The sequence below is a fragment of the Oryzias latipes genome, chromosome 5, assembly GCF_002234675.1.
Source record: "Oryzias latipes chromosome 5, ASM223467v1".
Classification (NCBI taxonomy): domain Eukaryota; kingdom Metazoa; phylum Chordata; class Actinopteri; order Beloniformes; family Adrianichthyidae; genus Oryzias; species Oryzias latipes.
This window is the reverse complement of record NC_019863.2, coordinates 15,632,931-15,921,288: the sequence shown is the minus strand read 5'-3', so window position 1 is coordinate 15,921,288 and position 288,358 is coordinate 15,632,931. Positions and strand designations below refer to the sequence as shown.

The 288,358-nt window shown below is 39.2% G+C and overlaps 1 protein-coding gene and 1 long non-coding RNA gene across 3 annotated transcripts; one reads left to right on the top strand and one right to left on the bottom strand.

Moving 5' to 3' along the window:
* The first annotated feature begins 81,847 nt into the window (after positions 1-81,847).
* On the top strand, positions 81,848-211,231 carry LOC101163164 (protein FAM19A1). 2 transcript variants are annotated; one of them, XM_011475064.2, is made up of 6 exons: positions 81,849-82,482; positions 83,808-83,944; positions 184,112-184,252; positions 202,233-202,357; positions 204,206-204,297; positions 209,993-211,231. In XM_011475064.2, exons 2-5 carry the CDS (start codon positions 83,821-83,823, stop codon positions 204,230-204,232), a joined length of 417 nt encoding a protein of 138 aa, XP_011473366.1. In that variant the 5' UTR covers positions 81,849-82,482; positions 83,808-83,820; the 3' UTR covers positions 204,233-204,297; positions 209,993-211,231. The 2 variants fall into 2 exon arrangements, with proteins under 2 accessions (XP_004068898.1, XP_011473366.1); XM_004068850.3 differs by lacking the exon at positions 204,206-204,297 and having other exon boundaries at positions 81,848-82,482.
* Positions 201,298-231,509, bottom strand: LOC110015128. The gene is made up of 3 exons (XR_002290236.2): positions 231,269-231,509; positions 202,224-202,331; positions 201,298-202,137 (listed from the first exon to the last, which is right to left on the bottom strand). It is a non-coding gene; the product is annotated as an uncharacterized LOC110015128 (long non-coding RNA).
* Positions 231,510-288,358: the final 56,849 nt, after the last annotated feature.

Sequence of the window (288,358 nt, the reverse complement as noted above, 5' to 3'; positions counted from 1 at the left end):
GAGAAACTCTAGAATCTCTGGAACAGCATTTAAAAGCCTGAAGATAAAATAGTGAGTTACCAACCTATTTAGCATTAAAAGATTTAGGTTTTTCTTGAGTTCAAAGTGTAAAAATGCTTTATTGAATGGATTAAACTTAATTAGTTGTTTGGGTTAGTTAATGTCACAGCTTTTGTTCATTGTCATTGGTTTAACATTTATTGTTGAGTACAGCGAGGTCTACCCAGCAACCAAATTCTTTTCTTTCATATGCATTTGTACATTTGTGTGGGCCTGTGTTACTGCGTTTATTTCCATTACAAGATCATTTTTTAAAATCACCCTCTGTTTTTTTTTTTAAGAATCCTCTTTAAAACTATTAAATAAATAAAAAATATGTGTTAATAAGCAGAAAACCATATTCAGAAGTTAAATATGCATATACTTATCTACAGATTTTCATTTTTCCATCTCATTCGTGTCTCCATCAGCTGAAACATTGCTTTCACTGAGCTTTTAAATTGAATTGCAGCACATCCCTTTTACAATAATGCTGTATTGTGTTTGTGGAGCTTCTCCACTTCCAGCTCATGAGTCACCTCTTTCTTTTACCCTGCAGACTCTAAAATACATATGCATTACAAAAGGCAGAATGAGACAACAGATTTTTTTTGTGATATGGTTATTAAAGAAACACACTGTGCTCCTTGTGCTAAATCTAACCATAACAATGTTCGTTTTTCTTAAAAATGCCAAAAACAACTTTGTTCAACTTGCATTTTGAGCAGCTGCCAATCAACAATCCACTGCTGGGAGAGGAGGAATAACATATTCTGTTTTTATTTGCAAGGACGCAGAGGGGTGAGCAGGTCAGAAGCTGAATGAGTGGAACATGAATGTGTGGGTCTTGCCTTCTCATCTCAGACTCCGGTGCATGTTTGTCCTTCCCCAGCAGCAGGCATACAACCATAAACAAGTACAATTTCTATGCTTATTCGCTGAAATGTTTCACACTAAAGCTTAAGCATGACTGTTGCCCTCTGTCAGTGGGGAATAGTAAGACCTGGGGCCTCATTTATAAACGTTGCGTACGCACAAAAGAAGGCGTACGCCACTCTCTACGCAATAATTGAGATTTATAAAAAGCAAACTTGATGGGAAAATGTGCGGTCCTTCACGCAAGCTCTGACCCAGGCGTGCGCACAAAAACGGATGAAATGAGAAACGGCGACACCGTCGGCAGATGGAAGAAACACGTGAAAAAGAAAATGACAATACTGCGTCTCATAAATAACATGAAGACTTCACAAAGCAAGTCTTACAATTAACAGCTACACGAACACCCGTTTGATCGATCAGCAGTGAAACAAACAAAATAATCAAACGAAAATTACAACAGAAATTATAATGAACACTTATTTGCAGAAAAGAAAAGTGAAATATGTTCTGCAATATTGGCATGTTGTGCAATTCATCCTCATAAATAATATAGTTAACAGATAGAAATAATGTGCCAAACTGATATTCTCGTCAATGTGTCCGTCTGGCGGAGCAGATATAGGTGCAGTCAGACAGACAGATGGATAGATAGAGAGAGATGCATTAATTGTCCACTAGGGAAAGTTCTTTACATAGTAAATCATTTCTTCATAAGCTACAGAATTATTGTATTCATGCATATGCCTTTAGTTTGTTTTATTTTTGATAAAACAATTTATGGCGTATGTCTCAACCATTCAGAAAGCAACAAGAAATGACATTTGCGCTGATCAATTTCCCATTTCCACGTCGATTATTACCGACATCTGTAGCTTGTCAGATGTAATTAAATGGATGGAAATAAAATGCCCCATCACAATGTGTAATGACGCACAATGGCTGATCTAGCGCTCTTAGAAGATGTGGCAAATGGAAGAATTCGGAGTGAACGCATCTTTAGACAGCAAGAAGACTTGCTGGCAAACGAGGATGAGTGGCTTATGAGCCGGTTCCGACTGACTCGAGCTGTCCTGTTGGACCTCTGCGGGCTTTTGGGGGGATGTCACCCGGTGCATCTGGCGAGTCGGTGTTCCCCCTGTGCCTCAGTCACCACTCCACTTAAAAGGGATTCCCTAATTATTGCCGTCAGTTGCCCCCCGTGGCAGACACACTCTGGCGATGCAGCGGCAGACGTTTTTTTTGCCTCGACTTTGATGCTCGACCATTTATTTTTTATTTCGGCCACGGTTCGAGGTTGTGAGGTTACAGCATTTACGGCGTCTGCAAACGTTTAAACGTTTGCCACTCAAGTGCCTTTTTGGCATTAGTAATGCCCACACTGTGCCCCCCAAACAACACTTTTCTCCTCTTTTCCACCTCGCCAACGATAATTTCTACTTCACATTGAGTGAAGTCACGTTTTTTTCAATTCCTCTCGGTGTGTGCCATGGTTTCGCAACCAATGAATATTCATTTGTGGGCGTTTCACGGACTATTTATGGGCAACTATGGGCGTGTCATGAAGCCGCAAAAGCTGCGCTGCATTTAGAATTGGTTGTGATTTATTAAGGGAAAGATGTGTAGGATGTGCGTGCGCACGGTTTTATAAATCCGAATATTTCTGTGCGTACGTACGTCCTATGTTTCATCCGTACGCCACTTCTGACGCAAATCCTACGCAAAGTTTTATAAATGAGGCCCCTGGCCTCCACTAAACAGAGTATAGGAAGGATCTCTATATGTTTCTAAATGTTTGTGTGGATTTGATTAGCCTGATGGCCACACGTTTTTCAAGTTGAGATATTTCCCCTGTATCAGCAACTGAGGATTAATGATTCTCACTATGACCAGCATACTGGAGGAAAGGACAGTAAAAGAGGACACAAAACATTTGAAAACATATTTAATTCAAAGCAGGTTGTTAAAAAGCAACAACATAAAGGCCCATTCACACCGGGACGAATTTCGCCGGCGATTTTCGCCGACGTTTAACGCCTCGTGACTAAACAAAGGGCACCAATGAGAGTGTGCACACCGACGCGAAAAAACGCCACGCGTCAAAGTGTCAAAAAAAAAAAACGCCTCGGGTTCGTTTTTTTGTTTGACGCCTCGCGTCGAAATCTATTCGACCAATGAGAATGGCGCTTTTGCACACGTGTCTGGAGCTTCTGAAGTTACAGTAAAACACAACTTGGGGGCGCTCAAACACAAAACTGCCTTGCTGAGCACACATACCAGCGAAGAAGATAGACGCCAAGTAGCGTCTACACTGCCGCGGAGAAATAATGACGGACATTCTAAAATATCCCCGAACCAAGTACCAGTTGGAGCTACTGGTGCTTGAAATATTCATGTTTTCTTTGTATTATTCTGACAAGCGCGTAAATACTTACTCTCTTCTTCTGAGCGAAAAGCGACTTTAAGAAGCGTAAAGTTGCGCAGCGCCACCTTGTGTACAGGAGTATTTCTGTTTACATTAAGCGCCATCTAATGTCAGGGAATGAAATTGCATGTTCGCTCGGCTCATCGTCAGCGAAAATCGCCTGGGTGTGAACACAAAAAACGTGGCGAAAAACGCTGGCGAATAACGCCTGGTGAATATTCATCCCGGTGTGTACGGGCCTTAAGACAGAGTAGGAAGAAGATGACACCTTTGAGCTCTTTACTGTTGAAATCATCATATGCTCTCAAAGTCTAACTCCGATCATCTTTCGATCTATTGTGATAGTATTCCCAGTGAACTTTTAATTATGATTATGTAGTTTTTAGCCAAAATAAAAAAAAGGTGTCGTTTTCCAGGACGTAGTTTCTGCAGAGTGGCAGGAGTTCATTAGAAATTTGCTTTTGAGTGGTGGGCAGGACCGTTGGCAGTGAGTTAGCCTGTCCCCATTTCCCATCATCTATCTATTTACATTCTCTTGCTAGCTCACAGCCCATCACAACCCCAACCTAACATTGCAGCTGAAACAAAATGGCAAGCAATATTGGACCCATTCAGTCGTACAGTTTTAAGCCAGATACCAGCTTGAATGAGGAAACAAAGACGCACATGGATCTATTTGTCTACAAGTAGATGCATCAGAATGGAGCGGGCAGGGAGCTTGTGGCCCACCAACTGTAGCATCTACATCACTGCCACAAGCTTTTTCCAACGACATTTTCATCTGCTCCTGATTCACAACGATTTGAATAAATGAATACATAGAAACATAATTTTATGGTCAGTTTTCTTTAAATATGTCCTCCATCATGAGAAAACTGCTTCAGGAACATGTTAAAAACACAATTTTTATTGGACTGGGTCTATAAAAACACAAAATAATCAAGACCACAATAAAAAATAAAGTCAAAGCCAATGGGTATAAAAAGAGTTTATATGGTCTCAAAAAAAGGCCAAAAGCTGCACTACAATTGGAAAGATGTTGACCCTGATTGAGGAGGTTTTAAGGCTGTTGAAGGACAAATTCTTCTGAATTCTACCATGTTATTTGCCACGTTCAAGCAGTACCTGTTGATTGGCTGCCTCAAGGTTCTGGGAGTGAGCATGTTCTGTCCCAAAATGTTTGTGGTCCTGATGTCTTGGGACTGACCTGACTAAAATGTCTTAGAGCATGACAAGGACACCAATGTACGATTTCTTAAGGGGGTAACTCAAAGGTGTATTCTAGCTGCCAGGGAATCACACTCCTCAGCCTCCCAGCTGCATGTCTATGCTGGCGACAGAAGTACAGTTAACGGTGGAAACACAAACTCTGCAGTGGCTTCTGTCCTGACATGATCACTGGATCAGCTCTATAACACAGCTAGAATCCTTGAAAGATTTTGTTCATTTTTACACCTAGCCTATATCTATTTTTAAAATCTCATACGGAAAGTTAAAAAAAGTGTACGTTTGCATGTTAATACTATACGTTAATACTATAGAAATATATATTTTCACTTCAAACCACTAAAGAGCTACTCCATGTTTTGTCACCTTTACTAATAAATATTTAATTATGCTGAAACTGTAAGTGATAACCGAATCATGCACTTTTGCTGTTGATATGTTGCTTAATGAGACACTCTGTCAATGAAATTACCAGGTAATTTGATGGAATCTAAGTTTTTGCAGTCTGACAGAAACTACTGCTCTTTTTCTGTTTTATTGGCATTAAACTGCTTTCATTGTGAAAAAAAATGCTACTGTTGCTAATGTTCTGGCCTTAAAAGATTAACAACCTTTTTAATCAGAATATGTGACTGAATATGTCACAGACAGGGAGAAAAATATAAAAATTCCAGTCACCCATTTGCGGCCTCAGATAGAGTTTTTGTAAATATCACAAAAAAAAATTGCAACATTCAGAACCAACTGCACTCTTTGCCATTTATGAACACTCTCTGATAAAACTCTGCAATCGTCAGTCTTTGGACTACTGTGTGCATGGTTTCTCAAAAATAGCTGATGTTAATCCATGAATCCCTTAACTAAAAACCTTATTGGAAAATTGTGCTGTTTTGCATGTCAAATGCACAAATACAGGTTGTGTTCATATTGATACACCAATTAAAATGACTATTTTCTAGTTTACAGTTCATGCTAAAAATAAATATTTTTCTGCCAATAATTTGTGCTTTTCTTTTGATTATTTCTGGTAGTGTAAAATAAGTTCATTAGATGAATTTAACATAAAACAATTGATAAAAAATCGTGAGTTTAAAAATGACACTATATATAAAACAAGTAAATTACTAAGATGACTCAAAAACATGTATTTTACTTTGGTTTATATTGTATCAAACATATTTTCAATTTGCATTTAAAAATTCCAACGGCGGAAACTCTTAGGGAGACAAATCCACAGGCGAAGACCCCAACAGTGAACCGCAGGCTCCCCATGCGTTTTGGTTCTTACAGCAGGAATTGTTGTCAAACCAGAACAAAAATGTTTTATTCGTTTGCTCGCAGATTATAAACTACAGTTTAACACTTTTATTTAGAGATCTAAGTTCAGGTAAAAATGTCAGTTTTTTGCAATGTATAAATTTGGTGATACTGTCAATTTTTGAAATAATATTTCCTGAAATCTTTGCAAGGGAAACCCTTTTTGATAACAGCCAGCATTGCCAGCAGCTAATTATTGTCTTGCTGTCATTTAAATCTTCAGACGCACTTTAATGGCTCCTCTTAAAGCTGATTTCCTGCTCATGACAGCACCTCCCTAGGGAGTAACAGTCAGTCTACTCTGGTGAAGCGAGCTCAGAGTGCACAATACACTTCCTGCACAGCAGGAGCAGACTGCACACAACAGCCTGAGAGGTCAGTGTCTCACCGTTCACTGACCTGGTATGGACTAAGTTGCTCTCAGCAGGCAGAGCTGCCGCTCTGAAAAGAAACAGTCATTACCACAACCCGGCAATGGAAACCCCACCGCAGCACAAAGTCAACAATGATACACCAATGTCACACACTCATGTCCTCCGGCTGGCTGAGGGATACCTCCTGCTGCTGCTAGATACAGGTGATGGTCTGTTATAAATAACTAACTGACTTCATGCCTGTGGGTTGTATAAGTATCAAGAAGTGGATGTCAGGTAGGAAAATTTGAAATTAAGCCAAAAAATATGAAAGATAAATCATAAAAACATTGTGTAAAGACTGTGACAATTTAGTCAACAATGCAAAAGGAAAGAGAAATTCTTCTAAAGTTTTTTTTTCATGACACATGAATGCCCTTTTTGACTTTCCAAAAAGACTGCTGGAGGCAAAAACAAGTCATTCCAGGGAAGAAAAAAAGAGAGGTTTTTGTGCAGGCAAAAGTGTTCACTGACTCACATCCCACTCTTTCTGCTTGTCACACACTCAAGGGTGTGCAAATCAGTCATGTGTGTTTTGATGGCTTATAATTTAATCGGAACAGGTTTGCTATATGAAGGATCACACGAGCTATTCTGAACAGCATTCAGTTTTCATGCATTCCATTTCTCAGCTGGCAACATTTCTGCATGCTATCAGCATGAAGGAAATGGGAGCTGGACAGCTTAATTAATTTCAGACCCGTATTTGTTGATACATTATTGCATAAATGTAAAAAACTTATCAGCCCTGAGCATATTTACTCTGAGACTGCTACCATAAAAACATGGAAGAATGTAGATGCTCTTTTAAACTTCCTCAATAACATCAAAATACATTTTTACAGCTTTGCATGGTGTCAATCTGAGTTAAGCAGAGTAACCAAAAACTCTTTATCATTGGGCATAGTAATAATCAAACAAATAAAGGCAAACATCTTCTTTTTAGTCTTTTTAAACAAGAGGTGTTCAGTAATGTGTAACAAATTAAGGACCAACAATGTTGGGTTTTTGACATCTGACATGTCACTATGTTTAACAATACTATCAATACAGGCTATGCCAACATCTGATGTTGCCATTTAAGCATTGTTTTCCACTGTTCAATTAAAATTTACAATTTTAGGGCTGAATTTATCCAAAATGACGAACAGTGAGGATGATGTTGGGTTTACCATGACCTACAGACTGTTACTGAGTTTTTAAAAGCCAATTAAATTAGTAATTGTTCAATAAATTGACAGGTAAGTCTTTTTGAGAACGTGCCACTCTACAATCTCTGGTGTTAATAGGAAAAAAAAAAAGAAAAACTGCTTAACCATGACTCTTTTTGCCTGCATTTTTATGCCATATAGTCTGTCACCGTATTAACTCTTTAGTACTTAGGTTTTACTCCAAGGTTCAGCTTTGAAACAAACAAAAAAAAAACAAAACAGGTTATTAGATGTCATGAAATGCTGGACAACCCAAGAACTGCAAACCCTAGGATAATGTTAAAGAATTTATTGGCACTCTGAGTTTGTGGAAAATATCATATTATCTCTCATTTAATATGATTTTAGGGGCGTGCCGCTTATCTCTGTTGCCCAGAACCGTCTAGAACAAAACAAGATGAACCTCTTATTACACTTGACAGATGTGACAAGGCTTTTCTTTCCCTCAGAAGGGAACTCAGGAAGTTGGAAACTACAGGATACCTCAAAAGGTGAACAATCTGTGGCAGACAAGGGGAAAATGTTGTGAGAGTATTTAGCCCAAACTACATGTTGGGACCAAAATGCTGAATGGCAGCAACACAGAATTGGGAGATTGGTCCATTGGCCCTGTGTAAATAGATTATCCTTTAAACTGGAGGAGAGAGACTCACAGTGACATCAGACAGCCAACTGAACTTTGACTAGGACCTTGCTGTGAATTGTGGGCTTTTGTTGGATGAAATATCTCTAGGAAAACCACTGAGCCTAAACACAGGGTTTCAGCACTGTCCTCCAATTGAGGTTTGGGAAAAGTAAGGAAGTTAACCAATGTGAAAACTTGTCAACAACAATTAGCATATTGGTATTACTGAACATAGAAATGCTTGTGACAAAGTTCATGCTTATATAAAGACATCTGGGAATAGAGAGTTTTAAATCATTGATGAGGGTTTAGCCAGATCACAATCAGGATGCATGTGTCTGTGCTTGAATTACCTCAATTTACTGTTGGTCAAACCAGCCAGGCATGCAGGATATGGCAGATTCAACAGGAGTCAGACTTCAATTTGTTGAAAACAAAGATCACCTGGGATGATAAATTAAATTAAATTATTGAATCTCTTAGCAGTCTGCAGGTATCCTTTGGTCTATAAACACAGGGAAAGGGGTCCCTGAAACCTTCAAGTCAATGACGCCATTCCATCTTGGGTGAGTTTGATGGCAAGTAGTTCATGGTCCTTAAACTGTAGCCCCTTAAATCAAGCGTATCACAGGTGAACCGTCGGAGCATGATGAAAGGTGCATTACATGAGAGATGTGGCGGGCTGCAGAGAGCAAAAACCAGGATAAAGGAGCGGATCATGACACTTGTGGCTTTCTGAGGTGCAAATCTCTACTTGTCTGAATACATGTGCCTGCTCTATTTTCTGAGCAGAAAAATAAAATTTTTAGTGATGAAAGATACAGAGATGAAACTTCACAAGGTGGAAAAAGAGAGTCAAGGTCATCCAGGCACTTGGTAGTTTTCTAACTTTAATGTAAATCCATCAATGAATGACCTTTTGGTAATTCCATCTTTAGCAGTTCAAAACCTGCTGGTAGAAACTGGGGTTTGAAAGATTCTCTTTGATCCCGTAAATAAACCGAATTTTGTCTGCCAGAAACTCTGATAAACTTTGGTCACATTAGTCACAAGATAAAATAATTTTGGGAAAAAAAGTTTTATTAAATGAAGCCAATAAAGCTACTATGGTTGTGGGGTGTGGGTCTTGTGCTGTCTCACATAATAAATAAGCTTTAATCAAAAGATCTTATTGAGGGCATGCAGAATTTACAGTAATTACTATGTAAACAGAATGTTTTTGCAAATGTTTACACTAGAAGAATTACAGCTAATTAGCTGTAAAACTTAAAACAGACAAGACTGTCAAAGATTTTTTTTTTCTTGTTTTCTTTATATCTGGGAACACAACCAAAGAGCCTGTACGTGTTGCATTGTGCATGCAGGAAAAAAAAGGCATGAAACATCTTCATCAAAACAACAACAACAAAAAATGTCCCAAAGTCTAATGAGGCTTAATGTTGCAAATGCAGGTCTCCCGCATATGCCTGTACTGCACAACCTGACACGTTTTAGTGAAATGAGATTGACAAGGAGGAAAAATGTGAAACTGGATAAAACAATAAATAGACAGAAAAAAAGTTAATGAATATTGCAGGAAGGTGTTCTGTTTTCTAGTATGAGCAAACCTCCAATATGTACGGCACAAGCAGCAGTAAATTGAATGAGAATCCAGTATGCTGCCAAGTACGCTTTTCATGCATATCAATCTTATCAAATTCATCTTAATGATAGCTTGTTGCAAAAGTGAATTTTACAACGTTTTCATGTAGAAATAAATTCAAATGATCAATGTAATGAGTTAAAGTAAGTTGGACATTTCTAAATAAGAAATGTGAGTTAAATAGCTAGCAATAAACACACAGTATATGTGAGTCACGGCGCCTCAAGGTCGTGTTTGTGTGTTCCGTCTTGAACATTTAGAGGGCTTATGTGGTGATGAATAATAATAAGAACGAGTGCTTTTAAACTTCTGTTGATTTCATTTTCAGTCTGTTGATGATATCATAAATCAAGCAGCAAGATGTAAGGAAAGTATTCAAAGTGTCAAATGTATTGCAGAAGAAAAAACGAAGTTTGGGTTTACCACTTGACACATGAAGGACGTCAACATTTGTGTTTAAGAATCTTGCTTCTTGTGAACATGTCACTGACAGAAGACAATGTTTGAAGCAAGGTTCTACCTATTTGACATCTGTTAATGAAAAGCTTAACCACAAAACTATGGACAAGTTAGAGCTTTTTATTAAAATTTCTTTGACAAATGAGAAATAGTTTATGCCTCAAATGGGAGTCATGATACATACTGTGTGATTCACGATTTAAAGAAGGAAATACTCAGAAATGCAATTTTAAGCTTAATGTTCTTCATACATGTCCTCCATCATGAGAAAAACACTACAAAGAAAATGTTAAAAATACCAAAAACATGAATTTAATCTGTGGGTTTTTAACTGTCTGTTGGTTATTGTTATTGTTTTAATCCACCAACCATATTTTTAATCTTAAACACGTTTTTTCCCCCAGAAACATCTGATGTAAGACTTGTTTTTTTCTTTTCTTATTCCATTGCAATAACTATTTGGGCATCCTCCAGCTGACACATGAAAAGCACATTTTGATCTCACCAATGATGGTAAAAACATTTTGGTTGGAGAGAAAATTCCTACTGATGAGTGTTTGAAAATACTTTTTAAAAATTAAAAAAATGGAATGTCTTTCAGAAAATTTTGACTGCAGTGTCAAAACGTTCTAGTCTAACTGCATTTTAACTGTCTTGACTAATTGAGAATTTGTTAGCGTTACATACCATGGGTAGTTTTTGGTTTATTGTCATTGTTTCCATTTTTGTGTAGCACTTGGAGTCCCCTGTGTAAATAAATTAAACATTTTTTTATGAAATTATGACAAATTTTAGTTTTTTAGTTTAACTGTGAAGAGAGAACTGAAAACTCCAAGAATTTACACAGAGCAGAGGAATTGCAGTTTCTGTTGTGACTCAAAGCTAAAAGAATCTCAAAGCTAAAAGAATACACTTTGGTGTTTAGAAAAGAACAAAACCAGAGTTCATCTCATGACTTGGGGGCGTATTACAACAGTGAATAAAAAGTGGTAAATAATGGTGAATGCAGAGGATTCGGGTTTGCTCCCTGCTGTCTCCAGAGGCTGCATCAATCCCACAGATTTGGTAAGTTCTTTCCAACATATAGCATTCTTTTTGAATAGCAAGTAAAAGCTCCAGGCAAATATTAATAATTCCTGTTTCCTTCTCACATAAGGCGGAGACAGAGATTTGTGTGTTTTCATTTAATATTGTCCTCTAGGCTGGTTGTGTGAGATATAAGTTGTTCTTTTGCTTTCACCACAACGCTGTCATAAAACGTATTTTTTGTCCTGCCTTTTCACCACTCTAATAATTAACTTTGGACTGTGGGTGTTGAGGTCATGGTTTAAAGAGCATCTACCCAGGTTTGTTTGATTGATTTTCCTGCACAGACAGACAAAGTGAATTTTTAATAAACATGCATTTGTGTTTACTAGTGTGTTGATTGCCTAACTGATACAGACAGATTGGTGTTGAGGGAACAAGGGAGTGTAAACCAAATTTGGAAATAATAACAGATGTTCTGCTGTTTCTAAATGTCTCCAGAGGAACGCGTTGATGAGGTTGGAGAGAAGAGGTGGGTGTTGAAAGGTGGTATTAGGTCTTTTCTGTGCATGTTGTGATCCAAAAACCTATTTTCACCTTTGCTGTTGCATGCTGGCATGCGGCATCCAATCTCGGGGCGCCTCTGGCTGCTTCGCTATCAGTTCCCCTCTCTCTCACTCACAGTCACACACAGCTTCATGTTGCTTGTAAGAAAGCCTGGAGGATAAGTGGTCCTGAGTGTTCACAATAGCTATAATTTCATGAAGAGCTAGAGAAGCTGTGTGTCTTTATCCAGCTAACCTGATTACAGGTCTTCACCTTGCCTTTGTGAGCACAGACTGTAATCTAAAAGCAACACCTGGCCCAATAGGTGATGCAAAATAGGCGTAGTGCCAAAGTACTGGCACATCCCCAAAAATGAATTAAGGTGGACTATTCAGGTCTGTCCTGACCTTGGGGAAATGTGGCTTCTGCTCTTGGAGAAACAAGCTGAATATGATCCTTTATTATGGAGCCACTGTTAAATGTGTAAAATATGTTAATCTATTCAGAGGGGACAGGCATATTCGGACAGAAAAAAATGAAGGAGTCAGGAAAAAAACTGATAAAAAGGAGGGAAAGTAGCAGAAAGGAAAGAAGAGCAGATGAGGGGAATAGAAACATTCACAAACTGATTGTAAGGTGACAGAAAGATACAAAGACAAATGAGTACAGATGGAGGGAGACAGGAACCACAAATAGAAAGGCAAAGGTGTGCTCACACTGTAGCTAAGAAGTAACTCATTTGGATTTCTATCACATGTCATGCGTGACACAGCTCTGATATTTTCTAGTCAATGTGATGCAGAGATCAGCATGGTTCCCCAACCCCATTTTTTTTGTCTAAATCTGTGACACACAGAAAAGTCCTGGTGGAGAAAATCAGGTTCTGATCCATCAACTTGACAGTGTCTGCATGACAAGAAGACAAGAAGTAAGGAATATCATTCATAAGAGACAGCTGTCTTAATGCTTCGCCTGCACTGAGGCACAAATATGCAACTTTTGGATGAATATGTAACCCATTTATACTTTCAAATGTAAAAGCTAACCACATGGATGAGTGTAACCAGTCTTGTGCTTAGCAAGAGTCTCTGTTGCTTAGGGTCTTTGGATGTGTTGCTGCCATCACTGAGACCACATGCTGTTTTTCTGACTAATCTTTGTAGCCTTTGGTTGTGTCTCTTGTTAGCTATGCAGGACTTGCCCCTCCATGACAGCATCTCTTTCTTCCTCTAAGCAGCTCATAAAAAATCTCCCTCCTGTTGTTCTGTGTACAGTTTCAACATCCCAGACATGAGATTAAACCAAGCACCTTCTGTCCTGGATTTTGAGCCAACCAGGAAGTACCAAATGTTGCAGTTCCTCAATTGACTTCTGGAGACAGTTTGCAGTGCTCAGCTGAAAATAAAAAATAAAAATAAAAAAATGTATGTGTGATGAATACCAGCAGCCAATTTGTTGTATCTTGCATCTATCTTGACTCCAGATAAGTGGACTGAGCTGACATTCTTCATAACAAAGTCACAGATTTGCCTGAAAACCCCTAACAAGTTTGGCAGAACATCCAAAATGTAAATGGTAAGTAAAAAGGAAGCTCACTTTACACTGAATAACAAGATCAATTAGCTGTACTCTGGTTGATGTGATAATTTTTGTTGAATATCAGTGAAATGATGCTTGAATCCGTTCTGATATTTAAAAAAAAGCCTATTTAAATGGCCACTTCCAATAAAAAGTCTATACCATCACGTGCAAAAGCGTGTTTTGGGCTTCCACATTCAAAACTCTCATGTTCATGCCTCTCTACACAAGTTTTTAAGTTAGTCTTTAGGCTCTAAGTAAAAAACATGCCATGATGGTTATACCAGATGAATTTTGACCTGTGAGGAACTTGGATTTGGTAATCACGTATGGATGGCATTCCTTTTAATTCCTAGAAGGGCCAACCCTTTTCAAAATTGATCATTGAGGAGAATCAATAATTACGGTTTGTGACCAGCTGAAATTCTATGGCACCAAGTCTTCTCATTTATTGGAGTCGAGCTGTGAAAGAAAAAGCCTGGAGCACGATTGGCGAGATATACACCGTTTTGAGATTTCACACCAAGCCTCTCTGAGCACATATGCTAGTACTGGGTGGCAGCAGTGTGAATTATTATTATGCTAAAACACTGTATGCTAACATATGTTAAAGCACATTCAGGAGATGCTTTAAGTGCGTTCAAGAACATGTGTCAAATGCCAGATTAGGTTCACTTTTGTCTTCTTTCAGACAGTTGGCTGGGTTCAGAAGGGGAATAAAAAAAAAGCCATTTTAATTATTCTCGAGCCCAAATCTTTTGCATTAATAGTGATACGTTTCCTCAACTGGTAAGTTCAAAGGTGGACTTAACAAACCCGTACTTTATTTTTTTCCAACAAATCAATTTAATTTTGGAAATTGTTGAGATGGGTGGGGGAAAATAAATTGTTGCTAAACCTACTGAGGCTTCATTCTTTACCTTGAATCCTATGGATATCAGATATTATTAGTGTATGCATGTCTATGGGATGGATACTTTCTCATTGGCCCTTCCCTCTATGCTTTAGAAAGATTTTTTCTCTTTCTCACTGTTCTTTTCTGTGTGAAATGGCTCGTTCCACACAGATATTTGTTGTATCTCATGATTTACCTTTGGGAATAGCTCTTTCAAAGACTAGATGTCAACTTATAGTGCTGATGTAGACACAGCAAAGGCTACAGTCACATGACTCAGCTCACAAAAGCACTTCCTGTCTCTGTTTATTGAATGGGTGAAAGAGAGGCGCCTACGTTGCACCAAGAGCTGTGGGATCAGGTGGCTTTTCTTCCTTGTACCAAGGCAATACGATCCCACTCTGCAGTCCTTCCTACCTCGCTGTTCCTACAACTGATCAGCATGCAAGCTGTTGCCCTCTGTGGGCCTGCCAGGAAGAGTGAGGGAGACGATACTCTGTAATCTACGACTCGTGATGACTTTGAGGAGCATGGTCGTCAACTCCCATTCTCACTCACCTCACCCACTTTCCCATAGTCATAATCTTGCAGCTGTCAGCGGCCTGAGAGTTATTCTCTGAGCAGGGAGAGGGCATTTTGTCACAGCGATGAAAAGTGGGGGGAAAGAACGTGAGCAACCGAGGCCTATAAACGTGTTTTATGGCATTGCGGGGAGGCACAGCCACGGAGCCATGCTTTTAATATTAGCCTCACCTGATTCTGGCACTACTTTTTGCCAGGCAGGTCTCAAGTGGCCTGGACTTAGTGCATGTATTGTGAATGTATCCAAGTATTCTCCACATAATACTGTCAGGAATAAATGTAAAAAGTTTGTCAAAGCTTTTAGAGCTAAAAGTATTTCTTAGCTTGGAAAAAGGTTATTTTTTCCTCAAAATGCCAAATGCATGTTTCATTCTTTTGTTTTGCTCCATTATCACAAATCCAACACATTTTGCGACACAAAATAAAATCCTCTGAGTGTTATTTATTAAAGGAAAATATAAAAAATTCATACAATCGAGGGTGGCAAAGTACAGAGAAATATCGAAACCATCAGATAAACCAAGAAAAGACGAGAGTGTGATGATGAGATGATGTGTTTTAAGAAATGGGAAGGGAAACATGAAGGAATCATTTATAACTTATCATCAAGAACAGAAGGGCTTCACTTTCACAGAACAACTTGTGAAATATAGATTAGTGGATTTGTGACCTGGAATGACCACGGCGCCGCACTGAGCCTGTCGTTGTCTGCTATGATCAGCCTTGATATCGCACCATGTTTTATGGATACGATGTCAAAGGGAGGAGGAAACAGTTTTTGACCTCCGCTGTTTTATTAATTGTTCATCATTATATCTCCAACCTTTGTCATGGGGAACATTCCTGGGAGACTTTGCTTAAGGAACATAAACAGCTTAAAAGACACATTAGTTCTGAATAATTGACAGCAAATGACAAGGCTTGTCCCACAGTGTGTAGCAGCAAAAAAAAAAAAAAGAACACTTTTCAGATGGTTGGAAAAAAAAATGACAGCTTGCACATAAACATCTCTGGCATGGGGGATTTATTGCTGCAAGGGGTTTCTTTTTAAGTGTTCAGACAGTTTGGTGCCTGGTGAGTGATATCTGTGATATCAATACTGAAATTAGAACCTCCTCTCCTTTCTCTCCCTCACTTTAACTCACACACAACCTGAAATGCTTAAATTATTTGCACACCCAACCTAAATCTGGAAATGCATTTAAAACTACATTTGAATATATATATATATATATTTAAAAAAAACAACTGTTCCAGCTAAAATCCAGCAGCTGACTTGAAACCCTTTTCCCAAAAAGGCTCTATGAACAGCATTAATATATTTAAACAATAATATCTTCAGAACGCTGTGGCCGTAATTAAAGATTTAAAAGTACATTTGTCACATTTGTTGGTCTCAGTTCCATCTCCTGATGAGAGACTGAATTGGTGCAGGAATCAGTGTCAGTCAGCTGAAACAAAGATAATTCGATAACTGTAAATTAATTCTTTTTTCCAGAGTGTGTGCCGTGTTGTTGTCACACAGCTCTTTTTGAATTAACTTCAGGGGTTACAGAATCATTCTTAGCACATATACATACTTCCCCATTAATTTTTATTTTTTTTCGTTTTTGATGTATTCAAACAGCTTAAGTAGGGAAATGTAATTGAAAATAAAATGATTGGCTATTTTTATAGCCAAACCGAAAAAATAACAAGAATAAAGAACTAAAAACTGATTGAATGTTTATTTCTTTTGTAAGTGACCATGGTATAAGCGGATTAATGGCCTTCGATGTATGCACTATCAGCATTAACGCACTTCACGGAAGCAACCTTCCATGTCGTGTGTTAATTTCTGATAATGCATACTTCGTCGGCCGTTAACCCTTACTTACCAGATTCTTGTACTGGCATCATGAGCCATGAGGTGCATAATGTATAGTATCTTCTAGTATCATATCATGTTCATGTCATTGTTATTGGACATCCTGCAATTATCAACTGTGTTTTACTTTAGTCTTCATAAAAAGACTTTCATCTTCTAAAGTTGTAACTGTTTTCTATCATGCAAATATCTAAAGTGTTCCAACTGTGACCAGTTAATATGATTATAACTTCATGTTTTTAATGACCATCATTGCTCTCCCAAACCTTTTGACCACCTGCAGACCCTGTGAAGCCTGTAGCAATTCAAAACATTAAAACTAGGTAAGTGTTTGTCAATCAACGCACAATTGTGTTATTGTTGAAATAGTTAAAACTCTAAAAACTGTTGCAGGTCATCAAGGCATCAAAATACTTATGTCCTTCTTTTTCCTGATACACTTGTTGATGATTGGCGCAACGTAGAAACTGCAAGCAGCGATGGCAAGTACATCTGTGTTCATGTAAACTCATGTAAACGCCGTAGAGGGAGAAATCGTGCAGATATCAGCTTTCAAATTCCCTCAGATGGTGACAGATAGAAAAGCAGTTAACCAGCAGCCACAGCTGGAAAGACAATCATGCATTTTTAATGAGCTTGTGGTGAGATCAGACATCCAGACCAACTAAACATCTCTGGGATGTTTGGTTCCTTTTTAAAGCCACAAATAAAATCAACGAATGTTTGAGTTGAAATGAAAACAGCAGCAGTGGGAGTGAGAAAGTCTGGTTTGGAAGGTGGATTTGGCTGATTGTGACCTTTATACGATTACATATCAAACCACAGGGGGCCTGCTCTCCTGGGGCGGTTTTCAAATTCTGAGATTTACAGCAAAGAGTTCTTGACAGAGCAGTGAAACACAAAGCAGACAAAGAAGCTACAAATCCCCTTTTGTTTGGCCTTTGAGCAATCATGATACAGACCTTTCTTGAGGGCATTTTGAAAAATACATCTTTTGCTTTCACGTGAGACTGCTGTAAGACTTTATAACAACTAAAACGTATATGTAAAGCCGAGTGTATAGCTTTAAGGCGTTAGGAGAAATGAAAAAAAAGAATTCTGCTGTCTTTCTTTTCCTTTATCAACACAAACAGTGTGTAGATTTTTGAGTGTTTTATTTAGGAAAATTTAAAAGGAATTTATTTACAAAAATGTTTTAAAAGCCCAAAAAACTATCTTTGATTAGAGGTCTTAACATTTTTAGAGTCGAATCTTTAAAACAAAACAGCTATAGTATTTTTAGCCTTAAAATATGAATGATTTACAGTGTAAGACCAGTTGAATTAATTCTTTGTATGTATTTAGCTTCCTCTGTATTTCAGTAACTACCCATCATGCTGCATGATTTTTTGTTGTTGCTGCACCAAAAGTAACATGCTGTGACTATTTTAAGCAATGTATTGTATGTGTTGCACAGGTAAAATTTGTTTTTATTGGGTTATGTATCAATATTGTTATGTATTCCAAAAACACACAGCTTCCTTAACAATTAATCATTTTATTCAGATAGCCTGATTTGTCTTTTAGCTACCTTTAAGGCTCAACACAACAAATTAATCTCCTTTGCCTAAGCATCTTCTTCATCCTCTTCACTCACAATCCTCCTTCACTACATCCATGATCCTCCATTTTCATCTTCTTTTTGGCTTCTTTCCTTGTAGTTCCAACCTCCATATCCTTTTGCCAACATCATCACTGTCCCTCCTCTCTAAAAAACATCTTAGTCTGCTTTCCTGCACCTTTCTCTAAAGCATCTAACATGAGCCATCCCTTTGGTGGATTCATTCCCGATTCTGTCGATCCTCATCACTACCAAAGAGAACTTCAACATCTTCAGCTCTGCTGCCTCCACCTCTTCCAATTGCATTTTTTGAGCCACTGTCTTTAAACCAACAACATGGCTACTCCCAGCACAGTCTTCTACACCTCACACCTAAATAAAGTTATATTACTTTTATATGCTTTTTACTGTTGTAAAATGTTTGTCCTCAGATTTGTTTAATTTCTGCATCTACCAACAAAATGAGTGCATGTTTAAAGTAAAATTGTAAGTAAAAAAAAAACAAAACAACGTTTTTGTTTTGTTTTGATTTTGATTCATTTGGTTGATCTAAAAAAACAGCAATAAAAATAGACAATAAAAAAATACACAGTGAGTTCAAAGAAATTTAAAACATTACAGGTAATTCTTAAATTCATCTTCTAAACCCGTTTTGTCCTTTTTGGGGTGATGAGGCGGCCAAAGCCTATCCTGGCCACTCGTAAGCCAAGGCAGGGTATAGTCTGGACAGGTGGTCAGTCTGACACAGTCATTACAAAATACAGAATGAAAAAAAAAGAAAATGATGCTATCTTCTTCACATTATATTTGTTCATAATCATGAATCAAGATATTTGCACTTAATCATGTAGTACACACACAACACGTGGAATCCATTAATTATTTGGCTGTCAAATATAGTTTGATTGCATTAATTACAAAACATCACAATAGTTATGAGCCAAAAATAGATTATTTTTGTAGTTGTTACTATTCTCACTATGCTGGTATGTTGAATAGAGGTTAAATGTGTGTAGTTCTTCTACTTGTGTATCACATTCCCAGCACATACAACCCTAAAATAACAATCACTGCATTCAATTTTCTTTTAATTTGACAAACTTAAAACTTGACATGAACCAATTCCAATTTTCATTTTGATTATTTTGACATAAATAGAAAAACAGAAAGCTAAAAAAATTCTTCCCTGTATGTTATGGGTCTTAAAATTGGCCACACGGTCGAAGGTTTTTTTTATGTCACAATGTTTTTTGTAATGGAAGTTGTGGAAGTTGAGTGGGGACTTGAAGTGTTTTGGTTAGTTTTATTCTTAAACCATCTTAAGAGAAGAAGTGCAGGTCTTTAGTTATTTTTGTGGGCTATCTGAGTATTTCAAGGGGTAAAAATAAAGCATCTGGAAAATTGCAGCATGTAAAGACGAAGGACCAAATGGTATTTGCACAGTTGTTGGATGTTGGTTTTAACCAAAAGCACTGACCTTTTTTGGGGGGTGGGGGGTGGGGGGCAGGGGATTTGGTCTCAATTGCGAAAAATTTTCAAAAATGTTGACTAGAATTCTTGTTTCATCTTATGGTCGCACTGTCCTGCATTTTTCCCCACCAGCTCCTTATTTGGTTTAGCATCTCAGCAGTTTCTTAAAAGTAATTTTTCTGTTTTTTTAATTTAATTAAATGTCTCATAAAGCCTTATCTATAAAAATGTATGCTTGTATCCTTACTGGTCTTTTAGTTTTTCACTGATATTGCTCTAGATGCTTTTTTTGTTTGTTTCATTTTTATCAATAAAAGATCACTGCTTTCATCTGGATGCCTTCTCCCTGATAACCACACATTTGAGCTCACAATCTCCTGCATCACCTTTCATGAAAATAATATGTTCTGTGCTTTGAAAGTATATATTTTCTCTCTTCAAAGTCATGATTTTATATATTTGGTTTGAAATGCCTTTAAACCGCTCAGCATGGTTTAAATATTTTAGGAAGCCCTTCATAAACTCCTCATCATCTTTGGGGAATTTTGGCTTATTCTTTCTGACAGATCTGGTGGAGCATAATTAAGCTTTTGGACTCCCCTGCTCCACACTTGTGCACCAATCACACTTTTCCGTAACACTGGGGTCAGGGTTTTGTGACATCAAACAGTTGTCTACGCCTTATCTTTTGTGGGCTTGGAAGGCATTTGCTTTTTAATTGTGCACCAAACCAACATCACATCTAGGGGGTAAAAGCTCCTTTCTACTGTATTATTACAGAAAAATCCTTGTATTAAAACAAAAATTAGGTTTATACTTAACTTATATACGTTTATATTTGGTTGCAGCTGCAGATGTATGCATTAATCATACTGAAACAATTGTGTTTCCTGTGTCTCCCTTCGTGCAACATGGTGGCACAATATTTTAAACAGCAGACAGCAAATCAATAGGTGGTGCTTAAATGATTCCTGCACAGTTTACGGTTCATTAAAAATTCACAAAATCATTACTCACACAGTCTCGATGCTTCATATTTTTCTGTAAATCTGTCCAAACACGCTGTCTTTTCCATGAAGAGCATGGGCAATTGTTGTATCTCAGAACAACCACATCTTTTTTCATGGGTCAATAGAGCTGTTGTGTTGGGAGTAATTGTTTGGCTCATTATGGCTGCAGTGAAAATTGAGTTAAAGGCTTTTCTTCCGAGGTTTTCATTTGAAAACATTTCCACATGTTGGAATTCATAATGTATAATGTAATAATAGAGAATTTACAGCAATTGTCAAACCTCTGCTTTTCCTATTTAAATTTTGACATGCTTTGGCAGCTGTTCTTATACAGTGCAAAAAGATTGAAAGAAAGAAACAGATAAAAAAAACTGTATGAGGCAAATGCCATTGAAATATTGAGGGTTTGAATGTTTTTGCTCTCATATTGATCATAATGTCTAAAATGTTACCAAGTCTCAGTTTAACGATTACAAATGTATAATATTTCAAACAATATTTAATGTCTTATGCTTTTATGATTTGAAAAAAAAAATTAAACTGCTGAAGTTTTCTTCCAGCAAGACTCCAGAATTTATAAGCTTTTAAGGAACTTCTCCCCAGCTCTGCCTCAGGCTACACTTGCCTGTTTGCTTTCTTGTCAAAGCAAAACCAGATCAAGACATATCTTCAATCGCTGACATCATTCTATTTACATCTTTAATACAAATTTACACATCAAATGCTTTCTTGATTTATTTACAAAGGGCCCTGTGTTTTTACAGGGTTCTCACTTGCCAAGAGAAAATCAAATAAAGAAACCCTCTCTTAAAGGGAGATTTGCACAGAGCTTACAACAGCAGATGAGCACAACCAGAAATCAACATGAGGAGGAGCTAAATGTGCGGTGTACCATGCATCGAATGCTTGCATACAAACAAAGCAGACATGCAAATGTTGCACTTTGATACCAGCCTATCAGGAGTGCTCATCCCTATCCTTGTCGAAGAGCTCAACATTTGAGTTTGAATGCATGTTTTCTTATTGTTTTACTCAGATTTTGTTCAGCGTGTTCTCCACAACAAGTTTTGAGCTTAGACGGTCCCAGGGCTGTGCAGAATTTCTCCTCTTCCGTTCAGAACTGCATGCCTGCAACACAGAGATATACTGTTGTTCATGCACACAATTCCTGTCATCCAGCTTAAGCCCTTCTCCTCCACTCAGGTGGCGTATGCACTTTATAAAGAAGGTGCAGTGTGCTCTGTGCTTGCTCTCATGTTGTTGATCAACACAATTGTGACTGTCGCCAGTTTCTTTACTTCACAGGGCGACTTGGAAACTGTATCATTTACCACAACATTTTTAACAAACTTAGAATACAATAGGAGAAGACTGACGTGCATTGCCCGTGAGTGTGACACAGCTTTACCGTTATATAATTGAGTTAAAAAAATAGAAGCTTTTTATTTTGTTGTTTTTAAACAAAATGCAAGAATTATAGATTGTACATAAATACAAACCGCTTTTTTAAATACATTTTAGAAAAAGAAAATGAAGTTCACTGCAGAACAGGTCATTTACACTAAATGTGAAAGTTTATTGAATTCAAATTTAATCTCTTTTTTATGATTTACTTGTTGAGATTTAAATTTATTTTTTTTAAAAGCTACAAAAACATTTCGTTGGCAATTCATTTGAGTACATCCTTTCTGATATTGATTTTCTCCTGAGGCAAAACTGTTTTGGCATTGGAGAGTAAAGTGTGCAAACCTGTGCAGTAGAATTCTATTTTGTTGCTGCAAAATTTTTGAAAAACTCATAGATGTAGTTATGAAACAATGCTAATTAAAATTTAAATAAAAGCAAAACATTTTGCAAAATGGGGTCATGGGTATGGGGTTTGCGTTGAAAGCAGATCCAGAAAAATGATTTTGATGCGTAAAGGAAGGTTTCAGCCTGGTTGGGGCAGGAATCAAGAAGCTTTGGCTTGGTGTGATTTAATGATGAAATCTGACAAAAATTTGGACATGAAGGAAAAGCAGGAGTAGTCTGGATTTGTGTGTCCGTGAGGAAAGGAAAGATTGATTAAAGATAAAATGTTGTTGCCCGTCATGGTGACTACGCCTTGTCTAGTCTACTCCAGTTATGCTAAGCCTGTTTTGCTTCCTTGCTAACCTTATTCTCCTGCTTCAGGATGCCCACGAGTGTCACCTGTGTGAATGTCTTCCTAAGCAGTTCCAATCTCCAGTCACGCCACCAGCCTCATTCAAGCCAGGACCTTTCATAAGACTACAACCCACATCTAAAAATAAATTCATTACTTACCTTCCAACTTAACCTGTGTTTTTCCTTCCGGGTTCCAGCATCTGGGTCTGCCATGCATACGAACTATGACAATATTACTTAATTGGAGAGGAAATGCTTAAAACAATTCATACAATTTTAGAACAAATGTTCATTTTATCGGAGCTCAAATTACAGCACATAAAGGTGTGTGTATAATTCCAGCCAGGCACAAAAGACAATTTTAAATGTCTCCATGATGATCAATATTTAACTGGTTTGCATTTCTGTCCTTTGAAAAGGACACTACCTATACATCACCACCAAAGCTGAGTCTTGATTGGTCAAAGTTTAACCGGTTTAACTTTTAATGTGCGTTTAGTGTTTTGTATGTAAAGCTCGAGAATGTACTTGGGTAGTGACACAAAAACATGAGGATTTTCAATGCAGAAGCCCAAAATGCCCATTTATGCAAGTTTACATAGACTTTTCTTTTGGAAGCATTTGGTGCCCAATGTGAGCTTAACATCACACTGGACTGACTGGAGGATTTTGCTGAGAAGATTACTGATTGGTTGCAGCCTACAAATGGTATTTGGCACTAACTTTGCAATCTTGAACACTTAAGACAAGAAACTGAGAGATCACAGAGAAGCACTATGAGAACAATGCTTGTGGCACTTTGAAAAGAAGGAGAAAGCCAGAGCAATGTTGAAAATTCTAATTTTGCCAGAGTGACGGGCTCATGTTGTTTGTTTGCATAGGCGTTATATTGAGTTAAAAAAGATCAGTGGGGTTCTTTTTGGGCCAGAGTTGCAGCTACACAGGCTCCCAAAAATAGAAGCAATCCCCTCAAATGTGTGTCATAGTAGAGAATCATCTGTATGACATTTTGCCCATAATTCCCAGTTTTATTGATAGAAAACAGCAAAGACGGGCGAGATAATATTTGTCACTTCTGTGGCTGCCCCCAAATCATAGGAGACAAAAAAAAATGTTGATACAAGTAGAAATCCATCTTCTGAGTATTTGTGTATGCTAGTTAGACTAAAACACAATTGATGACCATTGATCAAGGGTTAGTGGACCCAGAGGCATTAATGTCTTTATTGTATTTAGGCTAAAAAGGCCTTTCATCTTACTCACAGGGATGGCAGTACATACATGAATGGGATGAAACCCAGAAGAGGAGAGTCAGGAAATGACATATTGTTCTTTAATTTGCTTCTGATCACTTTGCCTGAAGTGCTTTTGTGGACAATTGAGTTCATAAGAAGACCATATATTTATGTTCTGGTGAATGCCTTGCAGATATTAGCTACTAAACCACGCCTTATTTGCACCAAAGATGAATATTTCAGTCATGACAAGGAGATAGGGAGCTAATAAAGGTTTTATTGCAATGCATCCAAATATATCGAGGCGATGGATTGCCAAATATGGAGGACCTATTTATGTCAGCGAGCATCAGTGCATCTCACTTACAAACTGAAAGTGCTGTTCCAATCCTCGACACAGCCTGTGCGCCGTATAAAAGTAAATGGAGAGAGAGAGAAGACAGCTGCATTGTTTAGTAAGATGCAGCCAACTTTTAAATTAGATAATATAATCAGATTACATCTTGAAACAGGTTTTCAATTTCCTAGGACAGAAGACAAGATGTTTCATGACCATTTCAAATGACCTTCAGTTTAAAAATAGGAATCTTAACTGAAGCTAAAGTTGACGAGATCCTAAATTTTGCTTGTGTTGAGTTAGGAAAGTTTGATGCTGTGTTGGCTTAGAAACAAAATTGCTGAGAGAGATGAGGGAGGAAGACTGACAGGAAGAGAATTGGACGAACCGAGGTGCATTCCAACTCAGTATGGTTCCTACCAGGTGTGAAAGAGATGCACAGCAAAGAGACATCAGCCTGCGCTTCTCGATGCTAACCACTGTTGGCAAAGAGGGGGCAAGACTCCTCCCATTCAGGTATCAGAGCCTGCGGTCTCCCAGGAGGCAGTGGCTGATTGAAATTGAAATTCAGGAAGTTATACTTCAGAGGGAGGAAGCGTCTCACTCTGCCCGCTAGTCAGTGTGTATGCTTATCCCGCGGTGCTTTATTACTGTCACTTTCTGTTCGCATTAACCCATCATCATTCATGCTGCATAATCACTTTCAAGATGTTCAGCTCTGAAATGTGCAAAAAGAAAATGAGAGACCTGCAGAGCATTTTACACAGGTTCAAACTTCCCACTGTATAAAGGAAAGGACTTAGGCAGAATCCAAATTCCTCCCCTAACCCCTTCGGCTTCTACCTACCCCTACATTAGGTCCTCCAAACAGAGAGTTATCAAAAAATAGTGTCTTCAAATTTGGATGTTTCTCCCACTCGATGACGTCATCATTATTCGTCGGTCAGCTACGTTGTGGAGCTGCTCGGAAATACGTAACAACATTGGTTTTATAACTTTAAAAAGGTCATGCTAAACATCTGTGCATCAGAGCACACCCATGTGAAGTAAATGCGCTTCTCCTCCACGGAACACCTTAACGGCAGAGGGTTCGGCATCCCTCCGTCGCAAGGGTTAGCCCTTAAAAGAACTATACAGATCTCCAAATGCCCCTACAATTGGAGGGGTAGGGAGAAGTTGTGGGGGAAGAGGACGAATTTGGCCCTAGTTGACTAACTTAGTACTGAAGTTTGGATTTTTTTTTTTTTACAGTTGAAATAACAAAGAAATTGGAATATTTTTTGATCTGTGCAATGTTTTGTCAATGTTGTTACAAATGTAAGATAAAACTTGAACTTTACTTAAATTTTGTTTTGTGCACAAACTGAGATCTTGCTTTGAAACACTGTCCTCTTCTGTTTAAACTAAGCTAAATAAGCCAGTCTTTTAAGGAAATGTGTGTGCTTGTGAGTTTGCTGTGTGCATGTGTGCTCTGTAATTTAGCTTGGCCATCTGCTCACTGGACTCACTCTTGCAAAGGTGCTTTATGGCACAGCACAGGGTTCATCTCCTGGCTATGTTGCATGTTTATATACACTTGAAGAAAAAGTGCACTTTTGCTCATGAAAAGGCGTGTAATCTTTTCCCTCCCAATAAAAACCAAGCTATTTATTTTCGTAGGTCGGTAACATAACAGCACTGTTTTTCGGTATTTGTGATTGGACAGTTTTATTGTGGATTTGACAGTGAAATAAAACCCATGAATAAAAGTGTTTTACCTGTATCTGTATAGCCTGGACATTGTGCATGTGAATAAAATTCTATTGCAATTTTTTTTTGTGTACAAGTGAAGAACTTTATAGTGGAGGCCTACTTTCTCTCTGAGTTCCTCAGAAAAGACTGCTTGTGCATTTCAGCTTTGGAGACCTTCCCAAGTAAAAAACAAAACAAAACAGCCAATCAGAAGCAAGAAAATCAATTTCAAGGTCCTGCCAAGACTTCCTCCTAATGTGCACTAGAACGTAGGACATGAGTAGACTTTATGTGTAGCAACAAGGCCAGATTATGCTTTTGCCATTTAGATTATGGGGCCAAAGTGTAACAAAAAAAAAAAAACGGTAACACTTTATATTAAGATTCCTTAACAAGCTTTGTTAACACATTAACAAGCATTATAACTGAATTTATAGGGTGTTAGTAAGACATTTATTAGTACAATAAGTCTAATAAGGTTTATTAAATTACTTAGTTAACACATTTACAAGCATTATTATTAGGATGTTTTCAAGATGTTAATGATACATTTACTGATATTATAGGTGCCTAACAAATGTGTCAGTGTTAATAAGCTTAATAAGATTTATTAACAACCTTTGTTAACAAATTAAGAAGTATTATTATTGTTTGGGGTTCTAGTAAGATATTTATTAGCATTATAGATGTCTCACACAAGCCTAAGTGTTCATAGGCTTGATAAGTTTTATTAACTAACTTAACAAATTAATAGGCTTTATTAATGTGTCAGATGCTAGTAAGATATTTATTAGCATTATAGATGTATTGCAAATACCTGAAAGTGTTAATAAGATTTATTAACATCTAAAGTCAGACCATTGTCTTCTAAATCCATATTACTAAACTGCTTATAAGCTTTACAAATGTATTAATTAACTTTGTTAATAGTTTATTAATTGTTTTGCAGCACCTCATCTAAAGTGTGGACGTTTTTTACCACAAACAACCACAAAGCATAAAGATTGTAAAAAGAACTTTATGACATGAAAACAGACTAAACATACACAAATCGTTCTGTAAAAGATAAATAATAATTTAATTCAGACAAATAAACATTTTTTAAAAACATATAAACTGGTGTTGGATGACTCTAGCATCATAGCTAGTAATAGGATAAAGTATTAGCATCTATCCTGAGTGAAACATTCATTGCAAATCCCATCACCAGGAGACAATTCTCTGCATTCAATGCCAACTGCATTCAACCACTGTTGCCTTGCTTCAAAGTCCACAAGAAAGTTGCACAAGCCAGTCATTTTTGAAGAACCAAGACAATAAACCTACAGGAGCCATGCTAAAGCTAACACGCTAACCTGCCCATCGATTCATAATCAAAGATGGGCAGGTTAACTAATGTCACCATTGACTAATGAATCTGTCAATCAAACTCATCAGCAAAACAGGCGTGCTCACTTTCAGCCAATTGAATAGCCTCTTAGACTTTGCTTTCACACAGGTGACGAAAAAAGCCCCGCCCATCTTTGATTCTGTACCGGTCGGTCGTTATGTTAATAAATCTTATTAACACTTTCAGGTATTTGCAAGACATCTATAATGCTAATAAATATCTTACTAGCATCTGACACATTAATAAAGCCTATTAATTTTTTAAGTTAGTTAATAAAACTTATTAAGCTTATGAACACTTAGGCTTGTGTGAGACATCTATAATGCTAATAAATATCTTACTAGAACCCCAAACAATAATAATACTTCTTCATTTGTTAACAAAGGTTGTTAATAAATCTTATTAAGCTTATTAACACTGACACATTTGTTAGGCACCTATAATATCAGTAAATGCATCATTAACATCTTGAAAACATCCTAATAATAATGCTTGTAAATGTGTTAATAAGTAATTTAATAAACCTTATTAGACTTATTGTACTAATAAATGTCTTACTAACACCCTATAAATTCATTTAAAATGCTTGTTAATATGTTAACAAAGCTTGTTAAGGAATCTTAATATAAAGTGTTACCAAAAAAACTATTGAAAATCTATGCAAAACTAAAGTGACAAATTTTAAAAGAGGCAGTTTGATTTTATAGGGCAGAATCGCCCTCACTAAAAAACTGAGACATGTCTTCATTGGAGGCAACTTCAAAGCAGAGAGAAATGAGTTACTGTGACCACAGAGTAGGGTTTATCAGAGATTACCACATTAAACATTTCAATGTTCCTTGACTTGTGACAAATGCTGGTTACAGAATAGGGATGTCACTCATTTCACCGCAGTGTGTGACCAGGCAGGTGACCAGCATGAAGATAATAAGCCTGGCTGTTCCTGCAGTGTGTGGTTCCACACACTAACAGACACTCCTGTTGGAGAAATGTATAGTTACATTTGCTGATACATCTTGTTGTTGTTGCTGTTTTTTTTTTTTTATTTCAATATATTATATTCTGACAACTGCACAAAGCCTTTATTGTGAAAAACCTAAATCTGAAGTTTTTTCAAAAGTTGGGTCAAAACAGTGAGGGAATATGGTGAGAAATATAGAATGATGGCTTTCACTTTGATTCCCTTAAATTTCTTGTAAAATGTCCGTACTAAGAAAAATACTGATGTTCATTTGTGCATTCTTTAAAGTGGCTGGATGGCTCAGATGTGTGAGTGCAGGACTGACACGTGGAAAATAGGATTTGATTCCCAGGAGGCATATTGAGCTTCATCCAGTGTGGCTCCCTTCGTACTACTGTCCCACTATATAGCAATAAGGAGAGCCTAAGTTTGGGATCTCCCTGTGCCGGTCCCCAGCTCGGAAGAAAAATACAGGGTTGTTTCAGGAAGGACATTCAACATAAAAATCTCTGCCGAATTGCCTGTGTGAATCAGTGAAACAGGATTTGCTGTGGCGACCCCTGATGGGATGTGCCAAGAGGTGAACAAGGAACACTTATGCCTTCTTTTGGATAAATAATGCATCCTGAGAAATACATGCATGACACATTCAGTACTGTTGCCCGATTGCTTTTTCTCTGAGCATGTACCGGTAATCTCGCCAACTTGAGGATCCCTATATGGTCCTTACTGGTAATTTTAAAAATAAAAAGTCAATTTTGCAGTGTTGGAACGATCTTGAAAATTTGGAAAACAGTAGATTATGAAAATCGTAATTGATGTAACTTGGTTTGATGTGTTTTTCCTTTTGTGTAGCACATTAAGACTACCTTACTGGTAAACTGGCATTGTATATAATGACCTAAATTAAACAGATTCAGGGCCAATTCAGTAGGAAACAGAAACCAAAAACTGTTACCATTTTAAGGATAAATACTGCAAAAACTAACATACATCAGTGAGAATTCTATTATCCAACCTACTGAGCTGATTGAAAGAAAAAAATGTGGATCAGAATAGTTTTGTTTTCCTATTTTTGGACTTATGGCTCTTTACAAAACACAGCATTTGATTGCTAGAAAAAAAAAACATTTGATCTTACAGCTTTAATACATGTATTTGATCTCTGTATATGAAAAGGTCATTTGTGATGGGCAAAGGCCTCTTTTGGTCAAAACGTCAATATCTCAAGCGGGTCTGAACTTGTCCCTGCTGAGGCTTTCTGACCAACCATAGAGAGCTTCATTTCCAGAACAATACCAAACAAAATCTCACACATCAGAGTCCACTTGCTCCATTATGAAAGACCAGAAGCCACTTGAATGTAAAGTGTGTGTTCTGTGTTCAGCTTAGCCGCAAGATCCTTTCAAATGTGAACCACAGTATATATGATTTCCTTGAAGTGAAGTAGTGGGCAGAGAAAGTTGTAGAAATTGGCAGAGGAGGTGATGCAGGCTCAATAATTTACAAGTGCTTTCTGATTCTGAGTACATGCGTGAGGATTCTAAGCTGAGCTTAGTTCGGTTTCCTTGGTCGAATGTGATCATGCCATGAGTTGTTGTTTGATTATGATCCAGGTTGATTTAGTTTGTTCTGAATTCCTGGCATGAGTTGAGGAGGGGAGCAGTTGATTTTTAAATTATTAGTTATCAGACTGTTTAATTTATTTATTTAATTTGATCGATTGTATGTATTATTTGAAATAAAACGTTTACGATCAACAGTTTTAAACAAAGTCAACATTTTTCTCCTGCATTGCTGCTCACACTACATGCTGTACAAAAATTGCATTGACTGTTTCAATAAAATTATATTTTAAATGTTGATAAAGAAAGTTAAGAGTTGGTGGCAAAGGCAAAAAAACTGTTCTGGTGAGAAACGTGTCTGTGTGTGTTTCATGAGAGGGTGTTTTATCACATCTGCCTTTTACATCTTGTGGCACACTAACACGCACAGCATTTTCAGTTTTGTCTTCGGAAACTGCCAAGATCGCAAAGGAGAATGTCTCACCTCCAAAAAAAGGACTCACACAACAGAGCAATTTTCACCAGAGCTTACAAAAAGGGAGACGTGTGTGAGTTAAAAAAAAATTAATTATCAAAAAGATTAGGGCCAAACCTCATAAGAAAGAAAAAGAAAAAAGAGAGAGAGGAGCGCTGCTCGGCAGCAGACAGCGCACCCAGAGATGAGGAAGACAGGAAAGCTGATGGATGAGAAAATCAGGATTTCAATTACATAAGAGCAATTGTTTTTATCTTGAGAGCAGGGTAATGAAACTAATTAGTCTTTGAGGCATGAACCCTCTGGAAAGTCAGATAATCGCCCAGAGGCTTAGATAGTAATAGTCAATTTTTAGCTTTCTGAACCATGGGGGCAAAAACAAACAGGTTCTTATCGCTCCTGCAGACATTACAGTTAGAATAACATCAACTTCACGGCTTCTTTCACCTGCCAAGATTTTTTAACAGTCATTTTCAACAGGGAGATTAAATTAATGAGAGCACTTCTTTTACAAACTTTCAGGGGAAGAAACCATAATTGATCCAAAAGCTAAAGATTTTTTTAAAGCCAATGCACTCAATGGAAGTTTTGGACTAGATGTGAAATGAAAAACACAACTGCTTTGAGGTTAAAGATCTACAGATAAGCAGTAGAAATCACTGTGTTTGTGGTGTTTGGGCCTGTTTTGCCTAATCCAGGACCATGCATCTGACCTGGACATTCTAAAAGATGTACCATTCAGAATTGTCACAAGAATAAGACCATGGGGTAGTTGTACAGGATTATTACAAGCCATTACGCCAATTGTGTAAAGTTTGGAGTCCAAAAATTCCTGGACCCCCCCCTTTTTTTTCTTGGTCTAATGCTGGACGTCATTCAGCTGCAGCTCCTGCAGTAGAAAGAACAGTACAAAAAAAAGACTGAATGATCACATAAACCCAGGCATGGAGACGGGTTTACCGTTGCTTTTGTGAAGCTCTTAAAAAAATTAAATCTAAAACAGCAAGAACTGCAGAGGTCTTCTGAAAGTTTGGAGAATAATACCAAGCTTGTGACTCTTGGTGCAAACGTGGCTCAGTCTGGAAGAGCTTTTAACCAATGTTGCATGAGCATGAAGCAACTACGCGTCATTGATACCCAATCCCCACAATTCAAAAATTTAGGACTTTCTTTACTGTTTGTATTCCATTTTCAACTAAAGAAATTAAATTTACTTCACCCTTTGAAAACCAAAGCTTTAGTTCCAGTGTTAAAGAAAGCTTCCAAGTTTCTTTCGACTACCGTAACTCTTTAACCGTTTATGCAAATAACTTAAACCAGCTGTTTTGTTGTGGAGAAAAGCAGCTTTACATAGGTCTGCTGCTTTTCTCCACCACAGAATCAGCTGATTCACGTTAATCGCATAAACCAGGGGGCTGAAATGACGTTGAGGGCCGGTGTCCTACATGCTTTTTAATCAACCTGCCATTGAGGCTCCTTATTGGCTAAACACACCTGATCCAGGTAATCAACGGCAGATAAGGCAAGGCTTCTGGAAAACTAGGAGGAGGCCAGCCCTCGAGGTCTGGATTTGGGCACCCCTGGCATAAACGGTCAAAGATTTACTGTATGTCAAAAAAGTGTGTGTTACTTAGATGTAGCTGGTGGTGACATCTCCTGTGTTAACCCTTGTGCCATCTTAGATGACCCCACCCTTACATTGACATGTTATTCCTACCATGACAAAGGTGGATAAAGGTGGAAAGATTTCATGTAATCCATGGAAACCAGTGAGGTTCACAAATCATTGAGGAAAAAAGGTTCAGAGCACTGTCTAGTGGGTCTAGATGACCCAACTCCCAATGTTAAAGTGCCTAGGATAGCACAAGGGTTAAAGAGTTAAAAAGCTCATAGGCAGGAGCTCTAATATGGCAATACCAATATCTCATAGGTTTTTATTAAATGTTAGAACTCAGACATAATGAGTGCTAAAGAAAAAAAATAGAAGTAGCCACACACTCACACTTTCATTGCTTCTATAGGTGCATGCAACTGATGCATAACTGTACAACACAGTTATAGAAATACATGTGCCCTTGTATTACAAGAGGGTTACCAATTATTTGAATTATCCTGGAGTGACGTCTGTCTCTGAGTTTAGAATGACTCACAGTTTCTACAACGACAGACAGCTCATTGTTTCTCAGATAAAGACTGCATTCACAGCACACGCAAGGAGAGACACATTGTGCCCAGCTTCCATTTTAAAGGATTTTACATTTATACTAGATATTTGTCAATTTAATAAATAAAAGACTATCTGAGGAGCAGGTGCAACTGATCAAGAAGAAAGGTCATATTCAAAGAGATTTAAAATTGATGCACAAGGCCAGTGTGTTCCAGCTTCAAACAAGAAGAAAATTAATGTGCAGTCATTATCTCTCTGGTGAGGCTGTTTGGTTATGAAACAAGCCATGAGAGCAGCCAAGAAAAAGAAATTCTCTTCAGCCCTTCCATCAAATAGAGCGGGGAGTGGGAGCTCTCCGTGGTGCTGACCTCAAATTGTTTTAATGCTCAAAGGCTACAGTCAAAAAACTGCTTTCTGATTTACATTCAGAATAGCAGTCTTAGATATCAGCAGAGAAAAAAGGTTATTAGCGCCTCACTGCTACAAGTCTGCCTTCTGAGAAAACAAGGCTGTTGAACTGCAGATCCAGACAATATTGGGAATGGGTGTCAGAGTTAGAACATTTCTAGTTCAAAAGGCACCGCCCGACAAGCTGGAAAGCCACAAACACAGAAGTGTCACTTTTTACTGCAGAAGTCAGGAATGGGACAACTGACCTTCTGAAGGATCCAGGAAAACAGAGAGAAATAGGATTTACTAAAAATAAGTTTGTGTAATGGCAAGCAACGTGAAGTAAAATAAAATTGAAAAAGCGGAGGGCTCCGAACAAGTAAATATTTTTCTGTTGAGTAAAACTATCACCAGTCTTTAAGAGAAGCCAAGTTTGAATGAAGGTTAAAACTAACTCTTACTATTTTTAAAGTAAGTTTTACAACAATTTAAAATATGTGTGTCAAGGGTCAAGGTTTAAAGATGATGGTAGTTCATTTAAACTGGTTTAGTCTGCATACTGCTTCAGTGTCTCCTGGTGTTTCACTCAAATGAAGCCAACACATCATCTACAAAAAGCAAAGGTTTGATCAACTAATCAGACTACAAAGTAGACCCCCCCCCCCATCCTTTCCCTCCTCATGGCATGCATAATCAAATTCAGGGGGAATGACGACGACTGTAGAGTGAATTTTGTGTCCTGACTTAGCTTAAACCTGTTACTTGAAAGAACACTCCCTTATAATCTCTCCCTTTTGTAAACCCCACGTCCTTGCAGTCCAGCAAAATGAGAAGCCGAGTTCTAGCAGAGTTGGATGTGAACCACTGCACACTTAACCAATTGTACTTTGGTGAAGGTTAATTATCATTCTTGTTTGTTTATATAATTGACTAATTATTAATAAAACTATTGCCTCTGAAGGGATCAGTTTAGGTGAGTTTATGACCACTTTTGTGTCTAAGCATGAAAGTGAAAAAGATGGAAGTCCACAATCTTGTGAAACTAGAAACTAGAAATGTTTGACTAATGAAAGTTCATGACTAAATTGTGAAAAAAGGGAGTTTAGTCACAGGAAGTTTACATTTATTGAACAATATGCCTACATTGTCCAGATCTGCATGACTTTTTACACTAATCCTACCAGAACCATTTAACACAGCATTTCCATTTGTTGAAACACTAGTTACCAATGTATTATTGTACTTGTTGCTCTATTTTTTTTACTGACTCATCTGGACATCCACAGAAAAACACATTTTTCGGTGAGTTTTGCATGTTCCATTAAATTGCACCTGTTTGTTATTGTACAAATGGTTCATTATGGTGCAAAGGTGTATTTACACTGCTCATAATTAAAACAAAAAGTAAATTCTTTCCATTTTCAGGCAACATGAATCCACACGTATTCAGTATTAACGTTGGTGGAAAAAATGTCAGCATCAAATTAACAATTGCCTACAATTAAAGTTATATTTTGATGTTTATCTTAAATAATCGCCTGCAAGGAAAAAGAAAAGAAAACAACACAGAGGGATGTGGAGATTCAGAATTTTTGAAAAGGTCAAAACTACATGGAGTTGGAGAGATTGCTCACACATTGATTTGACAAGGCATCTTCTTGTGTTTTTGGTTTTAATACTAACCATCGATTGACTGACCTTTGTGTTTATAAATGGACAACCCTGTTAATGTGGTCGGCAATAGATTATTCCCACTTGTGTCTGTTTGTCAAACCTCTCAGAACCCACGGCTTGTTAATCAATAGTCAGAACTGCGTGGGGAATATTTCGATCCACATCACAAAGTAATGAAAAGCTGCATTTGCTTCAGCTGTACAGTGGGATGCCTGAGCAAGCCAGAGGAACATTATGGTCTTTAAAAAAAAACATTAACATGAGTTATTAAATGTTTAACTGCAAAGTATCTGGTTTTAGAAAACACAACTCTGGCAAACAATAATACTCATAAAAAAGTCAAACAAACATTAAACAAAGAAATGATCGATCCAGAAAAGCAAGCTTACAAAGCATCCACCTGATGAATATTTACAAGAGTATTTGGTTGCAAAGAGAAAAGTAACACTTAGCTACATAAAATAAGGAGTTCCATCAAGCTGAAGATCACCTTATAGCCCTACTTCTTTCCTAATAGAATCTAATAAACTACACATAGATATCAAATCTATTTATTCAATTTTTTTTTTAACTTGTCCTGTCCAACAGCTGGGCAGACAGATGAGAGCTGACGGCCTCTAGTGTTGGAAATGTTTTACTTTAACAACAAGGGTTATAAATCTTCTGACAAACCAGAGGTATTTCTGAATAAACCCCTTTTGTAATCGAGGCCAAACTTTATTCATTTTAATTGTTTTTGAAAATCTTTTGTGTTGGACCGGACGGAAAAGGAAAGGAGGGAAGAAGAGAGACGGACGTTAGAGAGAGGGGGGATAGGAGAGTGATTATAGAAAGGGGGGGTAAAACCATGAATCAACATAAAGCAACAAGCTACTGGATGTTTATCATTACGGTAAGGTTCAGATAGAATACAAATCTCAAAGGAGCGGGGCATGTCCTCACACACACTCAAATGTCATAAACACACCTGTTAGCTGCAAAAATGTCCACATGTCAACATGTACACAATACAGATATTGTTCACACATGCATACTTATGCCTTCAAGCCAACTAGTGTGAGATATTTCATTCAATCACGCAAACTATTAGTGCAAAGGTGAGCTAACACCTGTGCTCAGTTGAGTGTTTATGTTCTTCTAAAATGGATGATGGAATGTGAAAAGAAGGAAGGAGAGTGCCCAGCCACCCCCACACCAAGACCCCTGCCGCAGCAGCCGCGGCCGCCAGAAGCCCCCAACGCCACGTGGAAGCAGGCAGAGAACAACCGCCCCCCGGGTGACCACGCCCGCCACCCAGGCCGGGGCCAGCAGGACCGCCACGAGGCCCCCAGAGCCAGAGTGAAAGGCCAGAGAGGGAGGCATGGGGGGAAAGAGAGAAAGAGAGTGCCACCCCGGCCCAACCAGGAGAGCAGTCCCCCCGCAGCGCCAGCAGGGCCAGCAGGGCCCAACGCCGGGCCCCACCCGAGAGGGGTGCCCACAGCCCCAGACGAGCACCCCATCACCACCCAGGGGTTCTGGGCATCCCCCCGCCCCAACCCCAGGTACGAGCCAGGACCCCCCAAGGGAGACCTGCTCCGCGCTCCAGGCAGCCACCCATCCGGCCCACGGTTGGTCCAGAAAGGTCCAAGACAGGGGCCAGCCGCCCCCGCCCAGGAAGGGGGCACCCCAGGGAGAAGGGGGCCCACCAGGGTTGTTGTAGACATGGCCTGACCAGGCTCGGCCACAGTTGGAAGTTTGGCGAGGCCCAGCACCCGGCGGCAAGGACCAGGTTGCATGCACCTATAGAAGCAATTTTTGATTAAAAAATATTTATTGAAAACATGACATATTGTGTATTAAGTCTAATAATGACTAATTCTCCATCAAACCATATTGCATCACCATAGAAATGCTGTTCCAATACAAACACACTGCTTCCTAAAGTACACTTCTTCCCTTTTGCTGAAACCTAAATGTTTACTGGAGGGGGATTTTTTTTTTCTATCTCAGAATTTGTTTAAGGTTTTATGCTTAGCTATTTTCTGTCATTTTAAAGTGTGTATTTATGTGTTTATTTATTAGAAATAATAATAATAATAATAATAATAATAATAAAATGTGTTTGTTTGACCCCTGTTTGCACATTTTACTTATTTCTGAATGCTTTGCAGTAATGGTTGCAAGTTGCTTTTATGTGTGTTACAGCAGAGTTCCACTCAGTTTAAAAGTAAAAATATTCCAAAAATAATATGTATCTTATTAAGAAAAAGTATAAAAATGTGTGTTGGGTTCAATTAAAGTTAACTGCATCCATGTAAAATGTTCAGTGGTTGACTGTATGATTAAAGTCTGATCAAAAACATGTTACAAATAATATATTTTTATGTAACAAGAAGCATAAAATAATTAATAGAAAACATCACATTCGCAACAGCTGGAAATCTCCTTACGCTCATCATGTGATCCCCACCAGTGTAGCATGGCATCGTTTTCAACTATAACTCGTCATGAGTCAGCAAATGGCTGCGTTTTGCCTTCAGCGGCATGCCTAGGCTCATCCCACCAGAGTTAGACTGGGCTGGTGTCTGGGCTGTTGGCTGCAAAATCTAGTCTCCCTATTATCAATTTCTGAAGGAAGTCTCTGATAAATCCCCAGTGGAGGTGAGCGTTGCCATCCATGACACATATGGGTTGCAGACTGTCCTCTAAATAACTCTGCAGTTGGATAACAATCAGAAGCCTTATTTTTTCAGTGAGGAAACTGCCATCCCACACATTTTGGTGCAGCAATCAGCAGAATGCTTCACATCTTCTTCACACTTTGACCCCATCATCGAACTGTGAAAAGCAGAATTTGGAACATTGGTGCCCGAGCCTACAGGTGCAAGCAATCAGATACAAATCAGGCACCTGATTGTCAGCAACTGCGGGTACCAGACCCTTTAAACAAGAGTAAATAGCAACATCACAAAAAATGTTTAGCAGTGATGTAGAAAGTTTGAAAAATCCTCTGAGGACAATACTCTTCTCCACTCCTCATTGCATAAGCCTGTGTTTCTTACAAAGCTGGCATCATTTTAAAAGGAAACAAACAAGCTTTCCACTTGCATATCATTGATTTTTCAGGAAGTCTTATATCAAAAAAATAATTCACAAAGGGCAAGTTTACTTAATTCTTGTGCACATTTACGTCATGCAGACCATTAATTGCAATCAAAGTAAAAGAAGCTACAGAACCTTTGAACCAAACGGCTGATGGGCTGTGTTAACAGCAACCACCATGGGTGCTGTTAAAGGGTGCCTGGGGGAATTGGACTAGTGGTGGCCGATAGAGAAGGCAAAGGGGTGTTTGTCAGCATAGAGGGAAAAGGAAAAGCAAGAGGCAAGGACTTAGAGTGGGAGCTTTGCATGTGACCATGATGTTTGCAGATGATATTGTGAACGTTTTGAGAGAAGGTGGGAGAACATCTAGAGACATGGAGGTTTACTCCAGAAAGGAGGAATGAAGGCCAACTGCAGAAAGACGGTGTATTGGAGTGTAAATGAGGGTAATTCAAGTGGAACTATGAGGTAACAGGGAGTAGAGCTAAAGACAGTGGAGGCCTTTACTTAAGGTCAATAGTCCAGAGGAACAGAGATTAGGTGAAGGAACGTTTCAGTTCTGGCATGTGATAGGTTGTTAGCAAAAATGAGAAGGAAAGCATAAAAGACTGTGGCTATGTCAGCCATGTTGGTTTAGACACTGTGACTTTGAGAGAAAGAGACAGGAGGCAGAACTGGAAGTAGTAGAGATGAAAACATTAAGGGAGAAGACATGAGAGTATTTGGAGTTAGATGAAGGTCAAAGAACCACTGTGGTGACCTCTTAAAGGGCAGCCATTGGTCAAAGAAGATTGATAAGTAGTATCTGGTCATGGTTTCTTTTCTTTAGATGTGCCATACTGATACAAATTTAAGCAACAGTTAAAAAAAATGGTAACATGAAGTTGTAGAATCCTAGATTCCTAAATTATTTGGCATGTCAGTTTTCCCATGCCAAGACTGACCAAGATAAATCTATTTAGAAATATAGATTGTTTGGGATTTTTTTTTCCAGAGGAGTAGTTGTTTCCTATTCATTCATTTCATCATTTCAACAGCTCACACAGTGTACATCTCTGGCTGCTGTTTCTCTGCAGCACAGATCCACACAAACGACTGGATCTGAAAGACTGGAAGTTGAATAATCTTTTATGAAGCCTGAAGTCTGAACACGGATAGAAGAGACAGAACCATAATATACTATAGTATACTGTAATTCCCATTTTCCCACTTAAACTTGACAGCAACAACAAAAGCTAAGGCTTTTGTATCCCCGAGACATCATTAGTGACACATTCAACACAACACTGGCTTATTATGCACACATGTGTCTATAATTGTCAGGTGACAGAAAGACAACACAAAGGCAAAACATTTACATGAAAATAGTCTCAGTCTTCTCTCAGATGTGTCCAGGATCTTTAATTAAGTCTGCAGTCTCTGGAGGAGACTCTCATATTACTGCTCTGACATTTCAGCTGCACTGATACGGAAGCCAGAAGAACAGGGCTCCCATTAAGAGTGGATGATGTGTGAGTACCAGACATCCAAAGGGATGCAGAAGTGTCCTTCACTCATGTACCTGTCACACTGCTCTTCACTAAACTGACTTCAAAATTCATGTTTTATTGGCATGATAAAGCACACATGGAACTCACTAAGGAAAGAAAGTTGTTGTTTTTTTTTTGCTTTGTTTTTGAAAAAAAAAAACAAGTTAAAATCTCAAGACATATATTTTTTAATGAAATAGCTCTCATTGCAATTATGAAGACTGTGATTAGATGAGGGATGGAGCAGCAGTGTAATTAATGAGCTGTTTCCGTCATTCCCGTCAAATTATCTGTTTAATGGTTTTTACAGTCATCTTTATTCCCAAACAAGGCAACATTCAAAACACTATTAGGCTCTCAACATGTTAGACACCTGACCGAGCTCTCTGCCATTTTTCTTTCTCTGCTTCATTACAGAGATGCTTTCCTCACAGCTTCCATTGAAGGAGACCAATCTGGTTTCTGCTCAATTTAGAACATATTAGACAGTCGCTGCAGGAGAGTAGATGTTAACTCTGATAAATATTTTTGCAAATGTGCATGCTTAAAGAAAACACTAAAGCTGCGTTAACATCGGGCATGTGAACACGTGTTTAGTATTAAGTTCACAATACTAAACTGGACAAGCAGGGAGGGGATTCTTGTTCTTTATTTACTTTTTCTATTGTTTACTAGTCCATGTCCGCCACCTACAGTTGGAAGAAACGCTTTTGGGTTTTCTTTAGTAAAATTAATGCTATGTAGACTTACTATTTTTAAACCTTTAGCTCCAACCCTAAAAAAAAGATGAACACACAAATACACGCATACCCAAACAATTTAGTGATGTGAACAAAATCAAGGGAAAACTAATAAAACAAAACCTTGGCAGATGATGGAAAAAAAGAACAATACTGTGAAAATATGATTTATTTTTTTCTGTTTTACCAGCATTCATCCTCCCTGTAAAGAGAAAAGAAAAGTGCAAATCGCTTCTTAAAGTCGATAACATTATTAAGTTTGCAACATTAAAAATGTTCTTTTACTTTTATGACCTCAGCATGAGGCCGTTCTTTTGGATGAAAATGATCATTAAACACATTTGGAACAGTGTTTACAGTTGTTTTAATTTTAAGCACGTATGAGTAAAAATTTTGAATTTGCATCGGGGGATTAACAATAATGACCATACCAGAGGGGAAACTGATAAGTACAGGCAGAGATCAGTAAGTAAAACCAATATGCTCACCAGACAGGGGAGAAGTACAAGTAGAAGCAGACGGGGTATAGGCACCCATGTCTAGAACCAAAAAAACCAGGCTGCAGAGGAATTGCGTTTTATAACTAACCCGTGAGAAATGCAGAAAAAACTAACAACTTTTTCTTTATAAGCTAATAGAAATGGAGAATATTACAAAAGCAGGAAAATAGGTGAATCACATGAGACTGATTACCGGGCAGGCAGCAGCTGACAGGGGTGGGGCCAAATTCTATATATAGTCCTATATTAATTCTATGTCAGGGAGATGTCCTCACCCTACTGCTGTTCTGCATAGGTCTCAATCCTTTCAGTTATAGTGAAGACATGTTATCAGTACAACTTCACCCTTTTCTATGTGGAGGAAATGAAGCTGTATGAGCGGAATGAAAGAGCCACAACTCTAGAATACACTGCACTGAAATTGGGCTGAAAGATGGATTCCAAAAGTTTGACCACATGGGAACAAGAGAAGTGAGGGCATGGTACCACAAACTATCACAGCAGGTTAGATACAAGTACTTTGGTATTCCACAAGCAAATAGGAACCATGGAAATACTGCCATTAAAGCCACTCCAGCAAAATGCCTCCAAAGAGTGAGAGCAGGCTCAATAGAAAGAGCAAGATCTGAGCTATCAACAGCTGCACCTTGCCAGTGATCAGATACTCAACTGGGATTGTAAACTGGCCAAAAGAGAAGATTAAAACTACAGAGATCAAGACCAGAATGATTGTGATTGTGCATGGAGGCTTGTGTCAGAACCACCATCCAAGATGAAACAATAATAATCTATCAGAACATCAGTGAGATGGTAGTAGCAATGTAGTGCTAAGTGAATATCCCAGACTCACAAAAACCCAGAGAAGTGCAAGAGGGACATTAATGAACTATAGGAGTGGTGTTTTTCTGTGGGAAAAACAAGCAGTGGCTTGAAATGGCTGCACTAAAGGACAACACAGTGGCTGCACCAAAACAGCCTTTGAGTACTAGATAATAATGGTTGGGATTTACCACTTTGGCCAAAGACTCGATGAGATAATACCACACATAACAGCAGGGTGTTAATAAAGTGCAATAACCACAAGGATAGCATGATTTACAGGAACAGCTGTGTCACGTTTATACTGAAAGTCCTAATATTAAGGTGGAAAAACTCCTTAAGGAGGTGGGAGATGTCGCCATTTTATGGGCCTTTCCAAAACAAGACACAAGGTTCGATGTGTTCAGACATGTAGGTGACAAACAGCTAAAGAAGGCTGTACTGTTAGATGCAAATAAATGAAGGAACATTAGAAGGTTTAGATATATAGTGGGACGATGGAGTATATTGAAAAGAAATAAAAGGTCAAGACAAATGAGGTCCCTGTGGACATTGGGGCACTTAAGGACATACTTGTTTCATACCTAGGTTTTTCTTGTTTATTGCTAAAGCTTAAAAGTAATTTAACCATGTATGTCTCTCCTTTTGATGGTTTTATTTTCCAGATTCTTAATTTCATGACCTTGTGTGAAAAAAAAGATTTTAAACTAAAAAAATGTTTATTTTTGTGTGAAAGCTGTAACATTTTCCTCATTGAGCAATGCAAGGTCAGCCAGGCAAGCAGAAATCACGCACTGTCTCATCACATTTGCTATGAATTCATCTGTATACATTCATATTTACCTTAGGAAATGAAAACTGAAGTGTTTGTGCTTCATGAGCCATTTTCAAGGAAACTTGCTATCTTTGAATAGTAAGATAGACTTTGGTCAAGTACATAGAACCAAGAACATAAAGTGGTCTGACTGGTCAATTGATTATAAAACATATGAACTATTCAATACATTTATGCACTATTAACCAGTACTGATGGAATTTGTAAAGCAAAAACTCACAGGAAAACCCAAAAGGATCCCACAGGTGAAATTGTGCTTCATAATTCTGTGAATCACATGAAAGTCACACTCAGTGCCTAAAACATTCATTACATAGTGAAAGTAAATCTATCAAACTGCCCCAATTTCACACTGGAAAGTTTCTGTCTGGGTAAAAAAAGAAGAAAGAAAAAAAAATGGCCGCCAGCTCCGTGTCCTAAATTTCCCTGGGTCTTGACAGGTTGATGCTGTATTTACTGTGTGAAATATAATGCAGTGAGATGTGGCTATTAGAATGGCTGTAGCTCTTTTTGATCAGGGCCCTCTGCAGCACAGAGCTGTCAAAAGAGTTTCAAGAGATTTTTATTGGGACGGAGATGCACGGCTCAAAAGGGAGCAGAGGTAACAGAGAGGTGGAGGCTGCGGGCTTCATGTACAGCCGAACCACAAAGGGGAGTTCAACAGGCTTGGTTCTACCTCCTGTTCTGAGCTGCTTCACCTATCGTATAACTCCCCTTTCTTGTCTGAGTATTTTTTTTTATTCAAATTGTTGTGAATCAGGAGCAGATGTGAAAAAATGCCTTTGGAAAAAGCTTGCAGATGTGATGGTTGTGATGTAATGGGGCTGTAAGCTAGCAGGAGAGAGTATAAACAAAGGGAGGATAGGAAGACAGGGAAGGCTTACTCCCCGGCAACAGTTCTGCCCACAACTCAAAGGGCCAATTATTTATAAAGTGCTGATCTGCAGAAACAATGTTCTAGAAAACAACACAGGTTTTTTGGTTTTCCCTTAAAACATGCATAATCATAATTAAACGATTACAGGGAACGCTTTGAAAAAAAAGATGATCAGAGTAGGACTTTAACACGGGATGCTTTCAATGGGAATTCTTCTTAAAAATCAATAATTACATTTTCTATATCCTGTTGGACATCTTCATTAAAATCAGATTTTAATATAAGCAACAAAGAATTAAAGAATCATGTTAAATGATTCCTAAGTAAGGGAAACTATCTAATTTTTGTGCCAATATAGTTCTCTGTTGCTAAATACTTTTGACCTTGCAACATTTAGGTGTAATTGACTCACACTAAAGCTGTTAAATAAAAAATAACTTAAACAACAGCTATCGCTTAATAAAAAAGCAGTTCAAAAGGGTTTCATAAGCCATGATGCAATTTTAAGAACTGCTTAGATTGATGTAAAACAGTTGCAGAAAAGTTGCGATGTATACTGACATACCAGACAAGGGTTACAAAAGCATTTCTAAGGGTTTAGGACCCCAGAGAGACATGACAACAGCCAATATACACAAATGGAGAAAACTTTGAACTGCAGAGAACCTATTCAGGAGAATTCCACTGACATAAAATGATTCCAACAACACCAGGGTGACTCATGAAGAGGAACATGACAGAATCCGAGAAACGTGTTTAAGAAAAAAACCTACAGGTCATAAACACCTTTAAAATAATTTGTTAATCATTTTTTGCCTTGATGGTTTATTCATAAATTATTGTAAAGTTTTAGCTATTAAGGGTATTTCTGAGTAAAATCAAAGGCTTTGTATTTTTGATAACGTGAATTCTCTTATCGAAGCATTTTCTTTATAATTTAATAATTGATGAAATATCTGCAGTTTAAATTGTAAATATGTTACAAACTTTCAGTACTTGGCACTAAAACGTGCCTAGACTCCTGAAGGCACTTCACTCAGCAGATCATTAGCAGAGCTCCATGTGCTTGTTAATGCTCAACTGTCGCATCTGATGATGAAGAGAAAATGAGACGTGTTATAAAGGGACTGACAGGAAGGTTCGTTTATGGGTGTAAACGTGGACTCTAATCACTGTTTTGTGACTTACATCTTTGCTCCTCCATTCATTACTCTCTCCAAATTGAGATTTCAGACACTGCCGCATCATCACATTTTCACACCTGCATCTTCAGCTGCTGACATTCACGAAAGGCCACCATAAATGAGCAGTCCATGCCATTGACTTTGACTTTTCATTAGATAAAAATCTGAAGACTCAATTCATTGCAAGTCAATTCGCAGAGCTGTGATAAAACACTGTATAAAAGTGCTTAAAGAATTATTTCCAGTGTGACCAGTGACCCATCCATCCATTTTCTGAAGCTGCTGAATCTCTTTTGGGGGTCACGGGGTTGATGGACCCAACCCAGCTACTGGGTCAAGGCGGGGTACACCCTGAATAGGTCACCAGTCTGTTGCTATGCCACATGCACACCTATAGGGGCAATTCAGAGATGCCAATCAACCTAAGAAGCATTTTTAGACTGTGGGAGGAAGCTGGTGTGTTTGTAGAAAAGGGAAAACATGCAAACAGAGAAGACCCAGCCAGGATCGGAACCAGGGTGTTCTCACCGTGAGGCGAGGGTGCAAACCACTACGCCACTGTTCACCCCCACATTAAATCACAACATAGTACTAATTTTAAATTGAGCTGGAGCCTCCTAATGTGAGAAGCCGTTCTTGACAGAAATACCAGATTTAAATAACTACTGTAGAAACGCATCTCGAGGCATGTTCCAGATGTGCACTTATTGCCTTTCTACGCATGCTACTACAAGACAGACACTGACAACAAAGCTGCACCTTCTATTTCCTTTGGGATATTGGCCAGAGAAAAATGGGAACATAGGCTGAAGCAAATAACAATGAAATAACTGACGAGTTCCGCGGCCTGCATCCTGCTCCATTGTGCCAGCTGACATTGACGAAAGTCCCAAGCCTTTCTACAAGAGGAGCCTCTAATGCCTTGCAGTCTGCTGATGACTGTGCCCTTTCTTCCCCTTTTCCCCATTGTGTCCAATCACACAGATTCGATTTACAGGCCTTTAAAAATGATTCAAACTTTTATTGCACTGCTCACCGAACAGAACACCACAGAAATGAAATATTGGAGGAGCAAGGCAGACATATTTTATTTGAAAGTTTTATTCTTTTCTAATGTCGCAGCTGGTACACATTGCAGACTTTTGGTTTGGTCGCTTTAACTTTTAAGCTTTTTCCTTTTAAAGTTCTTTCCCTGAAGCTGATATTTTTACAGGTGAACTTTTAGAGGGCATAGAAAAATGGAGGTGCTCATGAGAAATTTAGAAGCAAGAGAAGCGCTTTGATCATTTCAGTGAGCTTTTTGTCTCCTATAACAAACGCAGCCGCTCAGTTTGTTCAGCAAGTTGAACGCTTGGCATGGATTCATGTGAGCAGAGATGCCAGAGACACATATTTACTCACTGTTCTGCAGTAAAGAATAACTGAGGGGAAGTATTTGAAAGCACTTTCTAATTATGTGTGCGATACAGGTTGGAAGGATTTTTGTATCATAGAATGTTTCAAAGACTGGAATGCAGCACCCAGCCTTGGTCTGGAGCTCTGGATAATTTAGAGTACAGGGGGTCAATTGTAAATGAATGAACAACAGACATTTATGTTAGTTTGATGCTAAACTGGTGATGTAGGATGGACACATTTCATCTGATTAATGTTTTGTGCTGCCCACATTGGGAAGGGCAGCAAATTTACTCTTTGGAGTTTGTCTTTAACCTAAAATTCCTCCAGTGGATTTGCACAAGTAAAAAGGGAATGGAAATGAATGCTAAAAGATGAAGACAGCCTCGAGAGAATTGTCAGCATGGATTTCCTGGATTAGTGTTTGGGGGCGATGGTGCGCAGTGACTGAAGCTGTGTTTGTGGCCAAGGGAAGGTAATTAATTAAAAACGCTTGTAACGCACTCTGTTCTATTTCATAATGGTTAAGCTGGCTGTCAGATAAATGCATCTAAACATTAAAGAAAAACACAATTATAAACAACAAACCACAACAAGAATCAAGTTTCTCATGCACGAGGGAGAGGAGCAAATGTGTTGGAAAAGGTCCACCACGTTTCTCTTCTCAAAGGTCTGCCCCTCCCTGTGCTGCTTTTATTAAGAACACAAGTGGGAGGTAACAATTCAAGACAAAGACAAAAAGTTCATTAGGGGGTGTCATACAATGACCCCTTTGGTGGATTCTAACTTCAAACAGTATCACTTATCAGCTGAGGACAGTGTGTCGTAAAACCCCCCTGTTCCTGGCTGGGCATGAGAAGCAGATGACCAAACACACAGAACTGTTTTCAGAAGAGGTAAAAAGGTCAATCTGAGTTAACATTTAAAGAAATACATTTAAACAATGATAATAATAAAACAAATTCCTTCACATACTCCCTCCTGTTTATCATTGATAAATGTTAAAATCTCACATCCAATATCACATCTCTTTTCAGTTTTCTGTGACATCTTCATTTTCATAACACTTTCAATTTACACTCAGATGAGAAGTTTTTTTTTTTTTTTTTTTCAAGTCATTTCAATTTCAAAATCATTACAGTCATCTTGTTCTCCCTTTAATAACAAGTTGTATTCTTGACTCAGAAGAACACTTTGTACTCCACCATTTACTGCTCTGGAAATCATAGATTGAATACAAGGAAAAATGCACATAGTGAACACACAACATATGATCAGTACCATAAGAATAGGTGTCACTATTTTTAACAAAAGTTGCCACCAGGAACCAAAAGCAAACCAGGAGAAGAAATCCCAAGATTGGGATTTCCTGTCATCCTGAATTGCCTGCTGAACCTTTTCAAGTTGATGTAATGCTTCGGTGATGCTGTGACCTTCATCGATGTTGTCAGGAATAAATGTACAACAGGTGTCATTTAACATTTTACAAACACCTCCCTCCTGAGCAACCAATAAGTCCAAAACCAATCTGTTCTGTAGAACCATAAGTCTCATGCTTGACATTTCTTCACTATAGCCTTTAAATGCTTTAATTGTAGCGTTCAAAAATAATCAAAAATAAACCTAATCTATAATCAATGGTCTCAATTCTGAAAGTGTTTTTAGCATTTCCCACTCAGGGAAACAATGCCATAGTTACCTTTTCCCCAGTATTCCAGTGTTTATGGTCTCCAGGAACATGTGATCCCCAAATGGAATCATGTGGCTTGACATCAATAAGGTTACGTCTGTAGCGCAGGTGAGGCTCATGGACTGCAGAAACTATGAAAGTGTGACCTGTGACCTTTACAGAAGCACAAATCCCACTCCAGTCTCTAGGCAGACTGAGGTAGAGGGCCTGCCCACATAACCAAAACATTTGATCAACCACATAAGTACCATTGTTACCTGGAATTAAATCTGGATTAGATCCAACACAACGTCCTCTGGGGCAGGGAACTGCATGGGAAACCCTGTCATTGATTATCTGGATCAGCCATCGTCGAGAAATGTTTAGTCTGTCCTCGTTGGTGGTTCTTCTTGCAGGTGGATAATGATTCCAAAAGAATCAAATCCATGTGGTTGCCCCTGTCAGGAATAGCAGGAACAGTAAACAAAATAAACTGTCTCTTAGCCCAGTTGGACACGCCATGGTGGATATGTACCTATCTTCGGGAGGGAGAGGTTACTAGCACATCACCTCCTCAAGTCCTCTAACAGTGTAGGATCCGTGTAGTGCAAAAGAGTTCTGGTGTGCTTTCTTCCCTAAGACTAGGTGGATGTCTCGGCTTCGCTGACGTTGAGACAAGCAGCTTCTATACAGCTGCCTCCCTTTGTAGTCAGACTTCCCCACCTAGCAGTTGGAATTAGCCTCACCCAGATGCTTTTTCTTGCAGTGTGACAGGTGGATCCAAAACGTCCTTTCAGCAATCTTTACAGCTGTTGGTGTAGTCAGCAGGACTTGGAATGGCCCTTCCCCCCGTGGGCTGGACCAACACTTCCTTTTTATGGCCTCCACAAACACCCAGTCACCAACCTGCACTGGTGAAGTGTCCTGTGGAGATAAGAAGGAATCTGGCACTTGATTTGTCCTTTGAACATCTTTAGTGGTAAACATTTTTCTCAAATAATCCACTAAATTTGCATCATCATCTGGAGAATGTTGCTGTGTAGGATCAAGGTCTGGTAACCTATAAGAACGTCCATACAACATTTCAAAAGGCGTTAAAGGTTGACCTGCTGTGCGTGTGATACGCATGCTTAGCTGAACTAAGTCTATGCAGTCAGGCTACTGTCTGTTTGTCTCTTCCATGCATTTCTTTAACTTTGATTTGATAGTGCTATTAGTTCTCTTAACTAATCCTGCACTCTGTGGGTGATAACTACAATGTCTCTTTAGATCTATCACTTGATTTACAAAATGTGTACCATTATCACAAAAGCCAAAAGTTGGGATCATTCTTTTACAAATAGCTTTAGCTACTGTAATAGCGTCTTGTGTTGCACATGGAAAGATTTCAACCCATTTGGAAAATGCATCAATAATCACTAAACAATATTTCAATTTTTTTTTGCTTTTATTTAATTTAATAAAATCCATAAGGATTGTATGGAAAGGAAAAGGTGGTACAGAAAATCTTCCTCTCTTAAATTTAACATTGCCTTGGGGATTATGATGCATACATGTAACACATTGTTTACAAAAAGTTTTTTGAATAGAGAATAAATCCATAAGTTGTATAATATTTCTCTAATAAATTCATCCTCCCCCCTGTTGAATCATGGCAAAGCCCATGACTCAAAATTGCTGCCCATTTGTACATGGATTTTGGTAAAATAGGTTTTCCTTCTGTGCTGACATAAAGACTTTGTTCCAACTTTGCTCCCTTTTTCAACCATAAATCTTTTTCTTGTTTCGGTGCGCTGTGTTGCATTTCTTTTAAAACATCATCGGTTGCATCTGCAGTCACATCCTCATTTGTGCATTTTTCTAAATCTTTTTTTTTGCAGCTTGCTTTTTTTGTTACATCTGCAAAGGCATTCCCTTTAGAAATATGATCTGTTTTTTCGTGTGTGTCCCTCGCATTTACATATTGCCACTTTAGATGGTAACATTACAGCAGTCAATAATTCTTTCAGTAAGTCTACATGCGTTACTGGTTTTCCTGTTGATGTTTTAACCCTGAGTTCTTCCACTGTTGACAAAATAAAATGCACTGTAGCAAACGCATATTGGCTATCAGTGTAGATTGTAACTGGCTTATCTTTAAACAGTTTGCATGCTTCAATTAAGGCTGTCAACTCTGCTGATTGTGCTGAGTAATTTCCAGGCAGGGGTCCTGCCTTCAAAACCTTATCTTGAGTTACAACAGCAAAACCCACTTTGTTTCTGCCTGTTTCATCTTTCTTTGCTGACCCATCAACAAAAACTATTTCTCTTTCAGTGAGATCTAAAAATTCATCACTAATTCGTTGAATTTCTGGTTCAGATTCATTGTTAATCTTGACATTACTTCTACCATCTAGTCAATCTGATTTCTTCCTTTCAGGACAATCTCTCTCCCAATGATCTCTCTGTCCACAAATCCAACATCCATCATCAACCTGCTCTGACCCTCTGTTGCTACTTCCTCTAGACCTTCTTCAAAAATTTTCTTTAAAATTTCCTTTTCCACGACCACAATTTCTTCCTCTGTTCACATTCCTTCCAAAAAACACATCACTACTTTCCTCCTGCCAAAATGTATGTTCACTTTGATTCCTAAATTTCTTTTTATTCACCATCACTTTTTCTGCATGAACAGCAAAATTCCTAAACTGTTGTAGTGCTCCTGTTGGTAGATCAACGTAAAGTTTCCTTATCTAGTCTGCAATCTCTGGTCTCATAGCTTGCAGTAAAGCTTGTTTCAGCTGCTGTCTATAGGGACCATCATCATTATCATTATCCCTGAGTCCACAATTAGCTTTAAAACTTCTTCAAATTTGACTCTAAAATCAAACACTAATTCTCCATCTTTTTGCTTAGTTTGACCAATCTTTCCATAATCAGGTCTCATTGGAAAGGCTTCTCTAATTCTTTGTCCTAAAAGTGTAAGACTTTGAATCAACTCTTAAACTGTTATGTGGAAGAGGTCTGGGTGGATCGTCATCATTCATAGGATTCCTTTACTTTTGCCCAGTCTGCTTTCATAGCAGTCATCCATGCTTGTTGACATTCAATGCCATTCAGATGATAAGCTCTCTGAACTTCCATCATTTGCTCATGAAAATCCTGTGGATTTTCCCTGTGAGAGATAACTCCCCTCACTGCCTTCCTAACATCCTCTAATGTCCAGGTGCTAAACAAAAGAAGTGTAGGCCTCTGGCCATCTGCTCCAGCTCTAGGATTGGGCACTTCAATGATTGGAAATGTCTCTGCAACTTTAGATGACTCTCCAGCTTCTTCCAAACCAACCCCCATAGTTTTACTCCATTCAAGTTTTTTCCCTTTTCCTCCTAACATTATTTTTTCTTTTTCTGGTTTATTTAAATCAGTCACTGGTGGGTAAAAACCCGTCAACAGAGGAGCATTTGTCCCCTGGTAGGGAGGAGGTGAGAAATCAGCTGGTTTCTGCTCTCCCCCCCTTTCATCCTGCTCCTGCTCGGCCTGCAGCCCGCTGCAGCCTGCTGTTGCAGGGGTCTGAGTCTCACAACTGATTTATCCTCCTTTTTTTAGCAATCAGACATGCTTCTCTAGTTTTACTTTTCTGAATGCCATTCTTTATTTTTCGTTGCTTCATTTAAGCACAGTTTTGCACAAATTAATTCTTCACTATTTTTTTTTTGTTTCTTTTTTAGTTTTTATTCTGTTATTAATTGGTAACCATTGAACTAATTCAGTACATTCCCCTTAAAATTGTAGTTTTTATCCCATTTTACCAAGAATGTAGTTGAACCTGGATGAACCTCTTTCTATATATTTTTAATCTCATGGTAATTCAACTTTTTTATTTGAATTCCCCCATTTTTTATATTTTTTCTATTTTTTTACATTTACGTTAGTCACAGAGTGTGATCAGAACCAACAGAGAATTTCTCTCAGGACCGAATTTCACTCCCCGTGCAACAAGCTTCTAGGTCAGACCTATTGTCTGATCCGGTCACACGTTTAGGGTCCTCCCAGGAGCAAAACCCGTTTTAGACTCTGGGTTCTTTTCACCTAAAGCCTAATGAGATGAAATCTTGTTCTACTCCAACAAGCAGCCTTGTGTTAACACCGCAAGGTTTCCAGCTGCTCACTGCTTCGAACAAGTTCACTCCTTTCACACATGCACACACATTCACACCAAAAAAAAACCTTTTTTTATTTTATTTTTGTTGTTATTCTAGGCCTTTTAGGGACTTGAACCCTCTTACGCGTTTTAGGCTGCAGGACTCGAACCTACACCTTTATTTAGAATTCTGGACTTTTCCGGGACTCCAAACCCACACGTGTTTTAGGCAACAGGACTTGAACCTGTCCCTCAGAATTCTGGGCCACTTCGGGGACTTGAACCCCTGAAAAAGCGCTGTACTTGCCTTGTCGTTGTGGTCTGACTGGTTAACGAATAACGTCAATCCGGACCCAGGGATCAGACCAGTCGATTGGCCGGCGTAGAATTCACTACGACGGACTTTCCTCCGGAGACCTAGTCTCACGGGCTGTGCACAGACTTCAATCGGCATGATCCTCCCCCAAGGACGCAGATATGTTGTCATCCGGCTCGAATGGACCAAAGAATGTCAGATAAATGCATCTAAACATTAAAGAAAAACACAATTATAAACAACAAACCACAACAAGAATCAAGTTTCTCATGCACGAGGGAGAGGAGCAAATGTGTTGGAAAAGGTCCACCACGTTTCTCTTCTCAAAGGTCTGCCCCTCCCTGTGCTGCTTTTATTAAGAACACAAGTGGGAGGTAACAATTCAAGACAAAGACAAAAAGTTCATTAGGGGGTGTCATACAATGACCCCTTTGGTGGATTCTAACTTCAAACAGTATCACTTATCAGCTGAGGACAGTGTGTCGTAAAACCCCCCTGTTCCTGGCTGGGCATGAGAAGCAGATGACCAAACACACAGAACTGTTTTCAGAAGAGGTAAAAAGGTCAATCTGAGTTAACATTTAAAGAAATACATTTAAACAATGATAATAATAAAACAAATTCCTTCACACTGGCACAGTCCTGTGGTGTGAGATGTTATCCAAAACAAAAGCTCGTCCAAAAACTTTTTAGCTAAGCCATAACATTAACTTCTCGATATCATCTCTCTAGAAGAAAAAGAGAGAAGAGACAGAACCTCTACCACTTAAGATTCATCTCATTAAAGTCCAAGGAAGTCGATGTACCAGCATGCTTTAATAGATGCGTCAGGAGGCATGGCTTAGTGGGATATTGGAGCTGATTATGTCCTTGTTCTATTCATTTGCACAGACCCAAGTTAATTGACTCCTGAGCAGCGATGCATTGAACACACACTATCTGCTGCCAGCCTCCTCCTGACCTGACTCACAGCGGGGAACAAAAGAGCAGCACTCGTTTAAACACACTGTTTGGTTTCATTTGTGGCATGTGTGCACAACAGAAAAAAAGATAGGAACTCTGCCAGAATGATCAGATCATTATGATCACTGGTCCATCAGTCAGTTTCAGTTCATAAAATTGTCTCAGTTTGAATACATTTTATTAGTTTAAACCTTGTTCACTATTATGTAAATTCAAAGATGTATAATTAGGCAAATGTGATATTTTGAGCTGGATTTAAATGCATCTATTGTTTTTGCCACGGTTGAGGTCTGAACTTTCTTACTGATACTCCAGTCATCATTACAAAGCAAATGGTGCTCAGAACTTAAGAGGAAATTCCCTCTTTTTCCTTGACCTAGTTGAAAATTCGCACAAGCCCAGGAATATGGGCTTGAAGGAATTCATTGGGATTCCTGGCATTAAGAGGAGCCACTTTCACCTCCACTAAGCTACATAAGCACCTTGTATCTTTTTTTATCTATCTAGCTGTCTTTTCCAATATTGTGTTACCACTTTATCACGATCGGCTGTAAGGCTCAAGGTGCTGCTTGGTTGGTTGCTGCATCTTATCTTTTGTAAAAGTGGTCCATTGTATCTTATGCTTCACAAGATAATAAAAAAACCCTAAAGGCTATTTTCTTTCACAATTTGACAAGTTTAGACAGTCCTTGTCTTGGCTGGTAATTTACTCCTTTGTAACAGCAGAATTTGGACAGATGGCAAAGATTGCTGAAGATATAAAAGGATTTTGTTACTGACTGTTTAACAAGCAGATTAAAGCATCCTATTTGACAGACTATTCTTGTAATGAAAAATTTGAGCTTAGTCAGAAAGACTGTTAAAGTGCTGATTTGTCTAAACTAAACTTGTATTTTTTATGTGTTTTATTCATTAAGCTCTCACTTTTTTTGATAACTGTGTGCCTAATATATCAGTTCTACTGCATTTCTGATATTCCTAATTTCTAAGACTGCAGCTGAGTCTTGATTTGTAGAGGAAGACAATGTGCAAAAGCAAATGTTGTGTTTGGAAATGGGTTTGTGTAAAGCCTTTGTTGGTTATCAGTGTCTCATTTAGTGGGCATCAGTAGAAGCACGATCAGTTTAAAAAAATCTGTTGAAAAAATGGAAAATGGTAAAAGTGGTTGTGGATTTATTTAATAGTTTTCTACTTTAATGAAGTTTCAAAGTCCTTTACAGTCATGTGTCCGATTGCACCATGCACATATACATTCACAAACTGATGGCGACCCAGCTGTCATACAAAAACACTAACCTGTAACTACCAGGAGCAATGTGAGGGGCCGGAACTTTGGCTAAGGACACTTTGGCACATTATCAGGAAAGGTGGGAACAGAGCCTGCGACCATCTGATCATGTGCTGACTGCTCTTCCTCCCCATTTTAGCCTGACTATAAAAAATAGACATTTAGGTATATTTCATTGCTTTAAAACACCCGACATATAATAATAGTGATGACATGCAATGCTGTATTCATGGAGTTTATGTTTGGATTATCTGTCCTTACTTGAGTGGCAAAAGTCAAAGGCTTGTGCTTCAACAAAAAATGTACCAAGTGGAATCTGTCAAACTGTGATGGTTGTTGAATGTTAAATTACATTCAGTAACAAATTATTAATTAAAACACACTGGACATCAACTGACTGATTGATTGAACAGTTTTCAACTGCTTAGCTAGTGACACAGAGCCTGCATCCTTGTTGGATGTGTGGTGAAGAGAAAAATAGATTTAATATTCAGGTTAAAATGTGACATCTTAGAATGAGATGAATTCAACGTCAAATGAATGACAACACTTGACATATTACACTGTGTTCTTATATAACCAAATGTAAGACCAAAGTGAAGAATAAAGGTGTGAACAGTGTGAACACTGTTACAAATCTCACACCAGCCCTGTAGCAGTCAGTCAAGTTCAACATAAAGTGCAATTTTCATGAAAGCCTTTACTTCAGCTGAACCACACCATGAAGGAAAGAAATCATTAATTTTTCGGGAAAGCGACCTTTGCTGGCCTTTCAGTCTGTAAAGTGTCATCAAGCTATTAGCTAAAAAGCATGTAACCCGTGACGATATTCAGACAAGGGAAGTTATTAGAAAAGGAAATTTGACTGGAAAAATTACTAGAAAAAACATGTGTGACCAATTGAAAATGTATGGCTATACCACAAAACAAGTTGAAGGAAATGCTTTGTTTCAGGTGATAAAGAAACAGGGAGTAGGTTGTTCTGCAACCACAGAACCTGAAAACATTGCAGCAAGCAAGTGCACCCTGAGTTTCTCTATGCAGCAAAGTTTCCATTCATCTATGACCACAGCTATTACAGATGTCTCCAAGCCCAGAACATTTTAATGAGTAAAAGTCATTGTTGTTGCAGCCCAGCTAGCATAATGTCATCCATCACCATGTTAGACCAATTAACTTTCTTCCAGCTTGAATGTTTTTCTGTTAGCCTGGTCTGTTTACAGTTTGTGTAAAAGCTTTCACATAAAAGTATTTTTGATTTACTTACCACATTATACGTATTTGACAGAAAGCATTTTTATGTTAGCATAATATTAACACACAGTTGTGTGCAAAGCTAATTTTTCATATTTTTGTTCCATTTCTTTTAGAGTGGTTTAGAGCTGAGTTCTTCAGGCTTTCCAAAGGACTTATTAGGTGGATTTATTATGTTGTTGCCTGCCTGTTCACCCATTAAACACTGACCTAGGAGTGAGTCAAGCATAAAAAAACAACTAGTCCAAGAAATAAAACATTGCTGTGAGACAACACATAACCAATCGGATACCTTCTGGACATGGTTGGGTAAAATGACTGTAAAAAAAAAGAAACTAGAAAAAAGAAACCAAATATTTTACAGAGCCTGGAGACTGAGGTTTTATCCTAAGATATTAAGATAAGTCCTGTTTATAATGATTATTGTGTATTTTAAACTACAAATTTAGCTAAAAAGATCAACAAGATAAAAAATAAAAATGAGTTCTTGCAAATGAAAGTAAAATCAAATGAAAACAATGTGGCATAAACATTGCTGCTTTGTACCAAGATGACAAAAAAAACGAAAACCTTTAACAGTTTGTCCAACAGAGCTTCATATCAGCTACAAGCTTGCCATTATTTCCGTTTAGGTGTGTGTCTGTCACTGCAATAAGAGTTAAATAACATAATAAAGTGTTGGCAGAAATCTTTTCTCCAAACATATCGTCAAACATTTTAATGTGAAAAATACTTAAAATGTGAAAAAAGAAACTGAAACCCCCACATCAAATCATTCATTTCTTGTACATCTCCATTCCCTGCCATTCCTCTGTGGTAATTGATAAAAATGGCTGTATTTTTTCCCTGTTGTGCAGCTGAGTCATGTGTGGAGGAGTTTCATCGCACTGAAGGGCCGCTCAAACCTGCCATTGTCAGAGGGCTCTAAATATTTCTGTCCACCTTCTCACCTTCTTCCTCTTTTTCTGTTTTCATGCCAATTTCATCTTTGCCTCTCTCCTCCTCTCCCTCTGTCTTTGTTCCTCCATTCCCGAGCTGTCAATCACAATGAAAATGTATAGAGAAACAAAGAAGTCAACCTGAACGATCCACCAGAATCCTCCGTGAGCTTGCTAAGTGTAGTAGTTGGAGATTGTCATTATGATGCTGTCTGTCAAGGATGATCTGTCAGGACAGGTGCCGGATTATGTTGCTCTTCATCTGATTCTCAATGACATTAAACTTTTTGCACTCCTTCTGCTTTGCAGCAATAGTGTGCTAGATATTTAGCATGAAACTTCTTTTAAATAAGTATACACATATCTTAAAATTATATATTAAATTATATATTAGTTAGGTTTGGGGGACAACAGATCAGCTGGAATTTTAATCCGTGGTTGGATTCTCTACGTTATTTTTTCGATTGTTTTGCTAATTTTTATTGAATTCTTTTTTTTGTTTTTTCTCATTTGGTGGCCAAATGGAACACCAAGGTTGCCTGCCTTTGGCTACCAACCATTCACAACCCACCCAAATTCACAGTTCCTCCTCTAGGTGGATGGCAGACAGGAGGGGAGACCAAGTGGGTTCCTAAGGCTAACCTTGCCTTAGACCCCCTCTCCCAGGCCTGGGTTTAGAGAAAAGCCCAAGAAATACTTGAAATGCCACACTTATGACTAGTAACAGCTTCCAGAGTTGGAGTCTGCCAGTATTGCCTGTTTTCACAAATTCTGTGAACATACAGAATGTTTTGGTGCAGCCATTTGGTAAGGAGGTTTTTCTTTGGGAGCTTTAAAATCAGCTCCTTTTATTATTTTGACAATGTGCTCACCTTATTGAATTTGCCTGATTAAGTATTTACTAAAACAGGTTTGAAGGTACATGCATAAAATGTTTGAGCTGAAAATCAACAACTCTAAGGCCAAGGCCAAGGCTGTAATTCTAAACTGTTGAATAACTTTGGGGTACAGATTAGAGGTTTAGGTCATTACCCGAGATGAAGGAGTTTAGGAATCACAAGTAAAAGAAAGATGTAGTGTGACATTACAAACCAGTCAATCTCCATGGCATCTACAGTTCTGCTGACTCAGCTGTTTGTGGTGAAGAGAGCTGAATCAGCAAGCATGATCTTGATTTAGTGGTCACTCTGTTTCTAAACTCACCTGTGGGTTGTTAATGACCAGTAAGAGAGGAGCCAGCTGAAAGGTCAAGAACAGCACCCAGATGCGATCCTGGTCCGGTGGTCTCTCTAATGTTTCTTCATTGATTGTTATTTACATCCATAGCTATATGTGCTGTAGTTTGCTTCCTGTCACTTGTCACACCTGGTTTCATTTCCACCTCTTGTTATTTTTGCTTAGATCCATCTAAGTCTTTGTTTTTTCACTGGAGATCAGTTTATCTCTTAGTTCCTTCTTTGGAACCATCTTTTACAAAACATTTTGGTCATGTTTTGAGTTTATGGTGATATCTACATGATGACCCTGAATAAATACAACCCAAGAATGTAAATTAAATAGTTTTTGAGATTAGAGGTAAAGCAGATGATCAGTGATAAGGGTTCCTTGCATGCTTCCTTGAGGAACACTAAAGAGATATAAACAATTACTAAAAAGTCAGAGCACAGAAACTGCTCTAGAAAACTATGAAACTATGAAACTCCAAGCTCTCTAGGTAAAAATAGATGAGCAGAACAATGACACTGTGCCGGCAAAACAGGGCTCCAGTATCTCTACCATGTTCAGTGAGAGGCAAAGAACAAAGGGCTGGGAGATGGTGCTACTGAACTTTGCTGGAAAATATTCCTTTTGTCTGTCAACTGCAGGAAAAAAATCCAATAATCATTGAGATTTGAGGGGTATTCCACTATTCATAATCTAATACAAAGGAGGCTAAGTATTACGGTTGTTATATGAACAACAGGATTGCAAAATATAAAATCCAGATGCACGGAATGTGGTCAGTAACATAAAAACAGATTCAGAGATGATTCACAATCTGGGGAAAAAATCTGATTGTACAAATGCAAAAAGTGTCTTTAATTTGAATATAAAAATCTTGGCAGTCTAAGACTGGAATGTAATGACAAACCACAATGAACTGATTGGTAAATTCATAAAAGAAGTCAATATAAAGGTATGCTCGAGTAATATGCTTGAAGCTGATTGCAGATCCGAGAGGGGTTGCAAGCCGCAATGACCAAAACAAGTGAGAAGACAAAGCAGCCCACTAATTCGTCTTATTTAGTTTAAAAAAGTTGAGGTTCTGTTTTTATTTTTTTGTGAGGGTAATTTTCTTGGGGTTTTTTGTCATGTCATAAGTAATGTGTATTAAAAAATTGGTTTATGCCGCGTCTATGCCCTGACTTCTTCTTCGAGGTCTTCACAAACCACATATCACGACTAACAGGGCATATGCTTACGTGTAAAGGGTAAAAAAAAAGAGAGTTTCTAAAATTATAGCAAATGAGTATTTCATTACTTTTTTTCAAATCAGGATTGGACTTCTAACAGTCGTCTACATCTTGCAAAAATAGCTAATTTTTACTGATATTACTAACTAGCAGAGTAAAACTGACTGATTGCATCACTTCAGAAACGTTCTTACATCAGTACATGAAATTATCATTCCTGCAGCACTACTCTTAGTGTTGATTTTGTGTGTCATCAGTGTAGAAGTGTGTTCAGCTTGTACTGAGCAGATCACAGTAAGACTAGGAGCTGAAAAGAAACCTCCCTGCATGGCACGAGACGGAAAAAAGCTCAGCAGCCTGGAAAGGAGCAGTGGTGTGAGTCCTCTTATAGCTTTCATGATCTTTTAATAAGCTTTCAACGAGAAAGTAATGCCCTGTGTGTTATGACTGCGATGACAAAGTGCTCATAGTCACCAGCGATAAGAGCTCCACTGCATCAGTGAGCTGCTGATTAGCTGAGTGACAATTGTGATTCAGGATTCAAGTTCCTTTTGGAGAACTGAATGCCATAACTTAAAGTCCAAACTCAAAAACGCTCAGTTCAACACAGCAGAAGCCAAAGGTGTGACAGCTCTGTAACTCTTCACCATGCTTGATTCCCTTATGTATGAAAAGGGAAAAAAAGGAAAAGAAAAACATAAATAAATTGTTGGATGGTAGAGAATCATCATACAGAATAGTGCCAAGTAAAAAAGATCACAATGTGTAGTTCCAAATGTTTCTCCTATATTTTTCTGTGATTGTTTTCGAATTATGATGAAAAATACTGTTAATGTGGGCCACAACAAAAACTCACTTCAGAAAAGTAGAATTTTTAAAATGCCACCCTTGATTTTGATCAAAGATAAGTAAAAACATGAGAAAATTAATGAAATGAGTATTTTTTTGGGGGGGGGGCATCAAAACGCATTGCTTTGAATGAATGAATGCCTTTTTTGTCATTGCAAAAAGAGGTGTCAGTACAACTAATTTGCTCACTTTTAGATGGGCTGACAGCTACTGGTTCACAGATACTGAGATATCACAGCGTTTTTATTCCGTCCATCTTAACTCAACTCAACTCAACTTTATTTATAAAGCACTTTAAACAGAACAAGGTTCACCAAAGCGCTGAACAAAACAAACTTTAATAAAAGCACATGACAATATAAAGCATAAAACACATAAAATAGGTCAGGATTCCAACTCAATTGAAAGCCAAAGTGCAAAAATTTGTTTTAAGAGCAGGTTTAAAAATACCGAGTGAGTCTATCTGTCTGAGGTACAGGGGAAATTCATTCCAGATTTTTGGTCCGAAGACTGAGAAGGCTCGGTCACCTCTCAGTTTTCTCCTGGTCTTCGAGACGACCAGCTGTGTCTGATTTGTTGCCCTAAAGGAGCGGGGGGGAGTGTACACCTGGATAATATGAGGGGCCGTATAAGACATTATTTATTCTGAACCATTCACATTCATACATTCTTGCTCTCACAGTCATATATACTCTCTTTCGCATACATATATTCTCTTACGCATCCATATATTCTCTCTCTCACATTCATACATTCTTGCTCTCACAGTCATATATACTCTCTTTCGCATACATATATTCTCACTTGCACATCCATATATTCTCTCTCTCGCATGCATATATATTCTCTTACGCATTCATATATTCTCACTTGCACATCCATATATTCTCTCTCTCGCATGCATATATATTACTTTACACATACATACATTCTCACTCTCATTGTCACTCTTAAAAAAGAATGTATGTATGTGAAAGACAAGTATATATGATCGTGTGAGGAAGAGTTTATATGTGTGTGTGAGAGAGGAGTATGCATGAAACGGAAGTTACTTTGCATGAAAAGGAAGGCACTTTGAATGAAAAGGAAGGCACTTTGAATGAAACGGAAGGCAGATGATTTCTCGTGCTCTGATTGGACGAGAGGCCGCCACCTCCCATTTTGAACACACTCTAAACCCTATCACTTGTACTGACTCATAACTATTAAGGTTACACAACTTAAATGTCATTTTGTAGTTGATTCAACTATAAAGTATTAAGCTCTATCAAGATTTTTTCAAATTTAACTTAACAGTGCTAAATAATTTAAAGCTTATTTGTATCTAGCACTCAAAAATTTTGAGATCCCTGAAGTAGCGTCATGACGTCATCACGTACTGGTGGGAGGGTCTTTCGTTTTCTCTACGTTAGCTCAGGTGGCCATGTTGGATTTGCCGAATGCGAGTATGCGACGTTTGAAATTGAAAGTCGAGCATTTTATTATTCTGCAAAGCGTTGCGATTTCGTCCCGCTTCAAGACGCCCCAACCTCGGGTTTTTTTTTCATCCGCCTCATCGCTGATGGTGCCGTCTTGTCTTCAGCCCTGATTTAATTTGGTAAGTATCGTTCATGGTTTATTTTGAATGAATGCTTTAAAAATGCTCTTATACTACCGTAAATGTGGTTTACTGTTGTTTAAACATATGTGTGTTATGATTGTTTTAGAGATTAATGTGGAAATGTATACATGATTAGTTCGTCATAGCAGACGTATGGCGAGCCAAACCCAAAATGCATTTCTGCCCGTAAGTTACGACAGTGATGAGGTTTTTTTTTTTCAGAGGTAGAAATGATCTGTTATGCTGCAATCACACTAAACGTGATCCGCGTGTGAAATTTGCGTTGGAGGCCTCTGTCTGTGGCTAAAGTTTGCTGCTGGACATTTGTCCAAAAATGTCACTCAAAGCCTCTAACGGTTGTGTGGGAGGAGCTACCGCCAACAGTTTTAAGCCTGGTTGCTACATGGAAGCATTGGGTTTTGAATGCAGCTTTAAGCTTTTATAAATCACTGATCTCCGTTATAAAAAAAGTTTTTGTAAAAATAAATTAATCAACGTGCTCGTGTTGTGTTCAGGTACCGAACTACAGAGTGTTCAGTGTTTCACCTCCAGGTAGACGCCAAGGCCAGCGAGGTAACTTGTCTCAGTTATTTGTCTAGAGCTATTTTAAAAAAACAAAAAATGCAATAGGTTGTGTAGTGCAATAAATGTTTTTTGATCAGAATATAATTGAAACATTTTTTAACATTGAAAAATCTCTTTTGGACTTTTTCAGATACTGAACTTCAGAAAGTTCACCAGAAAGTCACCATTTCACCAGAAAAGAGGTGTCAGTGGGTGAGTTTTATACTTATTTAATATATTCATCCTGAACTATTACCATTATTAGATTTATACGGCAGCATGGAAACATTTATGCACATTTTAACTAGCCAAAGGTCTAAATAGAGCTGAAATTATTTACAATTTAACTAAACATATTTAGATTGCAGGCTGAAGGTGGCACAATGGAATGGAGGTGCAAGTTGTGTTCTGTTACTTTGGCACTATGCAGTACTACATATAATACTGCAGTACTACATAGCCAATATTCCAAAGTGTTTCCACTGCCATGTATGTGGAGACACTTTGGAATATTGTCATGTCTTTATGACAGTATATTACAATAATAAAATGATGTTGCATTAGCACCATTCCATCATTTGAAACCATGAAAACTCATCTGTCAAGATCTTAAACGGATTTATGTAGAGTAGATGCAGTCAGAGGAAATTGTGCAGTTTTTACATGTTTGTGTAACTTAAAGCTGCCCTTTTCTGAGACTAAGTCCACCAAAACAGACAGGAACTGGCCAGCTTGGTTAGGATTTATGACCTCCAGGTTAATTTCTAATGTGCATAATTCAAAAACGGATAACAAATCATTTGTAAACAGCTGTAAGAAGCCAAGGTGTAACTTGCCTTAAAAATGACTTTGGGTCTTTGACCTGAAGTGGATCATGACATAAACACTGTATTGTCCTCTTACTAGAAATAGACATCTAGAAAAGGTATCATTTTATTATTTCTTAAAGTTCCTTAAGTAAATATTGGAAGTGTTTGCTCTGCATTTGCTTCAATGGTAATGGATATTTCTTTTTATTCTTTTAGGACCAGCGTGACGTGAACATGAGACGGGCCATGGTCCTCCTTGCACTTCCTGTTTATCTGCATGAAGATGCCTCCAACTTCTTCAAGACCTGTACAGTAAGTGCACACGACTCCCTGTCAATGGTTTTCACTAATCCTTTAATATTGATTGAGATTTTATTGAGTGACATAATAAATAGGGCAATTGTTTGTAGTTTGTAAACTGAGTGATATTTTTAAATGGTTTTAAAAATGAGACGGAAGATGAAAGGCGAACATCAGGGACTCCTGATTGGAAGGAGTGGGAACCTTTTCGTTTACCTTTTCTGCTCCTGATCCATCATTATTTGAATAAAGAAAAATGAAGGTTTAGTCTTAAATTATTTTATAAATGTCCTCCTTCAGAAAAATGCTAAAGAACTTTTTAAAAACACAATTTTAATTGGAGTTGGTCCTTAAAACATCATAGCCAGTTGATTAAAAGCTAACAGAATGTTAGCATGAAAAGATTCCTATTGACAGGTGGCAGGAATGTCAGTTTTGGACATTAGTGTGATGAATATCTTTGAGGGTCTGAACTCATCTGTGTTTTTTGTTTTGTATTTTCCAGAATACCAGACCTCACAGACACTTCTGTGGGTATCTTCTCAGTTGTCGTGGTGATGCTCCTGATGCTGCCGTCAGTGGTCCCACACATCTGGCTGACTAATCTCTTCTAACTCTTCGGGGATATCTATGCTCTGGACCTACAGCACCCCAAAAAACTTGAACTTGCCTTCATATTTATTCAGAATGCTGTCTTGAGCCTTGAGGACAGCAAACCACTGAAAGGACATTTATTGACGCTGAAGAATGTTTCGTTGAGTGAGTCTTCCAGAATGGACTATTTGTTGGTTTAAGTGTTATGTAACTAATGTGTTTTGTTGTGATCATTTGCTTTTTCTGCCGTAAAATACAAAACCAACTCTTTTTGTCAATATGTTGTGTGGCACTCTTATAATGCAGTTTTATTGCACTTATTGTTTCTTCATCCTCTTGATATTTGTGCTTTTTTTTTAAAGAGCAATTAAAAAAAGTGTATTAAGCAATCATTATTGTGTGGCCTTCACGTTTGTTGGTTTTTATCAATGTTAGCCTTTAAAATGTAGTGGGGCAGTATCAATATCTCTGTTTAGAATACATTTTAAGATGAAGAATTTTAAATATTTTCAATGCTACACATTTAATGAGTTAAAGAATTTATAAAGCATTTGAGTGAATTTTACATATTTTATGAGTTGAGTAATATAAAAATATAGTTAGTTAAAGCGTTTTTTAGTTGGAAAATATTAAAAACTTTAAGTAAATAATCTCTCTTTTATAAGTTGAGGAATCTTAATATTTTTTATATGAAATAATACAAATGTAAGCCAACTGACAATATGAATTTTAATAAATGTTAACTTAAAAGTTTTAATAATATAACTTAACTGTTGCGTAATCTGTTACAAAATAATTTTTAAGTTCAGTCAACTCGCTAGGGATTACAGTGCAGACGCTAACATGAACAAGCAAGAAATCCCAAATTAACAGACTTGTGTTGTGGAAAGGTATGTTTTTCAGCTAGCAGGAATAATCAAAGTATCTGTTCTCTGTTTCAAAATGAGATTGCCACAAAACCGTTATCTCATACTGGAACAGCTTTGGATGTAGAATTCAGTGGGAAAAGGTTTGGACCCTGCCACAAAAGTATTTCATCACCAATAAAATCAGAGAAATTTCTTTCAAAATTCTTCACAAATTTTATCCAGTGAAACATTTCTTTACTAAGTTTAAAAAAGATCTGGACATAAACTGTTCATTCTGTCATTCCTCACCAGAAACTGTGCCTCATCTTTTTTGGTTTTGCTCTTTCACTCAACTATTTTGGAAAGATGTGATACATTTTATAAGAACTCATCTATGTGAAGATTATAGATTATTTTACGAGCATATTATTTTTGGATATTTTACACAAGAAAGACTTAATGCAGAAAAAATATATGTAGTTAATTTACTTATAATTATGGCTAAATACTTTATACACAAGTGTAAATATGCCAACAAAAAAAACGTGTTTTATGTTTTTCAGAAAGAAATGGTTTTGTATGTGAACAGTATTAAATCTTCCACTAACAAAAAAGCTGTCAGAACAGTTGAAACATGGTCTCTCCTGAAACTTTAACAGATTCCTTTGCCTTATTATTTTTGTTTTCTTTTTGCATAACCTGTTTTACATGGTTATCATTATGTTTTTTTGTTCATTCTCATGGCGAACGTGAAGATTGTATTTTGCACACAGTGGAGTTTTGTGTTTGGTATTTTGTATGTGCAAGATATTGTTAATAAAGTTTATTTTTTAAAAAAAACGAACCGGCAAGAAGTAGCCACGGGGGTCCTGCAGCCATCGGAACCTTAATAAATATTTCATCTCCACCTCACCGTTGCCTTTTTTAAGAAATGACAGCTGGTTTTCCCACATTTATATGTAGTTATGGATCGAAAACAAGAGGAATTTGTTTTAATGTAAATGCGTGTTCCAGCGTCTACCGGAAGTGTCGCCCATAATTCACGCAAAGGCTCATGGGGGCTAGGAATAAGGTGGATACGGATTTTCTGTTTCGGTGGCACTTCTATTACCATTATTGGTATTTGAGACATTCCTTTGTGTCTCTAGAGATGCAGACAGATTTGTGACCACTTGAGGTGAAGATAAAATATTTCTTAAGGTTCCGATGGCCTTCTTATTGGTTCGTGTTAGCGTCTTTTCAAAATGGGAGGTGGCGGCCTCTCGTCCAATCAGAGCACGAGAAATCATCTGCCTTCCTTTTCATGCAAAGTCACTTCCGTTTCATGCATACTCCTCTCTCACACACACATATAAACTCTTCCTCACACGTTCATATATACTTGTCTTTCACATACATACATTCTTTTTTAAGAGTGACAATGAGAGTGAGAATGTATGTATGTGTAAAGTAATATATATGCATGCGAGAGAGAGAATATATGGATGTGCAAGTGAGAATATATGCATGCGAAAGAGAGTATATATGACTGTGAGAGCAAGAATGTATGAATGTGAGAGAGAGAATATATGGATGCGTAAGAGAATATATGTATGCGAAAGAGAGTATATATGACTGTGAGAGCAAGAATGTATGAATGTGAGAGAGAGAATATATGGATGCGTAAGAGAATATATGTATGCGAAAGAGAGTATATATGACTGTGAGAGCAAGAATGTATGAATGTGAATGGTTCAGAATAAATAATGTCTTATACGGCCCCTCATAGGATAAGGTCAGACAGATATTTTGGAACGAGTCCATTTAAAAACAAATAAGAGAATTTTAAAATCAATGCGTAAGCGAACTGGGAGCCAATGAAGAGATGACAGAATGGGAGTAATATGTTCTTGTTTCCGTGCATCAGTTAGCAGACGGGCAGCAGCATTTTGGACTAACTGCAATCGAGCAAGTAATTTCTGGGAAAGTCCAACATAGAGAGCATTACAGTAATCCAAACGAGTTGAAATAAAAGCATGGATTAAAATCTCAAAGTCATAACGAGAGAGGAGAGGTTTAACCTTGGCCAGTTGTCTCAGGTGAAAAAAACTGGATTTGACCACTGAGTTGATATGAGTATTAAAAGTTAGAATACTGTCCAGTTTCACACTTAAACTCGTTGCTGCCTGCTTCAAGTGATCATTTAAAACTCCTAAGTCGACATGTGCCTTAGAGACGTCACTTGGACCAAATAACAGAACCTCAATTTTTTCCTGGTTTAAGTTTAAGAAGTTACATGACATCCATGTCTTAATGTCATCAATACACTCCAATAGCTGTTGAGCAGAAATGCTTCTTCCCGCTTTAACGGTATGTAAATCTGGCTGTCGTCAGCATAGAAGTGGAATTAAGTCCACACGGACACAAAATGTAACCGCCACATACATAAATGAACCTCAAACTTACCCTGTGAGCGATCTCTAACAATGTCTTATGCGCTTGAGGGTCCAGTATCTTGTGCTTTTGTCACAACAGCCATTAAGTAAGGGTTAATGGCCGACGAAGTGTGCGGTTACTACTTTTTAACGCACGCCGTGGAAGCCTGAACCGTCCAACGCGAAGCGGAGGACGGTTGCTTCTGCGAAGTGCGTTAAAAAGTAGTAACCGCACACTTCGAAGGCCATTAACCCGCTTATACCATGGTCATTTACAAAAAAAAATATTTTTCAATCAGTTTTAGTACTTTATTCTTGTTTTTTTTTCGATTTGGATCACTTTTCTCATAAACAGCGTACTATATGTTACGTGATGCGGCGCGATGCGCCGCATCACGTAACATATAGTACGCGTCGCGCAGCACCACCGCTGCAGTCAAGATTCGGCGATATATATATGCTGAACGTCCCGATGGGTTGAATAAAGCATCAATTCAGAGGGAAAGTTAATCGCTTACCGCTTGTTTTTGCCCAGATGATGAAGCAAAAGGTTGTTTTACAGAAGCCGGCGCAGTGATACAAATCATTTAAGCTAGCCGACCGGAACTTCTTTTTTCACCATGCGGTTATCAGGTTTTAACGCATACCCAGCAGCCAATCAGAATCGAGTATTCAACCGGACCATGGTATAAGGGTGGATATTGGCTGTCTGCATGTAAAAAATGGGTTAACTTGTATGGGGCATGCAGGTGGGCCTCATGACATTATAAGATTGTAGACCGCTCGGTGGATGTACACGCACACAAGCAACAGGTCAAACACTTAAACAACATATACGGGTAAGCAAGGGGGAAGTAGGTGGGACTCCAGTAGGTCATACAGATTTTTAATTTTTTCAATCCCCCCCGATGTCTTTGGACTGCGCAAGTAGCTCATTAGTGCTGTTCACGTGATATGTGCACACAGTCTGAATGTTAGAAATTTAAAGAAATAGACAGAGTGTAGTTTGTTTGGGCCTCCTACAGGCACTTAGGTATCATCAGTACACCCCATGTGTGGGGTATTTGCATGCTGTCAGTAAGGAGCCAGTGCACGCACCTAACTAAAAACTAGATTGCACCGTTAGGGCATGGTATGGCAGGATCACCCATCCCTCACACATGTGTGTAACCTGCATTACCCTTACAAATACTTCACAGCATGCACAACAATTCTATTCATTTTCATGATGTCCCTTAAGGTGGCCATAAGAGCCTCAAGGGAGCTGCAAGACACACTTGGAGTACAATCCAAAACTCATCACAGAAACACACAGACTATACCGATTGATGTTAAAAGCATTTTGCATTTAATATTTTTTCTTGCAAGAGAGGTCTGAAAAGCTGATACTTTGGCTAATACAATGTTCATCACTCACAGCAAAATATCAGTTCTTTACCAAAATCTACTTGCACTTGTGTCACACTCCGGGCCTTGACGGCCGTCAGCCTACATCTATTCCAAATTATCTGCCAATGAAGCTCCTTATTGACTAAACACACCTGTAACTAGGTCATCAACAGCAGACAAAGCAGGATTTCAAGATGCAGGCCCTCAAGGCCTGAAGGGTGACACCCCTGATACTTCTTTTAGAAGTTAAAGATCACAAATAACTTTTCAAGTATAATATCCAGTCACTTGTCTATATCTGTGCAGGAATGCAAAAGAACCCAAGGTACTTAGTACATATACTGACGTAGCATGACTTCTGTCCAAAACACCAACAACAACGACAACAAAAAAACACACACATGTATATTCCAGTTAAATAACATACAAAATTGAAAACAAAAGCACATTTTACAGAGTGAGAGTTGGATCAATACAACTGTGCTGAGTCTCAATTTTTTTCCATTATTTTTTAACCTGAAGCATGTGTCTACATCTATGCCTGCTGCTTAGTGACTCGCAGTTTTGGGCGAATGGGATTGGGTTTCACTCATAAATGTTTTAAAGTGTAGAAATATTTATGATCATCCACTTTTATGGCTAATCCATAGCAGACCCATTAGGCATACATTAGTGAGTGAAGTATATTTGACCTAATCCTGGTCCTCACATAGAAGTCAATAGCCTACATTAAGCCTTCCTAAATAAAAACTATGGCCTGCAAAAGCAATGCTTTTGAACTAGTCACTTGAGTACCACTTTGATGATCCTCTCTCTCCACCTTTTGCTAATTGGGAAATTCATAACTCGAACATGATCCCTCTTTGGCTATTTCGAGTCTCAGGGGCTGAGAGGTAAAGAAAGGAAGGGCAAAAGAAAGGATGATATCTAAAGAGAAACTCAGATAGAAAAAAGAACAAAGAGACAAAAGAGAGCAATAAACAAATGTAAATATAGTAATAACAATAAGACAGTGTTTGTTTGGACCAGCCCTGTACAAATCAAAGACATTAGCATCAGTGTCATAACTTATCTGAGACTTTGAAACTTAATTCTGCTTTTGGTGCTGCTGACTAACAAAATGATCTGGAATCAGATTTGCCTTTTGATAATCACATCAAAGAAAGCAGCAAATGAATGAAAATTGGATCAGTGGTGCCATATTAGTTACAATGAAAACAGCCTAAAAGGCTATTTGACTTCATGAGAATACTTCTGTCATTCAAAAACATAAGAAAACTATTTTTCTTTTACAAATGCTACAGTGGGGCTTTGTTGCTTCTTGTCTCTCAGTCACTCCAAATTTATAAAGGACCCACGGTAAGACATCAAACAGCAAAAGATGAAAGTTTCTCCATTCTGTCATGATTTTCATTCCAGAAAAAGAAAAGTGTGTCAGAGAGGTTTTTGCCATCACAGCTTGCTGTTACAAACCACCGATGTAGTGTTGCTGCCTTCAGCATGTGCTGTGTTTAGGAGATAAATAGTGACAAGTGGAAGACCCTCCAGAGATCTCCTCCTCCTTTGTCACCTAGTCAGACTCTGGGGCTGCTCTGGATTAGCTGCAGTTCTGGGCTGAACATGTAGGAATAGTTGGACACTTAACACGTTTCCATAATAAACCATATGTCTGCCATTCTCATCACTTCCACAATTGACTGAGATTGGGAGGAAAGTTGCAAGAAACTGATTAGCATTATTTTCTGAACCCCCCAATGAGAGACAGTAGGTTTTAGTTATGGGTTTTTCCAAGGAAAGTAAGGAGAAGGGACAGTAAACTGTCCGGAATGCAAGCGTCCCTGCAGTGAGGCTTAAAATGAGTTTGCTGTTACATACAAATACATGGAAATGTTCATGTCCAAATTCTGTTTCCAATTTATGAAAATACAATTACCAGAGAAAAGGACATGTAAATGAGATCCGTTATGTCCAACGTAATTGACAAATCTTGGCCGTGAGTAAGAACTCTAAGATGTACAAATAGCAAATGAGTGGAGCCATTTTCAAGCCCTCATTTCTCCCTCTTTCACTCCTCTTCCTCAATAAGTCAACCCTGGCATGAATATAAATGGAGGCTGGTGAGGAGCGGGGACCGGGTGTCAGTGAATGGCTTTCTGCTCAGCCTCTGACAGCAGCACACCCTAATGGGTTCAGCCTGACTGGATTCAATCATGTCCCCTGATACCCTCTGAAGAGGATGCAAATTGTCAATCAGCCTTCCCCCTTCGCCACGTTCCTCCTCATCTCTTGCTGCAGTCTTCATCTTGTTCCCTATGATCATCTTGCCATCCTTCACCTTGCTCTTACGTCTCATCCCCTCTTCTTACATCGTTTTAGGTATTAGCTTCGTGCCGTACTTCCCTTTTCGTTTTATCCTAATCTCCCTAAACAATTTGAACTTCCTCAAGTTTTGCTAATGATAATGACTGCAGAGAAAGTCACAAGGGTCAGCAATTTACATTATTAGAAGTCCTGCAAAGCTTGTGCTGGATGTGATTTTAAGCGTATTCATGGTGCATGTCATTACAATAAAACGAGCCAACCTTTCTGCAGTTATGGAAAAATAAACACGATTATTTGTTTTCAACAGATAGCATGAAAAGTCAAATGCTTTATCAAACATAGGGTAGCAAACTAAAAATGGAAAAAAAAAAATTGGTTTAATTATACTGTTGTTTATTCCAGCAATTTAAGCAAATGGCAGCAGCTTGGAGGAGATGACATGTTTTGATTTGCAAAGGTTAACATATTTATTGAATAGTCCCATAATGCAATTCTGTTTCATTAGCTTCATCTATAAGCAATCCGGTTGTAAAAGCTCTTTCTGTGGGGTCAGGCATGATGAGGCGTTATTAAGCATAATTTTCCATCAGATGACAGCTTAAGTCACCCCGTGGGCAACAGGTGCTCAACACTTCACTTCACAATGGAAAATCATGGTGCACAAAATGAAGAACACATGACAGAGGGGGCTTTACATGCTGGGAGGAGTTTGCCTAAAAGACTAAAATTGTTGACAGAATCAGATTTGTTTTAACATGTTGTTCTGTCTGTTTGCTGTTCGCAATGAAGGCTTTCTGTTTACGGGAGGGCTGAGGCCAAATGGAGTGGGAGAAGGGTAAGGGAGAGGGCACACCATAGAAAAGAGAGTTTCCAACAGACCAGACAGTGTGAACAACACATCACATTTGTGTTTTTTCAAGGAAGATAAAGTGGATTCTAACCTAAGCTTTTTATCTGATATTTTTTTAAAGTCCTGCTCTGATTGTTTCTTAATCTATTGTAAAAGCGTTCCCAGTGTTTTTTTATTATGATTTTGCCTTCCCATTTTTAGGCAAAATCTAAATAAAACTGTGTTGTTTTCTAGGAAACCGTGTCTGCAGTGCGGCAGGAGTTCATTAAAAAACTGAATCTGAGTTGTGGGCGGGACTGTTACCGTGGAGTAACCCCACCCCTGCTTAGCAAAATCCTTCTTTTTACGCGCTCTATCGCTAGCTTATAGCCCTTCACAACCCCAACCTCTCAGTACCAATACAACAGAAATGGAAAGCAATATCAGAGCTATCCAGCTGTACAGTTGGAGCCAAACGCCAGCTCGGATGAGAAAAAAAAGACGTACATAGATCTAGCGAGAGCCTGTGTCCCACTGATTATAGCTTCTTTGTCATAACTACAAGCTTGTTCCAATGCCATTTCTTCATCTGCTCCTGATTCACAACGATTAGAATTTTTGTTTTTGTTTTTTTAACTGTTTTTTACTGTTTTCTATAGTCTTATCTCCCTCTGTGTTTTTTAACATGTTTTAATGTTTGTCTCTTACTATTGTGTTCAGCACTTTGTCTCAACTACTGTTGTATGAAAGAGCTATATAAGTAAAGTTGAGTTGAGTTGAATAAAGACTTGCTATTTTAATCTCAATTTTCTATATATTTGTCCTTCATGAGAAAATACAAGAAAATGTAAAAACACCAAAAGCACAATTTTCATTGGAGTGGGTCAATAATGTTTGAAAAAAAACGTCTTGGATCAATATTTTCAAATGTCTTTTTTTTCTTTTTGTAAAATAGCCAGTTCTTTACTCCATACTGTTGCATTGTCTGAAAACAGTACACACTTAAGAAGTTGCAAAAACTAATATCTGAAGACCTATCTCTGAAAGACTCTCGTTCTTCTAGAACAGCTCCCAGGTAAGGTTTATTAAAAAGTTCATCTGCATTTAATTTATTAAGTTAAAGACTTTCACTTTTCATCCAAGAGGTTTTCTCTATTCAAAATTGTGAAAATTGATTTTCACAGTTTTGAATTGAAAAAGCCTCTAAGATAAGAGGTGAGATGTTTGCAACTTAATAAATGAAATGCGGATGAACTTTTTTTTTTGCTTTCTAAAGGCTACCAGAGAAAGAATCTGCCAATTCAAATGTATTTTTGCAGCCTTGCAACTCCAGTTGTAAGGCAAGTTAGATTAAAAATACATATCTTTTGTAATTTTTTTCCCATAAAAATCAAATTTCTCTTTTGAAAGTAAACAAACAAAAAACAAAATAATTGTGCAGCACTGTCTAAAAGATTTTGTTGTTGTTCTGCCATTCAGAGATTTAAATGGAGCCTCCTCCATGGCTAAGTTGATGCCCAGCAATTAGCTAAGATAAATTGCTGGACTCTTAAGATAACTCCTGTAAATAATTGATCCTAAAAAGAAACATCAGATGGAGGCATGCTGGAGCTACAAGCATCAGCGTCAGCAGGTGATGTATGGAAGCCCGGTTAAGAGCCCATTTCCCTCCCGATCCATCGGGAGAGGAGAGGCTGCAGTAAATAACTACTACATCACCAGAGGGGAGGGTGAGGGGGGTGAGGGGCCTTGGAGAAAAGTCGAGAGAAGAAAACCCCATGCATTCTCATAGCTTTTCTCTCTTTTTACGCCTCCTGTTACAATACTTCACACATTCATTCTTTCCTGTTTCCCTTTTGCACCGCCTCTTCATTCCGCTGTTAGTCTCAATTTCATGTGCTTTCTCATCCTCTCAGCTCTCTTTCTTACATTCCAGCATGCCTGTGAAACATAGCTGAAAGGAAGATGGAATTGGATGGCTCACTCACAGTTGTTTCTCTTTGAAACTTGTAAGATGTTTGATATTGCTGGACTCAGTTGTTACAGTTCACTATCACCAGTTAGTTACAAACATGCAGCGAGAGCCTGAGGTCTTTCACCTGAAACCGATTCAGCATGTCTGCCTGACAGATACATGCTGATTTGGGGGAGTCAACAAACAGTTGGACGCTTTCAGACAAAGTTCTTGTTTATTGTTTTTCTTACTATAAAAGGCATAAAACTTTTTCACCAGCCCAGCCTATATGTTTACAAGTTGTTTTGAAGTGTCAATTGGAACGCAGTGTTGAACAGATGTACTTCACTCCCTCCGTTTTACCCAGACCTTCAGGGAAACCGGCACACACAGCAGCACTTTTTGACAACTCTGTTGTCAATCCCACCACTTTTGCCCTCCCGCCAACCCACAGCAAGGCAACAGAGGGTTTAATCCCTTTCCACAGGTTGAAACCACCTCCTCTCTTATCTACCTCTTTTCCTGCTCCTCCTTGAGTGATGGACAAGCTGCTTGAGCTGCTGTGGAAAGCAGCCGGATGGGTCAAAGGTGAGTGAGTGGAATAATCCATTTATGAAACACTGCTCTCCCTCTGAAGGAAAGCTGGCGTAAGGAAGGTCAGCATGTAGGCTCTGTCCCTCCTCAGCATCAGCCAAAGCTTGCACTGCTCTATTCACTCTCTTACCTTGGGAAGCACATCGCTGGCTTATCGCCCCAGAATTGGCTGTGTGGCATGAATGCAGGCAGAGAAGAGAAGCAAGAAGAATGTTTAAATGGGGTTTGAGTGTGAATGCCTTGCCTTTTTCACTCTATCTGCCTTAAGCTTGTTTCCCCCCCATCTTTTTTTTATTCTCTCCGTTGCCTTTATCTCAGGGTGTTCTGCTGCACATCGAACATCCCCATGAGATAAAATCATCTCCTGTCAGTGATCTGTGTGCTTGAAATGATCTGAGAGAGCCTGTCTGAAGAGGATCACGTCTTTTAGTGCAAGTCAGGCCTGGATCAAAACCATTTCTGTGGTGAGAGTGTAAATTACTAAATTAAAAATATTGACAAGACTTTAAAATGATGTGGAATTGAACAAAGATTTGCTTTTATCTCCACATAGAAATTTGTGTTTGACTGTGGACGCTTTCTGTGGGCCAAAGAGTAGAAGCAAACCGAAGAAAATGAAGAAAATCTGCTTGCAGTGCAAATATAAGGAAATGTGAATTACGAATGTAGAAAATATCTACTGCAAAAACGAACAGTTTGCACGAGTAGAAAACAACGAGTAGAAACAACCAGAATTATTTAAAAAACAATGTCAATAAAATTATATGAAGCAAGTAATTTTGTAAGAAATGCAATTGCTTTTTTGAGTTCAGTCTGATCCTGTTTCCACTTTAAGAGGTTCAGATTTAGAAAGAAAGTATCACTTTGACTATGTTCTGAGCAAACTGTGGTGGAAGTGTAATTATCTGGGGTTGATTCACTTTGCACTATCTTCATTCAATAATATGATTGTTGGTGAACAGTCTAAGCATACGCAATAATTAGTATATTTATGTTACTGTCTCCTTGTTAGTGTTCTTTTGGATAACAATGTTCTACAAATGCAATATGATGAAGCCTAATCTGTAGTAACTTGAGTCAGAGGGTTGAGAAGATTCATGTGGCTATCAGAGAGAAGAAATAACCCACTATGCATTATGAGGGGCCGTACAAGACATCTTTCAGTTTTAACCACCTACATACATACATTCTTGGATTGTCAGCATCAGGGCAGCATTCTGCTTAACTAGGGCCCTGTGACTGTGTGTGCAGAGGGTTAACTCAATTATTAGCTCAGGTCTTACAAGGTTAATGACAATGTGTTCAACTCAACTAAGGGGAAAAAGAAAAACTCCTTACCTTGTAATCACAACATTACATATAGTCATATGCCAACAGTTTTATTAAACATGAGAAAGAAAAAAATGATGTTTTACATGTTTATCTATTACTGTTATGATAAATTGTTTAAAAATGACATATATAAAGTCTACAATAAGATATTATATTTTGATATTACATATTAGGACCACAGAAATAACATATTTTCCATCTTGTTATGTGTTAGAAGGGGCTGTTCATACTTAAAATGGGAAAATATGTTTTTATTGTAGTCTTCATGTCACTTGCACCACTGTACTTTAAAAGCTTTACATATTCTGTGTTAAATACCAAGTGCTTACCAATAAAGATTCATGATATAAATATTAGTCCACTTCAGCGTTGCCGACCCGGAGAATTTAGCTAAAGTGGTTAGCATGGAGGGACCACAGATCCGCATAAACCATGGATGTGAAAAAAAAAAAGGGGAAAAAAAAGACTTAATTCGATCCTGCCTCTTTTCACCATATTAGGAACGTCTGAGTTAGGTGGAGTTAGCTCCAGCCAATATGGCTGCGCTCGTGGGCTGTCAATTTAGGCCTCAAGTAGGGGACTGTAGAAGTCAACGAGTGACATCAGAGACGCTCCGTGCAGTAATATAAATGTCTATGGATTAGGTTCAGTCAGATCATAAACTGCACGATTGGTTCAGACCTGCTGTTTTAGCGAGAGAGGAGTTGACTAGGTAGTGAAGCATAAATGACTCACGCACAACTCACCTGGAGTGAAAATAGAAAAAAAAAAATTCTGAGCCTAACTAAATAAATAAAATAATTTTCTGAGCCTTTCCCATCAAGTGCATTTCCACATATCATTACATCGGTACATTATAGGTAGATGAAGTAAACAGTACATGGAAATGTACAATCAAAATAAAAATTCTAATCTTGAACTCTGGTCCCACACATTCCTGTTATGTGTAAATAAAATGTCTGACGCTTTGTATTAAACTAAAATGAACATCGAATGATGTTATATTTGGACATAAGATAGTGGACAAAATGTGCACACTGTAGGCCTATCGAAATCCAGAACTGGTTTTGGACGGACATACGCAAAATTGCTGGATCTATATGTCTGTATGACATCTAATAAAATGTCAATCGGACGTTCAAATGTTAAACGGAAATTGACGTTGAAGTAAGTTTGTTAATAGATGCATGTTATTAGAATGTATGTATGTGAGGGCGAGAATGTATGTATGTGCGAGTGATAATATATCTATATGTGAATTAGAATACATGTATGTATGTATAGATTTCTTCTCACCAAGCAGCTTGCTTATTGTAGATTGGCTCATCCCAGTCTTGTTTAGCTGTAAAATCTTCCCTGGTGTCCTTAGACAGTTCTTTGGTCGTGGTCATGGTGGACAAGTTGCAGTCTGACTGTTTGTGAACATGTGACTTTTATACAGATAACCAGTTCAAATGGGTGCCATTTATACAGGTAAAAGTGGAGGATTGAAGAGCTTCGTAACCCTTGTGCTATCTTAGATGTCCCAACCCTTACATTGACGTGTTCTCCCCACCATGACCAAGGTGGATAAAGGTGGAAAGATTTAATTTAATCCATGGACACCAGTGAAGATCACAAATCATTGAAGAAAAAAGGTTCAGAGCACTGTTAGTGGGTCTAGATGACCCAACTCCCAAAGTTAAAGTGCCTAGGATAGCACAAGGGTTAAAGAAGTAACAAGTCTGTGAAAACTAAAATTCTTGTTTGTTTATAGGTGTTAAACACCTACTGTTTTCACCATCATAGATATAAATTCTTTAAAAATCCTATGTGATTTTTTATTTTTATCAATTAATTTCTTTTTAAATAATTCTGTTTATAACAGTTAAAGCACACCTATGATGATCATTTATGTATGTGCAACCTGGCTCTGAAAGTTCAACGCTGGAGATGCAATGGGACTCAGCTTCCAGCAAGAGACATTTTCTGTCTGAAGTTGGTAAAAGATGGAGAGGTAATTGAGCACTAGACAACTCCACTTCTGGAGACTATGGCGGCAATGGAAATGTCTCCTTTCAGACCGATAAAAATGTCCTTTCATTCTTGCTGTAATTGGACCAGGGACAGTGGGGTTGTACTTTGGCCCGAGGAGGCAACCTGTAGAAATGCCTACCACAATACGTCTATTAGAAGGATGACGCCAGGGACGTGAAGAAAATATAGCACAAAAAAAGTAACGCTGATGAGAAAGAATAAAATGAAAATGTCTTGCAAACACATCACACACTAAAGAAATGTACAATTGGTAGATGTACTGTAAGCATGCTGTTTGTAAATAAATCTTACAGACCTGCAAAGCCTATTCGGTCCTCCTCAGATGGGGTAACATATGCAAAGAAAATGCAATTGCGAGATGATAGTTAATTTTGCAGTTCCTCCACTCATCTTTAGTCAAAAAAGAATTCACATAGATCAATTCTACTTTGACTAAAGATGAGAAGAGTGAAATTTTGCTTGCTTCCACTGGTAAATTGCTTGATGTAGAAGAAGACATTTTTAGTCAAAACAGACCTTTATGTTTTATTGAACTATGCCTCAGTTAAGATACACGTTATGCATCTGCAGGGGGACGCAGACTAGGATTGACATATAGACTGGTCTGCAGCTCAACAGTCTTCACACTCAGCAAATTTTAACACTAGATTCCAACTGGTTTTAGAACTAACATTTAACTTCACCAAATATCTGATCTATAGTTGCCCATCTGATGAACTGCACCAAACACTTATCAGTTTCTGGCCACCCATGACTTCAATACTTCTTCACATATTAAAGATGCTGACGACTACAGCCTGGAAGGACCTAACAACACCTGAAGTTTTTGAAATGCTCTAACCATGTATGGTTAGAGTAATGGTCTTTCTATTGCTATCTGACCGCTCTCAGACACCATCAAATTTTTACACTTGCATAATTCTTATGCTTCTAACACAGATGAATTCTTTTTAAACAAGATATCTACTTGAGGACTTCTGTATTCCACCCACTAAAAGGTGCCATGGTGAATATATAACCAGCCTTTTTCATTTTACTTGTCAGAGGTGAAAAAAGGACACGTTTTCCACATGTAGATGAGCAATGCAGGTTTATAAATTCATATACAATACAATACAGTACAGATAAACATCTGGATTGTTGTCTGGCTAATGACAGATCAAATTAAAAAAAGGCTGAATACCATTGTCAATTCACAAACTTATTTTATATAGTAATAAATCTGGTATCAGGCGGAAATGTTTCCTTCAAACTGAAATAAGCAGATCATAGAAGATTTTCCACTGCAGTTTTTTCGATTTGATCAGTTTCAGTTGCATCTCTTTGTTTCTAAAAAAATCTGTGAATCTACTAAAAGTGAAAGTCAAGTTAAAGCAAATACAATTTTAAAAGGCAACATTTAAAAAAGACGATTGCAGCACCTGATGACTCAGTTGGAAATGAAAAACAAAAAACCATCAACAGAGCAATCCCTTGGCAATAAAGGTTTTCATAACAATTCAGTTCTTGTGAATAGTCATACATAGACACCAATAAAGCCCCAAATGACTCTGATGTGCATTTTTCATATAAAAAAATAACAACACAAATACAAATGGGCGAATGGGGCAAGTAAATCTTTAAGGCAATAGATGCAAATAACTCTCTTGATTTGTCATATCTGTCCTGATTTTTAAACATATAAACACAACTGCATAAAAAATAGAACAATTACTACTAAACAAAGTTTCAGTGGTAAACTCACAAATTTGTAACTTGATGAACAGGAAAAAGTAATTAAAGAAGAAAACAGTAACAGTCATTTTTTTCCTTATTACTATAAAAAATAACTCATTTCGGTAGAGCAATTTCTCACTTCATTTGATGGTTTATAGTCATTTGTTTGAAGTCAGATTTGTCCAAAAGTCTAAACATGCTACCCTTCTTCTGTCAGAAAAATAACCCCTACAAATTGGGGAGAAAAAAAGTGAAGAATGGAAAAAAAGTCTCATAAACCTTCTACTATTCCAGTTAGAATTGTTCAAGAAAGATGAGCGTTGCTGGGAAGAGGTGTGTTTGGTCAGAATTAGTTGGCATTTTTTTGGAACATTTAACCGGCACATATTGGCCCTTGTTGGCAGCAATAAAAGAAGGAAAAACAGAGCCAAAAGGAACCACTGAAAAAAGACAGAATGACAGCACGAGGTGGGAAAAAAACTGAAAAGAGGTGAAAGAGCAACTTTGGCAACTGCTTCTGTTTTATAATGCCGCCCAGATCCAAATGCAAAGTCTGCCAGTGATTGGTCGGTTGCAGTTAGGTTTTGGCATGAGCTGCAGCGACAGCTGTTTGGAAATGATGGAAACCCCAGAGAAGACGGGGAAGGCAAGAACAATCCAGAATTATTGTAAAATTGTGTTGTTTCAGTCCTTTCACCCAAAACAGCCCGGCACCACACAGAAAGAAAATTCAAAACTGCAACATATTAACAATAGGACAATTCAAAAGGTACTCTTATATCTGTGCTACACTTTGCTGAAATGTACACCATGTAATTTGATGCCTTGAAACTTAGGTTTTACTTGAAAATATTTTATACGATACATTGTATTTAAAGCTATTCATTAAGAAAGAACATTACTTTGCTCAGTGGTTTTGAAGCCATGTGTTAAATGTGTCCTCACAATGTAAAAAAGTAAGAGTAACCAACAATCCTGTGCAAATTACACTGCCATGTATAATAATGTAAATCCCTCTCTTAACACGGTGAGCTTTACCAAGCAGAGAAACAGATGGCTGCCTCACAACTTCCCACTACATAACTACAGAACTATGCAAATACAAAAGCAACAAAGATCAACTTGTGGCTTAAAGTACTTCCACAAATATCTTGCACACAGCTCCGATTTTTCTGCCAAGTTTCCGGCAATAAACAAAGGTCTTTTGTCAGCTTTTTTACCCTCTGACAAACTTGCACCACATTTTCAGTGAGTAATCCAGCAGAGGGAATGATACCACCTCTGCAAACACACATGATCCAAGTCCACCATCTTTAGTTCTGCCCCCCCCCCCCCCCCCCCCCCCCCCCCCTACCTTGTAAGAACATGGGGCTGTGCACATCTGGCTGTTCAATCACTCAGTGGCTTGCAAAGCCCAGGCAGCACAGTAGGCTCGGCATGCCAAGTACTATGGCACAGTGACCAGCAGCTGAAAGGCTTGTTAACCAACTAAAACACACCACCTGCTAATTAACAGACTGATGGCGGCCAATCGTGAGGCTGCACCACGGCTGCCAGTTAGGACAGTGAGATCTTCAAGACACAATCCAATCAGATTATTTCTCTGATTTGCTACTTGGTATGAATACTTATATTTACACCATCCCCCTCTGAGAGCAAGTTTACTTTGACCCTTGTAGTTGTTGAGGTATTTTTGTGAAATGTCCGACTGTGAGTTTTAAACTAGGGGTGTAATGATTAATTGACTTAATCGATAAATCAATTTAGATTCCTACGATCCAACAAATCGATCTGTCTGAGGCAAGTTGTTAATCCAATCGACCAATCCCATTGTAAAATCGTTTCAAAATTAGATTGAGGCACAATAGGTTTACTTTAAATGCAAAAATCACAGCAGACAACACACGTGATAACAGGTAAAAATGATCAAGCCATCATTTCAGTCCAATGTGTAGAAACATTTGAATTTTGCAAAAGCATGACGGATTATTTTGATGCTAAAAAGCAACAATGGACTGAACTTTATGAAAAACTAAAATGTGAATGAATTTTCCATTATTTCTTGTTTACTTTTTTGTTTGTACACATATTTAATCTACATTTGATTTTCTTGCAAGTAATACAAGGAATCTGGAAAACTTCACCTGTACTATTTAGTACCAGGTATTAATCTCTGAGTCACACTGGAGGAAATTTTGGCTAAGGACGTCCTGGACCTACAAATCATATTGTAATTGTTACACTCATGGTAGCTCAACCATGGTAGCTGTAAATCTGGTACATCCTGCAAAACCGTGGTAAAAAGTACAAAGGGAAGTTACGCTATACAGAGAAAATGGAAAAAATACTCAAAACCATCCAGACCTCCCTGAAAACACCTACACACGCACACATACACAGCAGGGCAGGACTTGTCCGTCCATCAGGGCGTGCACATGCAAGTGAAAGTGACAGACGGCTGTTCACGGGCTCTTTCAGGCTGCTGCTGCAGGTGGAAAGCATCCCCTGTTGTGGGCTGAGAAAACAAAGCCTTACACAAGACCAAACTGGAAAAAAGATGGAGAAAAACCAGCTCTGGGTGAATAATAACATGATAGCAGTGGGTTGATCAAAAATTCTCTAAAAGTGATTGGCTTTTTCCTGCTCACACACGGGTGGACGGAGACACAGCAGCAGGCTGGAAGCCTTCTGATGGTGAGGATGGAAGGCTGATGTAAAGAGGTTAATAAAGCATGCTTCATTTGCTTCTTAAGTCTTGCAGAAAGGGGTAGTCTTGCTTTAAGATATGTGATCTGACTCCCTCTCAGCTCTGCCTCACTATCTCTCTTTCCAGCTGGGCTACATTGTAATACAGGCACATGCACGCTCACTCACACTCGCTCTGCCTGTCTGACACAGACTCTACTTAAAGCGCTGGAGAGGACTGAGGCTCACACTATCAGCACAGCTTCTCAATGGGGGGATGCAGCCAAGAGCAGACAGAGCGGTCATTCCACTGGAGCCTTCCGCCGCATGCGTGAGGAGGGGACGACAAGTGAGGAGGGTAAATTAGCCCCCTGTCATCACAACATAGGAGTTTTTTTTCTGACAGAGAAGAGACACTGGAGAAGGAGGAGAGTGGATCTGCACGAATGTGGCTGACACAGCAGTGACATGATCAGCCTCCCATCACTCAAATCTTGGCCGGTTTGTGACACACACCCCAGGGTGTTTTGCTTTTGGTGACTGGTTGTGTTGCCAAGGATTTTAAAAGCAGCTGAGCAGCAGTGAGGTCCAGAGGAGGGGGGATATTGGGAAGAAAACAACAACAACAACAACTTAACAAACAGCAAAAGAAAGAGAACAGTATCTTTTTGTCCAGTCTTTGGCTTTACCTGTGGTGGAATTTCCAGCCTGAACACAGAAAATGGATGGACTCAATTTAGAGGAGTGAGTCTGCTGGGCAGCCAAACATTCTGACTGAACTCTTTCCCTTCTGATCACACTGCTCAGGTAAGGGCGTGGAGCTCGAGGAATTCCTTTGGTGTTTGTTGCTGTGACGGTTCAGACGCAAATAACGTGCCTGTTGAAGGGGGGGGGGGGGGGGGGTGGCTGCGAATTTGGCAAGAAAAGTGGTGGAAACTGAAAAGCAGCTGGGCTCCATCACAGCTACCCTTTAAGAGTTCTGTCAGTTCTGTTTAAAATGGGAACCAGCGTTTGTCTCCGCCATTAAAGTCTGCGCGATTACAGGTTTACAGCCGGCAGGTGCGCGAGGAGGTTCCCGCTCCTGCAGGTGCGTTTCTGCCGCGAGCGCGTGCGCTTGTTCCCCCCTCGCTGGATGTGCAATGCTGCTGTGAGCTGTCGCCCTTTGTTGGAGCCGAGGAGGCAGCGGATGAACAGTCTACATGCGGATTATTCAGATGAAACTACGAGCACATTTTATTGGTTGGGTTTTGATACGTTCCGCGTCTTGTGAGGTGCGCTTTCTGTAAGATTAGAAATGCAAAAAAATAAAATAATAACAGTCTCATTTCTAACAAAAAAAGGAGAACCTCTTGCGATCTGAATTTAATTAGGGTATAAATTACCTGTGTGCACACTATTCTTCTTGAATACTTAAAATCCTATTGTTTGACAAAAGAAGATGAATTATGCCTAACCATTCAAGCTTAAACATTGACTCACTTTTCTCATTCAAAATAATTTAAACAAATACGTATATGCTTCATGGTGAACAGCTGACTAACACAACTTTCACGTCACAATCATATTAACCGCCCATAAATGTAAACTTGATAGCACATGACCATGAGAACAGAAAACCTCTAACTCAGAAAAAGCCAATATGGCTTTATAAAGTTGAATACTTATAATAGAAAAAAAGGTTTTCTTCCACAAATGAAATTGTTTAATAAAGTTCTCGAAAGAGGAAGCAGAGTATTTTGTTCTTGGAAGACTTTAGAAAGGGGTAAACTTTCTGAAGTGAGAGTAACTGGTGCTGGAAAGAAGGAGAGTCTCATAACTGGAAAGTATTATGGTTTCCTTCCATTTATTGGCCCTCACCAACCATTTATCAAACATTTATGGTCAAATCTGCAAGCAAACTGTCTGTACAGTCTTTCATTTAACAGATGGAGACTTTCTTCAACTGCTGTTAATTATTGCACTGCTCCTGTGGTGAAACTTGTCTCTGCAGGGATTTTCCTCCGAGCTTCTCTTCATCGCTGAGTTATTAAAAAAGTCACAAACATCACTGATATGAGTCTGTCATATTAATCTAGGGCAGTGCTTTTGCACAGACATTTGTAATAGACGTATCGTGGTGTGTTGCCCTGCAGACTCGGCCTTACCATGTCCTGGTTGTTGGCCGCGTGGATTAGCCTCGGTTTCCTGCTGTTGTGCCAGGCCACACTCTACCAGACCATCCAGCAGCACCATGTGGCCCGACCCGGACGAACTGACATTCTCACCTTGGGTACGTACGCTACATTTGCCTCTGTAACTAGAGTTTGACCTCGGTGTTGCCACACGTCCCTCTCTGCGGGGTTGCAGTTGTCAATGCTGGCTGTTGGAACAGCAAAGGCCTGCTGCAGTTTGTCAGAGGGACTTGTCGCTGTGCTGCCACGATGATTCAGAGAATAGCAACTGGGAGAATTCCCCATTGTCGTTCTAACTCCTTGCAGAGTGATTGGGATTTTTGGTATTTCTGTGCAGAAATATGGGTAAGACGTTGCTTCCTTAGCTGAGCTTTATGCCTCTGTTTAAATCTCAGCCTGACGATTTCTGTAAGAACAACAACACTGGGAGCTAGAAGATGATTCATGTGTGTGGCGAGGAATTCTTGACTCCTGAATCTTGCTGACAGACTATTACGAGTAGGACAAGCTGGAGGCAACAATTCATATTACTGTGCTGGTAGCTAGGGGTGCTTTGATCACTGTGGTTTGGATTGAAATTATATTTTCTTTTTTTGCAGTGAAAACGCTCGCCAATTAAGCCTGACGCCTTCTGTAGCACGAGGGCTAAAGGGGAGGGTAGACACAGAGGCGGATCTACTGCTCTGATTATGGAAAAGCTTACTAGAATTGCTTACAGTGCATATGGGGGTGTTACAAGGAGGGTTTTTAGAGCAATGCAAATGCTTTCCTTAAGCCTCTAACTATGAGTGCGACTTTAACACTGAACCCTCACGCAGAGGGGGCTTTTTCTGGATGCCATGCGGCTGTTAAACATTGATGCTGTCTGCTTGGTTCTCTTTGTGTGTGTTGCATTGGCATGTAAAAAGACAGTAACTGAAGCACAGCAAGTGAAACAAAACAGAGGGAAAAAATGCTCCAAATTTGTTATGCTTGTGAACACTGGTGACTTCAGGGAGTATGTCAAAAAATTGTTTTGTTGGAGTGGAACAGCTGACACATGAAAATACCAGCATTGATGAATAGAAAGTTTTCAAAGTATCTCCATCCTGTTAATTGGAGCAAGAGGGTGGGAAGCAAGCGTCAGGGAACCTCAATGAAAATTTAATGCGTGGCTTAAACTTTCTTTTTTACTTTTTACATTTTTTAACCAGTTATCACATCAAACTTTGTGCAAAGGAACTACAGTGATGTGTGATGCTCAGTAAGTGTTCCCCTAAATCTATTTACAAAGGGTCAGGCTACCCAAAGATGGTGATGGGCTAGGATTCAGAGAGGTTTCCTGTCCCACAGATCAACTAACATTTTCTGTTTGCTAGAGGGCTCAGGCGCTTACATGTTCACACATTTTCATGGGTTCTCTGGGGACACAAGCTGAGTTACCGACTCATCGGGTCTAAGAGGACCAAAGCTTGTGATTGAACTGTGTACAGATTAGTAAGAAGCATGCCTTATTTTATCTCAGTTTCTTTTTTCATTTTATAAAGATTTACTTCAATGAAAATTGTGTTTTTGGTGTTTTTAGCATGTTCCTTTGGTATTTTAATCATGATGAAGAACATACATAAAGACATTTAAGATCTTACTTTGCATTTGAGTATTTCTTTATTCAAATCATTGTGAATCAGGTGCAGACAGAAAAATGCCATTTGAAAAAGCTTATAGCGGTGACATAGATGCTACAATCGGCGGGCCAAAAGCTTCCTACTCCGCTCCATTCTGATGCATCAGCTTGTAGATGACCATGTACATCTTTGTTTCCCGGTCCAACTTGGCCTTTTGGCTCAAAACTATACGGCTGGATAGCTCCAACATTGCTCGCCATCTTTGTAAATGTTGGGGTTGCAAGGGGCAGTAAACTAGCAGGAGATCGTGTAGACAGGTGGATGATGGGAATTGGGGGTTGGCTTGCTATGCGCCAATAGTTCCACCCACAATTCAGAGGTGCATTTTTAATAAAATACATTTCCGTGTCTTGGACACAAGTTTTGTCTGTAAAGAATTACCAGTGATGGAACACAGTCACAATTAGCTTTGACAATATAATCTAAAGATGTAATTTTAGAATTCTCATCCATTGGCTGTTCAGTGAGAACAATGTTCAGTGTTTATTTCTGCTGCTTTGCAACTGTGCAAATTAGTGTTCATCGTGTTTTTTTAAAGAAGCTTAAACTGACATCAGTCTTCCTCAATGCTGAAGTGGCCTTAACGTATCAAGCAGCACTGTTCTCAGAATTGTAATGCTATCATGGAAATTTGTAGTGGAATTCTATTATGCTTTCAGGATGTGGCAAAAGAGATTTGAAAAGGGAATTAACTGAGTGCCATGTTTTGTTTTTATAGAGGCAAAAAGACATTTCTATGTAAAACAGCTGATAATTGTCATAGTTTTCGTAGTTTCTTTTGAGCATCTATGTTCTAAACCCACACTAGAAAAGCACATTTTGGGTCTCAGCTGATCTGTTCAGTAGAGAAAAAACAAAATAATTAAAGCCGTAAGATTTTTAAATAGAAAAAATAATTTGAAGAAAATGGTGACGATGGTTGGAATACCGAGTGACGAGATGGGTGACCGCTTGGTAACATTTCAGGACTCCGCTCTCTTTCCCATGAGCCTCTCCTTCACTCAGCCTCTCCTGCGCTCTGGTTGTGCAGCTGAAGATTGATGATGTCCTGATTCTGGTCAGCCAATTCTAGTCTCTCAAGAAATAATCCACTACATTGACAGATGAGCTGAATGTGACATGACACACACAAGCTGGGCTTTGCACTCTGCACACCTGCCATCAATGTGAGGAGCAATGCCAAGACTACTGCTATGCAAACCAGGCCATCCCAAACTGAATATTCTGGACTTTGCCAGCAAACTGTAATAGTTTTAACCGTATACAGTATGTGCAAGTGAAAGGAAATACCAATTAAACATTTAATGCTAGCAAAATACATTTTTGCCATATTTTTTCATTGTTTAAATTTTTTTTAAAATAAAAATTGTAAATATGGTACGTATTAACCCTAAGTATATATGGTTCATATTATCTTGTGCTTTCAAATCTCTAATATGTCTAAGTGCATCTCTACAGAACTGCACTTTATGCACGTTATAAAAGCCCCTTTTATGCATCACCACAGCTCTTTATATGAAGAAGTAACCCAATGAAAGGCTTAGATAAACTGATGGGAACGGCAGTGATGAAAAAGACAATGAAGCAGCAACTGTAGATGAAAAGCGTAATGCATTATAGCACGAAATAGGTTATGATATGTTTACAGCTGCCGATAGCTAATGCAGTGGATGTAATGTTTTTATCCACTGGCTTGCTATGTCTTATAAAGTCCAATCCCAGATGATTGGAATGCATCTTAATGAGCTCCTTGTTCAATGTGCCATAATGCTCCCTCTGCGTTAAAAACTTTTTCAGATGGAAGAAAACATGTAATTACTTTGATTAGCCAAGATGCATCATTTGGTCAAATAAGAGCAACACTGTGATGGGAAGCCTAAGTGCATTAAAGAAGCACAAAAGGAGCAAACATGATTCCTGTCAAAACACTTTTCTAAAGTTTCCTTTAGAAGCCAGGAACTGATCTGTAAATTTAAAAAAAAAAAAAAAAAAAAAAAAGGAAATACAAACCAATCATTTTTACAGTTCAGGTTCCAAACATTTTTTTTTCTTGTTTTAATGTTAGGGAATAATATAAAAAAAAGACAACAACTCCTGAATCCTCATTTGGTGCTGCCACACATTTGGATATTAACTCATGAACATAAACTAATCACAACGACCCAATAAACATTAAAAAAACGGCAAGAAAAATCTTTATTTTACCCCTCCCAGTCATTTTTAAAGTGACAGTCACTCATATCACAACTAAAGAGGCTTTCCAAGAAAACAATGGCAGATCCATTTATACTGCCCACATAAATGTCCTAATACAGAGGCTCTATTGTCCGACGTTTGTTCTGCAGTTAAATCCACTTTATCGTATAAAACTATGGGGACTAATTTGTGGGAGATTTGAGGGTGAAAGAAGATTCAATTAAATGACATTCGCTCAAGTAAATAAGTCCTTTGTTGTGTCTTGGAAAGTGGTTAAAAAGGAAATCTGTTATCTCAGCAATGGCTCACACACAGCTTTTCTGCAGTATAAGATCAATACTTCACACACTCAAACACACACATGCGTGCCTGGGGTCTGGAAAAAAAAAAGTTTTGTTAGGTTGAAAGTGCCATTTTTCATCCATTCATTTTTTAATGGGTATACGTTTCTGCGTGTATCATGTCAAACATGCTAATAAAAAGCTAAACTAAACTGCATGGTGATGAGAATCCCAAGTTGTTGTAATGCTAATTTAATTGGAAGCTTTCATTTCACGATTGTGGCAACTAAAAAATTCCTGCTGTTTGCCAGCAAAGGAGCTGAAATCCTATAATAGCTTTACATGAGATTATAATTGCTTTAATAAACGGTGGTCTTAGGTGGAGTGCTCATCAGTGGCATGTGATGTCTCTTTATCAAGTAGCGTGCCCTTCAAGGCAATGAAACCCCTTCTGAAGAAAAACAGGTGAACTGATCATCCAGGTGCCGAGCAGTTCTCTCCACACAGCATACCTCTCCTCCCAACTCTTCATCCGCTAGCTGCCCGCCCTCTCAGCCCCGTCTCTATCGGCCCCTTGGACGATTTGTCATGGATCAGATGAGACAATTTGTCATGGATTAGTGCACTTAAATGTCTGTGTGATAGTGGAAGCAGTCATTGGAAAAGCTTAGGAATCCTATTACACTGTCTTTTATGGCCAGCTCGACTGGAGAAAAAGGACTGGAGGTTGGATTGGCCTTTTTTTTATAGCCTGTGTACTATTTTCCAGATTATTTTTTTTCTATGATCAGATAGTCACTTTGAAATGAGTTTCATGTGTTTAAAGTTGGAGTGGCCTACTAGACCCAGTGTTGCTCCTTCTAATAAAGTACTTATTGAAAGTGCTGACAATTAACTGACCACTTACGAGGTCTTTTAATCACTTTTATGTTGCTGCTTAATGACTGTCTCTTACCCACCAATACTGAATTTTAACCACACACTTGATTATAAAATACTTTGGGTTAAATCTCTTTTTGTAACTGTTGGCAACAACTTTTAAGAAGTGGGTTCAAAAATATGTACGGTACTTTGTTTTCCTGAATCTGAACTGGTCCTAAAAAACAAAACAAAAAGAAAAACGTGCACAATACATTAATAAAGATTGACAAACATAGCTGGTATCTCAAACTGACTCGAACCGCTCTGGGTTTATTAGATAAAAGGTTTTGTTTGAAAACAGTGCTGGAAAACTCCAGCATTGGAGTTGAATTTGATAGGAATTTGACATTTGGTAACATGCATGTGATATTGTTCCTATTCTCATTCAGCTGGAATAACTTGTGATTATTTTCAAACAGGAAGTTGCACAGAACTATCCAAAATTATGCTATTCTTTAAAAAAAGTATCAATGGAAAATGTTGCAGATGTTAATGTAAAATGAAAAGAAGTGTATTTTTACCAGTATGACAATTTTTGACAAACTCACGATATTTTTGATTTGTTGAAAAAATGTTCTTAAAAGCCCTCCGACTGGACTGACTGTCGCCTTAGCCCAGCATTGGCTGGGTAGGCTCCAGCGTCCCTGTGGCCCTGAATACGAATAAAATGGAAAAGAAAACAGATGATGGGAAAAGTTTAAATTCATCTCTATAAGGAATTTGTTTCTGAGCGACAACTGTGAGGAATTAACTTTTTGGGTTGGCATCTGTGAAAAAGAAAAAGAAAAAATGTTAGTCAGTATTGGTTTTGTTGCTCCAAAATGTGAAATATTGCTCTGTCTTAATTTTATATTTCTAAGAAATATGTAATTTTTTAAAATGACAGCATGACTTCCCATCCAAAGTTACAACCAAAGCGATTTATTTACAAAGCATTTTTATGTGGAGGGAATATAAAAACAAGAGACATTAGTTTTTATATGTTACAGATCATAATGCCATCTCAGTATTTGGTACTATTTTTCCTGACTAAACCTTAATTTTTTAACTCATAAAGACGGGACACATGTTGGCTTTTTTATTTGCCAGTATTCCAGTCCATCTTTCTGTGTATCCTGAGTGATTTGATGTACCTTGCATCTGGACTGGATTCAGGTCTATTTTTAGTCAAGACTGCTTGTTATTGTTTTATCCTGGAAGCTTGTTAGAAGCAGAACTGAGCAGCTCCAAAAACCAGTGCAGTGCACATCTTGTCTTTTCTGTTTTTTCTTATTTATCTATATCTAAAGAGTAAAACTGACCTATTAAATGCTTTAAAATACATTTTTGCCACTTTAATGTAAGTAAAAAACATGATTTGTTTTTGATAAAGATGTGTTAATCTAAAACATATGCTTGTGGTGTAAACATAGTTTTTCCCCTTTTGCATAGCTGGATCATTGTTTTTGTCAGAAAAATAAATATTTCTTTTGATGGTTCTATTTTACTTTATTTACTTCTGATACATTGTCACTGACCCATAGAAAACCAATTGAGGCTGCAGTCTGTGATTCACACATGCCTCCGCTCCAAATTGATCCTTATTTCTCACTGAACGTTTAGCCCTTAGATATTTATTTAGACATATCTTTCAGCTTTGAAGCTAACCATGAAAGGCTTATTAACTGGCTCTGCAGTATCTCTCTTCTCAACCGAGTTTTATGATATCTTTCAGCTTATTTGTCTGGTTTTCTAGTGTGCAAGTTGATGTTTTGATTCAGTGTAAGGATTTTAAAATGTTGTTTCAGCAATAGTGGACAGTAATTTTTCTGCCATATCCTGCCTGCTCGGAACCAACAAGTGGATAGAAAAATCCGATTAAGTGTTTGGATGACAAATCAAAACTAACTAGATGTGATAATTATAAAAATGTTTGTTAAAAAATGAAATGAATTATATTGTCTTGTGTTTATCCTCTGAAAGATTATCAAAATTATGGTTTACATCTTCTTTCGAAATATCAGATCTCCAGTGCATGCATTGAATTGTTGCCCAAGGTGACTTACTTTCTCGGTTTGCTCCAGTGAATCATTCATTTAAGGCCTGACAGGGGACAAGAATGGATTATGGAAGTTTGAAATTATGGAAACCAAAATCCTCATGCTTGAATATGCCCCAGCTTGTCAAATGAATGATTGAATGTCTGACTAAATTTGCCACCATGGGTGCTCTGTCAGCAATAGCTGAGGTCTATTTGTCTTGTCTGATGTGTCTGGATCAGTCTACATGACTGCGGCGGCGAGAAGGAAGCAGCGTATTGTCTTATCGCAGCCTTATCTGACAGCAGGCGCTCTAATAATGGAAGTTAGGTTGAGATGTCACGGCTAACTGTTTGTCACCGCACAGCTATACAGAACACGACGCATGATATAGAGGCAGCCAAATGTCTGACTAAACAGACAGGAAATCTGATTTAATCTGCTTCAACCAGCATGTTGTGGAATTCTTTCTTGCTGTGGATCTTGTGTTAAAGTGCCAGTCACTGTATGCACAGAATGGTGACAGCCGGCTGAAAGGGTAGAAGGACAATTAGTATCCAGAGGCTCTGCCGTGTGTCTTCATTTGCCACCGTGTCTGAGGCACATGTCAGGTTGCCTGAACATGACTCAATGCCCTGGTGGCTGTTGGGCAGCAGCGCTGGAGAATAAAGGATGAGGTGGCACCTGCATGTGCCTGACCGTAGCCTAATGACCCAGAGGAGACTCATTTCTGGCAGAGTCTCTCTACTCTTTCACTTTATGCTTTTTGTGGTGCTCTGAACATGTAGTTCGTCCATTAGGTCTATAGCTCATCCACCAAAGGTCTCATTGCAATCTCCTTCTTCTCCCAGATTGCCCTGCATGCCAGCACCCGTCAATTTGCAGTTGGAATTTGTCAGGGGGTGTCATTTTGTTCCTCGGGCAGCCATGCAGGAAGGGATTTTCTTTCCCTCATCTTCCAAATGTTTAAGTGCAATAGATACAGAGCTTTTCCACTAAAAAGCCGTTTTGACCTGCTTTCTTAAAGTTTAGTGGGCTGAGTTTAAATGAGGATTAAAGATCTCTAAGGAATTTCTTCAGCTTTTTTTTTTCCTAAAGTCATCAGTAGACTTATGAAGATGCCATACAGCTGCACTGATTGAATATAATTCCTCTTCCATGTGACTTCTTTGATCAAAACATCTTTATCCTCTCCATGTGGATTTCCGATTTTCACACATGCGTGCGCAGATGCTAGACCAAATCCCTCAGCCTCGCTCATCAATCCCGCTATTTTGTTTTTCTTTAAGTACTTGTATAAAGTAGTCATTTTTATAGCCTATGAGACTAAAGCTCTTTCTTAAAATCAGACTTTTTTCGTTTATGTTGCAATGTCACAACATTTGCATGTTGCATCATGTATAGTTTGCTGGATCACTAAGACAGAGAGATCTCCAGAACCTGTTTCAAATTCTATATAACATTTATTAGTACATTTTGCTCAAGTCTGATTCATTTCTTACAAGCTGTTTTGTGCGTTACCCCACTTCAGAGCTGCTTTCTTTTACAGTGGTTGAAATGGGGTTCATGTGAAATGAAAAGTCTACTTACTGGTGTATGCTCTCTTCATTGAGAACAAGGGATTCATTTTCACTTTCTGCAGATTTGAAGGTGCTTAGCACAATGTGAGGTTTTGCTGAAAAGAGAAGGAATGCCTCTGGCTCACTTACAGTAATGCACCTTAGCTCTTAGTGTTACATTCTCCCTATGAGCCAAGTCGACACAGAAGAACACTCATGTCTCACCTACTTTACCCTGTTCCACCTGAGCACAGCCTATGCATCAGTCTTTAATTGAAGTGTGAATAATATGCAGAAGCTTTTTGTGATAGCAAAGTGAGCAGTAGTCCTACTTTTTTTCTTTTTTTTTCTTGCAGAATGCATGTCGCCCGGGGAACCCTAGCTGTACCTCAGCACTTATTCTAGTGATAGTTACACTTTTTTTGCACTTTTGATAGTAGTTACTTGCAGTATGTCGCAGTGCTGCACCTTTATGTTCAGGCTGCTGGTGTGGCAGTTTTACTTAAAAAACTCAACGAATCAAACACAAAGCATGTTTTCTGCAGGAGCTGCTTCACCTCACATCTTGTTTAAGTATAGAGGACCTGTGTACATGCTGTCAGAGCAATCACAGCAGGCCTCGTCTCTGTGCAGCTGCACCTTGTTGCGGCGATGTTATTAGTGTTGGATGATTCAGATGAGAGGGCAGACAGTAACTAGCCATGTCATTCACAGCTGAAGCTGGAGCTATAGCTTGGAGGAAGGGGGAATATTCAAAGTGTCATAACTGTTTTTGCCGGGGTGAAATATATCTGTCTATGGAGCACTGAGAAGACATAACAATGCCTAGAATGAGGGAAAAAGGAGAACTTAAAGACCCACTCTGATTAAAACTGTGTTTTTCATATTTTTCTTGTTTTTTTCTCATGATGGAGGACATGTATGATCATTATTTTTTTTATTCAAATCGTTGTGAATCAGTAGCAAATGCAAAAATGCCATTTGAAATAGCTTGTAGGTGTGACGTAGAAGCTACTACAACAAGCAACAAGCCGCCTTGTCCACTCCATTCTGATGCATTGGCTCAGATCTGTGCGGTTGGATAGTTCCACTATTGCGCACCAATTTTATTGCACCTGTGATGTTAGGCTGTAGTTATGAGGGGCTGTAAACTAGAAGGAGAGCGTAGAAACAGATGGATGATGGGAATATGGGAGGGGGACGGGCTGCACCAATGGTCCCGAGAGGTGAATTTCTAATAAACTCCTGCCACTCTGCAGAAACTCTGTCCTAGAAAATGACATTTATTTTTATTTTACTTCAAAACGGTATAATCATAATTAAAAGACCACTGAGAACACTTTTAAAATAGATCAAAAGACAATTAGAGTGGGTCTTTAAAAACAACAACCATAATAAAACGGAAGTCTCTGGTTTGCATTTTGCAGTATCTGTATGTATGTAAATTTCTTTCAAATGTTCTTACATTAGAAATGCACTGCACAGATTTTGGTCCGAGAAAAAAACAAACATTCCTATTTTTTTCTTCCTATCTTACAGGAGAAATGTCCGTGTAATACTCTATTTACCCTTCGATGCATGTAATTTCCCACATTAGACAGTTATCTCACAGTACACTCTGATCCAAAACTCTTTACATTTCCACTACTCAATCTTGCCGTTTCTTTACACAACAAACTAAACATAATATGTAAGTTGGTGGCTCTTGCTGTCGTGGGGGAGATGCCTTGAAATAAAAGATAGTGCCTTATTTTGAAGCTGCTTTAACTAGTTTAATTTTACATCGAGGCAATGGACCAGCTGGTGCATAATGTGTAAAAATCCTCATCTAGAGTGCAAAGCTATGCTTCATGTTAACATATTCTCATATTGTGGAAAAAAGGGTACTCTGATCCGTATTCTCAAACTGATTGACGAGATCAATTGAAAACAATACTGGCTGATCACCAATCTACACCATTTATTGAAACATTTTTTAATTGGCAGGTGGTTGGAACCAAAATAATTTACTACACTGTCAGACCAATCACGTTGTTTTGGAAAATTGTTGAGTTGGAGCAAAATAAACTCCAGTTAACTTGACTGACACATTGACAGGCTTTATTTTGAGCTTTCAAAATCTTAATTAAATTCAAAATCAAACATTTATTTTGTGTGATTACTATGAGATAAGAGTTTTTAGTTGTGCTGTGTCTTCATTACCTACCAAGCAGATAATGCAGGACAAGTAAACCTGCTTTGTTTTGAATCGTCCCTCTAAGATGCTTCCAGTAAAACTATTGAAGTGAATTTTGACCAATATTTCAAAAGGTATTGATTTGCAAAGGCACCCTTATAGTTTTAGGAATATTGTTATTATGTAAATTGTTAAAAAAAGATGACTGCTCCTATTTTTCCAGGAGAATTCATTTAATTTGTACTTTAAAATGCATCTGAGTTTAATGCCAAGAACAGAGACCGCATATTGTTCATGCCCTGAAATGATTTCTATTCCAGATTTAGGATGTTTAACATCTGCCATATTTGGTGACCTTAATTGGTCACCAAATTGTCAAGATATGTAGTAACATTTCATTTCAACATGTAGAGTTCTTGAAGTTTAACATGTGCTGTGCAGCAACCTCCAGGGCAGCTAAAAGGCTGCAATAACCCTTAACATTAAGGTCAATGATTTAACTAGAAAGGCTGATTTGACTGTTCCATGCTAATTGATGGAGCAGCCCCCCACTGCACCCTTGTTTAGAAATACAGTCATGTTTTACCAGAAGATAGACCATTTTCATCTACTCCTGCTGTCATGAAGATGATTGAGTGCTACTTACAACAAGGCAGCAGGTTGTGTTTGGAGTAAAAACATCTATTGCACCAGGAGGGAAATAGGAAAGAAAGACCTTTAAGAGATGTGGTAAAATATATATTAATATCCTGTTGCACTGCACAACAGAATAAATATAATTGAAACAGATTATTTTTCGGTAGTAGCCAAGAGCATACTGTTTGCAATAAAGCCTTATTTTATGCTCTACGACTTTATATGAATTTTTATAAATGTTTCAGGTGTTATAACCAGTGACCTAGACTAATTAGGAACATGTTAATTTCCATGTTGACGGGGTATCAGCAATGGAGAAATTAATTATAAATCATCAAGCTTTGAAGAAAATCACTACTTGATGAAAATTATGCTTCCCTAATGTTTTTTAACACTTCTTATCTGTCATTTGCAAATTAAAGAAACTATACCAGGAATTAACTCATGCGTCTGCACAAGGAGTGATGGGGGAACAGGGTCTTGAAGTTCTGATAAAACGTCAACGGTTGTACCTTCATACTGTCTTCCAAAACCTGTGCAGGTGGGGGCAAACCTTTCCTGTTATACCGGCAGGTGTGCTGTGATAACGACTGTAGTGTTGCTGATATCAACAGCTTCTGCTAAAAGCCTTGTCTGTTGTCTTTAAGACAATAAACATTGTGAAATAAGGAATCAGGATTTCTCGAAAAACCCTCAATGAACATTGTTCAAAAATGTCCATGTTAAAGTAAGATTAAGTAACCTTAAAGTAGGAATACAATTTCTAATCTGCTACTGTAAAGGATGTTGGCTTAACTCTGATAACGTTAAATATTTAAGAAACACAAAGGTAATGGTCTTGTAAAATCGGTAATCTCCTATTGTTAGCTAGGAAGAATGGATATGCATATTTGTTCTAAGGCTGTCTAAAATGGGGAGAGTTACATTCAGGCTTTTGTGCGGCTGCTTGGATCTTCTGGAAACCTTTCTGCCAGTTGGAAGAGGTGGAAATGTGTTGGAACAGGGAGACAGTTTTGCCAATCTATCTCATGTCCCTCCTAAATGATCAGACTGCCACCAGTCATCATTTATCAGCAACATCTCATTCACAGCATGACTTCAAAAGTAATCTTGAAGCATTTTGGTTGTGAACATTTTTGTTTGTTGGGTTTCATTTACCTGTTTAGGTGGGTATGTGTGTTTGACACAAAGTGGGAAAGAAAATGAACCCATGTGTGTGCAGAAGATCATGGTAGAATTTGCCTAAACGGAGCATCCAGCTGGCATGCTGTGATGCTGTTGCTGAATCCTGGCCAGACAGATGGCATCTATTTGATCAGTGATTCTGTAATGGTGGGCGAGAAATAGGGGCTGTTATTGGGAACTCTCAAGCAAACAATATAACCAGTCTGACAAGCAGCAAAATCCTTACTTTTTTCCTTTGAAGAAGTTGACTGTCTTTCTTTTTACAGATGAGCGTGTGAGTGTGTTCATCATACTTTGTTTTGCCCAATTGCCCGCTTTCAGAACATTGTTGAGTTGGGATGTTTGACAACCTTCAGTTATTTTATCCGCCATTCAGGCTTTATTTTCCCGTTCAAATGTGACGTCAGGGATTATGAGTCTATATATATCTATACAGTTTCTACTCACTCTGGGATAATGTCATTATAATATCCTTTTGCACCAAGAAAGTTCTAGGGTTACATTTATTTCCTGGTTTTCATAGCTGCAGAAACATATCCAAGAGCAAAGCTATTTTTATAGACTTCTTTCTTCAACACCCATCATTTATACTGTCAAAGATGGTGGTTTGTAGGAGACCCAGTTGCTGGAGACTATAATTTATTAAATGAGTTGCACATAAAAAGGATGGCTAACAATAAAGAACCAGATCATCCAGCGAACTCTATACCAATTTGCTATTAAGACTGAAAAAGCAATTAGGTGACTGAAAGCAGCTGAGACAGTGAACTGAAACCAGGTGTGAACAATCAAATGTAGAAATTGGGAATGGAAGACACAAGGGGCAGAGCAAAACAAGATAGGAACTTGAGAATCCAACTGAGCAAAAAGACAAAATCAAATTCAAGCACCGGAGCACAACCACCGAAATGCTAATGACGAACAAGAAAACAGAATCTGAACAAAACAACAGGAAATGTGCTCATCCTCGTATATATTGTAACCAGTAATCAAAGTAAAGCAGATCATCTATTGGTCGAGTATCTTTAACCAATTATTATTGTGAATTCTGTCTTTTTTATTTTGAAATTAGTTTGTTGTGATAGTCCATGAAATCTGTAGCTTTGTACCATGCAAATATTACGGTACTTTTAAAATACAACATTCTGCAGATTTTGCATGAGCTCCTGAATGACGGAAAAGACTGAGCTTCAATTTTGACGAGAAGGCATCATCATAGAACTTAAAAGTTAATATTAATCTTTTTATTTGACTCCAGTTTAGCTCCAATGCACAAATAAAAAGATAAATAAAGAACTAGAAAAAAGTTAAGTTCTTTATTTCATGACTAATGGTGGTTGTTTGGGATAAATTAATGGATGAACAGACTCCATGTCATCAACTTTACTCTACATTTGACTCATTTGGAATTTAGGATCTTAACAAGAATTAAGTTAACTTAAGTTTTAACAGTCTGATAATTGTCTCTTGATGTGCAAAAACAAAATGGAAAAATACCTTTTTTAACTGTAAAGGTTCATGGGTAAAGCCACAAAAAAAAGACAGTTTACATTGTTTCACAGCACAATATTATCTACCAATCTCAATGACATGCTCCAATCTGCCCATGCACACTGACCAAAAACTTTCCTTACCCTTTTCTCCACACCTATTATGTTATCATGCGATATGAGATGGAGGTGGCAGACATACACACCCACTCGCACACAAGTGTTTAATTTTACAACAAAGACTGCGATTGTCTCCTCGTCTTTCTCTCTCTCTAACGTGTCACAGGGTGGAAATATTTTCAGGATCATATTCAGCCTCTTTATCTCGTCACACTTGCAAATCCATTTTAAAAGGTTAGACATTATTAGTGAGGATCCCCTCCTTTCTCCTCCTCCTACCCCTCCCACATTTTCAGATATGAGATTACACATTTCTCTCTCAACAGCAGAGCCTAATCCACAGCTGATATGAGATATTAGACCTGTGCTGGTAAAGTGGCTCTGCAGGGTTTTGATATCAAGCCTTTAATGGGACCTTGTAAAAACTTTGGACAAACACATATACTCTCAGACCTACAGTATATATTTTTTAATGGTGTTAAATGTGACAGAGATGCAGCATTTTGTTTGAGGAGAGGACACATTTCTCACACTTAAAGAAAGAAATACCAAAATATGTTTGCACATGTGAATATATCACCCGGTTATTTTGCATTCAATTAACTTACAGAGTTGAATATTTAGCTATCCATCCACTTTCTTAACCCTCTATATCCCTTTCAGGGTCACATGGATGCCTGTAGCCCATCCTGAGCAAAGGCAGGGTACATCCTGGACAGGCCCCCAGTCTGTCTCAGGGCACACGATCACTCACACATACTGTACACGCACACATGCACACTTAGGGACACTTAGGGTAACCAACTAACCTATGAAACATGATTAAGGACTGTGGGAGGAAGCTGGAGTGCCTGGGGAAAATCCAGGCATACCCAGGGAGGACATACAAGTTCCACACAGAAAGGTCTCTGCTGGGATCAGAACAAGGGCCTTCTTGCTGTGAGGCGAAAGTGCTAATCTCTGTGCCACAGTGCTACGCTAAATATCTAACTACGATCGCATTTTGTTGCTGTTAATATCTTACTCATATACACCTGTGCTGCAGGTTTTGAACCACGGAGGGTTGTAGAGACGATTGCCTGTATCTTAAAAGGAGCGCAGGTGTGTCTTGCAGTTTCCTTGTGGCTTGTGTGGCCACCTAAAGGGACGTCATGAAAATGCCATGCATGAGGTAAGTGCACCATGACGTATTTGCAAGGATAGTGTAGATTGCATGCACTTATACGACAAAGATATTCAAATTCAGCACTTTTTCTTCTAAAAAGTACCTGAAATATAAATAAATAAATAAATAAATAAATAGAAGATAAAAAAAATTGTAATAATAAAAAAACACATATACACAATGTACCAGCATCTTGCCTAATTACCCTTTCTTGTTGCTTTAGTGTTTGCTACGAGCTCTTGCCTGCAGCATCCTCTTAGAAAAAATGTGCATGAACATTTTTGCCCTGTGGGCTCACTGAGTGCTTTACGATCTTAAAGTGTTGTCAGGGCCACCTGCGTGCCATTTACAGATTTACTCGTTTTTTCACCCGCAGACAGCCCATATTCACCTGTAAAGGCCGTCGTGTCTAGTGCTTTACCTTTTTTTTAAGTACAGACACATTACAAGATGTATTTCCTTCCTTTAATTAAACAAGAAAAAAAAAATGATGTTGATCCTAAATGTATCATTTAGTAAAATGGCATTTGAGTGATTGTGATAGAAAGTTTTTTATTTGTTTTGACTTTAATTATTTAAGTTAAAAGCTTTGGAAAAATTTGTCATTTTTTATGCAACAGAGGGATTTTATTACGTTTCCCACTGGGTGGCTGTTAGGTTCCTTTGGTTTTCCACTGCAACACAGTCCTCTCAACTTGCGCCAGTTCAACACATTTTTCAAACAGGATCCTGTGCCAGAAAAAAAGCATCAAACCATTTGTGACTGAACTGGAGGTGAGAGAAGTACGAGTAAAAAAATCTGTTTAATGTCTGGCTATATGACCTCTCACTTGAGTTTCTAGAGAGTAACTAGTGTCCATATTTTTTTAGCATGGCAGCTAGAAGCCGACGGATACATCTCAAATAGTTTAATCCCAGCTGAGCAGTGGGTTGAAGAGGAATTGAGAGGCTCACTCAACCCCTTGAAACCTGCTGTTGAAGAGTTGGTTTGAAAAGGTGGATTGTTTATCCCATCTCTGTGATACCTTGAACCAAACATGTCAAGTCTACCATGTTGCCTTTATTTCTTATGACTCAGTTTTACTGTGTGGAGCTGCTGTAACAACGCTGTAACTTTTCCTTAGTCAAGCATTTTTTTCTTTGACACAGGACACAAAAGCCATTCTGGGTGTGGGATCCAGCTGGACATTTTATGACTTGATTTGCACTTGATTATGACTAACCTAATCACCAATCCTGCTTTACATCGCATCCTTTCCAATTTCTGTCGAGTAGATTTATTTTTAATGTGTTTATAATAGGCTTGCTGAATGTACAGTTAAAATATCTATTTTATGCAAAATATCTATAAGAAAAAAAACTGACAGTATGCTTTCCTAATATTTATTAAAGTGTACTTGAATTATCACAGTGTATTATGTTTTTATTTTGTAATCATTTGCAGAAAGGTTTATGCTGGCATATTGCTGACTACTGTATTTTAAATCAATACATCATTCATTTCTGTCATTCTTCATTCATCTTACTGTGGTTCAAGAAGTGCAGGGCTACTGTGGAAATGTCACCAGAAGTATTTTTTTATTAAAACTCATGTAAATACGAATTGCTTGCAGTTGTTTCTAATTGAAAATCATTTATCTGAGTCCATAAAAAACATTTGGATGTTTTTGGCAGTTTTCTGCTCGCAGCTTTAACTCTAATAACTGCAGAGGTATTTAAATATGTAAAATTTGCAGAGTTTAAATGAATTACAGGCATTTTTGTACTTTCAACACCCAGAAGGAAATTAAGTCAGAATCATTTAATGTATCTAATGTATTAGTATTCTCACTCTTTACCAGGGGATCATAATTCAATTTTATATCTGAATGTTAACATTAATATTTTAGCCTTATTAATAAATTACTACTGCGTGATTGGGAGCAGGCTGCAGCTGAAGTCATCAAAAGCTTTTTATTGGCTTAGAACATGAAAACTTGCTGGGAAACCATGTGTGGATGAATGTGGTGTCTGAACAATAAACTCAATTTCCCTCCTTTCTTTGTTGGAGGAATGGGATAGGTAAAGCCCAAAGCGTCATGGAGCGATGTTAAAATAAAAGCAAGCTTCCGAAACATCGTCGTCGGTTTTACACAAAAAAATTCTCATTAGCTATGTAGTAGATCTAGTTCTCTGTTGCATGTTTCCTTGAGACCTCATCATTCAATTACATAGTGATGAGATTATAGCAAGCTTTACTTCTTTAACAAACAGAATGCTCCCAGCAGAGCTCTCTTTACAGTGCATCATACTTTTCAGTAAGTAGACTGTCAAGACCACATTGTGTTTATGTTGTAAACACAGCCATGAGGCCAAGATTCTAGCACCGCATGTTTGAAACATGAGCCAGCATTGAGCTAACATTATTCAGAGTTGTGCAAACAAGGTAGGAGCGGAGTCTGTCAGCCTGTGTCTTTACTCTCTCCATTCACACTAGTTTACTGATCTAAATCCAATTCATCAGCCCTTAATGGACCACACAAATTGTCTCTCCAGGATCTTAATTCAAAGAGGGGACACACTAAGAAGGAAGAGAATGGGAACATGTGGAAGTTAGGTAAACTGCCAGGAACCAAAAACAGTTAAATTTTGCTGGAAAGAATTCAGATGCAGTGTATGGCTTCTGTTTGTCCTTTGCGTCACAGTAGTGTAAAGAGGCATATTTGCCGTGTCTCATAAAAATGTATTCTCTACAGATGCTCCTGAGTGTAAAAGGCAGTAGTAATGGTGCAAGGGATTGTCGCTGCAGGTCTTTTAGTGCACATGCAGGTGCAACCAAAATTACAGATGTTAAGTAATGAGTGTCTGTCACAGATGGATGTTCTGGAGCCTCTGGCTTTGGCTGTGAGTGGGGATCTAAGAGCAATCCTTTCTCCTCAAATCCATTTGCTCTCTCAGTTTCCCTGCAATTCAGTGTGATCATAAAGCTTGGGAGGATCAACAGCAGGGACAACAGCAGAAGTGACACATTTTCTTTCATTTACGAAGGGGCAGCAGTGCATTTTGATACATTTTGACACCACTTTAAGAAAATTTGACCCCATCTGATGAGTTTTTTTTCCATAATATTATGTACTTTTCAGGTTTTTACAAACAAAATGAATTCCTATGGGAATTCTGCAAGCTGCGATTCTGTATCCTGTAGTCATGTGACCCTGTTAGCATGCACAATCATAATTTTGGAGGACTCCAGGTTCGTCAAAGCAACCATGTTACCAGCATTATCTCTGGATCAGTGACTTTTTCTTTTTCTTTTTTTTTTTTTTTTTTTATTTTTTTTTTTTTTTTAACTTGTCCTGTCCAACAGCTAGGCAGACAGATGAGAGCTGAGGGCCTCTTGGGTTGGACATATTTTACTTTAACAAGAGGGGTTATTAATCTTCAGACAAACCAAAGGTATGTCTGAATAAACCCCTTTTGTAATTGAGGCCAAACTTTATTAATTTCAAACATGTCTGAAAATCTTTGGTGTTGGACCGGACGGAAAAGGAAAGAGGGGAAGAAGAAAGAGGGACGTTAGAGAGAGGGGGGGTAGGGGGTGATAATAGGAGGGGAAGGGGGATAAGACCATGAAGCAGCATAAAGCAACAAGTTTACTGGTTGTTAATCATTATGGTAAGGTTCAAATGTAAAAAAAAAACAAACAAACAAAAAAAGGGCGGAGCCTGTCCACACACACACTCAAATGTTATAAACACACCTGTTAGTTGCAAAAATGTCCACCTGTCGACATGTACACAAAACAGATAGTGTTCACACGCATACTTATGCCTTAAAACCAACTAGTGTGAAATATTTCAGTCATTCAGTCTGTTGAGCTGACACCTGTGCTCAGGTGAGTGTTTATGTTCTTCTAAAATGGATGGTGGAACGTGAAAAGAAGGAGGGAGAGCGCCCAGCCATCCCCACCCCAAGACCCCCACCGCACCAGCAGCGGCAGCCGGATTCCCCCCAACACCACACGGGAACCGGCAGGGAACAACCGCCGCCCGGGCGACCAAGCCCGCCACCCAGGCCAGGGCCAGCAGGGCCGCCGCAAGGCCCCCAGAGCCAGAGAGCAGGGAGGCACGGAGGGAAAGAGGGCGCCGCCCCAGCCCAACCAGGAGAGCAGCCCCCCCGCCGCGCCGGGAGAACCCAACGCAGGGCCCCACCGGAGAAGGACGCCCACAGCCCCAGACGAGCACCCCACCACCACCCAGGAGTTCCGGGCATCCCCCCGCCCCAACCCCAGGTACGGGCCAGGACCCCCCAAGGGAGACCCACTCCGCACTCCAGGCAGCCATCCGCCCGGCCAACGGTTGGTCCAGGGAGGAGCGAGGCAGGGGCCCGCCGCCCCCGCCCAGGAGGGGGGAACCCCGGGGAAAAAAGAGGGCCCACAAGGGGTGTTGTAAATATGGCCCGACCAGGCTCGGCCACAGTTGGAGATTTGGCGGGGCCCAGCACTCAGGAGCAAGGACCAGAACCCACCCCCCAGGGACACGAACACCCCCGGCTCAGATGTAATGTGAACCCCCCCACCGCGCGGAGAGAGCACCGCCGGGCCCAGGAAGCCAGCACCCCGGGGACACAGCCGCCGTTGCAAAGGGGCCCGTACCCCCCACCAGGGAAGAGGCAGGGGACAGATGGTCCTAGGTCCCACCTTCCTTGCAAAATGTGTGTGCGTGTATGTGTGTTTGAGAGAGTGTGTGTGTGCATGTGTGTGTGTTTATGTTCGGATGTATATATTGAGGGGGGAGGGGTGTGTGTACTAAGGGGGGTGCGGTTAAAATTGGCGGGTAGGGCACTAAGGGGACGTCTCCTGATTACTCACAGTGACGTCCCCTCACCCTCCCCACCAAGGGGCCCTAAATGTCTAAGGTGCGGTTAAAATTGGCGGGTAGGGTGCTAGGAGGACATCCGCTGCTTGCTGGCAGTGATGTCCAAGCACCCCCCCTACCAAGGGCCCTACATGTCTAAGGTGCAAATAAAACCGAAAGAGGGGGGGCCCACTCCATACGGCAACCACAGGAGGGGGGTCACTGCCTAGTAAACCCCCCCCCAAGGCTCATCGCAGGCTAAGCCCCCCACCCCCTCACCCTATTATGAGGTTATATGAGGAAGGGGGTAAGTTGGGGACAGATGATAGACTGTCCCCCGGTGGTCAAACAGCCGTCCCCCGCCCCCCCCCCCAGCAAGGGGGCCAGGCCCACCCAGCCCCAGGGCCCCACCCCCGGAGGCGCAGACACCCCAGGCCCAGCACCACCACCCCCACACAGAGAGAGGGGAGCCAGAAAGCGCCGGCCCCCCCCGGAGCAAGCCCAGGCCCCCACCCCCAAACGCCGGCCCTAGAAGAGCTCTGGTCAGGCCTCGACGGGACCGAGGCAGCCAACCGGCCGGGGAAACCGCCGATGGCCTCAGCGGAGACCCCGACCCGTCAGCCCCCCCTGCCCCGTACCAATAGTGGCCCCCCCCCTCCCCCAGAATGCCCCCCCACAGGACAGGGCCGACAAGACCCCCACCCCACCCCACCCCCAGACCCCGCAGCCGAAGCGGATGACACCCAGAGCGACCGGGGGCCCCAAGAGGGTTGTCCCGTCCCGCCCCAGAGCCAGGGAAGGGCCGATCCCAGCCCCAGGTGTAGACGGGAAGCCCATCCAGCGCCGCTGGGCCCCCCCCCCCGAGCAGCGCCCCCCGCCAACCCCCCCCAGCACAGGCAAAGGGACCACCCCCCCCAAGCCAAGCCAGACCACCACCCCACCCCCCCACCACGCACCCCCACACCCAAGCCCAGAGGACCACGCAGCGCCCCAGGCCGCCCCACCCAGGCGCCGGACCCGACCCCCCGACCAACGGAGCCCCCACCACCCCCGGCCAGGCACCGGAGGCCCCGACCCCCACCCCGGCCCACGGCAGAAGGGCAAGGAGCAGCGACGACCATGCCCCCCCCACCCCCTAAGTCACGGAGTTAGCTATGGGAGACCAGAGAGACCGAATTCTTTCAAAGTTACTTGAACTTTGGGCTGACATTTTTTCCAAGCTGATATGATCAAGCAGCAGATTTCTGTGTTGACTTATATTTATATTTTTTTTGCTTTTCCAATTTATTAAAATAGTTTTTTTAGCAATGCAAAGAGTTATGAAAATGATAGAGCCTAATCCTCCTTCTACATCGATGGCACTCATGTCACCAAGCACACAAAGTGACGGTGAAGCTGTGATTGAAACCTTAAGCCAGACTGATAGATCGGCACATACCTGCTGCCAGAGAGCCTGGACAGGCGTGCAGAACCATAGTGCATGCATGTAATTGTCGGGTAGATTACTGTCACAGTGCTGACAAATGTCTGAGTTACTGAGACCCATCTTGAACATCCTCTGTCCAGTGTAGTAAATTCTGTGAAGAGTTTTGAAATGGATTAGCTGCAGATTTGGATTTTTTGTCATTTTAAAGGTGTTTAGACAAAGTTCTGACCAAAAACTTTCATCTGTGCTGATGCTCAAATCCGCATCCCATTTTGTTGTCGGAAGTGAAATATTGTTATCTAAATTACATAAAAGTTTGTATATTTTGGAGAGAGTTTTATTCATTGAGAAATTGATCAGAGTGGTAACTACATCTGGTAGCTTTAAATCGTTGTCTCTGTATTTAAACTTTTTAGTAATAATTGATTTAAGTTGCTGATATTCCAAGAAGTTATATATTCCATGTTTGTCTTGAAGTTCCTGGGGAGTTATGAATCTTCTATCAATAATTATGTGCTCTAGTTGTTTTATGCCCCCTGCTTGCCAAGCTGGGAAGTGGATAATTTTTTTGTTTATGAGGATGTCTGGGTTGTTCCAGATGGGTGTCATTTTGCACGGTTGAATTGATGATTTTGATATTTTGAGAAATTCCCACCAGGCTGTTAAAGTGGCATTTATATTAATACTTTTGAAACAATCCTGTTTTTTAACTATTTGACTAATAAATGGAAGATCTGACAGGTTGATCTTTCCACATAACGCCTGTTCCAAGTCTAACCATGAGTTGGTTTCTGGATTATTTTTTAACCATTTTAAGATGTATTGTAATCTATTTGCAAGAAAGTAATTGTGGAAGTTAGGTAATTCTAATCCTCCACAGCTTTTTGCAGATTTTAAAGTTTTTAGACTAATTCTTGCAGGTTTATTGTTCCATAGAAAGCTTGATATGGATGAGTCTAATGTTTTGAACCATTTTAATGGCGGTTGTGTGGGAATCATTGAGAAGAGATAATTAACTTTGGGTAAGATTTTCATTTTAACCGTGGCTACCTTGCCCATAAGGGACAAAGGCAGGTTGGTCCAGCGTGTTAGGTCGTCCTGTATGTTTTTCAGTAATGGGGTGTAGTTTAGCAGCACCAGTTCTGATATTTTGGGGGAAAAATAAATACCTAGATATTTTATATTGCCTGATTTAACTGGTATTGTGAGTCCTTGCTCCGCATTACTGTTCAGTGGTAATAAAACAGATTTATTCCAATTAATGGAATAGTCTGATATAGAAGAGAATTCATTAATGATTGTTGCCGTTTCATTTACAGAATGTATATTACTTAAAAACAGTAATATGTCATCTGCATAGAGACTAATTTTATGATGGCTGTGTTTGGTTTTAATTCCTTTAATACTCTCATTCTGTCTTATTGCTGCAGCTAGAGGCTCGATAAATATTGCAAAAAGCGAGGGGGAGAGTGGGCAACCCTGTCTAGTTCCTCTTCCAAGAAAAAACCTGTTGGAAGTCTGTTTATTAGTTCTAACTGATGCATTGGGGTTGTGATATAATATTTTGATCCAATTGATGAATGATTCTCCAAACCCAAACTTATGGAGGGCAGCAATGAGGAACTTCCAATTTACTCTATCAAAGGCTTTTTCAGCATCCAGTGATAGTATAGTCATTTCCTGGTTTTTGATGGTGGCAAAGTCTATTATGTTAACGAGTCTGCGGACATTGTCATCCGAGTGTCTGCCTTTGATGAATCCAGTTTGATCAAAGTCAATTATGTGAGGAGTGACTTTTTCTATTCTCTGTGCTAGTGCTTTGCAGATAATTTTTACATCTGCATTAATTAAAGAAATGGGGCGATAGCTTGAAGGACTCGTGGGGTCTTTGTCTGGTTTTAGAAGAAGGATAATGTTGGCAGAGTTCATGTTAGGTGGTAGAGATTGGCTTTCATTGATAAATTTTACCGTTTTATAAAACGTTGGTGCCAGTTGTTCCCAGAATTCCTTATAAAACTCTGCAGGAAAGCCGTCAGGCCCTGGTGCTTTACCATTAGGCATAAGTAACAGAGCTTCATGAAGCTCAGACAACGAGAGCGGAGAGTCTAAATTTGTGATTTGATCTTCGTTTAACTTGGGCAGGTTTATATTGTTGAGAAATGAGTTGATGCTTTGTTCTGATGGATTGATCTGTGGAGTGTATAAGTTTTGATAAAAGTCTTTAAACGCATTATTAATTTTTACCGGGTCATGGGTGACATTCCCTGTTTGGTCCATAATCGAAGTGATTGTTGATTTTTCTTTATTAATTTTAAGCTGATTAGCTAGAAATTTGCCAGATTTATTTGAGTTTTCATATCTTTCCAATCGAAGCCTTTGTATCTGGAATTGTGTTTGTTTATTGATGATGTCATTTAACTGCAGCTTTAAATTTTTCAGGTCCCCCAGTATATGTTCCTGTGCAGAAGCAGCATAAGCAGTCTCCAGAGTTTTTATTTTATTTCCTAATTCTAATAAATCTGCTTTCTCCTTGCGTTTTTTATGCGTTGAATAAGAGATGATTTTCCCTCTCATGACTGCTTTTGCTGCTTCCCAAAGAATACTTGGTGATATTTCAGAAGTATCGTTGAATTCTAAGAAGGTTGCCCACTCTTTTTTAAAGAATTCAATAAATTCCTGGTCTTTTAACAGAGACGTATTAAACCTCCAGGTTGAACCCGAGGGTCTGGGTACTTCCCTTGAAATAGTAACAGAAACTGGTGCATGGTCACTGATAATAATTGGATGAATGTTGGAACTTTTAATTTCTTTCAAAAGGGAGTTACTGACTAATAAATAATCTAAACGAGATTGTGAATGGTGAACTGGAGAAAAAAAGGTGAACCCCTTAGTGCTTGGATGACATGAGCGCCAAGCGTCGCAGAGACCCAGATCATTCATGTACTGCTTTAGAATACTTGCAGACTGCCATGTACGCTGGTTTGCTGCTGTGCTGAGTCTGTCAAGTTCAGGGTCCAAAACAAGGTTGACGTCTCCTCCTATAATGATTGTGGAGTCAGAGTGAACTGAGAGTGAGGTGAAGAATCTGTGAAAGAAGGAAGAGTCGTCAACATTAGGACCATAGATGCTGGCGATGCAAAAGTCTTTATTCTGAATGGATATATTAATGATTACAAATCTGCCTTGAGTAAATGTAACATTTTTATTAATCAAAACTGCAACCCCTCTTTGTTTGGAGTTGAAACTGGCAGAATACATAACTGGATACTGGGAACAGCACAGGAGATGACCAGCTGATAAAGATAAATGGGTCTCCTGCAGCAGAGCTATATCTGCTTTAAGATCATTCAGGTGATTTAACACTTTCAATCTCTTTGGCCCAGAACCAAGTCCACGCACATTCCAGCTAACGATGTTAAGACTGTTCATAGCTGTTCTAACCGGGAGAGTGCAAGGCTAAATAGTGCGTGTGCCCGTCCGTGTGCGCGTGCCCGCTGTGCGTACCTGCTACACTGACAAGCGCTATGCGTTGTGGGTGAACGTGTCTTGGCTATGAGCTGCATGTTATGTGCGTCCTGTGTGAGCCTAAGTGAGGTTTTTGCAGTTTATCAACGTGTGTGTGCGGGATCGCGTGTGCATGCTCTTATGCGCGCTAGTATGCGCGCGCGCCCGTTCCGTGCATAAATAAATACTCACCATGGTTGCGTTGACTTTACCTGATTCACATATGAGGACATGGGAAGGGGGGGGGACAAGAGAAAAGAGAGAGGGAAAGAGAAAGAACAAAAAACAAAAACAACGAAACAACAACAGAAACATGAATGTGAGAGAAAGAAAAAACACTTTTCCTGAGAGGTGTGGATTATTGATGATCCGATTATTTCCTAGTTAAATAAGTTTGCGGGTTTCTTCTGGGCAGCGCAGATGTCAGTGCGCCTCTGAAAGCCTTCAGCACAGCCAGGGTGTTACCTCTGGGTCCCGGAACAGCTTGCCATTCACAAAAAGTTTATCAACAGCAACCACCGCGCGTGCTCCAGCAGACAGGTGCTTCCTCCTCAGCGGGAAGAGGATTTTCCGACGGCGGAGGATCTCGCCTGGAAACTGATCATTCATGCTGTATTGTGTGTCTTTCAGCTCGCGCCCTCTGCTTTTTACCTGCATCTTTTGTTTATAATGTTCAAATTTAGCAACAATAGGACGGGGACGCTGATTGTCCGGCCTCTTTCCTCCGAGCCGGTGAACCCTGTGGAAGGAGATCTTCTGGACTTCTTCCTTGGGGAGTTTCAGGTGGACCTCTATAAAGGACTTAGCAATGTTCTCCGGGACTTCCCCTGCCTCTTCTGGAATCCCTGCGAACACTAGATTGTCCCTCATGCTCCTCGCCTGAAGATCCAGGAGGGTTTCCTTGATGGATCGGTTTTCCTCAGAGAGACGGGCGGTGTCGTGGCCCAAGATCTTCACGGTCTCTCTGAGGGCCTGGTTCTCCGCTGCGAGCTCCTGCACCTGCTGTTGGCTGAACTCCAGAGACTCTCGCAGACCTTGGAATTCCTTATGGAGGATCTCCAGCAGATTTAAACGGCAATCAAGGCTGGAGAGCCTTTTATCAATTGAATCCAGGATGTCACTCATGTTGCTGCCTGGAGAGGAGGCAGCCCCGGGGGAGTCTTCGGGACGGTTGCGTTTGGTGGACGGAGTGGCGGTGTTGGATTTCTTCATGAGGCAGGTATTGAAACACTCGTCGATGTAATTCTCCAGATCCTCCAGGTCCTCCAGGTCTTCCAGGCTGGCAAATGCTTGACAAACTTTTTCAGATTTTTATTTTTTAAACTTTCTGGATTATTTAAATATGGCGGTGTAATTAAATAAATCAAAAATGTTTGTTCACAATTTACGCGCCGCCAAGTAAACTCACCACACTCCTCTCGTCGGCTCTCGCGATACTACAGCATCACGTCTGGATCAGTGACTTTTTCTGTTAAAGTAATCGAATGAAGGATTATTCTTTTCACCTCAACGCTTTTCTGTTCACTTGCATGTATCTCCACTGACCTTACTTCATGCTCCACTAAGCAGGAACACTTAGTCTTCTGTTCATTCATTGGCTCTATCTCTCTTACCACCTCACATCTTTACCTTCTGCAGCTACAACTCAACAAACAGGAACCAGTCTTCATAATGTTTTAATGTCTAGATGAAGAGAGTTTTGTGTAATCAGTACTTCCCAGGCTGTACATTGGCTTGTAATCAGGATATTATTTCCCCACTAGGAGATCCTGAAGCAGAAAATTTTCTTTTCAATTGTTTTCTATCCTATTTTGTCTTTCTTTTGTTTCCCTGAAGCTCCCACTGATAGATCTGTTTTTGAAAGCTTTCCCTGTATGACATTTAAAACTCAAAATTGAATATTTGTATAAAGGAGAAGCTTTGATTAAGGTCTGACCAAGGCAATGAAAATTTAATCTCTTGAGAAAAACATGAATTTATTACTAAATTACATATTTGATCCTTACATTGGCATAAATCCTCAAATTGTTTGGTTTGCACTTTCACTGCTCCTTTGGAACTGAATCAAACTTCTTTGACATTGTCAAATAGAGACAGTTACTCCTTGTTAGTATAGGCTCTATAAGTTGCAACAAAACAAAACCAGACCAAACCAGACCAAACCAAACTAAACCAAACCAGACCAAACCAGACCAAACCAAACTAAACCAAACCAGACCAAACCAGACCAAACCAAACCAAACCAAACCAAAACAAACCAAACCAAACCAAACCAAAACAAACAAAAACAAACAAAAACGAAGAAGCAATTAAACTAGATCATTGCTCAAATCGTATGACTTTTCAGCTAGACACCCACTATAGATATCCCCATGGAATCATTTTGATTGCCACAGTTCCAAAAGCTGTATGATTGGGAGTGCTATTGCTTGCCCAAAACAACTTTTAAAAAGAACAAAGCGCTGGGATGGCTAGTCCCTCTACTCCTTGCCCCCTTACAACATTCTGTTTGGACATTTTCCAACTGTACTGCAAGTCCTGCTTCTTCATTTTTGTGCTTTTTTGTTCACTACTCCCATTACATGGTAATTTCCTCCCTCACTACCCGACTTTGGTTCACTCTAAATTAAACCCATAACCCAGTTAAGTTATTTGGTCAGCACCAGCGGTTCAGATGACCCACCAACAAAGCAAACTGTCTGAGGAAACTAAAATAGCTGTGTGCACAAGGGTTCACCAGCAAGCAAACCAAGAACCAAGATCTTCCTTTTTTAGATGCTATTAGGTTCTGATAGATTTCCGCAGCTCCTCAAATGAAGAACAAAAAGGAACTCTGGTCTGAACCTGTCAGCCCTGTGTGAATGGGCTCTTGTAAGACTGCTGATTATTTTTACTTAGGAGTTCTGTGTGCAAAAGTCGTTGACACCTCATACTGTGTGGCTCCAAATGGAAAACAAAAAGATGTAGGTGTGAATTTATGACTCTTTTTGTACATTCAGAGTCCCGGAAAATTGACTTAATTTTATGCCTTGTTTTGGTAAAATGACTAGTGTGGGCAGTTAAGACTAACACATCTGTTAGTTTGTCTTTTTCACTACTTTCTATTAGTTTACCTGCAATTTTTTAGTTTAGAGTTTGCTTCACATTGCTGTAAATACTGTCATTTCCAGGATCAGAGTGCCAAATAATGTACAGCCATGTCTGTCAGTGGCCCTTTATTTCCCTTACATCTTCCTGACACTTCAGTGTGGGTTGGATCAAAAGCGATCATAAGATCAGAAGAATCTCAGAGCCAGACGTGAACCTGCACTGCAAAGGTCACGGCTTCACTCCATTATTCAACAGGCGTCCATGCTAAAGCCAAGGTGTGTTGAAAAAGAAAAGGAGAGAAAGACAGATTGAGAGATTGATTTAGAGAAGCGTCTCCCTTTCTATGCATGCACCCCCGCAGAGGCCTTTGTCAAAAGTCCTCCTCCTCTATTGAAACGTTGAGCCTCTCCTGTGGATAAGGAACAAAGGATGAAGGGAAAGTGAAAGAAGGAACAGCAGAATAAAAACTCATGCAACTGTGTGGCCTTACCCACCACCTCAGAGGAAGCTTTGGCCTCATTTAACCATTTCGTCTGTCTTTTAGCTTGAGCTAAAAGATACATAGAAAGTCATGTAAAATCTTCACCTACAATCAATACATACTGGGAATATTTTTATCTTTTAACCTCCAGAATTTCAGCTTGATTACTTATCAAGATTGAAATTTCCTGCATGTTCCATAAAGACGCAGATTTCTCTGCATCATTGGCCTCAAATGTGCTTCTTGCTGGATAATTCACCCACTTTAGGCAAAGCACTTCGCTGAGAAGAGGACAGTTAAAGGTCTTTGTCAAACATCATGTTCAGGATTGTCTGGTGAGTTTTTACTGAGTATTTATGCTGCAGCTGTGAGATTTCATTTCTTTTCTGTGGTTGCATAGATGCGCAGGCGGCTTGCACTATCCATCTTTCAAAAATCCAGCTTCCCAGGGGAATATTTCAGAAATAGGATGCGAGAGATGACCCGTAACCAAACACATATCACTCTCTTTTTCCCAGCTGGGCTCTGGTTCTCAGAACCCCATCAAAACACACATATATGCTCTAACTCTGGAAACAATGGGAGAATTCTACCATCCCTGTTGTACCAAAGAAAGCTCACTCTCCCACTCAAGTTTTTTTTTTTTTTTTTTTTTTTTTTTAATAGCAGCATACAGTATCAGCAGATTTACTGCAGCTCCAATTCAACACTGCAGCAGCCTTGCTAGAGTGTGTCAAGCCCATAGGGGTTTACGCCTTTGATCTGAAGCACAATACCCGATGTGTGAGGGGTAAAAGTGTGCATCCACATACACTCATGCTCAAATGAGTGCGCTTCTCCCCCAAAATGCTCATAGAAACACACGTGCCTCGACCTACAAGAGTGAGCACCTCAACTTGCACACGCACACAAAAAAAAGACTCTTTGATATAGTTCCAGGCTTTTAGCGGATGATTAGGAGAGGCGACTGAGCTCAGGTCTGGAGTGATCAGAGGAAGCAGGAGCCTGCTGCTCTTTAGTTAGAGGAAACCGATACTCTGTCAGTAGACAGAGAGGTAATTATGCTCAAGGGTAGAGGTGAGAGTAGATTGAACATTTTGAACTAGATTCCAATGAGAGGAAGAGAGTGAGGAAGACTCTGCTGGAGGGTTGATTTCCTTTTATTTTTCAACAGATAGCAATTAAAACTTCTCCAGAGGGTCTGTGTTTATTGTGTGCTTCTGTGGGTGTGGGAGTGAGGCAAAGCATATGTATATTTACATTGTAGTGCAGGATGCGGTTGTGGACAGTTTCATCTTGTGCTGCATAAATGCTGAGCTGCTAAAACTCATCTGTGAGAAGGCACACGTCTGTTTGCTGAATTCACTCCAACACTTGTTGGTGGTCTAAGGGGCTATGAAATATTAATGCCTTCCTTCCCTTAATGATTCATAAATTGCATTCAGATACTTGCACTCTGCATCTCCTCCAGGCTCAGTTAAGGAGAGAGGAGTGCGGCGTGTGGAGCACGAGACCAAAATGAAGTTGTCCTCCCTCGTCACACATTTTCACTCACTGCATGCGCGAGCCAAGGGATCTTAATGTCAGTAAATAGCATTCATAAACACATGCTAACGTGAGGATTGTGTTATTAGAATTCACACCAACATTCAACTATACTTTGCATTCTCAGAAAAGTGGCTGCAGACTGTCAGTGACAACTCAGAAAATATACTTTTCAACATAAGCTTCAACTGATAGGAAACAAGAAATTGTTTTATTTGCTGAGATTATATTCTCATCATCAAGTGACGGTCTGGAGGCTTCCTTCCCTTCTCTTTTTAACTTGGGTTACAGACCAGCTGACTTTATTGTGCTCTAATCTAAAAGAAACTAAATCACATTATGTTTGTTTTGTTTATTCATCCCCTTGCATCGATCTGAGCCTTAAAAATCACAATTCGGGACTGAATGAAGAGAAAAAAAAGTTCTCACTTTGACCTCTTAATCTGCAGCTTTTTTCAATCCCCTATCCTTCACCCTGCCTTATTTTTATTCAATACCACTTTAAAAGATAGCAACATTAATATTAACTGAACAGAAAGTTCACAGTAGGTAGAAACTGGCTGCATTAGATGTTCCTTCCTTCCATTTAACATTGCTTTCTACTTCCTTACACACACACACATAAACACACACACACTCAGAAGGCATAACTGCCTCATCTGCAGGACCAGCTGGATGTCTGTTTACAATAATAGGTGAAGTAATAAACTGCAGAGCTCTACTTATTTGCCTGTCTTAGTGTAATTGGCAGAGCTGATTGGTTTCAGTTGTTGTGACGTGTCCTCATGCTGTGAGAGATTGCTTTCTTTTTCAGATGATCTTTAACGCAGTCTCCCTCATTAAAGAAGCATGTTTAATGTGGGATAAGCCACCAATATTTCTGTTGTAGGTGAATTTTCAGATCAGATGAAAACAAATCAAGCGTCAATTATGATAGAGCATATTTAACCCTTGTGCTATCTTAGATGACCCTACCCTTGCATTGACGTGTTCTCCCTGCCATGATGAAGGTGGAAAGATTTCATGTAATCCACGGACACCGGTGAAGATCACAAATCATTGAAGAAGAAAGGTTTAACGCACTATCTAGTGGGTCTAGATGACCCAACTCCCAATGTTAAAGTGCTTAGGATAGCACAAGGGTTACACCCTCCATGTTATTGGATATATACAGTAAATATCAAGCTGACACTACAAAGTGCTTCTCCTCCTAATAGTGATTGCTGAAAAAAAAATGTCTTAACTCGGCCCAAAGATTTACCAAGAATTACTAGATGAAACAGGCCCATTTGGTTCCTGAATCATCCTTCCAAGCTTTACGGACAGCAGAAAAGGTCACGTCATCTGAGAATCCATTGAAGTGGCCGGATCTGGATTTCTTCTGCAGTGACAGCAGCCTCTTTTTTCCCTCTCTGCCAGAAGCCTTGCTGAACAATGACTAATGAGGATTGATCCATTATAATATTGGCATCACAACTTCCAGGAGTTAATAAATCCTGACAGGGGTGTTGTGCTGAGAAACAGAGACAAGGGAAGAAAGAGACAGACAATAAAAGGCAAGAAAAGAGAGGGTGGTCAAAAATGGAAACATGCATTGATCTGCTTTGGATACCATTGAGTGATGGGGGCCCATTGTGATGCAGTCATGCATGATGTAAGATTCTAATAGTAGTTACTGGACAGCAGTTTCACGTTTGAAAGGAAATGCTGACATGGTGAAGCGATGTTACTCATGTCGATGGAGAACTTGTTGTCTGTCCATTATTTTCCAATTGGCAACAGAAATTATTTGTGAGAACATGATACAGATAGCTTTTCCAACCTTGACCAGTCAGAAGAATGTAGGCTTTGAAGGTGCTTGAGAGGTAAGTGGTTGGTTCAACTTTAAAGGTATATGATTGTCTTTTTTTTATTTTTGCACTGACTCTTTGAGGAGACTTTGGTGGGTGGAGACAATTGTTCATGGCCCCCTGGGCCCTTCCACATCTGGAGCCTGCCAGTGTTACTCTGTGCCAGCAGGACTGGGCACAGCAGTGATGACCACCATAAACCACTTGCTATGCTATGCCCTTGTCTCTACCATCTCTCCCTAGGTGATTGCAAGTACACCGCCTGTTTGCATAGGTCAGGTGCATCTTTATGTATGTTGTGATTTTTTTTTGACCCAGGGCATCCTGTTCTGTGACTTGCCTTTTTTTTTTTACTGTCAATGCTGGTAACATATAGGCTATTTATCAAGTCACCTCCATGTTCCAGCGCCAACTGTTGAATTCTGTCGATTTTTGTGTTATCTTCCAGCTTTGGCAATTTTACCATATTACATTTAAAGTAGGCACTGATAAAAAACAACCAGTAGTACCTGCTTATTTGGCTGATGCTTAGGGTGGAGTAAAATCTCAAGAGTCTGTCTTAAATGGTGTGTCTTAGTGCCAGGCTTTTTTCTGAACAGATGTTTTACCCAATGATAGAAGAGGAGATGAAGCTAGAGGAGAAGAGATGACCAATAGAAAGGAGTAGAGACCTAATGGTGGAGAATAGCTTGGTGACACCATCCTACGTAGAGAGACATCCCTCCATCTCACTTATGTCCTGTTTTCTCAATTTCCTCATTGTGCAGCAGTGCACCTGAGGTCTGGCTGTGGCCTCCCAAAGCTCTTTGGCAGTACAGCTTGCGAGATAATAGCCAATCCCTTCTCTCCCGAATCCCAAATCAAACAGAGCCAAAAGACCTTGAGCTTTGTTTAAAATTTCCAATGAGCAAACCCATGTCCCTGTGGCGACAAGCTATTACAAAGCCGGGCAGACTTTTATAAGACAGATTTTTGCTCAGTTAATATCACAAAAAGATGCCTTTGGTCTCAGAGGTCATGTCAACCAAACAGAGGAGCTTGCCATCTGAGTGGTGTCATACGATTACACTTTGGCGGAGGTTTCCTTTAGTTTATAACCTTCAACAATTACTTTGAAGTTAGAAATCCATGCAGGCAGCTCATCATCACAGTATCACTTAAATCAAGCTAGTTTGACAGAACACCACATCACCGATAAAAACATCAACAAAAAAGTTTGCAAAAAAAAAAATGTTGCGTTGCTGCCACTAAAGGGATTGATGTCCTCTGCTATTATTCTCTCTCTCGACACCCTGTTTTCTCTCTGTTTGTTGAAAGAGTCAGATGCAATTATCAGATGGCTTCCTACAGAGCTGTCAATCAGTATGCAGTTTCCCAGGTACCTCATTCCTCCTTCAAGTTGGACAACATAGGTGTCATTATTAATACCTGGCAGCTACTTGTGATGAAAAGCGTTTATTATACAATTTTCAACAGGAACAGTTGTGGAGTGAATGAAAAGAATTGATTAAAGCGGAAGATTTTGACCATGTTTGCAATTGTTTACACATCAACTCTTTTCTCCCATCAAAAAGAGCTTGTTATTGATATGAAAATATGAAATAAATATAAAATATGATCCTTTTGTATACAGTATGTGGCTAAAATGCATAATTTTACATATATAGTAAAGTGAAGAGTTGTAAACAAACTTGTTAAATAGTTGCAGAATATTGTAAACACAATGGACCCAAATATCTTTAAAACGATCAGTTACCCCTGCTCAAATTTTTGGCTTGGGTTTTAGTATAAAATAGCATGCAAACTAGAATAAAACAGGAACATGTCAAACCAAGATACTGCTACAGCATCTATATAAATATCTTATTGGTGTAATGGCTCTGGTCAAAAGGAAAAGAGCCACGAGCAAATTGCTTAGAAACCCAAACCCTTGAAAACCATGACACAAATCAATGAACAAAGCCGACTGTAAGGAAGTCCTTCGACTTCCCGATTCTTGCTCTATCAACATTTCATGTTGATGTGATGGATTCAGCAGCGTACTGGGAAAACCATTTGGGTCCTGTCTATCATATTAAAGACATGCAAGTTCCTGAGGTGATGAAAGCAAAGACATTACATACGTGCAATTCAGCTGAATCTACATACTCGAGCTGCATAGCATAACCAAATGCATCAACCATAAACTCAAACTTTCTCACTCACATTATTAGCCCCTGAGATAGTAAGGACCAAATTAAGTTGATGAGTGATTCAAACGGAACAGGATAAACAGATACGCCCTGTCCAGCTCCGCTTTCAAAGTACCTCCACGTTTTGATCCTTGGTTAATCTCACTTTATAGGAATTCAATCTCCATAAGAATTGTAGCCAAGTAGTAAGTGCTTTTAATGTATCTTATTTCTCCTTTCTTAAATGGCAAATCATTGCTAACCTTCTTAAACCAAAACACCTCCAGAATGGATTACACCAGGCTTTTATCCAGCAGTTCAAACACACTTGCAAAAACTGTACCTGTGCATGTTGCTTTTCCAATTTCATTTCTTTCCCAGTAGGTCCCTCTCCAGCGAGCACTACTAAATGATAGATTAACTCTTGGTGTTTCAGAGGAAAGTGGGGAGACCCGAGAGATCACTGAGTGCATTCACAGGTCAGATAATGTGTGAGTTGGAGGGGAGGAAGGGGATATGCATTTTGTGTCTCAACATAACAAGTTATTTAACAGACAATCTGTAAATGATGCGCAGTGAGAGACAAATCATTGTTAATGTCATCAAGGATTCTACAGTGTAATGTACTGTCACTGCTTTGAGTTGCTCACATTTAAAAGATAGAAGGGAAAAGGTTAAAAGTTCAAGTCAGCAAATTTACAAATCAGTACTTTTTACGGTTGTACTTCTGACGCAATAAAAGCACTCATGCTTACAGTCTCATAGTCACTTTAAGTTACTCAAAGAGTATAGAATAAAGTTGGCAAACTCAAGAAAAGATTATTTAGCTTGAAGGCATATATAAGGCATAGATATTGAGGTACTGTTCAAAAACAGAACAGGACCACAACCATAACATATCTGAAAAACAAACAGACAAACCATAATTCAGAAACCTCACAGTACCCTTCCCCAAAATGGCATATTCCAGATGCCCTAATACTTGGTAGGACGGAACCTGGAGGAGCAACAACACCAAGAAATAGTTTAGGTTGCAGTCAAATGGAGTGTGGCTGCAGGAAACCCCAGAAACGCCAAATGTGAAGGGTATCAGAGAACCCTTCCCCAGGAACAGACGCATGAAGAGGAGCGCCTCTGGTGACCCTCCACAGGAATAAGAAACTTGATGGATGGCCCCAGCTGTTAAGTTATAAATACAGGAACTGTTAAATAAATATGTCTTTACTTGTTTTATGGTAGTTGCACATATGTGCTCTTATTGTGAAAGGGAAAAAGGGAGGGGAAGTGGAGACGTGGTTGTCGGTTGTTGATGGCGTTGGAATAAAGAAGACGTGAAGCCAAGAAGTGAATTTGAATCCTTTTTAACATTGGTAGCAGAGGATGGTTAGCAACTACAGAGTCCCGCCACCTTTTGACGAAGAAAAACCGTACGAAAGCTGGAAAAATGAAGTCGCGGTGTGGACCCGAGTTACAGATCTTGAAAAGAAGAAGCAGGCGCTCGCCATCGCTTTGGCGCTTTCTGGGCGAGCGAGAGAAGTGGCGATGGAAATATCGGTGGAGGATTTGAACAAAGACACAGGCATGGAAACTTTACTCATGAAGCTAGATGATCTGTTTCTCAAGGAAGAAAAAGACAGGATCTACGAGGCTTAGTCGAGTTTTGATCGGATAACGAGAAGCAGTAACGTGTCCATGACGGATTATATAATTGATTTTGAACAGCGGTATGGCCGAATGCGTAAATACAAGATGGAACTTCCAGATGCAGTATTAGCATTTAAACTACTGGACACTGCTGAATGATGTAGAAGAGTGTAATGTTACGTTGTACACAAAAGAGTCACCCACTGAAGCAGAAATCTTTATGACAGAGTGTTTTGGTTCTGCAATAATTGACACTGCATGCACACGGTCGGTGTGTGGAAAAGAATGGTTGGACAACTTCACCAGTCAGCTAAATCAAAATGGAGTAAAACATCTAAAGAAGTCGGAAATGCACAGTTGCAGACCCTTCAGATTTGGAGATGGAAAAGTGGTCAACTCCACCAAAAGACTAAAGATTCCTGCTAAAATTGGGCAGACAAAATGTCATATTGAAACTGAAGTTGTTCCTGCCAAGATTCCCCTTCTTCTGAGCAAATAATCTATGAAAAGAGCAGGAACTGTGCTGGATATGGAAAATGACCGTGCAGTGATGTTTAACCACCCTGTAAAACTTGAGTTTACAAGCTCAGGTCATTACTGTGTGAACATTATGGATTTTGAAGACCAAAACGTTATTGACAATAACCACATTTTGATAGCCAATGAGAATGTTATTCAACAAGGGAACACAAATGAAGAACTGGAGAGTCAGTATGAGGAGGAAATACTGGCAATCTCAGAAAACATGACTACAGCAGAAAAACAAAAGATCTTGATGAAGCTTCATCAACAGTTCGGTCATGCTTCTGTAGAAAGGCTTCAGAAACTTCTGATCAGCTCAGGCAACAAGGATAAAGAATGTGAAATCATCCTGAAAAGATTGTTGAAGAATGTGAACCATGTCAGAGGTATAGCAGAACCAAACCAAGACCTGTTGTTGGTTTACCATTGGCATCTCAGTACAATGAAACTGTTGCAGTTGATCTTCATGAACTCCAGCCAGGTATGTGGTATCTTCATATTGTTGACCAGTTCACACGATTTAGTGCTGGAAGTATTCTGACCACAAAGAAGTCATCTGAGATAGTGAAGCACTTCATTCATGCCTGGATAAGTGTGCATGGCCCTCCTCAGAAACTGTTCAGTGACAACGGAGGAGAATTCAACAATGATGAGATGAGAGATATGGCAGAAAACTTTAACATCGAAATCAAAACAACAGCAGCATACAGCCCCTGGAGCAATGGACTTATGGAAAGACACAACCAAACACTTACTGAGATTTTAATGAAAGTAAAAACCTCCAAAACTTGTGACTGGGATACTGCACTAGACATATGGGCCCTTATGGCCAAGAACACAATGCAGAATGTACATGGCTTCAGTCCTTATCAGCTGGTGTTTGGACAGAATCCCAACCTGCCCTCTGTCCTTACTGACAAGCCTCCAGCTTTAGAAGGCACCACAAAGAGTGAGTGGGTTGCTAAACACATTTCTGCTCTGCATGCATCAAGGAAGGCCTTTACAGAAGCAGAATGTTCTGAAAGAATACGGAGAGCATTGCGTAAACAAATACGCCACTCAGATGAAAAATATGAACTAGGGGAAAAGGTCTACTATAAAAGAGTGGACTGCCATGAATGGAAAGGGCCAGGAGTTGTCATTGGCCAGGATGGTGCTGTGGTGTTTGTCAGACACGGAGGAACATGCATCCGAGTACATCATCTCAGACTTAAAAAAGCAAAAATGTTGAGTCAAGATCACCACATTAAAGATAATGCAGAAGTGGATACAAAACTTTTGAGAAAACAAATTGTGTCAGAGGTTTCTGATGACAGTTTGGAGGACACTTCACCAGCAGGAGGCACATCTGTGATACAAAATGAAGCAGAACAAAACACCAATGACAACACCAGGCAACACAAAGTTGTGGAAGGAGAAAATGATGTTCAGCTCAAAAAAGGACAAGTTTTGAAATACAAAGATGATGACAGTGATGTTATATACACAGCACAAGTCAAGGGGCGTGGAGGAAAAGCTACAGGAAAATATAAAAACTGGTATAATCTTGTAATTATGGAGCCCAGTAATGTTGCAGGTAGCACATGTTCAGTTGACATTACACAGCTGGAGAGCCTTCAGATAGAACCAACTGTTGCTGTTGATGATGCAGCAGATGTTAATGATGACATATTTATGACAGGAGACTTAACATTTGACCAAGCCAAAGTAAAAGAAATAAAAAATTGGAGAGACAATGATGTGTTTGTAGAAGTTCAGGATGAAGGACAGAAATACATCTCCACCAGGTGGGTGTGTACGCTTAAAGAGACACACACTGGACTGATGCCAAAAGCACGCTTAGTGGCAAGAGGATTTGAAGAATTACAAGTGTCTGAGTTGCAAAAAGATTCACCAACATGTGCATCAGAGTTTCTTCGGCTCCTTGTGGCAGTAATCTGTCAAAGACAGTGGTCACTTAACTCCATGGATATAAAAGCAGCATTTCTCCAAGGAGCAGAACTCTCACGTGACCTCTACATTAGACCTCCACCAGAGGCAGATTCAAAAGGCACATTATGGAAACTTAAAAAATGTGTATATGGTTTGGCTGATGCATCACTTTATTGGTACAACAGGGTGAAGGAGATTATGCAGACACTTGGAGGAAAAGTGTCAAAGGTAGATCCTGCTGTCTTTTACTGGCTTGATGAGAAAAAAACTGTAATTGGGGTACTTGCCTGTCATGTGGATGACTTCATATGGGGGGGTACGCAAAGCTTCTCCACAACCGTTATACCTGAACTAAGATCAGCTTTTCAAGTTGGACTTGAGCAGCATGGTAGCTTTTGCTACGTGGGAATAGATTTTGTGTCTCTAAAAGAAAAAATTCAACTACACCAGGAAAACTACATGCAGCATCTGCAGCCCATACATTTGGATGCTGTGCGGGCTGTACAGCAAGACTCACCTCTGTCAGCTAAAGAAAAAGATCTACTCAGGTCCAAGATTGGACAAATTCTCTGGGTCGCAAGGCAGAGTAGGCCAGATGTCTTGTTTGATGCAAGCACTTTGGCATCAGGCTTTAAAGATGCAACTGTGCACACAATCCATGAAGCAAATAGAACTGTGTGCAAACTGAAATCCAGGAAGGTGGCTCTGAACTTTGAACATCTTGGCAAGGACACAGCCCTCAAGATGATGGTGTTCAGCGATGCCTCATTTGGCAATCTTTCAGATGGAGGCACTCAAGGAGGACACCTGATAGTTCTTATGGGTGAACATGGAAAGTTTTCACCGCTCTCATGGCAGTCAAAAAGAGTGAAGAGAATTGTGAGGAGTACACTTGCTGGAGAAACATTAGCAATGTCTGATGGAATTGACAATGCATATTTTCTAGCAACACTGTTCTCTGAGCTAACAACTGGAAGTGCTAAACATGCTCCATCCATAATCTGTGTCACAGACAGTCGTTCACTGGCTGACGCACTGAAATCTACAAAATCTGTCTCAAAAAAAAGACTTCGCCTGGAAATCAGTGCCATCAAGGAGCTCATCCAAGCACAGCGAGTTGAGCGCGTGTTGTGGTACAACACGAAAGAACAACTTGCAGATTGCCTTACCAAAAAGGGTGCATCTGCATGCAAGTTACTTGAAGCCTTGAGTGAAGGACAATGGGAACTTGGTTAATGTTAAATGCAGTAACAGCAAGTTCAATGAAAACAGTTCATTATGTTGTTTTGTTTTGTTCATTTGACCTGGTAAACTAAGACTTAAAAAAAAAAAAAAATTAAGAGTGAGTTTGTTAAGTTATAAATACAGGAACTGTTAAATAAATATGTCTTTACTTGTTTTATGGTAGTTGCACATATGTGCTCTTATTGTGAAAGGGAAAAAGGGAGGGGAAGTGGAGACGTGGTTGTCGGTTGTTGATGGCGTTGGAATAAAGAAGACGTGAAGCCAAGAAGTGAATTTGAATCCTTTTTAACACCAGCAATCCCCCTCAGGAAGGAATTGACTGAACCTGGAATGGCATGACTTGAACATGGTTGCAGGAAACCCCATCTAACATGGTGTGAAAGCGGGTGGACTGCAGTGGCAAAAAGCCCTGCCACTGTAGCAAAAATGATCCTGTTGGATCCAAGGTGGTCAGGTCATACTGTCAGGAACTGGTGGTGTAGGACCTAAAATGCTATGGTTGGATCCTAAAATTGGCTTGGTGACAGAAACTTAAAAATGAAATAAATAAACATAAACATGACAAATGTTGTGTTCAGTAAGAGGGGAAGTAATGAGTTACAAGCGTCCCTGCCCCTGTAAGAGATGCAAGTGAAAAAAAGAAACCCTACTTTTCTGAGCCGTTCATTCCTCTGGCTGCTAAAACTAAAGACGCCCATGGCTCTGTTTTGGAAGCAGCAGGAAACAGAGAGGAACATTTTTAAAAGTGCAACAAGAACATGTTTTTTTTAAGACTATCAACCTAATTTATCTGAGTTTGATCAAATAATTTCAACTCTAATTGTGGAAAAGTGTTTACCACTGCCCTTAGGAGAGACCTGATCATTTTGCGTTGGGTCAAAGCTGGATAGGCAAAAGAATGTTGACAGCTATGAAATGCATAGTGACAGCAAAAGGTTTTAGGGTATTGGGTTCATTTATTTATTTATTTCTTCTACTGCTCTGTTAGAAAAGGCTGCTGTCACTTAAGTTGCAGACACTTTTAATTAAATGACCCCACTTGATGTGTGCTTTTGAACTGTTGGCTTGCTATTTTTTCCGTCTTTTCGCACAATGCTCAGAATGTCAGAATGTGGGTGTGGCTGAGTGCAGACACATATTTCTGTTTTCATTTTCGCTCACTGGTCCACACATTCTTTGAGGATGCAACATATTTAGGCAGACCGTCCATCTCAATAACTTCAAAAAGCCTCTTCAAGTTCAGTCAACAACGCTCTGTCTGCGCCTCCTAGCTCATTAAAAGTGCCAGTTGCTCTTGACTCACAAATGCCATTATCTAAGACATGTGCAAACACAAATACACAACTCATCCACATTTAATTATGCCAGATTATCGTCACATTACAGTCACTGTATCTGAACCTCATCGTCCTTGTTATCATATATAATCCATGCATAACCTCAATAACTGTCCCTACATTTTTGTGTTTAGGTGACATGTGCTGTAACACTGTTATATTCAATCAGTGTTAACTATTAATGTTTTAGACAGATCTTTTCTTCACAATGGCAATTCATTTTTGAAAGTTCTGGCTTCTCATCCGGAATGGTACATTATGTCAAGTAAGCAGCCACATAAACATTTGTATTTATCAAAATCCACTAATATTTTTATCACCTAATGGAAATCGCTGGGAATTTCTGCTCAAAAAATGCTACAATGATTCTAAGAGGCAAGGAAACCCTTTCATATTACATATTTGGATACAATATTATCTAGGTGGACATTCAAAATGTAACTTTCAAAATGAGTTCACCAAATGTGATTAAATGTCTCCTTCATTAAAGTTGGCACTTTTACTAGATTGTAGCATGGAAACATGATTATTAAACCTTTGCACAGTTTCTCTACAAACTCATATCACTCATATCCCTCAATTCAACCATCAGAACACAGTGTGTGCATTTTCATTGAAAAATTTTTTGTGAATTGAATGTTTATGCAACTTTAATAGTTCTATTAAAATCTGACAGACAGCCATAAAATATTTTACAAAATCATTACAATATTGTCGCTCAGCTAATCAGACATTTATGTTAACAGGAAAATGTCTTTTTTCTTAAGGATAAATTGAAAATATTAGCAAATATGTCAAAGTAGTCAAATAACAATTAGATTATTCTACAAAGATAACAAAATAAATGTTGCTTCTAAGCATTCACAGACAGGTAAAAAAAAATGACAGAGAATGTGATTCCTTTGTAGTCAGTGGGATCAATTAAAAATAATTTTTGGGCAAACAAAAATGTTATGAGCCTTTCCTGAATTTAAAAGGAAATAGCTGCCTCAGAGGGCAGACTGCAGCTTTTTTGTTTTAAAGCTCAAATCTTTTAGATGACTGAGCCTTGAAAGGGTAATTAGGGAGCTACCTGGCAAAATCCCTTTCATGCCAAAAATTTCAAAGCCCACCAAGCTTCAAAGCAGAAAAATAAACCTGAAGAAGAGAATAGTTTTATTCATTATTAATTCTTACCTAAGTGTACAGCATGATAAACATTTTTTAAGCTCTAAATGCGACCTTTAAGCTTGCCTCATCAGAGTGAGGAGAAAAGGATGTTAACCCTGAATTCTTCAGATTTCCATATCTTTTCTTCACATTAGGCAGTCTATTCGCTGAACCATTTCAATTTAACTCCTAACAAAACAGGTATTCATCCCTTCGAGCTATTTTCCTCATATTATTTCAAAGCTTAATTGTTCTTTTGGCTACTCTAAGCAAGGCAAGCTAGGTTTACTTTTATAATTCACAGGCAAGGTAATCTTTACTGAAAAAAACAAAATCAGATAAAAAGCACATAACATCCCAATTACAACAGAAAAATTACAACAAAAAAAATAAAATTAAAACAGTAAAATCTTGAATTATAATTTAAAACCAGCAATCAACCAAGAATATAAAGAGATTGATGCAGATACATTTTTTTAAAGATTTCATTCAGTGAATAAAAAGGTGTTTGAGCCCAGACTTGAACATTATCAGAAGGGAAATTGTCAAACATCAGCAGAAACATTTATGCAGATTACAAGATTTAAACGCTGTTTTAAGTTCTGCATTTGGCCTGTCCCTGAGTTTCTCAAAGTCTTTGCAAAATAAATAATAATAATAATAATAATTATTATTATTATTATTATTATTATTATTATCATCTTTATTAAACCAGGTAAGTTTTTAAGAACAAATTAATGTTTGTAAAAACAACTTTCTGGAAAAAAGACTGAATTACAACATTTAATGCCAGCAAATGTAGGAGTTGATCGTGACTAGCAAGGTATTAAAACAAATTTAGCCAAAATTGAATACTGGAAACTGCAGTGTTAGTATTGCATACTAATTGAGTTCAACTAAATTATTTTTATTACAGCACCACAATATTGTAATGTTCTAAATAATAGGGGATCAAATTACATTGGTGTTATTAGAAAAGCCATTTACTGGAAAAACTTATTGAACTGATGTAAAATGATTATGAAAAAATTGCATAATGGTTATTAGCTGGGTTTTCATTTTTGAGTGTCTTTCAGAGCTTTTAATGAGAACTTTATGTGAATTGTATAGGAAGAAAAAAACCTCTTGGCATCATTAAGAGTCTCCACAGCAAAGCTTCACCCTCCATTTTACTGTTCGGTCTTTATTCTACTTTCTCACACCCACCCTTAATGTGCACCCTTGACTTACATTCTTTGGACAGCTGTGGCATAGAGGTGGAGCGGTCAGCCTCTGATCTGAATTAAAGGTTTAGTTTTCGCTTTGTCTGCTCATGTCTCAAACTGTTCTTTTCACAAGACACTGCACCCCAAATGGCTTCTGATGGACAGCTTCTTGCACGGCAGCCCAGCCACCATCAGTGTGTGATTATGTGTGTTCATGATTGAATGAGACTGTCTTTTAGGTCTTAATCAAGGTAGAAAAGCTCAATGTTGGTCTATGCCATATGCCTTTCCCATCATGATCCTTTCATTCTGTCTTCCTCTAGGCCTCCTTCGTGGTAGCTCCAACCTCATAATCCTTTTACCACCATTATCAATGTCCCTCCTACAAATGTCGCTGGAGGGACATTGCTGGGTAGCTCGGTTGGTAAGGTGAAAGGCTACGCAGGAATCCAGGGTTCGATTCCCGGAGGGGAATCAACAATGGCACTGGGGGCAGTTACCATATCTATGGCGAGTAATTAACATCACCCAGTGATGGCCTTTGGGCAAGATCCTTAACGCTACTGTCTACCAGCATGAATGTGCATGAATGATCCTGGTGAGGGACCGTAGGCGCGAACTAGAAGCCACACCTCTACCGTCACCAACACCAAGTAAGAATGAGTAATGGACACAATAGAAGTGGTTTCAGCATCTGGAAAAGCGCAGCTAGATCCAATCAATTATTATTATTACTTATTAAATATGCTTAAACCATCTCAGTCTCAATTTCCTACATTTATTTCCAAAACATTGTAGCATAAGCTGTGCTTGAACCAACAACACTTTTCCTTATATTTATACTGACCTTTTTCCCACACTCTCTATTACTCTAGACTGTTGAGCTAATTGCATAAAGTTGTTTACCTTCTTCACCTCTTCTGCTTGTTCAGTGGTCCCTCATTTATTGTGGAGATACTTTCAAAAGATAATCAACAATAAACGGAATCTCGGAAGTAGCCATCTTTGTTTTTTTAAATAATTGTAGATGTTTTAAGGCAGTAAAACTCCTCTAGACACTTCATACACTTTTCTCAGACAGACATTAATATTTTCACACTTTTGTCTCTTGTTTAAGCTAAAAAAAATCAACCTTTCCTAGAAAAATAAGTCCAATATTATAGAATGAAAGCAATAGTCTCTTTGTGATCAAAGGTCTATGTAGATTTGGCAAACTAAATACATTATCTACAGGACACAAGGTACTGCGGTCCCTGCTCTAGGGCATTGTCAATGCTCTACAGCCAATCAGTACGCAGAACACAATACAGTATAAAAAAACGGGGAAAAAACATGCAGAACTACACAAAAAATATGTGAAACAGTGAGACTGCGAAATGTTCCACTTTAGTCCATTACATTTACTCACAGTCTTCCCATCTATGTTGCTAAGCTCCATTTCTCTTCTTTCTAGAGTCAAACTCTCACCTTCTTAGATGTTCCTCCACTGCTCCCTCCTCTTAATACAGATGACATTATCATTTGCAAACATCATGGTCCACAAAGATTCCTGTCTAGCCTCATCTGTCCATCTGTCCATCACAAGAAGGGGCTCAAAGCTGATCCTTGGTGCAGCACAGCTCACCACTGTCTTACTGCTACCATACATGTACAGTACATTGTGTTTCTTAGATACTTTCTCATACAAACCACAGCTCCTCTCTTGGTGCCTTTTCATATATTTTCTCTAACAGTTTTGTAAAAAAAAAAGCCCATTATTTGCATCATACTTTGCATATTAGCAGCAATTAATGTGGCCGCTGTAAACTTGAGGATGACAAATATGTTTTAAAAAAGGGATTCATTTGAAATTCCATTTATTTGCTATTATATGTCAGCTGGGTTTGTATATTTCTTAAAAATGTAAACCAAAACAAAACAGAAAACTACTGCAAGGTAAAGAAAAAAAAAAATTCCACATATAAAAGATGCTTTTGATTTTAGTAAAATTTCCTTTAACTTTGCAGTAGGTCAAGTGAATCTCTTGAACTCAGTCAGCATACAAAAATGCCAATTTCAAAGATAAGGCTGATTCAAGTCATATATAACTGATACCTCTTTACTTTTTTATGGTTCTACCCACTTAAAAGAGTATGAAAACTCTAACTGTCAAGAGATGTGCTCACATGGATGTTCACATCTTCTGGGAAGTTTCTAGAGTAATTCAGTGAGTCACTGCCTGTGCCATGGACACTTATTAACACACTATTACAGTAAGTGAATGCTATCAGGCAAATAGGGCTTGACAAGGCTGCTATCAGCTGTCACTGTTGAAAACCAGCAGCCGCAAACACTCAGAAGTCACTTTGTTACAATGTCTCACTGCCAGCAGGTTAAGTTACCTCTCAAGGAGAATTGCCATTATTATAAATAATGACCAAATCAACGCTTGCCTTATACTCAAAACCCTTTAACAATGCTCCTGCTTTGTCAGGTGCAGAGCCTCCATTATTAACCATTTATTTTCACATTATTAGTTAAATCTACTTTCAAGTAATGAAAATTACTTTTGACCAGGATATCCTCAGTTAGAACATTGAATCTTTTCTGACTGCTTTCTAAGTCAATACTAATGACCCCAGGAAAAAAATGGCAAAGCATGTCGATTATTTTCTAATCAGATAACTTGAAGTTAGGTATTTTGAACTATTAATTTTTCGAATAGTAAAATAAAAAAAGCCGTCTACTCCTTACCTTCACCAGTTAACCCCAAGCCATGTCCATCAGTTGAGATGTATTTTAATATTAAATATTAAAAAGGTTTTTCAGGTTTGATAAAATGTTTTTTTATAGAACATCTCCAATACAGTTAGTTCTGAATTAAAATGTTTATTTTGTCTAGGAACCCTAGTGTGTGTTTATTTACAAACTGATTTATTTTTAAGTTAGTGATGATCAAGTTGTCGGTGTAATAAACCAGAGGTCACTTAATACATTGAGATTTAAATTTGCACAAGGCTTCATGGTTGTCATAGAAACTGAAAGCAGCAGTATCTAAGCAGTGATTTATCATAATCCCCTCAAATACTACATTAAACAACCCAAATGCAGGAAACTTACAGCAGGACAGTTGGAGTTACAGTATTATAGCAGTTTAGTACTCAGACCATATACATTTCTGGTTTGACGATGTTGACGTGTTGGTTCAATGTTTCTATTTGTTTCTTGTGGATTTAACTATTTACTTTGAATATTTTTTTCTTACTTTTTAAGCAGTGTCATAGAAGATAAATCTTTCATAAATCCTGGAGCTATGCGGAATATAATCTTAAGGACCAGGATTTACAGAAATAAAGCTTTCTGCCAAGAGATGAGGAGAGGTCAGGGGCCAAACAGTGGCTGGGGAATGGGTCAGTGATTACAGTAAGAAGCCCAGTCAGTCATTGATTTCTCAGCTCGGGCTACCGGTGGAGAGTGACTGGAGCTTTCAATGACACTGTGGGACAAAAATGGAGCTAACGCAAGGAAACAGGAAGAGATGGGGGGCAAGGAGAGGCCAGGGACACAGAGAAGCAGAGGCATGCACTATGAAGTCTTTCCAATTGAAAACTGGAAGGATCATGTCAACGATTGCTTTGCAGAGATGACACAAAATGTGTGAAGTCAACCTTTCAGCCATGCAGTTAAAAAAAGGTTTTTGTTGCACCATTTTAAGTTTGCCCTTTTTTGTGAATTGGCAGTCAAAATAATAATATCTGTCTTGACATTTAAAATGCTGTGACTATACAGATACTTTAATTACTAAAGAACATGGTCTTGATTATGTAGCCTGCAACCCTTTCTTCATTAGAATCGTGTTAATGTAGTCCAGTAATCAAAGGGAGTGAGGCTTATAGAAAAGCTAATTGCCTCTTCTATTCAGCTCGTTGCCTTGGAATTTACAAGCAGAGTTATGAGGCTGAGAGCTGACGAGAAATATGCCGTTGTTTTCAAACTTCACAGAGGAGCTGTCAAGCTGTAATGGAAATTGTCAAGTTGTGCAATTGCAGTTTTACACAGCTGGAAAAGAGAAAACACTCATAAAGTCTGATCAGTCTATTATGTTTTGCTTCTGTTCGAAGACTGTAATAGAAATAAAAGTACGACTGAAACAGTAACCACACTGCTGTAGAAAAAAAAGCATTGAATTCCTAACCAAAACACGTTTTTAACAATTATGGTGAAATATATTATATCAGAAAGAATTCAACTTTTAGTTTTCTAGATTATAGGTGCTCTGACAACAGAGTGGTTCATGTTGGACACACAGAGACAAGCTCATCAGCTCTCTTCTTCAGCCAGTCATTCCTCTCTTCACCACTGCTTTTGTTCCTCTTCATTCTTGTTCAAATGCAGCCCTGATCCACTGCAAGGTAATCAGTGGTGGAAACACACTACAATCCATCTAACCATACGCAGGCTGCAACATACATGCTCACACTTGAAGGACCTGGATTTTCAATAGTTCTCCCAGGGTGGGATGTCAGGATGGTAATCTGCACAGAATGGAAATAGAAAGACTCATTTGCAGTCTGCCTTCACATCTGGACCCTTCACCCCAGGCATGGACATGTTTTACATTTTGTCCCATCTGTCATAAAAATAAAGGTTGATGCTTCGTATTGCTCCATTTTTCATTTGACACCCCCAAATGTTGCAGCTGATTCACTCAGTGCCTCTTTAGAACAGGGAAGTAATTCCTAAAAATCTTAGAATACCATGCCTGTCGAGCCACGGCGTTTAAAAGCAGCAGCTACCAGTGATTCATCTCAGAGCTCAAAGAAGCTGCACAAGTTTGTGCCAGAGCCACCCCCAACCGAATGCTCACAGGGGTCCTAAATATAGAAACCATTTTCCATATTTCTTTTCATCAACACTAGGGCCGTTGCCCAGCAGATCATTTTCTCATCATGCAAATTGGCAGAAACTTGAACCATTTGCCTTGTTCATCTGTTTGGCAGCGAAAGGCTGTTCATTTGATGGGACAACTTCACAAAGCTAAGTGGGGCTGTGCTTGTTTGTTTAACTTCAAAATAATTCAGTCTGATGAAAAGTGAAATATAAGAAAGTGGGAGCTGAGACCTGAAGAAAGTTTGGAAGGGTGTTTTAATTTTGTGATGAATATGTATGTATGAATTCAGTGGTGCAATGACAAGTGAAAACTCAAAGTGAATACAACTGGAGTCTGAATTGAAATGGTAATAATGCGTTCTCCTGGATAAAATCTGCCTCTGTGATGAGAATATGAACAAAACTGCAAATGATCCAACTTGAATAGTTATTATAAAGTCTGCTTCCCCTAATTATTCATGCATGGAAGATACATATTTAACTCATGAATGTGCAAATAATTCATGCTTAGTCTTCAGGAAAAAAAACCCAGAATATTCATGTTATATCAAGAATTCACTTGAGGAGAAAAAGGCAATGATCATCCAAACATCCTCAAGCTATGCTTACGGACTGGATGGACACAGTCTTTGTATAAAATTAATTGTTTTAAAATCATCATGATGGGAGAAAAATGAACCAAAGGTAAGTGTTTTTTGTGCTGTAGACAGAATGTGTTGTGAGAAAGGGAAAAAAAGTGTCACCTCTTTTTAAAGCTTTACATCTGTGTTGATTTACCTAAAAATCATCAGGGCCTTCAGCTTTTTTATTTCAATTAAGATTCCTCAGGCTCCTTTTAGGTACTAGGAAATCTAGTGTAGTCCACCCTGCAGCTTTGTGCCATGTAGACCCTACATCTTATTATTTCTTTTTTTAGCAGCATTAGGAGGCTTTTGCTGAAAACTGCCTCCTAATGCTGCAAAAAAAAAAAGAATATATATATATATATATATATATATATATATATATATATATATATATATATATATATATATATATATATATATAGATCAGAGATTTGGTGTGACGATACCCCATCAAATGTAAAAGACAAAGGTCACGATACATTTCATCTCCCAATATTAATATATCATAATACAAATATAACTTCCAATTGAATACTTTATTGTTCATTTCCAAAGCCAGATCTAGAGAATAAAGGTTGTAACCCCACTCTTAGTAAGAAATTGTCGTCCCTGCAGGCACATTTATAAACAGTGGTAAAGCTGTCACAACCACCAAGATGTTCAGTGCCTGGAAATTCTGCTTCTATAGGAAACTTTGTTCAAATGGAAGGAAAAAAAAGGTGTCTCTGGGCATATTTTGTGAGGGGAATGACAAAATGATGCCTGGAGGAAACAGTGCAGTAGTGAGGGAAAATTGCAGTTAAGATCCACCCGAGTAGTATTTTTCTGTCTCTTGTAGGTTGCTTGTTTCTTGTCTTTCATTTAATTCATAGTGATGTGTGCGACTTTGAACATGTTTTTACTCCGTCATGCTTTTTCCGGTCTCCCACTACGAAAAGAAAGGAGGGAATTTTTTATTGTTACGCAGCCACAAAGGAGCTCTTCTCTTCATGTCTTTGCTCCTAATTACTCATGATCACTTATCTGATTTCAAAAAGCATCTATTCACAGCGCAGCAGCTTGACAGAGACAACAGCAGAAATTATGCTGTTATTATGGGATGGCGGAGAGGTGTAGGAGTACATTCACATTGACTGTCAAGTCAAATTGTTTCTGCATTTCATCTTGTTGGCTGCTTATCTATGCAACTGTTTATCTGTACCTCTGCTGGGGTTTTGCGCAGGCTTCTTGAGTGTGTTTCTCTGCATGTTTTTGTGCTGCAGCTGCCAAAGTGAGGAGGCAGGCAGCTTGCTGTGTCAACGGCTGTAGGGGGAATATTCAAACCCCAGCCAGCGGGGGATTGTGTATAAAATACAGATGTTAGAAATGGCTCCACTGTTTGCTCATTGTTATCTCCGCTCTTCGGTGTAGAGAGGAACAGGCTTGGTTTTGACTTGACAAGGGAGAAACAGAATGATAAATCGCCCCACCAGCTTTCTTCCAACTCACCACCCGCCTCCACGCAGCTACCCTACCCTGCTATGGGTAGCGTAAAAAATAAATAGATAAATAAATAAAAAAACACAACAGATAACAAGCAATACACAGATAACTTTACAAAGGAGATAGGAGTCCCACCCTCATGTCGCCCAAGCCGCCATACTAAGAAAACAGAGCATGAGTTAAACAGGAAAAAAAACTGTTCTACAACCACTTTTTAACACGTGATTCTAAGCAGCTGAATAAAATGGGGACCAGAAACGAGACTGACATTTTAGATAAAGAAAGAGATGTCTACATATGTCAGGTAACTGTGATTTTTTTTTATCTGGTCACATTGATTGGGTAGCTATCAGGGAAATAAACTGCTCCACCGGCAAACTGCTTAAAATATCTTGAAATTACGATGATCTAACCCTATTTCTAAAAGTATTCCACTTGAAAGACAAAGACTGGAGTCGTTACTTTGAAAAGGCTAATTTAATTAAACATTGAAATCAATGTTATCTGAGCAGCTGAAATCTCTAATCCGTGCAGTCTACTGTATAGTGATATGTATCAGTACCTGGTCTTTGCAGTCACGCTGCACAGCCAATGAACTAAAGGCTGCAAGATCCCAGAAAACATTTTATCCCATTTTGATGTGCTCTCACTCTCATGTTTTATCTTCAAAAAGTTGTGTGGGTGAAGACTGATGACAACAAGTTTGGTGACAGAGGATCATTACTTGTGCAGCCCAATAAAAGTAAAACATTATATTCTGCAGTTAGGAGGGGCAAAGCATTACTTAAGATTTAATGACACATGCACAAACACAGCTGAGGTGCTGGAGTGGATTCAAGTATTCAACAGGTCCATTATGTCTAACGTCTGATTTCCACTGCTCCATCTGTGTTGCGTCTGTGTTGCGTTGACACAAAAATATAGAATACTCATAATCAGTCGGAATGTTGACATCACCTCCATCATATCTGCATCTGATTTCCGTCCCCCCCGCAATACAACCTAAGTTTTGCGCAAGCCATTTCAGTCCATTGACGTGCTGATTTGGTAGCAAAAAGCCAGAGACAAGAAAACAGATGCAGGTTTTAAAATAAAACTTCTGTTGTACTTTCAAAATAAAAATATAAAATTTTATATTTGAGGGGATGTGCCCACTCAATAATGCACGTTAACACCATGTATAACACCAGCGTTCATTTTTACCGTGGACGACTTAAGTTTTCATTTTGGAAGTGCAAAAAAACAACATAATTTATGACACAAAACATGCCTTTTACAAGGACTCAGTGAGGAAGGAGAGGTCTTTGGGACTAATTGCCAAAGGGTGGTAGGACAAAGAAGCCAGAGGAAAGGGAGACAGACCAGAGATGCAACGCAGACAATGCAAATTTACCTATGGTTGTGAGATGAACTCCCCACGCAACACATGGGAGATGCACCGCAGACAGACTAGTATAAATGCGGAATCGGTGTGTAGTCATTTAACTTTCATATTGTGAACACTGAAGCATCAGATGATCAAATATGTAAACAAACCTGATCTCCTGTCGCAGTTACCACAGATCAGTGTGTCTGGGTGTTCAGTGTTTGCTGCAATCCACAGATTTCTCCTGCCATAATCAGCATAGACAGCAGTTAGACCAATATTTATTATTTTTCCATTTATTTTTCCATCACATGTACTGACATCCAGCAGCCTGAAAAGGAATTAACCAAATTTTCCATCAAGGTTCCATTACGTTCTCTATAATGTTTCCAGCCAATATGGCATTGACAGGCTGTGATGTCATTTGCCCATTCCATACAGTTACATATATGCCAATTTTGTGAAAGAACAAAGAAGTCAACCTTCAGATCAGTCCAGCTGAATAACTGATGCTGGGCAGTTTAGGAGGCGTTGACTTAGAAGTTGCTGAACAGAAACTTTGAAATTAATTCCAGCATAGGCTGATGCAACAACAGTTCGTGTTCTTGTGTTTTCCATTGATGTTGCATAATTAGGAAACTAAACAAAGATGATTGGCATATAAATACCATAAAAACACAAAGCCTTGTGGGTAATTAAAGCTATGACATGCAGTAAGACCAACAGAGTTAAGGTGTATATGAATATTTATGAATGGTATTATCTGTAGACAGCCTGGGCATGAATATTGATAATGAATCTTTGCTCCTTAAAAAGAGGCATACACAACATGCCTTATTTAAGGGTGTAGAGGCCTTACATGCACTCTCACTCTCTTTCATACTCACAAGTATAGATGAACGCTCCGTCAACCAACCATCTAGTAGCCTCAAAGGATAAGTTAAAGACTTAAACTCCCTCACCCTGAGCTGCAGGAGTGCTGTGGCTGATGTGTAACATTAATTTCTCATGATGTCAGTCAGCTCTCATCAACGTTGAACTTTAACGTTCCCACGAGATGAGTGGGACAAACGCAGGAAGAGTCTGGAGGGCTGTGTGTGAACAAGAACATTCTCCTCAATCATTCTAAACTGAAAGAAAAAAATCTTTCACCCCCCCGATTGTAAGATTGTGTTTCCACCGAATGGCTTTGGTATGGTATAGAACAGGGTATGAGCACAAAAGGCCACAATTTGAAACCTACACTGCCTGGGTGTGTATGTGGGTGATGAGATGGTGTAGGCGTGTGTCAGAACTGTAAGCTTGGCACTGTAAGTATGTTTCATTCTCTGGCATCTACCTACAGTATCATGCAAAACGACTATTTAAATCATCAAAAAATAAAACATAAAAACTAGATTGGGTTTCTCAGTTTTTCATTTAACCATGAAGATGCACACTTGTTCTGCAAAAATGAGGTGTTTAAATTCATCAGAATTCTTTTAGCACAGTAAAGCTTTTCATGCTCATCTCCTTGGGTTAAGTAAAATTGACCCAATGAGTGAATATTCTACAGATTCTTTGGTGAGCATGAAGAAGCGCATGAAGAAGCGCATTAAGCTGATTAGCATTGTGCAATTTGAGCACTCTTTACTCTCTTCTGATTCAGTTGTAAGTTTTATTCATGTGCCTGTTAGAGACTTGTGGAAACACAGACAGAAAATTTGACCCTGAGCTGCTGATAGTTCCCGAAGGAAATGCAAGAAAAATCTTTAACGGTTCTATAGCAATGTGGTGGAGATGAAATTTAAGATACCATGTGCAGGGTTTCACAGCTTCCTCTTCTCACAGTGCTCAGCCTTTGAAAGCAGAGCAGTATTTCCATCTATCATGCATCACCTTTCTATGATAGCATAGCCAGCTAGTTTTACATTATGTATTGTGAGCCAAGCGGTCGTATGGAAGCTTATTGCCACTAAAAGAACAGCCAGCACCTCTCTCGCTAAAAGCTTCTTTTTTTTTTCCTGTCTGCCTTGTTTGACTTTTTGCAGCTTTACAAGGTGGATATTGCTTTTAATCTGCCAAACACACGCACCGGCATTTTGAAATAAGAAAAAACTTAAACCATGTTACCATAACTAATCCAATTGGCTTTGATTAGACAAGAGCAAAATTCTGAAGGTCGTATGTGGTACCTCACTTTGGAGCACTAAAAGGCGTGAATGGGCAATGAATGGATTGTGAGCTGTTTGCACTTGGTCTTTGGCAGCTGCTATGAAGACTTTGTGGAGGCAAAAAGGACTCAAATGATTCAAGGAGTATCACCTCATACCACTTAAACTAAATGACTCAGGAACTTATTGTGCATAAATATTCAGTAGACGTACGCTCCCAGTAGGAATCTATGTGGACTATCAATATGATGGATTAGTCTTTGCCTACCGGAGAAAAAATAATTACTCAAAGCAATAATTACAGCAGGTCCATGCTGAATTGCACTCAGCTGGTTGATAAGATTTCATTGTCAAAGTGTTGAAGTGAATAACAGACAGCATGAAGGACAAGTAGAGAACTTCATAGGTCATCTTTGTTTTCCTATCTTATTACGCCACACAAAAAACTCTTTAATGCAGATCAAGGCTATCTCCAACCTTAAACCCTACAAATATCTCACATCTGCTCCTCAGACAGAGATGCGATTTGATAATGTACAACACAAATGCAACTCCTTATCCTCAGCTTTTCACAAAATGCCTTGGTGGTTTTGACGTTTCCCCTTGCTGCCCTGGGCCAAATGTTACAATCACAAATCATCCATCCCGTAATTAGCCTTGATTCCCTCATGGCAACCCTTAATTTGGTCAAAGTTGTCAGCAGGCAATTATGGCTGCTAGATAAGAGCGTGAAAATGTGAGTAATGTCTGAGTGCTTTGCCACATTATTCACAGCCTGTAAATGTGCATACTTAAGGTGAGCTTCATGTTTGTGATGTGTTTACAAAAACAGTCAAATAAACAGCACTTTCACAATTTAAAAAGCACATGATTGCTGGAAAGACCAACTGGATTATGAGTTACTAAATGGACTTACTGCACTTTAGGTCCCTGTGCACTTACGTATGCATACAAGCTAGTAGAATGGTGCAGATAACGTTGTAGCTGCAGTGCAGCCTAGCCGTAATCAAGTAATTAATTCATCAACGAGTGACAGTTAAGCTTTGGGGTAATGCCCTAGTAAATAAACTGATAGGAGTTGATTTATGTAGACGCTATGTGCTTATCTGGGTGTACTTCTCAGTCTGTTTGCTATATTGTGGCCCCCATGCATGCATTCATGGTTATGTATAATACAGTTGCTGCGGTTAAAGGCTGTACCCATGCTTTTATTTATATTCTTCAAGTCTTTGGTGTCTCCCTAAACCTGTTCTCAGTAAGGGGCTCCATCTAGTCGGAAGAGGAGAAACAACAGAGGAGCAGAGGTCAATTGAGAGCGTGGTGCACATCAGAGGAAACAATGGCTGTTGAATTATTGAGTCTTTCCTGTCCCATCAGCTATTTGTCGCAGCCCTAATGGGTTTCTTCTCTAAAAGGCAGCGTGTGAAGGAAGGAAAAAGAATTTACTCAGTGTTTTCCAAAGTAAAAGTAAAGGAAAAATAGGCAGCCTTAAGGTCAGAAAAAACAGTCTAAACCTGCATCAACTTGCCTAAAACTTTCATGTTTGATGTTTGATCATCACATTTCCTTAATAGTTCTTCTGACTTCATAATTAATTCAGATAAAACTGAAATAATGTTAAACTAAAGTTAAATAGTGACATTACAATTTTCAAACCAGAGTTACATCATGCTACTTATCCCTATTCGTGCAGATAAGTGGAAGGCTAATTTTAATGCTAACTTAAATATTCACACACAGATTGAAACAGCTCAACTGATGTCTGCAGCTGTGAAGAAATATGACTGCCAGTTTCCTTCGATTAGTTCTCTCTTCCCTCTCACTGGTCAAATTTAACCCCCAACACTTCATCAGTCAGTATGCTCATATTATATATTTATAAATATATTAAATATATACATGTATTCCAAATGTTCTCATCATACAGATAGACAGCTGGCGAAAGCACAACTCCAGGCGTGCTTAGAATTTGAACACTTTTCCTGAGAGCAGTTGGTCCTGTGGTTTTCGTTGGGAAGCCTGTCGCCCTGCCATAACTTCAGGAATCTGGCCTGTCAGCTGGCAGTCAGGACTCTGCAGGTGTCTCCTCAGCACAAAAGCAAAGTCAAGGGCCAATAAACAACAGCAGGGGAAAAACCCAGGGCCAAATCAATATCAATGTACACTCACTACAGCAGCCTCAGAATATCCTTAATCACACAAAAAACATGGTTGCGCCTTGCCTACAGGGGTGTATGCACCACCGCCCAAGCAACATGAAAGTGGCATGTTGTGGGCTGCGGGTGTCTTTTCATAAAATCATTATATCAGTCAGAATGGTTGTCCAAAGCCCACAGCTGCTGGCTTTTTTGGCATGTTTGGGTTGTTGCTGTCAGGTCATTCAAATCAACAAAAAATGTCTTTTTGCTTACTTCACATTTAAATAAAACTCACTGTAACATTTTATTTGACAAGTATTGTATCGATGTGTGTATGCAGAGGTGATAAATAATGGTAACTAGGTAATAGTTGCACTGTTTTAACTTGGTATTTGAGACACTTCGTATGAGGGTTCTGTTTAAGTGTCAAATGATAAAAGACGGTTAATAAAATAAAAATCGGGACCAACCTGGCTCTGTTTGTTACATTTGAAAAAAACTTGTTTGAGCTTTCATACTAAATAAATAAATAATATTCTCCACTGAAAAGACACGGTTGACCGTGAGTATAATAACACTTATAAATTGAATTAGAGGAGTAGAACCATCAACCATGAGTTACCTAAACACTAGAAAACAGCAAAATAATGTCTCAATCAAAAGTAATGGGTCTCGCATGGTCTATATAGGTATGCACCATTTGTAAGCTCATCTAACAGCCATTTCCTTTAAATCTGTTGGGTATACCTTGATGCATTTCTGGCACTAAAAGGCCAGTTTTGTTCAACACAACTCCCAGCTGTATTACCTGGGAAATTTCAGTTTTTGACATGGGTGCTACAGCTTTATTTGCAATTGTCATTTTATATTTTCATTTAAATACAAATTAAACTTTGAGCTAAAAAGTTCAATAAAATGAAAGATCAAAGCTTCTAGGTGGTTTTGCTGCATAAAGTGTTAACAGACTTCAAAGAAGCATGCTGTCTACAGCAATCACTGGACTAGAAAATCTTAAAGAAGTCTAATGGTTTGCTTCTAGAGTCCAGAAAAAAAAAATAACCAAAGGAGAAGAGAAAAATTACAGTTTTTGCTCGGGCTGGCTGTAAGTTAACAGCTTGAGCAGTCGAAACTGAGTTCAATCTTGCAGCACGGTCACGCTGAATCTGGCAGAAATGAACTGTAAATGCAGAAATATAATCAATGAATATTACATTTGGGTATGTTGTCAGATCACAGAAGAATTCATCATACATCGCTGTAGCAGCATTATGTCCCGCCTTTTCTTCTAGTAACTTTGATTGATTCTTGTTTACAGAATAAGAAAAGACATCTTCATTTTTAGATGCAGTGCAGGGGGGCAAATCTGAGCATTTAAGACTTTTTGTGGACTCTGTGATTGATTGGTCTCCTCTATGTAAACTAAAACTAATTATCTGTCTTCTAAACTCTAGCTTGATTCCCTTTAATTTCGATTAATCCGGTCATTTGTCAACTGAACAAGTTTAGTAACATCAAAGAGCATGAAAAATGTAAAATAGTGAATTATTGATTACATTTATGTATGTTTAACAATGAATTATATAGACTTTATACAACTGAGTTATTTGTCTGTCTTTTACCCTCCACTGTTTTGTAATTGACCAAAAATAGCACTCTCCATTTCAGGAGGTCCCTGAGTGTGTCTCATTATACCATGAGTCAGATCATACAGGTTTGATCATAAGTGATTATAAATACACCAATGTGACTAGGAAAGAGCAGGTCACTGGCTTTTATGTGTTTAAAATCCCATTTCTATTTGGAAAATATGTCAAAGGGGTAAAATTAAAGACAAACCATCTCCTTGGTAGTAAGACAAGACAGCATTTTCATTTAACATTTCTAAATATGTCTCTCCAGGGGCAGCTTTTGTAGCCGTGTGTGGGTAACGTGTTAATATTTAAAATCTTCCGTTGATATTAGTTATGAATTTGGATTTATGATCCAGTTCTCTACAAAATCTCAAATCTTTAACATCCATGAATGCAAACTTAAGCATCTATTGTAAATTATTACACTTGTAAAATAAAAAGTGTAAATACTGCATGAATTAATAAAGCTTGCAATGTGCTTTTACTCTTATCATAAAATAATAAGAAGGAGCAATTTGGAATGAAGATGGCAGTTTGACCATTTAAGTCTAGCTGGAAATTTCTGTCCCTACTTAAGCTCATGAGGTCCCCCTGATTAAAGTTACCACGTATTCTAATTTTCCTGCATTGCTGCTACAGAATAGTAGCTGTTTTTAACAGATGCCATCTTCCTGAAAATTCAGTGAGAGGTGGATGGAGCCTCTCTTGGTGGGGCCGTTTTACACATCATTAGTCTGTGAACCAGTTTCTTTGCAAACAGATCTCAGCTGTCATTAGAGAAATGTTTTAGCCCATATTATAGTATTTTTCAAATGCCACCTTTACAGTCAAATGACTAACCACTGTCACCACAGCTTGTGCTCAAACTGCTACAAGGCTATGTTCTTGAGAATGAGTGTCATGTTACATTTTGCCTGACAGCATGAATGTGGGAAAGTGAGGACAGGAATGCTGCAGGGATGGATTTTGAGCTCGGAAGCCCTTGTTTTCATTAGCTGCCTGGTGAAGCGCTGAGGACCTGACCATATACAGTGGCACAGCTTGTTGGGCCATTTGTGAATGTTACAACCAAACACACATTATTAGGCACTGGATGTTGGATCCTAGGGGTTGCATGGTTGTACATGTGAGAGTAAACTACCAACCAGTGACACCAGATGGGTGAAAATTTCAAGAAAAACGTAAAATTGATTTTGTTCATATAGAACTAATCACATAGCAGTTTAACCAAATGAAGTAAGATTTCATTCAAGTGTAATTCAGTTAATCTATCCTTATGTCATAACAGTTCAGAAAGCGGTGGCCTGTGCAAGAACATCAGGCCACGAAAAGATATGTGGTTTAAGCTTGGCTTGTGCCAACTTCCTTCTCAACATTCCTTAACTTATCATTATTTTTGGTTGTTTTGTTGTTTTTTAAGCTTGGCTGTTAAACTTTTTTTTCTTAACTTCTGTCATTTGCATGTCAGAAATAAAAAAATAAAAAAATAGAAACTCCTTTGTATTGGTAGCAGAGAAACTCTCTTAAAACTAGATAAATAAACAGCAAATCCTACAAACAAATCCAGTCAAGTCTAACATTGTCAGCACTGTAGATAGCCAATATGTAAAATAAATAAAAAAATGCTGTATAGACAGAAATAAAATGGAGTAGACTCACTTAAAAGTGTAAAAAAAGAAAAAAACTAACAAGTCGAGAGCTACTGGGCAAAAAGAAATGGCTGAAAATCCTGCATTTTTACATAAGACATGCACTTTTTCGGGTGAGAGTACTTTAGCCAATCAATCACAAGTTGCACAGCAGCTGTCACAAGGTCTTGTCCCCAATTCTTTTTCAACAGAATGAGAAGAGTTTCCTAGTGCAATCCAACCAAAGCAGGGTGGCTAAATAGATACCAAAGGTGGAGGTATAATGCTTAAGCTAAAAAAGGAATAAAAACATTTTTATTTTTATTTTAGTCATTAATGTTTCTTTGCTCCAAAATCCATGCACAAATGCAGTGAATCCACCCCCTTACATGAGTTTTGGACAGGTTCCTTACATTTGCAACACAAAGCAATTTGTGAACCACTAACAACAGTTTAACAAAAAAAAGTATACCATCAGAATATGTTTTAACATTATCTTCCTTTTTTCATATTGACTTAAGGTGTATTCCCTGTGTACATGTGTGTCGGGGGGGGGGGGTTCCTCCCACAGTCGGAAGGCATGATTATGAGGTTAATTGGTGACTCTAAATTGGCCCTTAGGTGTGACTGTCTGGCCTTGCAATGGAATGGCAAACTGTCCAGGGTGAACCTTGCCTTTGCCCTTGAGTAGCTGGGATGGGCTCCAGCAACCTCAGTGACCCTGCACAGGCCTAAGTGGGAATAGAAGATGGCTGGTTGAATTTTCTATTTCCTGTCAGTACCGGATTGTGACAATCAAGTTGCATTTATGCTTTGTAAAGATTTAAGTCAACTCTTTTTATAGCTTCATGCTGTTTTTTCTTAAACTTGGATAAATCTTTTCCACTCTTACTGGTATCTAAGATACATCAATAATATTTTCTGAAATCATCGTGTTGATGATGAATAGTTTGACAATTTAAATGACACACTGTCTAAAGAACCCCAGGCCACAAAAATTGAAAAAAAATGAAGTTGATAAATGATGGAGAAATGCATAAATCTACCCACACCCTTCTGCGTTGTATGTAAATAAGTTTGCCCTGAAGGTTTGATATATTTGAAGGGACGGAGCTCTGAAAACAGGCCATAGAATTTCAGATCGGTGTGTTAACGTTGTGACCTTTGAGTGAGTTGAATACATGTAGACAGCAGCGTGGAGCCTGATGAATAGCTTGGGTCTTTCCCCAGCTGGGCAAGCAGTTGCCGAGAGACAGAACGTGTTTTTCTATCCTCCTGCATGCTCATTTTTTTCCTCCTCCTTCTGATCTTATACTAGAAATGCTGGTGCCTTTGTGTGAGTAGAAGCATGATTGCAAATGTGTGTGTCTGCACGAGGGGGTGTATTTTGTTGGAAATGACACACTATTAGCTGTCCTGGCGTTAATCTTAATGGTTCATGCTAGAAGACTACACACAATCCATTTTAATGCAATTAGCTCTTGCCAGGAAGGATGAGTTATTCAATAGGAGCATAATTGCATCCTCAAGTTTTTACTCTGGTTCATTTCGGGGATGTAATTACTTTCATACATGGTTTAACTCATGGCCTCACTGACACATACAGTCTGTATAGAAACTAAGGCACTCAAGCAGGCACATGCACAATCATATGAAATTAAGTTGACAAGCTATAGATCCAAGAATCACATAGTTTTTACCTTGTTATACAAAGTGTTAAGGTGAAATTGCCTAGCATCAGGTTTCATCAGTGTTTGCATGCACACTGAATCCCCAAACAGCAGGTTCAGACACACCAGGCCCAGAGATTGATGGGCTGGCTTCAGATGAGCCACCCTAAGGGGGGAAACTGCTGTATTTTGCTGCTTAGTATTAAAATCTGTCGGAGAAAAGCTCCCACTTTTACCTCCCTATATTTCACAGGAAGATAAAGTGGAATGATCGGCACACATAATGGCATTTTTGTCCTCATCTCATATTCTACTTTGCTTTCATTGGTTTTTAACTATAGGCCTCTGTTACCAAAGTATTATTTTTAACAAACTTGGCCTCATAAACTTCTATATCATACCCTGTTCAGCTCTCGGTCTCAGATCGAGTGTAAATATCATTTAACTTTGTAATCTACGCAAAACAGTTTCATACGTTTTTGTGTGGACAGCTGGATTAGATTTACCTTTACCCTTTTTATGGTCAATTTGAAAGTTTTCATGTCAATTTACCTTTGCTCACAAGAAATTACTCAATCAAGTCCTACACCCAAAGTGTGTTGTGCATTTAAAAATCAGAAAGACTTGCACTGACATCCCTGTGAGGTCAGTGCCTAATCAGTGATGTCTTTGTAAATAAAGTTTCTGTGCAGTGGGACAGGGATAGAATAAGCCCAGTGAGCTGCCTCAAGGGGAACTGTTCCTCTGTTCTGTGTATAAATAATGAAGATGAAAAAGAACAAGGCTACGAATGATCTTGAGTGGCCCGGAGCAGCCCACAGGGCCTCAGTCATAACCACAGGGGGAAGCAGAGGCCCTACACCCACCCACACTCCATTCTAAGCCTCCAGTTAAATATGGCAAGACAGCAGTGCTCAGCCATTTAGAATAAGCTTGTCTGTTCAATTGTTATGCAACTATTTCACTTCGACCACCATTGTTTCATGTTGAACCAACAAGAAATTGTCAAATTGGCCTAATATGGTGCTTAAAATGACTTTATGGAATTTTTGTGGCTTTAGAAGAACCAGATTTTGTAAAATGTTCAAAAATGATATGCATTATGAAAGAAAACGGGTTTTAATTTGTGTAACTCATAAAAGACGATGGACTTTTGAGTTGTACTTTTTGCAGCTTGATTATTGTCACAATTTCAGCTGTCAAAAAGATCTTTGCCCTCAGTTCCCAGATCTTTGACATGGCAGCCACAGGACGAGTCATTAAAACGCTCGATATTGCTATGATGACCCATGTACCCTTTGTAATATGTCCTTTTACTGATACCCTGTAGTCAGCAGCGGCTTGATGCCAAAATGAACTGAGATCTCCAGGGTTCAGAAATTTGCTGATAAGTAAAGTCAATGTTTTATTTGCTGAAATTTTTTTTTTCCAATCACAACTACCGTAAATCATAATGCTTTGCTACTTTGTTGGTGCAGTCATGCACCCCTTTATTGTAATGCCATCTGTCTTTAAAAATAAACAAACTTTCCTTATAGCAATCATTACTTATTTTGGAGCCCCCTTAAATAAAGAAATAAAGAAATAAATAAAGCAGGGTTGGAGACTGCCTAGGACTACCAGGTATTGTAATTTACTGGAACAACATTAAAGCACTTTCCAGTGTGTTCGTGTGCTGGTTTCAAGTCCAGCTAAATTGAGTCGGAAAGGGCGTCTGTTGCAAAAACTGAAGCCAAATCACATGTGGGAATTGTAAAGGGAGTTGTCAAATAAATTAAAAAGAAACATGCCATACACTGCTGCTCTGTTTACCACTGCCATGTAATTTGTCTAACAGGGAAACAACATTTGAAAGCAGTTTGAACTAAAAAAGCCTTTTTTGTAATCTTTACACCATCTCTAATTTGCTGTACAGACATTTAAAATCTTACTTTATCTGAATTTGCCTGAATCATTGAATTTAAAATTGTGAATTCAGAAGGTGGTCTCATTCTGTTGGCCATCAGAGGATATTCAAAATGATTCAGTCAAGCCTAGGTAGGCACACAAAGATAATGTTTAATGAAGTAACATGAACTCATCAGGGTGTATTAAAAAACCAGTGATGATGCTGTTTTCTGGACTATCTGCAAAGCTTTTGCAGCTGATTCTTATAGACCAGTCAGGAGCAGAGAGCTGTAATTAGAATGGGAGATATCCAAATTCAAACAACTTGTTCCAAGAGGACAATCTAGTTTCCAGACAGTCAGTCAACATATTATATAGTCTGTAACTAAATAATAATGAAAGTACCATGCACGACCCGTCTGTACCAGACAAGAAACAGAACAGCATCTATGACATGTACCAGCTGCTGGGTATTGTGCTGAAAGATAACGTAAGCAATATTGTTGAACAACATACACACCAGTATTGTCTTTTTATTAAAATCGCTTATCCCTATAGTGTTTTTGATTATTTCTGTTGTCGTTCAAGCAACCTGTTATGTTCTGAACTCCATGGAGGGCGTTTTTACAGTCTGTTATAAAGCTTCGTTTAAGGCAAAGAAAGTGTGCGAAATAAATACATTTTAAGCAAATTTTCTCTGCTTTGTTTGAAATTCAGATTTAAGATTTATTAAAGCACACTTAACAATGGTTAGCAATCTTGTCTCACAGTGATAACATGCTGGTTCTAATCTGTGTAGAGCTTGCATGTTCTCTTTTGTGGATTTTCAAAAACATGCTTCATAGGTTAATTAACCCTAAGGTTTGAATGTGTGTGTGTGTGTTTGTGTGTGTGTGGTTGTCTGTCTCTGTGTGGCCCTACGATGGACTGGCAAACCATCCAGAGTGTACCCCACCTTTTTCTCAACAGTAGCTGGGATAGGCTCCAGCAACCCGGTGACCCCATGAGGAATTATGGTATGTAGGTTTTGGAAAATGGATGGATGAATGATGAATAAAATAAAATCTAAAGCAACAGACAGTTTATTTTGGCACCTTTGTCAATGTGTGGTTTTATGTAGAGGTCATACTGACAATATGTCTGGGACAAGGTGTCAATGTTATTGCATTTCATATGTAAAATTAGAGTTTTTTAAGTTTTTTAAAACAAGACATTGAAATTACCAGATGAGCCTTCAGCATGCAAACATACATCATAGCAGTTAACTGGAGAAAGCTAATCCTCAGCCAGAGCTTGTGTTTCTACTGAGCAATACTCACAAAGCCCGGGCTCTTCTTGCAATGCAGACATGCTGCCAACTCATTTATAAATGATCTGAGAGTATAATACAGCCGTAGGGAAAAAATAGAAAAACGTGTAGCTGTCCGAGTGAATTTCACTGACATGGTGATTTATATAGTCCAGACTGGACTTCAGAGCGAAGAGAGTGAGAAAGAGAATTCCGTTTGGTGTTGATCTCCTCTGCTGCATGTTCAGACCACAGCCACGGACACGCATGTCCAAGTGTGACATTTATTTCATTGACTTGTGTTGCATTATTTACTATTTTATTTGAACACAGTGCTCGGAATACAACTTTTCAAGTGTTTGACTTTATAAAGGGAAGATCAGAAACTAAAGTTACTTCTCATGTTCCAGCACAGACGCTACTTCACTATATTAGATGCTCCGTGGTAATGATGTTAGCACAAGTTGTCTCTTGAGGAATATCTAGACTGTTGTCTTGTATTTTCATGTAAAAGTCCCAGGGGAATGGTTGTTTTCATCCCCTTTTTGAAACCTCTAAGCAAAGCTTCAGCTTTGGCAGCAATGCTAATGAAACCTATAAAACAAACAGTTGTTTGTAAACAGGACTGGATTTTAACACGGCTGACTCACCGATGTGTAAAAGAAAGGAAAACAAGAATCCTGCCAAGTCTCTGACAGGAACATTCTCATTAGAGTGAACTCTGGTGAAATCTCAAACCCCTCTTTCCTAACGATTCTTTTTGGTCTGTGTTCACCACCCGTTTAAAATATTTGAATTTTGTTATTGATAGCTTTGCTCAGCATCATGACAAAAAAAAAAGGAAAAAAAAGAATCTTCAGTAAATCCTTACATTGAAAACTTTCATCCAGTGTTTTTTTTTCTTCACCACTTGTAAAGCTGCTATATGAACATCTTGCTGTCGGGCTCCTAGTCTGCTCACCTGGCAGGTGAACAAGAGTTCTGCTGGGTACACAGACCAGAGGAGACATGAACCACAGGCAGAGTACGAACAGGTTGAATGTAAATTCCTGCTTTGTGAATGAATAGCACAAACAGACCCTCGTCGTGGAAAATGCAAGAAGAAATGCATATGACACAGCTTTCAAGTTAAAAGCATTCGTTAAAAGCAGTATGAAAAAAATCCAACCATCACCAACGGGTTTGGAAAAGCCGGTCTGCTGCGTGACGGAGAGGACAGCGCAAACTCAGGAGTGAATTTACCTCAGGATGAGAGTGACACTGACAGCGACAACGAATGAGACACTGGATTTGGGTGCCGTGCAGAGGCGCACGCGCGCCCATAAGTTACTGCATCTCTCAGTGACTTTTACCAGTTAGTTTTTTTTAACCAGCCCTATTAATGCTGTTACTACCACATTGCTGCCGTGTTACTGCCGCGTCACGGGCACTGTGTGGAATAGAGCTGTGACGGTATGGGATTTTTGATCACAGCTGTGATGAAGCAGCAGGAGTTGCGGTGTCGCGGTTTACCCCCCCCAAAACACAATATCTCCCAGCGGCCCGTGTTCCTCAAACTTTCTTGTGTCCCTCCTCATGCGTTATGGCCCATACCTTTGTTTTACCTTAGACTGAATTGGTCATGTCAAGCCTTACAAACGATTTCTGACTCTGGAACATGCTAACATGAAGATAACATAGACCCAAGACATTGTTTAAACTGAGAGACTGGCTACAAGCTCCACAGAGGTTTAAGCAGACACTAGTTTAAATTTGCAAACCTGTTCCTTTCCTCTGTGTTTCAGTTGAACTGGCCTCTGTTAACATTTGACAAGGCAACATGCTCTGGGGTGAAGTCAGACACATTAACCTTGCTCATCTACCTGCAACATCTGTTATAGGGCACCCTCCATCATGGCTGCCCTCCTGCCAAAGGTCCGACAGGTCCTTTGTCACACCTCAGCTTTACAACTCACTGTTGGAGATAGATGGGTTTAAGTCTGGATGCTCAGGTGAACTACAGTGTGCTCTTTCTGCCATGGTGCTAGAGTTGCAAGACAGCAAGCTGACCCATCCAAAACTGACAGCTATTTGGTACAGACATGTCGCCAAATAAGAAAGGAGAGGAACAGGAAAACTGCAGGAAAGCTTTGCCATAATTACACAGTGGGTCTGTGAGTGAGTAGAACCTCACCAGTTGGTTTTATAGTATAAATTTAAGCAGACTGGCAATGACTATGCATTAGGTATTAAAGGTGACTTGAAGGTTGTACCTCTAACATCCAGACGGAGACGATTGGCGGTGAGTTGCTGCGGTTGGTTGGAGACTGTCAAGGGACATTGACTGGAAGCCTGTCTTGCAGCTCAGCTTGGCACTAACATCAGAGGGCAGCAGGGCTTAGACAGGAGCTGCAGGGATGTCCTGTACCATGCTGCTCGAAGCATCAGACATCCAAAGCAAAGACAGAAGAAATCCCACAAGCTGTATTGACTTTTTGTTGCTGTTTATTGTTTTGTTTCTTTTTCAAGTGTCTTTCTTTGTTATATTTTTGTGAGTTGACAGCTATTGTTGAAGCAGTGCCACTGCAATGTTACATATTGAATGTTCTGGATAGCAGGAACATTGTGGTAATTACGTGGAGCCATACATAGAAACATTTGTGAGGTTTGTCAAAGGAGAAACACAACTTGGTAAGTATTTTTCTTGTGTTTCTCCCTTTTTGTTTAACATATTTATTGACTGATGAGTTTACATTCATACACACTGTAGAACTGCCTTTAAAGGGGTCTCTTGTCTCTCAAGGTAGAGGATAGAGTAACCATTATTCAGGCCCTGGCCCTTGCCCAGCTCGCTTGGTCACCCATCCCCAGCTGACTGACAATGAGGCTGGGCAGCAGTGAAAGGCAAAAGAGGTGAATATGACAGGGAGCAGGAAGCGTTAAAGATGAATGGAGAGGAAGATACTTTTTGGTTGGAAAAGGAGTAGGAGGCCTCAATCCAGGGGCCATTGCTCGACTGTCAAGAGGTGCCCGAGCGCGCAGACTGCCTCTGTGCTGAGGGCAAGCTGCTCAGGAGCCCAGAAACACCATGGGACACCTAAAAACATCTCCACTCAGTAAACTTTTCAGCCCAGAACTGCACATCTAAGGATGAGCTCGAAGGCTCAGCAACATGACGCCATGACTAATTCAAGAGATAATAATTGTAAATTCTCATAAAACGCTGGCTTTGTTAGAATTTTTGTAATGAAATTCCTACTCAGATAAAATTCGTCCCACCAGAGTGGGTCTATGGATGCTGTATCCTAATGGTTGAATTTTATCATGTAAAAGTGTTGAATGCCTGGCTTTAACTTTGTTTAAAAAAGGCTGGGAATAAAATACTTTTTTTTTTTTTTTTTATCAGCATCCCTGCCTTACTAACCCAATTTCAGGTTATCAGTCATTCTCCATTTGTTGCAATAGTTTGTGTTGCTTCAAACTCTCAAAACTCCTGCTACCAACAAATCAATTCTTGCCACAAATGATGCTTTCTTGCAGGGAAACAGTGTCTGGGCTCAATTCACCTGGAGCTGATGCTGCATCCTGTGGGTGTTCAGTAGATCCATGGGTCCACTTTTTTGCTTCTTTCTTTTCTGTGTGATGCTTTTCTTCTTAAAGGTTAATTGAATCTTCTGACCCCAGAAATACTTGTTTTTCTTTTTTCCTTGTGGGGGGAAATATTAGTTCCACTTCCAGCAAAGACCAAAAACAGACAAGCTCAACATGAAAACAACTTTTTTTTCTTTTTTTTTGTTATATAATGGAGTTTCATTTCATAAATGTCTTGTACTTAGAAATAATTGTCTGGCATTCATCTTTTGAGATGCCCGTTTTTTAATAGCATGCTACTGTATGACCTGCAAACAGAAAAATTACAATGGACATTTTAGAATGCAACACCACCCTTGACTGTGTGCATAGAAGAGGTTGCCACATTTGTATAGGGACCTTATGTTTCCCAGACTTCTTTTCACCACCATCGATCAGCACTTCTGTGTGACGGCAGGAAATCACCTCATATTACTAGCCCTTTGCTAATGTCGTTAGCAGATATTGTTCTGAGGCAAAGCATAGACTTACCCAATGTGATTAGCTACTATGATGAATTTGCCCTGTTGTTTTGAGACTGTTAACCGACTGGAATGATTGACCTGAACCTAGAGCCTTCTAAGCATTTATTGATGCTCCCAGAGTGTTATTCCTTTCATAATGGAGCTCTGATCACTGCCAGCTTTATAGCTTTAGGGAGGCCAACTTGAGTTTGTAAAGTTTGACTAAATATAGTATTAAAGGTTGCACAGTGAGGTTAGTGTGCACATGTCCGGCTAAGACATCTAAGGGCCTTTCAACTACAATAGAAAGAGAAATTTAATATATCTAACTGACTTTTGTACTCGTGCGGGTGTTAAATTTCTTTTGGGATGCAGCATAGCAATTTAAGCCAAGTTTGAGAGTGACTGGGTTACACTGTGGATGTTCTCATTTTTCACAATCCTAGAAACAAGGAACCAAATGAAAGTGTTCATGTAATCATTTTGTCATTTCTAGACAGAAAACAGCTCAGATTATGTCATCCCCAAGTTCCTACTAACATTTGAATTGATTCTCACAAACATCTCACAAATATACACAGGAATGCAGTCTTAGTTTGCAAAACACCAAATAAAATAGTACTGTAGACCTACAGCTGTTTTCCTGAAACAATAACAAAACAAAAACACACACACAAAAATGAAAGACTGTTTGAAATTATTGAAGTAAAAGTGTATTTAATGTCAGTAAAAAAAACACCAAAAATTAGGTCCAAATCTGTGTTTATGTATGTAAGTCAATGTGCGTGTGTGTGTTTATGTATGTATGTATGTATGTATGTATGTATGTATGTATGTATGTATGTATGTATGTATGTATGTATGTATGTATGTATGTATGTATGTATGTATGTATGTATGTATGTATGTATGTATGTATTAATAAATGCTACTATATGATCTCTTGGCAGATGGAGCTCTCAACTGCAACAACCAGAGTTGGCATTAGACCTTTTTTTCTACTTTAAATTGTCCCCAATTCATTTTTTTTTTCTAAACCAAAAAGAGAGACACTGTTCATTGTTTTATTTTTGCAGTATTTGTTCTAAGATACAGGAGCCAACAAATCAGCAGTCTCTATAAGCTGTCTTTTTGCCTGCTTTAAATTCAACCTTTGGTAAATTTCTGAGTATTACATCAAGAACAAACACAACTTTTTTATGCACAATGACATTCATTTATTTAAAAAAAATCTTATTGTGTTGTATCTCTGTTGCAGAATAAATACAAGAAAAATCTCCTCAGTGTTCAAACACAGCCCACACACGCATCAGAGTGTGTCTGGTTTATTAGTTGGGTATAAGCTTGCCTAATGTCAATGTGGTGACCTCCATCTCCTCCCACACACAAACACTGACCCTGCTGACGTCGCATAACATCCCAGATGTGCAGTTTTGCTACCAGCGATGAAGCTGCAGTGGATGGTGCTGCATGTTGATTTATAAACATCTTGCCATGTGCCGACCACCCACGCTGTATTGTAAGCGCTTCCCTACAGATGCAAAAACGCTTAGAAAATGTAGGCTGCCAATATTTAACAGTATTTGGATTTTTTAACCTGCCAGAAAGCCTAAAACCAGCAAGGCTGACTGGGATCTTTCCTTAGTGTTGGTTCAACACAACCCTTGTGGTAATGTCTAACTATACCCCAAAACAAAACACTGTTCTCACAGCCAATGGACTGTATCAATTACTTATGTGGCAGATGGGTTTGATTAAAAAAATAATAATAATAGAAAACATTAGGTAAGAATATATTAATAGTGGATAGCACAGAAATCAGGGTTTGATTCCCAGGGTGTGCAACAAGCTTCGACCCTTTGCGCTAACCATGCAGCCACAGGGAAGCTCATGTCTGGCTCCCATTGTGCTGGTCCCCTTCTGCCCTTCCTGCCCTTCTGCAAAAATACAGAGGGACAGGCTTAAAAATCTCTGTGTGAATAAACAACCTGTGTGAATCAGTGAACGCTGGCTTGCTGTGGTGACCCATGAAGGGATGAAGAGAGAAAAGAAGAGATCAATAGAAAGTGTTGCAGAAATTACAATAAAAAAGCCCTTATCCTTTACATTTTACTTTGTTATTCAAATTTAGAAAAAATATGTGCTGTACTGTTTTTACTTGCTATATTGGGTATTAAAGTGAACTGTTGGTGGCTGACAATATGTCTTTTGTGCAAAGCAACACCAAAAAGGAGAAATGGAAATATTAAAACAAGGAATTTTTTGCTTCATGCTTTGAGTGTTTAATTACCCAGCTCTAGACAAACCATTTGAAATAACCTATTAAATTTAGGAGTTTGGGTATTTTTTTAATTAACTTTGACAAATGATTCATCTTTTTTCCCCAATGTTTCCTTGTAAAAAACTGAAGCTACAGACATGTCCATGCACTTTCTTTTCTCTGCCACTTTCAGTTGTTGCACACAAAGCAGGATTACTATGGTTACTTAAACATTGTTGGATAATCCATGGATACCTAATAAGCGTGTGGTAAAATGATGTAAGCCACTGAAAGCCATTATTCAAAACTTAAACCTCAAGCTACATTTTTCTTTCTGGTTTATTTCTTTATTTATTTAGAGGTAGCATCCTTTCAAAGCTTTATCCATACTTTATTTTGTGAGTACACAATCCAACATTTGTGTCATTCCAAGAAAGGCTGAGTGTTGCAAGTTGAGTGTATAACCCAGCTATGGATGGCTTTTACGTCACTCTGTCTACTTATTAAATAAAAGTAGAGACTTTACGCAAAGGCCTTGAGCTCCTCCGTAAGTTAGTATATAAGGATGTGAAATTTGGTGGAGCTAACAATACTTAGCTTTCAGTCTGAGGCAAACCTTTGATCCTCCAAATAGCATGAAAGTGGTAAATGGTGGATACTTATACAGTGCTTTTCTATCCTTTTTTTTTTTTTTTTTTTTTTTTTTTTTTTTTTTTTTTTTTTTTTTAACTTGTCCTGTCCAACAGCTAGGCAGACAGATGAGAGCTGAGGGCCTCTTGGGTTGGACGTATTTTACTTTAACAAGAGGGGTTATTAATCTTCAAACAAACCAAAGGTATGTCTGAATAGACCCCTTTTGTAATTGAGGCCAAACTTTATTAATTTCAAACATGTCTGAAAATCTTTGGTGTTGGACCGGACGGAAAAGGAAAGAGGGGAAGAAGAAAGAGGGACGTTAGAGAGAGGGGGGGTAGGGGGTGATAATAGGAGGGGAAGGGGGATAAGACCATGAAGCAGCATAAAGCAACAAGTTTACTGGTTGTTAATCATTATGGTAAGGTTCAAATGTAAAAAAAAAAACAAAAAAAAACAAAAAAAAAAAAAAAGGGCGGAGCCTGTCCACACACACACTCAAATGTTATAAACACACCTGTTAGTTGCAAAAATGTCCACCTGTCGACATGTACACAAAACAGATAGTGTTCACACGCATACTTATGCCTTAAAACCAACTAGTGTGAAATATTTCAGTCATTCAGTCTGTTGAGCTGACACCTGTGCTCAGGTGAGTGTTTATGTTCTTCTAAAATGGATGGTGGAACGTGAAAAGAAGGAGGGAGAGTGCCCAGCCATCCCCACCCCAAGACCCCCACCGCACCAGCAGCGGCAGCCGGATTCCCCCCAACACCACACGGGAACCGGCAGGGAACAACCGCCGCCCGGGCGACCAAGCCCGCCACCCAGGCCAGGGCCAGCAGGGCCGCCGCAAGGCCCCCAGAGCCAGAGAGCAGGGAGGCACGGAGGGAAAGAGGGCGCCGCCCCAGCCCAACCAGGAGAGCAGCCCCCCCGCCGCGCCGGGAGAACCCAACGCAGGGCCCCACCGGAGAAGGACGCCCACAGCCCCAGACGAGCACCCCACCACCACCCAGGAGTTCCGGGCACCCCCCCGCCCCAACCCCAGGTACGGGCCAGGACCCCCCAAGGGAGACCCACTCCGCACTCCAGGCAGCCATCCGCCCGGCCAACGGTTGGTCCAGGGAGGAGCGAGGCAGGGGCCCGCCGCCCCCGCCCAGGAGGGGGGAACCCCGGGGAAAAAAGAGGGCCCACAAGGGGTGTTGTAGTGCTTTTCTATCCTCATTAAGACTCAAAGTCCCATTCATAAATGCACACACTAATGATGGCAGAGCTGCCATGCAAGGTGATAACCAGACCAACACAAGCAATGAGGCGTTCATTGTCTTGGCAAAGGACAGTTCCACACATGGGCAGACAGGAAACAAATCTGCATCCTTCTGAACCCTAACCGCACCACCAATTTCATCCAGTAACTGAAATAAAGTACTTCATTATTCTTTTAAAGTAATTTACGGTACCTAATACTTCCAAAGACCTGTTTCAAACTGGCAACTTGACAGACTGACACTGAGATCTATACAATATAGTACACAGGTGAATAGTATAAAGATTATCAGTGGATGGGAATCCATGAGGACCAATAAAGGGCTGAGAGGCCAAAATCCTAACAATGTCTCCTTGTCGCAGCTGAGAGTGTGGCTCTGGTTTGACTCAAAAAAGTCACTAAAGAAAAAAAAAAAAAAAAAAAAAAAAAAAAAGTCACTAAAGTGTGTCACATTACTCCAAATTGTGATCAGATATTTGAGGCTGGTGAATAACTTCCGGTTATGGATATACAGTCATAAATAATTATTGCCTTAGCAACAAACTTAGCAAGGTATCACAGACAGGACATGAGTCACTAAAGTTGCATTTATTTTACAGGCCCTACCTTGAAACTAACACTTGTTGTTTCTCAGAACAAAAAGGTGGCAGGTTTAAAACATGAGAACCAAACAAGCTTGAGTGACTTTTCTCAGAGTTTGTCCATCTGAACCCAGGCTGTGTGCCTCAATTTTTTGGAGAGCTCTTCGGGAAGTACAAGAGGATTTGTCAGCCACTAGAGCAGTACATTTTATCAATACAACATTAGGACTCTCAGGCCAGAATGTCACCACAGTAATCCTCCAAGTTAACAAGATAAAGCTGCTACTTTACTGGCTTAGTTAAAATAATTCCTGTGATTATTTATTTAGTTTTTATTTTTATTTTTGGAAGGTTGCTTTAATTGCTAATGAGAATCATGAGTGATGGACAAAGAACACACAGAAAAGGGACTGAAGGTTGCACAGAAGCCACAAAGATGTGATGTTTTGGCATTTTTTTCTCTTACGTTTGGTCTTACTTACTTTCCCTCTTCCACACTCTCTAAGGCCATTATTAGCATGAATCTTCCATCCTTCAGTGCTCCTGGTGAGGCTCTCATCCAGCCAGTTCATATTTAGTTTCCTGAATGAAACATTCATAACTCAGGTATGTGGTCTTAAAACAATGAGTGCTGCTGCATCGAAAGGACCTGCATCAATCACAAGCTCAGAGAAAGCCAGCGTGATATAAAAACTAGGGCGCCTGTCGAAACAATTTGGACTCACCTCAGGGATATCGCAGGAGTCACATGCACACATTTCCACAGCAGGATGTGTGCAATTAACGATTTCATTAGCATTTTCTTGAGCTACCCAAGTCTCATTGGAATTATTGTTTTTGCTTTTCTCAGTTTTTATCTTGTAAATACTGAACTAAACTCTAATCTAGCACTATATTTGTTTTGTTTGGTGTATTTTTGCCACTCTTGGCTTTCTCTGTTGTGTAACCCACCTCTGAGCCCCCGCAACTTTTCTAAGCACATTAGAGAGGAATTATGGGTATGCCTCACGTAATTACTGAAGAGATGCCCACAGAAAAGGCTCTCCCAAGGGACATAGCGGTTGTTATTATTATCATCATTAGCGCTATAGCACGACGGTGGAATAAATGTTCTGGATCTGAATTGTAGGACAATTGCTTATTAATCCAGTACCTTGCAATTTTATGCCTCAACAACAGGCACCAAGCAATACCCCCCCCCCCCCCCCCCCCCGTAAGGTATACTACATGTGACTTTACTTTATTCTTTCACCTTATCGAGATGCTGGAGTTCTAATTAATCCACTAACAGGAGTAAAAGAGAGCATCTTGGGATGCCCGGTGATAAACCTGTGATGGAATCTAACAAGCACCCCCAGCTGTGCTTTCTTCTCCGTCAACGTCTCGGCATCTCTCAGGTGTTTGCTTTGATTGCATTAAACAGTGCATTTCATTTTGCAGTCCAGCTGAGAGCTTTCCACGCTTCTTGCCTTTCCGGAAATGGTTCAACTTGCGATTATGAAGAGCCTGCACAAATTGAAGACCATTCAGGGCACTTTAAAACCTCAGGGAGTACATGTACGTATATATTCTGATTTATATATATATATTTTGGTAAGCCATGTCTTAATGCTTGACTGTCCTCTCCCTGGTGCTTTTCCTCTGCAGTTCGTGAAATGTCACAGACAGCTGCCACATATTTTAGCATGCAGTCCAGGTAGCGTTGGAATGTCTAAAGGCTCCCCTGTGCAGAATAGGAAGAAAATCCGAAGGTCTCTTCTGTGATTATAGAAAAGTGATAATCTGCAGTCAGACAAAGAAAACTAGAAAATAAGATGGACATGTTACAGGTTTTTGCCTTAAAATGTTGTTTTTAATAAAAGAAAAGACACACATGGTGTGTCTTTGTCTATAACTAAGTTGTTTAGGTATACTGTTTTGGGGGCGGCAATATTTCCTGTCAGAACTTTGGTACAGGTGTCTCTGTCTGATATTGACGGTGCTTGGAGGCAGATATGGACTTTGGACTTTGTGTCGGTTCTGTTCGTACGGTATTCTGCTGTTTTCAACCATTCTGGCCCATTTCTCTCAGAGTTAAACCCAGAAGGAGCAGCAAGGCAGCTAAAATCCCACCCCACTTGACCACACCTCTACCTTTGTGCACACGATTAGTCATTCTGGAATTGAAAATGCTGCTTCTCAAACTGTGTCAACAGTCAGAAAATCTTTTGTTGTCCATAGTGTGTTACTTTGTTAACCCTTGTGCTATCTTAGATGACCCCACCCTTCCATTCTTGTGTTTCTTCCTACCATGACAAAGGTGGATAAAGGTGGAAAGATTTCATGTAATCCATGGACACCAGTGAAGATCACAAATCATTGAAGAAAAAAGGTTCAGCACACTGTCTAGTGGGTCTAGATGACCCAACTCCCAATGTTAAAGTGCCTAGGATAGCACAAGGGTTAAAGTGGTAATATTGTCTTTCACTATAGACAAACATTAATATTGTTTATTTTCCATACTTCAAACCCATTTTGTTAACTTCTTGTGACCTCACACTTTCTGGTTTTTTTTTAAACACATCCTTCAATTTCAGTTCTTTATTTAGAACGGCTTGCAATTCTCAAACCATCCCATGGCTACAGAGATATTCTAACAATGCCCAGGTTGAAGAAACAAGATTTTTTCAGAATTACTTTTTTTATTCCACAAATATTTATAATGAGCCCTCTGGTGTTAGACAGGTAGGAGCAAATCTCATTATAACAACCCAACACAATTTACAGTCTGTTTGTTTCTTAACAAGGAAAAATAGGGAAAATGATTGTAGTGTCCATAACCTGATTTTCTAAATCATGCTCATGTTTAAAACCTTGAAAATAGAATTTGTAAGGGCTGATTAATAAGGCACACAGGCTTTTATTTAAAGCCTGCTCCCACTCAGTATCAATGACCAACTGAAAAAAATGTTCCTGTTTCTGTGGAGGTTGCTCTCATGATGCAGCCAGACATCACCTTCGGATGACTGTAGGTGTTGGAGTATAGATGAGTGAGAGGCGGATAGGGTTCCTCCTTAACACAAGTGAGTCAGCCTACGGAAATTTGCCTGGTTACTGTCTTCTTTTTTCCCCCCTCCTCCTCACTTTCTAAGTTAGTGGAGGTTTGTCACTCTTTTCTTACACTCTGTTGCAGGTAGATTTGGCTGATAATGAAACAGTGTTAATGAAAAGTGAAAACAACATCTGTTGCTCATTTTTCTTCTTCGCTTATCTTCTTTTGCATGTGAAAGTCAAGCAAGATGGCTTTCAGTAGCGGTGGTAAAGAAAGAAGTGTTAGTTAGGGAGCATCTTCATCTCTGACAAAAATTGAATATTTAAAAGCTGGTGTGCTGTATCGACTCCCAGTTGAAGAGAGTTGTAAAAGACGTGTCCCTACTGATGCTCGAAACAGACTCATTTTCTTACCGAGATGGAAAAAAAAGCCTTTCAACCTTCATCTGTTCTTCCATGCTGAGAACAAGGGAACCTTTCACTTTGAGTGGAGCATTTAAGTGTAAGAGAGAGTGAGAAAGAAGCAGGCGGAGGGAGAGTGAAGTAGACAGTGAGCAAGGTTTGGGAAGCGTTTCGTGGCTCAGTGTGTTGAGACTGTCCCATTGCTCGGGCTCAGCGATGCCAACTGCTCCAAGGGAAGCTGCCTGCTGAGCGCTGTCTACTAGCTGACATTCTGAGAAGATTTAAGAAAACATGAAATGGGCACTTTTGGATAATGCTAACCTCATTTGTGCTGGTGACATTTCTAAACTTTTTGAGATTTAACCCAAAAGAAACACTCTCAGAGAGTACCTTTGAGACACTGATGTTCCTGCTGACGGGAATCAGCAAGTCTGGGCTGAGCTTAGCTTACATCGTCACACATAAATCCTGACAGCATTTCAGTCACTGTTTGTAGCTTGAAAGCACACAGGAGACATTTGCCTCTACTTGCAGCTTTCTTTGTTTATCACTCAGTGATCAGCAGGAAACAGTAGCATTAATAAATAACAGTAAAATGGTTTCTTTGTGGCTTTTTGTGTAAATATGCCTGACGTGGGTTTAATACAGACACAATAAGCAGTTCAATGTTGAAATATTTTATGTGAAAAAGCTTAAAAAACTGTAATCCTCTCTAGGAAAAAGACACTACAATACCTGGTTAAAAAAAAAAACTTTTTTGCAAAAAACAGCTTTTCAGTTTATTTCTGAAAGAAACTCTCTCAGTTCTAATAAGGAAAGTTCCACCTTTGCTCAATTTTAAGCTTTTCTTTTTCTTGAACAAAATTGTTCCTAACCAAAATAAAAGGTTTTAGAATTAAAGACTTACAAATAAACCAATATTTTTTTTAATCATGATAAATCTAAAACTAAATTAATTTTTGAACTTGTGAAAAGAAAACAAATTGATTCAGTAGGCTGGCAGTGATACTCATCCCTTATCATACAAAAGTCCTACTTATGACCACCCCACAGAAAATGTCCAGCATTTCAACAATAAATAAAAAAAAGAGGATTTTTGTCTAAAAGGTTACAGCTGCCTGCCTGTTTCAGAGCTGTTCCATTTCAAGGTGAGCTCCCTGGTGGCGCCTTTCCTGAAAATTAAGTATTTTCCATGGTATAATTAAATGGTGACCTTCCTGACCTGTGAACCTGTACCAGACCTCAGATGCATATTAAGAGATTAGGAGACTTGGATCCATTAACTAAATGCTCACACAAGCGGACACACAAACTCCTGCCCTCGTGCACACAATGATGAGGCAATAAACAGTGACAGCATCTTAATTATCACCTTCCCTGAGTTGTTAAAGCACAGTCGTCTACATTATCATTCGATTCTTCATCCTGTAAATTCAGGGCATATCTCATTAATTTTTTTTTTTTTTTTTAATATCTCATTAATTTTTAATCAATTACTAGCTGGCACCATAAAGGTGTAGATAATGACAAGGAAAGGGTCCAGATGTCTCTTAAGGGGCTAATTCAAGCAGATTAATTTGTGATCTTTAAGTTTTGGAGAAATTTGGCAGCATGTGACTCGGAGATGGTGCCTGTTACTTCAGTAATGTGGAAATCAGCAGCTTTACTGAAACAAATTAATAAATGTAGAATCTGATCACCATAAGAGGATTTGAAATGCTGCTATAACTTTGTCTTTATGCTTTTCAATGGCACATAAATTGAAGTGGAGAACACTTTGACAGGGGGAACAGAGGTGGAAAAGTGTTGAGCCTTTTTAAATTTCAACAAATGGAGATTTCAGTTTTGGTCCGAAATAAATCTTTTAGCTATGTTAATATTGCATTAAAGAGGTAAGATTTTTTTGTTCATAAGTAATTTATGAGGACTATAATTTCCAACTCTATGGCTGCTTAAATTATGGCATTTTACAAATCTTTAGTCACTTCCTGCTGAGCAGGAACATCCAAAACCCACGTTCAGTTTTACAGGTTTTAGCTGATTTCAGCCAAGCAAAGCCATCACTTAACTCAGATCAGCATAAAGCCACAGCCCTCACTTCGACACCTTTTCAGCAAACCAGACATGAATCCTTATTAATGTGTGATGCTTTGATATGTACAACAGTTTAAACTAAAGTGGCTTAGCCAAAGAGGAGGTCTGCATTTTAAACAAAATCACAGCAGCTCTTAATCTTGGCCCCGAATAAAGGCAGAACAAAAGAAATCAATAGCATTAAAATGTAATTCTCACTCTCACTTATCTTTGTCTCCTTCTGGGGTATCAGAAAGAGTGAAAATAGAAGCCTTAAAAAAGCCTAATTCATACTGGAAGCCAAAATGTCAGCAAACTGCACGCTTGTGAGGAATTGTGTCTTGGCCCACGCTCTCTAGTTCAGGGAACCTTCAGTGCCCTGAGCTACAGTGAGCTTAAGACTAGTCATCCAACCAGATGTGCCAGCTCTTCGTTACAGCCTGTCAACCATTCAACCACTGAGTAAAATCTAACCATATTGACCAGATTTATGACTTGAGTGTTTTTCAGCAGCTCAACCATACGCACCAACTGCATGCCAAATACTCCAATGACATATTACACTTCATTTCATATCTCTCGCCTCTGTCCATTTCTGTATATATCCGCCTGCGCAACAGGGATAAATCACTTCCCAGCCAGCTTATTACATGAAATGAAGGAATTCATCATGGTGACAGTCAGCCATTGCTAGGAATTCACTATGATTTATCTTGCAGAAATTGATTGATTCATTAACACTAAGAGAACAGAGTTTGGCTTCAGGGACAGTGACACGCACCTTGCTGCATGCCGCTGTACACGCTGGAGCAAAATATTTTCAGGGCAGACGTAAAGTCTTCCCCTGTTTTACATTGCAAGCTTTTATGTGAACAACCCGGAGCAATCACACATTTCACCCCTTGTGCTATCCTAGGCACTTTAACGTTGGGAGTTGGGTCATCTAGACCCACTAGACAGTGCTCTGAACCTTTTTTCTTCAATGATTTGTGATCTTCACTGGTGTCCATGGATTACATGAAATCTTTCCACCTTTATCCACCTTTGTCATGGTAGGGAGAACACGTCAATGTAAGGGTGGGGTCATCTAAGATAGCACAAGGGATAAATGCATTCCTAATAACATGAGTAGAGGTTCAGACATGTGCCCGCCACTCCTTTCCCTTGTACAAGTTGTAATATTGCAAAAAAGGTTTGGTTGGGTCTAAAGTAATAATAAATTACTTTATTCGCACATTAATTATTTTATTTTAAATAGATGAAGTCTATTTAAAATAAATGAGCCCAGAAAACAAACACACTGAGAAATTCAGGAAAACCTCTCTCTTTTTGAAGAAAAATAGGATATTTTTTGCAATGAGTTATGAAATGACAGTTAAGTGAATTTATGTGATTTTTCATGCAACTGTCCGTTCCTCTTTTTTTCTCTCCATCCTATCATCTGCCACTTTTACAGGACAGCATGTCTAGAGTTTCATTTTGATCTCAAATAAACTTCTTTAGTTTTGATTGGTCATTGTGTTTTTTTTTAGTTTCCAGCAAAAGAGAAAAAAAAGATTTCTGTTTCTGAATTTTCATCTTTGGGCTAATTGGAATTTAATACTGAATGACATTTTTCACAAAAACCATCGCAGAGTCAACATTTAATCATATCAGTGCTAAGCTCTGTGAAAAAAGGGCAAAACTGAGGCTTTCTTGTTTGTTGCCAGAGATTCCCACTGCCAACATTTCTTTACTGTTAACTGGCCTCCGAGCTGATTAACAGTGTTTACCAGATGGAAGACAAGAAATTTAGCATTCTTTAATTTGACTTTTAACGTTTTAAGCCATCTAATCTCCCAATGAGATCTGCAAATGCTACACACACTAATGATCACATAGCAGTTTTAATATAGAACACACACATGTTAAATAGTAAATTAGTTCAAAAGGTAATATTTGACTAAATTATTGATGGATTCAGAAAACTGTAAAATTAATATATAAAATCATCACTTTCGAAAAAGTCAAAATATGAATTGAGATATGTTTTTTCTTTTACAATAGAACTTTGGTAAAATTCCAAACCATAGCAAATTTCGACCAATTCATCAAAGACCCACTCCGATGAAAATCATTGGTGTTTCTAATATGTTATTGTGGCACTTTTCTTATGATGGAGGACATATATAAAAATAAATCATCTTAAAGTTGCATTTCTACGTATGTCTTTATTCAAATCATTGTGAATCAAGAGCAGATGAAAAAATGCAGTCAGAAAAAGCTTTCAGCTGTGATTTAGAAGCAAGCCACAAGCTCCCTGCTGCGCACAGATGTATTTAATTGCAGATAAATAGATCCATGGATGTCTTTGTTTTCCTTGTTTGTGCCGACATCTGACTCAAAACTGCACGCCTTGATAGCTCCAATATTGCTTGCCATTTTGTTGCCATTTGTATGGTTAGGTTGGGGTTGTGGGGGGCAGTAAGCTGAGAGAGAATGTAAGCAAATGGATGATGGGAAGCGGGGACAGGCTTACTGTGCACCAACAGTCCTGCCTGTAACTCAGAGGTGAATTTCTTTTTTTTTTGTTTTTTTTTTTTTTTTTTAACTTGTCCTGTCCAACAGCTGGGCAGACAGACGAGAGCTGAGGGCCTCTTGTGTTGGACATATTTTGCTTTAACAAGAGGGGTTATTAATCTTCTGACAAACCAAAGGTATGTCTGAATAAACCCCTTTTGTAATTGAGGCCAAACTTTATTAATTTCAATCATGTCTGAAAATCTTTGGTGTTGGACCGGACGGAAAAGGAAAGAGGGGAAGAAGAGAGAGGGACGCTAGAGAGAGGGGGGGGGTAGGGGGTGATAATAGGAGGGGAAGGGGGATAAGACCATGAAGCAGCATACAGCAACAAGTTTACTGGTTGCTAATCATTATGGTAAGGTTCAAATGCAGTACAAAAAGGGCGGGGCCCGTCCACACACACACTCAAATGTTATAAACACACCTGCTAGCTGCAAAAATGTCCACCTGTCGACATGTACACAAAACAGATAGTGTTCACACACGCATACTTATGCCTTAAAACCAACTAGTGTGAAACATTTCAGTCATTCAGTCATGCAAGCTATTAGTGCAAAGGTGAGCTAACACCAGTGCTCAGGTGAGGTTTTATGTTCTTCTAAAATGGATGGTGGAACGTGAAAAGAAGGAGGGAGAGTGCCCAGCCATCCCCACCCCAAGACCCCCACCGCAGCAGCAGCGGCAGCCGGAATCCCCCCAACGCCACACGGGAACCGGCAGGGAACAACCGCCGCCCGGGCGACCAAGCCCGCCACCCAGGCCAGGGCCAGCAGGGCCGCCGCAAGGCCCCCAGAGCCAGAGGCCAGGGAAGCACGGAGGGAAAGAGAGCGCCGCCCCAGCCCAACCAGGAGAGCAGCCCCCCCGCCGCGCCGGGAGAACCCAACGCAGAGCCCCACCGGAGAAGGACGCCCACAGCCCCAAACGAGCACCCCACCACCACCCAGGAGTTCCGGGCATCCCCCCGCCCCAACCCCAGGTACGAGCCAGGACCCCCCAAGGGAGACCCGCTCCGCACTCCAGGCAGCCATCCGCCCGGCCCACGGTTGGTCCAGGGAGGAGCGAGGCAGGGGGCCCGCCGCCCCCGCCCAGGAGGGGGGTACCCCGGGGAAAAAAAGAGGGCCCACAAGGGGTGTTATAAATATGGCCCGACCAGGCTCGGCCACAGTTGGAAATTTGGCGGGGCCCAGCACTCAGGAGCAAGGACCAGAACCCAGAGAAATTCAGAGGTGAATTTCTAATGAACATCTGCCGCCCTGCAGAAGCTATGTCCTAGAAATTGACACGTTTTTTAAATTATTTTATTTTGGCTGAAAATGGCATAATCATATTTAAAAGACCATTGGAAACCTTTTAAAACAGATGAAAAGATGATTGGAGTGGGACTTTAAGATCTAATGTATTTTTTTAAAGGAATTAATATATTTTTATGGATTTTATCTAGAGGATAAAGAAAATTTAGTTTAATGATATGAGATTAGCACTAAAAACCTTTCTTATCCTGTTGAGTCCTTTTTTTGCAGCTGAATGGCATCACAGGCATGAAGACTACAATGTGTGTTAACGGCTTTAGAGAAACTCTGCTAATTTTCTAAAGGTTTCAGATCTGGAAATGATTCATTTTACTTCAAAGATTGAGGGCAGGTCTAATGACATTTTAGTTTTTAAAAGGGAACACTTCCGCCTCAGCTGCAGCCACAAAAGACAGGAGACATTTCAAACAATTTTAGCATAATCAAGAAGCTGCTGTTGCATGCAACTGCATTTGAATAGACCGAACCGGCTGCAAAATGTACAGCAGTTTACTGCCTGCAAAATGGGTTAATAATTGAGATTCTTTAAGGGGTTCGCAGCTATAAGCACAAAAGTGTCATAGCTGTGTAACTAGTGGGGATTTACTTGGTTCATGTTGTGATCAACCATCTGTTGCTGAGCTCTGAGAGCTGCCGTCTAATTTGATTTGTGTGCAAGAAACAGCTGGCAAAAATTGTTATTGCATTTCCTTCCATTTAGAGTGCATAGCTGTTGACAGATCAGAGCAATAATGTGAAAACTAATGTGCAAATTACTCCATAGATGAGATTATTGCAAGATAAACCACTTTGGAACATTGTTTAACCAAAGACAAAACCTGTGTGCGCTATCCAAGCCTGAAAGTTTCATTAAAAAAATAAAAAATGCAATCGGTAAATGCAAAAATATCTTGAAAAGTTTCCTCTTTTCCTGCCTGAATACTTTAATCCCCTTCATTTTTGCATTCTGAAAAATCCTAACGCATACTTTCATCTAAAAAATGAACCTCTTTTGCTGCTGCTCTATGTAAATTATGCACTCTGAATGTGGATATGTATTGAAAGAGAGGGGAAGGCAGGCAGTGAGAAAAGTAAAATGGAGACATTCTAATAAAGGTATTAAAGTGAAAGATAGCGCCACAGTTTGTGTGTCGGGATGTGCTTGAAAGACAGAGAAGAACTGATGAGTCTCTAACAAGCAGCTTTATCAGAGAGAGGAATGATCTGCCAGGCGGGATCTTTCTTTTGACCTACCTTGGCGAGCAATGGCTGAATGGGTGGATGGATAGACGGAGAGAGACTGAGGAGAGGAATAGGGGGAGAGCTTCCACTGAAGTGCTGTTCCGAGGCTCCTTTTTTCATTCCCTGTCAAGGCGGCGTCTGTCTGATGGAAGAACATCACTTATCTTCTTGCTCTGATCCGGCGGTCATGATATGGAGCACCACCAGTACACAGCCAATGACCAGGGAAATGAAGCGGAGGACGCGATGGATAAAGAAGTTTCACTCTGCTGCTTTTTGCGGCAGACCACCTTTATCTGCTCCTAACATTTTTCATTCAAGTGTTCAAAAAAAGAGATACTTATGTGGAAAATGTAGTTGAGGTGGACCTTTATGTTGCAGAAAATTGCATTAACCTTTTACTACTTTGGATTAAATATTCACTAAATGTCAACACAACTCCGTTTTTCCAATAAGATGATTTTCCTTTGAAGAAAGATTTTCCGCGGTTGCTTTTCTTGCATTCTGCCTTTCCCGCTCCTGCCTCCTCTCCTCCCTCCATCACAGAGCTTAGTGCGTGCGTTTGTGCGCATGTTGTGTTCAATCCCAAATTGCTGTGCAACCGGACGATTTCACAGTCCGCCGTGGATGCACAGATCAAATTTACAGGTATCTAGGGGCACTACTGATGAGAAGATTGTTTTTCGTTTAATTGCCCACTTGACTATAGAACTGAGAACTACAATCCGAGACAACACATGGTAATTATGTTCTGATGCAGATGTGAGTTTTCTGTCATTTATTTCTTCATTTTGTTACAAACTAAAGCACAGGACGACAAAACATGTTTGGCACAGGATGTAGGCCTATGAGAAAGCATTCATGTGGGCTCAAAACAAAGTCAGGATTAATTAGCAACACTGACCTGTGTCCTTCACTACATCTCATATTTAATCTTGTTGATGAAGTCTAACTTTGGTGACAGACTCAACGTGTATTCGGTCTGTGATTGGTTCTTTCCGCAGATCATTAAATTAGAAAATGAAGAAATCACTCTCAGGTAAAAAAAAAAAAAAGCATTTTCGTTTTAAGGAATTTAATTATTTAGCTGCTGTATTGTTTTATTGGTGCTTTCTCAACAAAAAAGCTTTTCCAGTTATTCTATTTTGCATGATTTTGCTCTGGGATGTTGAAAGGCTGGAAGTTATCGTAGAAATAGAAGCTAAAGCCTCCAGACTACAAAATAATCATTGTCATGAATGTTTTTGTGTGGGGAAAGTCATAGGCCAGAGTTTGTGAAGACAGATTTAACAGCCTTGTTTGCAACAAATTATTTCAATAATTTCTACTATGTGGGTCATTTTTCTATATTTGTTCCACCGACAGTAAAAATAAATGACAGTGAACCCTCTCCCTCGCTTGTGTTACCACATCAAGATGTTATCCCCAGCTTAAAAGCTTATCAAGGAGACAGTAATGATATTGAGTGACTATATTGTGTGTTTTGATGGATATCGCTGAGAGTAATCTAATACCAAATTGTGTTCCAGCTCTCATATTGTTCTGATTTTAGTGCCCACAAATAACTGCACTCCCTCTCCCCTAATTCCTGACCCCCGCTCCAACCTGCACCTCCTGCCTCGCTTGTAGCCATTTGTCATAGTGATGATGCTTTCCCACAGGTACGTTGCAAACCCATTTCAGCGTTTCATGAAACAAAAATAGATTATCATTGTCCAGTGTGTGTTAGGCCCAAAATTAAACCAGTGGTACATCGTTCACAGTGCTGCATTTTCAAAACTTTCCATTCTTTGTGGGAAATATTTTTGTTTTTATGGATCTGCTAAGATTCTAAGTGGTGGGCAATTAACTTCCTAGGTGAAGACAGATCTATAAGCATAGTGAATGTTAACAACAAGGACTGCTTTTATCACCGCTTTTCACGCAATCTATGGCTGCAGTTCAATCATTACTGTGAGCAATGCTGAAGAAAAAGGCTCTCCCAGAGGAGTCACATTGATGCTATCTGTATGCAAACACATCAAAGTCTCAGCCGAAATGTAAATAGATGTTTAGAGTTTATAGCACAAAATAAAAACAGCCAATGGAGTTTATTCTAATCAAAATCTATTTTTTTCTTTATCTTGTGACGCATAATTTCGCATAATTTTGACGCATAATTTGCGTCCCATTTGTCAATTAAAAACTGTAAAAAATGACTTTAGTTGTGCAACAACAAAATGTTCCAATCAAATTCCATTCTGAGCCCTTCCATCATTTCACAATGCTGTTTTGTCCTTGCTTCTACAAAACAAGGTCAGCTGCTTAGTGTCCAAGCTTACATCATTATTACAGGAAATTAATCATTAGCCAATGGATTTTTCTGTCTCTTTGCGTTTACGTTGACACAAAAATTGTCTTTGAGAAAAAGAAATGAATGCTATAAAATCATCATTATAGCAGTGCTTAATTTAAAAGCCAGTGTCTATTTTTGTAAGGTGCATGGTGAAAAAAACATTTAGTCCTGTCATTGTAAATCCCTAATACTGGTCATAATTGAGGACAGCTTGCAGTGAACCATAAAAATGTGTGCAAGAAAATAGAGGTTAGAGAATAACAAAGGTCAATATGATCAATAAGGCATAGTTTGACTGATTGAGGCTGGATTGGAGCTGAATCTGTTGAAGCAGTTTGAGTCTTCACAATCTACTCAAAATACCATCCATCCACAACCGCTTCAATCTAAAATTACAATTAAAATAAAAAACATTTTGTGTACATTTACAAACTGTAGCAATGAATGTGATGTTTAATACAAACAGGAACACTAAATGACGGTTTCTACACGTTGCTCCAGATTTTCTTTCCGACTGACAAATGTGATTAATAGATGCCTGATCATAAACTATGAAAGTTAAGCCAAACATTGTGCGTCATTCCAGCAGATCTTGCCTTCCATCAGATGCAATTCAGGGCCTTGCAGACAATTTAAGCATGATTTGTCAGCGAGTTGGCCTCTGTGTTTTTTGCATCACATCTCCTGTGAACTATACAAATGTTTGGTTAGAAACGATGATATTTTTATACTGACAGTGTGCATTGAGACATTTTTGCAGGGCTCACAGCACTCAATTGATTGCTTCAGGTAAAGTGTGTTTTCAGAGACTTGCTCTATAATGCGGTTCGAAAAGGAAGCTTTGTGGTTTTCAATGTACAATTTAGGAGTTCATTTCACCATCCCACTCTCATTTAGACTGAGCAGTGACCTGTGTCATATGTACACTGAATAGAGGTCAGGCTAACACTTGCTGTGTGGCAGGATGCAGGAAAGGGCAGATTGGACTTATTGGTTGTGCTGGGTCACAGCTTTGGAAATTTAGCAGAACTCAAATACAGTGCAGGCACCAGGATTAATGCAACAGATTAAAAGCAGTAAAAATACATTTTGATTACTTAGTGTTTGGTGGGACATGCATTTTGCACTTAGGCCTTCAGTGACATCCTTCTCTGTCTTATCTATATTGATGCACCTTGCAGTATCATCAACATTAAACCAAGGTTCAAGAATCCATATAGACTCAAAGTTGAACATCAGTCACTGAGGTGAAGCAGACTTTGAAGGTTGCTTTGCATTGTATTCACTCATGTATGTAAAGTCCTCCTTTGCAGTGCAGTAACAACATTAAAGTGACACAACACTAAAAACTGAACAAAATACCAAACCAGACTAACAAGAACTCCAACAAACCAAAACCTTGACAGCCACTAAAACATAGAGCAAACAACAAAACACTTCTATAAATTATTTGGAGTCATCTGAGGGGATATTTGATTTAGTTCTGCATGTTTTATGTAATATTTTGAAAGTTTATGTTCACAAGAACATGTTTTTAAAAATTAAACTCCTCCTTAATTTATTTCACAAGGACATTTGCTTATATTTTGCCTCACATGAATATATAAAAAGTTAAAATACAAGAACCATTTCCAATTTTGTATATTATAGACTAATAAGTTAAACTCCTATAATGTCGAATTATTTATGGATTTTTGTTCTTCCACTTTTCTTTCTTTTTGTTTGTTCTTAAGATTTGAGCAAAATATCAGTGGTTGTTAGTAAAGTTCAATAGAAGTCCATTATTTCATGTTTTTCTCTGACTGACTGCAATCATGGTGGATGTAATGTAATTAAAGTGTGTTAAAGTTGGACTTTTAATCCAATAATAAATAATGGATAATTAATTACTTCCAATTAATCATTTATTAATATTTTGGGTGTTTCTTTGTTGAGTCTGGTGGTCTTTAGATGACTTTCGGCCTGGAAAACCATGACTCTAGCAAGACTGGCAGATTAAATGATGATTCAAAGCAATTTTTAAAAAGTGGTCAAATGAAGCAGAGTGATCGAGCGGCTGTAAAAAGTAGAAAAGGCAAAGAGAAAGTAAGACATTCGTTGCCAAACTGCCAAAAGGTCCGAAAGACAGCTAAAATAAGAAAAACAAGAACTGAATAAAAGAAAACTCCTAAAAAAAACAGTTTTGTTTGCCCTCTTTAGTAAATCCTGACAAATGAAAGAAAAGACAGAACATCCTCATTTGTTTCTTGTAGGAAGTGAGGGATTAGTGCATTTAATACATGTCATGTTTTTCTAAGTAAAAATAATGTATATACCATAAAATACATTTCTTTAACATTTAAATGTGATTTCAGTTTTTAAATTCTTATCAAAACATTTCGATTCTTGACATTGACATTGTGTAAAACTGTTCCAGTAAAGAAGTTATTGGACATTTTACCCTATAACTAAGTATTTCAAATATAATAATTAGTACAACTGCTGCAGAGGGCCCCATGATATTGTTCCCCTGGGGGCCCCAAACTGTTAAATTTGCCACTGTCCAAAGGTAAATATATTATCATCTATTTGGATATAGTTTGCTCTGAAAGGCTGAAGAATAGTGTGATATAGGCCCTTAAAATAAAATAAAAATAAAAATCCTTTTTCATTTTACTTCTTTTTACTGACTATATGGCTTAACCACAGAGTTTAACTGTGCTGTGCTTCCTTAACACTTTAGACTAATCCTAGCAGCTGTTTCTGTTCATTTGCTGGATGGAGGCAGAAATAGTCACAAACAAACAAGCTCGAGCAGAAAGCTGTGCCATACTCAGACTTTTGCTCCAAAAAAAAAAAAAAAAGATCAAGTTAGGGGTTATTTCTTTACTATTACCGGTCCTTATCCAATCACAGGACGCATACATGTCGTGTTTTGTGTAAAGCATAGACATATGGAGTAAAGCCTGCCTGCTGGCCTTGGTATCACAGACAGAAATTTGATAGACTATTGCAATTGCCTACCTCTGCTGCTTACTGTAAATCACACAGCAGCCTGTTTTGTGAATTCTGAAGGCCTTGGGCAAATTTCATAGAAGATGACAGCACAAGCTGCCGGAAATATGATTGGTCATCTGAAGACCATAACTTACAATAATTTACAAAATTGTCAGCAGCTGAACCAAGAGGATAGGATATTAGTTTTTATGTAATGCAATTTGAATTACATATGTATACAGTACAGACTAAAAGTTTGGACACACCTTCTCATTTAAAGACTTTTCTTTATTTTCATGCTTTGAAAATTGTAGATTCACACTGAAGGATCAAAACTATGACTAAACTCATGTGGAATTGTGTCATGGTTTTGATGTCTTTGCCTCAGTTTTTGCTTCCTTTTGTTTCTGTCATGTTGGAGTTCTGTTTCCTGTCTTATTTTGGAAGGTTTCCTGTTTTGTCATGCTTTTGAGTTTTACTTCCCTGGTCCCAATCTCTTCTGATCATGTTCACCTGTGTCTTGTCAGTCCTGTTTTGTATTTACAGTAAGTCTGTACTGTATTTTTCATAATACTTTTTGGCCAGTAGAGAAACCTTTGCAGACCTGTATGCCCCACCACAGCTTTGTTTTAATAAATCTCTTCATAAAGTTGGTATCACTGTATTTTAGGTATTCTTTGCTAACACCTAAAACTATTTCTCCTATTTGTTGTTTAGAAGAATAAACAGGCACCTGTTTTAGCTTTAGATTGATTTTTCCTGATAATAAAACTTCTTTGTGAGATAAATTCAGAAAAGTTATGCTAAATCCTAAAAAGTTTCAAAAGTGATTAGCATTCTTTGTGCTTTACCATGATCCTTCCAACTTCTTTCATGTCCAAACTGTGTTTTTGTTTAAGTTTTGTTGATATCTTTCTTTTTTTCTAAAAAACCATGATGATAGTAAAAGCTTGAACTGACATTGAAGCTGTAATGCTTGCCGGCTCTCCCAGTTCCATCAGTCCCTCCAGTGGGCTTGAGTTTGACAGTGGGTCTTCGTGGTCTATGACACGGGGAGTTATACATGCCAGGATATTACAGAGGCCTTCCTAATCCGGTCTGTCACGCTGCTCCCTCTGGAGTGGGGTAATTTCATGCTGCTGAACTGGTATTGATAGAGCCATGGTAAATGAGGCACGCAGCAATCGTTAACTTTAATAACCATAAAGATGAGAGCATCAGAGTCGTACAGGCCCATGAGAGGAAACCCATACAGGTGATTAAGAATCGACCAGGGCCAAGGCCAACATGCACCTTGCATCTTTTATTCCGACTAATGGAATTAGTTGTTAACGATGTCAAGACTATTACATGCAATGGTGCTATACTTTTGGTTAACTGGATCTTGTTGCCAACTATCCAACCCTATTGCAAAAAGGGTTCACCAGTTGTTGTTTTTTTTTGGTCTGATTTTAGATGCTTTTTTTCCCTGAATGTCCTCTAATTTTACACACTTCATTAGGTGGGTTTTCTGTGGGCGGGTGGATGTGTAGGAGAGTGGGATTCAGCATTCTGGAAGAGTACTGCTGAATTCAGAAATACCAGTGAAGGGGAAAAAAACAACGTTCACTCGTGTGACTTCAGTATAGCTGGGTCAGTGGTTCCTGTCAGTCAGCTTGAGCTCTAGAGTGTCTTTTTCCCCCCTCTTGTTTCCCTCCCTCCCTAAGGTTTGTGGTAGCTCCAGGCACTACTGTAGCAGCTATGTCCACTTGTTTGTCTACTTCCATTACTGTGGGTGATGCTGCCCCAGGAGGAAAGTGGAATCCAGGCCGCAGACGAGTTAAGTGAGAAACCAGCCTGAAGCCCTCACGCTGGCTGAGGTCAAAGAAACCATACGGATCACTGCAACAGGGCACTGATGGGCACTTGATAAATGGTGAATCCACCCCAGCTGATGATGCCCTACTGACGCAGGGAGCAAAGAACATAAATGAATGAATAAATAAATACACACACACAAAAATTAGCAATGCGTGAGTATAATGTTTTTTATTATTTTTGGCAGTAGTTAGTCCCACAGACAGCCTGGAAACTGGCTATTTTTCCCACTACTTTAGATGCTTTTAGTGGTGAATAGTGTGAACCAATCTTGTGGACATCTTTCTTGAGGTTAACCTTTATTATTTATCGGCAAAGTTTGTCATTTGTTCTTGATAGATTTCCTTTGGAGGGAGAAGTAAGCTGCTTTCCACTACATGCTACCACCCAGTTCAAATGAATTATGCTTATGTTTAAGTCCCTGAGGTTACTACTTGTTAAAGCTTAACCCTAATCTGTCATACACACAAAAATTTTCAATACGCATTTTCCACTCAACTTGCTGTATGTATCCTTGCATCTTAACCTTCCTTTTTTTCATTCCAAGACATGTTAAACTATTGGGATGACTTTGTAAAGAGAAAACAGCTCTCCCTCCTCTTTAATATTAAATTTTGCGTACTATTCACTGTTATTTGTACTACTAGAGAAGTGTTGGGCTTTAAGATGTAAATAAGGGCTGTGTAATTTGTGATAAAATATCCAAACCTTGTTATCTGCCAAAAGAAAACCATAAAACTTTGCTTGACACTTTAAAAAAATCTTTTGGAATTCAAAAATAGTACTTTGTAGCAAGTTAAAACAATATCTGAAGTCATCAAGAGTATAGGAAATTCCAACTTGATCTTTAAATGATGAAAAGCCTAATTCTGAAGAAACATCGTTAAACATATATGGATGGGGACAGCCGGCCCAAAGTCACTTTGAAGAACTTGCTTCATGTGATTGATGCCCTCCTTTCTCCCTCCAAATTATAAAGGAAATAAACATTAAGAACTTTACAGACAACGAAATGCCAGACTGAACATCAGAAGCATAAAAAGCAGTTATATTTCATTATGCATGTGTTCACAGAGGGAAAAGTTGGCAAAACGAACAACTCCATAAACAATCTGGCTCTAGATAAAACTTACTACGAGTACGTTCAAAGTGTCTTTTGTCACTTTTAACGACTGTGAGAATTCCATTCTCTTTCTCAGATATGAGTCATTTTCAACAGCAATTTGAAGAGCAGCTGTTACTCCACTGCGCGAACAATAACTAAGGGTCAAATTTACATGTCTTACATCTGCGCATGTGTACTTACTCACCAAAACTCCTGCTGAGATTGAAACTGGCAATTAGAAGTTTGGAGACAAAAGATGAGTGTCAGTTGCACAGGTATAAAGAGGGGAAAAAAACAAGTCGCAGATACGGAGAGATTATGGGTAAAGCTTGGTTGGTGGTTGATACTGCACAGAAACCGTCTTTTTTGCAAAGCAAAGAAAGCAGTGCACAATGCAGGCAGTAACAGCAAGTGTGTGCTGCCTACCTTGTTTTGACAAGTCCTTGAGAGGCTAAAGTTTTCTTGACAGCTGTGTCCCTTCACTTCGACATATGGTATTGCTGAATAACTGCAGCAGTGAGAGGAGGAGGCTGAGGTATGGAAGAAGAACAGAGAGAGGAAACACAAAAAAGCCAGACTTGTTTATCCCAAAACAGCCATTACAGCTTTCAACCACTCTGCATATATTAGTGTTCTTGGTGCCAAACGAGTGAGGAGTTTAAGGAGTTTTTTTGTTTTTTGTTTTTTCAAAGCGCATCACTACATTCATATTTACTATATGTTTGTCATCCAAACTTTTGCTTTTTTGTGTGTGATTCCATGTGATTTTTGCAAGCTCAAAGTCTTTAGGGACTGCAGAGAATTCTGTCATGCTTGGGTGACCTTGAGCCAAGGAAGAGCGATGGTAAATACAGTTAAGGACTATGTGTTGTACGTTTTGACAAAAATCTACTTGCAGTATCAGCAGGGCTTTAGACCATCTAAAGTTCTCTGCATTGAAACATGAAACCTCTCTGGTTTCAGCGCACCCCTCCCCAGATAAAACCTCACAAATTCAACTTATAACAACTTACTTTTCACTACCCCACTAACCCTTCATTTATTGAATTTGTCCATCACCCTAATAATCTTCCCCTCTCATGTCTTTCACGTCAGATTCTTGGAAGGAATCACATTTTTTCTTGCAGTTAGTATTTCTCCATCGACTTGAGAGCCTCATCGTCAGTGACAGCAGTAATTCTAGGCCGCCTGACAGATACCACAAACCACGGTCTATTTCAGCATGAAGTGTGATGATAGACACTTTACACTTGTTTTCAGTCAGTTGAACATTTATTCGCTATAGTGCAGCAAAACAAACACAAGCTTTACAAACGCTCTTGAAAATGTGATCCATGAAAACACAGAAATTGTTAAAAAAAGTCTTTCTTAACACGACTTTTAAAATGTGTTTCATTCATGTACCACTGAAGCTACACACATTCTCCTATGGTATACTTTTAAAACAGAGCGGCAATAGAAATTACTTCAAAAATGTGTCAGTGCAAGGGATCAAACAGGCAAATGAGGGTGGATGTACAGGTACGTAAGATATTTTAAAGACTTTAAATTACAATGAAAAATGTACCAATAGTGATTCTTGAAAGGAGTCTACGTAACAAAATGAGCTTCAACTTAATCAAATAAAAAGAAAAACTAACCAAAAAACTAGGTGATAAACTGAACACATCGAAGTCACATTCCAAGCATCTTTTGATCTATTTTAAAATTGTTCCCAGTCATCTTTTAATTATGATTGTGTTGTTTTTAGCCAGAATCAAAAAAGCTGTGTCATTTTATAGTTTCTGCAGAGTGACAGGAGTTCTTCAGAAATTAGCCTGAGTTGTGTGCTGGGAGTAAGCCTGTACTCATTTCCCATCATACCTTTGTTTACACTCTATGCTGCACGCTTACAGCCCCTCACACCACCAAGATAATATTAGCGGTGGAGCACAAGTGCCGAACAACATCTAAGCTATCCAGCTGTACAATTTGGAGCCAGATGCCAGCTCAGATGAGGAAAACAAAGACGTCCATGGATCTATTTATCTGCAAGTAGATGCAACAGAATTGATCGGAGCAGAGAGCTTGTGGCCTGCCGATTGTAATTTGTACATAACTAAAAGCTTTTTGTAACAGCTTTTTTTTGTCTGCTTCTGATTAACCACAATTTAAATAAAGAAATACTCAGAAACACAGTTTTAATCTTAATTTTCTTTATAAACTTCCTTCGTTGTGAGATAAGTGCTACAAGATGTTAAAAACACCAAAACCACAATTTTGATTGGAGAGGATCAGTGAACATATACTTACTGTGTGACACAAATATTTTAACTGAAACACAACAAAAACTAGTAGTTTGAAAATGAGTGCTTCAGTGGAGCAAAAAATAAATAAAACTGAATGCACAAAAAATAAATTGGATCCTTAATTTACAAGCTTCACCGTAACAGTCCATTTTTCCTCCTTGAAAGGGTTAACAGATGGTGGATGCTAATTTGCTCCCTCTCTTTCTTGAAGGCATGCTCCCCAGAGTTCATCTTTTGGTCTGGTCTGACAGGTTGGCTCCTGTAGCAGAATCTACCGGAAGCAGGAGCAATCAGCAACCTGCTCATGAATACTGTTTTTCTCTCTTTAACAGATGATAGCAATCATATATAACTGTAAACGTATCTAAAAATGCACACTACAAAAAAGTCAAATTAGTATTTAATGCTAAATTAGCTGTATTGTGGAACGTTTTCTTGTGCTAAAATGCAAAGGAACTTTCTTTGGCTGAAACTAAATAGAACTAAGGTAGGCAGTACATGAAGGCGATCGCCATTTTGCTTCTGGCTGCATGTGTCATTGGCACATCGAGACACACCTTCCACTAATGAAAGAATTTGATGTCAAACAGTTCATTAAACAATACACTCACTAAAACATGTTCACTAAATGAGTTTCATTCTTTGTTTTAGACAGAAAAAAAAACATTAAAGGATGTAAAGGACAAGATTAACAGCAATTCAAGACTCGTAGTCACAAGGCAAGATGCAAACAATTGATTACTATTTTCATGTTTTGTGTTTTCCACGGGAGTTTTATATCATTTCAGAAATAAATTAACTCTTTTGTAAAGCAAAACAATTGAGCAAAGGGGAAACCCTTTTCTGAGTAACAGAGACTTAGAGAATTACTGCTCTTATTAGTTACCAGATCGAAAACCAGATGCAATAGTCTTTATCAAGTTTAATGAAGCTTACCTTCATGATCATCTGTATGTTTTTTTCAGAAAACTGCTGCTAGGTTACTAACACCCACAATCATTAGTACATCATATTGTGTTGAACTTTTTCCAATTTCTCCCTGTGTAGTATGGGGTCCAATTTTAACCTGTTAATTATTTTTATGCAATCAGTGGCCTTCAACCTTCACACTCATGTGAGTTTGCAAGAACTCTGAATTTTGCAGGCCAGTGTCATATTCAAAGGGTTAAGCAGTGGAATAACTGGAATAACTCCCAAACTGTGTAATTTTATTTTTTATTTTAGACCAATAATGATATTTATTCCTTAAGACTGGCTCTTAAATTTGGCACCTAATGGCATAATGTTACAATTTCAATGTTTTAACATGCTTTTAAAAGATGTTGTGTTGTTTTTAATTGGTTTTATTTTAATTTCTTTCTGTGACTTTGTTATGGCCCAGGGCAACAAACCTGGAGAAGGTGATTATTTGTTTGTTTATCTTGCTGCAATGACATTGGTCTACCTAGATTATGCCAGACTTTGCCCCCTAAATTGATTATTCAAAAGTATTATACTTTAAAAAAATAAATAAATAGATGTTGCTTTTGTAAGTAGAACTAACAATATGAAATGAAGAAATAGAGTTTTGTTTGTTATTTTAAACAGATTGCATACAATAATTAGAATCTTTTTTTTTAATTGGTCATTGCAGGTTTTCCTTAACAAACAACATCATTTACTGCAAAATATTTCTGGCTTAAAATGATTTTAAAACTTATTTAAATTATGGTAAACAGTTTTCTTAGATTCATCTGGTTTTGCAAACCATTCCAAGCAGATGGAGCGGCATATTTAAATGTACCTCTTCCTAATTCAGTGAGGGCTTGTTGAACAGGTGCTGTTATAAAAGACTGTTTGCTTTCTCCTCACAAGAGTAGCATTGCACCTATAGTAATGAGCATGGTTGTTGTCAACGCTGAATAAACATTATCTTGGATTTCACCTGGGTTCACAGTCTGCTGCGCTTCTGTCCTGTCCTTTGTTTGTGCGTGTCAGACAGAGAGGATAGCTTGACCTGCTGTGAAAACTCAAGTTTTTCCATCAAATTTGCCTGAAAAACATAGAAAATGCACTATGCCTAAAACAATTGTATAAATAAAACAGCACGGAATGAAATAAAGGTGTTTATTGCTTAAATTACACAGTCTGATGTGTGCTACCTTCCCTGCATTTGTTAATGTAGCTGCAATATAATTATGAATTTTAAAAAATCTAAATTCATCCTTAAGGATTTTCATTGAATGTTTTCACAGAGAATTGCCAGAGAGGTTATTAGGACATAATGGACCCATTAACTTGGCGTGTCTTGAGAAAATTATATAGCAATTACATGGCACGAGCTAAAAGAGCCTTAAAAGACAATAAGATTCATCATTATGGCATATTACTTGTTAAACCTTATTTAAGCGGCTTAAACTATGTCATTTTCTGTAAATCTTTGTAAAAACTTTCCAGTAATCTCAAATCTGAAGCTATATTGTTGTGCAAAAATCTGTTAGTGCAAACCCCGGCTCACTTCCCTAAGCTGCCATCTCTCGTGCTCTATCCATCTCCTCGTTTTATAACCTCTCTCATTAACTTCTCGTAATTGGCCATCGGGCTAAGCTGAAAACAATCAAGCATTGATTTCCTTAAACATAATCACTGCATCCAGTCATATAATGACTGCTGTCACCGTAGGCTGCTGTGAGAAAAATGGCCAGTCGATGGTCCCATCGATGCCCTTCACCTCTCCTCACTAAAGGCTAGAGTGCACCGCCACCTACTCCATCTTAATGGGTTAGTTTAACCCCTTTAGCTGCCTGCCAGGTTCCAAGCACTACATCCATCACAAATGCACTCTTGTCTCAAGTTATTGTTGTCCCACATTGCTCCAGAATTCACACACAATTACCGCTGTGCAGTCAAGCTGAAAATATCAATCATTAAATGACGTTTAAAGTCACTTGCTTAAATACAAACACCTACATACTGTATTAAACCACACTTCATTATGGGGGGTTACGTCATCTCACTTTTCTCACTACCTGAAAGACATCATGTGTACTTCAATTTCCGGTTTTGCTCAACGGATGCTGTGGATTTCTGAAATATGGGTTGATCCGTGGAGGGTCATTGACAGTTGGAATGTTAAATAAATTGCCAAAAATGCCCTTGACTACCATCCATTAAGGTGAGCATAGGTGTGCCTTGCAGCCATCTTAACGGACATCATGAAAATGAAACATTCAATTGTTGTGCTTGAGGTAAGTGTACTAAGAAGCATTTGTAAGGATGACGTACACTGCGGATACTGTCTTACAATGGCCTTTTAGCTGTTAGGTAAAGCGCACTAGCTCCTTACTGACCACACACCAATGTTGTTCATAGAAAGCTGAGTGTACTCAGACCTTTCCTTCATAAGGCACCTAAACTGTACATATGATCTTTTCTGAAGGTCAGATGTTGGCTTGATTTTCATTGTGTCACAGAAGCTTAAGTACTGGTGGCTTGCTTAGTTGTACTGTTTACTCATATTTACAGTTGTCCTTGACTTTGCACTATTTTGTGCCGCAGTAGATTTGTTCAGCTTTGTTGTTGCTGCCCAGTTTCTTAGAAAGCTCCCTTAAAGCACAGAGCACTGCTTACCAAATTAACTTCCTTTATGCGAATGCAGCACCTTAAAGCATTGTTATTGATTGGATTTATTCTGGTGAAATACATTGTAAGAAGTCACAGAGTTGCTAAGGAGGTCAGTTTTTGTTGTCCATGAACTGAAATTTGCATGTAAGAGCTTTTTACACCCATCCTTTGAGTGAAGCTATCAAAGCTTCCTGAGAGCCAACTGAAGGGCTGAAATTCTTCAGTGATCTGTTTTAACTTGAAAGTAAGCTGTTTTAATGCTAGAGACCCTGTCTTAAAATATTCAGCACATTGTGGGCTTTGAGGTTTTGTCACACTTAAATGATTTTTCTCTTTTTTCACATCCATATTCTGCTGCCTTCTGCCCCCCCCCCCCGAAAAAAACCTGCGCTGTGAGAGTGACATTAATACTGCACGACATCTCGACAGGACTGCAAATGTTTGCCTTTTAATCCAGAACACGCCGGACTAAGGACTCGCCAAGACAGACATTGATGAGAATGGAAGAAGAAAAATACTGCCAAACTTGTGCAGACTGCCCACTGCTCAGTTCCGTGAGGCATTTCAAACATTTGCACAACACTCCAGCCAGAGAAAAAGCACAGCTTTTTGTCAGGCCAGCAAAGGGAAACTCATGTTCCATCTGCAACAGGAAGCCTCTTTTAAAATCGTGAAAAAGGCCTCCACAATACACAAGCCAGATGAAGTGTGGCATTTGGTTTTGTTTTTCTGCTCTCCAGCCTGTGTTGAGAAGAATAAACTCTTTGTATCCTCTCTCCTGTCCTGGGATAAGCTCCAGTTTAATTGTTGGACGCTACTGTGTGTTGCTGCAGCTGTCATAGGAAGATAAAGAGTTTTTCCTGGGGCCCGTGGAAGGAGGAGAGGTGTGATGGAGGGCCTCTCTCCTGCAGCTTCGCTTGCTGCATTAGCCTCATGCTTTATAATTGTGTGAAGGGGGCACTTCCAGTGGCTACCTCATTACTCACTGGCATGGCCAGTCTCTGGCAGCCAGACACAGCTTGTCCTGCAGCTCTCTTGCCCTGCCTGTCCCACTCATTTCAGCATCCCTGAGCTCCATCACCCCCCCGGGAAATCCTTCCCTATTGTTATTTTCACCCACCACTGCCACTGGCAAATATCACCTTTTCTTATAGCTAAATATTTTTGGCATTGTCTTTTGTCAAATGGAGCACATTGCAGTGCATCTGCTCTGACTGATGTCACCAATACTTTGGAGTTAAAGAGCTTTAGTGTGGTGTGGCCTTAGATGGTCTTGGCACAGTCACCAGCAGGGGCGGAGCTACAGGGGGAGCGAGAGGGGAGTTGGCTGGCATTTTTCTCATGATGGGGGACTAATAAAAAGTAAATGAAGTTTAAAATTGCATTTCTGAATATTTTTTATTCAAATTGTTTTAAATCAGGAGAAAATTTAAAAAATGCCATTTAAAAATGGTGTAGAAAATACACTTGGCGGGCCACAAGTTCTCTGCTCTGCTCCATTCGGATGTATCCACTTGCAGACAAATAGATCTGTGTACGTCTTCATTTTTGCTAATCTGGGCTGGCACCTGTCTCAAAACGGTACAGCTGGTAATGTTAGGTTGGGGGTATGAGGAGCTGTAAGCCTAGGGAGAGTGTGAACAGATGGATAACGAGAAGTAGGGGCGGGCTTTCATTGCACCAACGGTCCTGGCAACAACTCAGAGGTAAATTTCTAATGAACTCCTGCCGCTCAGCTGAAACTATGTCCAAAAAAATAACAGAGTTTATTTATTTATTTTTCTGGCTAAAAACAGCATAATCATAATTGAAAGACCACTGGGAATACTTTTACAATAAATCAAAAGATGATTGAACTGGGACTTTAAGCTTTGCAAAAATAACAAAAGCAATATTTTTAAAAGGAATCTTTCAAGATATTTCAAGAATTTCTACACTTTTTAAGACATTTTTTCTACAGCTTTACATAAGGAACAGTACCTCAGTTAAAATAACTGTGGTTTTAAAATTAATAACGATAACAATAATAAAACAGTTTGAAATACTTATTTTTGATACTCTCGTTTATAATGGCCTTTCACTCTCCTGCTCTCATTTGCTACCCTTACTGGGTTTTCTGCCCTCCCCCATTAAATTGTTTTCCCTTCACCACTGATCACCAGGGTCAAAAAGGCCTTCTCCAAAGCCCCGCCCATCTTTTTAAACAACATGCAGAGGAAATAAAGTCCCATTGATCCACGTTAAACATGCGATGTTCCTCATGATAGTTATCACTAACTCATTGGTATGGAGTGAGGACAGCCAACCCTGAGTGAGAAGCAATTTGATGACATAATTGAGATTCCTTGAGGGCCAATTTGTTACACATACTCTCAGTGTAAGTACCCAGCGATTAAACTGCAGCTCTCCTCACATGATATAATGAGCACTGGTTGAGTTTCACTTAGCTCATCTTTTATTCACATAATGACTTTTTGGTTGTACGTTTCCTTTCAAAACGTTTTGTATAGGAAAACTTAAAGGTCACTATTGTGCTTTGACAGCATGCCTTATCTTGATTTCTCTTAGTACCTGACAATGTCTGGCTTTTTTTTCTCTGCACAGAGGGAGGTACGTGTGAGGTGATCGCAGCTCACCGGTGCTGTAACAAGAACCGCATTGAGGAGCGCTCACAGACGGTCAAGTGCTCCTGTTTACCCGGGAAAGTGGCAGGGACGACACGCAACAAACCCTCCTGCGTGGATGGTGAGAAGGTCTTATGTATTTTCAACAAAAAGTGAAGTATTGATTCAGTAAAAAGTGTCTTGTACCATCCACCAAGAAAACATAGAGCTACGTGAAGTCATTGCATGGAGTAACTTTAAAATCCAATGTCTACACCAACGTCACTAAAAACTGTCTTAAAAGCCAAGGATGTATTCACATATTAGTAACCTAATTTTAAAAAATGGATTGTTGGTAGCCAAATATGAATTCAAGACTATTTTTTCAATAAATTAAATCATTTAAATGTTACCATCTTTTAGAGTGCATATTCCATCCATCCATATTCTCAATCCGCTTTATCCCTTTCTATCTCTTTTCGGCCTATTGTTGGTTGAAGGTGGAGTACACCCTGGACAGGTCTCCAGTATGTCGCAGGGCCACACACTGACACCTACGGGTGTCAAACTCTTTTTTTTTTCAAAACTCCTACCTTATTGGCCATTGATTACCTGGATCAGGTGTGTTTAAGCAATAAGCCGCTTTAATGGCAGGTTGGTTGGAAAACATTAAGGACACCGGCCCTCTGCTAAAGTAACCAGTTAACCTATGAAGCCAGTTTTTCGACTGTAGGAGGAAGCCAAAGGGCCTGGAAAAAACCCTCTCATGCACCCATGGACAGGAGGAACAGGCAAACTTCATAGAGAAAGGTCCCGGCTGGGATTTGAGTCAGGGCCTTCTCACTGTAAGGTGTGGACCACTGTCCCACCATGCATCCAGAATCCATATTAAATACTATAATAATCAGAAGAATTCACTCAACAGTTGAACAATAGATACACATTATATTCTAAAAATGTAAGCACACTCTAGTTCACCAGTTTTTAAGTTTTTGAAGTTAATACATAAATCAGAATAATTACAAGTTAGTTATTGTAAAAAAAAAAAAACAATCAAAAAAATAATATAATTTCAGTAAATGTCTCCATCTATCATCCTTCAATGGTTTTCTAAGGCTGTCATGTTTTTGCAGATTTATTTTTACTTTTTCAAGTCATTCACAGCAATACGTTTCTTCTTATTATTTTTTTTTTATCAACCACTATCAAACTCTCTCATTATAGGTTTGATTGTTTAAAGCCTGAGGAGAGATAATTTAAGGTGTAAAAGTTATTTACCACATCATTTGACTTCGGTCCCACCTGACGCAGACAAAAATGACTGCCAGCCAAAGTCAAGAAAAAAAGTCTCTGCCACTGACTTCTGTTACAAAAAAGAGGCGTTTTGGGGTTTAAATGTGAAGCCTACTCTATGATATTCATGTGGGCTGAAAAAAATTTCAATCACAAAGAACTATTTTCCAGTTGAGTTGATGAGCACCTGAACAGAGATCACTTTGCAGATCGCATTGCTCAAGGCATCTCAAGCTGATGGAAATTAATATCTAATAAACAGTCAGGGAAGCTCCGGGCTGGTGCACTTCAATTACCTCGACTGAAAAAAAAGCAACCAAAAAAAAAAGTAGCAGGCAGAAGCAGCTCCATAGAGAAATAATATCAAAAGGAAAAAATATTTTTGACAGGAAATCAGAAATCTACTGAGACAGAACTTTGATGCCCCTTCACTTCATGGAGCTCATTTATCACTCCTCAGTGTCGATCTTTTCACCTCCACCTTCTGCAAAGATCAAAGTCATTTCTCCGACCGCCCTCACACAAAGAAACGACACAAAAATATCTTCATCATGAAGGATAAGAAGGAGGGGGCAGACAGCCCTGATCACTGAGTTCATGTTTGTTTAGCCACACCTGACAATCCAGAAACTCCAAACCCCCCCACACCACTCATTGTGTAAGGAACTTTTGAACTGGTTTTGTATAAAAATATGCACTCTTTTCTGCACAGATTATGTCATACTCTGTTATCTGGATAATTTGCCACTGCATGCCAGTGCAGATTAAAGCTTCCATCATGAATTTTTAGTCCAAATGGGTTTTTCTTAGTGATGGATTAGATTTTTGTAAAAGTTAGACTGTTTTTGCTTATAAACCAAAAACAACTGTTTCGATCCTTAGGCCATACAAATACTGTCTTCTCTACATGTGGCCAATGACGGGAATGTAACTACTTGATAATAAATGCTTTAAAAAGTTAGAGTTTAGATTTAATGTTCTTATTGAGTGTTCATCATCAAGCACACTAACTGCTCCTAATAGATGCAAACACCGATAGCATTGGTAGCAGCAGCAAGTTTGGATCCTGCAATGGACTGCTTGTGAATTTCATTTTTTAAACGGAATGTCCATAATTACAAGGCAAGGATGAGCTCATTGCTGTATTAGTGAAAACTGAAATATTTGGCCTTTTTTCTTATAGTCTCTCATTCCTTTTTTATTTTTATTCCTATTACACAGTATTTGTAAATTATAAGATAATTAGGTACTAAGTTCTTCATCTTGAGATAAGAGCATCTGGTAAAACAAACAAAAAAAAACATTAAAAAACAAAAATAAAAACAATTACAAAGGCTTAGATGTTTAACTGTTAACATGCATTTTACATATGCCTCAGAATCTGTGGTTATTGATTATAAAGCATTTGTTTGTGGGGTGATAAAGCAGCTTTGCTTCACTATTGAACACAACTAGCTCCTTGAAGTTATATTGACTTTATCTCTTAATAATTCTTCTTCCTTCAGTTGAGCTTTTGACATCCCAAGAAGACAATTTGCTGTGTGTGTGAACCGAACTGGAGCCTTTGTTTAAGTCTGGAGGAAAAAAGATCATGAAGTTCTTGTTTTTGGACTGAAATGCCAGGTTTTCTACATGCAAATGGTTAGTTAAGTGGTCTTTTCTGTAAGTGTAAACATGTATTGACCCAAGAAAAGGGTCCAAAAGATCTAGATTTACCTGGAAGTCGCTTGTTTGTCAACTGAGCCCCACGGGCTGGCTCTGCACAATGTGAGGGATTATATACTTGTGGCGTCAGTGGTCTGTCCCCTCAGCAGTGCACCAGCTTGGCCCAGATGGAGCTTTCTCCCCGGGTCCCCAAGTTATTAATGTTCCATCCAGATGAGGAACGATGCTGCAGCCCAGCTCATCTCACCACCCCTTGGGGGACATCTGGTGCCACAGTATCATACACAGGTTATGTACCAATAAGAAATTATATAAAAGTGGCCAGTACACGGATATAACAAACCAAATGTTGTTTGGTTTTCACATTTAAAGTTGAAGGGAGAATTATCTTCTACCTAATCCATAGTAAAACTAGAAGAAAATCAGTCTCCCAGATGTGCTCCATTATTAGTCATTAGCATCAAACTCCTACATCAAAGCATGCTGGGCATCATTCTCATTGTCAAGTGTTAATTCGCAGAGTCGGATGGGTTTTTTTCACTTGCTGCTGGTAACTGTTTTGGCTGTAATTTCATGCAGGGATGTGACGATAGCTTGCGTAATGAGGCGCCATACTTGGCGGGGATCTGCTGTGGGATTATCCTCACAGTGGGAATTGATTAGAAACTTTGACATGGAGAATTACGCTGTAGTTATGTCAGGGCCAGTAAGGATCCATGTGAAAACACATTTTTCAAACACTGGCATTTGCCCAAGACAAGGCAGACCAGTAACACACTTGGATTGGGCACTCATCACTGCCTTTGTCTCACTCTATGGGATGTAGAAACCCTGAGTCACACATGACTAAGTAGTTTTTCACTCAACACATGCATGCACTAATGTGAACACATGCTACCACTTTTGTGTTGTCTTGTAACTGCTGTATCAGTAAATTCTTTCAACAAGAGGCGCATGCAGATGCCTGCTCAGTGATGGGGAATGAACCCTTCTGTTTGGCTGCAGGGGCACAAAGCAAAGCATGACAGGTTTTGATGGTACATTGGCGATACATCTAGAGCGGAGAAAGGGTCACTGCTTAAGCAAAAAAGGGTGCTTGCTTTTGTTTTATGTGCCTCTAAAGAATTGAGTTAAACCTGTGAGACTGTTATCATCATCTGAAGAAAGGCTTTGTTTTAATACAGCACAGCCTCTTTCTGTCTTTTTATGGATATTGTTAAAATAAGATTTCCTTCTTGGACAGAAGGAAATCATTATTTTATAAAACTCTAAACAATACCTTCTTGTGAGAACCAAAAAACTCAGAAATCATTCAGGATCAAAAGAAGTGCATTTAAAAATGTTTGATCGCTGGCTTTATTTCTCAACTTTTCCATTTCCCGCTGAACTCACACAGCACAGAAAATGTTATTAGACTCTAGCCGCCAACCTTTCTGAAGAATTGACCCTAACCTGCACCGTGTCTCCGTTGTTTAGTTTCTTCTCCTGGCAATACTATATATTCTTTTACAAACTTTAAAAGCCTCTTCTTCTGTGGCAGGAACAGAACTGCATTTAACTGAGAGATTTTTAGAATTATCTTCGCTTCCATTTCAGTTGTGTGGGACCTGCGACTGTGTCTTCATCAAAGGAAAGGAACGTGTTCTCCAAAAATAAATATCTTTCAGATATCAGTTCACAGTTGCATTCACTCACTGGTGCTTGAATAAACACCCGAGAAGCGATCCCTGACATTCTTCCTCCACGGGTCATGTTGGGTTATTCAGATCCACTTTGTCTAAAAAACTGTAACAAGGGTTTAAGAGTTGAAGTATAAAAGGAAGATTTAGGTTAAATATCTAAAAAATTCAGCTCGCATTGCTTTTGCGTAGCCTTGATGCATCAAGCTAACATTTGTTTGGTAACTAGTTTCAGAGGAAACAAATTGGAGGTCATGGGTTACAGAAAGCTGCTTTATTACCTTTCTGAGAATTAATTTTTATTCAGAAAAGATAGATAATAATCACATGAGAACAGAGGAGTTCCTCCTCAGGTCTGCAGGTGCTGCACTGCTCATCACAAATGCAGGTATTCAGATAAGCTCTGTGATTACGAAGCCAAACAATATTTTCTGAATTGCTAATCAAACCATGTCTGTCTCTTTTCCGAGGCAGGCAAAGATTAATGCAGAGTAATGACTCTGAATCTGACCTCGGGTTCAGGGGAGCAAGTCTCAATTCCCCTGTAATTATACGCTTGCTTCATTTCCTCCATGCTCCTGTGACCCGACCACCACTTTAGTGCAACTGCAGAAAACCTGCAATCCTGTCTCTGTCTCATTATAATGGAAATGGGTTCTTTTTTCAACTAATTTACTTTCAATCTTCAACTAAAGTGATCTAGGGATTAATTAATAGCCTTTTTAATTGACTTTTTTTTCCATAAATGTATGCACAGAACAATTGCGGATCACTAGTGTGTAATACAGTGTATGAGAAAAAGAAAGGGTCCTGGGTGTTTACTAGGATTTTGTACAGAGCATTGATCTAAGATGCCATTAGACATTTTACATTTAGGCAGATGAAGAATTTATAGCTGTTGCGTTATTGCTGCTCTCTTCTCCAAATCATAAATGCTGGTGATGTACAATGGTTTGATTTATTACTATTAAGAACATAATGTAATAATATGCAACTCATTATAGAAGTTCTGCAATCAGTTTAGCTCTTACAAGGTATATTTTTCTTACCATTTTGACAAATGAAAGGATGATACTTTTATCTTTTTGTTTTTATTTGGTTAAGGTGGCAGTTGGATTCATTGTTGTGGTTTAGATAGAAGACTAGAGTGTTGAAGTTCATGAGGCTGGCAAATGGAAACTAAAGTCATTAATTTTTTCTTTTCAATGCGCTTAACTAAAACTATGAGATGTACAAAACACAGTGATAAAATGTATGAATTATAATCTGTCAGATACCAAAAAACAAAAAATCAGTGCAACGTTTTTACCTGTTCACACTCTTATCAAGGTGCTTGTACTACTTCTCTTTTTCTTAGTCTGATAGTGAAAACTATCTATTAAGAATCCAGCTTAATTTTCCAGCAGGACATTGTACCTCACATACTACCAAAGGACCAGTTCCTTGTTTAAAGTTCCCGGTATCTCTGATTGGCTGCCAGCAAGCTTTTCTGACCCGAATTGTTGAAAAGAAGATGTAAGACTGTAAACAAGACAAGACAATAGGACTGAAGGCCCAGAAAGCCCTGTGCTTTCATAGCATTCCAGCTATGACACAGACCAATTGTCTCAATGTAAAACTGCATTGCGGCAGTAATTCATACAATGGAACCTCCGAACAACCATTGAGTGTTCATATTTTTCAGAAATTGTGACCGCTTGCCAAGAATAAAAAAAACATGTTATTTTTTCACTACAGTGTTCCGTCCTTTATCACGACGGATAGTTTCCATAAAGTGACAGTTGTAAAGTAGGATTATAGAAATTTCAAGTGTTTAGTTTAATATAACTACACATTTATACACCTAATAAACATTTTCATACAGTTCTCTCTTGTTTTAATTCTCAAAGTTCACATTTTTATTGAAAAAAAGGTTAAATATTATAGAATGAAAAAAAAAATCTGACCCTGATCAAAAATTGATGTTACTTTGCCAAACTGCACAGGCGGAGTCTAATCTCCGAAAAGATTGATTGACACAGCCAGTCAGGATGCAGAACACAATGTGCTGTTAAAAAAAGAAAGAAAAAAGCATGTTGCACTGACAGACAGTTGTACACAAAAAATTCTGCAAAACAGCAAAATCGCAAAAGGTGAAATGCAAGGTAACGACGGAACCCTGTATTATTACATGTCACTGGTTTTCTTTTTGCTAGTCCAACCAATAGTTTCAATACAAAAAGTCTGTGTATTGACATTATGGTCTATTTAGTTCAAATGTAACACATTTTCAACCCTTTAAAATGTATCAATTGCAAATCTTTCCGTGTTACTGGAAGTGTTTGGAGACATTTTTAGCACATTTTGCTGCTGCTGGAGCAAAATGTGCTCACTACTCAAGACCATTGAATACATTTCACCAAAAAGGTCTTTAAAAGTTAACGTCAGATAATATTTTTTTTTAATAGTATAGCTCTGAAAAATAATCTTTTCTTAAAGCGTGATGAGCATCAAACAAAAACAGTGTCTAAGACACAGAATAGACTTCGGCATGAACAAAAAGGGACTTTTACAAGAAACAAGATAAACATACACTAAAAACAGAATCTTGTAAAACACAAAAATGCTTTGAATTGGAATTATATAGATCAGTTTTTATATATAGTGTACCACATTTTTCTTTCAAGTGTAAAATAATTTTAGAAAACAAGAAAAACGTATTAAAACTTTAGTTGAATTCATGGCAGAGCTTCCAAATCGGCTCATATTAGAGCCTACATGTGTGCCTATTAAAGAGTCTGGCGGGTGCAAGTGAAGGATCAGAATCTAACAGCTGATATCAGTGAAAAGCTATTGTTTTGATGTGATTAACTTCATGTCCACAGAGCACTGTGAGGCTTCCTCCACTTAAAAAACATGAAGAATTCATTGAGCCAACAGACACGCTTTCACATTTTGACACACAGAGAGATCAATTCTCTTCCTCATTCGTCAAGGTGTTCAAACATTCTGCTACCTGGCAGGGACATGTCAGCGAGTTCAATCCATCACAGAGTCTACTCAACAGTTATCTGACAGATGCACTTGTAAAAAGGTCCACTGCTTCATGTTTTTCAATGAATTTTCTTGGCTGTTTGTACATCAGAGTTAAGAGTCCAGTCTGCTATATAGCCAACATCTTGAATTAACCACCCTTCCGCTCTTTGTTTTTCCTAATTATTTCAATCCCATCTGTCATCTTTGACAGTCAACAGCAGCTACTTTATTATTGCACAAAGACTCATTTTGCCACATAAAATCACATGACAGGCTTTCATCTTGTAAGCAGATGGCTTTTAAAATTAATCATCACCCCAAAGTGAGATTCTGGACTGGTCCATCATAAGCCCTACTCATCACTGAAGAGGCACAAAGGAGACATAAAGTTTGCTGATATTGAAACAAAGGTCATGTCCTCAGTGCTGACGATTGCACTGGGTGTAGTTAAGTGGAATGACTGCTGGAGGTCAGTGGTCACTAGAGAGTGATGCATGGATCCCAGCCCAGCAATGGCTCTTCTCCAGTGGTCAAGGTGAAAGCCAGATGTCCTGGCCCAGTGGTCTGGGTTTTCATATTACATATCATTGTCTTTAGTTTTCTGATGATATCAGACAGGATGTGACATAAGTCATCAGGTTTTTACATTTACTTGGTTGCTTTGATTTTGAAACCAAGATCAAATTTGGGCATAACTGTGATGTGATTCGTCGCTCATTCACCTTCTACTTCAACACTGGATGGTTAGCTGCAAGACAGAAATTGAAGATGTGTTCATTTTTAACTTTGCTCTAAAGTTACAGAGCTGCTTCATGCTGACTGCTTTACTTCCATGTTGATCAAGCAGCTAATCAGTGGTCTACGATCTTGGCAGTCCCCATGAATAACAATAATAAAAATAAATTAAATTATTACACTAAATTGCAGGAACTGTTTGTTCTTCTCTGAGATCATTTCGATACTTTTTAGCTAAAAAAAAACCCAGTTAAAGTAAAAATGTTTTAAGTGAATCCACCATTTTAAAGCTTTGATTCCTGCAATAATGAAAACCTTTCTGGTTTTAGAGACTCTTCATTTAGAATTTGTATCCACTTCAGACTGCCTTTTTGATTCTAATTTAAACTACCCTTAATAAAGTTAGAAAAGAGATTTTTAAACCAACATTAAAAGTAGTTTAATGCAGTTGCAAATAAATAAATGAAAATAAATTATATAAATAAATCTGATGAAGATTTTATTGTATGTGCTATTTAGACTTAAACCCTAAAGACAACATTTCATTGGAACTCATTGATTTCTAGAAATCAAAACACAATACTGCTTTCATTGAGGGTTTCAACTTACTTATCTGCAATATTCCCACGTTGTTTGTTTAAGTTGGATAGTTTGCTGCAATGAGTTTTCAGTACCCCTAAAAGAATTCATCTTTGGAGAGAAAGTCGGAAGTCTTACAAGAGGGCAAACAAATGTATAGAGATAAACAGAGGGGTACACCTGTGGGTGCTCACACCAAGCCCTCCGATGATTAATCGTGCCTTTGTTCCAGTATTTTTTTCCACCTGATTGGAACCATAAAAATGTTGCCTGTAGCATGTATTACATTGTACTTCTCTCTTGGTTTTTATCTAAAATGAACATGATCAATGTGATATCTTAACAGCCGAAAGGACCTTTAAATCAGATTACTGATTTTTTTTTTAAAAGGTAGTGGAAATGCAGTAACATCTTAAGAAGTACTGCACACTTTAACATGAACTTTTTAAGCAACCTTACAAAGGAAGTGCTTTGTGTAAGCAATCTTTGCTTTCTGTGTACCTTGAAAGCATGAAATTGGTTTATTATGTTGAAATATAAGTTCAGGTATTTGAGCTCTTATTTGCTCAACATCCTTTCAAATTCTTTTCCATTTTGCTCTTTTCCTATACATCTGCTATTTATTCCTTGCAGGTCCCGCCCCACCGTTTTTCACTTGTCTTTTGCATCCTGTTGTATATAAATCCTGGAGGATTGTGGGGCAATTTAAACGTGAAAATAAAAAGGCTGGTGCCTCCTCCCTCTGTGAAGTTAAGAGAAGGGAATGCAGCAACACAGCTCATCATCATCACTCAGTAGAAGTGATTAAACAACTTTGCAAGCTCAGTCAGGGTCTACCACTTAATGAGGACAACGGTGTATGGTGTTAGCTAAAAAACTCAGCTCAATGCAAACATGATTAAAACATAATGAGGACACTCTGACAAAAAGTGAGCTCGGCAGAGCGAGCTGACATGTAATCTGTGTGGAAGCCCAAAAGGGGTTCACAGCTGGTTAGTGGATGCTCTATTTGACGTATTCAGTTTCCTCTGGGAAGATGGAGGCAAAAGCAAAGTAATGACACACAAAAAGCACACTGATCACCAGAGGAGTGTCGTGGTGGTTCAGTCATGTATTCACAGCATTCAGTTTGCCCGTGCTCACAGTTTAATAGTGGTCGGTCTGTAACCTTGGAAACCCAGACTGGAGGATAGTAAAAAAAATAAAACGGATGGTTCAAAGAGAAGTTTGGAAAATGAAAGGAGCCAGTAATCATTTAGCACCATGCACTCAATAATTTCACCTTCGCATTCCTCATGTCAGAAGGATGAATAAACTGTTGCTCCCTGAAAATTTAGGGAAACAAACAACACGCAGGCTATGAAGAAAAAAATCTGTTAGGAAAGAAGACCGCTTTGAACTTCTCACATTTGCTGTCAGACGATTCAAACCGAGAAGTGTGAAAAATAAAAACTGCTTCAAAGATCATGGTTAATAAATGAAGTGGGGCCGTTACGACCAAGCTCGGGTTTAATTCAAAGGGAGGTTCCCAACAGATTTTTACAAAAAGGAGTAAATAAATAAATAGATAAGTCATGCAAAATACTATTACAAGCTCATTTGTGCCTGATTAATTTTATTTTTATTATTATTATTTTATTTCTATAACGTCTGGTGTTGTATTAGAAAAAAGGCCTAGTTTAACTAGCTTACACATCATATGAAAATTATTGCATGTGCTACTGTCACTGAAAGTAAATCAATTTCCAAAGTAAACTGTCCGTAATGGGGTCTCACCTTAAGGAAAACTATCAAGTCAAAGTCAAAAAGTCAAAGTCAACTTTATTGTCAATTCTTCACATGTGCATCACATACAATGAATCGAAAATCCGTTTCTTACCCTCCCGTGTCTGTTCAGTAGAAGAAAAATAAAAACAAAGTAAATTTACAATATACAACATAGGCAATTTGCCATAAAAGTGCGAGTGCACTTAAGGCAGTGTCTCAAGGCAGCGGGGGGGGGGGGGGGTTCGTTTGAGCACTGTTCATGGGGGGATATGGGTGGTGGGTAGGTGGAGAGGGGAGAGGGTGTTTAGCATCCTGATGGCCTGGTGTGTGAAACTGTTTCTGAGTCTAGTGGTCCGGGAGCAGAGGCTCCTGTACCTCCTCCCTGAGGGCAGAAGGCTGAACAGGTTGTGTGCAGGGTGGTGTGCATCCTTGATTATTGTTAGTGTTTTGCGGGTGAGGCGGGTGATGTATAAGTCCTGCAGGGAGAGGAGTGGTGTTCCAATGATTCTCCTGGCTGTGTTAACTATGCGCTGCAGGGCTTTCCTGTTGCTGTGTGTACAGCTGCCCCCCCACACAGTGATGCAGCTGGAGAGGATACTCTCGATGGTTCCTCTGTAGAATGTGGTCATGATGGCTGGTGAAGCACCTGATCTTTTTAGTTTCCGCAGGAAGTAGAGACGTTGTTGTCCTTTCTTTGCCAATGATGTGGTGTGGGCGGTCCAGGAGAGGTCCTCACTGATGTGAACCCCTAGGAATTTTGTGCTGCTCACTCTCTCCACAGCAGTACCATCAATGATCAGTGGCAGGTGTTGAGTGTGGCCCCTCTGAAAGTTGACAACAATCTCCTTTGTCTTGCCGACATTTAGCAGGAGGTTATTGTCTCTGCACCATTTTGTCAGCAGATCCACCTCTTCCCTGTAGTTGGTCTCATCGCCCTTGGTGATGAGACCCACCAGGGTTGTGTCGTCTGCAAATTTCACAAGGTGGTTTGTGCTGTGGGTTGTTGTGCAGTCATGTGTCAGCAGGGTGAAGAGCAACGGACTAAGCACACAGCCTTGGGGTGCCCCGGTGTTGAGAATGATTGTATTTGAGGTGTTGTTGCCGGCTCGTACTGTTTGTGGTCTTTGGCTGAGGAAGTCCAGTAGCCAGTTGCAGATGGGGGTGTTAACACCCAGCTTGTCCAGTTTGCAAATGAGTTGCTGTGGTATTATTGTGTTAAATGCGGAGCTGAAGTCTATGAACAGCATTCTCACATATGCGTCCTTTTTGTCTAAGTGGGTGAGAGCTGGATGGAGAGCAGAACAAATGGCGTCCTCTGTCGATCGTTTGGGTCGGTATGCAAACTGAAAGGGGTCCAGGGTGGGGGGAAGAGTGGACTTGATGTGTGACATGACTAGCCTTTCAAAGCACTTCATGATGATGGGTGTTAGTGCTATGGGGCGGTAGTCATTGAAGCAGGATGGTGATGGTTTCTTTGGCACAGGGATGATAGTTGTAGCCTTGAAGCATGATGGGACGATGGCTTGCTCCAAGGAGATGTTAAAGATGTCTGTGAAGACATCCTTAAGCTCTTCTGCGCATTCCTTCAGCACACGGCCTGGGATATTGTCTGGACCCGCTGCTTTCCGTGGGTTGATGGTGGAGAGTGTCCTCTTCACGCTGGTAGTTGTCAGGTGCAGAGTTTGATCCTGGGGGGAGGGGGGCGTTTTCTGTGGGTGTGTGCTGTTTAGTCCTTCAAAGCGTGAAAAGAAGCTGTTCAGGTTGTTGAGAAGGGGGGTGTTGTTCTCACAGCTCTGCGGTGCAGGCTTGTAGTCTGTGATGGCCTGGATGCCCTGCCACAGGCTCCGTGCATCTCTGCTGTCGTTGAAGTTGGAAGAGACTTTTTGCATATAGTCCTTTTTTGCTTTCCTGATGCCCCGGGACAGGTTGGCTCTTGCTGTTCTTAAGGCCCGTACACACCGGGACGAATATTCGCCAGGCGTTATTCGCCAGCGTTTTTCGCCACGTTTTTTGTGTTCACACCCAGGCGATTTTCGCTGACGATGAGTGGAGTGAACATGCAATTTCATTCCCTGACATTAGATGGTGCTTAATGTAAAACAGAAATACTCCTGTACACAAGGTGGCGCTGCGCAACTTTACGCTTCTGAAAGTCGCTTTTCACTCAGAAGAAGAGAGCAAGTATTTACACGCTTGTCAGAATCAAACAAAGAAAACATGAATATTTCAAGCACCAGTAGCTCCAACTGGTGCTTGGTTCGGGGATATTTTAGAATGTCCGTCATTATTGTTTCGCGGCTGTGTGTAGACGCTACTTGGCGTCTATCTTCTTCGCTGGTATGTGTGCTCAGCAAGGCAGTTTTGTGTTTGAGCGCCCCCAAGTTGTGTTTTACTGTAACTTCAGAAGCTCCAGACACGTGAGCAAAAGCGCCGTTCTCATTGGTCGAGTAGATTTCGACGCGACGCGTCGAAAAAAAAAAACGAACCCGAGGCGTTTTTTTTTTTTGACGCTTTAACGCCTGGCGTTTTTTCGCGTCGGTGTGCACACTCTCGTTGGTGCCCTTTGTTTAGTCACGAGGCGTTAAACGTCGGCGAAAATCGCCGGCGAAATTCGTCCCGGTGTGAACAGGCCTTTAGGCCAGCTTCATCCCCTGCTCTGAAGGCATTGTCTCTGGCTCTCAGTAGCCCTTTGACTTCCCCTGTCAGCCAGGGCTTCTGGTTGGCTCGAATGATGATGCTTTTTGTGTGTGTCACATCATCGATGCACTTTGTGATGTAGGAGGTTACTGTGTCTGTGTACTCCTCGATGTCTGTCAGGTTGTTGTAGGTGGCAGTTTGTTTAAACATGTCCCAGTCTGTTGTTTCAAAGCAGTCCTGAAGGGCAGAGGATGCTCCCTCTGGCCACACTCTTATTTTCTTCAAGACTGGTTTTGCAAGTTTCACCCTTTGTCTGTATGCAGGCGTTAGCATAACACTGAGGTGGTCTGATGTTCCGATGTGGGGGAGGGGGGTTGCTCTGTAAGCTTTTTTGTGAGGAGTGTAAACAAGGTCCAGTATGTTGTTTCCTCTTGTTGAAAAGTGCACATGCTGATGAAATTTTGGAAGGACTGTTTTGAGATCAGCGTGGTTGAAGTCTCCGGCAAGAATGATGAAGCCATCTGGATGTGCTGTTTGTTGTTCACCAATGGCCTGGAATAGTTCATTTAGCGCTGCATTCCTGTCACTGTTGTTGGTTGTCGGGGGGATGTATACTGCCACTAATAAAATCGCAGTAAACTCCCTCGGCAGGTAGAAAGGACGGCACTTCAGGATCATGAACTCCGCCCGCGGGGAACAGTGTTTGCTCACCAGCTGAGCGTCCCGGCACCACGCGTCACGAATGTAAACACAGACCCCGCCGCCGCGTGTTTTTCCTCCGTCTACGATGTCTCTGTCCGCCCGATAGCACGTTAGTTGTTCCAGTTGTATGGCAGAGTCGGGAATGTTGTTGTTTAGCCATGTTTCCGTGAAGATGAACACACAGCAGTTGCTCGTTGTCCGGTTCGCTGATCGGAGTAGGCGAACACAAGTGTTTTTAATAGGAAAATGAGGCTGTTCAGTTGACCTAAAATAAGTTCTGAATAACAGATTTTGTTTAAGCTATAGTTGACAATTTTATATATTTATATATATATATAAACGCCCCTCTCACCCTCCGCGGGTGGTTTCTCCTCCAAGCTCGGGTCCTCTACCAGAGGCCTGGGAGCTTGAGGGTCCTGCGCAGTATCTTAGCTGTTCCTAGCACTGCGCTTTTCTGGACTGAGAGGTCTGAGGTCTTTCTAGGGATCAACCCCCAAGTTGGAGCCACTCCTCCAGCTTGGGGGTTACTGCCCCGAGTGTTCCAATTACCACAGGCACCACTGTCACCTTCACTTTCCATGCTTTCTCCAGTTCTTCTCTGAGTCCCTGGTATTTCTCCAGTTTCTCATGTTCCTTCTTCCTGATGTTCCCATCACTTGGTACTGCCACATCCACCACAACGGCTTTCCTCTGTTCTTTATCCACCACTACAATGTCTGGTTGGTTCGCCATTACCATCCTATCAGTCTGGATCTGGAAGTCCCACAGGATCTTTGCCCTCTCATTCTCTACCACCTTCGGAGGTGTTTCCCATTTTGACCTTGGGGTTTCCAGTTCATATTCTGCACACATGTTCCTGTATATTATTCCAGCCACTTGATTGTGGCGCTCCATGTATGCTTTCCCTGCCAGCATCTTACACCCTGCAGTTATGTGCTGGATTGTTTCAGGCGCCTCTTTGCACAGCCTACACCTTGGGTCTTGTCTGGTGTAGTAGATCTGAGCCTCTATTGCTCTGGTGTTCAGGGCTTGTTCCTGAGCTGCCAGGATGAGTGTTTCATTGCTGTCCTGTAGGCCAGCTCTTTCTAGCCATTAGTAGGACTTCTTGATATCAGCCACTTCAGTTATGGTCCAGTGGTACATCCCATGCAGGGGTTTGTCCTCCCATGAGGATCTGTCCTCCAGCACTATATCCTCTGCTCTCCATTGCCTGAGACATTCACTGAGCACACTGTCAGCTGGGGCCTTGAGCTTGATGTACTCATGCATCTTGAATGTTTCACCCTGGATAGTGGCTTCTAGGCTCACTAGTCCTCGGCCTCCTTCCTTGCGGCTACCATACAGTCTCAGGGTGCTGGATTTGGGATGTAGATCCTGGTGGTGTGGATCAGGGAGTCAATGTCACGCTCGCTCTTAGCATATAGCTTAATGTTATCCATGTAGACGAGGTGACTGATGTTGGCCCCATTTCTGAGTCGGTATCCATAGCCAGTCTTGTTGATTATTTGGCTGAGGGGGTTCAGACCTATGCAGAACAGCCGTGGGGACAGAGCATCACCTTGGTATATCCCACATTTGATGGACACTTGTGCAAGTGGCTTCCCATTGGCTTCAAGGGTGGTTTTCCACAGCTTCATTGAGTTTCCTATGAAGGCTCTTGGAGCCCTGTTGATGTTGTACAGCTCCAAGCATTCAGTGACCCACATGTGTGGCATTGAGTCATAGGCCTTCTTGTAATCAATCGAGGCTGTGCACAGGTTGGTGTGTCGTGACCCGCAGTCTTGAGCGACTGTTCTGTCAACCAGGAGTTGGTGTTTGGCTCCTCTGGAGTCTCTACCAATGCCCTTCTGTGTGTTGCTCATGTATTGATCCATGTGCCTATTTATCTTGGTTGCAATGATGCCTGACACGAGCTTCCAAGTTGTGGACAGACAGGTTATTGGGCGGTAGTTGGATGGGACTGCACCCTTTGAGGGATCCTTCTGGATCAGGATCGCTCGCCCTTCCGTTAGCCATTCGGGGTGAGTCCCATCTCTTACCAGCTGGTTCATTTGTGCTGCCAGGCGCTCGTGGAGTGAAGTGAGTTTCTTTAGCCAGTAGGCATGTATAATGTCAGGGCCCGGTGCTCTCCAGTTCTTCATACCTGCGACTCCTTCTTGGATGTCTGCCACTGTGATGGTTACTGGATTCTGTTCAGGGAGGTTGCTATGTTCTTTTCTCAGAGAAACCAGCCGCTAGGCATTGTTGTTATGTGCTGCCTCTTTCTCCCATATGCTTTTCCAGTACTGTTCAGTTTCCAGCCTTGATGGGTCTGCTCGGCTGTTTTGACCCTGCCACTGAGCGTACACTTTTGCAGGTTGAGTTGCGAACTGCCTGTTTATCCGTCTGGCTTCATTGTCTCTTGTGTACCTTTTTAGGTGACTGCTCAAGGCCAAGAGCCTTTGTTTGGCAGTTTCCAGTGCTTCAGGTATGGGCATCTGGTACTTGCTTTCTCATTGTACCTCTTTGAGCCTCTGTCAGCTTACTCACATCCTTTCGAGTTGCCTTGATTTTGGCCTTTAACCGTTGCTTCCATGGCTGTATTGTTTTCTTCTATGGTTGCTCTTATAGCCAAGCATCTTAAGGATCATTGCTGCTGAAGTGTAAACCAGTTCATTGGTTTCTGTGATTGTTGTGGTAGGAATTGCCCTCGATGCTTCATTCACAGTTCCCAGAAGACTTTCACTTAACCGTTGTAGCTGGTGTCTGGGTTGCCTAGTGGTCATTGTAGACATGATCTTGTCTTTCAGGTTAGTTACTGCCTTGCTCAGCTTATCTGTAGTTGTTGGGGCTGTGTACCCAAGCTCAGGGTGGGAGTGTGGTATAGCGTCCTCTCTGACCTGCTGTTCTGGCTCTCCTGTGGTATTGTATTGTATCGCTTCAATCTCAAGTTGTGATAGGAGTTGCCGTTTGTGGATGTTAGAGCATTGGGCTACCAGTTGTTTGGGAGTTAGCCTTGATTGTGGATTTCGAAGCATTGATTTATTCCACCTTCTCTGCATGTAACCCCTCTGGGTGAGATTACTTGAGTAGTAGCATTCTAACAGAACCTTGTTCTCACATCTAGTCCATTTCCGTCTTGTTCCAATAGCCCACTTTCCATCAGGGTGCTCTGGTCCCCCAGCACCTGACGCAGACCTTGTTTTGCCGGGCGACGTCTGAGCCGGCATGGCATGTGATTCATTGTCTAATCTCTACATTTTTTAATCAAATCAGATCACCACCTAAATAATGATTTACCATACAAGACATTGTATCATTATGCATTTCATAGTACATGAAAAGCTAAAAGAACATCCTGCTTATCTAAATAAACACCTCTTTTGTTGTTTCACCATCTTACTTTTAACTAAATAGTCAGTAGCATTATATCCCTCTCAAAAATGGTTTCCTCTGTAAAGTGCTCCAGTGTTGACGTAATGTGTAATGAGTACTCTGTTTCCTCATTATCTACATATGATGGGAGGTTTTTACTTTACTTACCAAAATGTCAGCAATCTCGTGGATAGATTTGTTGTTTTCCTTTCTTTCTACTTTATTTAAGTAAACACAACCACATTCATCTAACTTTACAACCCAGAGACACAAATAATGAGAAGAAGAGGGCGGGAGAAGGAGAATTGTTGATGAGAAGATGAGACTACATTTGTTTTTGTCAAATAGCTGGAGGAGCATTTTTAGTAGATGTTAACGAGAAGCAATTAGTTTTGATTAAAAACAGAATTGCTCCCATACATGCAACAGAGCTATATCAAAACAAACCATTGATTAATTTCTGTTGGTTTTAGACTTTATTGTCATCAGCAATACCCATACAACAGGGGTACAAGTGCTTGGAGGCCAAAGAGGAGGAAGCAGACTCTCTCAAAAGCCCTCTGGAGATGCTCATTACGTAGTGATTAGATGAGCGGGGAAGCTGTCGAAAAAGAACACAGAATGCATCAGTATGTGTGGAAGTACGTGCTTCTGTTGTAACAGCTAACTTTATTTACTGTGGATTACTTTTTGCAGCATCCATTGTAATTGGGAAGTGGTGGTGTGAGATGGAACCTTGTCTGGAGGGAGAGGAGTGCAAGACGCTGCCCGACAACTCCGGATGGATGTGCTCCTCTGGGAACAAGATCAAAACCACGAGGGTGAGAGCTGACACGCACCTGAGTACACATTCTTACACGTTCAAGCATTTATATCATAAGACATAATGCATATTTGTCCTGGCTGCACACAGTTTTACCATTTCCATACAGGCTAAAAATTATTAGATATAAAACGCATTTAAAAAATGTAACAAATTGTAAATATGTAATTACCGTAGGCCTCCTGACTGTCTCTCTCTGATGCCAGTGACCAATAAAACATGCACAGCGTCACATTTGTGCACAAAGTTCCTAAAACTTGAGCAAAATGCTTCTCTTCATGTCAAGGTTCATTCTGACATGTGTAAATGCATCCATAGTAGTGACAATCCATATGAAAAACATGGTAAACAATGGCTGGTCTCTGCTTCAGGCCACAATCCCTTCAGAGATAAAGTTAACAGCCAGCCGTCTTCTCTTCTACTGCTTTTTACTTCCTTAAAAGGACTCAGAATGCAGCACACCGAAATAACAAAGATAACAGTCCAGCACTTTTTGACAGGTTGATCACCTGATTTGTGTTCACTTAAATGACCCCTTCCCTCCCCTCTCTTGCTTGGAGACACTGTCTTTGAATAAAGGCAGAGACTAATAAGATGGTAGGGAAGCAAGGAATAGCATGCGAAAGGTTGGACCACATGGGATTTGCAAGGTTGCTTTTTAGATATAAATGCCAACAGACAAAAGGTAAAACTTTGACTGGGACAGGCACTGCTGCTTTAAACATTTCAGAAGGAAGTTGATCGAATGGGGTCTTGGTGGCCTGTCAAGGTTACAAGCTGCATAGTCCACTTTAAAGTGTACATCCCTAATTTCCAGCTCAGAATTCTGTGCAAAGAAAAATGAAACATGTCAAAAACAGAATACTCTATTTCCAGTTCTAAGGTTTTGCATTTTTTCAAGATAACAATAATCTGGTTTCCTGTTGAGTCTAAACTTGGAATTACACAACCATCACACACTTAACCAGCATACACAGTTTAACAGCTTTCATAACGGTGTAAATGTAATGCATTTGAATATTTCAGGAAAGCAGGAGTAGAGAAGCTGCAGGTCTGAAGTTTTTTGTTCTACAATGGCTGACTATAAATGTACTGCTAGAAACACAGTGGAAAACACAAGAGCCATCATTGTCTTGCACTGTAAAAGGCAGGTAGTGTGTTAGATTTTAAAGCTCTTGACACCACAAAAAGGAGACTCTAAAAAAGTTTTGCTTGTTTGTAGAAAGCTGCCTTGCTATTAAACGCACAAAAAGTTGCAAACATCTTTAAAAACTCTGGGAATACGAGTTCAAATTTGGCAAAAAAATACATACAAGCACAGAGAAAAGGTCCTTTTAAAGCAAATACCGGTATTTTGATTGAGGATTTTTTTAGTTTTCGCAACACTTCGACACCTCACAAATAGTAACTTTGCTTCAGACAAAAGTTTTGTTAGCTACAAATCGAATGCAATTAAAACTTGAAAAATGTGTTGCAGAGTAATCATTTATAATGCCTTATAAAATCTTTTTTTTTTTTAAAGGCAAAAAATAAAGGTTTTTCCGATGAATAAGTCATAATCAAGACCTGTCATAATCACTGTACTGTCTTCACACATTAAAACCTTGGAAATGAAAACGCTGTGATTGATTCTTCGTGTGGTTACGTGAAAAAATAATTTAAAAACAAAAAACGGGGAAAATCTGTCATCATTTAAAATGTGTCCACAATGATGAAGACAAGGCATCAGGATGAAGTGTGTTTGGTTTAAAATCTTAAGCAAAAAAGCAAGGGCCAGAAGGTCAGGCCTGAGGCTGCTGTTCTACCCAATACACACATGTCCTTTTTCTTGACCCTCTCTTTGCAGAACACCCAGCCATACTCTTCTTTTTAGCTTCCGGAAGCAAAATGCAGAGGATGCACCAACAGAAATTGAGCTGCATTCTTGCTTCTGTAAAGGTTAGTCTTTTTCTTCAGCTGTTTTCATTTTTTGGTTTTCCGTCTCTCTTCTCTCTCTCTGTCATCCCTGCGCTCGGGTGTTGGGCAGCAGAAGTGGGACCGGCTCATGTTCAATGACTTTCCATTACGTTAAATACTCACTGCGAGGTTATCAAGTGTGTGTTTACATGCTGTGCATGATTAGGCAGGCGTGACACAAATACTGATCCTTGACATCCACTGAAGGAATTTATCAGGCTGTCAAGGCAGAGCATAAGGAATGATGGAAGTCTGTGAAAATGAAAAAGACAAATTATGTAAAAAAATCTAACATAAGTACATTTATACTTCTTTATTTCATGGCTGTTTTTTCTTATACTTGTGTTGGTAATAAAGTTTACTCATTGAACTTAGTTTTATCTCGTGTATTTTACATTGTCTTTATGTCTTATCGTCACCTTCGTTTTTTTTCGTTCAGTCTTTGCAATTTCTCAAGCTTTTGACCCACGACAACTGTATTTTAGAGGGATTCTCCTTTGTAAACCACCGTGGTTTTAGGAGCATTTATGAACAGTATGCCTCTTGTTTGACCTGTTTATGTCAGTTCAGTGTTTTCACTTTCTTATTGACAGAACACACCTGATCTAGGTACTTAGCAGCAAGCAGTACAACGGAGAGCTGAAAAACAAGCAAGGTGCTCGAGGACAAGCGCTGGGCAGCCCCAAGCACAATAGCTGCAAAACCTTTATGCATTTTACATCTACAAACTGACTTTTTTTGAAATTGTGTAACCCTTGTGCTATTTTAGATGACCCCACCCTTACATTGACGTGTTCTCCCTACCATGGCAAAGGTGGATAAAGGTGGAAAGATTTCATGTAATCCATAGAGAACAGTGAAGATCACAAATCATTGAAGAAAAAAGGTTCAGCGCACTGTCTAGTGGGTCAAGATGACCCAACTCAAAATGTTAAAGTGCCTAGGATAGCACAAGGGTTACGAGTTTCTTACCAAAGACTTCACAAAAGTTCTTGCTTTGGTTTATTTTTTTAATAGAATAAAAAAACTACCACACCTAAAACCCATCTGAGCATTAGCTTTGTTTAAAAAGGAAAAAGACCCCCCCCCCCCCCCCCCCCCGCAAACAAACAAAAAAAATGATAAATCGTAATAAGTTAGCAATATAGGAATGAACATGCATGGAGAAACTTTGAGAAATGAGTCAGTTTTTCAGTAGTTTTATGTATATGCTCTCTACATCTCTACATCTTGATATATATTAATATTCAACTGTTGAAACCACTGAAAGTGTAATTTTCCTTCTAAGGTTCCAGTATGCTGTAGTTTCACATGCACAGACTGTTGTGGAGACACACACATTGAGAGTGAATGGCCTTTGCAGAACCCTGCTGTCTGTGATCAGGGTGTAATGGCAGGATCAGACCCCTCTTCTTTTCACTGCTTTCTTTGTTCCATGCCCCACTTTTGCTATCAGCTACTGTGTAGTTTGATTACAGAGCCTTCTACTGGCTTGCCAATCCCATTAGGGACTAATCTGTAACATGCTACTTACTTTGCTGTGTGTGTGCTCCTAGCAGTGCATGCAGATATGTTTTATGTGCTTGATATGTGTCGTGCGGGTACAAAAGGCAGATTGCTGGGCAAGTCATTTCCCTTTGGGCTGTGTGGCATCTTATCAGAGGCTACTTGATATCCTTATCCTCCTCCGAGGGTCCCGTTGAAGCAGCTATCAGCACACAGCATAGTCCACAGGCTACATGAAAGGTCCTTTTATCCTGCACTCTGCTCTCTTTTTAATCAACATTCTTCATTCTCCTGCCTCTCAGACCAAATTGCCTCAATTGGATTGGTTCCTTCCCGAAACCAAACAAAACCTACAACATGTCCCCTGCAGCCATTTTACTTCACCCGCAGGTTTTTGTCTCTCAGTAAAACCTAGTACACCCAGTAGAACCTCATTTCTATCCTTCATCAAAATTGGCATTTAAAGTGAGAGGCCAATCAGAGCCAAAGGCTGATGCCCGTGTTTCTCCTCCTCTTTATGTCTTTCAGAGAGAGAGCCCCTCATTGCCTGTTCTGTATCTGCAGACAAGGCAGACACTTTTAATTATGGAAGTCAAAGTGAATAAAAGTGGGGAGGCTAAGGAGGGAGCACCTCCCAAAAACCGATTCCCAATATACAACCGCAGAACTAAAAATGAAGGCTAAAAAGATCCCTTTTTCTCACTGGAAATAAAAAAAATAAAACACAAGAAAGAAAACATGATAAAAGAGACATGAAATGAAATTGTTGTAATTACAAATGGCTTTTTTAATGAAAACTTAGGAAAACAAGCATTTAAATTTGCACAACCCCACTTTCTATGGCCCCACTTTCTATGGCCGAGTAAATACAAATATCTTTAACAATGAAAAAAGTAATGTAAAAATTTAACAGGCATTTTATAAGCTTTAATATCAGTTTTAGTGAATTCACATAGTAGCACTACTACTTTGTAACCCCCTGAACTGTTTGAGGTGAATAATGAATACAAATAGTGTTACCTCACTCATAGGGCTCCAGTGTTTATATTATTACACACAGAACAATATTTACCAAGCAACTGTTTTCTTGTAATTTTTCAGCAATTAGGACTAGAGGTTTAACTTTTAATTAAAATACAAAATGACACTTTTTAGTGAGCTAACAAATCGGATGTTCTTTTTTATGAAAGCAAAAAATACATTACTGCTGATAAACAGGAGGAAATAGACGATAAAAGCTGCTTGAAGCCTAACACGATCAATGTCATAAATGAATGCTTAAAGAAGGGCTGGATTTTTGTGCACAACCACACTACTACACTAATAAGCTCACAAACAACCGTTGTCTGCACAAAAACTGCACACTTACACACGTATTTATGCAGATCCCTGCCAACAACTGTGGACAGTGCACACATGAGCTAGCTCACTCACAGATATATGCGCATAGCAAGATACACACAAACACATACATATTTCATACATCAGGCAAACTTGCATGCATTCAAACATCTGTGCAGGAGTGTTTGCATGTTCTTTACCTATTGCTCCTGCTTTTCCTCCATTTTTCAGACTTTTTCCATGTCATCATGACACACAGTCAGAGAAATATCATGATAACGGTAAAAATGATGTGAGATTAGTAATAAAGTTGCAAATGTCATTGTATTAATACATTTATGTGAGTAAAGGAGGCCACTGTCAGCATGAAATAATGAGAGTATTTTTTCCCATTATCAAGGTCAAATAAAATTGTTCTTGATATGTGTTGATGTTTGGTAGTCTTGTGTTTTTAAGAGGCACAGCAGTCCGAAGAGGATTCTCAGCTGGCACATTTGATTTGTTGAGAGTTCTTGTTTTAACCCTTTAACACATTTTTCAACTACCGTAACTTTTCGACCATATTAACGAAATTCCAGCAGATTTTGAAGCACAGCAATGCAGCTTTGCACTAATATGCAAGACTTTATGTTAGAAAAGTAAACTTTATAATCGAAATGTGTTGCATGTCGATGCAATGCAATACGAAAAGCTGCCTTTCTCTGTGTCATAATCAACTGATTCAGGTTGATCGCATTAACGGTCCAAGAGTTACAGAGTAGGCCAAAGGGTATGTATTATTTAGCAACATCCCTTCTGTAAAAGGTTAACTTCTTTGTTAACTTGCTTTAACTTCTTTTACTAAAACAATCATTCTTGGACCCTGTTCCAATTCCAGCTTAATGCAGTCAACCAATTAGAATACAGACATCTATGTTGTCAGCAAAGATCAAGCATGCAGGAAATCAAGCAGTCTACTTCTCATTTCAGGAAGTCTGAAAGAACAGGGGACAGTTTTAGTCAGCTTTTCACATCCATGTGGGTTAAAATGATGACATTTCCATAAAACTTGTCTCCTGCTGCTAACAGACCTCTGGGGATTGAGTCAGAGATAGAGAAAGATCCTCTGTGTGGAAGCTGTTACTGCTGTGCTTGTTCTGAGAGAGAAGGTGTTTTGACATGCTGGCAGCCTGCACAGGTGATGCGGATGCAAATGCCGGACACTTGAGCCTTGAGGATTACTCTACTACAAGAGCGATAGAGGAAAACAAAATGTGTTCTTCTAAGAAAGACACTGTGGTGATGGAGTGATGGGGTTTTTTAAATGGTGTAACTTCTTTTCCAGTAGGTAGGAATAAATATTCATGTACAATCAGTTTATTAAAAGATCCAAATATAAATGTGCCAATTTTTTTAATCTCTAAAACCTTTTTTTTGGCTAACTAAAACAGCTGTCTGCTGCAACCCATCTTTCTACAACTCTGTAGGATTTTGCGTTCCAATGCTAATGCAATGTGGGTTCATTTGCATTAGCGCTGTGCAGCTCATTAATTTCCCTTATCTGGATAAGATATGAAAATAATGAATAAAAATGAATGCCAGTGGAATTCTGACCTTTTTTATTAACAACCTAATGTACCAAACCTCAAAAAGGTGCAAAAAAAGAGAAAATTACTTCACTAGTGTCAAACTTATATGTAAACGAACAAACAAACATTTATCCCCACAACATATATTAAGAGGTCTAAAAGGTTTCTTTAAAACCTGGAGAAAATAATAATAATAATTTAGTGTTTTGCTGAAAAAAATGAATATAATTCTTAAATAAGATGCTTCCTGCAGTTGAAAGGATTCATTTAAATGTCTTTCATGAGCTCTCTTAGTGTGCTGCATTATTTATTGTTATTCAGTACAATTAATATTACTAAAAGAAGTAGAGAGCAAAGTGATTCTTGCAAATGTTACATTCACAAGAAGTATCAATTTATATGGAATAAAGCTCCACCAAATTATTAGTGCAAAATATAAAATCAAGAAAATCTCTTGACATAATCACTATAGAGATCCACTTGTTATTCTCAACTGCTACACCTGCAAGAATTGCATTGCCTGGATTTGTTGAACAGGATTGTGGGATTTCTGTTTTACAGTTTGCTTGAATCTGGATTTCATTGCAACATTGGTGATGGGTTCTTATTCAAAGTTCTGTTGGTAGCCAAAAAAAGATAGGAGCATTCTATAAACTTTAATTTTTCCCAGATTGCTGCTGAAAAAGATATCAAACTCAAAGCTGCACAAAACACCATTGAAATGGGCCCAAATGTGCCCCTGAGATTGAATTAAACGTCCCTGTAGCAGAGTCATGAAGGGACAGCTCAGGCTTGACATCATGTGGCCCGATTAAGCAAGGACAACTCATCAGCTTGGAACAGACAGAACTGCCTTCAGCTGGGTTAGCTTCAAGGTCCAAACTATCACTGCTGCAAAAGAAAGCGTAGCATATCCGTGTAAGATGAAGTCAGATTTAAGTGTTAATTTGTGAAGTAAAACATACACAGCATGGAAACACACCAGGGGGTTTTGGTACACACTTATTTTGATATATTTTGATACACACACATCCCTTTTCTGCATGCTTTCCATTCAAATAAAGCTGTCTGCATTTAGTAGCAGCTCTAACCAGGAGGTGAGACACAGTTTGTGCAAAACCTCTGGAGTTCAAAAGAGGCCCCTTGTATAAAGAAGCACGATGCAACAGCTCCTTAGGGTCTAATTCTTGCACACTTGTATGCCTTTGTTCTGTCTAAGCCTATATGCGTTTTTCTTCTCTTCCCTCCCTCTTGTGTTGCAGATTCATCCCAGGACCTAACAGAGTGCTCCCATCGCAGGTCTGAGTGCCACGCTCCCCCCTCCTTTATGCACCTTTCTCTTCTCATCACACGGACTAAAATTATTACTTCAACGTCTACTGACTGGCTTACCTGAGACAACAGAAAGGATTTCCACCAAGATAAAACAGCTTTGCTCGCATGGTGCCAAGGATTTGAAACGGCACTAATCCCCTGTTTGATCAATGAGCCCCATGTTGGTGACTCTTCTCTTCTGCGCAGCCGTGGCCTGTTTCTGCCCCAGTCTCCTCTTCCCTTACTCTGTCTTGTCATCGAAAGACTAAAATGGCTTAACAGGGGTAATTTGGAGCTTTTAAACGTTTGAAGGAGATTTCCCTGTCTGAAGGTTAACCAATCGAGGAGCTTATTCAGAATTGGACATGGGATCGACAGAACTGAGGACCCTCAGATCCTGCTTCTTCTGAGTGGAATGGGACTCTCCTCTGGAGATGGATTTCATTGCTGTGATCACTAGGAGAATATTTAGCTGAAGTAACACTGGACTGTCAATAACGGAACACTTGCAGCTTCTAATGAGATACTGAAAAGGCTTTCAGGTTTTAGTCTGAATTTTATTGGTGGGCATGCCCAATGTAAATTCGAGCACCGCTTTTCTTTTTATGTAAGATAATTTATGTATATATACACATATATAAAAATGTTAAATACACTGTAAGAAGATGAATTCAAGAGCCTAAAAATATATTTATCATTCCATTAGGCATTCAAGTCCTGTGGTGGAATATCGATTGATTAGCCCCCTGGAATTAATTCAGAGGCTGGTGAGTGGAAAACTGTATTGAAGAGTTTGCTTGCATCGAAAAAGAAAAAAAAATCACAATTGAATTTTAGGCCAAGTCCTTGTTAATGCTGCCATTCAGTGCCGCTGCTGAGAGAACCAAATGTTTGCAGTTTCTGTAAAGATGAGGAAAATGATGCACAGAACTGCTACACATTTGTTAATTGACCTGGAGTCAATCTTTGACCTTTTCCACCCAGGTACACAACAGTTTTCTCAGGCAGAGATCAGGGGCATGTGTCAGTCAAGCTGATCTTTATTTCATTCAATGGACAAAGCTTGATTTGAAATGACAGTGAGGAAAGTATTAGTCTCAATTAAAAAATAAAACATTGTCCACCAGTAAGATCAAGAGCATTACAGGACAAGCCTTATGAGAAATAAAATTGTTTTTCTATACTGATACGATGTCTTCCAGTCTTCCTTATGGTTACTTACAGCTTGACAAATATTCCTTTCATGACTATTTGATATGTTGTAATAGGTGGGTGGAAGATCTTGTCAGAATTGAATTTATATTACATGTTAGCATTGTGAACAGAGTTTTTGCTTGAGTAAACAAGCAATCAGCGACAGCATAAGAAGAGTCTGAGAATGACTTACGGGCACACATACACATGCAGCAACTACAAAAGGAATCCGCAATGCTTCATTTACACAATTCCCTTGGCGCCAGAGAAGATTTATCAAAACAGAACATTCAATTCATTCATGCAATTAGAATAAAGGGTTTCAATATCGGAGCAGGCAAAATTCCAGATGATTTTCAATATCAACCTCCCCTCTCAGCTGATATTAGATACGTCTCTCGTCCCTGTAGAGGCACTCACTCACATTCATCATTTAGGAATATAGCTGGTTTCATGGAGCCTGGTGCCTCACTGAGCAGTCGTAGAAGGCATAGAACAGACAGACACATCAATCTCCTGGTGGGTTTACCAGAATCATGACAGAATATGCAAAGGAAGCAAAAGCAGGGCTGTGTTTTTTCCTCCCCAATGACTCTTTTCCTTTCTTGTTTTCTTATATCTGTTAGGATTCACTGTCCTGGTGTTGAGCTCCTGTAGAAGCAAAATGAGTCAATGAAGGAGTTTATGCATATATATGGCCATTTTTATGCACTTTTTTCACTGCTATAAATGAAAATGTGTTCATATCTCTGCTGGGTTACAGTATATGCATCTGTGTATTTTGGGTGATTGAACTCAGAATCTATGAAACAGATGCCCCACCAAGATATATTATGAAAAGTATCGTTAAATTTAGTTCCTGTGTAGGAAATGAAGATATTTTCCCCTCCCTGCTTCGCACATTATGTGTGGATCTTTTTCCCTTTAAATGGAACTTGGGAATCAGAAATGGAAAAGGAGCTTCTTCCTGTTCTCCTTTATGCTCGTCTTTGCTCTGTCCTGATGTGGAGTCCTGTGCTTCAGTTTGTCCCTGTCTCATTTTTAGTGCTTAAATGAAAAAGACCTCTGCATAAATAGATAACATGGATGGCCAAGGCTCCCTCCCCTTCTGCACTACAGTGCAATTTCAAAAACAAGACATCCATCAAGTCTTGCTGACCTCCCACTGAGACGGGTAGACAGCTTGTCTACATCTCCGTGGACAAATATCAACAGTAGACAGCAAGGACAAGCCTTTCATGCAGTCAAGACGTGCAGAAGCTGTAGACAATTTTGGTTGTAAAGCTTATGTTTAAAATTTCCGAGGGTATCTGAAATGAACCCAGGCGTCTGCCCTCTGGTTCAATACTTAAAGCTTTTAGGAAGAGGCTTCAGTGCTTTTTGACAACACTTTAGTCTTTGCACTTTTTCATATTTGTGCTCTTTAATAATTTTTGAATAACAGCCTATCATTTGAGAAAAGGGCAGACTTCTTACCTGCGGTGGCTTTGCAGCCGACGATTATAGTCATTATGTGATGAATCATTGTGAGTATCAGCTTTACTAAGAATATTGGCTGTGACTGGATGACAGAGAGCGTTCCAAAGTCATTAACGCCACAAAGATTTGGTTTCAATGAAGCTATATTGCATCATCAAGCACTTTTAGAATTTTCTGTGAAAAGTAATAAAACACTGAGAGTTATATGTTGTTCAAGTAGAAGTAATTTATTTTACTAATTTCACCTAAAAGAAAGTAGTCATCTGACGTGTTAATGAGAAATATCAGATTTTTCAGACATACAAATGCAGACAACTTTGCTTCTACCATGGTCCATGGGAATACTCAATTCTGACTTGCTGATGGGTGTGGAATAAAAAGTGTGAATCCACAGTGATAATCCACACCTAAAAAAGAAGTTCCAGTCACATAGCCCATGTTCAATATTACTGTGCCGGCTTCTTTGAAAGAAAACTTTTGCTTCATCATCTGGAAAAAAAACAACTTGAACTGATGCTTTATTTAACCCCTTGTGATGACCGGCACATATACATCGCTCTCCTTTGCCCCTGCAGTTGAAGTTGGTGCTGGCTTATAGGCGCATCGTCTTGTTACCGGGACAATGTGCTGCATCACGTAACAAATTGTCAACTTTTTGTAAAACAGGCTATCTAGACCAAACAAATAACTAGAATAAAGTAGTAAAACTGATTGAATAGTTATTTCTTTTGTGAGTGACCATGGTATAAGCAGGATATTGGCCTTCAAAGTGTGCATTATCAGAAATGAACAAATTTCATGGAAGCAACCATCCTCCGCTTCACGTCGGACCGTTCAGGCTTCCACAGTGAGTGTTTATTTCTGATAATGCACACTTCGTCGGCCATTAACCCTTACATAACCAAATATACAGAGCCATTGACATGACATTCAAAAAATAATAATGAAATGTCCCTTAAATGAATGAATTGTGGCTAAGAAGAAGTATTTTGTGCGTACTAGTAAGCATTTTGTTGCCACAATTTAGTATTTTGTCCACATATATCAGTATTTTGTGGGTAGTAATTAACGTTTTATGTGCTCTAATTAGCATTTTGTGCACACAAATTAGCATTTCCTTTGCACTAGTTAGCATCTTGTGGCCATAATTTTGTTATTTGTGTGCACTATACACCATTTTGTAGGGCACAAATTAGCATTTTATGGCCACAATATTGTGTTTTTGTGAGCACAAATTATTATTTTTGTGGGCACAAATTGCATTTTGAGCACAGTAGTTAGTATTTTGTTGCTACAATTTAGTATTTTGGACACAAATTAGCATTTTGTGTGCACAAATTTGTATTTGAAAATATTCAATTCCTACTCGTTTGTGGCCACAAAATGCTAATCTATAGCCACAAAATGCTAACCTATGGCCATATAATGCTAATTTGTGTCTACAAAATAATAATAAGTACGCACAATATACTAAATTGTGGCCACAAAATGTTAATTATTGTACCATTCTGTGCACAAAATACAAATTTGTGCCAACAAATTATTGATTTGAGGAAACATTTCTTTATGTCATATCCAGGGCTCCATACAAACATTATTCAGCAACAAAAAGGAAAAAAAGACAGTTTAACAGAACATTTAGTTTTTTGCTGAAAAGCCATTGTCTGTAACAAATGAGCTCACACCTTGATGGGCAGGCAATATATCACTGTCTCAGTACCACCACACTGCGCTATACTCACCTACCAATACACTTGTCAGCCAAATGACTTTCCAGTCTATGATTGTCAGCAGCTGCCATAATGATAATTTATTTCTCTGCTGCTTTACAGTTTTTGCCTTATTTCTACTGTTTCAGCCCAAAACAGTGCAAGCTGAAATCCATCATGTTCTGCATGGATGGCCAAGTGTCGAGGCTGACATGTCGCGTCCCACCAGGGGCTCTGGTGTCGTCACACAGCAGCTTCCCTGGACAGCAAGATTTCATAGTTCACACTTTCCCATTAAATAGAGGGCATCTTTCATAGCACTGACTTCACAGTTGAATTGCTGTCAAATCAAGGTTTCCTCTCTTCCTTTTGTTTCTTTTAACTTCAACAGCAAACGACCAGGAGCTGGATTTGAAAAAAAGAGCGGGATCAGGTGAAGAATGGAGGTATGGAGTTTTAGTGCAATGTTCCAAGCTGGAGGCTATGTCTCCTGCGTGGTTTTATTAAATCCTGTGGGTTTAGCATTTCCTGTACTTCGCACACTGAAAAGAACTGATAAAAAAATAAATGTACAAAAATGGGGCCTTGACCTTTTCAAGCAGACACAGAGTGCAAAGGTTTCTAATCTCGGCTGCTGCAAACACTCATGTCTGAATGGCTCTAAACATTTCAATTTTCTATTTTATGCAAAAACATCACAGAGTTTTCATACAGTACGCTCGTTAACTAACAAGTGAATAGTATGGTGGACCACAATGCAACTGGGTTAGATTATCCAGTGTTGCCCAGTAACAAATCAAATCCTGTTTTTTCTGCCTGTTGCATGTTTTTCATGTTTTTGGTTTCTTTCCATTCATTTGTATAAAGGATCCCTTTCTGAGTTTTTATTAGGTAGAGCAAAAAACCCAGAACAACTGAGGGAAGAGTTGGTTCTATGGGAAAGGGTCAGATACAGCTCTATGCTCTTTATTGATTATAGAAACTTCAAATAAGCCGCGTGTTCAAAGGTGTCCAAACTGCCTTGCAGAAAACTTTCAGAAGATTGAATGAAATACAATTCCCCCCCCCCCCCCTCACAGAATCTAACCATCATTTATTTTCTTGATTTGTGGCTTTCTTCATTGTTTTGATATAGTTTGTTCAACTATTAAACAAGGAAGCAGAAAATAGTTTTCCTCAACAGGTGGCTGTCACAATTCTGCTGTGTGATCTCTGTGATTAAATTAGGTTTATTTTTTAGGTTAAATAGTTTTTAAAGAAACATATTTGTGAATCATATAATGTTGATAACACCAAATCATAAATATAAATTAAACGCTAAAAATTATAACAAGGTATGTAAATAGATACAAATATAAATACAACACATACAAAGACAAAAGTAAAATAAATGATATCAATAAATTTGTATAATTTAAAAATATAACAGTATAAAATTTACCATTTGAACCCTTGTCTTCTTGATTCGATTATTGCAACCACTGACATTAAAGTCTTGTTCTGCTGACTGACAGCTTTTTGGTTGCTCCCTGTATTCATGGAGGAGTTTGTTACTTTGCAATATTGTAATCATGAATTATTAATGAACATGTAAGACTCGGAACCAGTTTCCATTTCTTCATGTGGGTGTGCTCTGATTAACAGAGGTTTATATTTACCGGTATATGTAAGTAATTACTATTTTTTAGCATTAATTTTTAACATTTTAAAACTGATGGTTTTTATGTATTTCCAAGCGCTGGCAGCTTCGCGTTAGTATAGGTGACCGGCGACTATTGATGATGTCATTAAAGGGGAATGAACTCCAAAATTGGAAGATTTTTCCATAACTCTCCATTTGGATGGTTAAATGTAGGGGTAGGGAGAATTCTATGTTATTTAGGCAGAACTGCTACAAAAATCCCAGTGATGAGGGATCAATATTATTAATGTTTAGATAGCTGATCTGGATTAATAAAAATGCTGGCTTGTTCTCACGTATGTGTAAGTTTTAACATTTATTTTGATAAGTGAGAACTTTCATGGTTTAATTTCTGCATAGATGTTGATGATTTCTATTTTTTTTTAACTTGCTATATAGATAACCTGAATGCCATGTTCCATTAGTAATGAGATGAAACAGAACAGAGTTATGTGAAGGGCACTTTAGTGAAGGAAATGTATTTAAAGTGTTCTTAAAGAATAGCAGAAACTCAGAAACACTCCATCTGCACTACGTACATGGATTAAGGTTCAGAGTATTTTGATTTATGAATGATTTTAAAAAAGGAAAGTAGATATTTTGATTAGTTATTGTTATGTCTTGCTGCTGCTGCTTTGCTGCATCCCCTGTCATTCTGCTCACCTGGCAGGTGTGGCTAATGATCTTGATCAGCACATAACATAACAGTTATTACTATATTTGTTTACAAAATCCATGTTCGGTTCTTGTTCTATGCTAATGCTAATTTTAAAAAAAGGGCAATGGGCTTATTCCCTCTGCCTATTGATGGAGCAATGGTGACGACTCACAAAGTCAAAGGGTCTTCTCATTTATTATTTCCTCTGCCATTCTTCAATGACACAGAATGCGAAACCGATTCAGCTGAAGTCATAACTAAATTTCTGTCCTTAGCTAAATAGCAAGCAGAGAATCTAGAATCTTTATAGCTGTTGAAAAAAGTGTGTACGATCAGAAAGAAATAATCAAGAAGCAGACACAGGAAAACTATAAGCATTGCAGAAATGAGAAAAAATTATGTCATTGGGTTTTTTTTCTCTGTAAAAGGTCTTTAGACAACTTTTAAAAGCAAAGGTCCAATGGGCGGAATTTTCCAAATTCTTTTTCCAGCCAATAGACTGCCCCCTTTTATGCAAATGATTGGCACAAGGGCAGGCAGGAGGACAGTTTTTCGACCAGGACGAGTCAAAGCTACCCTGCAGGGAAAAAAGAGTGCCTCATTTAGATTCGACACAGTCACTTCTGGAAGGCACATAAAATCCATGTGCCATGCTGGTAGTTTATACTGCATTAAGAAAACAAAAAGGCAATCCTTGAAGACACAATCCTCTGTGACCTCTAGTCATTTTCCAGTTTTGTTGATGCTATGTAACTAGAACTTATGGGAATTACCATAAACTGTTGTCTGTTCCCTAAAAGCACATAAGTCACTACAGCGAATGCTATTTAGAAAATCAACATAACCTCCAACAGCTGCATTCAAAAGCACAAGAATGCATTTTTCCAGTCAGACTTTGCAGAAAAACCTTGCAGCTAAATTGGAATGTTAACATGAGCATGGTCCAGGAATCAATTTAGATGTTATTCCCATGACAGTGGCTGAGATGACGGTCTGGAGTATTTTCTATTTTGTTTTACCTTCACCAGCTTGTTTTTCCCCAAAGCTATCAACCCAAATAGAATGGTGTCTGCGTCTCAAGGCGATGACCATTGATCCACATTGGAAGTGAGACACTACAGTCTGAGCCATCAGCACAATGCATTTTATTTGTCAGGCACCATAGATGAATGACATCAGACAGCTCACAAAGCATTATTCTCACATGTTCATGCTACTTGGAACATGTTTTGTTTTTATTTCTCGTACATTCTAATAGGTATACTGCAAATATGAGTTTATATTAATATTATTTATTTATTTTTATTTAAAAAGAGTATTGTTGTTTGTACTCACAAGCCACTTCAGTGGATATGCCTGCAAAACATAATAGTCTAAAAAAACCTGTTCATTATTTTATTAACAGCAAAATACTTTTTATGTTATGTTTAATAGCTGAGAAGCTCACAAGGGGTGGTTGGGTGGTTAAAATAATATGTGCTTCTAATGTTAAGAACCCAAAATTCAGCTTAAATAAATAAAAGAGAAAGAAATTGTAATAGTAAATGTATGACTTTCTTTATAAAAACTTTAACATGATAGGCCGTCAGACATTTGAAAAGTATTTATATTTTGAAAGAAAACCAACATATTTTTGGATAAGGTTGGAAAACATTGTAGTTATCATTTTTTCTTGTTTTATCATCTTGCCAGTCTTGCACTCATCCATATTCTTCACCAGCCAATTCTGTTCAGGGTCAAATTGGGGCTGGATCTTATCCCAGCTGTCACTGGTTGACAGACTGAACCCGCGGATAAATCCCAGAGATAAATGAGACAAAAAACTGGGGGCATGCACACCAGCATCTATGCAAAAGGAAAATGAACCACGCACGCTTGTTCTGGAGTTCGGACGTAAACTAGAATTCCTAGAGAAATTCCTTCAAACATGGAAAATGTGCCAAATTCACCAGGAACAACCCAGTTTGGATTCCAACCTGGACACTTTCTCTTATGCAAAAGTAGATTAGGGTCATGAAACATTTGATTCAACGAAATCTATATATGTCAACAATTGTAAACAAGTAACATTTTTTATTATTATTTTATCAAATGAAGACCATGTTGTGACATAAAAGCTTTGTTTCCACTGAGCCGTGTAGAATTGTCCAAGCAATTTAGATGAAAGTTGAAACGTCGCAACGTATGCGGGTTGAAGCTAACAACAACAATGGAGGTCATCCTACAGCTAATTTTTTTCCGCCTGGCCTTTAGCAATTCGTATATATAAAGCATGTAACATTGTTTGAGAGAAAATCACGGATGGTGAAGAGGAATACAGCCGCTTTCTTGAAGCTTTTGCCTGTCGTAAACCATCAGCCAATCAACAGGTTTCAACAGTAGTTTCGCCGTTCCATTTTTTTATAGACCTACAACCAGGGGGGGGGCAAAAAGTATACCATTTGGTCTGGCTCAATGGGTCCATTTTATAATGGAAACACTCAAAATACTAGGCACGTCTGGACCAGACTGTACCACTCAGTGAAAAGGAGGCAAAACTGTTTTAAACTTCAGCAAAGAAAATTTAAAAAAAACATCACAATTCAAGTAAAGTTAAACCACTAAATGTGAAGTCATGAAGACTTTCTAGTAAAGTCACCCTGGTACACCCAACGGCCTTCACAAATATACACCACCAATATATACTGGTCAAGCTAAGCTATTATAACAAGGTTTAGGAAAGTGAAGTTCTGGAGCAAGACCGTATTTCTGCACGCTGTCAGGAAGTTAACTGCCTCCTCTGCTTTATCTTCACCGACAGACAGCAGTTACACTTGTGTGCACACACTGGCAGTACATTCGGGTGACACAAAGTTGTTGAAAAAAAGTGAGACTTTCATTGGTGACACCAAAAACAGACATTTTCTAAACACACTAAAGAGCTCACAAGCCTCCTATAAAACAGCTGTCTAAGTGACTGCTTGTTTCTCAAACATTAACTGATGCTGAGGCCCGGTACGCTGCTGCCATCTGCGTTGATGTTTTGAATTTTCAGCTTATCCTTCTATTGTTATGCTCTCAGAAATTTCCCCTTAAATTAAATTTCTTGACTGGCTTCTTTATTGACGACACGGAAAGTGCTGTGCAGCACCAGCAGCCTAAATGCTTGCATGTTGCTGCATACAAAAGTAGATAAATGTGTTTTCTCCAAAGCTTTTTCCAGAGTGGAGAAACCTAAATGTGGGGAGAAAAACTAGAGGAAAGCTGTCATCTTCTGCTGCCCTGTGCCCCAGGCCAGAACAGGACTGTCCCCTGCCACTGCACTCGATTCATGTAACACTCACGGTGCATTTTCTTCAAGTGCTCAGATACAAAGCTTTTTAAAATCATTCTATATATGAACAACTTAGTAAATGAAGGCAAGGAGTGTGTCATCGATTAAACAGCAGATTCGTGCTTTGATTCATGGCCAGAGTGTGTGCATTCAGCCACATAATCTCTCTTTTTCATTTCAGCACCTTCAGAATTGCCTTCTAAACACAAATAACTACAGTGGCAGCAAACCTTTGAATGCCTACTTGTGAGCTTATGTGAAATGTGGTGCGCGTTTAGCTGATTCATAATTTTCACCACTTATAAGCACATTATTTGGCTGCAGCAAATTTGTTTCTGTGGCAGATCAGATCTGATGGGAAAAAAATCTCAAAGTGTCCTAACATGCATTTACTGAATTTGTTCCAATTGTTGACATTGGAGCAGTTCAAGGCATTCAACCAAGCCTTCAGGCTCAGACATACAAAAAAAGTACAAGACATGTGAGTAAAGTTGTGTCACATTTGTTGTGTAAAGCAGAAAGAAAAAAGTGTTAAATGTAGTTTTCATCTTTTCTTCCATCCTCCCATTGTCCAAGCCTGCTTTACTCCCGTTTAGGGTCACAGGGCTGCTGCAGCCAACCTAGTGTAATACCAAAACGTGAAATACCTATGTTTGTCCACAAGACAAAACGTATGTATTTGAAGAAACAGCTCTAAAGTTATAACATGGCTACATATTATTTTCTTGTTTGTTTTTATAGGCATACTTTAGCTCACGTGACTGGCAAGTTTCCCTGTGGCAAGAACACTAAAAACAACGGATATCACCTCAATTTTTGGTGGGAATTTACAATATTTTAGGATTTATAGACACCTAAACTTTGTTTTGATGCCTTTTCAAGCCAGAAAGAGACAGTCCTATTCAACATTATGCTGTTTGTTTATGTGTTCAAGACCTAGTGTTGTTTCATTGGAACTTGTTTAAGATCTCTAAGCCAAACTGTAGCGATGGTATCTTTTTATCATGCTATGGTGGATGCTAACATTGAACTGGAAGAAAGCTGCTGTAGCGGTAACAAGTGTTATTGCTGATATTGTTATTCCTGTTTGATTAGAAAACAGCTCTTCAAAAAATTAATAAAGAGATTTCACAAACTAGAGCATAATGCACCACTAAAGTGGCAGTTTGACTAAGTTTAATTAAAAATTTACAGAAATTAACTATGTGACGACCCTTTACCTTGATAGAATCGTATCCAAATCCCAACAGATGAGCAATTTCTGCATTATTTAGAGCGGGTCATGTGGCATCAGGAAACAATTTGTGTCACTGAAGTTTTTTCTTGTCTTGGGATTAAATATTTGCGTGAGTAAGCAATGGAACTGGTGACCAAAATAAAGTGAACCGTCAGGATACACTCTGCCTTTTTTATGTCCCGCAACCTGCTTCTGTATAAACGCTCCTTCAAAATATACGATTTTTTCATGTGAGCCTACAAGCAAACTTACAGCAATTGCTCCTAAAAAGCATAAAATCCACCAACCACCTGAACAAGACCCCCCCACCCTTCAAACTTTATTACACAAATCCCCCATGCATATATTAAATTAAACCCATTTGAATATCTCTGGTTGCACAAATTATTTGTGTAGCCATGTTGAAAGAGTTGGGAGTCAAAGGCAGCATAATTAGACGGGACGCCTCTGAAACCTAATACAAGATGTAATTAAGGAAATTAATAAGGTGTCAGCCCTCTTTCACTGGATGCCTGCCTGATGATTAATCACAGCCTGGGCTAATTTGATCTATGACAAGGAAAAGGAAGACTTGGTAAGTCAGTTAGGAGAGCCCAAGTCGACAGCATATGACATTAATAAAACATGAATAGTGGGAGTTCAGAGAGGAACAAAAATCCACTCGTGATCCACATGAAGTAATCAAATTATAGGAGGCTTTAGATAGATAGCCTTCTGACAAAACCCCTAAAAAGGCAGTAAATGAAAATTAATCAAAGCCTCAGAAGATACTTTTTTTTATCACTAAGCAGTTTGACTTCAAGCATTTAGAAACACAACAAGTTTTGGAATAGATAATTTTGAGAAAGAAGGGCAGCTGTTCTTGTAGCATTTTTCTCATGATGGAGGACACATAAAAAAATTTTAGGTTAAAACTGTGTTTCTTAGGATTTCAGTCAGACAATTCATGCAGTAAAGAAGATTTATTCCACGTTTCTTTTAGTTTAGCAGAAGATTTATTCCATACTTCTTTTAGTTTGGCATAGGGCTCTGTTCAGATACATAAAACAAAGATCTCCATAGAAAACTTTGGGTATTAAACTACCCCCCAAAACCAAAAAAGGAGATCAGAAAGAGTGTGAAGAGAAAGTGAATGTCAAGATCAGTATTATGTGTGTTTAAGTCAGATGAATTGTGTTTTAGAGGCATTTCATATTCAATAGACTTACAAGTATGACTGCTTCGTGTGACCCGGTAATGAAATCGATCAATTATCCTCATTTATAAAAATGATTATTATTTCAGTTATTTTAAACTGTATAACTTTTCAAAGTTTGTAATGAAAATCTACAAACATTGTTGTTACTTACCAGGAGAGCATGCGGCCTAAATGATACAGCCTGTTGTTCTGTGCTCGTTTGAGGACACGTCTTTCTGGGAAAATCAAAGAAAGGCGTTTATTTAAAAATAATGATGACGTACTTTCGTCTTTTTACCGCTTTAGAGCAGCTATGGTGAAGAAGACATCACAGAAGAATCCGCGAAGCCACAGGAGAGAAAGCTAAATCCACCAAGTGGACATATTATTTACATGAATGAAGAGTTTAACTGCCTTTTCCCCATTGTCTTTTCTTTCTCCTTTTAATTTGAATTTTATCTTTTTCAAATATGATAGAGACAACAATACCACCCAACAGTGAAAGTAACTGTTTGTCAGTTTAAAACATAATTTTGTCAGTAACTGTGTTAAAATTGCCTCTTTATTTCCTTTTTTTCTTTTCCTTTTACACTGCCATTTGTTTTATTCTAATGCTAATTGTAGGTGCAAATAATATTTATAAAGAAGAAATACACAAAGCAATTGCCTATTAAAACATTACTTTTCTAATTCTTTGTCTAAGCTGATTAGATTTTTTTGATGGGAATTTTGATTTTTTTTTTCCTTTATTTTCTTTTTTGTTTAATGTAACTAAAATATCCTTTGTAAAGTGAAGCTGTATATAATCTATCATGTTTATAAACAAGGATAATTGATTGATTTCAAGCATTGCAGTCAAAGCAATAAATAATTCTCAGAGATGTATTAAACTCAATACAGAAATTATTAAATAACTAAAATATACTTTGTACTTCTTCAAAGTCTTTATGCTTTTTAAGTTCATTTGAGCTTGTATTGTAATTTTTCTTGTAGTTACAAACCCTGAAGAAGTCCTGCACCGATACCAAACTCTGCTGAAGGAATTTCAACGAACAAAAAGCACGACCCTCACATGTCACCAGTGTGACTGGAAAAGGTGAGAATCTGGGGCCATTTCCTGTTTTCACGGTAGGTGACAAACTCGTGACTATGCAAAGGAGTGCAAATCATTCCTGGAACAACACAAAACTCTGGAAGAAAAGATAAATAATATGAAAAAGAATGTGTTCTTTGGAATGCTCCTTTTTACTGTTTAATACTTAAAACAAATTTCATTGTGATGACACTTTGTATGCTGCAGAAGTGTATCGTATTAAAGATTGTTGTTTTCACTGCTGTCTTGTTTGTCTTTATATTTGCCACATGTTACAAGAAGTAATCAGGCCAGAATATGTTTTTACAATGCAGTTACTTCACCCTTACCAACAAGTTAGCATTGTCTCCTTTGGTAAGGTCAGAAGACCAAGTGTGTAAATACACTGTAAGGGAAGGTAATACGTGAAAATACCCAGCATTTACTACTGAAAGTACCAAGTAATAGAGTGGAAATAGGGCTGACTTTCTTTTACAGTCCAGTTTCATTACACTTAAGGGGTAGTTATGTGGTAAATTCATGGTAAATATCATGAAACATACAGCGAGTGCCGACCTAAAGGTCAAGGTACTTTATTTGTACTTACCTTGTTCTTACATGTGGTAAGCACCACAAAAGACACCTTTGCACAATATGTAAATACCCAGTAAGTATATCATAGATACCCAGTATGTACCTCATAAGTATGAACCAAGTAGTACCACATAAATACACAACAAGTACCATGTAAGTGGCGAGTAGACACAAAAAAGTACTATGTAAGTACCCAGTAAGTCCCATAAAAAGTACCATGTAAATACCATGTAAGTATGCAGTAAATTCCATAAAAAGTACCATGTAAATACCACTTAAGTACACTGTAAGTACTGTACTGTAAAAGAAATTGTTACCAAAAGTTATATTGTTAAAAAAAAAGACAGATGAGAGTTACAACACTGAAAAAAAGTTGTCCCTGAGAAACAGTGACTATTGTCATATTTGAAGAGGAGACCAAATGTCAAATTACAAGGACGGTGTGAGAAGCAGTGCAACCACAAAGTTTGTACACAGTTTGTGCAGACTATAAAGCTGGGATGAGTTGGTAAGTTTGAAGGTTTTTTTCAGGCAAAATAAAACTGTAAACTTCACCTCCTACTGTCTGCAGGTGTTTGATCAGAAGCTGAAGGGAGGTGAAGCAGCAAAAACTATGTAATTTCTTTCCCCAATGATTTCTAACTGTCTTGAGCTATATTTGAGAAGACGTGCAAGGGGAGTAGGCGTGTGTCTGTGTGCTTGTCTTTGCAGTGAACAAACCTAGGAGGTACATCTGCATATTGTAATGCAGTACCATATATTTAAATGAAATTCTAAGATGCAAACAAACAGAAAAGACGTTATTTTACGATAAAAGTTTTTCAACAGGAAAGCGCTGAACAAGTAAGTAATAATGTGATGACATTGATAAACTGCTAATAAATAATGCCCATATGTTTACAGATTATACTCCAATGGTTGCATTGTGCTGCAGTGCATCTGTTTTCACAGGATTACACCAACAACCTTGCATGCTCAGACTGTTTCCTTTGATCAGCTTGAAGTCACCAATCAACATAACATGCATGTCTTTGCGCTGTGGGAAGACAGCAAAGTACCTGCAGAAAACCCCACGCTGCTGTATGTGAACATGCACGCTTCCTGCAGAGAGGCCTCGGAGGGATTCAAACCAGGAACCTTCCTGCTGTGAGTTGACAGTACAAATCATGAGCACATGCAGACACACAGGCCATAAAGCATTGATTGCTCTTCCAGCTATAAACACGATGGCTTGGTAACCATCTTTAAACAAATTCCCACATTAATGAAAGTGACATGGCCACAGCTGGATCTGGAGATCTTTCTAACCAAAAACTGAAAGCTGCAACACAGCACCATAGTCTCAACAGCTACTACTCCGTGAAGCTTATGTATATAAGAGATAGATAAAATGTTATTTTAGCTTTTATAGGAATTCCCTTTGTTTTCCTTTTTCCTCTTTTCTGCTCTTTGTGTTTTTTTAATGCTCTTAATTGTTTTCTCTCTTTTCCTTTAAATGAACCATTTTATATTACACATTTGTATTCTCCCACATCAAAAGACATTTGATCATTTCAGTTCATCTTTTTTACCATTGTACCAACTCAATCATCTGCTTGATTCAGCCTTTTAAGACTCATTATTTTTGCTCCTTTGACTGTGGACATTATGAGTCATTGGGTGATCTGATGAGACCAGTCGTTCAACATTTTTTTCTTTTATTTAGATAACAATTAAAAAAGAAAGCGACTACTTGCACATCATTTTCTTTTGCTAAATCTATTGCCAGTGCTAAACTTTTTTTCTTGGTCACATGGACCCAGAGGAAGGGTTAGGGTTAATATGTGCCACCAACAACAGCATATAGCCTTGGAGGCTTTTAAAATACCTGCAGGCAAGACAGCAATGTGCGTCTCGGCCACACGTATCACGCACATAAATATGTGCAAATAACATCAGCCTTAAAAAGATACTCCACTCATGAGATAAGAATGATCACAATTTCCAAATAAAAAACATAGGAAGACCAAACAAACATCAACAGAAGTATGATTCAGAAGCATCATTCCAAATAAAAGTTATTTCTCAATTTCTTGTCAAAAAGCATCTTTTAGAGTTCACAGTTAAGCTGAGATGGGTAAAAACTGGATGCTGCAAGCATATTTGCAGTCTTAAAATGAGATAAAAAACAAATAGCTTTAAAAAAGGTAAATAAGTTCAAATAAGTTCAAAACAAACTGACTTATAATAAGTTGTTTGTGATTATTCTCAGAGTAGTTTGACAGTGATACTTGGTAAGACAAAGACCTCCAAGGCAAAACTCAAGGTGGTGTTAGGATAACAAAAATTTCTTTAAAATGCTTAGTTTGTGAGTGGTTGAAATTACAATTTATCTCCTATGTTTTGGGAACAAAGACAAACCAAAAATAGAAATGTAAACTGTGAAAACAAAGTTAAAGTTATGTAACTGATGGACACTGTTAACCAAGTTGAGTGTATACAATTTGGCATAAAGCTGGAGGTGGAACAGGTCAAACTGTCAAAAATGTAGCACAGAGAATGTAAGGAGATGAAAATAGCTCTCAGATAATCTGTATCATCCCCCGCTAGTTCCAGTAGAGGTGTGACTGTTGTCCTGCACTATGACAGGATTTTTTATTTTTATTTTAGTTTGAGTGAAATCTGTATCCTCACTCCAAGTCGTTGGTCTAACGTTTACCCAGAACAAAGAACAAGACAAATCTAATGAAGAGAAGTCAACTTGCTTGTAAAATAAACTGTAGATCTGGAGGATCCATAGCATGATGAAGTCAGTCCTCTTCCTCAAAATGTTTCCTACTGTGCTGCAGTGCATGAAACTGGCAGTCAAAAAATGTCAAAACAATTTTTCAGATCCCTAAAAAAAATAATGCTTTCTATTAGAATTTTTTTTATTGCGGTGCCCTATAATGTCCTTGAATTTGACGCACAACACCAAAAATGTAAATTATTCTCATGTGAGCATATTGTACTACACAACAGTAATTAAAGTAAGTCACCTGTTGTCACACGCTTGAGTGGGTACATTTTGTTCCTCTGGCATTTGACCCATCCCCTTAGGGAGCGGTGAGCATTGGTTGTGACTGTATTTGGCATTTTTTTATCAATATAACCTCCTAATTCAACTGTTGATGCTATGTGTCAAGATTCAAGACTCAAGATCAACTTTATTAATCCCCCAAGGGAAATTTAGTTGAAGTAGCAGCACCACACAAATAAGATAAGATATGAAAATAAACACAAGACACAAAATATACAGGGAAGAAAATATATATATATATATATATATATATATATATATAATCAGTTGAAAACTCTAGAACTCTCAAAAATCTTATATACATCCAAGTCTGCCAGATGAATTGTGAAGTCTAATGGCTGATGGCAGGAATGACTTCCTGTATCATTCTGTAGCACAGCGGGGGGGTGGAAGTCTGCCGCTAAAACTGCTTTTCAGTTTGTCCAACTCCCTGAAGAGGGGATGGGAGGGATTGTCCATGATGGTCCCCAGTTTAGCCAGTAGTCTGTCTCCCACCACCTCATCCAGATTGGCAAGCTTGGAGCCAATAACAGACCCTGCTTTCTTTATGAGTTTATTCAGTCTGTTGGCGTCCTTTGCTTTGATGCCAGCACCCCAGCACACTGCAGCACAGAAGATGGTGCTCGCCATGACAGACTGGTAGAACATGTGGAGCCTCCTGCTGCAAACATTGAAGGACCTGAGTCTCCTCAGGAAGTAAAGTCTCCTCATGCCTTTCTTGTAAACCGCCTCAGTGTTAGTGGACCAGTCCAGTTTATCGTCCAGATGTACACCCAGGAACTTGTAGGATGAGACCATTTCTACATCCGTCCCACCGATACAGACTGGGGAGGGTGGAGACTTTATGAGGGTACATGGAGGAACATTTTTATACTGCATTTACACCAAATGAGATTTGCGGATCACATTCACGTTGGCCGCCTCTATTTGGACACATGGCACATTCGCTGCTCAACGCCTGTTCAAAAGGGTATTCGTTAACTTGACACCCTAGATGCTTGTGGGAGGAGCTACCACCAAAATGTTTTTAGTCTCATCACTACATAAAGCAGTTTCTGTGTATATCTCATTTACAATGCGTTTCACTGTGGGACTGACACACAGCAGAACATCTAATCGCATCTGTACATTGCCTTAACATTGAAGCTGGACGTCCCTGCCACGCAAATGAGGAGGTAGAATCTGTATCTCAGTACAAAATTTCTTCATTTTACACTTTTACAGTCAGTTGAAAGATGTTTCAACCAAATCTATATAATCTAAATTACTTGTTTGTCATATTATAATAATTGTTGACTTGAAATACACATTGATTTTAACCTAATTTTGACATCATTTATTTCTGATACTGCTTGAAGCCATGGCCACAACTGTCCTTACAGGTGGGTATAAGCAGTCTGTGGATGGAAAACAGGCAAACAGAACAAGCAGATGGCCCGTACAAAATAGCAAAGTTGCAGACCGCTAGGTGAGTCCGTAGAGCCCAAATGTTTATGCAAAATTTTTGCTAAAGATGACAGGTTGTAGTGAATACTCAAACAACACGTAAAGGTAGGTAAAGAAGTAGGTGAGACGTGTGTTGTATAGATTTTTCACTTTTTCAACCTTCCCCAAATTCTGCAGACTGCACAAGGGGTCTGTGATAAATGTTCATGTAACAGGTGTTCTTTTTGTGGTGCAGCCTGACTGTTAGAAATACTTTAATTAGAAAATCAATGTCATTTTTGTGACGGCCACTTATGGATCATGTGCCCGTAGGATGCAGCACGCAGGATTACACGTGGTCAGCAAAGGCATCAGTACTCGCATCTTGCTAACACCTAGAGTACATCATAAGTGCGAGCAACTTCCATTAGCCTTAAAAACACTTAATTGCCTTTAATTGTCATGACATTCCTTGAGGTGGCAGTACGAGCCTCTAGGGAACTCACCTGAGCAAAAACCCGCAACCCCTGTATGCTTCAACCCCCATACGAGTGTATGTAACTAAGGCTTTAGATACATCTCTTCTACTTTCTTATCAAATTCAATTTCTTATTTTGTGTCCTATTCTCTCTTTTGCATTTTCTTTGGACTGAATAAAACTAATAAATATCAGTGGATCTGTTTGCACTAAAGAACAGAAATTTAAATTGATATATGTAACCTTCAACTGACTCAACAGTTGTTTAAAGAGAAAAGGTTTAGTGCCTGAGATCAAACCTTTTCTCCGAATGACATTTTCTGAGACATGTTCCTGTTCCTGTGAACTGTGTTTGTTTGAGGATCATTTGGAGAGAAATATGAATGAAATACAAAACTATAAATGCACTAAAGAACAATCAAACAATTGGTTTCAGCTGTGCCACTTGAAAGTAAGGCCAGGTGTGAAAGAACAGCACAGTAGGTAGAGAATTTTTTTTTTCAAGCCAAGTAGTTTTATGAAAATTCTTTTGTTTTTGTTCTTTTAATACTATGTGTCAAGATGAGCATGTGTTCTGCTCCTCTATTGACCTCGTTTTGCCACATTTCTGATTCTCATCAGCTTCCCCTCCTCCTGCCCATTGAAGTCGCCTGTGCCTGCTTCGTTTTTAATCTTGCTTCAGCATCACACTCCTTTATGAAATGTCTCAGCTGCTGCCAGAAAGCCCAGCGTCCCTCAAGTTTATTATTATCACTGTTGTGGATTTTTTTCATTGAAAGACTTGGTTGTGGCCTGCTCCAAGATCAAGCCTTTCACTCGTCCTTTTGACAAGTGATTTTTTTTTTTCCTTCTTTTGAGACTAAATTTACAGATAGTAGATGTGGATCTTGAATTATTAACGTTATTGCTCAACAGTTCAGTTCCAATAGCACTTTTGAAGTGTTGGTGATTTGGAGCTTTTCTTTAACAATCTACTCTAAATTGAATAATGCAGTGTACACAGGAAAATATTGTTGTTGTTTTTAAACAAAAATCTTAAATAATATTTTAAAATATGCCCACATATTCCTGACAGAAGTTTACTTTTTAGATTCTGGTGTGCACTAAGCAAATTGAATTCAGATAGCAGACTTTTTGCTATTTTTCCCCCATAAGTTTGTGGTTTCTCCCACCAAGGTTGCAAAACATTCTGACACAGATGGCAGACTTTGAAGGAAGAACCTTTTACACACTTAACCTTATGTAAGTCATTCCTAAAAAGATTTTTTTTCAATGTGGATGGCATTTGTGGCAAAGGCAGATGTCATCTCACGTAAAATGTGTTGTTTAGTGTGTTGAACCCAATTTACTACACAACTGAAGGTAATACAATGTTTAAAGCTAATAGTAATCTTTAAAAAAACTTAAATTCTTTTTCGCTCTTGCAGTAATTTCTATAACCTTTTAATGAGTAAAAAGGAAGAAATCATGTAGAACTCACAATATTGTCATAATGATGAAATGAGTAGCACATCTTTAGTTCTGCTATTCAAACTGCTAAAAAAAATGTTTCTTTTGTTTTTTTGTTTATTCATTTTTCCTTCAAAACGGCTCCAGAGTTTGTGATGACACCCAATACACATTTTTCAAATAAAGTCACAAATTCTCTCAAGGACTCCATATTTCCTACGACTTACATCATGCACAGACTCAAATCAGCCAACTCACTGGGGGGTTTACACAAGGACAGTTGTTTGCATGTTGACATCTGCCAAAGCAGCTTGGATCAGGGCAGGCAGTTGAATCTCATGGGTTTTCCTCAGTTCTTGCATCGTCATGTAGACAGCACCGTTTCACACCACCAGAGTTGTGCGAAGCCATAATGAGACAGTTTATGACTTCCCCTATGGACATGATTGGCTATATTTTCTAATGAGCAATTTTTACTTCCTCTGGTTGAGCCCTAAGTGCTTTTTGTTCGCAATATACTCAGCATGTAACTATCACGCAAACAGCCTCACCTGTAATGGACAAAAATGTTACCCTTTAGGTAATTTCAGACATCTTCCTCTGGACCAAATCTGATCTATTTGAGAGATTGGAGTATTCTATCAGAGTTTGACTGCTCGTTCTGTTTTCAACAGAACGGGCATTAGCTAAAATGACTTACCTGAAATCAAAGGTGACCTTGTCTCCTGCAGCCTCTCAAAGACATGTTTCAAATCAAATTTGGTCGCTGAAGCCTCTCTGAGGTACTCTCCTAATGAGCCCTGCTTTATCAGTTTTCAGCAGGGACCTCAATGACAAAAGCGCTTTGGCTGGTTGTAAGAGCTCTACATCACTTTCTTTATTTCAGTTCCAACCAATAGGAAACTACTTCTTTTGTATTTTCCATTTGTAAGTGTGCAGGAGACAAAGGGTTACTTCACTCAGACTGGTCACACTTTGCTGTTTTTTTCATTTATTTTTTTTCCTGTTTTCTGGTTTCTTCATCTGTCATTTTAGTCTGTCTGATTATATCAATTTAGTAATAAGCTAATGACTGTGTTATCAGTGCTCCTTTTGTTATATTAAGTGCATTCGTTTTGCAGATATAATTATCAGCTCATTGTTCCTCTGTAATTAGGCTCCCACTAATGAATTTTGGGAACTTTTTCTTCTACCCGAAACTAATTGATTCCTCTGACTCACACCAACCTCTTCAACAGAAAATGTTGCTGTTGCCACTGGCACTTGTGGTCCCTGCACCCTGTGTGCTTGGCAACAACGAACCCCATTCCATTGAATGCTCAGTTCTCATGTTCGGTGACCCAGAAATCTTACCAGGCAGAGAAAGTCTGACAGGCAGTTTTTTATTTACTTTTTAAAGCCAAATTTGCAGTATACCATACACATGTCGAAGGTAATGAAGAATGTTCACTGGAAACACAAAAAACAGCAGTAATATCAGCCCATCTGAGACTATAAACACTTTCTCTGTCAAATTACCATTGGCTGTCACACATGAGATGTGATTTGCCCAAAAACATTCTCATTTAGATTCTGGGACAAATGGATATAAGCTGTGATGCAGACTTTATAGTCTTCTCTGCGCTCTGTTCCTTTAACTGGCTGTCTGTGAGATTCTGTGAAGACCCTGGTTTCAATGAGCCTCCCTGGATGGCACAGTTCTTCATAATGAGTCTGGCTACAGCCAGTTTGGGAAATAAAGCAGATGCTTAATTTTCTTTTTCTCCTCTCTGTTGTGAATTGGCTTACTTTACTGTATTACACCCAAATTTCTGCAGTGATTTGACAGCTTCATTCTCTCTTTTGCACATTGACAAAAAGGATTAGGACCCACACAAATTCAGACACAACAAAAAGCAATGTTACAAAAAAAATACTAATACACACACCGTCAAAAGTAATTTGACCTTTGCTTTCAGGGATGAGTTTCTCTAGAGTCACTTCTTGTGCATTCCTACAACAGGCTCTTTGTTTACTCAGCGCGCCGCATTAGCAGCTCTAAAGGGCCATGGGTAAGACATCTTTGTCATGTAACACCTAAAGACAGTCAAAGGTCAGGTGGTGAAGCAACAGAAGGGCCACAGATGGAGCTGTAGCAACCGGCCCTGTTTTTGCCCGAGAGCTGTCACATCACTCCACTCCTAGCCCCAATCATCCCACTATCCCACTCTCTGGGGGGGCAGACCAGCGTGTTAACACACACTCACACACACAAGCCCACACTGGATCAGGCTTGCACTGATGGCTGCACGCAGCGGCAGTCCACTCACTTGCTGAGTGTATTAATAAGGTTGGAGCATGTCTCCGAGTCAGATTCCAAGGAGTTTTCGTGGGGCTCATGGTGACCCTTGGGCAGGATGGCAAGCAAGAAGTGAAAGCAGGTGGTGGGGGTCTACAAAAGCACAGAATCTACCTCTTTTATAATGTCAAGCCCCTGGAATTTTGCCACTATAGTGATGCAAAACACAGTTTCTAAACCCATGTCTGTGACATTCCTGGAAAAAATCTGAGATTATCCACTAAACAAACCTTTGGAAATGTTTTCATCGCACAAGCATGGAAAATAACACATCCATACTAATATTTTAGATGTTGATACATTTTTTCTTTCCGTAAATCTGAAAAGTTAAAAACATTTACTTTGAAAAAGTAAAAAGAGAAAGGAAAGGAACGCACTTGGACACCAAAGGATGATAAAATTCATCTTTATAACTTAATAACTTAGTTTATCCTTTTTGTTAAATTATGTTTAAATCTATTTCTACAAGGTAACACGTTTTTGTTGTTTTTAAATCAAAAAGTTTTAAAATGAAGCATTACATCTGGAGTTTAAGGATTGACCTAATGGAATGGCGCAAAAATGAATTAACAAATGTGAAATGTATACATAAAAATATATATATTTTACTGTGATTTGTACAAACAACATTGTTATTCACAATGGCAAGGACATTTCTGAAGGTTCACCTTATCCACATACAGTAATTAGGTCAACTCTCTTAGTGACCCAATTAGCATTTCTGCTGTGACGCTGTGACAATTTTTTATTAAACAGGCAATGAGGAAATATTTGTTGATACATTTTGTTTGTGAAAATTAAGTATTTTTATTCTAACCGACATTTAGAATTTATAAACAAGTTTACATGTTTTATACTTTTTAGCCCATAATCAAAATAATTTAAATCGGCAGAGCAGCAACCAAAGGAATCTGAGGCAGTCAATATCGGTTTTGCATCTTTCGAGAGTGATTAGTCACCTGTCCAATCTGTAGTCAGTCCAAGGGCATGTTCTCGTAAGTACAAGGTCCAGCACATAAATTAATAAGCCACCGATGTCTGGCTAACTGAAATGGACCCCGTCCCATTCAGTCTTTTTGAAGTGCAGAGTGGACTACATACGTCAGGAGCATTTATCATTAGCAGTGGGCTTAAGTGGTAAATATGCCACATAATTACCAAGTCTAATTACTTCTGAGTCCAAGGTCTCACTGCAAACAAGCACAGGCACTCAATGCAAGGGCAAACTAACAAATACATTTAGGGAGAGGTCTCGTTCTTGAAAATGTTACTTAATAGTGCAATGAAATGGCTTAGAAAACTTGAGAAATACATTCATTTGACCCAGAAAGAAATCTATACATAATATACTGTATATGTAAGGAAGGGGTGTAAAATTCCAGGCCTTGAAGCCTGGAGTCTCACACCTCTGACGTGGGACATCAGTGCAATATCAGAAATTACCGGACAACGCAGGTACCGGAACTGTCCGACGCAAAGCTACCATGAAGTCTGTTATTTTCTGATAATGCACACACTTATACCACGTTCACTCATGAACTCATATTCAAACAATTTTTAGTACTTTATTCTTGTTAATTTTTTCATTTTTAAGTTGATTATTTCACAAATAGCGGACTATTTGACAAGTGATGTGACACATTTTCATGGTAGCGGCTACAGAGCTACAACAATATCGACTACAATAGCAAAGGAAAGAGATGCTGATCATCATGATAGATTAGATAAAGCATCAGTTCAGAGAGAAAGTTCACCTCTCACTGCTTGTTTTTGTCCAGATAATGAAGCAAAAGTTTGTTTCAAAGAAACAAAGTCTAAAGTCTAAATTGTTCAATTCCTCCTTGTTTTTAATTTCTTCCAAAAAGTTTCCTTCTTGTGAAAAGTAATGTAAACCTTTAAAAATAACAAGAAAAGAGTATAAAAAATGTATTGATTTTTTTCCTAAATGACCATGGTTTAGCAACCGTTCAGGTTTCCACATTGTCTGTTAATTTCTGATAATGAACACTTCATCAGGTGTTAGTCCTTATGTGTGTGTGGGCAACTTGTTTTTAGGACAAGGCTAAATGAATCATGGACAAAAACAGCACAGAACAGATTGATAGAGGAATGGCAGAATACCTCATGATGCTTACACACTTCAGTGACAGCTGTGTCTCTTAGAAGTGGCTCTGATCTACAGTTCAAGAAAGTGATGGCAACAGAACCATGAGCAAGGTTTGACAGGACTGCACTGAAACCCTCCGTCGGAGGGGAACGTCCTAATAATGTTCTGATGTATATATGTCAATGGTTCTGACACACAGTGATTAGTAGAATCATACCCTGATTAGTACCGACAGCCCGCTGACACCAGCGCCATGACGACAAAAGATGTGTCGATAGATGTAGACGAGAAGGAAAAGGATGTGCAGACGTTCATTTAGAGAGGAAGAGAAGCAGTGGTGGTAGAAGTGTAACAAGTGATAGGGATAGGTCCACTAATGAAGTTTATGTAGAAGTTTCTTAATCAGTGAATAAAAAGATTAGTGTGACATTGTGTGGAGAATACAAGCATCCATCACAACAAAAAAATAATCAATGGGGCTCCTGGGGTAGCAGCTAGTGGACAATGACACAGTCAGCAGCGCTTGATAATGCCACCAAATAATTCCCCTTTTCCATCTCCATCATTTCTTTTCACTTCTTTTCCGTTTTTACCCATCTCATGCACCCTTGCCGTGACAATATGTCATGCAATGGATATAATTGCAATAATGCAATTTGGTTTGGAGGCGGATTGAGAGAATAATTGGACTCAACCCCAACGAAGTGACAGGCTAATGATTTAGCATTGCCACTGGCTATTGTGAGAAGCGAGCGCTTTCACCACTACTGAGCTAATTTCCACTGATGATGGTCTAAGCACGCTGTCTTTGTGTCGGCACAAAGGAGCGCATGGCCACGAGGCGGACAGCTAGATGATGTAACCCACCCACCCAATGCCAAACAAACACATGTCTCTTGTCTGGGAGAAGCCACCCACTGTTCTCGGCTAAGCCTCACGCTAAATAGATCTGATCTGAAGTTTCGATAAAATGAATCCTGGAGCAAGACAACACCCAAAGAAGGCCTTGTTTTTTGTTTTTTTTTCCCCAGAAACATGAGCTGTATGGGAAAACAAAAGGAGTTGCCATAAGCGGAGAATACATTTGCATAGCTATCATGGCTAACTGTGGAAAAAGTAGCAGAAATAGGGCACTAACAGGACTTAAAATTGATGCAATTGCAGTGATTTGTACATGCACATTGTACATGTGTTGGACTTTGAAAGAAAAAGAAAAGTCTGATGGTTGCAGGAATATTCAAGTGGGATCTCTGTGAAGTTTTCCAGATAAAAATGGGCAATTTATATATAGCCAAATCTCCTGCTATACATCTTGGCTCAAAGAAAAAATTAGCATTTGAATCGTTTGAGCGCTCATCACTTCCACTACAACAACACACCAAAAACACTTCTACGTTTGACCAGTATTGTGAAAAGTCTTATCTTGATATTGTTTGATGAGACAAAGCTAAGACTTCAAGACATTTTCTGAAAAGCAAAGCAGAAGTGAAACAAGCAAAGATAAGCTTGCCTTTCAGACTGCAGACATGACGTGAATGTTAAGTTTGGAAAGTCAGAAGAGGCTGAAAAACAGTTTTTGTGTTTGTGAGTGTGCGTGCAGACTGCATTAAAACCATGGCTGGAAACCGAGCCGGTGAATATATTTATATGAGCTCATTCTTTGAGCCTTGCAGCTGGTAAGATGAAAGTGTTTCCAAAGGATGTGTGGCATATATGTTTACTTTGTGAGAGGAAGTTAGTAATGACTTTTATCCAGGTAAAATGGGGAAATGTATTACTTACGTTGGTTGTTTTCTGACATTCTGTGCCAGAGGCACACAAACTGAAACATTTTGTAATGATTGTTTTTCTCGCTTTCTCTTTTCACTGTCTACTATTTTTACTGCTCTATCAACTTTTCTATTTTTCATTTCCTTCTACCATTTTTTTGAATTTTTCTTTTTGCCTCTAGCTCCATGCAACAATCTGCTCTTTTGCATCTTTCTGATATATCTGTTGTTAAGGCCTTGGCGCAATGATTTCTCAACCATTAAACACAAAAACTTGACAAAAAACAGCTGGGTTAGAACAACCTGGGTTGGATCAGGTAAAGTCTAAAAAGGGGGATAATGGCTTTAAAAAGGTTAGCACTCAGAAAAACTGTTTTTTTTTTTTATTCTTCTCACTTTCTCTCAGCAAGAATCACTGCTTCAAAAATCCCCTTAAGCCAGATCCTCTTACATCCCATTAATTATTCAACCTGCCTCTTTTGTACAACCACTCCTGTTTACAAGGACTGCCCGGCCAATTGTAAATGTTTGCGTGCCCGCTGAGCCCCCATCACCTCCTAGCCACACACCTTGATTACACAGTGATTTACCTCTATTCTGCCATCCCCCACCACTCACATCTGTGTTGGCGGTACATCTGTCAGGCTGGCACACAGTCAGCCATAGAGGCAGGAACCCCTGAGCTCAGGGGGTGGTGATGAGCGAGCCTCGCTGCCTGTGGATCTTGTTGTCTTGGCAGAGGTCTTGCTAAGGGTGCAGCATCTGGCTGCCAGTCCCAGCAGATGTGAAGCCACATTCTGGAGCTTTGCAGAAATGTGGATTATGCTAGTCTACTAGATTTCATGCATTCATATGCATGCTTTTCAACTTTTTTCTGTGCAATTTAATAGAGATTTAAGTTTCTGATGCAACACAATAATGTGATTTATTGTTACTTAGGTCATTCAGTTACACAGATACAGGGGAACATACTAAAAAAAGTACTGCAGTTGTTGTCTCCTCTAAAAACAATCATACAGAACTTGAATTGTTTTTATCTTTAAATATTTTTTCTTGTTGCTTGACAGCAGCTCTGGAGTGAACCTGCCTCAGTCTGTTGTAATTTGTGCAAAATGTAGTTTTAGATTGCCTTTAAAAAATGTAATTATTCACAAAAAATGTAATCTTAAAAGTAAAATCTTGGCACTTTTTTTAACCCACATGGTTCAAATGTTTCCATTTTCATCTGTATTAAGAACAAATGATAGGCCTGAACCATAACAGAAATTGGACATAAAATGACCCGTACGTCATTGAGACGCTGAAAAACTTCATGATTCTGCGTTGAAGTAGGCGGGAACGAGAACATAAACATCAACAATGGCGGACGATGCTGCTGAGACCAGTCAGTGGAAGGGTCACCGATTGGATTCATATTTGGGGTGACAGCTCTATTCAGGCCAAACTCAAGGGCTCTTTTCGCAACCGGGCGGTTTTTGAAAACATTTCCAGCGGAATGGCCGAGTGTGGTGTTAAACCTTTCCCGCAGTGACTTTGTTTCCCCTTTGCGACCGTGGTCAGAATAAGCGCGGGAGGAGCCGGTTTCTCCAGGGCTGAAGGATCCTCCTTCTGGGTTCACTTCCCCATTCAGACCCTTAGATTCTCCAGAGCAGGTTAATGAAGAGTCAATAGCAGTTCTTCTAGGGCAGGGGTCGGGAACCTTTTTGGCCGAGAGAGCCATAAACGCCACATATTTTGAAATGTAATTTCGAAAGAGCCATACAATAATGTAGTGTCCCTTTCCCACACTGAGGCACGGAGACTTAACCTCTTTTAAGGTTCTTTATTCTGGTGACTGTAAACCGCAACAAACGCCGAACAATTAATTCAGCAGCTCCTGAATCTCTCCCGCCGAGACGAGACGAGAGCGTTTCTCCCAACTTTATATCCCCCTGCTCCTGCTCCAGCCCTCCCCTTTCCCTTATTCGGCCCATAGCTGAACCCCATTGGTCCAAACTACCTAACAACAGGCTGAGCGACAGAACTGAGGGCCAATCAGATCTCTGCTTGATCGATGCGTTCCATGAACTCCAGAACTTTTAACGTGGCCCGACAGTCGTCCAACTCAGTCCGCGACAATATGTTTAAAACTAAAATACAAGTGAATGTGTGCATTTGATGTAATTTCAACATTTTTAAAGTACAATAAGTCTGTGGATTCTTTTTAATAACATTGTTATGCTGTTGCTAATAAATGATGAGTATTTCTCGTGGTAGTTCTGCTGATGGTCTAGTCTGGTTGATACGTGGTGAGTTTCTGCTTCATGCAGGCGTTGAGACTTTAAACGTGATTGTAGGTCTGAATGTTTTGTAGATGTGAGACAGACTGATCACATGCAGACGCGGAGACAAACACACACTCACACGCTGCACTGAGTGACAGGCAGCGGGTTTTACGTTTTTACAATCCCTGCGCGATTCACCTGCTGCCTGTCCCCACAACCCCTCACCCCCACCCTCTGCTTTCTCCCTCACACATCCCGTCCCCGCATCTGCGCGCTCTTTCTCAGAGACGGGGGCGCGCAGTTTTAGGCACGGCAATTCACAGGTTTCCGGGTGGTACAAACTCTGTGAATTAATAGACAATTTTAAACTTATACTAGTGCTGGCGCAGATTTGTCTCTCTAAGCACCGCTACTACTGCGCGCCTCTGGCATCGCATCGCGCACGAGAAGGACTGGTCTAATGGAAAAAAAAAATTAGAATTAAAGATTTGTCTGCGAGCCACATGTGACCATCAAAAGAGCCATATATGGCTCGCGAGCCATAGGTTCCCGACCCCTGTTCTAGGGGGAGTCTTCTTTTATTATCGTTCTCCTTCCTCCGTGACACACAACATGAATGCGTGCCCCCACTGCCCCCCCTCATTCCCTACCTTGCTGCACGCGCTCTCTCCTTTTTTCTTACACACCCGCGCGCGCGGCCCCAGCACATACAGGATGGTAATGGTGAACCAACCAGACATTGTAGTGTTGGGTAAAGAACAGACGAAAGCTGTTATGGTGGATGTGGCAGTACCAAGTGACGGAAACATCAATAAGAAGGAACATGAGAAACTGGAGAAATACCAGAGACTTAGAGAAGAACTGGAAAAAACTTTGAAAGGGAAGGTCAGGGCAGTAACCCCAAAACTGGAGAAGTGGCCCCAGCAGATCCCTGGAACTTAAGATTTCAGACATCTCACTCAAGAAAAAGTGCTAGGAACAGCAAAGATCCCTCAAGCTCCCATGCAGGCATCTGACAGAGCAGCGGTCCCCCACCCCCGGGCCGCGGACTGGTACCGGTCCATGGGTCATTTGGTACCGGGCCACACAGAAAGTATAAATAACTTACATTACTTCCGTTTAATTTATTTCGGAATCTGAAAGATGTTTCCTTTTGAAAAATTGCCCAATTCTCTGTTACATCCGTCTGTTACTCTTGACGCAGGCCAAGGCGCTCTTCTCGGTCACGTGATAGGTTACCGCTAAAATAGATCTCAGGAGCTAAAAAAATGAAAAGAAACAAACGTCTTTGGAAAGTTTCTTTGCCAAGAGGAAAACGCCCAGTCAAGAGACAGAAGATGAGCTTTCGACTTCCAAAAAAAGAAAGCTACATTTAATAGACAGTACTTATTTTTTGCACCATGAGTGTGGAAGGGGAGAGGATGAGGACACCTGTGCGATGTACAATATTATGCATGACAAAATAAGAGTTCAAAGTACGTTTTGTCACGTCTCTGTTCCTCCTTTATCGTAGCGTTGCTACAACAATTGTCTGCCACATCTTAAACACCGGTCTGAGAAAACTTTGTCTGACGTCATACCGGTCCGTGGCGTTAAAAAGGTTGGGGACCACTGTGATAGAGGACTTGACCTCCGGGGAGAAACCACCTGCAGAGGGTGAGAAGAGGAGCGCTAAATTGAATTTTATTTGTTTTTCTCTTTCATGGCAAAAAGTAGAGCAGAACGAAAAACATCTGTACGTAACATTAAAGTTGGTTGAATTGGCAGTGGACCGATACTGGAACTAATGGGTTTCAGTCCGTTTGATCCTCCCATGTTCTGTCTCATCACACTCGCTTTTTCTAACCTGCCAGAGAAATTTATGATGTTACTGTTTCTCCACCCGATCTACCAAACAGACATCTTCCAGGAAAACAAACCATTAATTTGGTAAAAATTGAAAGAGTAGTACATTTTAACTTTTAATTATGAAGAATAATGTTTCCTTTGTCATAGGTTTAAACATTGTAACATTTATCGATAGGTTTTCTATCCTTCTGATATTACTGGGAGCTGTTTACCTAACAGCTAGAATCCATTGTACTTTCTTTTGCTTTGGACTTTTTCAGCATGTCTGGAAGCTTTATAAATGGTTGGCAGACATACAGTGTAACAGTCTGGTAAATGCTGCTTCAAGAAATTAGAAGTGCACCTCAATGGAAGTGTTACTAATCCATATTCACAAAAAGAAGGTGTTACAAGCAGCTCACAGCCTGATGAGCTCTGCATTTATGTGCTCTGTCAAGACAGCCAGCAATGCCTTTTCCCTGTAAGCGCTGCAACTCATCATATTGTCATGTGCATGCGTTTGTAATCTTAAAGCGTCAGCAGGCGAAATTAAATGTGTCACTTTGGTTGGATATATGCCTCCCCTACAACATAACACAATGGAGATATTGTGTATGAGAATGTATATTTCTGGAGTCCAATAGCTGCTGTGCACACTATCGGTAGTCCTCTGCCTTCAGCTCTTTTATTGCCTGTGTGAAAGTGCTAATCTCTCACACTTTTCTTAAGGTTGCAATACTGCACACACAGGTATTAATAGTAAAGGTATACTGTAACATAATTTGGTGAGCAGATATTTTGTTGACAATATTATAGCTCAAATATTCATGTGCACGCATGAGAAAAAGCATCACAGGGCCTCTCTTTATCAGTTGAGCTCACATTGAGAGCGACACAAGCGTTGCCAAGCCTGCTCGCTGTGGCCATGCAAATGTAACCTGTTAGTCTAACAAAGGCTCAGGTCAATGGAGCCTCCAGTGGCTAATTGCTTCAGAGAGATAAGTGAGTTTGACGACGCAGCAAGGAATGACTCAGCCACAGAAAGCAATAAGGGGGAAGATGTTAATGAATCCCTCGTTCACTCCACCATCAATATCAGCGCAGTGCAGGCCTGCCGCCAAATGAATATTAAAGACACTTTTGTTTTTGTTTTCCTTTTTTCTTTTCTTCTTGATTGGCTTCATTGAATTTTAACGGGCTGTGCTGATGTGCTTTTGCCATATATTTCACGCTGGGAAAGGCAATGAAGCACATACTATCAATCCCGACACCAACAGGTAACCAGCTGGCTGTTGCAGCAAATGCAAACATGTGACCAAGGTGTTCTGTGACCAAGTTAACAAACACAAACTGTGGCCCCCTGGGAATTAGAAAAGGCAATTGAAGGTCCAAATACATTTAGAGAAGGTGCAGCTGATACTTTTTTAGAAGAGCTTTTGTAAATACATCTGCTTGTTTGTGTAAACCGTAGTCTAACAGCACAATTGCTTTAGTCAGGTTGAACTTTCTCTCCGAGTATCAATAAAAAACAACAAACTGCTCCAAGTAACCTAGAAAAATTCTGGATTTAGACAACTATAAGGACTACTCCCCAGGAAAATCTATAAAATATTTACATTAAAAGGGTTTATGTGGAAATACTCTGATATCACACTTGACACAAAGAGGACATTCACACTGACAGGGTTGATTCACACCTAGGTTTGTTTTGTCTCTGACAGTGTGTGTTTTCTTGGCAAGTGGGAAAGCTCACCTGACCTCCGGTGCAGACAAAACTAGAAATTCCTGGTATGATTCAAGTCTCTGTTCACTGGAGGGTGAAATAAATTGCAGAATTGAATTAAAGGGAGTAAAAAACTCAAGTGCAATTATGTAGTTAAAAGCAAAACAGAACAAATGTGGTGTAGTGACGAGGTGCAGGCCCTCTCACAATCATAGGTTCTTTCTTTTTGTAGCTTTTTTCTCATCTTAGTCTGGTAATATCGCCCCAAAGTGAGTGGCATTTTGTGCTGTGTGATTGTTCCAGACAGTTTGTTCTGATTTAGTCTTCAGTTTTTGTTTCTAGCGCCTTGTGTGAAAACAAACCAGACAAAGATGTGAAATGGTAAAAAATGTGACACCTGTTTAAATCGAGACTGTCCTACTGTAAAAGCAGCCTGAGAGTAAATGGGAGCTGGAGGAAAATACATTAGTGCTGGATGCAGAGAGGGAAGGATTCTAGAAGTTGTGGCACAAATGATTAAATAGCCCTTATTGGAGAGAATCTATGACTGGAATTGTATTAAATTATGTTGGAGAAATATGGAGTTAATTCAGTCTCAATAATCAGAAATGCACACAACCGGTTTTACAAATGCACACGCTCCAATTCACAAATGTCATTTTATGCAAACGTGAAAAATAAATTCGGAAATACACACCCTGTGTTTCACAAACACACAGATTGTGTTTCACAAATGCACACTAAATGTTTTACAAATGCACAATAAGTGTTTCTCACAAATGTGCACACTGTGTTTCACAAAAAACATTTTAGAAATTCACAATAAATGTATCAGAAATACACAGTAGGTGCTTCACAAACATGATTTTTAGGTACACATGTGATGTGAACTCACAGATCATTCGAACTGCAGAATGTGCATTCAAAATCCCGTTCTCGTTTGTGAATCTCCCCGTGTGTGTGAGAGATTTTTCTACGGTGAATATTGAGACTCATCTGACGGAGCGGGTCGACTAATCTCACCATTGGCTAGTGAATCTGTCAATCAAACTCATCGGGAAAGCAGGCGGGTTCGCTTTTAGCCAATCGTATGGCCCCTTACACTTTCTCTACGCTTTCTGCGGGTGGCAAAAGCCCCGCCCATATTTGATTCTGTACCAGTCGGTCGTTAGCGTGTTAGCCTTAGCATGCCTTGTCGGTTTATTGCCTTCGGTTGTCAAAAATGACTGGCTTGTGCAACTTTTCAGTGGACCTGGGAGCAAGGCAACAGTGGTTGAATGCAGTTGACATTGAATCCATCGAACTCTGTACTGGTCATGAGATTTACAATGGACGTTTCACTCGGGATTGTTTGTACGTTATTCTCTTAGCTTTCATGCTAGCGTCATTTCAACACTCAGACACGGTTTTGATCATATGAAGGTGGAGGAAAAAATCTTCAACTTCCACAGAAGGTTCTGTGGAGAAACTGGCATCACTTTGCTCCGTACCACGCAGTGGGACTACATTACCTCAAGTTCATCTCACTGTCAATCACAGACGCCCAATATACACTTCCCCTGCTCAGCCCGAAGTCACTTTGCTTGACCTTAATTTTATTTTTTTAATAACTCAAATGTCATTGATTTTATATTGTAACCATATACATATACACCTCTTGGCCAGGTCACCCTTGCAAAAAGATCCTCATCTCTCTGGGTTTTATAGCTGGTTAAATACTACACAACAAAAGATGGTCATAGAACAACAAAGTGCAAACATTCACCCTTTATTGCAGAGTAAAAGTGAAAACATGGACAGATTAAAACATCAAAATTTAAGCAAATGTGGGATCTCTACTGATTTGAATTTTATTTAAACTGGAACTAATTTTCATAACATCCTTACATACAATGAAGTCCCTTGAACAATACAGCAGTATTGATTTGAACTTTGTCTTGCTCCCCTCAGTCTCTCTTCTTCTGTATGTAATTATGTCGCCTAAATTAAGTTCTAAACACACTGGACAGTAAAGATATAGGTCCACTCCCAAACGGTCTGAATTAAACAATGGATTGATGTCGTCTTGCAGTTCCAACATTTGTGGACCCAAAAGAGGACTGTCCCATACCGGGACATTGATCCCAGGATGAGGTTCAGTCATGGATCCACTCTCCTCCCATTCAATCTCTGGAACCAGCATACCCTGACAAAAAAAAAAAAAAAAGATACTGTTTATGAACAGCACTGTTTTTTTTTGTGTTTCAGATTATGTAGGAACAGTGACCGACTAATAATAACTTATATTGTTGCTGGCAGGCAGACCTCATATCTCCATAACTGTTTATAATTTGCAAATAAGTGAACCTTAACAAAGTAGTGACATTAGTACATCTGATGGCTCATAAGGCCATGCATTGTGATGCATTTTGAACTTGCAGATGTGCTATTCTTCCTACAAACAAACAATTTAGGGAAATTGTTTGCACCACACAACAATAATCCTTTTCATTCATTTTCGATGAAAATTCACTGTAGTCATTATGATTTCATGATACGCTTCTTGATACTTTCCACTTTAGTCAAACTGCACACAAATCAGTTGTCCAGTACAGTGAGATTAAATAAAGCATTTACCCGGGGATCAGAAACAGGGTTCTGGGTCAAGCCCAACTGCCACAGCTGATTTGGTGTCATGCTTTGCTCCGTCCTGATTGGATGGCTGTCCCACGCGTCACTAAAGACATCCAAACTGGCCTGAATGCGTGGTAGAAAAATGTAATGGCTGCAGAATACGTGATGTGACTGATATTGAGCAAGTCTTGGTCCTCAGGAGAGAGCAGGATGTTGTAATATAAACCAGTAACAGTCATGAAGACATCACACCAGAGAAGCTCAATCCTGTATTTGGAAAAAAGCAAAAAGAAATATTATATTGTCAGATTTATTTTTAATACATCATTCACTTTTATGTATCAGGGCTCCAGACTAACTTTTTTCACTAGGAGCATAGTGGCCCCTAACTGAAAATTTTAGGGGCACAACCAGAAAATTTAGGGGCGCATACCGTAATTTAACATTCTAACCAAATCTACTAATTTCCACTGTATTACAAATAAATACTTTAATAATAGATGCAGAAATTACAATGTGCTGTTTCTAATTCAGTGTCATATTTTATTCTGCACTTTTGAAGATGCAACATGAAGGTAAACTGACAGCACCATCGCTGTCACGACAGTACAACTAAGTAAAAATAGTAAAAAAAATACCATACTTTTAGAATAAAAAAAAGTTTTTAGTAACAAGTGATTACCGTAGTAACCTTTCGTAATTTCACAGTTTCAAACAATACTTAAATGTATGTAAACATTAGAGGATGGAAATTCATGTTTGTGACACCAAATAGGTTCAGCCAAGATGCACAATAAGCGTGTTTGAGATCACCCAGATGGACGCAACGCTGCACAGATCACCTGGTGTGTGACGTATATTTTTGTTTTTGCTCCAACATCACCTGTCAATCAAAACAAAAATATCACGAGAAAGGGGTGAGAGCAAGACACCAATCAGAGCGAACGCAGCTGGAAATTTAGTATTGAACTGACTAAAAGCTGCCCTACAGACTACAAAACAATGCATTATGGGACATGCGTCCTGATGGGTTTTTTGTAGTTCACTGATCAATTAAAATAATTTAAAATACCAACTGATTAAAAAAAGGCTACATCCATTACAAAACATTAAAATAATTATAAAACATGTAATATCACAGCTCATACTTAGGGGGAGAGGCATATTAAAACGAAATTGAATGTTAAGGACAACTCCTAATTCCTGGTCTCTTTCAGTCTCGCTGCAGCTTCGATTTCATGCGAGTTTGAGACCCCTGCTGTACACTCTGTCACTGGTACACTAGCTGCAGGTCGGAAGAACGAATCAATAGTTCGCTTGCTCATAGCTCAGACGCACATATCAGGTTGTGATGATATTTGTCTCCGTTTCCTTCCCACAGATGTTTACGCGCGCTCGATTATCTCTAGGCCCCGCCCCACATATTTTAGCCACTTGCAGTGACTTTCCCTATTCTTCTCACACGCATTGGCCGCCTCAGGCATCACTCAATGAAACGCGAGTGTGTGCTCGCGTGTGCTCGCGTGTGCTCGCGTGTGCTCCAGTCTCATGAGTATTCGCGCGAGTGTGTGTGTCTGCCTGCGTGCGTGTGCGCTCGCGTCTCATTGATGATTTCATCTCTCATTTCATCGATCATTGACGTGCTCCTTTCATGTTTAATGTATAAAAAATACGGAGGGTGGAGGAGGCAAATTTACTGGTAGCACATGTGCGACTGGATGTAAAATTCAGTTGCACACTCTCAAATTTTGGTCGCAAAATGCGACCAAATGGACGCAGTCTGGAGCCCTGTGTATATATTAAAGCTTCTAAAACTAGGTTCAACTCACCGTTGATTGTGTGTACACTTTTCCCACAATGAAGCCGTTTGTGTCAGTTGTACGTACTGTGAGCATTAACTCGGCTATGCCCACATTTTCTCCTCCGTGATCTCCTCTCACCCTGACAATAACATGAAAATCATGTCTCAAACACATAATTACAAATGCATCGCCAATACGGTACACATCAGTTTAAAATGTAATGTTCTTATGTATGATGCCAATAAGTAGAATTTCTAGGTTAAAAAAATTGCAGGAGTGGGTTACATGTATCACTGGGGAAAAAAATGAGGTGAGAGAGATTGTTAAGGGGGGGGTAAAATGTTATTCATGAGGGGAAAGTTTTAGAGTTGCCTTTGTTTATGGAGAGGAGTCTAAAAAAAGTAATTTTATTTTTGTACAAATAACCAAGTACTTATACTGCCTGATATGTGAATAAAATATTTCTTTATGAATAACATGAATACCTCAGAGGAAAGCCATAAACGTTCACAGCGTCACTGAAGAAGGCCAAGTGGGTGTCTGCACAGTTGTTGTCTGCCATCTTCAGGTGCAGGATACATGGAATACAAGTACAAATACTTTCAACTGACAGATATTTACAGGGGCAAAAATGCTAAATTCCCAATTGATAGGTAAAACAGTAATACAATAGGATGATAAAATATGAAATAGAATAGAATAGAAGGGTATTTAATAATCCCTGAGGAAATTTTTTTTAAATGGCCATCTTAAAAAAACACATAAGTGTTTATGTGTTTTTACATGCATTACAAATAGAAATATCCCAAAATAAAAAGATTGATAAAAAAGGTAAATAATTGGAAAATCAGTGGGTAAAATTAAAAGAAATTACTTGTAAGATGCCCTGCCAGAGAGTTGTATTGCCTGATGTCAGGAGGAACAAAAGATTGTCACGCTTCAGTAATTCCTAGAGAATAAATAAAAACACAACAAACATGGATTAAATAATTTAGCTGTCTTATCTTAAATTACATAATTTTCAAATATATGAAAGGGGAATTTTTTAAAACACTCTTGCTATGATTACTTGAGCTTGTAGTAAAGAACACCTTTAAAAAAAATCAGAGACAAGACACTGATCACAGGAAGCCTGTGTGTAATACTTACAGTAACTTCTACTCAAATCACTGTTGACAGCTGATTTCTCCCATCCACCCTTTCTGTGAATACTTATCCACTACAAAACAGCCTAAAAACATAATGTTTGGGATTCTTGTCATTACGTCATTGGAAGTAAAGATACGGGGATTTTAGTGGCTGTCACTCTGACACAATCTCACAGGGCTGGTCATCACAATGAATACGGGTTCTAACGTTAGAAACTTAATGAGGCTTCTTTCATTCAACAGTGGATTCATGTATGTTATATTTAAAAAATGCCGTTTTCATGAATGTCATATGAATTAACTTTGTTGCACAGTCCACCCCGTCTTAAAGTCTGGGCTGTGAAAATGCTGTGTCTAACTTTAACCCGGATCGCGTTTACATAAAGGCAGCACACGGAACAACTAGCTAGTTAGCATAGCATAGCATCAGTGTTTAAACAAATCGCCGTCTCCAAATCAATACTTTTTATTAAACTTTCTTTGCTGCTGTAAATCCGGCATGTTTTCCCCTTAGTTCCTTATGAATCATGTTAAGAACCTACAGATCATTGGCTATAGACGCTAGCTTGAACCGACACCGGCTTGAACTTCACTCACACTCACAGGCAGCCACAACTTGCACAGGCTAAGCAAAACAAAGCTAAGCTAATTTGCGGTGGGGGTACTCTGCAAACGACTCGGCTGCAGTGTTCATAAAGCATTCACACATGTCACTTGGCTAAGGAGACCGCTTCAACTTAGTATTCAATAACATTACAGGACGTACAACGAGGGAATGATCAAATAAATGCATTACTTACGGGCTGAGACTGATCCCGTTCAGAAGACCTCTCCGCCATGTTTGCCGCCCGCATCCTCCCAACTGCTGTGCTGGACAGCTCCCTCCCTCGTCACTTTGAAAGTGAGGAGTGTAAGGGGCCATTCGATTGGCTAAAAGCGAACCCGCCTGCTTTGCCGATGAGTTTGATTGACAGATTCACTAGCCAATGGTGAGATTAGTCGACCCGCTCCGTCAGATGAGTCTCAATATTCACCGTAGAAAAATCTCTCACACACACGGGGAGATTCACAAACGAGAACGGGATTTTGAATGCACAGTCTGCAGTTCAAATGATCTGTGAGTTCACATCACATGTGTACCTAAAAATCATGTTTGTGAAGCACCTACTGTGTATTTCTGATACATTTATTGTGAATTTCTAAAATGTTTTTGTGAAAAACAGTGTGCACATTTGTGAGAAACACTTATTGTGCATTTGTAAAACATTTAGTGTGCATGTGTGAAACACAATCTGTGTGTTTGTGAAACACAGGGTGTGTATTTCCGAATTTATTTTTCACGTTTGCATAAAATGACATTTGTGAATCGGAGCGTGTGCATTTGTAAAACCGGTTGTGTGCATTTCTGATTATTGAGACTGAATTAACTCCATAGTGAAACTGCAATCACTTTGGTTACTTTGCACATATTTTCTGAGTCTGCCCTGAATCACAAAAATATTACAAAAGAAAATAAATAAATAAACTCTTAGATCAGTGCTTTCATAGAAATGTATTGTGTTTTCCAGAGTATAAGTCACAGAATACAAAAACTGCATAATAAAGAAGAAAAAAGCATATAAATCTTACACCTTTGGGAGAAAGTGCATCGCTTCTGCACAAATCTGCCAACTCCGGCATAATACTGCGTTCAAATCGAATGCAATTCACACGTCAAATTCACTATCTGCTTCTTTTGACACACGTCAGATTTAATGCTTAATGCTTTTCAAAAAATGTGTGCATAAACTTGAGGCTCAGTCTGATTGCGTGTGGGAGAAGCTATAATAATAGTCAAGTTTGGGGCCTCACCCCTACATGAAAGCATTGATCGTATATATCTCATTCAAAATGCACAGAAGACAGAGATTATGTTGAGAAATCAGGTTTATTTATTTTTAAGGGCGCTACAAAAGCATCAGTAAGCATGTCTTCATGAATGAGTTTATGAGATCATTCAGGTTTTCTTTACGACGATCTCTACCTTCTACTGCAGGAGGCTAGCTGCATCTGAATGAGTCAATGACGGCGCTTTTTTTGGCGGTAGGCTACTTCTGTCTCTCTGTAACCCAGTTCGATGACTTGCTGTCCCACATTAGTCAGAAAAAGGACAAAATAAAAACAACAATAATAATGTCTCGATGCAAATAGGAAAAATATCATAAAGTTCAGGAGGAGAACGATCGGATCTGTTTGTTTCGGATGGTGCTTCTTCTTCTGCGTTGATGTCGCTAGCAAATACTGATAAGCACACTTAGAGTGCCCTCTAGTGGTTGTTGGTGGGAAACAAACGCGAACGGGCAACTGGTTGTTAGTGGGAAAATAACAAATACATTTGCCAGTATTTATTTATTAAAAATCACAAATAAGTCCCTCCTGAGTATAAGTCGCAGTCCTGGCCAAAAAATACGACTTGTACTGTGAAAAATATGGGTAACCAACCAAACACATTTGCTGATGTTCTTTAAAATAAAACTGTGAACCCAAATCCCATTCACTAACATGAGAACAATGGACACAGGGACTGAAGAAAATGAACTGTATGGAAATATTACTCCACACCTACAACTGAATATGGACTTGTCTATGAAAAGAAGGAATTATGCTTAATCAAATTTCTCACAATGTAAATGAAGCACACATGACAATACAGCAGCGCATATTATACACGTGTATTCCTTCTTCAAATCATCACTGATATGACTATTATTGTTTTTGTCTCACTTTTTGATGGCAATGCAAAGAGTGCTTGAATTATTTGTTTAAGTTTATGTAATAAACCTGCACTTTGTGTTTTCATGAATGGTGACTAAAATGAAATAAAAATTAAAATACCAATATGATGTTCCTGTTTTCAATATAACTTGCTACAAGCTACTAAAATGATCATTTTAAAATTGGAATATTTCTTGTCTCTCGAAGATAGTGACAGGAACAAGACAACAAGCAGCTTTCTCGCAGTAATAACTCAAGCCAAATCTTTTTCATCAGCTAATCTGCACCTGTCTTAAAATAAATCGATGTCAATTTGAGTCAGCCGGAGTCGATGCCTGCTTCATCTAACATGGCTAACCTCTTATTTTCCCTTGTGCTGACTGAAGTTGTCACACATCTCTCCACCTCTGACAGACTCATCTGAAGATTACTATTCACGCTGAACATGCATCCTGAGCCCATATTAACTGGATCTGGCTGCAGGCTAATACAAATTGGACTTGACAAAAGATGAGGCATAAGCCAAGCCAGCCGAGTTTTATCTCTTTATTTCTACCTCTTGAAGTACTGATTGTGTGAGTTTCCAATAAGTGGGATAATGGACTGTTGGAGGCGTTTGGGTAGATGATGAAGGTGTCCTCTAGGGAGCCAACCAGACTTTGTACATAAACAAAGACATACTTAAAATACTCCTCACACACTCCTTCACTTGCAAACACCAAAACACCTTACTTTTCATCTGTAGCTCATCAGACTGTTGTTTTCCTGTTGTTGCGCCACAGTCTGTCCTCTCCTGATGGTCTGTTTGTGGTTTATTTATAGTCTGCCCTTCATGTCCCACCAGCTGCTAACAAGTAACAATGAAAGTGTCCTGTCTTTATAGCATGCCTGACTTTAGCCCTCCCACTGACATACAGACCCATCCCTTTGACTTCTGTTTTTTGTAAAACTCCTGTTTGTGTAACAATCCATTTTTATTGTTATTTCTAAGCTAGCTTCTCAATGTATTCAAGTTTAAAGCTCTTTTAACTTTGCGTTGAAAAACTTTGGATGTAAGGTTAAAAAAGTTCAAGCCAAACCAAAGAGTTTTTTTTGTTTCACTGAAGGCATCCCCGCTGAGCGGTTCTGTTTGTGACCCAAGCTTTTCTTCTTTCACTTAGTAACACACAAACAATTTATTAAACCTTGACTGCATGATGTAGGAAGTTCATCAAACTTCAGGTACTGTGACATTTTTGATAAATCTTCTGACATAAATCAGAGCAGACTAAAAGGGGAACAGAGGGGGTAACCTTAAAGATAAACAAAAAAAACTGACCTATGCAAATAAATAACTGTGATAGAACAGTGTGGAAAACGTCCTGTAGCCAGAAAAGATTTATAAATACACCTTTAAATGAGCCCAATTCTGTTTTTTGAGCAATAAAAAAAAAACCTTGGATATGGTCTGAAATCAGTTAAATTTGAAGGTTTTGTGACATCTCTTTAAAGGTGAATATGGTAATGTAAATTTCTCCAAGATGCCTTGAGGCATTAAAGCTCAATCAATTCCCTTTCCATAAATTGGCAAGTGTGTGCTTCTGCTCTGCTGCTGCACTGGTCAGCCTGCACAGTGCTGGAAAATATGAAAGGTTCACACAGTGCAGACTTTTCTTGTAAGATATCTGTAACCTGAGATGAGGTATGAATCTGTCCATTTACTGCTGAAGCATAAAAAGAAGCTGCATCGTCAAGCCACGGCCACCAGGGAGCAGAGCAGCGCAAATAGTCCTAAAATATTGATTCTGCTGCAGAGAGCCTCATAGGGTAGAGGGGACCCAGACGCTCAACTACAGAACATGAAATCTCAAGAGAGAAGAAGCTGTTCTAGATGTGAGAGTTAAAGAACCAGATTTGCGCACAGCTTGGGAAACTTTTTATACCACATTTGCTGGTTCTGGTTTTTTAGTGTATGTATGTGCATTGCGTAGGTGTGAGTCCATAAGAACTATGTTCTGCTTGAGCAGAATGTCATCGTATTTCACATCTAAGTGGACTATTGTTGCTGTTCATGGAAAGAGGGCAGTGTGGTGTGACTGGCCTCACTGCAGAGCTGCAACGTAAGCCTAAAAATATTCCATGTCAGTGGTCCCGAGAGATGCCCAGTGCTTTTCAGGCCCCTCAGTAATGAGAGAGTGGAGCTGCCTGCTACTGGTAGCCCTGCTGTCCCCAAGCTCCCTCTGGCTCCGAGCTCCACACTGGAGCTGGAGAGTTAGCGGCTCAGTTCCCAGAGATTTATCATCGCTCACAAGGCTGCGTGTCTGAAAGTAAAGGCTCTCAGAAACAGAGTAGCAGGCCCCAGTAGGGTAACCGCTGGGTACACTAACCCAAATCACTCCCATGTCACACAGGCAAACTGACACCCCTTGAGAAAGATTTGCATTTGGATGGGTGTCGATGGGAGAAAACTTTGCCAGGAAAGGATGAGAGGAAAACAATAAGCTGCACTCTGTCAAACACACAAAATATGAGAGATGCACCTTTTTTTCGAGCGTGCCATGTTTTGTTTATATGTTTGAAAGAAGAATCACAAGTGAGCAACAAAAGGCTTAATAGAGATGGCAAAAAAAATGTGACAGTTGTTTGGCCAGCAACACAATTCTACTCAAAGCCCTTGAGAAAAATGCTAATATTTGCAAAGATGTCTGTAGCAGGTTTTTTTTTCTCAGTTTACCTCACTGTAGCACTGATTAAATGCAGTTCTGGATATGATCAGTAGACTATATGAGCATGAAAATGGATCTCCTGATAAAGGCAATAACAAGAAAACAAATGGTGTGATTGTTTTCCATCTCCAGTGCTCAATATTTGATGAAAGAGAGCAGAAATATTTCAGAAATTGAAACCGCAACATAGCATCTCCGCTGCAACATTTATGGGCCTGCTTTAAACCGTTAACATAAAAGATGCCACAGACTGAACAAAACTGATCAAAGATATATAACTCTGAAGGCTGAGATCGTAAATGTGTCATGGGCAAGAATGAGACAGATGAATCACACTTTGCGAGTTCACATTGTACCAGGCTGCATGTGAGCGCAGCGCACGACCCCGAGCCGCACTCTCAAATAGCTACTCAGAATTACAGGAGGCATGATATACATATTTATCTACAGTACTTCAAGTATACTTTGGACATTTTACAAAAGCTCACCTTCGGTTTCATGTCACATCCACGGCAAAACATGGGAGATAAATAGAAAAACAAAACATTCCCAAATGGTTCTTGACTAGTGCAAATATCTTACAAGAATCTCTAATATGCTGTTATGACCCTACTGCAATTCCTCATTAGAACTGCAAAACAGTCTTTATGGTAGTGACTTGACCCACAAGAGCAATTTAATGCTAATTTGCTATTTGCTAGTTATGAGCTGCTATCTGTTTCAGTGCTCCCCGATCATCTCCACATTTTTCTGGAGTTTTTTTGCTGCAATTCATCCACAGCTGTGTTTCCATCCTGCAACGCTGTCGATCTGTGCGTCACATCTCAGTGAATACTTGAACAGCATACATGTTTTCAAATCCTTTTATCAGGTGGGAGTTCAGTTGATCGATCCATTATTAATAGAAAATAAGAGTACCCTTATTGTCCACGTGCACCCTGATTGCAGTCTATATGTTTCTACATAAAGGACAGTCTTTATGTTGCATGTGTCGTCCTGGTTTTATAGTTTCTGATGACTACTTTTTTCCAGTTGTGATGGATATCCTGACAGCAGTTCACTTTCATTGATCTTTTTTTCCATCCCATGAATATGCGAGTCATCCATCCTCTCTGCATGGGGAGCTTCAGGTTTCCTTGAGGCTGCATGACACTCTTGCTATCGAGTCACCTTAAAAAGAATAGAGAAGAGCAGAAATGGCTTATTTGAACATTGAACAGCATAGCTCAAGACTCAAAGAACTTGTTTTTCATCAACAATATTATTCCTGGATGCACTTAGGACTGAAGAGCGGATTGTTAGGCTCAGGAACTTCTGTAACTCTGCTCTGGTTAACCATAAAATCACATGGACAAAACATTATATTTGAAATATGCTGGATTTTGCTCTGCCTTGTTACACAGAGAAGTCCATGCATTTCTATCCAGCACGCCTACACCGTGTGGGAGGGAGAGGAAGATGGACAGATACAGATCATCATTGTGAATGAGACTCTGAGGTAGAGAAAAAGGTCATGGATAGAAAGAGAGATGCAGTTTAAAGAACAAAAAAACTGCAGCCATGTGAGCAGTTGCCAGGGAATCAATGTCTTGATGCAACTATTTTCTGTGACATCTGCCGTCAAAGCTCTAAGTAACTGCTCCCCAGCCCCCGAACACTTTACAAATGCACAATTAAGGTCCAGTGACACGGTCAGCTGATTGGTTCGTCAGGACAGAAGGGCAAAACAGAAAAAGGGGGAAAGGGGAAGAAAGATGGCAAGAGAATGAAGATAATTGAACCTATCACTCCCAGAGTTGGTGTTAGGCTCAGGGTCATTAATTCCACTGCCTGTGACTGAGCCCAGCGGTGCCTCTGTTCCTCAGCCTACCTCACTCACCAATTTAATTATGACTCTTAATTGTACAGCCTCAGTGGAAGGGCCCTGCCATAATGCATTCTAATGAATGCGACAGATGTTGTGCTGTTCTGCCATCTCTCAAGCAATTAGTCTTATGGCGCCTGCGCCACTTTCCCCCTCCAACTGTTTCCCTTTTTATATTTCACCCGTAAATAAACCACACCTGCCCCATGCAGCGCTGCACTCTTCACTCCATATGTACTCAAAACCATGTCATCGTCCCACAAATTAACTTTCACACTTCAACAGCTTATAAAAAGCCATGAAGGAGCCTCCCTTTTAAATCGTTTTACCTCATCTGAATAATGTCAGTTCACCAGGCATCATACTGTGGTTCTGTTTGTACAGAAACAGTTACATCACCATCACATGTACTGATCACTGGGGAGCTTTTTGCTTGACATAGTCTATATTTTCATTGACATTTTTATTGATCTATTATTATGAATAAATTCATCTCTTTTGTGAACATCTCGAAGTTTCAAGCATTTGTCTATATAATTATACTTAATGCGATCACTAACCCCCTAAAAGCAAAAATAGTCATGAAATGTAATAAACAAAAACAAAAAAAAACTAGAAATGCAAGATGAAATTAACTTTGTTTACAAACAGCTTAATTTCCTCTAAATGGCATTTATGAAATCCATTCTACCTAAAATAAGTCATGGGATGGTTTGATGTGAATGCTTAACTTTGCATGCTTTTCTGTTTAATTTTAAAAATATCAAAGAATCTTCTATAATTAAAACTCACAAATTCTCATGGTTGTGAACAGAAAAAAAAGGTAAAAATAAATAAATAAATAGCACAAAAACCAAAGGATTGATAGTTACAAGCAGAGCAGAAGTGATGGGAAAATTATAATGTGCACATGACTGATTTCAACAAATGGGCTGCAGTTAAAAAGACAAAGACATCAAGTAGATTCAAATTTCAAAGGAAGATACTTTTTCTTGTTACCTTAGTGGTTTTGACTTTGTTGCCAGTACTGCATGACCATCCGGTCAGGTCAGGAAGGACCTTGCAGTCTTCTCCATCCATGCAAGGGTGCATTTGGCACCACCACTTCTGGGCTACAATAGAGGCTGGAACATAATTAGGGATATTTCAGTAAAACATAAAAAAAAGCACATGAAAAAAGACAAAGAAAAAACACCCATGCAATAGTTCTTAGCATACCTTTAAACTACAGCGAGACATGTCTGCGTCAGTTAAAAACAATCGGAAGACTGTAAGGGCTAAAGTATTTTATCAGAGAATACTCTGCCCTTGATGTACATTCCAGCTCAATCAGAACCATGGACAGCAACTATAGTTAACCATACATTTGAAGCAGTCACACAATACATCTGTGATTACGATTAGGAGGTTTGTTTTATATATATTTAAACTTTTTATTTGGCATCTGCTGATGTATTAGCTGTCTGGCATTGACAGATGAAAAAAGGAAAGAAAATAAGGGATGGACAAAGAGAAAAAAACAGTTCAATGTTCTCTTAGTAAACATGTTATCAGTGTTAAGACTGTAACTGTATAAAATGCATGCCACTTCCTGTGAAAAAAGGAACTTTTGTTATCTTTTGTTTTTGCCATTATCAGCTAAAAATAAAGTAGACTACTCACAGACAGTTTGCTCATGTATTCAATTTGACAAAGTCATCACCCTCAAACAGCTCCAGGCTGGAAACACTCAGTGTCCTTTCTGTCCTCTTGTGTCTGTCACAATATCTAATTTTTGGAATATGCATTGTGAAATGCTGGTTTATCACAGCCCACTCAGGTGTGTTACAATTCCACTTTATGATAGGGATGGAAATTAGTATCACTGCTTGTGTTAACTTTAACAAACCGTGTTGTAATATCAAGATTTTCACAAAATATTGCACAATCAGTGCACTACCAGTGCCTGATCAATGCACTGTATTATAATATCTTCAATTTAACCCTTGTGCTATCCTATGACCCCACCCTTACATTGATGTGTTATCCCTAGCATTACACAGGTGGATAAAGGTGAAGAGGATTTCATGTAATTCATGGACACCAGTGAAGATCACAAATCATTGAAGAAAGAAGGTTCAGCGCACTGTCTAGGGTCTAGACGACCCAACTCCCAATGTTAACGTGCCTAGGATAACAAGGGTTACGTGTCTCTCTCAATCAGATGCCTCCTTTAGCAGAATTTTAATAAATTGTGTCGTGCAGGCCTTTCGATCTAGAAGGAACTGGATTTGTCATGATTTACCAAGGGGTTGGTGACACAGGTGTCTATCTGAAAGAGTGGGGATCCACAAAGTAACATACTGCTCTTTCATTTCCATGTTTATAATAGATAGTGAGAGATGATCATTGCTAAGCCCAGAATGAGAGTGTCTCTTTCCTAAATGTTGTAGTACAGACATTTTTCCTGTAATACTTTAGAAGCTAAACCTTCTGCAAGAAGCGCTGTACTAGTACAATAAAGCACCCATGTGAAGACAAACAGAATATGAACTCTTTGACCTCCATCCTGTAAGAAAAAGAAACCAATTTTTACTCATTTCAGAATCCTGAGAACGAGGAAAAACCACACTTTAGATTCCCACATTGCAAAAAAAAACCACATAAATAAAATTCAAGAAAAGTGTTAGTTGAGAACGCTTAGCTCTCCATCTCAGTTGCAGTTCAGATCAGAGATGCTTTGAAGGGTTGAAAGCAGAATTCGGTGCTGAGCGGTCAACTTATTCCAAAGCACTCATCTATCTATGTCTTTCTGGACCTTGTTAGAGACAAGCTGTTGTCTAACACAAGACTTCATAATATGGTCAGGCATAGCTTTTTTTTTTTGTTTTTTTTTGTTTTTTTTACTGATAATGGCAGCCTAGCCCAAGAGGGGAAAAATATCATACATTAATTTTTCCATTCACAAAGTTCAATGTCTATATTTAGGCTAGTAGTTTGGTATCATTATTTCTTTTGGTGCTAATCATGGCCCTGTCATTGACCTTCTGATTTCAAGTGGTTTTATGCTTTATTCCAATGTCTTTAACAGCTAAATGTGAAATAACAAATAAAGATTCATTTTCACAAAACATCTGTCATGGTCCATGGAGCCGTTGCTCCATGTTTTCTTAATATTGTTCTTTGTCACTTTTATTCCTTGTGTTCCAGTGGTTTCATTTTAGTTTTATCTGTTAATTATTTTTTCTTTTTTGTTATATTGTGGCTTCGTCTTTTGTGTGTTGTCTGTTCACATCTGGAAACCATTTGTCTTCACCAAACACCATCTGCTGTAGAATCATTTCCCATCACGTGTGAGTTTGTGGTCCCTGGTTTTCAGAATACTGTAAAGACATCAGAGTTATTGGCTATTCTGTAGCTCAACACATCTCGTTTTACAGGTTTTTCACTTAGAGACTGTCTGCTTGATTTTGTTCAACTGTGGCCGTACGTCAAATCAAAATACTCGAACTGAGGTTGAGACCTGAATGTTACTAGTTGACAGATTTTCTAAAAGGTTCCACAGCTAAGGACATTTCTCCATGTAAGAACACAAAACCCTTACAGATTTCTATGTAATCTTTAGATAAAGCCCAGCGATTTTGCATGTCACAGCAGCTGACATTCAAATATTCCAGATCATCGGATCTACCGTCTAGACAGGAGACAGCTTGATATCTCAGAATAACTCAATTCCCTTTCTCCAAACTCATCATCCATCCATCCTCTTGTCTCAAGGGTACCTCTAGAGAGGGATAAAAGAGCACACCCATTTCTCCAACTTCATTACATTGCCACACTGATGTTGTTTAGAGAGAAAATTTGATCTCTGGTGACTATTGTTTCCTGCAAAGGAGGCAGGAAAAGCTGGTATTTTTGAGGGGAAAAATTGGCTTTCATGCAAAGGAACGAGGTAAAATCCTTTCAAACGACATATTAAAAGAAAACACTGTGACTTTAAAAAAGAGGGAAGAGGTGGGAGTAAAAGCCTTAATAATAGGTTTTCACCAGCAAATGTTTGTAGTGAAGCGATGAGGAAGTTGAGAGAGGCAAAAAGCTGTGCGGAAAGGAAGACAACCAATTGAGAATGGCCTTCACCAAACATGGTACTGAAAGGAGCAAATAAAAATAAAAAAAGTAATAAAAATTCATGCCAGCCAAACCTTCTTACAAAAAACAAATATTCACAGTTTTGACAAAGTCCAATGTTCAACACAATAATGCATGCATTTGTGGCAGTAAGTGCTTTTAAAACTAATGGCTTCATATTGCCTAATAATGTTGCCATTACAGTGTTGTCATTAGTGACTTCAACGGTTAGAGTGCTGTGCTGAGCTAATGGGCACGCCCTTTGACAGCTGTTTATGAGAGCTCAAAGATTTAAATTAAAGTCACAAAAATAAGCATTTAACTCAACAATCATCTTCTCTGGGTTTTATTTTATTAACCTGTAAATTTTGAAATTAATTTTTATTTAATATTTGCAAGCATAGACTAATGTTGAAAGTTTAACTTTGCATCGGCCTATTGTTTTTTTTTTTTACTTTTAATCTTTATTTGACCATTGCGTGTTGGGAACATTTTTCTTTTTTTCTGTGTTGAGTTTAATTATTCTTTCCCGCAAAGTGGAATTCATAATCAGCCACCAAGAAAGTTAATTCAGTAAGAATCCAGTACCTGAGTGAAAAACCTCAGCTCTAATCAACGTCTTGCTTGTGTATTTGAATTTTTTTGTTGTTGTTGCTGTTTTTGGATGAAAGCAACAATTTCATGTTGGAGTCTCAGAAGGTAAAACATTTAATCTAATGATTTGTATTGCAGAGCAGCTTTACTTTGTTGCCAAATCTCCTGATTTAGGGCCTTCAGGGGGTAAACATGCACTAATCTTAAATCGAAACTGATGTATATAAAATTTTGTTTTTCTTTAGACCTCAATTTCTTCCCAAAAAAATCCAACAGGGAAGTAAGAAAACTGAAGCCCAATGAGTAAATCTAAACAAGGTGGCAGTATAATACTTTCATATAAATCAAATCAATCTGTTCCTTCTTGCTTTATTACGTTTAACTGTCTGTTTTAATCAATATATTTAAAAAATGTTTTTTAAAGACATAAATGTAAAAAAATTAAAATAGAACATTTTCCATTTATTTTTGACATATATTTGAGGTTGGTGCTAAAGTTTGTAGGTTTCTTGATTTCAAGCTTTACTGATTCATATTAAAGAGCTTAAGTTTATTATTTAGAGCTTTATTTATGACAGCTAAAATATGTTTAAAAAAATAAGTGGCAAAAAAGGTGGGTCTTTACAGTGTAAATGCTGCATTGGCATTCACACACACTATTAAAACGGCGCTATAATAGCATGTATAAAAACACTTTTTTTCCATTGATTATATAGTTTATGTTTGGCAGTGACTCATGCAGCGTATTTTAAAAATAGATTTAACTCTTCACTGTTCACAAGGAAATATGCATAATATATCAAAACTAACAATTTAAAATGTACGATTTTATTTTCGACAAATTTTAAAAATAAATGAACAACTGGATATTAATTCCTTTGGTATGTCCTTAATGCAAGTCCATTTCCCATTAACAAATGTGAGAAATGTAGGAATGGAATAAATGAAGTATTTGACAATGATCACATTGTAATAGCTAGTCATATTCATGTTTTATTTTAATTTTAAAATGTATACAACTAACTTAAACAACGAACAGGCAAACTTACCTGTTCTCACAGCTCCAAAATATGTAAATGTAATCGAACTTTTCCCTGTGTTGTGCATTTCTTTTACTGTAAGATTTTCACAGCAACAATCGACACGTTAGAGTGAAAATGAGTTCTTTAAATAGAAAGAAAATGTGTTCCCCAGAAAAATGTGCACAATAAGCCTCTCAGCCTATCTATGATAATTGCATCATTCTCATTAAGAGTCCACATTCATATTCATGAAAGGTGCATGTGCTAATGATAAAAATTTACAGCTCAGGAATACATTTCATCACACTCTCAGCTCATTACAATGCATGCTGTATTTAAAATGGTTCCCTTTTAAGTTTTCTCTCAAATTTCCAGCTTGTGGTTTGGTGGAGGCAAACGTCTAGACAGAGTTGTGCTTGGGGTGCAGGTGATTAAGCAAGACAAAGGACTTAGGCTATGTTATTCCCCAGGTTCCTTCCTCGTCCCTGAGGTTTTCTAAATAAGGTCTACTGAGGTTTGATGCCACAAAGAAGCCTGCAGCTCTGTCGCTACAGATCACAACACAACAATTTTGCAACAACTGAAAAATGTCACTCAATATGAGTTGTGGCGTAAAACTTTCCTATTTTTTGTTTGCGAGGAACAATGGCGTGTCCTGCAAGGGAATGTGGCTTCAGTGCCTCTCTGGTTGTGCCACAGCCTGCACTGTCATTGTAATGTTTGTGACATCAAGTGGACAAAGCTGAAACTGCAAGCACTCTTATGCGTTTTTACTGGTGAATGGAAAGTGTATGTGCCATTCTCAGACTCGGAGTGCTAAATAAGAAATACTTTAATATGAGCTGTTTCTTACTAATTACAGAATAATAAGTGTTTTTTTTTTTAATAAAATGTGTTTGATTTGTATAAAAAAAAGGAAAATCAAAGTTTCAATACATAGACAAATCAAAAAAGTGTTTTTACATGTAAATATGAATTTGTGAATGAACAGTCTGTTTATTCTCTTTTCACTTAAAAATAAGGGTGTAACGATTTATTATAACAGCGATTCACTAAATTTCATAATTTGTGATATTTGATTCAATTCATTGTCAATTTTGGTTCATCTTGAACGGTCCGATTTGATCTGATTCACTCATCTAAAATTGATCCAGTACATCTTTAGCCAAAAATTCCTCCAGTGTGACTCAGAGATAAATACCTGGAACTGAAGAGGACAGGTGAAGTTTTCCAGATTCCTTGTATTTCTTGGAAGTTAATCAAGTGTAAACTAAATATGTATACAAACAAACAAGTAAACAAGAATTAATGTCAAATCCATTCACATTTTAGTTTCATAAAGTTCAGCCCACTGTTGTTTTTCCACATCAAAATAACACAAATAGAACATTCTACCAAACTGTGTGGTCACATATCTTTACAAAAAAGTGTTTCCACACATTGGATTGTAATGATGTATCTATCACTTTTTGCTGTCATCAAATGTCTGCTGTGATGCACTTGGTTGTTTTTATGTTGCGGTAAAATAAACCGTCTGTGCATCAATCCAAACTGTACATTTTTCTATATCGATTGTAATTGATTTATTTCATTTTAAAATGTTTTTTTTAAATGGTATGAGTCAATTAGATTCGATTTGATTAACAGCTTGCCCAAGACAGATCGATCTGGGTTTGCAGGAATATAAATCGATTCCTTGATTAAGTCAATTAATCGTTACACCCCTACTTAATGATGTGAAACTTTACTTATAAATAACCACTTAATCTATTATGTCACATAGAGACATTAAGACAATTAAATGGCTGTGTTGTCACCTTAACCCTTTAGTCATCCACATCAAATCCTTTTTTTTTTCCAATGGGGATATAGCCAAGAAGGCTACACTGAAACACTAAAATGATACCTATTAAACATCTGCTATAAATAAAAGTAAGACAAAATATATATATATATATTAAAAAGAAAATCAGTCCTTCTCGTTTTTTACACCAGCTCTAGTCTGTCAGGGGTCGTTATGAGGATTAAGGGTAAGCTAAAACCAAGTGGCGAGGTAAATCCTAACTACAGTGTATTTGCTACTTTATAATTCCAACATAGCCTGACTTGTGGGGAGAGAGGGCATGCATATATAATATGTGCACTCAGTCATGTTTCTTCTGGAGTGTTTTTCCATTAATACTTCACAAAGGCTTGACCTGAATTTGCTCAGTCAAGCAACTAGAGGCTTAAACTACAACTGGGAGAGGTTTCTTTTGTGTCCGTGGACATCACTACATGTATGCAACCAAGTGCATGTGTGCGTGTGCATATATACTGTGTTGTATAGATATCCATATGTGTTACTCTGTTTGGAAACTTGCAGCCACTATTTATAAGATAATACATAATTATAAGTTTTTCTCTAAATTCTGTTTGCTTTCACATAAATGCAGAAGTTTGCAATGGACCCAGAAGTAAATATGATCAGGGTTAGATCTGTTCTACTCCGTGTTTCTGGGGTACAAAAGCAGTTGGAGTGCAGCATCCATCTTTTTTCACAATGGTTTACTAATGTGTGGAATCGCTGTGGCTCACACATCGATGCCGGCACAAACAGGTATGCAGGTGAAAAAGTTCACGGGAAAAACTGTCAGAAAAAGGATTAGAAACAGTGAGAGGTGGCGCGGAAACAGACAAAGCGACAAAAGGCGTGACATTAAGCAGGAGATAGCAGACAACAGCTGCTGGATGTGTGTGGAAACACAGAACTAAATGTTGCGGCCTGGCAATGAAAATCCCTCTGTTGCAACGGCACACAACAAACCAAATCCATTCCTGCATTCCATTTACCGCGCTCTGCTTTCAGCCCTGAAAAAAATACACCTTTAATGTCACAGTCTGAGAAAATGGTAATAACATTTCAGAAACAAACTTGAGCTTTTAGTTGTCTCTTTCAGAAGCCCAATTTAAACACCATTATTATCTGGATTAGCATAATTAAGCAGTCAAAGGAAAACACTTGTAGAGCTTATTGGTGTCCTCTGTGTCATGACTTGAAATACATATTTAGTCTAATTATAAGAAAATATAAGAACGCAGGACTTTAATAGACTGTTGTCATGGAGCCATTTCCTACAGCAAATGATATAAGTGATGGTGGGCAGCTTCACAGCAATTCTGTCAGATAATCTTAAACAGATCAATACTAAATATTTTTGTTTCTTCCTTTAGCTAATCAACAGAAATGTATTAGTTTCCATTTTACAATCTCTACCTACATTTTCTTTCTTAAAATCAACAGGAAAAATGGACAGATACCTTCTTTAATAATTCATTTTGATCTAATTCTTATAAATGTTCATGCAACTAATAGAAATGTTTAAGCTAAGTCACTAGGAAAATAAGTCTAAATAGAAATAATCTCTAGGACTATTGAGATAAAAAATGAAATCTTGCCCAAAAAAGCGGCAGCCAGTAACTGGAGCTCTGACCGTTTACTTGTTTTTTGGTCATCATTAATAATGCAGCTCCATTTACACTACAGCTTTCCCACAAAGGTGTACCGCTGAGATGGGATTGTCTCTTTCCATCAGCTTTTAAACCTAGAAACGTGCAAGCAGCATGAATGGATGCGAAGGCATTAATGTGTGAGGGCATAAGAAAGTGTCGGATGAGGTGAGATCTTTTTGTTACTCGAAACTCAGAGGTCAAGCATGACTCATGAGATAAGTGCTGCTGAGCACTAGATTTGGAAGTGAGAGGTGGTGAGGGCTCGAGGTGAGATGAGAATAAGAAGGTGAATAAAAACTCACCACACGTGAAGAGAAGGACCTGCATGATTCTCTCTCTTTGCGTGAGATTTGAGGGGAAAAAGTCATTAAAAGTATAGAAAAACAAATTTATCATTGACTGACTTTCTGTCAAAAGGGATTATTTTCTCATTTATGTAAATTCTTCTTTTTAGCCAACTACAGCAATCTTCTGGTTTGAGCAACAAAAGCACAACACAGGGGCAGTGCTTATTCCAAAAGGTTAGCAAAGTTTCACATGATTCCTTATTCTTCTTGCTTTCATTACAAAGCCAATCATTTTTGCCATGGTTGCCTGATTTTATCATTATCAGGCAACAGTTTCCATCTAGGAACTCATCAAAGAGGTTATAAAACAAATCTACTCTTTTATTGGGTGAAAATAGTGCTGAAATGAACCAGATGATATGTTTGTGGCAAAATAATTTCTGTGGAAAGAAAATACCTTCGACTGGTCACACGAGTCAACAGCAATGCAATGACTAGATATTTATGAAACCACACTGTCTGATCATTAAATGCGGGTTGTCTTTTAATTAGCTATTTACCATTGACATTCTTCATAATCAAAAATAAATAGGCTGAATTTTCTGGTTTACCAAGTGAAATGAGGTCTAAACTTCTTTTGAAAATCTAACTTTTTTAGAAATTTCTTACTAATAATACTAATATTTTTTTTCAAGGAGGATATTGTTCAGACAAGTTTCTGAAAGATTTCTTTATTAAAAAGAGAGGATATATTACTTACTATTTTCCATGCTCCGTTGGCATGGAAAAAGATGGAACAGCTGTCAAAGTTGTTAGCACTCTCTTGCAGCCCATCATCTATTAGTCAGTGTTAAGTCACATTTTCCATAAACTAGAATACTGGGTTCCAAAAAAAATATTGATGCATTATTTTCTTTATTTTATCAAACAGTTAGCAAAGAAAGTTTCAGTTTGTTTTGCAGGACTTGATTATTTATTTATGGTAGGGACTCTGTTCTTATGGAAAAAGTAAAAAAGAAAAAAAAGTCGGGTCCACTCATTCAGGTGTAATTTTAGAATCAGTTTCCATCCATTTCGACTGACCTTAACTGTTTGATAACTCGTGTGCTTTGGAGTCTCTCAGTGGCTCTGCTCGCTCGACAGTCATGTATCCTCTACTGGCACAGGGCTAGCGGGGCATGATATTTGATCTGGTTGGGTGACGGCATATGTACACATGTGTTTGATCTTAGCACATATCTGCATATGATATTTTCAGAAATGTTCACACCACACAAACTATCCTGTCTCCATGGTTACACCTGCTCTTTCAAAATTTCCCAATGATCCAAAAGAAAAAAAAATACATAAAGCAGAAATATAAAGAGAAAGTATGATTTTTTTTAAATGAAGATTGACATGCTCTCATCTTTCATTCCAAAAGTAGAAGCAAACTCTGAAGAGCCAAATGAAAAGCCATAAGAATATTTTGTTTTCCACTGTTCCAATTGTTCATAGCCTAAAAGAAGGTTTAATGCTATTGTACTTTTTTTTGTCAACTGGTTTGAACAATAAACAAACAAATGCTGCAGTTCCTCAAATGACCACTAGCTCAATATTAGAGGCACGATTTTTAATTGGCAGGTGGGCGGAGGCCTAGGTGTACAAAACAAAACGCTCACTTCACTTTGTCCCACCAAATTGGTCATTTTTGTTACATTTGTCTAGGTCGGCTAAGTAAACTCTAACCCATCCATTTTCAGAACTTGCTGAATCCCCTTTTGTGATCACAGGGCCACTGGAGCCAGTCTGTTGCAGGACCACACAACTACACACTCCCCCAGGAACACATAGGGACTATTTAGTCAAAGTGCCCAGGGAAAAACCCATACATGGACAGAGTGAACACGCATACAGAAATATTCCAGCCAGGATTTGATCCAGGGCCTTCTCACTGTGAGGCAAGAGCGCTAACCACCGGCACCCACAGTGCCGCCGTAAACTCCATCCAATGTTCATCCCAATTTAGGCTTAAATTTCATCATTGAGAATCCAAAGGTTAATCAGTAGATAACCAGACAAATACATTTATATCATTCATAAGTAAAAATAATACTTGGAGTTGCTGGTGTGGTTTGATGGTGCTGTTTCATGCTTATGAGTGGTAAGGGTGTTTTTACTTTTACCTTCAATTCTGAGAGTGACTGATAGCCAGGAACAGTTGCTGCAAAACAAACCCAATTCATTACTTTTCTATTACCATGACTGACAGCTGCTACTACCTGAGGTGTTTAACTGTGGTTTTATACCTGGAGTTAATATTAGACTCTTTGATTGTGTCCAAGAACTGTGGTAAAAGATAAATAAAACATATATCATTTCTGTTGTTTTGCCCCAAATCCTTTTTTTTTTCGACTAAATTATGTATTTATTTTTACCATCCTGTTAAAAAAAAACTTTGCACTTAAAAAAAAATATAAACACTCAACTTTTGTTTGTTTTCGCTCCCAGTTGTAATTAGATGAATTCAAAAACAAAAACATTTTTTACAAACACAAAATTGCCCATTTCTCTCAAATATTGTTGACAAATCTGTCTAAATCTGTGATAGTGAGCACTTCTCCTTTGCTGAGATAATCCATCCCACCTTCCAGGTGTGCCATATCAAGCTACTGATTAGAAAACATTGATTGTAAATGGAATTGGACAGAGTGACCCCTCACATTCAAAACAGGAAGTACCTGCTGGCTCCAAGAAGCCCAAATAAGACATCTCAATGTCTATGGGGATTTGGGGAGGAATGAACAGCTATTACTGTATATCTTCCAATAGCGGCTGGTCTCTACTGAACACTAGTCTCCAATAAACACTGGCTCTAACATGTGTTCATTAGTCTCTAAAAGTGGCTGGGCTCCTTTGAGATTGTGGCCGGTCTAAGGCACACCTGTGCAATAAGCATGCTGTCTAGTCAGCATCTTGATAAAGGCACACCTGTTATGTGGGCTGGATAATCTTGGCAAAGGGGAAGTGTTGTCACAGGTTTAGACAGATTTCTGAACAATATTTGAAAGAAATGATTGCCAGTTTCAGCGTTCAGAGTAGATTGTTTTTATCAAATCAAAGAAAAACACTGAGAATGCTTATTTCATTTTACCTCTAAAGCAACTGTGAGAGAACCACTTCCATAAAAAGCATAAAATAGCATTTTGTTTTACTCAAACTATGTTGTTATAGAATCAGCATTCAGGGAGCCTTTTGTTTTTAGTGGAGACATTTTATATATTAGATTTAATGAAGCCAGATGATTAAAAGTATTTGTTGCCAGTGTGACCCTGTCAAAGTCGTCAGTGGCTCAATTATTTTGGGAACCCCCAGCACACACAACCTCTGTCAAAATCGGCATTTTGAATCCTGGTCATGTTTTAGTCATGCCTTCAAAGGTTTTTCTCCTGGCTGTGATTAACATGCAGCTTCAATCAAATGTTAGATCATGACCATACACACATCATTTGAAAATCAAAATGATGTGTGTATGGTTAAGTTAATGTTGCTTCTGGTCATGTTTCCATTCGCTGTGTGCTCAGGATGATCAATCTGATTCTAAAAGTGAATAACCATACAGTATATGTTGTTTTAAACTTATCAAGTAATAGTTCAGCTTCTGGGAAAAGAAGCTTGAGCAGGTCAAAACACTGAATGTACCTTCCACACAGGATGGTCTGGCTCTGGTGGTACCAGCAACCTGTCCTGGGAAGCAGGAACACTTGACGGTTTGAGAGCGTTCTTCGATCTTGTTCTTATTGCAGCAGCGATGGACAGCTACCACCTCGCACGTCCCCTGCTTCACCTGATATGATACTACAAGAAACAGATAGAAAAGGGCAGAATTCTTTGCTATAAACATACAAACTTTTCAAACGTCCTTCATATATGCATTGATACAAATACTCAAGTTTTTTTTTTTTCTTCTTATACACTGCAGTCCTTTTCATGGCTTTTTGCTTGGTTGATTTATGTGGATGAATTCAGAAAAAGAAGAGCAATAGTATAGTAATTTCTTATTTTTAAATATCATCCATTTAATCAATGTGCCAGCATGCGCATTTATGAGAGAAATCAGACGAGAGCGTAAGCCACTGTTCTAATATGCCCAAATCCTTTAAATCCCTCAGTGACACCCTCTACTTTTGAATCTGCATCTATAGTTGTTTTGCTTTTGTTGCTTTGAGTGTATGCGTTTCTCCTCAGCATTTTGCTCTGCCCATTTGCTGCTGAAAGTAATAAATTATAGGGTAAATGCATTTAATCTTTGTGCTATCTTAGATGACCCCACCCTTACTTTGATGTGCTCTTCCTACCATGACAAAAGTGGATAAAGGTGAAAAGATTTCATGTAATCCATGGACACCAGTGAAGATTTCAAATCATTGAAGAAAAAAGGTTCAGAGCACTGTCTAGTGGGTCTAGATGACCCAACTCCCAAGTTAAAGTGCCTAGGATAGCACAAGGGTTACGTAGAGACTTACAGCACCATCATTGGCTTTTTTCCTGTCTCCTTGTGAACCCAAATCTGTTAATCATAACGTTTCTCTGACTTTAATGTCATGAGGTCATGCTGAACTTGAAGCCAATTAAATCCAAATCTTGCCCCTCAGGAGCTTTAACTTCTCTGTATGACACTTGAATTTTACAGATGTGATTCAGAGTCATTCCACTGGAGCAGAGCAGCAGCCTCCACATTATTTTATGCAAAACATGCAAAAGACAACTTAAATCTTAACTTTATAATATATGCTTGATGTACATAAAGCATGCCATGTTTAAGGAATTCAATTTTTTCTTATGGCTTCTGAATGGGATCCAGCTGTCTAGTCTCCCCTTACTCAAAGCTTGTTGTGTACTTCCGATACGCTGTCTCCCCCTTTTTTTCAGGCAAAGTAAACCCCGCAAGCGACATTACAAGCTACCTATAAGCCTCTTTATACCTCTGGAAAAACCTTAGTTGAGCTGCGCCATCAGCCCAGATTTTATTTATGTACGTGACTTTAGCCAGACTCGGAAACTTTTCACGCGTAGCTGGATAAGCTTTGCAGGCGGACACATAATGTTTGTGTGTCCAAACACACACACACAGAGTGCACAAACAGTACACACTATGTAGAAGTTTCCATTTCTGCAGGCCATGGCCCTTCTCATCCTTTCTGATTTAAAGTTTGTTTGTTCTTCTCTCTAGAGAGTGCCATCAATGATCCCTGGCTCTCTGAGGGCACCCCCTCCACTATCATCCCTCTACTTTTATTTCCGTCACTCCTCTATCTAAGGCTCTCCTGAGGCTGGAGCAGCTGCCAGACTGCCCCAAACGCGCACTCACACAGATATAAAGCCTCCATCTACTGATACAAATCAAGAATTAAAGTAAATGAAAAAAATATATATAATTTGGTGGGACAAAAATTGTCTGTGCATCAATAATTTTAGCAATAATTGTCGTACAAAAGAAAAAATGAAAGCCTTAATCAAGCTCAATCAGCTCCACTTGTTTAATCCTTCATTATAATTACTCCATGCTGACAATTAATTCATTACTATTACCGAAATGTAGCTTCTCAATCTGCTGGTCCAATCTGAGAAGCAGCCAGCTTGTTATTGAGCATAGAAGGAGGAGGGAGACGGAGTCAAACAGGTGGAGGAAAAACGATGCCAAAGCCAAGAGCGAGAACAAACTGCAGCTCGTTTTTTTGCTGTAATGAGATGAGAAGGAGCGCTGGTCTTCTCCCTATACTGTCCGTATCAGAAGTGTGCAGCGGTTGCTTGTATTAAAAAAAAAAAGCAAAGCTCTTGAGGATGGGTGTAAGCAGTGGATGATACTTCTACCTGAATTTCATTAACACTTATCTTGTATTTGTGTGTGTGTGCATGCCTTTGGTTTGGAGCCTAATTAAAATCTTAGCAAAGCATGTATTAATGCAAATGAAGTAAACTCTGCCAAATTTAAGATATAAGAGCAGCCAACAAGCTTCTTTGAAAGGATTTCTGTTATTTACAGAAAAAAACCTCCATTGGGCTTTTCGTAAGGTGTACACTTGCAGCTTAATGAAAGAAAAATCCAAGGTGCTTTTTAAAGTGAGTGCTTAAAAAAGACTGCCTTCTCTATCTCCTTTAAAAAGGATGCTCAAAAACATCTTCAAAATGTATCAAATGATAACAAAATGGCCTTCGTTAAGGAGCATTACCTCTTACTGCAAACAGAAAGAACCAGACATTACCAAGCTGACAGCTTTACTAAGTTTTTTCTTAGAAATAATTTGACTTCAAAATAAATGAACAAAAAGACCAATAAAACTGTATTAAAACTAAAGTTTTGAAGTTCAAAAATGTTAAACAAAGTCTCACATTTAAATAAAACTATGTTCTTCTCTGATAAATTAGTGTCCAAAATTGGAGCAGTCCAAAATCAAAACAGTGGGAAGTTTCTTTGTTCTTTGTAAACTTGTCCAACCCCATTTGGACCCCCCCTCCCCCGAGTGTAACCGGATAAGTCCAGTTATCTCATAAAACTCCCAAATGTTGCGTAGATGGATGAGGGAAAGAGACGCTGACCTAAATGACTCAACTTGACCCAAAAAGCCTTAGCAATTTTTTTAAGCCTTCTGAACATAAGTGTTATAAACCCACAATAAAACATTTGAAAAATGAAGCAGGAAGCATTCAGGACAGATGCACAACTGGTGCCTTTCTTCTAACCAAATATAGACAAAAAAATACATTTCTACTTATATGTTGCTGCTTTTGAAGAGGAGCGTAATATCACGGCAGCTAGCTTTATTTAGGAATCAGGCCAGATCTTTATTTCTGTAACTGGCAGCTGGTTCATCTCTTACATTTAGACATTTCTTTTCTACTAGCAGTGATGAAAAAAAAGCTGGAGCCTATCCCAGCTGTCAGGACTACACTGGTGTGTTTGGTGAGTTAGAATATTGCTGTGATTTATTTTCTTGTGCCCCAATGAAAAAAATGCAAAAGTAAAAATTTCTTTGCGTAGGAGCTGACACACACAGCTTTACTTATTTTCTTTCCCGCTCTCTGACTTATTGAACATGCGCTGTGTTGCATGTTTTTGTGTGCCAGGAAACCATGCTAGGTCTACATGAAGGGGAGGATTTTTGCATAAAGAGTGGAGAAGCACGCCTTAATGGTCAAATAGTCTTTGATTGCAGTGACAGTAGAAGTTTTATAAACTGTTTTCTACAAAAAAACTTAAATTCTCAAGATTTATGAAAAATTTGTTTTTGGGTTTCTTGGATTAAACACACAAACCTCTTATTTGTAACAAATGCTGACAACAAAATTGGTTGCCTATAGTTGATTAAAAATAGCAGAACTAAAATAATAGCAAAAGCAGGACGTGAGAGAAGTATCGCAAATGCACTTTGGGCACTTCCCTAAATCAGGCACTGTTCACTGCACGGTTGACTCAAAGCTCCTCATCTGCTAAAGATTTGTGTGTTGAGGAGTCAGCTCCCAGCTATATACACAACAGTGTATCTAATGTCTTGGTGTTGCCTTTAAAGCATTCTGTTATGGCCATCTTAGTGTAATAGAGCCTAACACGCTGAGATGAAAAGAGTTCTCAAGCATGGCTAAATGCTTTTATTCCTGCAGCAGGAGGGGGGGAGCTGGTATGTCGATGGGCCGTAACAATAGCTGGGTATTCAAGCTACCTTAAACTAAAGGGTTAGCCAGGCGATTGATGTATTCTGACAGACACAGGCGGGCAGTAGTATGGTACAATTTATCGAAAAGGCTGTGTCTTTTTTTTTTCTTTCTCTGCATCAATCTTTGAAAAGCATGTCCGACGCTGTGAAGCAACTCTGACAAAGGTGGCAAAGTCAGTGTAGAGGTGACACAGTTTACACGCGTGACAAACGCACAGGGAACTTTCAATCGAGAGGAATTACAAAGGCTGAACAACATGGCAACAAAGTCAAACATGCATTTCTTTCTTTCTGTTTCCTTCTTGCTCTCTGAGTTCTCACTCGTTTACCTTCCTGTCCCTGCCCCTCCTTTTCTGGGTCTTGCTCAGCTTATCCATCCTCCCAAAGTTATCAGAGTTTAACAGGCCTCATTTAGATTCATGCTAATTAATATTGGAGTTTGCAGGTGAACGCTGCAGTGGAACAAAATCCATCTCCAATAAAAAAACCTGCTCACTCAACCTTGGCAACTTTGTATTTATTTCTTGCAAAGACAAACAGATCTGGAGCGAGGAAAGTCATTTGACATGAATGAAGAGAAAAGCAAAAAGTGATATAAAACAGAAAATACACACCTGTTTAAAGTTATCTGTAAAGTTATCTTTAAACAGGTGTCAACATTATTTTCATTATTTTTTTTGTGAGTTAGAGGCAGGAACCTGAAAACAAGCGATTTTAAGAAATTTTTAAATGTGAGCACGTGGCATTTTTTGACCTACAGAGTCACCTTGTGGTAGGAAATGGTAAAGCACCAGAAGGTAGTTAAAAATGTAAAGTAAAAGTCATTCAAAACCAAAAAAAGACAAATGCATCCAGCAATTATGTTCTATTTTTAATCTGAAGTTTCTGTGTCCTATTCAAATTCACAGCCAGAGGAACCTCCAACAATTAAGGCAACCATTAAAAAAAAATGCTTGGTTTGGGTGGGGGGGGGGGGGGGGGGGGAGTGAGATATTAAGCAAGAGTGAAATGAAAAGTGATCAATCGCCTATCCTAACCTTCACAATCCACAGGCCCTTCAATTAGCAGCGTCCCTGCCGTAAGCAGACGCATTTCTTTTTGTTGAAAGGAAACTAAAACTGTCAGTCACTGGACAGACTGGATGTTTTCAGTGAGTGATGGTTTTCTGTGTCGCATAAAGGTCACCCTGCAAAAACAAGAGCAGAGAGAGTGGAGAAACTGAGGGGATAATTAAGGAAATTCTCATAATTAAGTGTGAGGAAGGAGAGCAACGCTGGAGGCGTCCTCCAACAAGCTGAGGCACAACAGCTGCCCCTGTTGTCCTCCACAATGATATTTATAAACCAGAGTTGGGCATTTTCAGAATGAGGCTGGCTTTTCTCTATGACTTATAGAAGGAAAATGAAAAGCAGGTTCAGTGCTGAAAGTCTGAGTTAAGCCACAGTTGGCAATATAGCAGCTTTGATGGTGATTTTCATACCTCAGTATAGGGGAAGGGGCATTTTGGTCAAAAGAGAAGCTCCAGAATGATGCATTTATTTTTTGGCATGGTTGATTATAGGCATTAGGATTAGAAAGTCCATTGGCCCTTCAATATAAACCATGAAGCCTATTTTATAGCACTGACACTCACTAAGAGACAGACCTCTAGGACGCAGCATCTCTGATCTCATCCTAATTGATCTATTTGTGTTGAAAACTCAAGTGCTGTTTGTTTCTGTATGGACTGGATCACTCAAATGGAGTTTCCTTTGCATCCACGGCTTAAAATGACACCTTATCTCAATTCTGTCAGACTGTAAAACACAGCAAACTGTGTCTACACGGCCCCTTCCTGCATGATCTCGATGTCTCACTCAGCGGCAGGCTCAAGCAACATGTGTTATTTCTCTGAAGTGACAGTGTAATTAACCTTTCGCCGTGTTGAAAGCGAGGTTCAGATCAAGAACTGGTGTACCTGTCGGTCCCCGATGGCTATGGTTGCCAGAAGACACTGGTTCAACCCAGAGCATCACCAAGGCAACGAGGAAGGCCACCTGCCAAGGCCAACCTGACCTTCTCCTCAGCTTCATCCTGAGAGAGAGAAAGAGGGGGCAAGGGGCAAACAGGGAGGACGAATAAACATGTACAGCTTTTTGAATTTAAGAGACACTATATAAAACAGAACAGTAAGCAAAGATAAGACACGATGAAAACACAAGAAATCTGGAGAACACAATAGATTAAATAATTTAAAAAACACTTTTGTTTACTTCTACCAAAGGAATAAATCATCAAGAAGAATTTTCACACAAAAATGTTGGCTTTTAGTCTAAATAACATTATACACCTTAGATGCAATGTCATAGGTTAAAACTAACCATTATTAAAATGAATACATTATTATATTAATTATATTTCTTTTTATGTTCTTTATAAAAACAACATGGTTTGTAGAGCAGTTTGGGTCATTATAGGTTGATTAAAAAACATACATATTAACAAACAAAAAATCAAATCAGAAAATGTGTTTTTCTGGTTAAACATCTTAACAGTAATAACTATTTGATATTTTTGTGATTTTTCTTTGTGTCAGAAAACATTTATTTTCCTTCTTTAAAGACCCACTCCAATTAAATTATGTTTTTGGTATTTTAAAAATGTTTTGTGGCCTTTTTCTCAGGATGGAGGACATGTGTAAATTAATATTAAAATTGCATTTCTGAGTATTTCTTTATTCAAAGGGTTGTGAATCAGGAGCAGAGGAAAAAAGGTTTGTCTGAAAAAGCTTGTAGCTGTGACGTGGGACCTACATTGGCGGCCTACAAGCTCTCTGCTCTGCTCCATTCCAATGCACCCGCTTGCAGACAAAAAGATCCATGTACGTCTTTGTTTTCCTCGTCTGAGCTGGCATCTGGTTTAAAAACTGTATGGCTGGATAGTTCCAATATTGCTCAGCATTCTTGTTGCACCAGTCAAGTTAGGTTAGGGCTGTGAGGGACTGTAAGCTAGTGGGAGAGAATGTAAACAAAGGGATGATTGAAAATAGGTGCAAGCTTACACTGCGCCAACAGCCCCGTCTACAACTCAGAGGTGAAGTTTTGATTAACTCCTTTCGTTCTGTGGAAACTACTGTATGTGCGAGAAAATGACAGTGTTTTTGATTTTGTCTAAAATTGGCATACTCATAATTAAAAGACCACTGGGAATACTTTTACAATAGTTTAAAAGAGGATCAGAGTGGGACTTTGAACTTTTATCACATCATCTATGTGTTACGTCTCTCCCTGATGTTCTGTTTCTCCTTTGGTCTTTTTTCTACTTTGCACCATTACAAAGAGCACAGGCCATGTTTGCATTCACTCACTTCTCAAACCTCCTTCTCTTCCTCTTCTTCCTACTTCTTCTCCTCCTCTTCCTCGCCTTAAACAGATGACGCCTCTGGAGGAAGGAGGTGAAAAGGAAATCTGTCAGAAGGGTCTGCCCCAGGGTTCCATAGTAGTGGCCTTCACTGGCCTTATGCGAAGGTCTGCATGTGTATGCATGTTTAAACAGACACTAGCACACACACACAGACACACACACACACACACACACGTGAGGTTGAAGATGTGAAGGCCTAGATTCTGTCAGATCCATTGTTTACAATAGGTTCACCTACCCCAAGGCAGAATGTGATCCCCATTCTAGACATCACACACTGCTGCTTCTCCCTCACAAATACTCCAACACACTATTATGAATACACACACACAGCCTCACACAGGGACAATCGCACACATGTGTATGACAAACTCTACACTGAACTGCTTCCAAAATGGGTATGCATTGGCGATAACTAAACATTTCCTAGCTGACACACCTGCACACATTCATACACACACTCTAAATTTGCACAATATTTGCAAGGTAAATTCACAGCCCATCAAAGAACAGCAGGACAGGCTCTTCCTAATTACAGCTGAGTGGCAGCTTCAGAAGTTCTGCACTTCTACACACTTTTAGAACCGCACACAAAGTGAATTACCATCCGGCTGTAATGGTGTGTCAACACTTCTCCCTTTGCAAAGAGACCAACTCTGCAGTCTAAATAAAAGACAACATAACACACTAATGACAAAACTCCCCCAAACCTTCATTATTCATCATAACTCATTGATATTCAGCTCAGTCTGCTAATAGGCTAGGAAACGTCCTGGGAAGGTGTGAGCTCAGACCCAAATCTCCCAACAGTCATTTGTGTCGCGCCACTGCCCCCTAGTGGGGAAGAAGTAGATAGCAAGGGCTTTCAACCTTAAGATAAATTCTACAGAGAAAGGTGGCTAGCAAATTAAGTCAGAGTAATATAGCAAATGGTTAGTGTTACAGTAGCTAATATCTAATAACTTTGTGTCACTGTTAAGAGAAAAAGGAGGGAGGACACTAAATATTCATAATCATTCAGTCTTCAGTTTTCTTTGTTTTTTTCCTTCTTTTTGTTATTAGTTTTTATAGATATATTTATTTTAATGACCTGCCCACTGACTCCTGTAAGCACATCCTACCTCCACATTTCAGTGCAAAGTTCGAATGAGTGTATTTATGTGTCAAGAGGCGTGTCTGTCTCATTCCAGTACAATATATGAGCGGTGTGTGTGCAGAGAGAAATGATTAGGGATGCTGCACAGCTGCACTGAAGCCTATTTCTTATTCCCTTTTTAAAGACTGAGCCATGGCATGCATTTTTATCAGCTTTGTTCTCTGATACACTCATTAAAAGAGCACAGTTGTGCATGCATGTCTGTGCACGTGTATGTGTGGTCCCTAGATTCAAGCGGCTGCGACTCTCGGGATGAAATGTCCCATCCCGTCATTAATAGTGCCGATGTCACCTTTACTCTCCCTCGCACCACAGACTATGCTTCAAAGCATATTAATGCCTTAAGGAAAATGAAAAATGGAAATCTCATGGGGCTTATGTTCAGGTACACAAGTGCACACTTTTTTTTTCTTAAGATCAAGTAACTAAAATGGTTCTTATAGGGGCACCAGGATAAAAGAAGAAAAAGAGAGCTCAAACTGCCATTGTGTCTTTTAGGAGACTTCAGATTTGGCAGCAGCAACAACGCTCACTCACACATTTAGCAAATAGGCCACAGAGATGCTGAAGATTATCCAAGAGCATCAAGTCTCCCTCCCATCCAGAATTATCCCTCTTTCTACATCATCCACTCCATCTCCCCTCACTGTGGGTCTCTAAGGGCAGCAGGAATGAGTCGTGTCATATCTTGCAGTAATCGCACAGGACTGACACAGAGGCTCATCGACATGCAACAAGGCAATCCTGCCATCGCCACAAATATATATCAGTGTGCCCTGCATCTGAAAGGTATCATCTGCTTCCCTTCACGCGCCCCAGCACAATCACAAACACACACATTTGTTCAGTTATTCATGTGCAAACAGTCTCTGACCTCATCTGCAGCATCAGAAAATACGTTTGCAGAGCATCGGAAATAAACGCTGTCTGCCTGATAAGGCTGTCAGTTGCGGAGATTAAATGATTTGTCGGGACAGGAAGTTTCAGATTAACAGGACTGAGGAGACTAAGAACTGCGGCATTATTTGATCACCCCAATCCCTCCTCTTCAGCATTATTTATCTTTTCCCACAATGGACAATTTTTTTTTCTAAAAAGAAAACAACGCATATCAACTTTCAAATTCAAATTCCTTAATTTTTCAACAAACATTGGAAGCACATAGCATGCAGCAGTGAGAGCAGTTAGTTTGGAACAGATGAAAGTTTCCTGACTAAACATATCACAATCTTCAAAACATTCTTACTACAAGTGTTCACTTGACCTGGACTGAAATGAGTCAAAACAGAACATTTCTCCTAACTTTAGACTACATTCTTATTTCGAGTTGCAGCTCCTAGAGATGTTTCTTTGCTTATCTGCTCTGCCTGATGCAACCTACTACTTCTAAACTTAGATGTTTTTACACTATAACAATGTTCCAGCTTTACTTAACAGAATATCATTTTACTCTTGATGAAACATTTGACCACCTATTAAGTTGAACCATCCTGAACAGAAGTTGTGTCTGCTAAAAAAAAAAAAAAGCTTTTTAGAGAAGATCTTGAATATATTTAATAACAAAATTTATGTCTGGAACTCTACCACCATAATGGCAGTCAGTGCTGAACCCAAGTGGTGTAACTTTCAGACTTTGATCAAAATAAAAAGGCAAAAGAAGAATTGCATTGATCCCCCCAAAACAGAGGGGTGTAATATGTCCAGCTTCAATGTGGATGTGTGAATTAAAAAAAGGAATTGGCTTGAAGACCACACAGGTTACACCAGAGTCGTCCTGCTGGGATTCGCTCTGCCCAGACACATACCAGGCAGACAGAAAGCATGTCGGTGTAAAACAAAGTGCATCTCTTCGAGGCAGAAAGATATTAAAAATGAAACGGGCAAACGCATAAAGCGCCGTGAAACCTCATGTGGAGCGTTTCAGATTTCTGCCGATATGGACTATATTAACATTCAGCCAGGGTGGGTTATGGTGCTGCTTCTTGCCTGCTTCCTACGCTTCCAGTGCAAAATCTATTACAGCACATTTGTTGCTTTACATTTCTTTTGGGTCGTTGGTGAACTGCTGTGTGCACATGAACAAATGCACAAAATTACACAGACCCAACAAACACATCTGGTTCCTGGACTTTTCAGATGTCCCGGCTTTGTATGTATTTGTGTCTTTACGTTCTGCCTGTTGTTTTGTCTCTTTTGTTTGCTCCCCATGAAGTGCATCACTATAGGTCTCTGTTTTTCCATTTCTTTATGCATGCTGTTGTTGTTTCTCCCCATTTACTGAAACATCCTGGATACAAGTATCTGCTGCTCCTCCTACTTCCTTTTTTAGACTCTTGTGTAGATTAGCAACACACTGATGACATATCTGAACAAAAATTCCATGAAATTATGAAAAGCAGCCTTAAAAAATAACAATGAATGATGTTAAACTCCAACCAGGTTATAGGGCGTCATGAGGTAAAAACACTGTGCCTAAACTCTTAAAATCTGAAGACTACTCCTCTTTTCTTTCTGTTAATAGAATGGCAAGCAAATTCAAAAGAAAGATGCTCTGTGTGCTGAAATTGTTGAGACAGGGAAAGAGTTGTGAGTGAAAGTTTGAATTCAGGACCATTACCAGGCTGTGGTATTGACTGCAGAGTTCAGAGAATGGCCTTGGCACTAAGGTACCATTACAGCTCAATTGATCTGCCTGCACTTAAGTCTAAATCCCACCTTGTTGCACAAGCCATCGTCTCAGGATCCGTTGACTGAGAAATACGTGTGTGTGTATGCATGCATGTGTGTGTGTATGTATGCATGTGTGTGTGTATGCACGCATGTGTGTGTATGCACGCATGTGTGTGTATGCACGCATGTGTGTGTGTTGGAGGGTAGGAAAGGCAGAAGCAAGTTCAATAGTGTGGAAAATATATCTTTTTTTGAAATTGTTTACACTATTTTTAGACTTTTAAGGTTGATTTTTGTCTCTCAGCTGAACTCATCTGCATTTTCTTATCAGCCTCTCTGAATTATGAAGTGAAATTCACAAAAAAGGTGACCGGTCACTGCCAAGAGTCTAGACTCAGCTCCATGCAAATACACCAGCAGAAGTAAAATACATTCAAAGTAAAAGTTTAAGTTATTTGTTCTTTTCTGCTCTAAGCATAAAAACACAGTCTCATAAACTGCTGCATCTATTTACATCATAAAGACCAGTTGTGTTAAAGGGCTGGCTGGTGTCACACAAATCTCATTAAAGCAGCCTCCTCATAAAGAAAAACAATAAAACCTAATGAAAAGACAAAGCTGTTGCTTATTTTATAGAAAAAGTGCAGACACTAATAGCCTAATAAACATTAGCCCACTAACACAGTGTGTTTGAGTGAGAGGAAGCCATTTCCCTGCGTTCTTATTAAAAGCGGTTTAAAGCCCTGAAAGTCAGCACATAACAGAGTCTTCTGACAGACAGAAGCACGGATCAACCCATAAATCTGCCGCACTCTAATAAAGCAATGATAGGCCAATAAAAGTCTGTGTCCCTCAGCTCTGGAATATGGATGGAAAGGTGAAAAGGAAACACGAGACTTTTAGATGCGCCTCACCCTGGCCCTGCTTTTCTTCTCATCTTTGCATATGAATCGGCAAGATTTATGTTTTATTTTGTTCCTTCTGCTAGCACGACAGGGGGCAGCTTGCATTTCTGGTTAAACAAGATTGAATGATGTAATTTGTTTTTGCATCATTTAATCTTTAGTTTTGGTCCACACGTTATCTGCCATTGTGACTATTCTGCTCATCTAACTGCTTTGAATATAGAAATGTACACTCCCTTGCACACTTACTCATAATTGTGTGCATAAAAGTGCAAAGATGTTTTTTTAAATGTGTTTTTTCACTCTAGATCTGCTATTTGTCTAACCAATGATATCTTTTGGTGGAAGCTGATATCTGGTAAATGTCCTTTAAAACAGGTGAGCACAAAGATGCTCTAACCCAGTCTTACTCAGTTACTGCCTTCATTTGAATTGAAAAAGAAAAAACACAATAAGAAGCTGAGAGTTTCCAGCAAATCTTTGTGGCATTTTTGTTAAAAACATCTGAACTTAATTTACAATATTTACTGTCCAAGGTTGGATCAATGGAATAAGAAAACAATCTTTATATAAAGCTGGTTTTAATTTTGCATGAGCTTTAGCCTCACTATATGTAGTGACTCCTTTGAGCTGTCAAACAGAGGTGAACCCACACTCGCTCAGGTCCAGCTCTGCACCTCATGACACTGATACCAACCACATATATTTTTAATTAGTGCACACATTTTTGCTCATCTTTTTTTTTCTTTTCTTTTTTACATTCACCACGTCTCTCATTTTCTTTAATGAGCATATGCAAACTTTCACATCTGAAAAACACAAGAAGGTTTTAACCCTTGTGCTATCTTAGATGACCCCCCCCCCTTCCATTGACGTGTTCTCCCTACCATGACAAAGGTGGATAAAGGTGGAAAGACTTCATGTAATCCATGGACACCAGTGAAGATCACAAATCACTGAAGAAGAAAGGTTCAGAGCACTGTCTAGTGGGTCTAGATGACCCAACTGCCAATGTTAAAGTGCCTAGGATAGCACAAGGGTTAATGACACCTGCTCACTCTGATGCTGGTGAGCAACTGGTGCACTGTCGCATTATCAGTGTGCGTGACGAACCTGCTGAATGACAGAGAGTGCTGCCTGGCACAAGAAGGGAAAGGAATGAAATTTAAGAAAAGGAGGGAACTAAAAATATGAAAGAACTGAAGAGGATGGGTAGAAAAACATGACAAAACAAAAAAAAGTTTGGCCTGAGAAAAAAAGAGAGGAGGAAAGAAACAGAGAAGTCAGGAAAATGGAGTGTGTGAGAGCAAAAGGGAGCCAGGAAGCCTAATCAATTGTTCATTTTAAAAAGTCACTGAGACGTGTCAGCGGTGTCAATAAGTGAATTAATTTGTCTGTGAGTCTGCGGAGCATGACACCGTTGCCGCACTCCCCTCGGACGAGCAGGGCCTCTAACCCTCACTCACAGTCTTACAAAGCAATTCCACACAGGGATGAGGCAAACATATCACAAACGGACCTCGGAAACATCACGCAATGATGCCAGTGTGAGGCTGTCCCCTTCCACAAACTAAAACACACGAGGACTTTTGGTGAATTTCAAGACTTCAGGAGTCCTTTTTCAACTCATATCCACCAAAAAAAAAAAAAAAGATGAAATCAATCTTAAATTGAAGGGTAGTGAGATCCTACATTTAATTGAAAATGATTCACATGTTCATAGACATGAAGGTTTCATGAATTTAAAAGGCCAATGAAAAGGCTTTAAATCTTTAAATTGTAAAGACACCAGCACAGAAGCTTTGCCAAAAACAGCGTCTTTGAGCAGTCATCTTTGGGAGATGCTGTCTTTTAAAACCAATGTCAGAAGGACCTTCGGTTGATTTTTTTAATTATAGAACCTCATCTTCAACACACGTTTGGAAATCTAAGACTGAAAGATTTCACCTGACTACCAAACCTCCGAAAACAGAGGATTTTCTGTTACATGTCCGATCAGTCCTGATAACACCAAAACTATGCCCTGAATTTTCTCCAATTTCTTTGCCCTTCCTCTCCTGTCTCCAGCTCTAAGGCATCTCCTCCTCCAGGGTTCAAACCATTTCCCCCTTAACGAGCTGTGGTATTTGTTTGAGGTCTGCCGTGATGACCACCCCAGGCTCCCACCGATGGCTCTGCTGTTCTGCTTCCTCGCCTTCACAGTGGAGCCAGGCAGCAAAGCACAGCACGGTCACAGCTTTTCATAATCCCGCAAACACACTCTCCCGCTGTCGCTCATGGTTACCGGCACATCTGCCAGCTGCCAAAGGGACAGGACCGGGGACGTGGCGTCTCTTCAAACAGCACACACATCCACGCATAGAGACGCAGCAGATTGCATTCAAGGTGATAGAGCACTATAGGAAGAAACTGTGCCTGTTCAATTACAATCATTACTATCACTTAGGGAGATTTGTCATGGTCAAAGTGAGTCCGCTCTGTGAGAGAATCACCTTGAAGCTTGTAAAGGAGTGTTATTTTCACTTTGTAACTATACTTTTAAAACTCTCCTTGGTGTGACAGAAATGAAATACTCTAAAAGTCACAGCAAGAAGTTATTTGTTTTCTAACTCTAAAAATGTTCCTAAACACAATATAATTCACTTTAGCCATATATAAATTATGTGTGTTAGTGTTGAGGATGATGATGATGATGAAAACTGCTGTTTTGTACATAGAAGTTCAAACCTGAGTAAGCAAATAGTGTAATACAGGAACACAGGTTTCACCCTTCCCTGCCACAGGTCCTGACCTCGGGCCAGCTGTGGTTTTACCATTTTGACAAGAGACAAATACACACCACACTCCAACTCATTGATCTCCAGCCCTCCCTCCTCCATTAGTGTCATGGATCTTATGTTTGAGAAGACACATCGGCTCCGTTCTGTACTTTTCTGTGATTCTGGTTCCTTGAGGGAAATGTTTTCATTGCCGCTGCATGACTCAAATGCTCACTGTCTGGTTCAACTTTTTTGTTGCACAAACATTGCTCCATCCAGTCTTTTTTTTTTCCTGATATCCTCTCTATCCACTCGTCACAGTCAGTCTGAGTGATTTCTAAACTGTTGGGCTGCTGTCACCTTTCCAATCCTATTCACATCCAATTCCTGCTCGATGACATCACCCAAAAAAACATGTCATTCAAACAGAACAACATTTAATTCATACTCTTTTTACTTATTTTTCTCACAAATGAATGTATTGGGTAGAGTTCTTGGTCTCATGACACTTGTCATGTTCCCTCCTTCCATCACTCATAAATATATCAGCCTCCCTTGCTCTGCGTTTCCCTTCTCACCACCACTGCAGCCACGACTGTCACTTGACTGGGTCCTCACACAAATGTACAAACCCTTCCCCTCCTCCTCACCCACTCTCATTCCCTGGATATCGTCTATGTGGGAGTCAGATAAGAGATTTATAAAGCTTAAAAAGGCCCCTGTGGATAACAGCTGGGAACCACAGGAAGTGAAAAGAAGGGATCAACGGAGGGAGGAATTAACATGTGCTATAGAGTGTTTGTGTGTGGATGCTGCCCTCACACAGGTGTCAGTCCTAGGGTCTGACGTGTGAGTACGGATGGCTGGGGGAAAGCCCAGATTGAGTAATCTCCCTGAGATTAAGAGTGCTCTTCCTGTGTTAATGTGACTGTCAATGAGAATGAAGTCCATGGTCTGATCCTTTTCTCCCTGCCTCTTTTTTGCCCATCTCATGTCTGCCCCGATGACACCACTCTCTGCTGAGTATCCAGAATGAAGGGTGTAATTCAACTTTCCCAGAGCAAAGAGTGAGGAGGAGGAGACAAGGATGACTAAGAATTACAACACCATAGGGGCTGGGCTTCATCACTGCGTCCATTAACGTGCACCAAACCAGACACAGAGAGAGGGAGTGAAGAGAAATGTGTTGGCAACACCTCCCAGTCTCTGTGCGCAACGCGCCTGTGGAGCCGGCGAGCGCATGTATCCAGTCTTTCCATCCACGCATTGGAGGAGGCGCGTAAAAAAGAGCCAGGTCAGCGCATCGCTCTCAATAGGTGCCGCACAGCATCTACTCCTACCGATTGCTTATTTAATCCCATCCAGAGATGAAACACTGCATCGGGATCCAGAATAATCTCCCCGACTGCGCGCGCTCAGCACAGCCTTTCTGAACCAACACTATATGTAACACCTTTTACACAACAGCGGTGATCAGGAAGGTCTGATCGGTTCTTTATCCTTTAAATGCAATCACTTTGTTCGAGAAAACAATCTTTAACTTGCTTCATCTCTTATTTATTAAGAAATAAATGCATGAAAAAAAGTCTCGCGGTAATCCTTTGCTCTTTTCATTAACCTATTGACACAGAGATTAACCAAAAAAGACAGCGAAGTTAAAAAAAAGAGGTATATAATCCGACACAAAGAGAAGGGAAAAAACACCACCTTACCCAAATCTATAACCTTGACGGCATGATCACTGGGAACTGTAAAGGATCCAAGTGAGTCGTTCGATTTCTGTATCACTTTGTGTTTCAACTCCACTGATTGTGTTTTCCAGACTAAGTGGGGCAGTCGTTTTAAGCATCTTGTAAAGATCCCGCACAAATACTGCCAAATTCAGAAAAAAGGGGGGCAAAAGGCGACTGAGGAGGGATCTTAGGCTAACACCGGAGAAGCAGCCCTTCTAAACCAGGTGAGTAAACAGGGTTTGCGCGGAAGCGAATTGATCCGATTTTCTCGGTCTCGATGATCTTGGCGAGTCCCATGTCAAGATCAGACTGAAGAAAAAGTCGCCAGAAGTGCGTTAATTCCCCCAAAACGGCATCAGGCAGGCACTCCACATAAGTTCATTCCCCCTTATGCGGGTCTGTCACGCAGAGGCGCCTCAGTCGCTGGAGAGATGCTGATGAGAGTGATGGTACAGTGATGAAGGACTGATAGTTGCTCTCCCGTCGCTCCTCCCGAGCAGGGATCGATTGGACATGAGAAATGCGATGAGAGCCCGTCTTCCCAATTCAGAGCACGTGCAGCAGCGCCCGCCCAGTTCACCAGCGCCCCCGAACACCCCTTTACTCCCCACTTATGTCATGGAGCCTGAACTGTGGCTCCAATGAGGGATGCGATGCAGCTTTTTTTTTTGTGCTTGTTTTAAGAGTTTTTCTCAATAAGTTTCCAGCATGGCACAGTATGGAATGGAAGGCACGCGCCCACAAGTTCTCAGCTGATTTACAGACAATTGATGGGAAACTTCTGAATATTACATGCAACCACCCCTTGTTGTGTTTTTTGAGGGAGGGGGTCCAACAACTACACGATCACAGACTGTCAGAAAATGTGCACCAATGCACATGACACAATCATACTCCCCCCCCCCCCCCCCCCCCACACACACACAGACACACACACACACACACAGACACACACACACGTTTTTGTGTTTTACATTTGGACTCACACAAAAGCGCGCGCCAACAGAGACGTTAAATGCGGTCCGATCACCTCCACATCTCAGTTACGCGTCAGGAGAAAGCGTATCAATGAATCCAACCCATAATACTGCATGTTGATGGCGATTGATAGCTTTGTGCCGTATTTGCAGTCATTAGGACTCAGAGGAGGTCGATATCCACTAACGACCAAAAGGGTGAGGGATATCCAATCCGTTCGAATGTCTCCCTTGTTGTCTCGTCGCCTACCTTGCAAGGGCCCACGCCACGCATCCCGCTTCAAGGGTATAATTTTAATCGGGGGGCAAACAGGAGTAAGTGCAGTTTGAAAAAGCAAGAAGACTGTTGCGGCTGCTGGTTAAAATCGCAACTCCTTCTGAGACTGCTTTTAACAATTTAGGGGCAAAGTGAAAGTCGTTCAAAGAAAAGTGGGAAAATATTTATCAGCTATTGTAACTTTGCTTAAATCAATTTCAAATCGATCTGCCCGGCTTTGAACAGAATCTGATTGGACATTGATGCAGGTGTGCTAGTAGCCAGCAGCGCGCGGCTCCAGGAAAGGTTTCAGCACCGCGGACAGCTCCGCCGCATCCAACCAGCAGGGAGATAGAGGATATGGAAAAGCGTGCCTGCCTTTGTACAGCAAATCCCATCTGCAGACAAAACAAATGTGTTTACCCATGTAAACCATGCAACAAAACAAGTAAGGTAATCTTCTGAGTCTGATCCGCAATTGGCTGTACCTACAACCCTGAACTTGCAAGTCTCAGCGGGGCTTGAGGCCTTTATCTTAAAGTGATGCAGCTAATGGATGCAACAACCAAAAGCACTTATCTCATCTGCTCTTTGCCAGCGGAGCCAGATCAGATCAACACAAACTCCATCGTGTGATGTGGACACTTTTCTAGACAGTGATCAACAAAGTGAAATCTGATTTAGTTGTTTTATAACTCCTGTTCCTTTTACAGTCTTTTACTTATAGGATGGTTCAGTTCAGCCCCAATATGGCAGGGTAAAGACTGCAGACTGGGGAGCCTTATGGCGTCTCCTGTGAGAGGTGTAAGATCTCATCTGCAAATGTTCTCCCAATAACTGTTACCCAGGGGAGAAAAAACACTGGGGAAATATCTGTTCATAACCTGAGGAACAGTTCTTCCTCCTGGATCGATATTCCCGCATTAAATCCTACTGCTTATCTGGCGCCTGCAAATGTGGCTATGGTAAGATCAGCGCGAGGTAATTGATTTATCTGAGTTCACGGGTGAGAAGAGTTTGTCTTTGGAGATAAATGAGTTTATGCAAATAATCATGTTAAAAAAGTGCACATGGGGATGACAGTGGGGTCACCTTTGGGTGAATTTAACTAGACAAACCAAGCAAATTTGGTTAAAAAACATAAAATATAGGAGCAGAAACTTCAAGCATTTCCCAAAAGAGAGGTCAGAGAAAAAGCTGGCGGGGGTTTCTTTAAAAAAGCAAAGCTTTTATTAACCCAGGGTGGGAGCTACTTGCAGAATTTGAAGTCTTGAGTGACTGCTAACAAGGGATCTGATGACTGCACAGTTTCTACTGCCAGTAATTACACTCAAGTCTTTATTGAGAGTCACTCTTTGTTGTCCTGGCACCCCTACAGTTGTTTATCGAGGACGCCCAAGTTAAGTAATTCCATATTTCTTGAGGATGTATGTGGGGGAGCCATTAGGCCTCCGAAATCCCTCAAAATCTCCAAGAGAGGTTGAACTAAGGCCTGAGGCAAACAATGTAAGGCGGAGTTGTTAGTATCTGAACATTTTAATATTAACCACTAATTACATGGTTGAACACTCATCCCCTGCAGCCAGGAGTGCAGACAAAAACCACAAAGACCAATGTTCATTCACCCAGTTTTTTTCCAATACTTCACGCTCAATGTGAGAACGGTTCTCACTCTCCTGTATCTAAACTTCACACATGTTCTGCATTAGATCCATTTAGTCCCCTGATCACAGACCCCCATTTTATTTATTTATTTTTTGGTGTAGTACAGAGATTCTTTATTTCTTTATGAGGTCACCGGTAGCAACCCGAGCCGGCCCAT

What these genes read in the sequence shown, in the direction of transcription:
- LOC101163164 (XM_011475064.2), top strand. Translation starts at nt 83,821, where the DNA reads ATGTCCTGGTTGTTGGCCGCGTGGATTAGCCTCGGTTTCCTGCTGTTG. An exon ending in AACTGACATTCTCACCTTGG is followed by an intron (nt 83,945 to 184,111) that starts GTACGTACGCTA and finishes TTCTCTGCACAG; the next exon opens with AGGGAGGTACGTGTGAGGTG. An exon ending in CAAACCCTCCTGCGTGGATG is followed by an intron (nt 184,253 to 202,232) that starts GTGAGAAGGTCT and finishes TACTTTTTGCAG; the next exon opens with CATCCATTGTAATTGGGAAG.